Source organism: Kogia breviceps, chromosome 3, assembly GCF_026419965.1.
Source record: "Kogia breviceps isolate mKogBre1 chromosome 3, mKogBre1 haplotype 1, whole genome shotgun sequence".
Classification (NCBI taxonomy): Eukaryota; Metazoa; Chordata; class Mammalia; order Artiodactyla; family Physeteridae; genus Kogia; species Kogia breviceps.
Window position 1 is genome coordinate 88,917,393 of NC_081312.1, and position 288,358 is coordinate 89,205,750.

Below are 288,358 nucleotides of genomic sequence, written 5' to 3' on the forward strand. Positions count from 1 at the left end.
TGAAATCTTCAGCTGTTAATAAAAATTAAAGCTTTTAAATGTGCTCTTTCATTAGTAAATTAAGTAAGCAGTTTAGAAAAAAATACTTTGGATGAAGACAAGTAAATAATTAATTTTAAAGACAGCACTTTCATAACGTAATTCAAAAGATGTTGACAAGAAATTTACAGGAAGCCCAAAGACTAGAGCTATAATTTAAAAATAAGTTGATCCACTGGAATTTTTAAATTGAAAAAGGAATTGGAGACTCTGAACTTTTTGTATTATTGACGTCATATTACAAGAAATTGAATTTTTATATATCATTTCACCATCTGGTCTGAAGAATCTTTGGAAATTATTCTTGTTTAGCAACAGAAATACTTTGAAGATCTTGAACATTTATAGTAACAAATAGGACTATTTTGGAAAGCTAATGTATGTACTACTTTTAGCAATTTTGAATTAAGCAAGATTAATACATTCTAGCCAATTTAAATAAATCTATCCTAAAAAGAAAGCTGAGTACTGGAATAATTTATGCTGCCTGTAGTCACTGATAATCCCACTTCCTGCATCACATAGAAAGAGAATAAAGCAGTAATTGTTGGTGGCCACTTTGATATCTACACACTAAGATAATAAATGAATTTTGTGAAAACCCCAAAGTGGAAGAGTCATTGTCTTTTTTTTTTTTTTTTATAAATTTATTTATTTATTTTTGGCTGTGTTGGGTCTTCGTTTCTGTGCGAGGGCTTCCTCTAGTTGTGGCAAGCGGGGGCCACGCTTCATCACGGTGTGTGGGCCTCTCATTGTTGCGGCCTCTCTTGTTGCGGACCACAGGCTCCAGACACGCAGGCTCAGTAGTTTTGGCTCACGGGCCCAGTTGCTACGCGGCATGTGGGATCTTCCCAGACCAGGACTCGAACCCGTGTCCCCTACATTGGCAGGCAGATTCTCAACCACTGCGCCACCATGGAAGCCCCGAGTCATTGTCTTTTGAACCAATATAAGCATATTAAAAGAGAATTTTAAGATGTAAAGTTCTTCAATGAGTAAAATTTTCACCACTAGTTTTACTAATAGTCCAGAAGCAATGATGATATTTAAAATGATTACCACTCAATATTATGAATATTCCTGACTCATGATGAATAACATCATGAGTCAGATATCATAATGCTAAAAAGAAGAAATAAGACACCTCGTTCTCCCCCCCACATAATAGAAGCAGAATATTGACAGTGGTATTGATGGTAAAGAAAGCTGTGGGTGTTGGTAGTGATCTCTATACTTCAAGACTCAATCATCTCACTCTGCAAGTCTGGAACTTCAGTTGCCAGCCTAGCCAGTGGAGATTTACCCCTAAAAAGCTACCTTATTGTATGACATTGACTTGTACAAAAGAAGTGAGTTTGTAATAAAATGTAATTGCCAAACCCTCTGATATTCACTTAATTCATTTAGTCTCTCTTATCTCACCATGGAAGTCTACTTAAGAAGCCAAATAACAGTTGAAGGGTAACTTAAGAAACCTAAAACCTATTTAAGAAACCAAATTAAGGTTGGTGAATATATGTAACTGATAAAGTTAATTTGTATATGGGGACCCACAAAATGGAAGCCACCCTAGTGGCCTGGCCCATGTCACATAACAAAACCTAAGTCAGCCTACACTTCCAGAAACACCTGTCAAGGAATCCTAATGTATATCGCTCACGGTCCTCCAACTCAGCTTTAGCTAGCTTACTTTACCCTAGAAAATAGGACCTGCTGGCCTTATAAGGAAGTCCCAACTTTCTAGCCAATCATGCCGTTTCCACATTGCCTCTTCTTTATTTTTTTATTTGTAAATTTTTTGTTTTGAAGTATAGTTGATTTACAACATTTATTAGTTCCAGGTATACAGCAAAATGATTTGGTTATATATATATATGTATAGATCTATATTCTTTTTTTGGATTCTTTTCTATTATAGTTTATTACAAGATAATTAAATATAGCTCCCTGTGCTATACAGTAAATCCTTGTTTATCTGTTTTATAGATGGTATTGTACATCTGTTAATCCCATACTCCCAGTTTATCCCTTCTCCCCCTTCCCCTTTGGTAACCATAAGTTTGTTTTCTATGTCTGTGAGTCTATCCTGTTTTGTAAATAATTTCATTTGTACTATTTTTTAGATTTCACATATAAGTGATATCGTATAATATTTGTCTTTCTCTGTCTGACTTACTTCACTCAGTGTGACAGTCTCTAGGTCCATCCATGTTGCTGCAGATGGCATTATTTCATTCTTTTTTATGGTTGAGGAATATTCCATTGTATATATGTACCACATCTTCTTTATCCATTCCTCTGTAGATGGACACTTAGGTTGCCTCCATGTCTTGTCTAATGTAAGTAGTGCCACTGTGAACATTGGGGTGCACATAACTTTAAAAAAAAAGTTTTTATTGGAGTATAGTTGATTTACAATGTTGTATTAGTTTCAGGTGTGCAGCAAAGTGAATCAATTATACATATACATATATCCACTCTTTTAACTTTATTATTATTATTATTATTTTATATATATATATGTTTATTTATTTTTGGCTGTGTTGTGTCTTCGTTTCTGTGCGAGGGCTTTCTCTAGTTGCGGCAAGTGGGGGCCACTCTTCGTCGCAGTGCGCGGGCCTCTCACTGTCGCGGCCTCTCTTGTTGCGGAGCACAGGCTCCAGACGCGCAGGCTCAGTAGTTGTGGCTCACGGGCTTAGCTGCTCCGCGGCATGTGAGATCTTCCCAGACCAGGGCTCTAACCCATGTCCCCTGCATTGGCAGGCAGACTCTCAACCACTGCGCCACCAGGGAAGCCCTATCCACTCTTTTTTAGATTCTTTTCCCATATAGGCTATTACAGAGTATTGAGTAGATTTCCCTGTGCTATACAGTAGGTCCTTATTAGTTATCTATTTTATATATAGTAGTGTGTTTATGTCAATTGCAATCTCCCAATTTATCCCTCCCCCCAATCTGTGACTATTTCTGTTCTGTAAATAAGTCCATTTGTACCACTTTTTAGATTCCACATATAAGTGTTATCATATGATATTTGTCTTTCTCTGTCTGACTTACTTCACTCAGTATGACAAACTCTAGGTCCATCCATGTTGCTGCAGATGGCGTTATTTTGTTCTTTTTTATGGCTGAGTAATATTCCACTGTATATATGTACTACACCTTCTTTATCCATTCCTCTGTCAGTGGACATTTAGGTTACTTCCATATCCTGGCTCTTGTAAATAGTGCTGCAGTGAACACTGGGGTGCATGTATCTTTTCGAATTATGGTTTTCTTCAGATACATGCCCAGGAGTGGGATTGCTAGATCATATGGTAGCTCTATTTTTAGTTTTTTAAGGAACCTCCTTACTGTTCTCCATAGTGGCTATACCAATTTACATTCCCACCAACAGTGTAGGAGGGTTCCCTTTTCTCCACACCCTCTCTAGCATTTATTATTTCTAGACTTTTTGTTGATGGCTATTCTGACTGGTGTGAGGTGATACCTCATTGTAGTTTTGATTTGCATTTCTCTAATAATTAGTGATGTTTAGCAGCTTTTCACGTGCCTGTTGGCCATCTGTATATCCATCTGTCTATTGAGGTCTTCTGCCCATTTTTAAAAAATATCTTTTTAAAAAAATATATTGATTTATTTTTGGCTGCATCAGGTCTTAGTTGCAGTGTGCAGGATCTTTTGTTGTGGCACGCGGGCTCTTTGTTGCGGTGTACAGGCTCCTCTCTAGTTGTGGCATGTGGGCTTCTCTCTAGTTGTGGCATGCAGGCTCCAGAGCGCATTGGCTCTGTAGTTGTGGCACACGGGCTCAGTAGTTGCGGTGCATAGGCTTTGTTGCCCCGCAGCATGTGGGATCTTAGTTCCTCGACCAGGGATCGGACCTGCATCCTCTGCATTGGAAGGTGGATTCTTAACCACTGGACCACCAGGGATGTCCCTGCCCATTTTTTGATTGTCTGTTTTTTGTTATTGAGTTATATGAGCTATTTATATATTTTGGAAATTAAGCCCTTGTTGTTCACATCGTTTGCAAATATTTTCTCCCATTTTGTGGGTTGTCTTTTTGTTTTGTTTATGTTTTCCTTTGCTGTGCAACATTGCCTCTTCTAATGTTCTATAAAACTCACTCTTGCTCTAAATCCCTCTGTACAAAAGGCTCTGTACTCCCCCAATCCATGGATTGTTTTCCTTTAAATAAAGAACATCAAACTCATTACTAAATTGTTCTAGTTTTGTCATTTGACATTAACGAGGCACTAATAACAGAAATAATACTGTTTCTTCTGGCACGTAATATGTACTTAGGGACTGCTATTATTTGAAATAGTGCTTCACAGCTTACAGATCCTTTTCATATGTCTTATTGAGTGTTTAATTCTCACAAGAAATATGTCAAGTAATGGGTCTGGTATTATCATCTCCCTGTCTCTTTTACTTATGGGAAAAAAAACAGAGAGGTTAAGTGACTTGACTAAAATCTCATAACTGATATAGTTGATATCTATTGCTTTGGTTGGATCAATTTCCTTTCTCATTTTGGTAACAGGACTCTGATTTTCCTTTAAGGAACTACACCTGTGCCTTTCTGTATCTCCTAGCAGGACTGTCAATCAAGGGGCTTTGCCTCTTTCTGTTACATATGACCCACCCTAGCCCATCAGATCTCTCTATATCCCCCTGGATGCAGAGACTGCCCCTTGGTATTTACCCGAAGGCGTTGAAAACTTATGTATGCACAAAAACCTGCACCTGGATGTGTACAGCAGCTTTATTCATAATTGCCAAAACTTGGAAGCAGCAATGATGTCCTTCAGTAGTGAAAGAATAAATACACTGTGGTACATCCATACAATGGGTTATTACTCTATGCCAAAACCAAAATGAGCCATCCATCCACGAAAAGACATGGAGGAACCTTAAATGCATATTGCTAAGTGAAAGCAATCTGAAAAGGCTACATACTATAGGATTCCAAATACATGACATTCTGGAAAAGGCAAAACTATAGAGTAAAAAGATCAGTGATTGCCAGGGATTAGAGCAGAGGGAGAGATGAATGGGCAGTGCACAGAGGATTTTTAGGGCAGCGAATCTACTCTGCATGATACTGTGGTGGTGGATACATGGAATTATACTCATCCAGTTTCATAGAATATATAACATGAAAAGTGAACCCTAATGTAAACTATCAATTTTGGGGGATAATGATGTGTTAATGTAGGTTTATCAATTGTAACAAATGTAGCACTCTGGTGGGGGATGTGATAATGCATGACAGTACAAGGTGTCTTTGTACCTTCCTGTTAATTTTGCTGTGAACCTAAAACTTCTCTTAAAAAAAGTCTCTCTATATATGTATATGTATAGCTGATTCACTTTGTTATAAGTCAGAAACTAACACACCTAAAAAAGAGAAAAAATTCTATTTTAAAATGTCAAAAGCTATTGCTTTTGACCACTGCATATATTTTACAGACTTTTTGGTGGCAAGGTTAGGAGAATGTGTTGGTGAGATAATCCATGGAAGAATACGTTTTTTAGATAATGCAAGAAAGGAATGATGGAAATGTAGTAGAGTTGCATTGGGTGGAAGAATTTTAGTACTTTACTAATGTGAAAGAATATTTCTCATGTAAATATAAGAAAAGTGGTTAAAACTGCTGAGACACCTTTTCGGGTTGGTTAACCACAGACAAATGGTAAACTGTTTTTTTTTAAATACCCCAACTTCTCTCGTTTTCTACCTTCAGTTCCCTTCTTTCCTTTTTATTATTTTGCAAGCACATCACCCTATATGAATGTTTTCAAATTTTCAACACTTTAATCCACTAGAAGGATAAGGTCATGGGCTGTAACATGTTTCTCCTGTATATTTTCCCCTTTTCCATCCCTTTTCTCTGCAGACCCTGGTCCCTGCATCTTTCTTGCTCAAATCTTTTTGTCTCCCTACCCCGATTCTTTCTTTTGTTTTTGGAAAAGGATGGAGAGAGATGAGGGGAAGGGACAAGCAAATCCTGTGAGAGAATTAGGTCAAACTGGGATAGATTTGTTTGTTTGTTTGTTTTGGTACGCGGGCCTCTCACTGTTGTGGCCTCTCCCGTTGTGGAGCACAGGCTCCGGACACGCAGGCTCAGCGGCCATGGCTCACGGGCCCAGCCGCTCTGCAGCATATGGGATCCTCCCGGACCGGGGCATGAACCCGTGTCCCCCGCATCCGCAGGCGGACTCTCAACCACTGCGCCACCAGGGAAGCCCTGGCATAGATTTTTATCAAATCTTAGCACATTCTAAATATAGGACACCCTGATCAACAAAAGGAATAGAAAATATTCATGTATTAATATGTTTATTTCTTTACTTGAATCTGCTACCTACCGACTCCCCTTTTGTTAGCAAAAATAATGTAGGAAAATTTAAGGAAAACAGAAAAAAACTGAAAAATGGATAAAAGGGTTTGTGTATTTATTGCATAAGATTTGCTCTCGGCACGCCTCTTCCACCCAGGGCCCGGAAGGGTGATGTGGCTGGGGTTTCGCCGGCCTCACTATGTCTGCCATTTTCAATTTTCAGAGTCTGTTGACTGTAATCTTGCTGCTTATATGTACCTGTGCTTATATCCGATCCTTGGCACCCAGCCTCCTGGACAGGAATAAAACTGGGTTGTTGGGTATATTTTGGAAGTGTGCCAGAATTGGTGAACGGAAGAGTCCTTATGTTGCGGTATGCTGTATTGTGATGGCCTTCAGCATCCTCTTCATACAGTAGCTTGGAAAAATGCCAGAATTCAGTTGCAATCAGATTTAAATATGAAAAGAAAAGGACTTACCTGCAGAAAATAATGGAAAGAATGGTTAACCCTTTTATCTCTGAACATTGAATGAGATAAATTTTCAGCTGCTGTTCTCTATTTTTGTTATTGGACCAATGTTATATATAAATAATTAGGATGTAACCATTTAATACTCAGAGTTTAAATATGTCTGTAACAATCAACCTCAGTACTGTCACTACAATATTACATTCTGCATATGTCATTCTATTGTGTCAGATACCAGTTTTTAGTGAGGTATTTTTTTTTTTTTTTTTTTTTTTGCGGTATGCGGGCCTCTCACTGTTGTGGCCTCTCCCGTTGCGGAGCACAGGCTCCGGACGCACAGGCTCAGCGGCCATGGCTCACGGGCTTAGTTGCTCCGCGGCATGTGGGATCTTCCCGGACCAGGGCACGAACCCGTGTCTCCTGCATCGGCAGGCGGATTCTCAACGACTGCGCCACCAGGGAAGCCCTAGTGAGGTATTTTTAAGGCACATAGGAAAACAAAATCGGTAAATTAGTTAAGTTCCTTTCACCGTGATTTGGAAACGATAAATCTTTATAGAATGAGACTTTTTGGACTAGCTTTTTTATTGAAAAAAAAAAGGTTCAATTCGTGTTGGCAATGACTGCATTCATATTTAATAATGCTTGCTTTTCTCTGGCCACATCATTTTGAGCATTAACCAGAATACCTCTACTGTTAGCAAACTGTAGTTTATTGCAGGTATTTAAACTATTTAACACAAGCCTATGCAGTTCTTAAGGAGGAAAATAAATGAGAAGTGACTTAAGAGTGCCATTGAGAAAATGTTCCTACTTACCATAAAAGAATTCAGAATACCTGACTGGTGTTATCGTCTCTGAAACCTCTGGTTAAGTATGGATAAATGTCTTAAGCATAAATTTGACCAGCTAACTGTCATTTTTGGAATAAGACTACATGCTTAGAGTAAAAAAGAGCTAAACAGAATGATAATCTTACATGCGTCTTTCATTCTTTTTAGTGTTAGGTCTCTACATTTTAATTACCCCAAAATGCAAACTGTGGTATTTGTTTTGTTTTCTTTTGTGTTTTTTTGCGGTACACGGGCCTCTCACTGCTGTGACCTCTCCCGTTGCGGAGCACAGGCTCCAGACGCGCAGGCTCGGCGGCCATGGCTCACGGGCCCAGCTGCTCCACGGCGTGTGGGATCTTCCCGGACTGGGGCACGAGCCCGTGTCCCCTGTATCGGCAGGCAGACTCAACCACTGTGCCACCAGGGAAGCCCTGTGTTTTTGGTTTTTAATACAGCACTTTAAATCTAGTTTATGTTTTATTTATCAACTTGAACTGGAATCTTGTGTAACTTACTACATGATGATAAACAGTTTTCACATTTACTTACCATATGCCATGGTATAAATGTCTTTGAGCTTTGATGATAAAGGAGGACCTTCAGTAATTTTCATTGAGGCAAGAGGAACATTGGAAATGTGACTTATAAATTTTGTAGTAGAGCAGTTGTTACACATTTATGGTTAACATTTCAAAATTCAGTTAAGTTTCAAAGCAAAGGAGAACTTCTTAACTAAAAATTGCCCATTATACATAGTATTAATTAGATATTGTTGTCAGCTGTTAATTCCCCATAAAGGTAAAAAGAATAAACTTTTTTCTAAGAAAAAAAAAAAAATTTGCTCTCCCTCTTCTGGATTTTAAGTTTCTTGAAATCCAATGAACTTAGTTTCCTTTCGTTATGAATATATACAGCATTTAGTTCTTTCTATCATTTCTTTGGACTAACTTCATCAGAGCTATATGACTACATTTTGTGTTATCTTTTGTCATTGTAAGTTCGTTTGCTCTAAAAGATTATACAACAACTTTCTCCATTAGGTTATTTTACTAACCATTTAATCTATGTTATTCTTGTCTTCCCCAAAAGACAGGACCTTGAGGTCCTTGAGTCTGAAGTATACTTTTGCTACTTATGGTGTCTTTGTTTTTCCTGTTGGAAGCCTTTACTAGTTTTTGTCTGCATATTACATTGACCTGTCCTTCAAGGTACAGCTAATTTCCTCTATTAGGTTTTAAAAATTTCTCTAGTTACTTCCCAATCATGCACTACACAACTGCGCATCTGTGGCTGGTTAATAATGCCCCCTGCAAAGGTGTCCACTTTCAATTCCCCAGAATCTGTGAATGTTACCTTACATGGCAAAAGGAACTTTGCTGATGTGGTTAAATTAAGGACCATGAGATGGGGCGATTATCCTGGGTTATGCTGGTGAGCTCAGTGTAATCACAAGGGTCCTATGAGAAAGAGGCCAGGATAGGAGAGGAGATGATGCAACAATGGTATTAGAGGGAGAAAAGGCAATGTGATGTGAGGCTGTGAGCCAAGTAATGCGGCTGCCCTCTAGAAGCTAAAAAAGGCAAGGCAGTGGATTCTTCCTCAGAGCCTCCAGAAGTAACTAGCCCTGCCAACACCTTGATTTTAGCCCACAGAGACTGATTTTGGACATTTGACCTCCAGAACTGTAAGGTAATAAATTTGTGTAGTGTTAAGCAAGTCTGTGGTCATTTGTTACAGCAGCAATAGGAAACCAATATGACATCATTATGTATTTTATATTCTTCTAGGTCTGTTCCACATAATTTAGTACTTTACTGTCATACTCTAATTCTACTATGTGTAATTGGTAGAATATGAATTCCTGGTGGACAGGAACAAGCATTTTTACCTTTTATTTTTAAACACCCTACAGTGCCTAGTCCCGTCTTAGGTACTCAGCTATTTGAAGTGGGTTATAACTTTGGTGCATAAAAGAGAATGGCCACTACCAATGGGGAAATGAAGGGCATTTCAAAAGAAATATATAACTCAACAAACTGTGTTTACTTCCTTGGCATCAAATTCCAACCTTTTGATTTTGAGCTTTGTGTCACATGCAGTGCTAGGTGCACAGTATTTGATTAATGGAGGCTGGAACATAGAGTGCCCTCAACAAGCACTTGATGCACTGAGCTGAAATCTATGGGGGTAAAGAAGGAAAAGGGGAAAGAGAAAAGCAATGTGGGTCTGGCAGAAAGTCCTCCTTGTCTCTTTGGCCGATTCATTTTTGTCACATTAAGTAAAGTTAAAATGCTTTACAAGATCATTCATTCTTTTAAATGTTCTTTTTTGCTTAACATTTTAATGTTTAATTAATTTCATCCATTAAATTTAAATAACCAGTATTTAAAAATCCAAGTAATATGCTTAATACTGTGCTAAGAGATAAAGAGGTTACAGACCACCTGTAGAACAAGGGTCTATTCCAGAAGGTCTTAGTATCTAGTTAGGAGATAATACTAACAATCAGCTAAGGTTACCAGGCATTTATCAGGTGCCATCTTGTGTGATTCAGACTTTGGAGATTATAGATATTTGGAATTTGGGGCTCGAAAATCAATACCTCATTCAGCAAATACTCATTGAGAATGTATTATGGTTTTCTGTGAATAAGAATTTCTGTTTGGAGTTTGCAATTTGATAGAGGAAGAGAAGTAACGAATACAAGAATGGATTAAGTGCTAAATAGCAGGAGGATGCTTTGTGGTTGGGAAAAAGGTTATTACTCTCTGGGAGTTGAAAGGGGAGGCAGGATTGTGAATGATTTCAAAGTAAAGGTATTATTTAGGCCGAGCCTTGAAAGATGAGTAGGACTTTGAATAGAATAAAATATTCCAGGCATGAAAGGGCATAGTTTTCAAAGGATGTTTGAAGGGTAGTACATTACTTTCCTATTGAAGTAGTAACAAATAACCACAAACTTAAAGCAATACAAACTTGTGTGTTATCTTAGAGTTCTGTAGGTCAGAAGTGCAATACAGCTCTCACTGGGATAAAACTGAGGTGTTGGCAGGGCTGAGTTCCATTCTAGAGGCTCTAGTGGTGAATCCATTTCCTTGTGTTTTCCAGCTTCTAGAGGTCACTGGTAACCCTCTTCCTCTATTTTCGAAGCCAGCAATGTTGCATTGCTCTGGTCATTCTTCATAGTCACATGTGCCTCCTGACTCTCTTCTTGTGCCTCCCTTTTCCAGTTTGAAGGCCCTTGTGATTATGTTAGTCCCACTCAGTAACTCCGGGTAATCTATTTTACAGTCGTGGGACTAGCAACCTTAATTACGCTTTTGCAGTGAAACAGCATATTCACAGGTTCTGGGGGTGAAGTCTGTGGACGTCTTTGGTGGGGACATTATTCTGCTTACCACAGGTAGTAAGGAGCAGCTAATCTTGAGAGGAAAGAAGGCCAAAAGAGGAAGGGGTACGAATGCACTGATAAGGGCAATGGGGAGCAGGTGCAAGTTTCTGAGGTTTGAGATAAATTCTCATTTTTTTTGAAAACAGCTTTGCCTGCAACATAGAAAAAATTGTTTGGACAGGCAATTTTGGGGTGCAACATTAGGAGGCCACTAGTACAGTCTAAGAGGGTCTAAGGTAAGGAGGGCATAGCTGATCACTTTATTTGGTCTGAGGTTGCTTCTACCCATTTCTAAGTGTTTTTCATCAAAATTCATGACATCATCCCACAGGATCTCAGCAAGTGCAGTTTCCGGTTATTTGGCTGAATTTGTTCAGTAGATTGATGCTGCAACCCAGGCCGTAAATCGTTCACCTACAATCAACAAGAGGAGAGATGAATCCTGGCAAATCCCCAATTAGCAAGGCTGAAGAGAGCTAAACACTTGAATTTTTTTATGGGTCCAAATCTCAGGGAAAGCACGCAGTCCTTCTTCCTAAGGTGTTTCCTTAACAAGGACACAAAACTGAAAAGCTGCGCCTTCCCGTCACCGCCCCTTCCATCCCCACCCCACCATCGGAGGCGGGGACGTGAGCCCCGCCCGCTGACTGTACTGATACCGACCGACCAGACAAGGACTTCCGCCCGGAACCCCCGAAGCGCTGGGCGTGGGTGGATGGAGGAGGCAAAAGGCTGGAGGGCGGACCCGCGGTCACGTGCCCCGAGCCGTTTTCCGCTTCCGTCACTTCCAGGTGCGACCGTCGCTTCTGTCCCGGTGGGCTCTGTACGCGTTCGGTGCTTCCTCACTGTACCTGACAGTCTGTACTACTGCCCCTTCCCTGTTCCCAGCGGGAGGGACATGAGTGTCCCTGGGCCGCCTTCCCTGGACGGGGTCCTGGCAGGGCCACCCGACGGCCTGGAGGCCGGGGGCCCGACGCCGGGTACGTGCTGTGGGGCGGGGCGGGCGGGACTCGAGTGGGTGGGTCTCCGGGCCGCCCCGCGGGAATAAGATGCTTCCGGCAGCTGCCGCCTTGAAGCTCTGTCACCTGCGCGGAACTAGGGAACCTTGCCGGCTCTCCTGGCCAGAGGAGGAGGCAGGAAACGAGATCTGGGGGGGAAGCGGTGTTTGGGGTGCTGTTGGTGGGGGTTGATGGTGAAGCCATTCTGAGTTTGTGTATTGACTCCAGCACACTGTTGGCTATTTGTTACACGTTAGTGGTTGAGGATGAATTTACCAGAAGGATGATTGGTTTGTAATTCAGAGAATTGATGTATCCAGTATTATTGCACACTCACTCATGAAATGATTATCTTGCTTTTTGACCTTACTGCGTCCTTCTTCCAGCAGTCTTTCTCAACCCGAGTTCGAGGAGAGATTTAAACCCTAATGGCCTAGGGCATCTATTGAATGTAATGAATAGACCTGCTCTGCATCCATAATGATACTGTGTTTGTACTATCCTAGGGAGAATTGAGAAGATAGTCACTCAAAGCAGTTTCTGTGTTCTGCGGTTCAGATGAGGAACCCTAGGTGAGAAAGGCTTCAGGACTTTGGATGTACCTTTACTTGTACTTCCTGTTCCAGAAATGTAGGGGTTACCCCAAAATAGTGCTCTCAGCCCTTTCTTGGTGGTGCTTTTCCTCAGTGACCTCCCTCTCTTCACACCTTCCTAAGTTGCTTCTGTAAATATCACTTCCTTGTATATAAGTGCAGTTTGGGTCTCTCTCTGCTTGCTCCTCCATCTGCTTGCTGGGTACTCTGACATGGTTATTTTGCACTAATCTCACACACAGCATGTACATAAAAGTAGATGTCTGATCCTATTAGTGGTGCCAAGTCACTATCACTTGAAACTTTGACATTACTCTTGACTCTTTCCTCCCACTTGCCTCCTACCTCTGTTTAGTCCAGGGGATTCTACTGTACAATTTCCATCTCCTCTTTGCAAAAACAGTTGTAAGGCTAGTCCACCTCCAGTCTCTTATTCTTCATTCCATCTATCCCACTGTCACATCACTGCCCCAAGATAAAGCTCCCATCATGTCATTTCCTTGCTTGGAAATCTTAAATGGCTCCTTACTAAACTAAGGGCCAAACACATTATCTTCGCATTCAAGGGTCCTCATAGGCTGGCCACATGGTCTTAGAGCTCACTACTGCATATGTCTCATGCTCCAGACACCCCAAACTAACCTCTCTTTTCAGAGCCATCCTATATTCCCACCTTTCCTCATGCTGCTTCCTTTACCCATATTGCATCCCTTCCTCTCCTGCTTTAGAGTTCTTACCTATTTGGAAATTGTAGCCCTCATAGGTTGCTGATGGAAGTGTAAATTGGTGACATCTCTTAGGAAAGCAGTTTTGCAATGTCTATTTTTTGGGTTTTTTAAAATAAATTTATTTTATTTATTTACTTTTGGCTGCGTTGGGTCTTCGTTGCTGCGTGTGGGCTTCTTCATTGCGGTGGCTTCTCGTTGCAGAGCACGGGCTCTAGGCACGTGGGCTTCAGTAGTTGTGGCACGTGGGCTCAGTAGTTGTGGCTCATGGGCTCTAGAGTGCAGGCTCAGTAGCTGTGGCGCACGGGCTTAGTTGCTCCGTGGCATGTGGGATCCTCCCGGACCAGGGATGGAACCTGTGTCCCCTGCATTGGCAGGCAGATTCTTAACCACTTCGCCACCAGGGAAGTCCCTGCAATGTCTATTAAAAAATGCATAAACACCTTGTTCCATTAATCTATTTATAAGAAGTTATTCTATAGAAACAGTGACATGAATATGCAAAGACAAGCAAGGAAGCTCACTGCAACACTGTTTGAAAAAGCAAAAGGTGGAATAGGTGTCTTATTTTCTTTGTCTTAGTCTACTCGGGCTGCTATAATAAAATAACATAGGCTGGTGGCTTAAACAACAGACATTTATTTCTTGAAGTTCTGGAGGCTGTGAAGCCCAAGGTTTAGGTGTGGGCAAAATATGTTCCTGGTGAGAACCCTCTTCTGATCTTGCAGATGGCTGCCTTCCACTGTGTCCTCACATGGTGGAATGAGAGAGTTCTGGTCTCTCTTCCTCTTTTAAGGTCAGTAATCCCATCATGGGGACCCTACACTCAGACCTCATCTAAACTTAATTATTTCCCAAAGACCCCCACTTCCAGTTACCATTACATTGGAGGTTAGGGCTTCAACATATGAATTTTGGGGGAAGGACACATTTAGTCCATAACAGTAGGGAACTGGTTAAACAAAATTTGGTAGAATTCTGTTATAAAGAATGGAGTAGATTCATACATGTTGACCATATCTGAGATATATATTTATGAGAAAACTTGTAGAACAGTATAAGCAAGATTTCATTTGTGATAAAAACAGGGTTTAACCATGTCTATGCAAAGACAATTTCTTGAAGGCTATGTTAGAAACTCCGGAGTGACTCTCTGTGGAGTAAGGTAGTGAGGAATATTTTTACTTTCCAGGTTATACCCCCTTCTTTTGTATTTTAAGTTTTACAATGAGTAACACTAAAAAGAAAAAAGAAAGGAATGAAAATTCTATCCATTCTCCAAGCTTTAGCTCAAATGCCCACACCTCCTTTAGGAATTATTCCCTGATATCCCTGGTGAAAGTGATCTTTCTCTAATTTATGGCACTTCTCACATTCTCTGATTCCTCTGTATTGAGCTTTTTCAGGGATGGGGACTTGCCTAATTTATTGTTGTAACCTCAAAAACTAGTACATAAAATGTATGTGCAGCAAATGTTTCTTGTCTCCCACAATAAAGTACCTTGAACTTAGTGAATAATGTGTGTAAAAACATGAGTAACTTTGACTCTTCCAATAATTTAACCAGAAGACTGGGGCAGGGTACGGGGGTTGGTGTGTGTGAGTTAAAATGTATATATAGTTTAAGGAAGGTGTATTGGTTGTTATTCCTTAAAGTTGAAATATCCTTATTTGGTTGTTTCTGTTTATCTGTAATACTTATGTTTTCTATATATATATATATGTATATATATATATAAAAATTTATTTTTAAAATTTATTTTTGGCTGTGGCAGGTCTTTGTTGCTGCGTGCGGGCTATCTCTAGTTGCGGTGAGCGGGGGCTACTGTTTGTTGCGATGCGTGGGCTTCTCATTGCGGTGGCTTTTCTTTGTTGCGGAGCCTGGGCCCTAGGTGCGTGGGCTCAGTAGTTGTGGCTTGCGGGCTCCAGAGTGCAGGTTCAGTAGTTGTGGTGCCTGGGCTTAGTTGCTCCGCGGCATGTGGGATCTTCTCGGACCAGGGCTCGAACCCGTGTCCCCTACATAGGTGAATTCTTAACCACTGCACCGCCAGGGAATCCCTTCTATATTTTTTAAAGAGAGTTGCTGCTGTTTGCACTGTTATTGTAATCAAGCCTTTAGCAATGACATTAATCATAATAATATAATATATATAATATAATATATAATATAACATTAATGATATTTTATTCACTTCCCATCTGATGAAACATCAATGGCAATATCTGTAAATGCTTCACTTTTCCCATTATATTTTTATTTCACTTGTGGAGTGCTTCAGTTTCTAGTTAGCTCTTGTTTGAATATTGCCTTGCAATCTAGAGAATTCCAAAGTTTGTTCATATGTTTCTCAGGATTCAAATAAAAACCATACTAATTTATTTTGATCTCTAAAAGCTAATTTTGAATATGGCAGCATGTTGTTTTCCTCAGTCTTGCCAAAATTCAAATCTGTGATAAAAACTATACTTGGAAGTGAGCTATAAGCAATGTATTGTGATGAATGTATTCTGTATAATGATCTAATTTGATGTTGTGGATTATTACCAGATTATGATTAAAGAGAGGTGTTTCAGAGTTTAATATTAGTTTAAAAATGTTTTTGGAGTACCAGTTTAGTAATGTGGCCATTTCACTTTTTAAAAAAAAATTCTAAACCAGTGATTCTAAAATCTTACAAACCATTCATTGAACCCTGTTTAGAAATTGTTTTGTACTTTTCCTGGTAGGAGTAGAGATTGATGGGTATTCATGTTAGACATTTTTGAATGCCTGGCACAATGCTTACACTGTTATTATTCAAAGGAAAGGTAGGAATAAAATAGTTCCTGGCATCAAATCTAGATTTACACAGAAGACAATTATTGTACACTATTTTCTATGGTAAATTAAGGTTCTGAATCTTAAGAGAGGAGAAATTCTTAGAAAATTTCTTTTCTGCTAACAAATGACAAAACGATCCTCCCTTTACATGTAAATAATATATCAAGCTGTATGCAAGATAGATGTTGACCCATATTACTTCCATAGAATTGAAAAAAATATTTTTAGGTATTGCATTTATTAAAAAAATTTATTTTTAAGTTTCTTTTTTTTTTTTTCTGTGGTACGTGGGCCTCTCACTGTTGTGGCCTCTCCCGTTGCGGAGCGCAGGCTCCGGAAGCGCAGGCTCAGCGGCCATGGCTCACGGGCCCAGCCGCTCTGCGGCATGTGGGATCTTCCCGGACCGGGGCACGAACCCGTGTCCCCTGCATCGGCAGGCGGATTCTCAACCACTGCGCCACCAGGGAAGCCCTAAGTTTCTTCTTTTTTAATGTGGACCATTTTTTTAAAGTCTGTATTGAATTTGTTACAATATTGCCTCTGTTTTACCTTTTGGTTTTTTGGCCAGGAGACATGTGGGATCTTAGCTCCCTGACCAGGGGTCAAACCAGCACCCCCTGCATTGGAAGGCGAAGTCTTAAGCATTTGACTGCCAGGGAAGTCCCTGCATTTAAAAAATATATAATCTCTAGGAGTTTCCCTGGTGGTGCAGTGGTTACAAGTCTGCCTGCCAATGCAGGGGACACGGGTTTGAGCCCTGGCCCGGGAAGATCCCACATGCTGCGAAGCAACTAGGCCCCTGCGCCACAGCTACTGAGCCTGCGCTCTGGAGCCTACGAGCCACAATGACTGAAGCCCGTGAGCCTGGAGCCCGTGCTCCGCAGCGGGAGAGGCCACCGCGGTGAGAAACCCGTGCAATGCAACGAAGAGTAGCCCCCATTTGCCACAACTAAATAAAGCCCACACACAGCAACAAAGACTTAACACACGCCAAAATAAATTAATTAATTAAAAAAAAATTCTGCAAGCTTTTGGAAAGAAGAATTTCTTGCTTCCATTCAGTAACTGTTCCTTCCTTTTAGGCCTCAGACTCCTTTAATAATTCATTGAAAACTCTAAATCCCCTTCCCTGAAAAATACATACACATATGGAATTTTGCATGTGTTAATGTTTTTTTCAGCTAGACTTTACCTTGTACTAGTAGCTTAAAAATATTTTTTGAGTGCTAATAACTTGATTTTTAGAGGATGCTCAGGAAGTAAAAGTTAAAAAAAAAATAAAAGGGTACCTATAGTATCCTGTGTGTGTGCTCTGAACTCCCCTGCCAGCCTCCTTTCTTCCCTCCCTGCTACTTTCTTACCCCTGTGTCAATTTAAAAGCTTCCTAAATTTGATTTTTTGCTTGGGGACAGGTTTAAGTGACACTTCTCCAGATGAAGGGTTAATAGAGGACTTGACCATAGAAGACAAAGCTGTGGAGCAACTGGCAGAAGGCTTGCTTTCTCACTACTTGCCAGATCTGCAGAGATCAAAACAAGCTCTCCAGGAACTCACGTGAGCTGAAAAAAACCATAGATGCACTCATTTCTTCTCTGGCATAGTCATAATTTACTGTATAAGTAAAGTATATACTGTATTAGGGATAATACTTTGTAACATTTAATACAATGGAGTATTTCTGTATCTTTTGTGTTAGCAAATGGGAGTAGAGTAATTAAATTACATAGTATACATGTAATTTAGATTACACAGTAATCTAAATGTAAAAAGTGAAATGAATGCTCCTAGAGTGTTTGGTCTCTTCTGAGAAGTACCCCTAAATCTTAACTAGACTCTTTGATTAGTTTTGGTGTCTCTCCACTATTTTAGGAAAGAATCACCTCTTGGAGATGTTGCAAATGGTTATACACCTGTTTCTGAGTAGAGCTGCAAAATTTCCTCCATAAGAGTCACATTTGTTTTCAATTGCTGGTTCACATGAGTTGCCAGAAATCCCTAATTATCTGTTTTGGAGATGACCCATTTCATTCTTAGTTTATAATTCTACTAGCTAAATAAAGGATTGGAGAATAAGCTAAGAGAGGAACAAGATAAGGAAGAATGGAATCCATAAAGTGTAATCAATATGCAAAAATATACACTCTGATTTTATCATCTATCACCCAGAAACAGCAGCCTGAGTTGCTTCTTCTTCTTGGGTCAGGACCTCTCTTGATTGCCCAAGCTGGCCTGTTATTTCTTTTTTGTGGTGGTCACCTTTAAACTAGCTATGAACCAATGCTGCTCTAAGACGTACTCTTTGAAAACTGATCTCAGAGGCCTTTATTAGGGCAAAAGGAGAGGAATAATCAACAACTATGTCCATTTTTTAAATATTAGTAACTAATGTTATAATCCTTGGGTTTGAAGATGATAAATGAATATAAAAGTGGTACTGTGTTCTACTACATGTGGTACCCTACTGTAGTTAAGGGAGCTGGTAACATTCTTAGTTTTCTGCTAGTTCCAAGTAAGATTTTTTTTTATTCCTCAGTGTGTGGTATGTCTTGTATTTTAACACCAGCCAATCCTTGTGTCAGAAAAGTCAAAGATTTTGTGGGTGAGTTTGGATGATATATGATAGACTGAAGGAAGGTAAGAAACTGTGCAAACAAAACATATCTGGTAACACTTTATTTATAGGAAGTTAGGAATCAAGGTTTAATTGGAAAGTTTAATTGATGAGGACATTGGCTAAAATCTAGTGTTTCAATAACCCCATTTATCTTCCTAGGCGTCTAGACAGTGATGATGATGATGATAGTAAAATCAGCTACTGTTTATAACAGTTGTATATGATGAATAAGCAGTTATTAAACTTCTTGAGTGTTAAGGAAAGATAAGCAAACTTCAGAGAAAGAACAAACAGAAATATATGGGTCTAGTTAAGAGCTTTCTACACTGTCTCATTGATCAGTGTATCTGTTCTTTCACCAATATCCTGCTGTCTTGATTTCTGCAGTTTCTGTAAGTCTTGAAATTTGGTAATGTACGCCTTCCAACTTTGTTCTTCTTCAGTATGTCTTGGTTATTATAGGTCTTTGCCTTTCCATGTGAATTTTAGAATCAGTTTGTTGATATCTACAAAATAACTTTCTGGGATTTAAATTGAGATTGTATTGAACCTATAGATCAAGTTGGGAAGAAATGATATCTTAGCACTGTTGAGTTTTTTATTCCATGTACTCGGAATAGCTCTTCATTACTTAGATCTCTCTTATTTCTTTCATTAGAATTTAATAGTTTTTGCATATAGATCCTATACATATTTTGATAGGTTTATACCAGATTATTTCATCTGACAGGGGTTATTGTAAATGGTATATTTTAAAATTCTGATTGTTCATTGCTGGTATATAGGAAAGCAACTGACTTCTGTGTATTAAACTTGTATCCTGAAACTTTGCTATATTCACATATTCGTTCCTGGGTTTTTGTTGTTGTTGATTCTTTGGGATTTTCCACATAGGCAATCACGTTATCTGTGAACAAAGACAGTTTTATTTCTTCCTGTCTAATCTGTATACCTTTGATTTCCTTTTCTTGTCTTATTGCATTAGCTAGGACTTCCAGTGAAATGTTGAATAGGAGTAGTAAGAGTGGACATCCTTTCCTTGCTCCAGATCTTTAGGAGGAAAGCATCTAGTTTCTTACCACAAGTGCAGTATTAGCTGTACGGTTTTTTAAAAGATATTCTTTATCAAGTTGGGGAAGTTCCTTTCTCCTCCTAGTTTGATGAGAGTGTTTTTAATCATGAATGGTGTTGGACTTCGTCAAATGCTTTTTCTTCATCTGCTGATAAGACTGCTGATTTTTTTTCTTTAACCAGTTGATGTTGTGGGTTACATTGATTGATTTTCAAATGTTGAACCAGCTTTGCATACTTGGAATAAATCCCACTTGGTTGTGGTGTATAATTTTTTTTTATACATTGTTGTATTTGATTTGTTGATATTTTGTTGAGGAGTTTTACATCTATGGTCTTGAAAGATAATCTATAATTTTACTTTCTTGTAATGTCTTTTTTTAAAAAATAAATCTATTTATTTATTTATTTATGGCTGTGTTGGGTCTTCATTGATGCTCATGGGCTTTCTCTCCTTGCAGTGAGCAGGGACTGCTCTTTGTTGTGGTGTGTGGGCTTCTCCTTGCGGTGGCTTTTCTTTGTTGTGGAGCATGGGTTCTAGGTGCGTGGGCTTCAGGAGTTGTGGCTCGTGGGCTCTAGAGTGCAGGCTCAGTAATTGTGGCTCACGGGCCCAGTTGCTCCGTGGCATGTGGGATTTTCCCGGACCAGGGCTCAAACCCATGTCCCATGCATTGGCAGGTGGATTCTTAACTACTGTGCCACCAGGGAAGTCCCTCTTATAATGTCTTTATCTGGTTTTGAGTTTAGGATAATGCTGGCTTCATAGAATGAGTTAGGAAGTGCTCCCTTTACTTCTGTTTTCTGAAAGAGATTGTGGAGAATTTGTATAATTTCTTCCTTAGATGTTTGGTAGAAATTGCCATGAAGCCATCTGTTCCTGGTACTTTGATTTCTGGAAGGTTACTACTTATAGATATAGGCCTACTTAGATTATCTATTTCTCCTTGTGTAAGTTTTGGTAGTTTGTGTCTTTCAAGGAGTTAGTCATTTCCATCTAAGTTATCAAATTGGTGAGCATAGAGCTACCTGTACTATTCCTTTATTATCCTTTTAATGTCCATGGGATAAGTAGTGATGACCCCTCTTCCATAAATTATGTTAGTAATTTGTATCTCCTCTCTCTTTTTGTTAGTCTAGCTAGAAGTTTATCAATTTTATCAATATTTTGGAAGAACCAACTTTTGGTTTTGTTTATTTTTTTATTGTTTTCCAGTTGTAACAGCCTGTTTTTGCTGTCCTGCTTGTCTTGGATCATTGGCTTGCTGGGTTCTCCTCTCATCCATTCTGGTTTCACCTTCTGTGGTCTCCAGTCAGAGCTGAAGGAACACTTATGACCTGTAGGATATGCCATACTCGGTGCTAGATGGTGGAGATGTTTTAACTGCCCTTCAGTCTCTTCATTGCTATTTCTTTTTTTCATTGTTGTTCTCTGTTTAGCATACTTCTGCAAGCACATCATGTCATATTTTTCTTTGTCTATAGTATTCTTTAAAATATTTAGTTAAGTGACCCCCCCCCCCCCAGTGCCACTTATTCCTGTGATCCTTGCATTGGTTGATCTGGAGAAGAATATCAGAGAAGTTGGCTTCTCTTCCGCAATATCAAGTTTTGAATCAGATTTTATTGAGGAGTCTTAGAAATTACTTGGTCTGACCTTATTACTTTGTAAATGAAGTTTAGGTCCAGAGAAACTAAATTTTCAAGATCACACCAACTGATTATTATCCCTTGATAACTGCATTTTTTCCAACTCTAAAAAGTCACTGCTCCTCTTCCTTTATGGTAATGTTACAATTTTAATATATATAAAACATCACGTTTCTTGGGCAAGATAGTATAAAAAAAACTTTTTTGGGGATAATACAGAGAGTTGTTAGAAATAAGTAATAAAATAATTTAAAATGGTTTGATGTTATTCAAATCTGAAATTAAGGCAAGAATAAAAGATGTATTTAATTATCAGAATTTTGGAATATTATTTTGAAAAAGATTATGATAAACTAAATAAGCCTTGGAGAGTCAATAAATTTCCAACTTAATTTCTACTTTTAACATTAACCAAGATGAATGTGATTGCTTTTTTGTTTGTTTGTTTTTGCGGTACGTGGGCCTCACTGTTGTGGGCTCTCCCGTTGCAGAGCACAGGCTTCGGACGCGCAGGCTCAGCGGCCATGGCTCACGGGCCTAGCCGTTCCCCGGCATGTGGGAACTTCCCCGACTGGGGTACGAACCCGTATCTCCTGCATCGGCAGGCGGACTCTCAACCACTGTGCCACCAGGGAAGCCCAATGTGATTGCTTTTAATGAACCATCACTTAAAGTATGTAAAGTTTATTTTGGCTGTGTGTTTTTGTTTCAGACAGAACCAAGTTGTATTATTAGACACACTGGAACAAGAGATTTCAAAATTTAAAGAATGTCATTCTATGTTGGATATTAATGCTTTGGTAAGTATGATTTAGTTGACATAGCTTAATGACATCTTGTTTTAGAAATAGCTAGGTTTATCCTCCCAACTTTGTACTTATGTATGTTTGAGATACTTATGTATGTTTTCCACTAATTTTTAAAGTTTAGAATTTGTTGTTTAACAGGAAACCTTGATTTACTTTATTAGACCTTCTATTGTCTTGAATTGTTAGCTTTCAAATGTTGAACTTGTGATAGGAAATTGAACTTATATATGAAAGTCTGGAATAGATCTGCTGATAATTAAAGACTAATAAAAGAGAAGTAAAAGTAAGGAACTTTGGATGTACTATTTTTCCCCTTAAGGAAAGCACATCTCTCTTTATCAAGTACGTTTTTTAAAATTAGCATTTATTTAATTGTATGGCATTATCATAATGCCATAACAAATTAACTCTGAAACAGACTGTTTGAGGGTCCTTTACGTCCCCTTTATATCTTTCAATGTAAGTGACAGTAGTTGAATTTCATCAGAAACTTTATAGCTTTTTGATGAGAGGAACTAATACTCTTTATTTTAGGAAATGGAGAATTAACAGAAATAAGGAACTTGTGGCTACCTTTCTCTTTACCCAGAACATTAGAAATAGCTTAGTTTGCATGATTTTGTGGACTTTCATATATACGTCAAAGAATGGACTTTTCATTGGAAAAAATGTGGCTTATTAATGTTTTCCTTTTATAACAATCAAAAACCAAGTCCACCTTCTCTAGTATTAGGCAGAGGCCTGTGGTAGTAAATACAAAGTCTTCTACTCAGTAGTTCTTGATTTGAGAAGGAGGTGGTCTTTGTCTTCTCCATTGAGTTCATGTTGCAGCAGAACTACATATTTGTTGAATGAATGAACCAAGCATATGTAATACTGTTGCTTGCATGTGAAAGGGCAGAAACTAAGTCTTGCTCTTTTTCCTTCTCTCAGCCCATGAGTGGTGTTTTTTTTGTTTGTTTGTTTTTTTAATTTAATTTTTAAATTTTTGGCTGCGTTGGGTCTTTGTTCCTGTGCATGGGCTTTCTCTAGTTGCGGCAAGCCGGGGCTACTCTTCATTGCGGTGCGCAGGCTTCTCATTGCGGTGGCTCTTGTTGCGGAGCATGGGCTCTAGGCTCACGGGCTTCACTAGTTGCAGCACTCAGGCTCAGTAGTTGTGGCTTGTGGGCTCTATAGCACAAGCTCAGTGGTTGTGGTGCATGGGCTTAGTTGCTCCACGACATATGGGATCTTCCCGAACCAGGGCTCAAACCCATGTCCCCTGCATTGGCAGGCAGATTCTTAACTACTGCACCACCCAGGAAGTCCCCCAAGAGTGGTTTTTTTTTTTTTTGAATTTGTCATAATATTGCTTTTGATTTTTTTTAACATCTTTATTGGAGTATAATTGCTTTCCAATGGTGTGTTAGTTTCTGCTTTACAACAAAGTGAATCAGTTATATATATACATATGTTCCCATATCTCTTCCCTCTTGCATCTCCCTCCCTCCCACCCTCCCTATCCCACCCCTCTAGGTGGTCACAAACCACCTAGCTGATCTCCCTGTGCCATGTGGCTGCTTCCCACTAGCTATCCACCCTACGTTTGGTAGTGTATATATGTTCATGCCACTCTCTGGCTTTGTCACAGCTTACCCTTCCCCCTCCCCATATCCTCAAGGCCATGCTCTAGTAGGTCTGTGTTTTATTTCTGTCCTACCCCTAGGCTCTTCATGACATTTTTTTTTCTCTTAGATTCCATATATATGTGTAAGCATACGGTATTTGTTTTTCTCTTTCTGACTTACTTCACTCTGTATGACAGACTCCGGGTCCATCCACCTCACTACAAATAGCTCCATTTCGTTTCTTTTTATGGCTGAGTAATATTCCATTGTATATATGTGCCACATCTTCTTTATCCATTCATCTGTTGATGGACACTTAGGTTGCTTCCATGTCCTGGCTATTGTAAATAGAGCTTCAGTGAACATTTTGGTACATGACTCTTTTTGAATTACGGTTTTCTCAGAGTATATGCCCAGTAGTGGGATTGCTGGGTCGTATGTTCTATTTGTAGTTTTTTAAGGAACCTCCATACTGTTCTCCATAGTGGCTGTATCAATTTACATTCCCACTAACAGTGCAAGAGTGTTCCCTTTTCTCCACACCCTCTCCAGCATTTTGTAGATTTTTTGATGATGGCCATTCTGACTGGTGTGAGATGATATCTCATTGAAGTTTTGATTTGCATTTTGATAAAGGAGGCAAGAATATACAATGGAGAAAAGACAGCCTCTTCAATAAGTGGTGCTGGGAAAACTGGACAGCTACATGTAAAAGTATGAAATTAGAACACTCCCTAACACCATACACAAAAGTAAACTCAAAATGGGTTAAAGACCTAAATGTAAGGCCAGACACTATCAAACTCTTAGAGGAAAACATAGGCAGAACACTCTATGACATAAATCACAGCAAGATCCTTTTTGACCCACCTCTCAGAGAAATGGAAATAAAAACAAAAACAAATGGGACCTAATTAAACTTAAAAGCTTTTGTACAGTAAAAGATACCATAAACAAGACCAAAAGACAACCCTCAGAATGGGAGAAAATATTTGCAAATGAAGCAACTGACAAAGGATTAATCTCCAAAATTTACGAGCAACTCATGCAGCTCAATAACAAAAAACCAAACAATCCAATCCAAAAATGGGCAGGAGACCTAAATAGACATTTTTCCAAAGAAGATATACAAATTGCCATCAAACACATGAAAGAATGCTCAACACCAAGAGTGGTTTTGATTGTCAATCAGGAACTGAAAAATAGAAGCCCAGAGAGAGAGAAAAAGGGTCTATTAGCTCTAGAGCTCATCAGACTCTGACTATACTTGTAGCTACATTAAGGCTCCTAATCTCTCTACTGACACTTTTTTCCTTTTTTTTATACGTGATCTTCTCTTTCTGTTACCTTCCTTCCTGAGAATGAGGTGCTTTTTTTTCCTTCACTCCCATCTCTGGCTGAGATTGAAAGTCTATACTTATCACTCCTGGGGAAGAAAAGTGTCCTTACAGAGATTGTTCTCCTTGGTCTGACTTCAGAAGCCCAAAGAATATGATCAGACTTGTCCACAGCCTTCTCAGGGCCCTCTGGCCACAGCTTGGTTTTTCCTGATGGGTAGACACTTCACTTAAACTGTCCTGTTTACCCTGGCTCAGTCTCTCCCTTGTAAAGGCAGTAGAGAGTGTTTTACTTTTCTTAAATGAAACTGATAGCATTGTTGGATAGTCTTACTAAAATTTTAGAATTATATTGCATGGTTTTGTTTTTTTTTGAATTTTTGAATTTTATTTTATTTATTTTTTTATATAGCAGGTTCTTATTAGTTATCTGTTTTATACATATCAGTGTATATATGTCAATCCCAGTCTCCCAATTATATTGCATGTTTTTAAGGAAAAATGTTATCTGTACAGAATATAAATGTCTGTTTTCTGTTTAGTAACTTTTAATCAATCTGAACTGAATCAAGAATTCTCAAAAGCCTACTAGTGGTTTAAATTAAATTTGAATCTTGGAATTAAAATATGGAGATAATTAGATCTTCAAAAATTTTGACAAATTTAGGCAGAATGAACTATAATTTAGTTATTGATTTATTTATCCATTTTGATATTTCAGTCTGTTTTAAATTGACTTTTAAATTGACTTTTCCATCTTAAGTTCACTGAAGCTAAACACTATCATGCCAAGTTGGTGAATATAAGAAAGGAGATGCTGATGCTTCATGAAAAGACATCAAAGTTAAAAGTGAGTTGAGAATTCTTTCATAGTCTTTATAGAAGTTGAGGTTTAATTGTCTGTTTTTCTTCAGTATTCATTTTCTGACTTCTTATATATTCATTTACAATAGGATACTTAATTCATGGTACATTGTTTTCTTTTAAAACACATTCTTATTAACCCCACTCTGGGCTTTTCTACTAATAGCTGGGCTGGTGGGCTCACATTCTCTGAATATGTCACTGTATTTCTCATTTAATAATAAGAGTTTTGAATAACAGAATTTTTTTATCAAGATCTTAAATTACCCAGAACATTTAGAAGTTGTGAATCACTATATTGTACACCTGTAACTTATACTATACAGCAACTATACTTCAATAAAAAAAAGTTACCCTGAACAAATTTAAAAGTTAAACATGAAATTTATTATTATGTATTGATTACCTTAAATCAAAGCACTATTACTTAAAAATTTTTAATTTAATATTTAAAGGTTACTTTCCAGTTACAGTAGTTACAAAATATTGGCTACATTCCCCATGTTGTATAATACATCCTTGAGCCTGTCTTACACCCAGTAGTTTGAACCTCCCACTCCCCCACCCCTATATTGCACTCCTGCATAAACCACTAGTTTGTTCTCTAAAAGCACTACTACTTTAAAATTAGGCCATAACCTATAAGCCTTTTGCTCTCTTGGTTTTTAAATTTTTTTGACTTAGAAAAGAGCACTTAAACTGCAGCAGAAGAGGCAAAAAGAAGAGTTGGAAAGGGAGCAGCAACGAGAGAAGGAATTTGAAAGAGAAAAGCAGTTAACTGCCAAACCAGCTAAAAGGACGTGAGAAGTTGGATGTTTGTGTCCTTCCTTCCCCTGTTCATGTTCTGGATTTAAGATGACCCAGTGTAGACTGAAGTTAAGGTAGTGCCTTATACCATTGTGTTATGTTTTGAAATCCTTTTCCCACGAGTGCTGTCTCTCTATCTTCATTTCAGCCATTCAAGAAGCTTTTTTTCCTAAGTAGAAGACATAATATCACTTGGTTTGGATATTTTATATGTAGTTTTTCAACTTTGTTTTGCTTTTTAAAATTCATTATTTTGGCCTTAAGTCATTTATAAACTGGAAAATGGTTTGTTTTAATAGTCTAGACTATAAGTGGTTAAAAATTAATATGAATTGTTTAGCTTCTAAATAAGTGTGGATTTAAAAGTTTCAGTTTCTTATTTTATGAAATGAATTGCCTTTCTGGCAATACAGTGCTGGGTTTTGGCAGTTATCTTTTCATTGTTTGGTTAAGAAGAATTGCCAGCTGTTTAGTCACATATGCCACTGTAAAAGAGATGGTATAAGCCTTTGTGAAGAACATGACAGAAAAGTGTGTACACAGGAAATAGTAGCATCTTAGACATAGGATAGGTGAGCAAGATGCCATGTAGATTCCACTAACCATATACTATATCTGCTTCCTAGCTTTGTTGTTGCTGTTTTTTCCTTATGCTGCTTCTGGGCTCAAAGTAGATTATATCTATTCCTAAAGTTTGGTGGGGGTGGTGTAGCTTTCACACACTCAAATGTGTTTAAATATTTATAATTCTTAGTAATAGTCATCACACACTGTGAGATACAGTTGTCAAGCTGATAAGATAATAAACCCAACTTTCTAAGTGGAAAGTCTTACTGCTAGTTCTAGCTATCCTCTGATTTGCTGTGTGGTCTTACATGTGGTTACTTTTTCTGTGCTTTTCAAAAAAATTCTTAAAGTAGAATGATACATACCAACTACCCATTTTATAGATAATGACAAGAATGGTGGAAAATTAGTAAATAGCTTCTTCACAAAAGAGGCAGCATGATACCTTTAGTGTTTTCTAGATCCGCACTCCCCCAATGTTACATGTAGAAATTTATTATGTGAGGGAAATATTATGAAGTTTCATTGTTTTAAATTGAGAGTGCATTATTCACTGTTTTAGTATTATTTAATATCCATGATGTCCAATCTCTATTGCATAGAGACTGTACAGATTAGATTACAGATTATGATTAGAATGTGTATCTTTTATAATCTACATTACATTTGGTAAGCTGGAATCACTCACTACCTCTGATCACATATCAGGCTAACCAATGATGGAGAAGGCATTAGATTTACGTCGAGTGCTAAGAACTGGTCTGTTTAAAGGTTTAAAAAATTTGTTTGAAAACCTTTCCCTTCTTTAGTGAGTGAATTATGATCTCACAGTTCTCTTGGTTTTGACCTTATGTTTAAGAGTATAAATATATTTTATTTTTAAAGGCTATGTGTTGCCCTCAAACACTGGCTAAAACTCCTAGGGCAGGATCATTAGCACTGTCAGGACAGTGTCACCTAAACTGCTGAATGTACTCATTTATAACCTGACAAAGGCTGTGCATTGTTTCTTAGAGTGATTTGTGGTGGTCAACCACAATGATTGTTTAAAATGCTGGTTCCTGGACACCACCCTGAATCTACTGAAGCAAATCTGTTTGTTTTTCTCTTTTTTTCCTTTTAAAAAAGTTTCCTCAAGTGATTCTGATGTACCTTATAAGTTGAGAACTGCTGGTCTAGTGATCTAGGTCAGAGGTTTCAACACTGGGCTGCATACTAGCACCTGGAAACTTTAAAAAATATACTCTTGAAGATTTTTACTCATTAGTTCTTAGGTAGGGCGCATGCACATTTTAAAGAGCCCCCCAGATAAGTCCAACGCAAGGAACCACTGGTCTAGACTTTCTAGTGATATAAGGAGTGAAATAGTTTGAAAGCTACCCAGTAACTCTTGGGATTAATCTTATGAAATAAATTCTTAAACTGCTGCTTTTGATATAAAGTCAGATTTAAGACTGAAATAAATAGCAGGCAGGAAATAGGTATAGAATTCTGGTTAATTGAACTTTTGTGACCTGTATTTAAATAAATCATGTTTATTGAATGAATGGCAAGGCACATGTACTTTTAGAAATGTATTACTTACATTTTGAAGGTTTTTTAAAATGTCAAGAATATATATTAGGATCCACTATTTTTAGGTCAATTGTAAGTCAGAAATACTGTTACTTTGGTAATTAAAATCTAAAACTTTAGCTGTATCTCAGTAGCGTACAAACATATCTTACTGACTAAAACTGAACAGAACCCTTTTAATTAGTCTTGCTGTATTTTTGCACAAAATTATGAATTGGTACTTGAGTTGAAAAAAATTGCCTATGGTGTTTTGGTTGAAAAAAATTGCCTTTGTTTTGAAACTATATCATATATGTACTGAACTAAAGTGATGGGAGTTAATTTTGTATTTACTTTGTAGGAGGTATCATGTAAATATGCACACGTTGAATGTAGTATGGATTGTGTCCGCAGTGAATTTTTGGGTGGATACAGTTTATAAATATGCCAATTATATACCCTCATATACTTGTCTGATTTTGAGCTTGCAAAATGAGGACTCCTTTTTTACACTTAATAAAGAAAAGAAAGGTCTGTGAATTATCCAGTATCATTTATCAAGCACTGGTGTCCACACAGCACTGTACACTTCCCTTTATGTACTCTATTTCAGACATTCTTTTCCTTTGATTTCCTCTCCTGTCATCTTCCTCTTAACGTTCTCTGTAGGTGTGTCACAGAATGACTGGTCGGCTCATGAAATCCTTTTCGGAAAGGTGATAGAAAGTGTTTTAAAAAGATTCTGCCTGAAATAACCCAACTTCATAAAGTTCTTCACTATCTGAGAATAAGACTAATAGCTACTACTTTTGTTTTTTTAATTTATTTTTATTTAATTTATTTTATTTTAGGCTGCGTTAGGTCTTTGTTACTACGCACGCGCTTTTCTCTTGTGGCGAGCAGGGGCTACTCTTTGTTGTGGTGCTTGGGCTTCTCATTGTGGTGGCTTCTCTTGTTGTGGAGCACGGGCTCTAGGCACGCGGGCTTCAGTAGTTGTGGCTCCCAGGCTCTAGAGTGCAGGCTCGGTAGCTGTGGCACATGGGCCCAGATGCTCTGCAGCATGTGGGATCTTCCCGGACCGGGGCATGAACCCGTGTCCCCTGCATAGGCAGGCGGATTCTTAACCATTGTGCCACCAGGGAAGTCCCTAAAGCAATGATTCTTAATCATTAAGCCTTCAGACCTCACTGTGAACATATTTTTAAAAGTTACTTAGTTTCTAGGCTTTCCTTTTGGATCAAGATAGTTCCTATTTTACATATTTGTTCAGATATTATGCTTGTACAGATGAATCATATATTTAAGATTTGTTCTATTGATAGCTTATTCACATTGTTTTAGCTCTGCTTGCATGTATGAGGCCAGGTGCCATCTAGTCTTCAGGTTAACATTTGGGTGAAACTAGGTTTATTTTCAAAGCCATTAAGAGAGTGAAGGGGAGTAGTCAAGGGAGATGGTTCTAATGACTAGTTTAAAAAGCACTTAAAGCAGAAATTCCAAAGAAATACAATGTGAAGGAAGGGCAGTCAAAGAGAAGATCGGTGAAATTTGGGGTGGGTTGGGGATGGTAATAGAGAAAGAGAAAAGGAAAGGCCAAGTCCGAGTTAGAAGGGAAAGGTGATGTGTCTTTTATGTACCTTGAATAATGGAGGCTTATAGGCTTGTGAAGAATAATAAATTAATAATATCCACCTGTTTTAAGATGAGGTCGCCCCCTACTGTCACTTCATCGTAAACTGAAGAAAAGGTTGTAGCCTGCTGTTCATTCTGGTTTAGATAATGTAATTCCTAAAGTGCTTCAGGAGGCCTGCAGTGCTCAAATTTGGATAAGCGTGTATGGGTGCCACTCATTCCTAGTCCAGGTTTGACTTTTATTAGGACTTTGGAAAAGAGAGTCAAAAAGTATATTGAACACTTAGTACAAGAGAATAAATACTAAGAAATAAAAACATGTATGTAGACCTGAAGTTTCCTGGCCTCTGCTTTGATCATAAACCTTTAAATTTTAAAGTATACAGAACCTTTGTAATATAGTGGTTAGGACTGTGGACCTGAAGTCAGACTGCTGTGGTTTATATTCCTGCTTGATTTAGGGCCTTGGACTTGCTTAAACCCTGTGTACCTTTCAGTTTCCTAAACTGTAAAGTTGGGATAAGTGTTTTTGGCTTCATAAGGTTATGTGGTTTTATGATATCCATATAAAAGCCCGTAACAGAATAGGAAGAGCTCAAGAAATGTTGGATATTATATCATGGTATCTTGAAGTCACATATTCACATGTGGGGATGGTGCTTATTTTGCCCCTTTGTGCATGCCTGTTTTTGTTCACAGGATTTCCACTAGGATCCTTGGTTCTTTAATGTCTTCCTGTTAGACACCTATTCGTTCTTGGCATCTCAAATGTCTCTTCTTTATGGTTTTTCAAACCACTTCCCAAAGAATTTTTTTCTAGTGTTCTATAGTACTTAATACATTTGCCTTAGCATTTACAGTATTGTTATGTGTTCACTTGTCTCTCAAGATCAAGGATATTTCGTAGTCATTTCTGTTCCATGGTGCAGTAGTGCCTGACCTATAGTTATTAATCAGGGTTCTCCAGAGAAACGGAATGAATCTCTCTGTGTTTGTGTGTGTCTGCATGTGGAGAGAGAGAGAGAGAGAGAGAGAGAGAGAGAGAGAGAAGAGAGAGAGGTAGAGGTAGAGACAGAGATATTTATTTTAAGGAATTGGCTTATATGAATTGGCTTATATGGGAGCTGGCAATTGCAAAATCTGCAGGGCAGGCCAGCAGGCTGGGGACGCAGGCAAGAGTTGATGTTGTAGCTTGAGTTCAAAGGCAGTATGGAGGCAGAATTCCCTCTTTCTCAGGGGGAATTTTCTTAGTCTTTTTCTCTTAAGACTTTCAATTCATTGGTTGAGGTCCACTCACATTATGGAGGGTAACCTTAAAATCTGCTGATTTAAATGTTAGTCTCATCTAAAAAATGCCTTCACAGCAACATCTAGACTGATATTTGCCTGATATTTGCCCAGATATCTAGGTACCATGGTCTAGCCAAGTTGTCACATAAAATTAGCCATCATGATTGTGACTGAAATGAATCTAGTTAAGAGAAATAAACAGACATTAAAAATAGCTGTAATAAAAACCTGGATTACATAAATGCCAAATAGGGACTATTAAAATAAAAAGATTAAGTTCCTGAAATTGAAACATGGCTTGGGAGTTTGTAATCCTTGGATAATCTGACTCACTGCTTCCATCCCTGATTACATACTCAATTAGACTTAAAAAAAAAAAATGATAGCAAGTCCCAAGATCTTGGGAATAAAATGAGCTCAGAGATAATATGAGTATGGGACTGTAGAAAAATAGATGCTACATCAATTGTAGCTTTATACCTTCTATATTAATTAGGGGCTGTTCAGTTTTCTTAAAAATGGCTTCTAGGAAGAGGTGGGCAGTTTTAGAGCAGGCTCAACAGATGAGCACATCTTAAAATTAAAACCTGATGAAGCACAGAACGGACAATGCTGCCATCTTGTGGTACTCTGTTCCCCTAGTCTGCAAATTCTGTGTTGTCTCAACGAGTTTGATGAAGTTTGGCTTAAGCGTTTTCAACTATAGTGTTTTTGGTAAGTTAGGGTTTTCTGTATGGTCTGAACTTTTGGTTAAACAGTGAGATGTTTGAAAGTGATCTGTGAAACATCAGGTTTAAAACTACATTTTTCTAACTTTTTGAATCTTTTAGTTTGATGTTAGGCTTGAGGGTCCCTGCCGCCCCCACCCCCACCCCCCTGCCCTTCTCCATTCATCTGTCATCATCCACCATGCTCAGAATACTGTTCTAAGAAAAACATTCCAGGCCAAAGATCTTGCTGTATGTAGGCAAAGGTCTCAGGAGTTCTGTGCTTTTATTCACCTGACTGTCCCCATTGGGCCTTTGCTTATAGGATCTGGAGTTAACACCTGGCCCAAGGGCAGCCAACCCATGGGCTCACTGGTGGAAAAATTAGCCTGGCAGGAAAAACTCTGCCTAGATGGGGACATAGAGTATCTCATTGGCCTAGCTGGTTACTGTCTTGGGAATATGTATTAGAATACTTGGAGAGAATCAGCCCTTTAGTAATTGAAGGAGAAATGAGAAGACACACAGAAGCAGACAGAACAGCTGAGTGTTATGTGGGGAGGAGTAAGGATCCATGAACTTCTGCTTCTGAAAGGGGACAAGGTCATAGACCCTCAAAATATCTTGGATCCTGAGCTATTTTCCTGTATAAGGCTCTGTGTGACCTGGGTGCTGGGCTTTTCTTAGGTCCCTGTGGGATTTAATTACTGGGCTAAGATTCCTATTTTCCACAGTACCACCCTCCTGTCCCTTACTTCCCATATTTATGAGATAGCCTTAACAATTCTTTATTTATTGCAACTTGAAGCATCTAGCATTGTCATTGTCTTTTAGTTTCCCTAGCATGTTATATCTTTCAAAGTGTTTTAGTGTGCACTATCTAATTTAATAATAAGGATGCTATTTAGGAGATTATGTGTTTCCATGCCTGCTAATCCAGGAGTTCAAGGAAGAAGATAACACTGACCAGCATACTGACCAGCACCCAGGTAGGAGCAGTGCTGCTGCCAGCCACATACTTACTCTCATTGCTTGCTGGGGTTTTTCTCTTGTTTTATCCAGTTTCTTAGAGTGTTCTCATCTCTGGCTGGATTTCTAATCCCACATCTACTTCCAGCTTATTCCCAAACCTAAATAAAATTCAGAGCCCTAGCTCTGTTGAGCATCTGTTATATGCCAGGTGCTTTACACACATCATCTCATAACAGCAACTTTAGGAGTTACCACTCTAACACCATATCCTTATCAGCATTTTATAGATGAGGGCATTTTACAGATGAGGACAGCTAAGACACAATTGAGTCTGACTAACTGCCCAGATCACACAGCTGCAAGTGGTGGAGCTGAATTTGATTCTGGGAGAAACCCAAAACTACCACGTTGCTGGGGAATTTTCTTGGGCTAGAGACCCTAGGACCAGAGATAGAAATAGGTTTGGGAGTTTTACTTTAAATCTTTCTCTAAAGCTATACCAATGATAGGGAATTATGTGGATGAACCATCTGCTATTTCGTTTAATCCAGTCTGACAATATTGGAAGAAGTGGAGCAAGCATGGGTTTCCCTGTTAGGAGAGAGCCTAGTAGGAAGAATGCACAGAACTCTTCTTTGATTTTCCTGCAAGGCTGTTTTAATTTTAGACTGACTCTGAAGCTCCACATTTCTGCAATAGAAACAAGCAACAGTGAGATTGCACCTGGGTGAGATGCGGCTCAGGAGCCTTCCCTTGAGATGCTGCTACTGCTGGAGTAGACAGAAGAAGGGCAAAGCTGCTGGGAGAAGTGAGCGACTGCAGAAGGGCCAGGACGTTCCCTTTACAGCTCTTTTGAGACATTCACCACCACCACCGCCTCCGCCTCAAGAAAGCTATCATGGATGTTGCCTTGCTCGGCCTGCATTTCTGGGTCTTCAGCTGACCACTCAGCTCCATCTCTTTTTTGCACTTTTATGGCTTTGGGGGAAGAACACAGGAGGAGAAGCCAGATTTCCTCACTGGAGGCCCCTGAACAGTTCAGTTTCCCTCAGGGGTAAACATGCAGACAGGAGGTGATCCCTAAGACTCTTCCGGCATTAACATTATGAGACACCTTGTATCCCATGGCTCGCAAGGAATGTTGGCTTATGGGCTGTTGCTTCACCAGTCCATCTGCTTGGTGCAGTGGCAGCATCCAGGCAAAAGCACTCACCTCAGATGAGATTTTTGTAGCCTTTAACTACCTCACAGCCTGGGCCTCAGAAGAATCCTAAGGTCCGTGAATTTACCCTCGCACAATGAGGGAGCTGGGAAGAGATCGCTTCTGAATGAGGGCAGATGTACCCTTCCTGTCTGGATTGAAAGAATAATGGTGAGGAGAGAGGAGGAGAGGCACACATGAGACACCTTGCCTCTCTGCAGTCCATGCCGGAGCCTCTTATTCTACTGATTCACCCTCCTTTCCCAAGAGAGGTGTCGTTCTGAGCAGCAGCTTGTGCCCCCTTAGAAGTTAGACCTGTTATTAAGGATGCAGGCTGGCATGTAAATCAGGCTGTGACACACCCACCCTAATCTTCATTCTGTGCTCCTGTCGTCACTGTGAGACTATGTCTCACACACCTCTAACTAGAGGGACCATAGCTGACCAAGGGCTCTGGCCACAGTGCTCTGAGGCCCCCCTGCATTTGTACTGAGGCACGCTTTCTCCAGGCTGCCTCCAGCCAATGGTCCGCTCCCTGGGAGACATGGGACTTCTATGGTGTCAGCTTTGGCTCAGGGACTCCCCATTGGCTTTGATGAAATTCTGCTTAGCAGTTTAGGATGCTTCTCCCCAACCTCTCCTTCTCTCCTTCACTCCAGCAGACAGTCCAGGAAGGAATAAAGAGGCTGAGGAAAGTGGACATGCTGGAAGGGCTCTATTATGTAAGCCAAAAGACCCACCAGAGGATGCATCCCATGAGAGGACACACCAGTCACCAAGCTATCAAAATGTACTGATGAGAGGGGCACCAACATCACTAAGAAGTTCTGGAGGCTGGGGATGATGGAAGGACAGATGGTTACAAACTGAGCTTGTTAGCATCTACGGGGTTCATAGAGGCCAAGAGGTGGCACTTAGCTGCCAGAAGCCAGGAGGCCATAATTACCTCCCTCACCAAAAGGCAAGGCTGGAGGGCAGTCAGCGGGCTTTGCCAGCAGGGGGTTGTGGAGATGGTTAATGGGACACGGTGTCGATTTTGCATCTAGGGGCAAAATAGGCAGACAGTTGACAAGGCTGCTGCTTAGCATCTGTGATGGGGTCAGCAAACTTTTTAGGTAAAGGGCCAGGGAGTAAATATTTTAGGCTTTGAAGGTCACATGGTCTGTGTCACAGCTGCTCCACTCAGCTGTTATAGCACAAAAGCAGCCATAAATAATAGGTAAACAAATGTATGTAGCTGTCTTTCAATAAAACTTTGTTTACAAGAACAGGTGGTTGTCTGGATTTCACCCATGGGGCCATGTTTGCTGATCTTTTATCTATTTAAAAAAAAAACCCCAAACACGGGAGTTCCCTGGTGTTCTACTGGTTGGGATTTGGTGCTTTCACTGCTGTGGCCTAGGTTCAATCCCTGGTTGGGGAACTGAGACTCCACAAGCCATGTGGTGTGCCCCCCCCAAAAAAAAAACAAAAACAAAAGAAACAACAAAATTGAAGCAAGAGGCTGAGAGCAATCACTTTAAGGAAAAGTCATGATCTCTTGCTCAGTTCTCAGACTTGAGTCAGTTTTCAGATGTGGAACCCATTGACTGAAGAAGTGGCTGGGGGAGGGACCGTGCAACACTGTGGCAAGTGTATACTGTGGCGATTCCTCCAGTCTTTCCTCAAAAGAATCTACCTATGGCCATTTACTTGGGTGACTATACACTAGGACTATTGGACAGAGGTTCTGAGCTGACACTGATACCTAGAGACCCAAAGGAGCATCCTGGCCCTCCTATTAGATTGGGGGCCTGTGAGGCCCAGGTGAAAAGTGAGGTCCTGGATAAAGTCCAGCTTATAGTGGGCCCACGGGATCCACAGATCCATGTAGTGGTCACACTGTATCTTTTTCCACCACTGACCCCTCCAACACCGTGGGGGTCAGCTGGTAGGGCTTCCTGCACTGTGCTTGGACCTGTTGCAACTCCCTTTCCTGCTCCGGCCCCACTCAACGCTGTGTCGCTTAGTATGTGGGCCAGAGAAATATCCCTGGGGAACACAAAGGTCTGTAAGACAGTGTGCTTCCTTCTTTGTGACATGGTTGTAAGATGCAGCAGTTTGTTTTCTGCTTTAGAAAGGGCTATCCCAGAATACCCTTGACCAGTAGACTTCTAAAAGCGTCATTGAAATGGCCTGTTTCTGACCCTCCATAGGGTTTATTTCCCATCCTCTGAAGCACAAGCATCTTACTGACTGTAGCATTCTAGCCTCTTCTTGCTTGTCCTGTCCAATCAGGGAAGTCACCAGTGTAATGGATCAGTGTGATGTTCTCTTGGATATTTAAGAGGTCCAGAGTTCTCAGACTATAATATGATAGGAGGTGGGAGAGTTAACATAACCCTGAGGCAAACTGTAAATGAATATTGTCTGTTTTTCCTGCCTACAGAGCCTCAACCAGCATTTCTGTCTGGAGGCTGAAGGAATGTCTGATCCACAGGTATGGAATCTCATATAGCAGAGCATCTATCCAGGGGATGTACTTCCAAATGGAGGGGGTGTGGGAGAGGGTCATGACCAGGGGTCCTCTGGTTGTGTTGTGTACTGCACCACTCAGAGGTAACTGGCCCAACGGATTGGGAGGGCCTTCTCGACTTACAACTGAAGCGCCAGCTCTGAGAAAGCACTCTGAAAGGATGGAGTGCCGTCATTCAGAACAAAGTGTCTTTATTAAATTGGAGACCTCTATATGGTGCTGTGTCCTCAGTAGGAAGGATATAAGGGTCTGGAAACCAAGTGGTGGAAGCAGGGATGGCCTTGTTTACTGTCATTCCTAATGACCCCCTGCAGGATTTTGTGCTTCCTTTCCCTGCAGCTCTGGGCTCTGCATGGTTGGAGTTTCTGGCCCCCAAAGAGAACACACTCTTGACAGGGGCACAATAAAGGTCCCATTGAACTATATGGTAAAGCTGCCGCTACGGGGTAAAAAGTTCAAAGCGCACTTTGAACTTTTTGTGTCTAGGGACCAGCAGGCAAGAGAGGAGTTGCCATGGTAGCAGACGTAGCTGACCCTGGTCATCGGGAGGAGGAAGGCTGCTTGTACACAAGGTGAGCTAGGAGGAATATGTGTGAGACTCAGGTGGTTCAGGTGGGCATCTCCTGGACTCCTTTGCTCTGTTATAACTGTGAGTAGACACATGCAGCAACCCAGCCTGAGAAGGGTTTGATTATCAAGTGTTCAGACCCCTCAGGAATAAGGGTTTGGGTCACACCGCCAGGTAAGCCACCAGGACCTGCCTACATGAGAGCTGAGGGTAACGGGGTTGTAGAATGGATAGGGGAGGGGGAAAGGGGAGATGATGAGTAAAAATGTGGCCTTGGGATCAACTCTAGTGATCTCAGGGCACAGTAATTTACCCAGTTTCCCCCTCTTCTGAGTTGCCCCTCAGGAAGGAAGGCCCACAGGCCCATGAGGAGCTGCTCCCTGCAGCTGCGGGGAGAAGGAGATCTATAGGACACAGGGGGTGACTACGGGGACAGGAGACATGGTTCCCAGCCCCTCCAGGGAAATGCTTGCTGCCCAGAACCTCAGCTGTGCACCTTCAGAGCCTCCCAGTGCTCCCTTAAAGATGGACTTTTCCTGTGTTGCTCAAACGTGCATAGAAAAGAGATAGATGAACTAGTAGAAGATATGCTACCTGTTCCAGGGGTCAGGGAGGCCTTAGATCCTCATACTCTATGCAACTCCTGAGTTTTTCATTGACTCCTGTTCTCCAGGTGCTTATCAAATGTGAGTCACAAGTGTACTGGGCCTTTAGCAGCCCTTTGAGGCAGCCTGTTTTAGCTTCTTTTGACACTTCTACTCCTACCTGGGAACCATTCCATGGAACCCAACACACTTTTACTGGGAAAAAGACGTTGCTAAGTCCTGGGGAGAAGAAGATGTAGAAGACACAGTTCCTGTCTTCAGTGGCTTTATGCTTTTCATGGAGAGACACAGTTTGTCACATTATGCATAACTTTATTAAAGGGGGTAATAAGTAACCATGACACGAAGTACCAAAGGAACAGAAACTGGTAATGATGGGACTCACTGCTGGCACGAAGGCAGGTTTGGGAAGAAGCATCTTGAGGGAACCGATGCTGACAGGGAGCCAGCCCTCAGCTACAATGGAGCCCCTCCACATCAGCTCTTGATCTTGAGGCAAAAGGAACACCCACAAGCATTTATTTGCCCTGGAGGATACATTGAGACCTCTCCCACTTTTTGCTTCATCTCTTGGGAATATCAGTTCCACTCTCAGGTCCAATTTTATGTCTAAGGGGCACTTTGCAGTGCACTATATCTGTCTGTGCTGTAAATAGTTAGCTTTTGTACATTTCCGATTACTCCCATCTTTGAGAAATGAGGTCTAATATTCTTATATTAGACTCAATACTATACTGTTTCATTTGCCTTAGGGCAGACCTGTAGCACTTTCTCTTCAGTACCTCATATAACGCCTGCCTGAACACTGGATAACAATAATTCCTATAATACTATAGTTACTTTAGGAACTACAATTTACTGAATACTTATTCTATGCCAGGTATGGTACCAGTCACTTTATATATATTAACTCATTTAATTTTCATAAGGATACTATGAGGTAGGTACTCATAAAAATACCCATTTTACCGATACAGTTAACTGAGGCACGTCAGTTCATTCTTTCTGAGAGTGGTGGTGTATGAACACAAAGGTAACCTTTGGTCTTCATAGTCAGACATACTCTGAGTTATTTGTGGCCCAAAAGTCATAGTGTTTATTCCTCCAGCATATCCTTGAGGTAGGAGGACATATTTATTCCTATCATATAGATGAGGAAATTTAGGCAAAAGGAATTTCCCAAAACTGAGTTTATGAAGCTAAGTTTCTGAGAAAGACTTGATTCCAGTCTTATGACTCAGAGACCCCTTTGGATGGAGAGTCTGAGTCTACCTGAGCCACACCATCATTCTCCAGCACTCTAATGTACATGTGTGTTTTTTTTTTCCCCTTAAATTTTTGACTGCATCGGGTCTTAGCTGCGGCACGCAGGCTTTTCTTTAGGTGCACGGGCTTCTCTCTAGTTGTGGTGCAGGGGCTCCAGAGCGTGTGGGCTCCGTAGTTGTGGCACATGGGCTCTCTAGTTGTGGTTCGAGTGCTCAGTAGTTGTGGCGCACAGGCTTAGTTGCCCTGCAGCATGTGTGATCTTAGTTCCCTGACCAGGGATCGAACCTGCATCCCCTGCATTGGAAGGCGGATTCTTAACCACTGGACCACCAGGGACGTCCCTCTACTGCACGTGTATTTAGTAGAAGTCTTCGTTGTTCTAGGGCTGAGGGTTTTCACTATCATACCACCTTGCTTATATAAGTAGAAAACAATATATAATAAGATCTAATATTTACGGAGCCTATAGTTGACATCTTCCTTTTTTCTTTTTTTCTCTTGGCCGCCTAGTATTCAGTCCCTTTTCCAATTTGGGGGAAATACTCATCATAAGAATCCTGGTGGAAGTCAGAGGAGCCATGTACACGCTCTCCTTCCTCTGACAGCTGTGGCGCTGGCCTTTGACATTAATTTGGTCAGTGGACACTTCCATGAGGACTTGCATTCTCGTTCCCTTTATATTTTTATCACTTACTCTGGAGTCATTTGCCAAGGCAGGGGGAGTATTCTGAGGGTTGCCAGGCTGTTCCTGCTGAAAAATGGTGTTGCCTTTTCTGCTTTTTGATTTTGCAGAGGTGCTGATTCCTGTGCACTTTTCCTGCCATCATTACTTTGTCATTTTGATGGTACTGTGAACCCCTGAAAGCCTTAATACATTCCTTTTCTGTGTGTTATCCAGAGCTGCTTTCTTGCCTTCAACCAAGAGTGCTGATTGAGTTAGAGCTCTTTGTAGTTTGTGAAGCACCTCCATATGCATTAGTGCTTCTGGTCTGAAAAACAGCTTCGTCTTCTATGTAACAGATGAGAAAACTCCAGCCACCCTGTAGCCTGATAGCAATTCTAGTTTTTATTCGACATGCAGAATGACTGTGATGAAAACCGTACATTCAGGAGGTGCTAGGGCTGCCTTTAAAAAACACCTGGCATAATACAATCATTATGTCCTGTCTGCCCACCCCCTTCCGCTTCTGAGAGTGCCTGGTGGTCTGGCAGGATGAACACTGTGTGCTGGCAGGTCCCTGCACTAGGAACTCACCCTAGCTCCCACACATCTCGCTGCAGCTCCTCCTCCGAAGCTTTTTGTTAGCTGCGCTGCTCTCAGCTAGGGAGGGTTTGCTGGGGCCAGGGGCTGAGGCTGCTTCTCTAGCTACTCAGGGAGGGGAGAATTTGCAACGGGGAAGGGACGAGGGTGGGGCGTGCTGATCCGGCTAAAGCAGGGGGTACTATTTAAAGCTGCATGCCTGCAGGAACAGCCTCCTCACAATGCTTCCTCCTGCACCTTCCTTTTCCTGTTGTCCAGAGAGCACTTTCCTCTGTTCCGTTCCCCATGGCAACCCATTCCTGTTGCCAGCCCTTCTGCTCACTAGCCTGCGTGTCTTCCCAGAGCTCTGTCAGTTTACTACTCTGCCTCTTGGATGTTCTTGAATTGGGGTGTGTTCCTCTTCGAGTCCGCCCCGCCTATCACTTCCTCTTGCCGCTCTTTAGCAGTGTGTCTCCTAGTTTCCCTTCTCCCCAGGTGCACTTGTGCTACTTGGCAGGCCCCACATGGGTAGGAACCGAGTCTGAGTTTTTCAACAGTGTGTGGTCACAGGGCTTGCTTGATGCATAGCAGGCAGGGTTCCAGGGATCATCCATCATATGAAAGAATGACTGCGTGAGTGAGCGAGCGAGTGAGTGAACTCTCAGCGCCCCCTCCTGGCTGTCTCATGTTACAGTCCCAGCTCTTCTTCAAAGGCTAAAGAGAGGGCTTAGGTGAGCTAATAGGATGAATACAGGTAGAAGCCCCCAGCATGTGGGAGCTGCTCAGGACACCTTTCTTAACTCTGAATCTGATTCCACACCACCAACCTCAAACCACCCAGCAAGCAGCACATCGCTTGTGATTCTTTCCTGCCTGCACCCTTCCCATCTAAACCAGGGCTGCTGCTGCTGCTTTTGTTGTTGTTGTTGTTAAAACCAGGACTGCTGATGCTTTTTCTTTTTTATTTTTATATTGGAGTACAGTTGATTTACAATGTTGTGTTAGTTTCAGGTGTACAGCTAAGTGATTCAGTCTTACATATACACATATCCATTTTTTTTCAGATTCCCTTCCTATATAGCTCATTACAGAATATTGAGTAGAGTTCCCTGTGCTAAACAGAAGGTCCTTGTTGACTATCTATCTTATATATAGTAATGTATATACCAATCCCAAACTCCTAATTTATCCCTCCCCACCATATTTCCCCTTTGGTAGCCTTAAGTTTGTTTTCAAAGTCTGTGAGTCTGTTTCTGTTTTATAAATAAGTTCATCTGTATAATTCTTTTTAGATTCTACATATAAGTGATATCATATGATATTTGTCTTTCTCTGACTTACTTCACTTAGTATAATAATCTCTAGGTCCATCCACGTTGCTGCAAACAACATAAGCCATTCTTTCTTATGGCTGAGTAATATTCCATTGTATGTATGTACCACATCTTCTTTATCCATTCCTCTGTCAGTGGACATTTAGGTTACTTCCATGCCTTGGCTATTGTAAATAGTGCTGCAATGAACATTGGGGTGCACGTATCTTTTTTTTTTTTTTTTGCTGTACGTGGGCCTCTCACTGTTGTGGCCTCTCCCGTTGCGGAGCACAGGCTCCGGACGCGCAGGCTCAGCGGCCATGGCTCACGGGCCTAGCCGCTCGGCGGCATATGGGATCTTCCCGGACCGGGGCACGAACCCGTGTCCCCTGCATTGGCAGGCGGATTTTCAACCACTGCGCCACCAGGGTACCTCTACACGTATCTTTTTGAATTAGGATTTTCTCTGGATATATGTCCAGGAGTGGGATTGCTGGATCATTTGGTAGTTCTGTTTTAGTTTTTTAAGGAACCTCCATACTCGTATGCATAGTGGTTGTACCAATTTACATTCCCACCAACAGTGCAAGAGGGTTCCCTTTTCTCCACACCCTCTCCAGCATTTATTGTTTGTAGATTTTTTGATGGTGGCCATTCTGACCAGTGTGAGGTGATACCTCATTGTAGTTTTGATTTGCATTTCTCTAATAATTAGTGATGTTGAACATCTTTTCATGTGCTTTTTGGCCATCTGTATGTCTTCTTTGGAGAAATGTCTATTTAGCTCTTCTGCCCATTTTTTTTATTGGGTTGTTTGTTTTTTTGATATCAAGCTTCATGAGCTGTTTGTATATTTTGGAGATTAATCCCTTGGTCACTTCGTTTGCAAATATTTTCTCCCATTTTTGTGGGTTGTCTTTTTGTTTTGTTTATGGTTTCCTTTGCTGTGCAAAAGCTTTTAAGTTTAATTAGGTCCCATTTGTTTGTTTTTATTTTCATTACTCTAGGAGGTAGATCCAAAAAGATATTACTGCGATTTATGTCAGAGAGTGTTCTGCCTATGTTTTCCTCTAAGAGTTTTATAGTATCCGGCCTTACATTTAGGTCTTTAATACATTTTATTTTTGTATATGGTGTTAGAAAATATTCTAATTTCATTCAGGTGGTGGAACTGGGAGGTGAGGTGGGGCATTTTGGAAATACACAGGGGCATTTTTATTTGTCAAGGTGATTAGGACACGATCTGTTGGCACTTAGAGGGTGGGAGCCAGGAATACCAACATCTTATACTCTGTGGATAGTGCCACACACAATGAATTTTTCTGACTACTGCATGATTTCTGGTGCCCCCTCTTGCCCCAACATTTAAGTATGAAAAAAAAAAAGAAAGAAAAACAGGTGGGTTGACTGGAACACAGAGAAGAGGCAGAACCAAGGGAACAGTGGAGGTGGTACCTGTAATCCCGGCCTTGCCCACCATGGCAGCTGAGCCTGCAGCCCCAGAGAACCCAAGAGTAGCAGGGGAGGCAGTACACATGACTCTGTCTTCCTGGCCATAGCAGTGCCTGCAGCCACAAGTAGGTGGGCAGCAGTGGCAGTGGTACCTAGAATACCAGCCCACCAGCTGCTGAGGTGCCTGTGACTCTAGCCCTGTGGTCTACCACCTGCAGTGATGGACCCTGCAAACCTGACAACACTGGACATGGCAGAGGCACCTGCATGACCCCAGCCGGCCTCCACTCTCCCTCCCAGTGGTAATGGAGCCTGTGACTCAGGGGATCTTGGATGCAACAGAAGAGCCCACCATCCTGGTGCACAAAGCAGCCACATCAGCAACACTGACCCCAGAGGAAAAGAAATGATAAGGAGGGCATGGGGCCACACCTGTGACAGAGGTGGTGGAGGGTGGAAAGTTACTGATTCTCAAACATAATTTATCAGAGGCAATGCAGGTAAGGGAAACTCAAAACTTGTGCTATAGTGCCACCTACTGGAAAAACAAAAGAAAAGCCTCTAATTTCTAAGCTGTTGAATTGTTAGAATCATGCAGAAAGTTGTTGGCTACTTCAAATGCACCGGCAGAGGAACAATTCATCAAACACCATGAAGAGCCACAGTAACACCATACCACAAAAGGAAAATGACAATTCTCCAGGAACCAAACTTAAAGTCACAGAATATTGCGATCTCACTGGTAGAGAATTCAAAATAGCTCTCATGAAGAAACTCAATGAGCTACAAGAAAACTCAGAAAGGCAGTTCAGTGAGCTCAGGAATAAAATTAGTAAACAGAAGGAATACTTTACCAAAGATGTTGAAACTCTAAAAAAGAACCAAACAAATTCTGGAGCTGAATAACTCAATAAATGAGATGAAGAATGCATTAGAAAGCATTGAAAATAGAGCAGACCATATGGAAGAGAGAATTAGTGAGCTTGAAGATAGAAATCTAGAAATGATACAGCTAGAAGAGGAAAGAGAAATGAGATATTAAAAAAAGTGAGGAAATTCTATGAGAGTTATCTCTTTTAGGAAGGGTGACATTAGGGTAATGGGTATCCCTGAAGGAAGAGAGTGAGAAGGGAGCAGAGAATTTATTTAAATAATATCTGAGAATTTCCCAAACCTGGAGAAGGAACTGGTTATAGAAGTTCATGAAGCTAAGAGAACAACTAATTACCTAAATGCAAAAAGACCTTCTTCAAGACACATTATATTAAGATTGTCAGAAGTCAATGACAAAAAAATGAATTTTAAAGGCAACTGGGGAAAAAAGGATGGTAACCTACAAAGGAACCACCATGAGGCTTTCAGCAGATTTCTTAGCAGAAACCCTACAGGCCAGGAGGAAGTGGAATGACATTCTTAAAATATTGAGAGATAAAAACTGTTGCCCAAGAATACTCTATCCAGCAAAATTATAGTTCATATATAAAGGAGAAATAAACACTTTCCCAGACAAACAAAAGCTGAGAGAGTTCATCATCACTAGACCTTCCTTATAAGAAGTGTTGAAAGGAACTCTTTACCAGAAACAAAAAGGCAAAAGTACATAAAACTTTGAGCAAGGTGATAAATAGAACCAGAAAATTGCAACTCTCAATCAGAATAGGTTTTAAACACTTTATTATAGCATAAAGGTTAAAGGGGGGAGCAGAAAAAAATAACTATAATTACCTCAACTTTGTAACAAGCTCACGACATAAAGAGATAATTTGAGACAGCAAAAACAAAAAGGTGGAAAAGGAAGAAACCCATATAGGTAAATGAAGATAAGATGCTATCAGCAGAAAAAGGATTATTTTACCTACGAGACATTTTATACAAATCTCATGGTGACCACAAAACAAAAATCTAGAGCAGAGACACGAAACATAAAACAAGAGGAAACTGAGAAAAATATAATAGAAAACCCCCAAACTAAAATAGCAGACAGAAACACAAGGAAAAAGAAACAATGGAAATATAGAGCAACCAGAAAACAAAAGGTAAAATGGCAGTACTAAGTCCTCATCTATTAATAATCACCCTAAATGTAAATGGATTGAATTCACAAATCAAAAGACACAGAGTGCCTGGATGGATTAAAAAACAAGACCCAACTATATGCTGCCTCTAGGAGACAAACCTCAGCTCCAAGGACAAGCATAAGCTAAAAATGAAGGGATGGTAGATGATACTCCAAGCAAATGGCAGACAAAAGTGGATGTAGCCATACTCATATCAGACAAAATAGACTTCAAGCCAAAAAAGATAACAAGTGACAAAAATAGACAGTACATAGGGACTTCCCTGGCAGTCCAGCGGTTAAGACTCTGTGCGCCCAATGCAGGGGGGCAACTTTATTAGGTTGCTTTTCTGAGCTCTTACCTCTGTGATTGCCTCAATTTTAAGTTTACTAGGGTTGCTCTTTAAAAAGAGAAAGAAAAAGAAAAAGAAAAGTAGACTGAAACAAAAAGAATTATTCAAAATTCACAGAACGAAATAAATGTAAAAGAAACGTAATTATACTTTCAAGGGACTTTAAAGGAAAGTTTGTAACACATCTGAAGTTATAAAAGCTTAAAATTGCAGTGAGACTTCTGGACATCCTATATATGTTATAAAAAGGTGCTCTAGATCTGATGTGGTCGAGGACCACTCCCCTACACTTCGCACCTACTTAGAGCAGCCAACTGAAAACGTCCAGTCATGAAAGTAGGACGCAACGTGGTGTGGAGACCAGTGTCTGAAAGCCAGCTGACCCTGACCTCCACCCCCGAGGGAAGAGCGCTGCTCCGGCGCTTACCAAGGCAAGTTTTGGGGCTTCTCTGAGCCTCGGTTACCTTATCTGTGAAATGAACGCGGGAACAGCTGTCTCTCTGGACAGTCTTGGGAACCAGATGAGAAGCCCAGCAGGGCTCACAGGACGACCCGAAGCAAACCGCCAGGGCCTCTATCCACAGCCCCGCCTTCAACTTTGTTCCTCCCAGTTACACAACAGTGTAGGTACCCGGGAATGGGGGGAGCGACAGGTGGCCTCCGTGCCCTCCTGTGTCGCGCCAAGGGCACCCGGCCGCGCTCCAGGTTGCGCTGCGGGTAGGGGCGTCTGCCCTGCCGGCAGCGCCCCGGGCCCTCTGGACTCGCGTCCCTGGCTGTACCCTGTGCGCGCTCGAAGCCCGGGTGCAGCTTGCACTTGGCCTTGGTTCCCCGGCCCCTGGCGCCGGGCGGGGCAGCGGCGGGACCTTTCCGGAACTTTCCTGGGGTGGGGGTGGGCTCGCTCTCCCCGCCTCCAGCTTCCGCCCAGGGCCGGGCGGGCGGCCGGGCGGGCGGGCCCCAGCAGAGGCGAGAGCCCTCGCAGGGAGCGGCTGCTTTTGCTGCGCCAACTCTGTGGCCGGAGGCTCCGCGCACCCCTGGGTAAGAGGCATCCGGCGGCCTATATCGGGCACTTGGCCGGGGGGGGGGGAACCGGGCGGGGACAGAGATCACCCCTAAGGCCGATTGTTAACCCAACTCTGTCCCAGCAGCTGGGACTGCGCGGCCCCTGTGTGTCGGGTTACATCCCCGTTCACACTTTTCTTCCCCACCCCCGGCATTACAGCTAGTGCAGCCCTTACTGGAACCCGGGTCTTGGGACTCCTTCCGGCAGTGTTGGGCCTCGGGGTCGCGGAGAGGCTGACCTGCGAGGGGCGGTTAAAAACCCGAAGTATCCGTCGTCTTGTGTATGGGAATTTCTTGGTATCTTAGTGTGTGGGAATTTCTGGCACCTTCCGCTTGTTGACAGCATGGTTCCCAGGGCGCGAGGGGTGCTCAGCCCTCCGGGGGTAGGAAGTGACGTCTGCTTGCCCACAGTGGGGCACATTTATCCACACAGCTCTTGGCACTGAGGGGTGCTCAAGGAGTCAGCTTCAGCTGCGGCTGGAACCAGCAGAGGAGAGCATTTAGGGCACGTGCTCAGCAGGAACTGGTGGAAAGGGTAGAAAGAGTCCTCTTGTGGAATTGGGGTCCTTTCCTTTCCTCTTCGCTTCTCTCTTTTAGTTATAAAAGAATCCCAACCTAGCTTCTTACTCAAAGACACAGTGAGCAGAGCCTCTGGATTTGCCTGGGCTGCCCATTGCTGTAATGTAGGGTTCTGAGCCATTTTCCTGCCACGTACCACTTTGGAATTTCTGGGAAGACTAAGGACCACTTCTTGGTGCAGTACTTTTGAAGGTGTAAAATAAAAGGCATAGTATTATAAAGGTAACCTATTCCAAAACACTTGTCAACATATTAAAAGAATTTATGCAGTAGTATATGTGCCTTTAGAAAAACGAATGCTTTAAGTCACATGATCTAGCAGTGGATCTATTAGCTATCATAATTTTGAAATAGTAATGAGCATAAATAATATTTCAAGATTTGGGCAATGCTTGTAATATAAGAAAATATCTGTGATTTCTATTGGTGACAAAGTCATAGGTGCTGCTAGTACTGCTGGGGTTTCTTGCGTAAATATATGAAGAAAGTGATAAAGTTCAGTTAGAGATTAGTGAAAATAAAGATATAAATTTTTATCTTCCACCCAAGTTCAGGAAGTCAGGTCACATGGCTTCTGGTCTTGACACTTCCACTGACTAGCAGCACGAGCTTGTCTTTTGGACTTCTTTTCACCTTGGCTTCTTCATTGTACGGTGGAGATAATCGTACCTTCCCAATTATTTAAGGTGTCCAGTATTGCACCTGGCACAGAGGGGTGAAATAAGTACCATTTATTAGAACTTGTCTCCTTCACTAGACCCCAAGCTTGTGGCCGTCACCGTTATGTCCCCAATCCTGGTACATGGAATGTAGTCAGTAAATATTGTTTGAATGAATAAGTGCATTGGAGAGGGTTGCTTGTAACTACATCTAAAAAACCCAGAATTTATCCAGGAGACAGCTGGTGGTTTGCGAAATGACTCTGCTTAAAATTCGAGCTGCTTTTTCCTACTGGCTGAACAATGTAAAAACATATCTGGAGCTGGAGAGCTTGAAATGTCACTCAGGGCCTATGGGTCTGTGCATGTGGGTCTGTGTGGCTGATGTTTTGCCAGAGAAAATGAAATTGAGTGTTGATAGGCAACTAGAACTCCTTTACAGAACAGATTCTCCTCCATCTTGCCTGTGTCTAGGCCTGTTAATCTGATGTAACGCAGGAAATTGTCTTATAGGGAGTGGAGACGACCCATGATGAGGCATTTCTGGGCACAGATGCACATATCTTTTTCCTCTTTTCACGTTTCCCTGCTCCGTCACCCATTACATAACTCCTCTATGACCCTTGAAGATTTGGTAAATAGGAGCAGAAGGTGAAAGTTGCTACAAGCTGCCTAGACTAGACCTAAAGCCAACTAGTTGCTTCTTAATTCCCAGCCAGCCTTAAAAGTCTATGTAATCCAATAAATGTGGATGGTAATAGGAAGAAGAAAAGTAGATCCAGCCAGTGAACCCTGTGGTTTACCTTGTAAAATTGCTAAGTTGGGGCAGAGAGATGGGGAGAGAACTTTGTAAAGAATAGTAAATTTAGAGCATGCTGGGTCTGTCTATGCCTGTAACTTTGAAGAGGGCAAATGCTGGTGTTATGGACTGAATTGTGTCCCCTCAAAAATTCATATGTTGAAGCCCTAATCCTTGTACCTTAGGATCTTACTATTTGGAGAGAGGGCCTTTGAAAAGGTAATTAACATTTTAAATGAGATCATAAGCGTGGGGCCCTAATCCATTATGACTAGTGTCCTTGTAAGAAGAGGAAAAGACACCAGGGGTGTGCAGAGACAAGACCATTTGAGGGCATGAGAAGGTCCAAGCCTAGGAGAGAGGCCTCATGAGAAACCAAACATGCTGACACCTTGATTTTGGACTTCTAGCCTCTAGAACTGTGAGAAATCAATTTCTGTTGTTTGAGCCACCCAGTCTGTGGTATTTTATTATGGCAGCCTGAACAGAATAATATACAGGCTGAGGAATTTTACATTGAATGTGAGCTCTTTATTCTCTTTCTTCCTTTGTTGCACTGACCTTCAAGGCCATGTGTTCCAAATGATGTTGCTAAAAGATGGAGAGGAAGGCTCAACCCAGATAAGTTTTCTTGTGTCAAGCTGCTGATATTTCTGTTCACTTTTTGCTGTAGGATAGCGATGTTAATCAGGCAGACTAATTCAACCTGGACCTTGCCTTTTGAAAACAAAAGCTATGCATCTGACCTTTTGGTTCTGCAGTTCCATGGGATGAGCCCTCCTTGAGGCAGTGGGTGCCACATGTCTGGTTGCATGAGTGGGGTTGACTCCCAGGGTAACTGGGAATCTCCAGGTGAAAAGAGTTGGTTAATATACCAAAATATTATACTGCTGCAATTACATAGGGCCCCAAGAGACCTTGCTCTTGAACTTCCAGCCTCTAGAACTGTAAGAAAATAAATTTCTGTTGTTTAGCTGTGGGTTCTCTCTCTTTTTTTCTTCTTTTTAATGGCAGCTCTAACAAGTTAATATAACTTGGCACTCCATTCTAAGTCGTGATCCCAGCAGGTCTTTCTTTTAGAACCCCTCTCCTTTACCTACCCAAGAATATCTTATGCTCTCTTTCTACAAACACTTTGTATTGTCCCTTGAATCCTGTCTGAGGTCGTTAAGGCCTTCTTCACCTTCATGGTCCTGACTGTTAGGAAAAACAGTCTTAAGCAAATGACCAGCCTAGCTGCTGAGCCATGTACAGAGCAGCTGATTTTATAAATGCATGGTGAGTGATGGGGTGATGGTGTTGGTGATCATCCTTAAATACCATGGGGTAATTCCTTTCCAGTCATAATGAATTTACAAATTTGACCCTAGCCAAGCCCTCAGGGAGCTTTCATTCTGTGTAGCTGGGAACCAGCACTCTAGCCCAATCTACAGTAATGGAGAGGAAGTATCTGTGTCTTTATCCCGGGACCAATCCCTGACTTCTGGAAGGGGGAGGCCTCAATATTGGGAATTATGGTGATTTCAATCTATGATACTTTCAGCCCATGGTGTCTTCATAGGAAAATGATGTGTTTTAACAATCACCTTGTTTACAGTATAGATTGTGAGAACATCCCAAGGAGGTGCTGCGTTTAGTAAATGTGGTTTTGTGTTTCTGTGAGCATGTGCATGGTGCTTTAAGTGGGTGACGGGCCATCCTATTTTCTGGCCAACTGGGTTTGCACGATAATCATGATCCTTTCAAGGTCTAGGTAATCAAATCCAAGCTTGTTTTGAGTCATAGAGTAGGAGGGACCTTTAAAGTCTACTGGACACATCCACTTATTTTACGCTCATGGAAGAGGACTCAAAGCGATTGCTACTTGCCCATGGCTCCGCAATGTCTGGGATAATAATACCAACCTCTTGGGTTGTTGTGAGAAATTATGTGAAGTTCACAGTGTAATGGCTGTCACATAGAAAACCTTCAATAATTTTTTCTGATGTTTTTGTTGTGTCTGGGATAGTGCACAGTAGTGCACAGCAACTGCCCAGTGAATCATGGTCAGTAATGGTGCTGGTGTCAGACTTGGGGGAACAGAAAGGGAGATATGGTTTCCATTCTGATTATGTTCAAGGCTTGGTTACAAACCATTGTCATTCTCTGCTGCAGTAGTTCAGAGCTCCAGTCAATTTATGGAGTTAGTAGGACAAGTATTCCCATTTGAGTATCTGCTTGTGAACCTCTGCTTCCCTTTTCCCCTCGTTTAGAGGCTCACAGAGTTTAGAAAAGGAAGGGACCTTTGAAACTACCCAGTCCAATCCTTTATTCCACTGATGAAGAAAACATGACCCAGAATAGTTAAGGACAAGCCCTACCTGGCACCACCTGGAATGTGGACTTGGGTCTCCTAACTCCTGACACATCCTCAGACAAGGCTTTTGCAGGAATGGGGAACTGTGTCATTTATTTAGACATAGGAAAGACACTAGCTTAGGGAACTGGGCACACCTGTTACTGCGTCTACCCCCTCATTCTATCCTAACCATTAAAGTATTGAACTTGGCATCTCTTCAATCACATTCAAACAACACATGTGTAACGTGTAATTAAAGAGTCTCTTCTCATTGTGTTAAGACCTCACATGCTGGATTCCATGGAACAATATGCCGACAAATTGGCCAGTCCCTGTTTATAATGAAACTCCACTCCTCAGTCTTCTTGTATGTGAAACTCTGGGTGGGAATTCCAGCACTCCAGAGGCTGATTAGTAATTTTATTGTGATCGTTGAATGGGTTCAGGAGATCAAGGCAAAGCTGGATCCCTGCTGTGTGACTGGAAGCAAATTAATTCCACATTAGGCCTCCCTCTCCTGTGTGTCTTGTTGTACAGTCTCAGGATGGACACACACAGGCATACGCAAACATTGAAACCTTCAGTATACTTGACTAGAGGCCAACTGTGAATGGTGGGGGTGAAGGGGAGCTAAGTAGTGATGATTTATACACTAGAACATGAGTGGTCAAGCTCCCACTGGCTAAAACAAGCAGAGAAACAAGGCACTTGCCCCCATATAATTCAGACAAAACCTTTAACTTTCAGTGGAAATAATCCAATTGACTGTCTTATTTTTTCTTTTTCTGGAGCCGTAATGTGAGAAAATTCTCTTTCTGTAAATAGGATTTTTATTTTCTGCTTAGCAAATGTATGGTTTGGTGAAATTGTCGGCATCCCCCCCCCCCACCATTGCAAAGCTCTCTGATTGTAAAATGTATATAGACTATAGGGAAACTTGTAGGAAATTTCTCAGTAGTAAAGGGAGCCACTGTTTTATTGCCACGTCCTCATGAGTAACTCTTAATCAGTAATTCTTTAAAGAAAATTCCTACAGTTTCCCCCTAAAGAGTTAGGGAACTAAAAAACCCAATGTGATTCTAAACTCTGAATCATCAGGGAGCTGTACGGGATTGTTTCTGTTGCCTGGACGATTTGCTCTTGGTCCACTACTAGAGCACTACCTTCACAGCTTCATGTTTAAACAAATATTTGGCATTGTAACAGCTCTAGAGGTAGAGTTCCAACATGGCCTGCAGGCCTAAATGAAGATTGCTCCATTTTCTTTATTTGTTAACAAAATAGTAATCCAGTTCCTGAGTTCAAGGGAAGGTGAGCTGAGAGGAAGGGTGCCACCTGCCTAATCCCTTCTCGGGCTCAGCTCCTTCGGCTCCTTCGTTCTCAGGGTCCTCAAGGGGCGTGGTTTCCTTCTCTCTCACCCTGCTTTGGATCTTCACTGCACTCTGAGTAGTCCAATAGTGTTACTTACACCGTCTTTTCAGTATAGCCACCCGAACAAGGTCCCAGTTCACATCTTTCCTTCTTTATCCCCTATGGCTAATTTGTCACAAAAAGTCCTTCAACATCTGTTTTGCATTCACACCTTCATCTCTGTTCTCATGTCTATTCTAAGCCCTTGCTGGTGCCTGAATTTCTGAATCAGCCATTTAATGGACCTTCATATTCCTGGTCTTCCCTGTGACAATAGACTCTTTTTATTCATCCCAGGTTCCTCAGTGCTTAGCACAGTGCCTGGGACATAGTAAACACTCAAAAATGCTGAACTCAACTGAATTGCTCTAAGTCATCCTCTCGACTCCCCCCCAGGGGTTCTTCTTCAGTTTCCTTAAGAACTTCCAAGGGCTCTCACTGCCTTTAGCAGGGACCACAGCTCATGTGCAGCTAGGGCTGAGCAGTAACAAAGGAGTATCGTAGGCCACGTGGGTGAGAGCTGGAACCTCGTGCAGGGTCTAGATGGGCAGTGATGGCTCAGCTCCAGCCGAGAGTTGACATGTGAGAATGTGGGTTCAGTGTCGTCAGAGAGGCCAATAATCTGGAATCTCAAGGGTAAGATATCCAAAAATTTTAATGTTGGCACTAATTCAAAATTTAAGCAGAATTTGTGAGTCAAACAAAACACAGCTCTGGTCTGCACTGGGCCTGCAGGTTGCTACTTTGTGACCCCTAGATGAGATTACGATTGTCTAGGATTAAGCTTCCAACCCCAAATTTTACTTAATATGCCTATACAGTCTTATTTCTCTGTCTTCCCGGTTGGCACCAGCTTAGGCTCCCTTCTCCTTGTCCACAGTTATGCCATGCTCATTCTAGCATTTGGGATTCTATCTCCCAAATCCCTAACTTGTCCCAAACTAGCCCAGACCGGCCCTTGCCTAGACTTCCCTGTTTCTGCCCACACAATTCCTCTCTCTTCAGCTGCCTGGATTCAACTTTGGCTCCGTCCCCACAGCGGCCCTTCTTACCTCTCATCCAGTCACTCTCTTTCCCTTACCTCTGTCTTATCCGAATCTTTATTTGTATGCTAGCACTGAATCAGGCCCTTATTATTATACCTGGACCTCTGTACTAGTCTCCTAACTGATGTCCAGAACTGGTTTTGTCTCTCTTTTGATTTAATTTTCTTCCGAACACTAGATTGATTTTCTCAAAGCTTCCCCCTCTGTTCTGAAAACTTTGATATAAAGCCTCAGTTCCCTAGCATGGCCCTTTATAATTGGGCTATGATGTTTCTTTATTATCTCCTCCTCTCAATATCAGTCATATCTGGTTGGCCTTCCCAGCTTATTAGTCAGGGTCTTGTGAAACACTTGGCACACTCAAACAGTGCTGCTAAGAAGGGTTTAATGAAACAACTATTTACAAAGATGTGGGCAGGGTTAAAGGGAACCACAAGAGCGGTGAAGCAATGGTATTGATTTGGGGCCTGAAGAAGCAAGTAGAGGGAGTGATTACTAGAGCCCTGAGTCAGGGCAGGAGCTGAGGGGAAGGCCACCCCACAGGAGCCAAGGCCATCAGCTGGAGGAATCCAGCATTGCTCAGCTGAGGCTTGGCTGGGAGGGGTCTGGGGAATAAATATCCTAATTTCATTCTTTTCCCATCCTCTGATCTCCTGTTGCCTCCCACTGGCTGAATCCAACTGGAAGCCAGAGGACCAGAGAGGCCAGCTGATGCGTACCTCGCAGGTCAGCTCCCAGGGTTTGGAGAGGGCAGAGAAGGCTGGAGAGAGGTCTGGAGGGCAGTAGCCTACTCTTTGATTCATTTACCTATGCTGTTCCCTCCCATAGCATCTCCACTTGTCCAAATGCTGCCAATTTTTTACCTGCTGCTCAGATTCTGTTTTACCAAGTTTTCATTGATTGTTTGTTCTCTCCTCAAAACACCTAAGGAGTTTAGCTCATACTGATTACATTGTACTTTGCTTCTGCTAGTTAAGTCTAAGATATGGGATATAAACCCAGATTTTTGGAAGCCAACGCCAACTTTCCTTCCCCTAATCCAGAGATGATGTAGGTGGTGGAAAATACAGGTGCCTCATTTTTTGGCAACTGTCCCTGAGGAGGTGGCTAGAGAGTGCTGCACTCCTGATAGGCTGCAGAGATTTTCTGCCTGTTGCCACCAACTGTTTGGACCCCAGCGTTGACAAGAAGGGCCCAGATACTCGATAAGTGTTGTGGGGATAGATGGGACCAGAGTTAGAACCAGAGTCTCCAACCATCAAGAGGGTTCAATCTCTCTGAGAAAACAGATGCATCAAAATGCCAACAAGTAGCAGTGACCACAAGAAAGTTCCAAGAAGGGCAAGACAGGTACCATGACTTGTAGAGCCAACCTGGGCTGGAGGGACTAGAGAAGCTGGGACTTGGACTGCACTTTGGGCCACGGCTAAGATGAGGAGACAGGAAGGGGCATTTCAGAAGGGAATAACTGTCGGGGGTGAGGGCCTAATGTGTACTCCATTCCACTAGAATGTAAGTTCCGTCAGCACAAGGACCTGATGTGACACGTTCACTGTTTTTTTTCCCAGCACAGCTCCTGGCGTAATGAGGGATAGGATCTCAGTAATTGTCTTAGTCTGTTTGGGCCTCTATAACAAATACAGTAGCCCCCTGTTATCGGTGGGGGAATACGTCCCAAGACCCACCCCCTCCCCCCACCCCAGTGGATGCCTGAAACCATTCAGAGTACCGAATCCTGTATATACTATGTTTTTTCCTCTATGTGCATACCTGTGATAATGTTTAATTTATAAATTAGGTACAGTAAGAGACTAACAACAATAATAAAATAGGACAGTTATAACAATGTACTATAATGACAGTTATGTGAATGTGGTCTTCAAAATATCTTGCTGTATGAATTTAATACCTTTTCCATCCTAACTAAGCACTTATCACACCGGGGCTGTAACTTTGGCAGTATGAGGTGCAACATCAATACTAACACAAATTTCTTTTTCCTTCTTCATAATTTCATGGATAGAAGATTCATTCCTACTGTAGATCTTAGCAAACTCAGTATATGATTTCTTTTATTTTCTTAAGTCAAGAACTTTCACCTTTTCAATTAAAGGGAGCATTTTACATCTTCTCTTTGGCAAATCCAAATTGCCAGCATCGCTACTCTTGTGCTTTGGGGCCTTCATTAAGTGAAACAAGGGTGACTTGAACACAGCACTGAAATACAGTTGATCTGATAACCGAGGTGGCCACTAAGTGACTAAGGGACAGCATACACTGGACAAAGTGCTGATTGACGTCCCAGGTGGGGCGGAGTGGGATGGCGTGAGATTTCATCACACCACTCAGAATGGCATGCACTTTAGAACTTAAGAATTTTTTATTTCTGAAATTAAAAATTTAATTTCATTTAATATTTTTGGACTGCAGTTCACTGTGGATAATTGAAACCACAGAAAGCAAAACTGTGAGTAAGGAGGGACTACTGTACCACAGACTGGGTGGCTTATAAACAACAGAAATTTATTTCTGTCCAAGATCAAGGTGCCAGCATAGTTGAATCAGGGCCAGTATCTTTTCCCTGTGTCCTCACATAGTAGAAGGGGTGAGGGATCTCCCTGGATCTTCTTTTATAAGGAACTAATCCCATTCATGAGGGTGCCACCCTCATAACCTCATCACCCCCCAAAGGCCCTACCTACTAATACCATAACCTTTGGGAGTTAGGATTTTGACGTATGAATTTTGGGAGGGCACAAACATTTAGAGCATAGAATGAATTAGCAGATGGATGGATTTATTCAGTACCTTTTTATGTCAGATGTGTACACAGTGAATGAAGGTAGAACTTAATTCATTCAGAAACACTCTATTGAGTGTAGAGGAAAACACAAAGCACTAGGACACATCCCTACTCAAGCTAGAAAGGGAAAGATGTACACACATCTCATTACCTTTAACCTTCCAATATTTAAATGAGACCTTCTAACGTTAGAAAAAACTTTCCCCTGGGGAATCCCATGGTGGTCCAATGGTTAGGACTCCACGCTTCCACTACAGGGGGCCTGGGTTTGATCCCTGGTTGGGGAACTAAGATCTTGCAGGCCACACAGTGCGGCCAAAACCAAACAAACAAACACCTTTCCCCTGAAATTTGGCTCACCTTATTATTGGCCTACCTTATCAGTAACTGGCAAGCTCTGCTGTTCTTCCATTAGCATCTAAAGCTAATAGACTGGGAATGGGACCAGGACTGGGTGGGGAAATTTCTGTCCATCTGCACAGGTCCTTGTATGTAGTAGGTACTCAACGAATACTTGTAGAAACATTCTTAGATACAGCAGAATTGTGGCCGTGCAGATTTCATGTAACTCTTTCTTTCCATAAAGATATGATTGCACAATTAGCATAGCTAAATGTAATTTAGTCTGCATACCTTTTGTGTAGGAAATAAATCTGTAAATAAAAATATAGCTTAGGTGATGTTTTTTGAGCACTTCTGGCTGATGACACCTCTCTTTTATCAAGGTTAAATGGCTAAAATATACGTGAAAACTTTCCTTGTTGGAGAAGATATCTCGTTTCAGTACATTGATAGAGTGGGACAAAAGAGAGGACGGCCCGGTGCTGTATTCTTCAGGAGTAATTATTGCATTAAATATATCATACCAGGGGGCTTCCCTGGTGGCGCAGTGGTTGGGGGTCTGCCTGCCGATGCAGGGAATACGGGTTCGTGCCCCGGTCCGGGAGGGTCCCACGTGCCGCGGAGCGGTTGGGCCAGTGGGCCATGGCCGCTGGGCCTGCGCGTCCGGAGCCTGTGCTCCGCAACGGGAGGGGCCACAACAGTGAGAGGCCTGCGTACCGCAAAAAAAAAAAAAAAAAAAAATCATACTGTAGCTATGTTATTTAGTTGCAAAATTTGGCTCACTCACTCAAATAATTATAGCATTCGACAGTAATATGTAATTAAATTGCTTTTTAAATGCCACCTGACAGTTCATCGAGTTTGTAAGGAGAAGGAGTAGAGCAAAATTTGTTAAACATGTAAAATCTTCCATCTGACTGGACAGTAGTGAACGCACTTTAATGTAGTGGATTAAAATGTACCTGGGACTTGTTTTCAACCAGGCATGGTGAAACCAGCACATCAGGAGATGACTGCCATGAAGGACAAAGTTTTGACTCCAAGTTCCCTAGGCATGGGAGGCCTGGTACACCGTGTACCAGGGCCACATGGGGAAGCATGCAGGTTGGTCAGGAGGAAGAAAAATTAAGGAAAACCTGTAATGTGGTTTTCATGAGGCAGGGGGAACAGATGGGCCAAGTTTGGGATTGGCTAATTTGAATAATTTTAGTGGGCTCTGGCGTATAGGGACTGCCCTAGTTGTCTGATGTCTGGTCCTGGGATGATTAGGGCAGAAGAATGCTGCCTTCTGGAATGTAAAAGCCAGACAGAGGAAGTGGTTCGGGTATGGACTCTGGGTTTGTTGGCTTACTTATCAAAGGTGTGCTCCTAGACTGAGTTGTTTACTGTCTTTAGGAGTTGGTTAGCCCTGAGAGGGGCGGTCTCTTTAGGATTAACAAAGCCCCCAAATGTCAAACAATCATAAAATACAGAAATTAAAAACATGATTAATACAGTAGGATTCAAAATATCTCCAGGAAGGTTTCATGAAGTGTCTTATTCAGCGCCATTGATAAGTGCCACAAATATGCCTACATACTTGCATGTACTTCAGATTGAGATGAGATCACATTAAGGAACCATAGCATTTGGGGGGCAATGTTTGGTATTTTCCTGGCAATCCAGTCACAGTGACAGTTTCCTTCCTGAGATTTTTCCTTATTTGGACCTGCCCTTTTATAGTTTAAGTCAGAGGGTGTGATGGCTAATATCATGTGTCAACTTGACTGGGCCACAGGGTGCCCAGATATTTGGTTAAACATGATTCTGGGTATGTCTATAAGGGTGTTTCTGGAGGAATCAGTAGACTGGGTAAAGAAGATTGTCCTCCTCAGTGTGGGTCGTGTCATCCAATCAGTTGAAGGTCTGAATAGAACAAAAAGGCTGACCCTCCCACGAAGAAGACAGAACCCTTACTGTCTGCCTGCCTTGACCTGGGACATTGGTTTCCTCCTGCCTTGGTACTTGAACTGAAACATCAGCTTTTCCTGGGTCTTGAGCCTGCTGTTCCTTTGGACTGAAACTACACCATTGGCTCTCCTGGATCTCCAGTTTGCTGACTGCAGGTCTTGGGACTTTAGCCTCCATTATTATGTGAGCCAATTTCCAGGAGTGCCCTTTGTATAATAGGGAAAGTGGTGATGTTTGCTTTGGTTCTCTCCCTCTCTCCTTTCCATCCCCTCCAGTTTAATCCTGGTTTTGTCCTTTTTTGGCTGTGTGGCCTTGATGTAACCAGTCTCCTGGAGACTCACTTTTTTCAACTGATAAAATGGGGATGAGATGTCTACCTCTAGTGCCTAGCACGGTGCCTGGCACATAGGAGCCTGAGATGGTACAGTGATGAGCCAGGTTTTTTTTTGTTTGTTTGGTTTTTTTTTTTTTTTTTTTTTTTTGCGGTACATGGGCCTCTCACTGTTGTGGCCTCTCCCGTTGCGGAGCACAGGCTCCGGACGCACAGGCTCAGCGGCCATGGCTCACAGGCCTAGGCGCTCTGTGGCATGTGGGATCTTCCTGGACTGGGGCACAAACCCATGTCCCCTGCATCGGCAGGCAGACTCTCAACCACTGCACCATGAGGCAAGCCCAATGAGCCAGTTTTACAATAGGGGTCAGGATCTAGCTTCAGATTGTCCATAGTAGCCATGGTATGCTGGCAAGGGGTGGGAGGGGCTTTGGCAGAGCTCAGAACTGGTAGAGGGAGGGACCAGGCCAGTTCAGTGAGTTCCAGAGGGGTGGGCGGGCAGAGTGCCCTAGAGGAGTGCAGTAGGCACTAGAGGTGGATTTACCCAGAAGCAAATGAAGTTTAAGCTTCTGGGCCTCCTCTCTTGCACAGGTCTCTGTGGGTGCTGGGAGTTCCAGGAGCGGAGGGGTAGCCAGGTTATAACCAGAAAGCATTATGCTTGTGTTTCTGATAAACTGCCTAAAAGAGATCTCAGAAGAGTCTTGACTCACCAAGGATCCAGACATTTATTTGGACTTGTTTTCTCATTCAAAATTAATATTAACTATCTAATTTTGTATTTGTAATTTTGGGTCTCCAACTTGTATAGGCTTCACTGTCCATAAAACCTGGATCTGCCCCTGCCTGGAGGGCTGTCCTTCTGGGGGATGGCATGTGGGGCCCCAGCAAAGAGGTCATCCTGAGATCTGGAGCTGGGAGAAGGTCCAGGCTGGGAGCTCTCCACCTCTGAATTGCAGGCTCCCGCTAATGCCTGCATTGCTGCTCCAAAGGGCATTCAGAAAAAGTTGCTGTTCACAGAAAGGACTCACTGTAGCTCTGACCCTGCTGCAGATTCCAGTGACCTTTGGAAGATCACCTCGGCCCTCTGAGCCTTAGTTTCTCCATTTGTAAAGTGGTATCAATACCTCCAGTGTAGACTCAGGTATGGGTCCTGTGAATTGTAAAGCTCTAGGCACGTGGGAGGGAAGTATTATAATTGTGTTGCTACTACTTGTATTTTTGTTATCCTGCTATTACTTGAAATATGCTTAGACCTTAACATTTCAGTGACTGAAGAGCAAAGGTAAGGCCCACCCTGACACACTGTTTTTTGATTTCTGTTTTTTGCTGTTTCATTCATTCGTTCATTTTAATTTTTTAGTGAGGAAACTTCCAAGCATATACAAAAATTCACAGATTACCACAAGGAATGCCCATATCTATATCCATAAATTGGCTTCAAATTATTATCAACTCTGAAATAATGCCATTTGCAGCAATGTGGATGGACCTAGAGATTATCATACTAAGTGAAGTAAGTCAGGCAGAGAAAGACAAATAACGTATGGTATCACTTATATGTGGAATCTAAAAAAATGATACAAATGAACTTATTTACAATTACAAAACATAAGTAGACTCACAGAAAACAAACTTATGGTTATCAAAGGGGAAAGGGGGGGCAGGGATAAATTTGAAATTTGGGATTAACAGATACAGACTACTATATATAAAATAGATAAACAACCAGGACCTACTATATAGCACAGGGAACTATATTCAATATCTTGTAATAACCTATAATGGAAAAGAATCTGAAAAAGAATGTATATATATAATGGAATCACTTTGATGTACACTTGAAACATTGTAAATCAACTATACTTCAATTTAAAAAATTATTATCAACTCATGGCCGATCTGATGTCATCTACACTCTTACCTACTCACCTCCTGTAATATTTTTGAGCAAATTTCCAAATCATTTAAACTGCAAGAATCCCAGTATTTTAAAAATTTAAGGGCCCATAAAAACTTACATCAATACTATTATTCTACCTCACTCATCCTCCAAAAAACTTAAATTTTGTCCAACAATTTGTTTAGTAAGCTAAAATTTAATATCATATATTCCCTCCCAACTCACTCCCTGGGGCATAAGCTACTTTACATTTGAATTAAATAAAATTCAGCTGGTAGGCATTTTCCCTGAATTATCTCTTAGGTCTAACTGTGAGAACTCAACTGAGGAGTAAGTTTGAATTAAACTCTGCTCTTCAATCAGTGAGGTGACCTTAGGCAGGTGCTCTACCTTTACACTAAACCTCAATTTTCTCGTCTGTAAAGTGGGGATACTAACACCCTCTTTACAAAGTTACTGTCTCTGAGACAGCACACTCAGTAAATGTTAGCTATTATTATTATGATAGTTTTTCCCTACTTTTTCTTATCGAACCCTGTCTTCTGGAAGTAATTTTGTTGAGAGATGTAAATAACTGATGATAGCCTTGGCTGATTGACGTTAAAAGGCACAGCAAGCCCAAGGGGGAGGAGCTAATGGAGGAGGAAGAGCCTTCCAGGAGTCTTATCACGTGGGCACTAGGTGTAAGCCCAACCCACGCTGTGTAGACAAGGTTCACTTGTGTCTCAGAGACTGGGACCCAAAGGGATCCAGACCCTCAGGACATCACAGCTCAGCATAAGCTTGGCTGGGAATCTGGAGGCCCAGAGGTCAGGTAGGAGGAACGGGGTGGGTGGTGAGAGGTGGAGGCTGTTCATTGTCTGTTTTTGTCTTTGATTTTTGACGTTTTCTACAAAGACGATATAATAAAGGTTGGCCTTGTAGTTATTGAAACCGAAAGCAATGAGGGCCCAGCCTGGCGTGGGCTTGAGATAAGACAGTTGTGACCCATACAAAGACTCCCTGTTTCCTCAAGAGCAAAAATAGCTGAAAGATTGACTAAGTCTTGCTGGCCTGACGGGTCTTTCATTAAGATGCTCTGGATAATCCTTGTTTAGAGGCCAGCTCTGTTTGAACTGAGCCAAGTGTCCTAGCTGACACCCAGTGAGTGACATGCACATGGCATAGGATTAGGGAGCTCTCGACACTGGCAGTCTGCGGCTTGTCCCAGAAAAGCTGGCTGTGAGAGGTGGGGAGTCCCAGAGACTTGTCTAGACCAGGGGGTCTGGAGTCAGCAGCCAGCGATGTAAGTAGGAGATGCCTAGCAGGCTGTATTATTTTTCAATCAGCAGGGATTTTACTTCAGTCAGACTACAGCTATAGCAAAGCACTGATTTTGATTCTTTGAAGGAAGCACTCAGTTGATTTAGCATGAATTGAATTTTTATCTAACTTAAAAGCATGATGTTATTTAACTAGGATGTGTATTTGTTATATGAAATACATTTATTTCAATTAAATAAATGTGCCACTTGTTAAATGAAAGTTAACTTTGCCCTATTTATTGATTCTTTTAAAAAGGTGTGTGTTTCACCTTGTAAGAGGGTAGAGAGAAAGCAGCTGCATTCTTCTGCATCGTTAGTGGGTAATTCTTATTTCTTAACCTAACAGCCTGTGTTTCAGGCTACCTTCCAGGGAGACTCAGAGACTTAGATTTATGCTTCTTCTTAGTTATTTTGTTGACAGAGGTTTTTTATTTCTTTTCTGTTGACTTCAGGGTCAAGTTTGGCCTTTCCTTTTTTTTTTTTTTTTCATTCTGGTTAAGATTGTGTGACCTGCTTCCTTCAATTGTCTGTTTTTTTTTTTCTTTATTTTCTTTTTTTTTTTTTTTTTTTTTTTTTGCAGTACGTGGGCCTCTCACTGTTGTGGCCTCTCCCAGGCTCAGCAGCTATGGCTCCTGGGCCTAGCCACTCCGTGGCATGTGGGATCTTCCTGGACCAGGGCACAAACCCGTGTCCCCTGCATCGGCAGGCGGACTCTCAACCACTGCGCCACCAGGGAAGCCCAACTGTCTGGTTTTCTGATTGTTGCTCCAGACTTGGTTTAGGTCAATGTCAGAAATTTCTCTAGGTTCCTGTCGATATTTTCTGACCCTACTTCTAACACCAGGTGTATGTCTTTTCCAACACCAACCAGTTCTCTGACACCAACTGGGTGTTCAGCAGTTCAGTTCTGATGTTAGCTCCCAGAGCTGCAAATGGCATCCCAGGCGACCCACACTTTTGCCTGCCTGACTACAAATTTGGGGGCTCCCAGGATGCCCTCTTAGGTTTGATAATTTGCTAGAATGACACACAGAACTCAGGAAAACACTTCACTTATGCTTACCAGTTTCTTATAAAGCTTATTTCAACGCAGGAATGGCCAAATGGAAGAGATGCGTAGGGCAAGGTATGGGCTGGGGTGGGGCGAGAGGGTGGGGGGGTGCCACAGAGCTTCCATGACCTCTCTGGGTGTGTCACCACCCGCCCAGCACTTCAGCACGTTCACCAACCCTGAAGCTCTCAGAATCTCACTGTTCAAGAGGTTTTTTTTTTTTTTAATTTTATTTATTTATTTATTTATTTTTGGCTGCATTGGGTCTTTGTTGCTGCACGCAGGCTTTCTCTAGTTGCAGCGAGCGGGGGCTACTCTTCCTTGTGGTGTGCAGGCTTCTCATTGCAGGGGCTCCTCTTGTTGTGGAGCATGGGCTCTAGGCGCATGGGCTTCAGTAGTTGCGGCACGCGGGCTCAGTAGTTGTGGCTTGCGGGCTCTAGAGCTCAGGCTCAGTAGTTGTGGCGCCCGGGCTTAGTTGCTCCACGGCATGTGGGATCTTCCTGGACCAGGGCTTGAACCCGTGTCCCCTGCACTGGCAGGAGGATTCTTAACCACTGTGCCACCAGAGAAGCCCCTGTTCAAGACTTTTTATAGAATTCAATCTCCAGCCCCATTTCCTCCCAGAGTCTGGGGACGGGGCTGAAAATTCCAACCCTCTAATGACATGTTTGGTCTTTCTGGTGAACGGCCTCCATCGTGAAGCTATCTAGGGGTCCCATCCTGAGTCGCTTCATTAACATAAACAGTTACGGTTAAAAGAGGCTCCTTATTATTATTTGCTATTGAATAACAACTCCTGACACCCAGGAAATTCCAAGGGTTTTAGGAGCTTTGTACCATGAACAGGGAATAAAGTGCAAATATATATATTTTATTATACCACAGTTCCAAAGTGGGATACTAAAAAATTATGATTATGCGTTACTGTCCTGGGTTTTTTCTGGTCTTTGACTTTGTATCATGCCCTACCTTCTCCACAAATAGCATTAGATTGTGGTTCTGGTTTTTCTGATCTGAAAGTGAGGATGACATTACATTGTTAGAATGAGAGTGTTCCTGAGATTTTCAAGTGTTTTCAAGCTTGGAACATTTCCTCTAACACGTTCTTTTATGTTTGTGAAATTTTTATTTATGGTTCACAAGTGAAATATGACTGCAAAGGCCAGGATATTCTGCTTGATGACTGTTATTAATGAAGTTGATAGAACTGGTTCAGAGGACTTTGTGTTTATTTACACTGAATCCAGAAATAGGCTATGGGTAACTGCTGAAATAAAACAGAACTAGCCTTCTTGGCTGAATGAGGGAAATATTTGCATAAACTCTTCCTCTATCAAGAGGAGAACCATGGGATATTAGGCGGGAAGGGAATTAGGAGGTTGAAGAGCCTCAGATGGCATGGCTGGAAAGCAGAAACTTAGCCAGGCCTCCTTTTAGTTCATTATTTTGTAACTCTTTCCATGGAGTTAAGATGTTGTGTCAGGACCATGAAAAAGTGGTTTCCCTAAAAGGCAAGTGAGGAGTTTTGCTGTGATTCCATTGTTCTGTGGACATATAGAAAGGCAGGATGTGATGACTGTCTATTCACCATAAAATATCTTCTTCCCTAGCAAACAGCAATACCCTACTTGTTGATTTCCTCCACTCCTCAATGATTAAGAAACAAAGAACGAACAGAAACCCAACCAAACAAATAAAACCAAATTGAGTGATTTTTAAAATTTAAAGCTCATTAAAGAAAAGGTGAGAAAAGCACATGCAAAGAAGAGGAAAAAAATCAATTATAGTGTTATCAAAACATTGCTAATATTTAGGTGTCAGTACCGTGCAAAAAATGGTTTCCCTTTTGTGGGAAGTGTGGAAAAGATATCTGGATTTTTTTCATTTAAGATTATCATGTAAGCACTGTTTTGTTGTTGTTGATAGAGATAATAGATATAGTGGTTTAAAGCAGAGGCTCTGGCACTGAAGTGCCCAGGTTCAAGTCACAGCCCACCATTTATGAGTTCCCTGCCTCAGGTTTTTTTTTTTTTTTTTTTTTTTGCGGTACGCGGGCCTCTCACTGTTGTGGCCTCTCCCGTTGCGGAGCACAGGCTCCGGACGCACAGGCTCAGCGGCCATGGCTCACGGGCCCAGCCGCTCTGCGGCATGGGGGATCTTCCTGGACCGGGGCACGAACCCGTGTCCCCTGCATCGGCAGGCAGACTCTCAACCACTGTGCCACCAGGGAAGCCCCTGCCTCAGTTTTATCGTCTGTAAAATGGGGATGATAATGACAGCCATCTCACAAGTTAAATGTTTATGTAAAGGACTTAGTACATGTTTGTTATTGTCATCAAAATAGATTTCATTATTATAACATTAATATATGTGTACAGTAGAGATTTTATAAGATACAGAAAAGCAGAAGAAATCAAAATCACCCATTATTCTAAAACCCAGAGAAAGACCACTTACCCAGTGTTAACATTTTGCTATTTATTTATTTATTTTTGCTGTATGCGGGCCTCTCACTGTTGTGGCCTCTCCCGTTGCGGAGCAAGGCTCCGACACGCAGGCTCAGCGGCCATGGCTCACGGGCCCAGCTGCTCTGCGGCATGTGGGATCTTCCCGGACCGGGGCACAAACCCATGTCCCCTGCATCGGCAGGCGGACTCTCAACCACTGTGCCACCAGGGAAGCCCAACATTTTGCTTTTTTTAAAAATACACTTTCTCTTACATAGTTGAGCTCATATTGTAATTACAATTTATATCCTGATCGTAACGTAATTATTCTGGAAAAGACTAATTATGTAAACATAATTTGAAAAGACTACATAGGTCATCTTGTGTAACCATATTTTACTTAACCCTTCCCCAAGGTTTTAACATGCAGATGGCTATTCCTGCCCATCTCCCCGCACCCCCCCCCCCCAATATTTAAAAGAGAAGTAATCATAAATTAGCCTTGGTTAGAATAGTCTGGAGCCTGAGCCTTCCTTGGCTAGTGTGGAGCCTGCAGTTGTTTTTTTCAGTAACCAGGACGTAATCAGATCCAATCCACAAACCAGTTAACTCAGGGTTGAACATAAATGAATATGTGACATATATCTTTGTAAAGGTTTGTCTTCTTAAGTATTAGAGGTTACTTCCTTAGAACAGAGTCCCAGAAATGGAAATGCAGGGTCAAAGGATGAGTAATGTTTTCTATAAGGGTCACACTGATTTAAACTTGTGGCAACAGTGTATGAGCCTGCCCCACTTTCTGTAGCTCCCATATCCCTTCCCCCAGCTCTGGGTTGCTTTTCAGATCTGAAATATTGAGGAAATTGTCAGGGGTTCCAAAACACTGGAGTAGAGTTAATATTAATTAAAATCATCACTCCAGCCCCTTCTTCTCACTCCTCCAGGGCCCTTCTTTCTTCCTTTCCTTTTCCCTCCCAGCTTTCTCTAATTCCCTCATGTAGCCTTCCTCTTCTCCACTGGGGGTGGGGGGAAGTCATATAATTAAGTTGTTCCCATTAAGAAGTTAGTGAACTTAGCAGCTAGAAGTGTTATCCCCCAGCTGGGTACTTGCATGTTAATAAAGGGTTCCTGGAGCATTGTTGAACCCACAGGACTGAGCTTGATGGTGGAATTTGGGGTGCTGCAGTAAGCAGGGAGGGAGATATTTTGGTCTGGGACTCTCAAGTTATACAATAGATTGTATCCAAGATGTAAGGCCGGATCTATGGATGAGATGACGCCAAGGCCAGTTTCTGAGATGCCTTCATTTCCTCATTGCCAAAGCACCAGCTGCTCAGAGCAGAAACACCTTTTCCTAAAGGGTAAAGTGTGTCTCTTGGAAAAACTATTCAGGGGAGATTATTTACCGAATTGGATGGATATAATAAAAGACTGGTCAGCAGCATATGCAGATTGTTTTCATAAAATATAACTTTATGGTATCAGGCAGGGCTCCTTCTATGGCTTTTGCATCATCTGGTTGAAACTGCCAAAGATATGGAGGGCCTTTGCTTATGTGTCTGCAGCCAGTGATTTAAATCGTGTGTCGCTGGGCAGGCAGATCCGGGTACTTCTTAGTGGGGCTGAGGCTCTGATTACCTTGGCCTGAACTCTGAGCTACAGAGAAGGTGGGTTTCTTGCTGGACTGTTTCTGTTTCAGCAAGGTCTCAGGTGCCCTTTGTGGCAAGGGATTGTTCAGGCGTCTATCTGTAGACTCGTACATATTTGGTGGAATGAAAAGCCAAAGAAAGAATTGAGAAATGTGCCTGAGAGGAGAAGGATGACAGCGGGATACCGTAGATGATGCCCTAGCTTTGGGGAGGGACAAGGAGAGGTACAGGCACGTTTTGAGGAGAACTTAAAAGATGAGACTTACCTGGTTCAAAGTCTGAGATGTCCTGAAAGGAGGAGGAGAGGGAGAAAAGGAAAGCTTAGCCAATTGTTAGCCATCTGTGGAGCATTCCCAAGAAGCTCTTGACCACAGCCAGCTGGGAAGGTGGTGTTGAAACGGCAGCAACCAGCTAGAGCCGGCCAGATGCCAGCCTCCCGTCCCTCCCTGAATGAAAATGCTTTGGTCCTATAGTGGCTGCTTCCTTACACAGAGCCTTATCTGTTCCTTTCTAGCCTGATCCAGCCTGAAGATGACCCCGCTGGCTGCTGTGGTGTCTGGCCCCCGTGTTCGACTCTTTGCCTGCTTCCTCAGGCTGGGCTGTCAGCAGGCCAAACCACTTCAGCTTCACACAGGGGCCAGCCTCACAGCCAAGAACCACTATGAGGTGCTGGTGCTGGGTGGGGGCAGTGGTGGGATAACCATGGCTGCCCGCATGAAGAGGAAAGTGGGTGCAGAGAATGTGGCCATCGTTGAGCCCAGCGAGGTAAATCTCCCCCTTTTGAGTGTGTGCGTGTGTGCATGTGTGTGCGTGTGTGTGTGTGTGTGTGTGGTGCACATGCACGCATAGGTTAGGGGCTGCATTGGTGATGACTGTCATGCCTAGGCCACCATGTTCCCAGGTTAGTGCTTCTCTTTCTGGGCATAAAAAGCAGGTCGTCCAAAAGAAGTGGGAGAAGGTGGGGGAAGGGAGAGAGCGAGGACAGATCTCTTGGCTTATGTTCTTCTCTCTGTTAGTTTCTTAGGGCTGCCATAACAAATTACCATAAAGGGGGTGGCTTAAAACAACAGATAATTTATTCTTTTGCAGTTCTGGAGGCTAGAAGTCCAAAACCAAGGTGTTAGCAAGGCCATGCTCCCCTTGAAGGCTGAGGGGGAAGGGGCAGCTGTCTCATGCCTCTCTCCTAGTTTCTGTGGTTGTGGACAGTCCTTGGTGTTCCTTGGCTTGTTGTAGATCACTCCAATCTCTGCCTCTGTTTTCACATGGCCTTCTCTCTGTGTGGCTCTAGTGTCTTCACATGACCTACTTATAAGGACACCAATCATTGGATTAGACGTTAGACAGTCTGATGGATAGACATTAGAGGGTCAAGGACATTCTAATCCAGTGTGACCCCATCTTAACTTGATTACATCTTCAAAGACCCTATTTCCAAATAAGTTCACGATCGCAGGTCCTGGGGTTAGGACGTCAGCATATTTTTTGGAGAGAAACAATTCAACTCGTGTCATCCTCTACCTTCAGTCTCATGTCCAGAGGAAAATCAGTGGCCGTTGCACTTTCCTTTCCCTGTTCCAGTCTGGAGAAAGGGTGATGGGTTGAGGGGCGGGGGTAAAAGGTGAAAACCCACTGAAAAGGTGTCAGTGCGTTTGAGAAATTTAAGTGTAAGAGATTATAAACAGATTATAAAGCAGAAAAAGGTAGCAGACATGAGGCGGGAAGTTGGGAAGTGTTTGTAAAGCACTATTTCATGAAAAATATTTTAAGATTGTCCAAAGCTTCAAAAAATACTCAAGATTTTTGGCGGTTGGCTTAATGTTTCCTAAGGAACTGGGTGTGCACCAGTGGGAAGCTTTATCTTTGGGAGGAAAAAGCAAAATGGATCTGTTGCCGGTTTGGTGGAGAGGGTAGGGCAAGAAAGGCACAGTCCTTTGCAGGAAGTTTTCCCAGTACCAAACGAGGCTGCCCAGGGCTTTTTTGCAATCTCCAACTGGTAGGTTGTGATTTGTGGGGAGACTGGAGGACACTCTCTATCTATTTCCTTTTAAAAGTGACTTTAATTCAGGGACAACATTTTAAATGACAGTGGTCTGAGAGCTGTATCAGTTGGCCTGTGGTGGATTGTAGCTAACCCACGGAAGGCCTCCCAGTGGGGCTACTCTTTGTGATGAGACAGGCCCCTCCAAGGCACTGGATACAATTCAGGAGGCCAGAATGGAGTCTGTCCTGCTCTGTGAGGAAGTGCATGACAGAAGCTGTTGCAGGAGCTGCCAGCGGCTCAGGCCTTTGGCACTTTCCCTCCTGTGTCTGGTTTAGCGATTGCTAGAGCTTGTGCTTGTTTGCCGTCTAAAAAATAATCCGAGTTTGTATTTTCATTCCCTTTTCTGTTCACGATGGACTTGAAATCGTTGAGCTCTCACAACTGGAGCTCTCACAACTGGAGACCTCTAACCCCCTTATCTTTGATCCCATGCATTATAGCTGTAGGGAGATTGCAGAGCTGTTCCTTGTGTCCTCCTCACTCTCTGGGGGTGTTGGCAATTCTGTCTGGCCAGTATGAGGCATTCTGACAATGTTGAGATCTCTTGGTTCCCCGGTCTACTCCATGGATGCATTGGAATTCTCAGAGACCATTAAGCCAATATGCCCTTTGGCCCCAAGCCTAGAACTTTCACAACTAACTGAGATCAAGAGTGGACCATCTGAAGCAGAAGAACTCCAGAAAATACTGGAAGTTTGGGTATCATGGTAGGATCTGATGCCTCTGAGAAAGGAGAATAGGGATCCGAGTGCTGATAGGGGATGTCTGTAGTCCTCCCCATGGGCTTGGGAAACACAGTGGGACGTTAATGAAGTTTTGAGCGTCCCCAAAGCAGCAGTAAACTTTTCAGACTCACCTCACAAATTTCTGAGGAACCATATTTAGGTTTTTGGGCTTACTTTTTCTTTGTATCCATGCACATAAATGGATTAATAATGTGTGTGTGTTCATATGCATGTATATGTAACATGTACATGTTAAACACCAAATCTACTTTAAGCAATAAATAATGCAGTGCTCACTAAAGATAGTTTTTGGCTTTTTTTGCTGATCTTGGCAGAATTCTTTTGTAGGTGACTGCCCTTCAGAGCTTAACACAGTAGGAGACATCAGTGGAGTCGGTGGGGGGAAGACTAAGCTTCTGGAGACTTTGCTCTGTGATGCTCCAAGGGTCTGGAGGGAAGAATTGAGAGAGTCTAGCTCATGTACTTTTAGCTATGACCCTTTTGATCGGCCTCACATTGAAATGAATCTCCAAATACTTTGTTTCTTAGAGACATTTCTACCAGCCAATCTGGACTCTGGTGGGAGCTGGTGCCAAACCATTAGCCTCATCTGGCCGTCCCACAGCGAGTGTGATTCCATCTGGTGTAGAGTGGATCAAAGCTAGAGTGGTTGATCTGAGCCCAGACAAGAACTGCATCCACACAGACAACGACAAGGAGGTAACCGTCCGGGTCCTTTGGCTTTTGTTAACCTGAGGGCTTGTATTGAACGCACAGCCATTATCAAACTGGACAGCTTCATGGTAAGAGGGCGGTATACGTGTGTGTGTGTGCATGTGTGTGTGTGCTAAATACTGCATGAGATGGGAGGGGGTGTGGGGAATGGAGGATGGGATAGATGGAAGGACTGAGTGATGCTGAATTAATAAATGAACAATGAAGACAAGTATTTATTGAACACCACTGTTTGTCCTATTTCTTGGTACAGTATCATATGCCTGAATTTTTATTGCACAAATACTACTGCTCTGTGTGAAAATACCAGGTACCTCCCTCCTTTTTCCTTTGAAGCAGCCAGGCTCTCTATCTGCCCCATGGTTTTGCAGAGGAAGGGGATGTTGGGAAGTATCCATCCCAGTCACACTGGGGGGAACTCTGCCAGAGCTGTTGGGGAACTGTGTGACTGCGGTGGTGCCAGGGCTGAGAACTGCTGCTGCTGCAGCTTGAGGCTCATGGTTGCTCGGCACCATTTAGAAGTCTCCTCCCACCCCCAACACACAGGGATCACAGCTTTTCAGCAGCTGCAGCCCCTGTGTCTGACTGAGGGGATGAGGGCAGGATGGTGAGAAGACAGGCTTAGGAGCCATCGGGGCATCGTGTCCCCTCGTCTGCTGCTGAGCCCAGGACAGCCATCGTGCCGCACAGACCTGTTCTGGGCTCCCATGGTTCTTGGGCCCCCAGGGTGTTATTGGCCTTAATATCCTGACCCAACTCCCTCCAGACTGGGCACTCCAGCATTTCCACAGAACTGTGGAATCTGAGAGTTGGTGGGAATCTTTCAGATCCAACCCCTTGCTCTAAGCAGGGACCATTGGCTCCAGGCATTCTCAACCTTTCCTTAGGTCATGGATCTTTCCGAGTGTGGATCTTAATTAGCCCAGTGTAGAAGATGCATATATGTACCTAATTTTGCATTTAATTTCAAGGAGTTCAGAGATTGTTTGCAGCCTTTCCCTGAACCCTGATCAACCCTGAACCAACCCTCCTTCCCCCCTTCCTTCCTTCCTCCCTCCCTCCCTCCCCTCCCTCTCTCCCTCCCTTCCTTCCTTCCTTCCTCAATATTTATTAAGCATTATTATAACCTAGGTACAATTTTAGGGATATACAAGTGAACAAAAATAGACAAAAATCCTTATTGTCCTGGATTTTATATTCTAGTGGAGGAGGACATACAATAAACAATAGACATAATAAGTTATATAATGTGTTAGAAGGTGATGAATATTAATTTTAAAAAATAGAGCCGAATTACTGGGATTGGGGCACGTGGGGTAGGGGGTTGAATTTAAAATGGGTTAGTATTTACACTCTCCAGGGCCAGGGACTTCTCTGACAAGCTATCCCTCTTCATTTTTTATAGACAGACAGGTTATATGAAAGTTCTGCCTTTAATGAGTCAGAATCTACCTTCCTGTAACCTCTTTTTTGTTCTTTCTTGGGCCAAGGTGTTAGTGGCCATAATACTGTTCTTGTCCCTTATTCTTCCTATAGTATGGGAGGGAAGGTCTTTTCTCTGTGGAGAAACCCTCCAACTATTTGAAGGTGGCTCTTAGAGTCTGTGTCAGTCTTCTCCTCAGGTAGACTTGTCCTCCTGTCTCCACATTCCTCAGATTTCATGAGCTCCAGCCCTCTCACTACCCTCTTTACCCTGCTTGAGACATCATCTGGCTTGTTTTGCCCCCATGATGCATGGCCCCTAGAGGTGCCTGGAAGAGTAGCCAACACTACAGAACAGCCCAGAATAGAGTGGGACATTCTCTCCCACAACTAGATAGAATCCAAGCTAGCATTTGCCAAGTTATCACAGTGCTGATTCATGCTGGGCTAGAGGTCAGTTCAAACCACTGGGTCTTTTTTTCACATGATCTACTGACAAGTCAAGCATCCCCCATCCTAAAATATATACATACATATTTATTTATTTACATGAAATTAAAAATTTTATATATTATTTTCTCCCTGTTGAAACACTTCCATATTTTCCCCAGCATGTCCAGGAGAGTGGACTGGATTAAACCCAAGATTGTTCTCAATTCACAAGATTGAGTTTTGGGGCTCATTTCCCTTGCCAGTCTGCTGCCAGCTCATGGGACCAGCGGACTTGTATCTTCTAATACACATCCCCCTTTGGTACAGCAGTGCCTGCCTCCTAGTCAGACTCCTTTGCATTATAGGAATAGCTCAGGGTCCTCTGTAATTGGGTTTGTGTATATCTTAAGGAACGTAAACTTGTCTTATCTCTTAAGAATGAGAGACACTGGGAAGTGCTCTCACTTCTGAGTCCTGCTTAGACATCTAAGGCCTAGACCCTTGGGAGAGTTGTAGAGTCTTGTTTTAGGGCTGTGAAAGAAGTTGGTATTAGTTGGTGAGACTCTTCTCTGAGATTTTTTAAGCAAAAGTATTCCATAGCCAGATATCAGAAATCTACATATAGTGTCTCTTCTTCTGGGTTTTGGTTTACCCTCCCAGCCTGCCTGGATCTTTTAGATTTTTGATTCAGACATCCAGTTAGCAATTTTTCCTTGCCATTATCCATGCTGGTTTCATTTAAGTTCAAGGATTTAATTCTTTAACATACCCCTAGAGAACTTTTTTCTAGCTTACATCAATCAATCAATATTCTTTTGAAAATATTAAAAAATTTACCAAATCATTTCCATTCTTTGTTTACACTTTCCTATCCTATTTACAATGTGAGGGTACTGCTGAAATCCAGCCTCAGTGTGTCTGTGTCTCTGACTTTTCCCTGATTCAGAGTTCTGTTTGTTTGGAACGTGTCCCCCAGGCCCCATGTAGACTGGACCTTGCTCCTTCTCCAGATTTAACCTGATTCTGTTCTCTTCCTTCTTCCTACTCCAGCACACTGGCCTCTCATTTCCTCAAATACCTTCGCCTCCTTCTTCCCCAGGACATTTGCACATGCGGCTTCCACCTCTTCCCCTAGCTAACTCCTGCTTATCATTAGCTCAGAGATGACATCTTCAGGCAAGCCTTCCCTGATCTATAAGACTAGTCAGGTTCCCCCTTGACATGCCGTCACAGCATTCTGTGGTTTAGTAGTTATTTGTGTGATAATCTGGTAGTGTCTGTCTTGCCCACTAGAATGAGTTCCTGGAGGGGTAGGTACTGGGTCTTTCTTGTTCAGCATTGTATGTCCAGGACTTAGCACAATATCTGTCACATAGAAGGTGTTCAGTAAATCTTTGTGATCAAGTTGTGCCTCAGTTTCTTCATCTGTAAAATGGTACTACTAATAATACCTACTTCATTGGGTTGCTTTGAGGATTAAATGAATTAAAAGATGTAAAACATTCAGAACAGTGCCTTGTACAGAGTGAATGCTCAAGAAATGTTGCTGTTATTATTTTTTAAAGAATACATGAAATAAACAAATGGGACTTAATTAAACTTAAAAGTTTTTGCACAGCAAAGGAAACCATAAACAAAACAAAAAGACAACCCTCAGAATGGGAGAAAATATTTGCAAATGAAACAACAGGCAAAGGATTAATCTCCAAAATTTACAAACAGCTCATGGAGCTCAATATCAAAAAAACAAACAATCCAGTTAAAAAATGGGCAGAAGACCTAAATAGACATTTCACCAAGGAAGACATACAGATGGCCAGGAGACACCTGAAAAGATGCGCAACATCACTAATTATTAGAGAAATGCAAATCAAAACTACAATGAGGCACCACCTCACGCCGGTCAGAATGGCTATTATCAAAAAATCTAGGGCTTCCCTGGTGGCGCAGTGGTTGAGAGTCCGCCTGCCGATGCAGGGTACACGAGTTCGTGCCCCAATTCGGGAAGATCCCACATGCCACGGAGCAGCTAGGCCCGTGAGCCATGGTCTCTGAGCCTGCGCGTTCGGAGCCTGTGCTCTGCAACAGGAGAGGCCACAACAGTGAGAGGCCCGTGTACCACAAAAAAAAAAAAAAAAAAAAAAAAAATCTAGAAACTATAAATGCTGGAAAGGGTATGGTGAAAAGGGAACCCTCCTGCACTGTTGGTGGGAATGTAAATTGATACAACCACTTTGGAAAACAGTATGGAGGTTCCTTAAAAAACTAAAAATAGAACTACCATATGAACCATCTATCCCACTACTGGGCATATACCCTGAGAAAACCATAATTCAAAAAGAGACATGTACCCCAGTGTTCACTGCAGCACTATTTACAATAGCCAAGACATGGAACCTAAATATCCATGAACAGATGAATGGATAAAGAATATGTGGCACATATATACAATGGAATATTACTTAGCCATAAAAAGAAATGAAACTGAGTTATTTATAATGAGATGGATGGACCTAGAGTCTGTCACACAGAGTGAAGTAAGTCAGAAAGAGAAAAACAAATACCGTATGCTAACACACATATGTGGACTCTAAAAAACAAAAAAAAATGGTACTGATGAACCTAGTTTCAGGGCAGGAATAAAGATGTAGACATAGAGAATGGACTTGAGGACATGGGGTGGGAGGGGAAAGCTGGGTGAAGTGAGAGTAGCATCGATATATATACACTACTGAACGTAAAATAGCTAGTGGGAAGCAGCCACATAGCACAGGGAGATCAGCTCAGTGCTTTGTGACCACCTAGAGGGGTGGGAGGGAGGCTCAAGAGGGAGGGGATATGGGGATATATGTATGCATATGGCTGATTCACTTTGGTGTACAACAGAAACTAACACAGTATTGTGAAGCAATTATACTCCAATAAAGATCTATTTTTTTAAAAAAAAGAATACATGGAAAAAAGGAAAAGGAAATATTTATTGAGTATCCACCCTGTGCCTGCAGAGTATTTGCCTGCTCACTGATGGAAAGCAGGTTTACAATCTGTGAACACATGCTGATGCTTTTCTTTTTCTAAATTGTTACGAAACATCTGTTTAGTAGATGAGCCTGGATTTTGAAATGTTTAAACATCCTATTTACTAAATTGTTAGTGTCAGAATTTACCTCCTCCATCCCCTGTATAAAATTAGAGCACTTGCCCATATTTAGCCTTCCAGCGGGGTCTGCACTGTTCTCTAAAATTGCTCAAAAGTTGTGTCTACAAGTTTTTGCAGTTCCTTAGAGTTAGGTCATCTGGCCTGGAAGCTTGAACTCATTCAAAAGACTTGAGGCTTTCTTGTGTTGTTTGCTACTTTAGGGTTTATTCTCCCTTATTTATTTTTTTTCATAATCTTAAGCATGTCTGTTAGGAGTCCTTAAAATAATCAACATTATGCTCTATTAGAACCATCAAGGCATGCACAAACCAATGGCTTTTCTTGCTGACAGTGTGCATATGTCTTACCTGTAGGGCACCACTCCCAGACCCCATGCCATCTCTGACCTCACACCCTGAAGACTCAACGCAGTTCACTCAGCCATTTAATGGGCCTGGTACACCTTCCTACAGACTAAGGAATTTAAGGGCACCGGGTCTCTATGGGTAGGCAAACCACACAGGTGAAGATGTATATATTATCTGTCCACTTTGATAAACCGTATTTTCCACAAGCAACTGAAATCAACCATCCACCTATCCTTTCATCCAGCAAACATTACCAACTTCCTCACTTTAATTTAGTGACTGTGCTAGATTCTAGGACTATAGGGAACAAGACATAACCTTTATCCTCTAGGAGCGTCTCATGTGGTGAGGAGAACATTGCTGCTGTATAACACAAGTGCTTCTCTATTTGGTACAAGACTGTGGCAGTCACCACCTGTGGCTCCATCCTGGGCTCCTGTCACGGCAGTCATTCTCCAGTTTTCTAGGCAAGTCCTTTCACTTTACATCCTTCTTGCTTTTACACTCTTGTGCTTCAACTTGTCTTCCTTCTGATCCTAAACCCCCATTTCCATCACAATAAATATGGATACTTTTGCCCTCAGCATGGATAAGCACAATGCCCATATTCAAAGAGAGGAGTTTTAAATTCCAAACAGGTCATTAAACAAGATCAGGTAGGTTATATCACACACACCCTTTTTAGGGACCCTCAAAAGAGCACTTTACGATATTGATCCAATTCATACGGCAGGTCAGATTTACTTGGGATTCACAAGCTACCAGATAGCTTTTAAAGAAAGCTGGTTGTTTTTGGAATATTACTCAGCCATAAAAAGAAACGAAATTGAGTTATTTGTAGTGAGGTGGATAGACCTATAGACTGTCATACAGAGTGAAATAAGTCAGAAAGAGAAAAACAAATACCGTATGGTAACACATATATATGGAATCTTAAAAAAAAATGGTTATGAAGAACCTAGGGGCAGGACAGGAATAAAGACACAGACGCAGAGAATGGACTTGAGGACACGGCGGGGGGGAAGGGTAAGTTGGGATGAAGTGAGAGAGTGGCATAGACGTATATACACTACCAAATGTAAAACAGGTAGCTAGTGGGAAGCAGCCGCATGGCACAGGGAGATCAGCTCGGTGCTTTGTGACCACCTAGAGGGGTGGGATAGGGAGGGTGGGAGGCAGACGCAAGAGGGAGGAGATATGGGGATATATGTATATATATATATGTATAGCTGATTCACTGTTATAAAGCAGAAACTGACACACCATTGTAAAGCAATCATACTCCAATAAAGATCTTAAAAAGAAAAAACAAAGCTGATTGTTTTAAGATTTGAAAGTCATCCTCCCACTGGTCAACATGAAAAATATTGTGTTAACACAAGCACTAGGGAAGCACTATGGCCTCTTTGCTGTCGTTCTCCACTGTGTAAAACTACAGGCGTCTCAAGCTCCCAGAGGCCAGGCAGGTTATATATTATTTGTGAAGCAGTGAGGTGTGAGGCAGCAGGGAACAGTGGGCGTGATGGCAAACTGGAACGTGCATCCCTGCCTGCTGTCCTGTGCACTACCCACAGCCCCAAGTCAGTCACGGTAAAAAATGGAAATGCAGTGTTGGCCACACACATTTGGGGCCTGAGTCAGCCTTTGGGCTGCCAGTTTTTGGGTCCTTGTCTAAAATGTCATTTTTGTGTGTTGCAGATTTCCTACAGATATCTTATCATTGCTCTCGGAATTCAGCTGGACTATGAGAAGGTACTGTTTTAAGCTACTTTTATGTTACACTGGCGTACTTCTGCTACAATCAAAACAGCGTTAATTTGCTTTACATTCATTTTGACAAGAAAGAGTATTAAGAAATCCCCTTCTAGTTTTATTTCTCAGCAGTCTTTTTATGGTTTTAAAGAAGTCTTCTTTAAGATTCTGTCAATGATCATGATATGTTCTAGCTTTAAACTTTAATCAGAGTTCAGCGTGTCCGTGGCCTGATGGTAATTCTTGCAAAATAGCCTTTTCCACACTTACAAGAAAACTACCTTTCTCTGTAGGACTTAGTTGGTTATATTACAGATTAAATTTTCCTTTGAAAGTAAGATTTAGATTGTGAATTCTTAAGCAGACTTTAAGGGTAGAATACCAGCAGTTAGCTTATCAGGAGCTGGAAGGATGTCTGAGTTTTGTTGCATAGGGCTGGGTTTTTTGGTATGAAGTGACCGACACAATATAAATGCTGCCCTAGAAGTTCCTTAGACCTCCCTTTTCAGTGAGCCAGATGCCTTCTGACAATTGTGAGATTCAAATTTATTTTCCAAAAAAAAAAACCAAAAAAAACCCCAAATTTATTTTCCGAAAACATAATGGGGTGAGTTAGTAATTATGATTTCCAGAAGCTTATTGGGGACTGTGGGTAAGTAGCTGAAGCACATAAAGCATTGTGATGACCAGGTCACAAGTTTCAGGAATGCGGTCCAGGTGAGGGCCACATCTGCGTTGGATCAGCAGGGTCTTTGAAGTGTGTTTCTGTGTAAAAAACCGGAATCATGACATGTCCAGGGTAGGGTGTAGTGAAAATGACCTGGAACGTGTTCTGTGAAGGTTTAAACAAGCCGTGACTTGGTGTGAAGGTGTGATGAGTTTGGTGCCTTGGGTCATGAGCCTCACATAACGACAAACTGTGGAGGAGACTCTATGGAGAAAGGTGCCAGTTACAATTTCTGGGTAGTCCTCGCCTCTTAAAAAGCCCGCCAGGGTTGACTTAGCAAAGACAGCCTATCTCCACCATCCCGTCACCCTGACAGCCCAATGTCGTGAGAGGAGGACTGTTTGAAGAGACCAGTGCTGAGAGTTCTTAGCACCCTCTTGCAGTAAAAACCAAGAAACAATAATATTTAAAAGTAACTGTCACTATGGAGTCTCTACTATGTACAGGAACCATGCTGGGAATCTAATACTGATTCCTCACAACTGCTTGTGAGGTAGATATTTTTATCTCCTCTTGATAGATGAGGAAACTGAGGCTAAGAGAACATGAATAACATTACCGGGGCTACTGTGTTACTTAGCACTCTTTGCAGATACCAGAAAAGTACCCAGGTTAGTGTAAACAAAAAGGGATTTCTTTGATGAGGATACCAAGGTGTTTGGATGTCAGGGGCAGGAATGTAGTTGGGCCTCCAGAAGGGCTGGATCTCTGATCTGGGCTCTGTTGAACCGCAGCAGCTTCTCTCTGCCCAGCTGCCTCCGTCTCTTTCCCCCACCAGCTCCAGAGGAGGTCTCTGCAGTGCCGTGTCCTTCTTGCTGCTCTGTTTAGTGCAGTAGGACGGCCACAGCTCCCAGCGCACAGCCTGTTACCTTATCTCTTTCTCAGACTTTCCCGGCTCCTTCTGCTTGAGGGTTCCCAAAAGCAACTTGGATTCAGTGGCGTCATAAACTGCCCTTTATGACCAAGTCTCCTTGAAAGGAACTTGGTTACCACTTTATGGCACCCTTTTCCTTAACAACAACTTCTTCAGACTAGAGAAAAACGATGAAGGCAGATTTGCTGTTGGTTTATCTCCTGGATACTGAGTTTTTCTTTGGGAGCCAGGAGGTATGGAGGTCCTGTGGGAAGAGCCACAGGCAGTGGTCAGGGGCCTCGCTATCTAGTTCTGTAAGAGTATAGGTGGGTCTCTCAACCTTGCTCTTCAGTTTCCTCGTCTGTGTCTGTGGGTCAATAATATTCCACCCCCTCCCTCAGAGGGGTATAGTGAATAGAGTGAATATTAACATAGATGTGAAACTGCAGAAACATTAAAATGCAAGGTGATTTTATGGTTAATAAATGGTTACTGTTGTTGAGACTGAGAATATTACAACTACTTAAACTGCAGCAGAAGATATGGTCAGTAATCAGAGGAATAGTTGCTCTTAATGTTGGATGCAATGGAAGAGACCATAGGACTCTGTTTCCTTGAGACCTGAGGAATAGCTGTTGGGTGACTCTGCAGGTGGGTGCCCTACAGCTGGGAGAGCAGGCTGGAGAACAGCCTGGGGAGGTTCTGAAGGACCAGGCCATCTTGATGACTGTTTTTGATGGTTCCCTGCTTGTGCTTGAGTCTCTTAACTCACTCCTTTCCATCTTCATTGCATTGTGTGAACCTTCTAACATTTAGGACAGGGACCCAGTTAATCTTCCCGGCAGGCATACACTAATTCTTACAAAACACTACCACGTAAGTGTCATTTTTCTAATCACTTTACATGCTTGGTCTCCTTTATTCCTGCCAACAACCCCATGAAGCAGTTACTTTTATCCCCATTTCACAGATGCTGAACATAAGCTTCTCAGTGTGCATCAGAATCACCTGGAGGGGCCTGTTAAAACAGATTTCTGGGCTGGCCTCTGAGTTTCTGATCCAGTAGGTTTGGGGTGGGGCCTGATAATTGGCATTTCTAACATGTTCCCAGGTGGTCCTGTTCTGGGGTCCACACTTGAGACCCACCAGCTGATTTATTGGGTAATTTACACAGGATCACAATGCTTGTAAGTGGAAAAGCTAGGACTCAGGCTGCGTCTGTAGGGTTCTCAAGTCCATGCTTTTAATTTCCTGCCTTTGTGGCCTTTACCAAGAGCTGGACCTGGTCCAGCCTGATACAGAGTAATTTAATTTTGTTAATCACTGACAGTATGGCTCTTGGTTCTGCCTGTTGTTCTTTTTCTTCCCAGTAAGGCAGCTGGTTCTCTGAAAAGGAAGTAAGCCTGGCTTCTTGTCCTCACTCTGATGGTGGGAAGAGATAGGTTCAAATCCTGGTCTCCAGGCCAGGGAGGCTGAGGGTTTCCGCCGGGCCAAGCCTGTTCTGTGCTTTGACAGGTAACTGCAGGCACCACAGCTCTGGGCTTAGCAGATCCCTCAGCCACCTGCCTGCTCCACTGTGTGTGAGTCCTGGGGCTAATGATTGTGCTGAAATACTTGAGAGGTTGTAGAAATGGCAGAGAACAAGGACTCTAAACACAGACTCCATTTGCACTTTTGTTAAATAATAATCTCTTTGTGTGCTTTGTTGCAGATCAAAGGCCTCCCTGAAGGTTTTGCCCATCCCAAAATAGGGTCCAATTATTCAGTTAGGACGGTAGAGAAGACATGGAAAGCTCTGCAAGACTTTAAGGAGGGCAATGCCATCTTTACCTTCCCTAATACTCCAGTGAAGTGCGCTGGAGCCCCGCAGAAGATCATGTATTTATCAGAGGCCTATTTCAGGAAGGTATGCTTCTTTTCCAGGGATAGAGACAAGGAGGGCAGAAGGGATTTCATTTTTATCCATGTCAAAATACCTTTTTTGTTTTTAAATTTTTATTACATATGTACAAAATTATGTAATTGGAAGTTTACAAAATAGAAAAAAAGGAAGAAGTCACTCATAATCCAATTGCTTTGGTATAGCTGCTGTCATCAATTTGACATGTACTTCCATTTATTTCCTTATACATGTTTTTTTAACATGGTTACAATCATACTGTACATACAAATTTATATGTATTATATGTTATTAAATAGTCTTTGTAATATACCTTTAAATGTGTGTATAAAAGTCTACTGGTGAGGTATGCTAGAGATTGTTTAAATATATCCGTGCATTTGCACAATTAGTTGCACATTGTCCATGTTTGTACATAATTATATCCTCAGCTGCTCCCGCTGAAATTCAGTGTTATGAATATTTTTTGGCTCCTATTATATATTCTTGGATGTATAATAGGCAAACTGCCAACTCTTAAGACAAAAAATTGTTCACTTAGAACCTTGGACCTTAGTGGAAAGAGATGTTTGGGTGGGAATGCTTTCTCAGTGTTCCTCAAACACCTTCAGGTGTCCACAGCTCAGGTACACCTGGTGAGAAGCTGTGGAGAAGCTGCTGTCGCCCTCCTGCCCATGTGTGGGATATCACAGTTGGTTTACCAAAGCACGGGTTGACTTGAGACAGTGACAGGATTCAAAGCAGCGTCTGGTTCTGTAAAGGGACAGGTGGGCAGAAGCAGAGGGGAAGGTGGGACAGAAGAGGTGTTGAATGTGTGCTTGGAGCCCAGCACTGGGAAGGCCTTCCCCTGGGTTATGTAAACCTGCCCCAACCTGTGCCCAACCCTGTGGGGTGGGCAGTTAAGGAACGGGTCCACCATCACTGCTGTTTCTAAGAAAAGGTCACTCCTGGGTCATGAGAATTCTGGGTTGGCACAGCCTTTTGAGGTTCTTGCCCACCCATCTTCTTTCAAATAGTGTGATCCAGGTGAGCAAATCCTAAAAGGAGCTGAACAAAAGAAAAGAGAGGTTAGCTTTCTTCCCTCCTGGAATTCTCTTTGCATAACATCTCCCAAGTCTTAGATGGCCCGAGAGGAAGGTTCTCTTTCAGGTGCCTTAAGATCTTAGGCACTTGGGAGGATACCAGCCTCTCTGAAACATATGAACAATACTAGAGCATATGAGCCAAGCGGACGGGAACTTTGTCTTGTTCACTTCTGTCCTCTCAGCACCTAGAATAGTACCGGGCCAACTCTAGGACCTCATTAAATGTTTACTGAGTGAATCAACAAATGAATATATGAGTAAACAATTCAGTTCTATCTTCCCTTGGACTTGACTTTCATCTCTGGCCCTCTTTGAACAGAGTCCACCTCAACACCTGAATCAAGTTGCTCGTAGTTGCTGTGTCACTGACAGAAAATGAGGAGGCAGTGGACTGGTCCACAGCTCACCCACCAGTGCATAGTGATGGAGAAAGCTGGCGAGGTCTCTTCTGAGGGTTTTAAGTCTTGTCTACGTTAAAAAAAAAGGGTGGCTGGAGTAATACTTTGATGTTGGTTGTTTCTGTTCTTTTCTTTTTCTCAGACAGGGAAGCGATCCAAGGCCAATATCATTTTCAACACTTCTCTTGGAGCAATTTTTGGGGTCAAGAAGTATGCAGATGCCCTGCAGGAGATTATCCGGGAGAGGAACCTCACCGTTAACTACAAGCAAAACCTCATTGAAGTCCGAGCTGATAAACAAGAGGCTATTTTTGAAAATCTGGACAAACCTGGAGAGACCCAAGTGATTTCAGTGAGTGGGGAGGTGAAGCTGTCAGCTGAGCAGTGCCATAGATGCAGGCGACACTGAGGCCCCCACTTCCTTGTCCATCATCATCATGTGCTTGGGAGGCTGGTTACAGTGAGCATCTTAGGGTTGCAACAGGGGAGACGGTGGACCAGAATGGGTGGTGAAGAGAAAGAGATAAGAGGCTGTGTCTATGGGAGGTGAGGAGGGTTCATCTACCCGTACCAAGTGAATTTTTATGCTATTTTGTGTGTACTTCCTTGGCATTGAGTCACTTGAAGCTGCCAAAAATATTTTACAACTTCAGTTATTGCCTAGAGTTTAAGAAAGGCTCCTTAAATGCAGGATTTGGTGATTGTCTCAATTTATGGTTTGTGAGAGTCAGCCCTGCTTGTGGGTGGTTCAAGAATGATGGGTATCTTTCATCTGTGGAAGGGGCTGTCTTTAAACATCTTTCACCTGTGCCTGAAAGGAAATGCTTAAAAATCCTTGAAAGATCTGGTGGAGCCACATCCTGATTGGAAAGATCTAGCCTTTGTCTATGGACTTGGCTTCTATGTGTCTGTTTCTTCTTCTGTGAAGTGTGGGACTGGTATACATTAAGAACAAGATGTCAAGGCATCTGGAGAAGATGCATGGAAGCATCATTTGTTTATGTCATTCTGGCAAGAGCTGTTACTAATGAGGAAACAGTACGTAGAGTCACAGTTTATTCATTCAGCATTTTTAGAGGAATGAAGGAGTCCATAAAAGGAAATTTTGAAGTGAACTAAAGATTAATTTTGTAAACATCAAAACTTCACATTTTAAGCTTCCTAGTACAAGCTCTTTTTAAAATGTATTTCACACATCTTTCCTTTCTTAAATGGCATGTAATGACTATCATTTAAAACGTTGCTAATGACTCAAGGTCATATTTTAAAAAACTTTTAGTTAGAAATAATCTCAAACTTAGAGAAGTTGCAAAAATAAAAATTGTGCAGAGAAGACTGTATATAGACTTTACCTAGATCCACTTATTATAGAGCTTTACTCATTGATTTCACTTTCTGTTTCTCTCTCTTTCTCTCCCTATGTAAGTATAATGTAATGTAATGTAATATAATATATTTTCCCAAAGCATTTAAGGGTGAGTTATGTACATCGTACAACATGGTCCTTTACCTCTAAATATTTCACTGTAAATTTCCTAAGAGATAGGAGTATTCTCTTACATAACCACAGTACAGTTATCAATTCAGTAAATTTAGCATGGATACAATATTTTAATCTATGAGTTACAGTCCGGTTTTGTTGATTGACAAGTAGCATTTGTAATGCTATTCCCTCCAGGACAGAAGCTGGTATAAGTGTCATGTCTCTTTAGCCTTCTTGAATCTGGAATGTTTCCACAGCCTTTCTTTGTCTTCCATGACATTGACATTTTGGAATAATACAGCTCCCTCCCACCCCACTTTTATTTTTTCATAGAGTGTTCCTCATTTTGGGTTTGTTTATGTTTTCTTCTGATGAGTTTCAGACTCTGCTTTTTGGACTGAAATACCGCATAAGTGGTGTGTCTTTCTAGGGCATCACATTGGAAAGCACACAGCGCTCATCTGCCCCTCACTGAAGATGTTCGTTTTGATCGCCAGTCAAGATATGGTCCAATTTCTCCACTGTATAATTATTATTCTTTTTCTTCCTTGCTAATAATAAGGAGTTTGGTGGGGGTGGGGGGTGCAATTTCAGACCATGCAAACACCCTACTCAGTAAAGTTTCCCACTAGATTTAACATCCATTGATGATTTTTGCCGAATCCAGTCTTTGACTATGATGGTTGCAAAATGATGTTCCAGTCCAGTGTTCCCTCCACCTCTACTGGTAGACTCTTGGCATCCTGTCAGCAAAAGCCCTCTCTTCTCAATTAATTAATTAGTATGAACTCATGAATTTCTGTTTATTCCCCCAATGGTTTATAATTCATCCCTGTCCTTAATTATTTTGCTCAAGTTGTCCCAGATTTGGTCAGTGGGAGCCGTTTCAGGATGGCTCCTATGTCCTTGTGACATGTCCCCATCATATTTTTGAGCACTTCCTTGCTTTCTGGTGTCACAGTATGTCTCAGGCTCATCTACTTGCCCCAGCTCAGGGTCATAATTTTGCATAGCTCTTGCAGAGTTACGCTCTTAGGGCCTACTGGGTTGTTTAGGGCTAGTTATCACCTTACAAAAGAGTCTCAGACTACTCTGTTATTTCATTTTGTGTGTGTCCCCTTTGTGGTTTTCCAGTTTTCTTTTTTGCTGGCTGTCAGGCAGTTGTGACTTTGGAAGGTCCCTCCAACTTCAGCTCTTTTAAATCGCTATTTCTAATTTTTAATTGGCTGGAAAATGAGATCGCCAAACTCATTAAATTTTATGTAAAGTAAAAGCAAATGGGCTATGTGTGAGGGCCCACAGTGTACTTTTTTGAACAAAGTGTATGAGCTTGAGTGCATGGACTTAATTTTGTTATTTGGGCCTTTTTACTTTGTTTCTCAGCTGTGCTGTGGATAGTTGAGGCTGCAGATGGGGACTTGCGTAAATAAATGGTTATGGTTCTTCTAAAGGGTTTATAAGGAAAGAAGATTATTTGTGCCCTTTTGAAGTATAGGATTTTAGGTAAGATTTTCCCTTCAGACCCAATTCCACTGTTTAAAATATGAATTTCAAAAAATCGACCAAAAGGCTTTAGAGCAGTGGCTCTCAACCCTGGCTTCACATTGCAATAACCTGGAGAGCTTTTAAAATGTGCTAATGCCTGGGTCTAACCCCCAGGGATTCTGGTTAATTGGTCTAGGGTGTGGACTGAGGATTGGGAATTTCAAAAGTTCCCCTAATGATTCTCTTGTGTAACCAGGATTGGGCACCACTGCTGTAAAGAATTAAATGTACCCAAAAGCCTATAGTCTCTGATCGTTCATAGAGAGCTTGTGAACTGGTCCAAGTCTCCTATGTTTATAAATATCTAAACTTTTTTTATATCATGGAGTCCTAAAACTAGATGAGATTTTGGAGGTTGTCTGATGTAGTGCATTTCCTTATAGATGAGGGAAGGAAGGGTGAAATCACTTTCTAAGTAATAGCATTTCATTTTTCATTGTAAGTGAACGTGTTCCTTCAAGCCAGAGCTTCTAAGACTATCATCTACAGGTTTCATATGTCAGAATCACTAGGGGATTTTGTTAAAGTGCAGATTCCTGTTCTTCTCCCACACCTACTGGATTGGGATCTGGGGGGTGGCGGGGCCCAGAAATCTGCATTTTCCACAAGTCTCCCAAATGCTGCTTATGAACATTAAAGTTTATATTCTGAATAGATGATTTATGTTAATGAAGGAGAACCAAGTTATTTATCAGATTCTGTTTATGGAAATAATGGATAAAGAACAAGCTACAACTGAATGCTAATGTTAATTTTCAGCAAATCTATAAAGCAGACCCCAGTAGTTCTTTTCTCAAGTAAAACTTCATACCTTTATGATGATTATATGGAAATATTTAACCTTCCTTCTAGAAAAGATTTATGAAATTCATGTGTATTTGTGAAATTCAAGCACATTAACTTTAGTAAGGTTTAGCCCTCAGCTAAAAAAAGTGGTCTGGTTAACTGCAGAAATATAGACATGGCCTTAATAATTTGGTGGATGACGGTTCTTGACCGTTCCATTTGCTGTCCTGCAGACATGTGCTCAGTCTCCCAGCCTCAGGGACCCAGGCCCCTAAAGAGCCACCCAGAGTACTTTGCAGAACACTGCCCGTTTGCCCCACTCCTTCTACCTTAGGGTTGATTAAGCGTATAATTGTCTGAGAGTGGGAATAAATACAAGTCACCTTCCTAACCCCCCCCTGCCACCAATGACTGCCAGGCTCTGGTGAGGGGACAGAGCTCCTTATGGAAACCAGGGGTTGTTGACTGTCACAAGGTTAGGATTGTCCTAAGATGCTAAAGTTTTCACCGTAATGAAATGTTTTGTGAACATTTAAATCAATTTGATATTGCTAGGTGGAGTTTATTAAATGAAAGGAATAAAAAGGATAAACTGCAAAATATCATGTAAACAAAAAAGAACATTACGTAAACAAAAGAGTTAAATGAGCCATCAGAATTGACTAGGTTTGGTTAATGCCCTATTGCCAACCTGTAACCCTGATGCAGGTTTTTGGAAAAAAAAATCCACCCTGCCTCCCATATAGTTCAGTAAACCCAACACTGAATCAGACCCCTCCTTCTTCAAAGTGCTAGCCAATATTCTTTTTTTTTTTTTTTTTTTTTTTTTTTTTGCGGTACGGGGGCCTCTCACTGTTGTGGCCTCTCCTGTTGTGGAGCACAGACTCCGGACGTGCAGGCTCAGCGGCCATGGCTCATGGGCCCAGCCGCTCCGCGGCATGTGGGATCCTCCCGGACCGGGGCACGAACCCTTATCCCCTGCATCGGCAGGTGGACTCTCAACCACTGTGCCACCAGGGAAGCCCGCTAGCCAATATTCTTGTCACCTTTATTTCACCTTAAATTGGTGTTTTGATGGTTTCCTTTATGTATTTTGAGTGTTGACACACATTTGGGAATGGTGCCCACTTATGAGCTCCTAACATGGCCTTTACAAGTTTCAGGTGCTCTGAGAACCTCTTTGAAGAATTAAACTGAAGTACCGGACTTTACAGGTTGACAGCTGAGGGTCAGGGAGAGAGCAACTGAGATACACCCCCTGCTTTGTTTTAGTGATAAATAGAAACATCAATGAGTTCTTTCAAAATGTTAATGAGGTTCACTCCAGTATTTCGGATTCCCCCATGCCTACTGCCCAAGGGATCACGTGCCCTCTGTATAGGGAGGCCATGTCAGTTATTTTATCACCACATTGTACTGGAGCATGTAAAATCTTGGAGTGGGTGTAGATCAGTATGAGAGCTAACTTATACTGCTCCATGCAGCCATAGGACAGTGTGTGGGTTAGGGAGTTAGGACGGGAGCTTGTGGGGCTATAGAAATCACAGAAGAAACACACATTTGGATGCTCTCCTTTTTTGCAGTATGAAATGCTTCACGTTACACCACCAATGAGCCCACCAGATGTCCTCAAGACAAGTCCTGTGGCTGATGCTGGCGGCTGGGTGGACGTGGATAAAGACACTCTGCAGCACAAGCGGTACCCAAATGTGTTTGGGATTGGGGACTGCACCAACCTGCCAACGTCAAAGACCGCTGCTGCTGTAGGTAAGACCATGAGCTGTGTTTCTTTCCCACTCACCATGATGTCATCCTAAAGCACCGTCATAACAAAAACGAAAGTTGGGCACAAGTGGCATTTCATTATGTGCTAATTATATTAATGAAGATATATTTCATTATCTTCATCAATAATGAAGAAACTTTTGTGGCCTAAAAATGACTTAGGCCTCCCCAACACAGAAGCAAGTTGTCAGTGAACCTAGTGTTGTGTAAAGAAGAAAGTATCTGTTGAGTGCTTTGCACCTGAGTAGCACGACGTCATCTGCCTTTTCTCTGTCAGAGGGGTGGTTTTCAGGGGAGGGGGCATTAGAGAGAGAGAGGTACCGCTTTTCCAGCTCTCTAGAATTCTGTTACTTCTCATACTACCGTGCTCGCATCCCTGGCCTTCTTTGCCCCCGATGCCAGGCAGGTTGGCTATTTTTCTTTTGCCTGAAACACCGTAAAACTAGGGAAGCATTTGTTTCCCCAGAAAACACATGCAAGTCAATGAAAGCTTGCAGAGCAGAAAATAGCACTGTTACGACTGATACAGTGGAGAGTGCCCTGATTGGTACATGATTAAGGCCTCAGCCTGGGAAACTAAATTCTTCACGTCGATGTTCTGCTCTAGCAGTGATGGAGGGAATTGCCTTTTAGATTCTGTTTTCTGTAGACAGGGACTGTCTTCTTTAGATGCTGTGAAACACGGACCTCCCTGCTGACGGGTATGGGAGCATTTTGTGTGAATTACACACCTGCCAAACATACGTCACTTTTGCTTGACTACGTCAACCTAAGAAAGACTTTCTAGGAAATCCATTGAATGTCTTTTTCATTATTATTATTACTATTTTAAAATTTATTTTTGGCTGCATTGGGTCTTCGTTGCTGCGCGTGGGCTTTCTCTAGTTGCGGCGAGCGGGGGCTACTCTTTGTTGTGGTGCGTTGTGGTGCGTGGGCTTCTCATTTGCGGTCGCTTCTCTTGTTGCAGAGCGTGGACTCTAGGTGCGCGGTCTTCAGTAGTTGTGGCATGTGGGCTCAGTAGTTGTGTCGCACGGGCTTAGTTGCTCCGCGGCATGTGGGGTCTTCCCAGACCAAGGCTTGAACCCATGTTCCCTGCATTGGCAGGCAGATTCTTAACCACTGCGCCACCAGGGAAACCCGTCTTTTTCATTATTAACAGTAATTTTCCCCCAACTTTACATTTCAAAAATCTCAAATCTATGAAAAATTTGAAAGTACAATGAATACCCGTATACCCTTCAGGTATTAACCAGTTATTAATATTTTGTGACTAACTAACATAATAATTAACTAATAAATTAATATTTTGCTTGATCACTATGTACATTTTTTGGTTGAGTCATTAGAAGGTAAGTTTTGACATCATGATACCTCACCCTCAAACACTTCAACCTCTATCTCCTAAGAAAGAAGCATTTTCTCCTCTATACCCACAAGACCATTATCATGTCCAAGAAACTGAACACTGTATTATAAAATCATCAATACAATCCAGTTTGAATTTCTCCGTTTTCCCTAAAAATGTCCTTTATAGCTTTCCCTGCCCCCCGGCCCCAATGCCCCTTAAATTCACGAGCCAGTCAAGGGCCACACTCTGTATTGGTTGTCTTGTCTCTTTGGTTTTCTTTAATCTAGAAGCCTCTGACATTTGTTTGTTTGTTTTTTTTTTTTTTTTTCTTTCATGACATTGGCATTTTTGAAGAGTCCAGGCCGGTTATCTTGTAGAATATCCTACAATTTAGAACCGTCTAGTAGTTTTTGATGATCAGATTCAGATCATACGTTTCAGCAAGACTTCCACAGTGAGGCTCTGTGCCTCCCACTGTGTCACCTCAGGAGCCCCTCATGTTCATTTGTCTTGTCCCTGGTGAAGCTAGATTTCATCACTGGGTTAAGAGTTGTGCTCTAGTTACAATCTAGAGGGATGGGGTCTTCTTAACTTGTTCACATTAAAGTTATTTGCAAATTAGTTTTCATGGAAAACCTAGATGCTTATGTTTTTCTGACTTCTCCCTTTCTCACGTAGCGGCCCAGTCAGGAATACTTGACAGAACAATTTCTCTGATTATGAAGAATCAAACACCTGTGAAGAAGGTTTGTATGCCTTGTAAGAATCACTGTCTCAATTTACCATCTTCCATTCTGCATGAAAACAGTGTTTTCCCACAATTTTGCCACTTTCTTAATTAGTTTCTCTAATATGGGCACTTCAGTTTTTGCCTTTAGTATATTCTTGTTATATAATTTCTATTTTTTTCACTGTACAGAAAATTAGAATATACAAAAAAAGAAAAATATTACAACTGCTCAGAGTAAATAATAAATTCTAAAGTATCTAGATAGCACCATGAAAGAAGCCACTTTCCAACTCTGTCTCATGGCCAATTTTAGTATGATGGCTACACGTCGTGTCCGCTGGTGACTGGCTACAACCGTGTTATTCTCGCGGAATTTGACTACAACGCTCAGCCCCTGGAAACCTTCCCCTTTGACCAGAGCAAAGAGAGGCTTTCCATGTACCTCATGAAGGCTGACATGATGCCGTTCCTGTATTGGAATGTGATGCTAAGGTCAGTGCATTGCCTGGGGGAGAGGCACAGCTGTTAGTAGATCACACCGACTTGTGCAGAGCGGTTGTTTCCAAAAGGCCTTCCAGCTTCAGGAGATATGACCCCCGAGCAGGACTGGCGAAAGGGAACCACCTTGCTGTGCCGTGTCTCATAGATTAGCGATGGCAGCCTGAGAAGGGTTCTGAAGCCTCAGCCAGATGTGGTGGGAAAGAGGCTGCCCTGGGTGAGGGAAGGGAGCCCCTAGCACAGCTACCACCCACAGGGGATGCAGCCTGTTGTCTTCATTATTGGCAGTGACCGAGTCTTCTGTCTTCCAGTTTCTGGTTCTCTCTTGCTGCTGGATAAATAATAGTAATCATGATAGTAAATCACATAGTAAATAAAGTCAAGTACTTTATCATCTGCTACCTTGCTTCTGTTTTTATTTTGTTATAGGACAAAGAAAACAGCGATTAAGAGCATAAGCTTTGGAGTCTGACCTTTGCTTGAATCACCTGTCTGGCATTTACTAGCTGTGCGTCCTAGGGCCAGTTGCTTAAACTCTCTGTGTTTAAGTTTCTTATCTGCAAAATGAAAGTAACATTGTCTTCCTCACAGGATGGGGAAGAATGAGACAATACATAAAGAGACAGCTACATAGTAGGCATTCAAGTAGTAAACAGAGTACCAAACTTAATAATTCCTCTTTTTTTGTTGCAAAAAAATGATCTCATTTGACTTTCCTAAACCCTTTAAGAGAAGTAAGTCAGAATATTGATATCAGTGTTTTTCAGCCAGGGGTGGTTTTGCTCCCCAGGGGACGTTTGACAACATCTGGAGATACATTCTGTTGTCACAACTGGAGGGGATGCTACTGGCATCTAGTGGGCAGAGGCCAAGGATGCTGCTAAACCGGACAGCCTCCACCACAAAGAAGTGTTTGGTCCAAAATGTCAGTAGGGCCGAGGTTGAGAAACCCTGACCTATACTTAATTCATGAGCAAGTGAAAGTAGAAAGGATTGCAGTCTGCATGTAGTAGGGGCTTTGTTTGGCTGAATTGAGTCAGCATTTTCTGGCTCACATCGCAAGTCAGAGTCAAAGCCAGGACTTGTCCCCTTGTAGTCCTGGGATCTTTCTACTTCGCTGTCAGTCTTGCTGTATGGCCTGATAAGTATTTTGTGTGAGCAGCCGCCAGGCTGGCTGCAGTCACCCCCATCTTTTCCGACGCAAAGAACTTTTCCGTGTCATTTCTTACAGGGGTTACTGGGGAGGACCAGCCTTTCTGCGGAAGTTGTTCCATCTGGGTAGGAGCTAAGGATGGCTCAGCTTCTGGATGGCTTGGAGGGATGACCATCCATCCTTGGATGGCTCCTGGACCAAAATCACAGCCACTGATTGACCGCGAGCAGCACGAAGAACTCAAAATCTAACCCCGTAAAGAATTTACTGCTGGATGATGGTGACCAGATGCTTCCCTTTTCAGTCCCTCTGGACAGCCACCAGGCAGGCTGCCCAAGATGAGCTTGATTCTTTGGAAATATGCAAATGAAAGAATAGACTTCTATTTTTAAAATAAAAGCTTGCCATTGATTGACATTCTGTGAGAAAATTCTATCTTGACTAGGGGAATGAAAAGTTACTGCCCTGGGGAGGAAAAGATGGTGGTGGTGGGATAGCTTACCTGTTATCTACTTCGAGTATTCAACTGATAGCGGGCATAATTTCACCAGAGCCTGTTTGGATTTACAGAAAACAAGAGTCATTGCAGGGAGAATAGTATTTCAGTGTCTGTGAAAGCCCCAAAGACGTGCGGCCTAGAACTGGTGCTGCGGGGTCAGTGGGCCAAGAGCCTGCTGCTGCCCCTCTGCTCTGCCACCACGTTCACGCTGAGGCCACGTTCTCGTAGCCAGTGACTGATGCGGGGAGGGGGTTGGGTACTCATGCTGGCCTATTCCTACAGGATGTGGAACTCTTCTTCCTGGCAACTTTGGCTCCAGGATTTCCCATTAGCCTGGCTGAAACTTTCTCAGGACTGCATCAAGCCTGAGGTGGTCCTTTCCCATCCCTCCTTCCTTCCCCTCCTCCTTTCCCAGGTGTCCCTGCCAAATGATGGTCTGAAAGCCCTCCCTTGCTTTCTCTTGTTCCTCCTTCTTTAGCCTTGACAGACATTTCCCCCGGTAAATCTCTTGCAAATCTAATTCTCTCATGGCCCCTGCTTTGCAGAGAACATACACACAGCGAGGATGGCGTTGATTCGGTCCCAGTTTTGGCCAATAAAATTTTGAATGAGATCACATTGGAAATATTGCAGGAAGTAGTTCCAGTTTATTTGAAGTTCAGCAGCAAAATCATTTGTTCCCAACCAGTTTATCTGGAAGCTTGCAGTTTCAGTTCAGTCTGGTATTTGAAAGCTTTGCATGTTTCATATTTATTTATACACTCCACCAAAGGGCATTGCTTAGCAATCTATGCAATGCCTTAGATTTTTATAACAGTTTAGAGTTCAAACCTAAACTGTTACCTAGTTTAGGTAACAGTGTTACCTAGGGTTGCTAAGTCTCTCTGGTTTCCTGAAGTTCCCTGATGACTTTAGAAACTCTGCTTAGGCATTCATTCATTAATTCAGCAAGGATTTAACTGAGCTCCTACAAGCTGCCAAGCAACGTCTTGGCCCTGGAGATGCAGTGGTGAACCGACAGATAAGGACCCTGCCACGGTTTTGTGGTTCCTAAAGGATAGTTTCCTCTCCTTTCCCTGGGATGCTGGGAAGCTTGCCGAAAGAGACCTTGCTCTGATCTGGAAAGTAGACTTTCCTCAGTGGCACATGTTCTGATGAGGAATGGGGTACCATCCTAGCAGCAGACCCCTAATCTGGCACTAGAAGTGGGAGATGTTTTCTGCATGACCCCACGTATTCCTGTTTAACATCTGTTATTCTGGCATAGCTATCAATGGAGCCCCCTTTCACTCTCCGAAATGTCCTATTTGGACCATAGATTATATTGTAGTGATTGTAGTGATTGCACTCAGCCCTCCCACTCCCACCTCGGTTCTAGAATGGGAGATCAGTGCTATAATAGGGTGGCACTGTTTTTCCCTCTGTGCCGCTCTGAAACAGGCAGAGGTGGGGTGTTTCTGTCCTGTTCGGAGTCCCTGCCTTTACAGAGTTCCTGCCTGAGACCGCTGCAGCCTGCCTCCTGGTGGGCTGCTGAGTCAGCGAGAGCTGGGGGCTCTTCACCCCAAATGATCTTTCCCTGCAGGGTCCAAGAAGTCCTGGGAATAACCAGCCATGACTCTCTCCCTAAACGTGGACAAAAATGTATTTTCAGAGAGTGAGGCCGTGTCTCTGGGAATGGCTGAGGCTCTGGGGTGAGTCACTGTGAAATGCATCCCGGGGTGAGCTGGAGCTTCTTGGGTCTGTTTATGATCACGCATTCCGAAGCGTCAGGAAATTGCCTCAGTTCACATTATGCTGGGCAGAATTTACTGCCGGGGCTGGAGGGAGCAGTAACCATTTTTGGTCAGTACATTGGTCTCCAGCTCTTACTCCTCCGAGTTTGGAAAGATCAGAAATGTGCTGAATTCCAGAAAAGTCTGGCCTTTGAAACCATACCTCCTTAACCACGAATGTGGGATCGGCTGGCCGAGGGCGAGGCCTTTCTCTGGGACTGCCTCCAGTTAGCTCGCTCAGCAGCAGTAAGGGGGGAGGGCTAAGACCAGGATAAGGTGGTGGCTTCTCCAAAGGTGGTGCCTGGGGCGGGGTGAGGTTGCTGGTCCCACCCTGTGGAAGGCTCCAGCTCAGAGGCTGATGCCTCCAAAGTCCAGAAGTGACACAGGGCTAGGACTGCTGACTTGGGAAATCCCTCCTTGCCCCCGCCCCGACCCTTGGTGTCAGCCCGGGGTGAGCTGTGGATATAGTGAAAACAGAGGTAGAAAATTTAGAGAACAGAGATCAACAAATGGAACAGAAATCACCCCAAATCCATCACCCAGTTGTAACAGCTAATAGCATCTTGGTGTCTTTTTCTCTAGTGTCCTAATATCGCTGTTACATATAAAGTTCCTGAAAACAAATAGGATCATACCGTAAGTACTGTTTTGTGACCTGTGTTTTACACTTAATATGCGTTGAAGACCCAGGGGTTGGTTGTAGAGAGGAGAAGGAGATCCATGAGTAATTACTCAAGGTGCACGGATCATTTGTCCTGGCTGAGAAAACTGCTAATTAATTAATGTAACAAATATATGTCATGTGCCTTGGTGAGTATTGGTAGATAGTCAACACTAGATACTTTTCTCACATAATCCTCCAATAACAGATAATTATCAAAGACATGGAAGGTCTTTTTGTGGAAGGTGGCTTTGTAATGCAACAGTTAAGAGTAGCTTCTCTGATTGTTTTTATGCACTGGATAAGTCCAGTCTGATTTTAAAGCAAAGTCCCTGCTTTCTGCCCTAAGACCACAGACAGAACTTTCATTTGGGATAGGCTCATTGTGATTATTTCGGAGGGGGAAGGAACAAGAGCAATGCTTTGGATAAGATAAGGCTTTCTGAAAGGATGAATGAAAACCAGGTCTCTCTGCGTAGGTTAACTGCCAAGTAGCTAAGGAGATTGCTTGTCTAATGCTAAAGAAAGTCAAGGCTAATACTTTGCAACGGATAGGTAGAAAGGTCACAAGACACAGTTGAGAAAGATGGACTGTGAAATATGGAACAGTTTTCTCCCCCAGTATTGATTTTTAAAAAGTAACTTCCTGGGAGGAGTGCATGTTGTGAACAACCCTAAATGAGTTATAACTTTCCATGTTTGCATGCAGTAAAACTCCTGTAATTGCATCCCTCAGCTACAATTTGAGGCCACACCTAGGCCCGCAGTGGTGCAAAAAGGCAGGAACTCTGGTGCTGTACTGGCACAAGCTGGGTTCAGATTTCTCGAGGGACAGCTAGATAGAATACAGGATCTGGAGCCACAGATGGGGATTCAGGTCCTGGCTCTCCCACTGACTCGTGCCTCATAGCGTCCCACTAGTGCGTTTTAATCACCACTTTATAACCTGTAGAGTGGGTAACAATACCTACTTCACAGGCTTAACACAAACATTAAATGAATTGAGGTATAGCTTTTAGCAGTTTGGCGCATAGACTGTAGCTGTGCTTGTTGTTACCTCCAGTAGTTGAATGAAGTGTTCAGAAATACAGCTTCCCCTTAGACTAGAAATTCCTGCCTGTCTGTGAGAAATGGGGTCATGACGGCTCTCCAACATCCTTGTTCTAGCAAGACTGATTCTGTCACTTGATACCACCACAACTCCCTGCCTCATTTCAACAGACTTCAGAGTGGGGAAATGGCCAGCATTATAGATTAGCCCATGTGGGGTAGTGGCTAAGAGTACATGTCTGGATCCAGCTTGCCTGGTTTGAATCCCAGATCTGCCTCTCACTGGCTATGTTACCTAGGGGAAGTCCCTGAAACTCTCTGGGCCACTGGTTAATTTAGATCACAGAAGGCCCTTTGTGTTCAATCTCTCTTGATCTCAATCAGTCCCTCTCTCCAGGCTATATAAATACATATGATAGATATATACTATTGGTTATAGGGGTTCACTGACTGCAAGAATTCACTATCAGCTACTCCCACAAATATTCGTGGGGCATCTAATAAATACAAGGCCCTGGGGATTCAGAGATGAAAGCCCTTGTCCTCAGTGAGCTCTGCTGGATTCTTTCCATAAAGCGCCAAGATAGATGTCCCATCTGTGTGTGGTCATAACATTCAGAATATGCCATTGTCTTACACCAGACAATCAGGGAGAATATCCAGAAGAAGGTAAAGTTTGAGATGAGTCCCTGTATTAGCCAGGTCTCATTTGGTTCAGACAGAAATCCAACCCAAATAAGCCTGAGAGAAAAAGGAGAACCTATTAACTCATGTAACTGGGAAATTCAGGTGTTCACTTCAGATTTGGCTAGATCTAGGAGTCATAATATAATCAAGGTGCTCTCTTTTTCTTTCAGTTCTCTCAATTCTTTTTCCCTCTGACTCACTCTCTGTGACAGACAGGCTTTCTCACTGTGCCCAGGGAAGAGGGCTACATGCATGTCCTCCTGGCTTGGCCTCCTTAGTGGAAGAAAGAACTTGGCTTTCTAAATGTCCACAGACCAGTTCTGGGGGAGGATTATGATTACCAGCAGATAAACAAATAAATGTGTTTCCCCTATCAGAGAGAGTGCTCTTTTGTTGAGTGCTGTATTAGCAGTACCTAGAACAGTATGACCTAGAACAGCACACAGTAAGTTCTCAGTAAATATTTGTTAGCTGAACGAACCAGCTACATTTTGGCCATGTGCCCACTTCATAGCTAGGGGAGTGGGGTTTGCTACCTAAAGAAGTAGACTGATGGACAAATGTTCTTAGCACTCCAAACCATTATTACCACTACAGTCCTGATCCGCGAGGAAGACTTGGCCAGAAGCAGAGGACTGGAAACTTCCCAGGCGTGGGGAACAGTATGTGTAAAGGGATGCAGGCGAGAGGCTGTGGGAACTGTGGGTAACTTGGTTTGTGTACAAGGGATGCTGAATGACAGGAAGACTGGGTGGGAAATGGGCTTTTGGAGGATCTTGGGTTGGGATCTCTGATGTTGCCTTTTGTTCCTCCAGCCCCGCCCTGGACCTTCTGCATCCCGGCTGTCTGCCCTGGGAGGCAGCCCAGCACAGGCCGTGTGAATGGTCTCCCCCGCTGTCTAGTTTCTGGTTGGGTTTGGCCAGTGTGGGTTGGTAAGAGGTGGGAGGGAGGGAGGAGAGAAAGGTTGGGGCGTTTATTTTTCTGGCTCCCTCCTGGCAGGGCTGTCTTGGCCCTATGATGAGGTAAGAACAGAAATTGAGAGTAGGAGTTAGTTTGACAGAGATATTTTATATCTGTTACCTGTTGAATCTAATAATAAAAAAATTGGGGCTTGTGTTTTATGTGTTTTCAAATTTCATTTTTTTCCCAATAATTTTTAATTGCATTTTGCAGAAGTACTAGTCTGAGAAGAATTAGATTTTTAAAAAATCAAACAAAATGAAAACAAAACCCACGAATCTGGTCCTTCAGCACAGATGGCTGGAGAAGCCCCACTCTCTTTTTGGGTTCTGATGCCCTCTCCCTGCACCCATCCTGACGGGCACAAGGGTGGAAACAGCTCCCTGGCTACGAATCCTGAGGGACCTCACTGTGCCTGCCGTTCCCCCAACCTGGCCCACCTTTGTACGTAAGCCCTTCGTGAATTATCCTCACTTGACCGTGTCACCTGCTTTCTGTTGGGCCGCTGACTGACACAAGGTAAACTCAAAGGGGTGCAGAGCCACTGAAGGAATTTACGCGTGAATGAGAGGAGACTGTAGCAGCTTGGGTGAGCTATGGATTGAGGAGAAGACTCCAGACAGGCTGACCAAGGCCAGGCCAACTAACTTCAGCAAGGGAGGGTGAGGGCTTGAATTAAGGCACTAAGGAAGGAGAGGAGGGGGAAAATTCATGAATATTTAGGATACTGTATGTCAGGGAAACAGAAACCACTATATAAATAGTGCAGGCAGAAGGGAATTGAAAATTGCAGAGGTTGGCAAACTATGACCTGTGAGCCAAATTCAGCCCACTGCCTGTTTTCATAAATAAAGTTTTATTGGAACGCAGCCATCCTCCTCCATTTCTGTATTGTCTAGGGCTGCTTTTGCGCTACAATGGCAGAGCTGAGTAGTTGTGACAGAGACCGAACGTGGCCCTCAAAGGCTAAAAATATGGACTAGCTGGCCCTTTACAGAAAAAACTTTACCAACTCCTGGAACATTGGGAATTTGGTACGTATAGAACTCTAGGAATGGCTGGGGAAACAAACATCATGGACAAGTACTGCTGGTTTTCAGGGGGTCAAGAGGCTACAGAAATTGCAGGAATACTGGCCCCATTGATCTCAGCATTTGCCCCATCAAATCAGGTGATTGCCTGCAAGCCTATGCAAGCCTCATGTCTACAGACTGATATGCCAGCCATTGCCAAAGGGAAAGGGCTTCTCTTCCGTGTTCAATATGGTGCAAATGCCCCTCCCTCACTGGAAGACTTCGGATGAAACCAGCTGTCTTTTCCCAGCTTTCTTCCTTGATACAGAGGTGAGTATAGGAGGGACAGGGATACAGAAGAGAAGATTCTGGACAGGGAGAGAGGCACTGCCAGCAGGTTAGTTTCCCAAATCCCTGCCAACTGTGGGGTCTCAGCCAAGTTCTGCAATGGGGTTTTACTCAGACTTCTTCACTCAGTGATATTCATGGAGTGAAACCATAAAGTAATTTTGACAAGAAAATTGGATTTTACAAGCCTGGGATTAACATATCTTTCCAAGCTTATAGGCTAAAGCAAGTTATAAGTATTCTTTTTAAAGGAGAGCTTCTAGGAAATGGAAAACATTGGCAATCTCTTTGACCCAAGGGCCCTGTTGGCCTGTGTAGTCCTGTGAATGGCAGAGAGAGGCCTGAAGCAAAGCAATGAGGTGAAAAGAGCAGAGTGGAGGGAGAGGTGGTAAGAGGCGGAGGGTGGAGAGGAGAGAAAGCCTTGCACCTGGGAGGACCTCACTAAAAAGGGCGGTGCTCACTTAATCCCTGTATGGGGGCAATAGGAGGACGTGGGGGAAAGGGACAAGCGCTGACCAGCCCTTGGCCTCTGCCCGCCCCTGTTTACTATCTCAGTGGTCAGTCAGGGCCCTTCCTCCCAGAGTAGATGCCCTAGGTTGACTGGGGACCATCCCCTGAAGTTTAACAAGATTGTGGCAGAAAACTCTCCCCACTCTGTTTCTTCCTTATCTCAGCAAATGGAGGCCTTTTCACTCCAGCAAAGCTCATTTTATTGCTTACTTCCTCCAAATTGGTAATAGTCCAGCTTGTAAATCCATCCATACATCCTATGAACCCACTGTATATCTGACTAATTAGTGGTTGTCTTCTAAATGAGGAATGCCTTCTTATGGATTTTCTGTGCAAATACAATACTGTAGGTGCTTCAACATCAATAAGTGTACAAACAATATAGTAATTTGAATGGTTGTGGTTAAAATGAAACTTTTCTAGAATCCAGTTTATAAATCTAGGAAAAGGCTGTTATTTGTGACTAGGAACTGTGTGTTCATTGTCAAAAGTTCCAAAAGATTTTCAAGATCGCATAGCAAATGAGACACGGAACTGGGATTTGAATCGTAGTCTGTTCTCACTGTGTCTTAGAAAAATTGTTGATATCAGGATTACTTTGGAAGGCTTCTCTTACTTCAGTGCTGTCATATTTCTTCTCAGGAGTAAAAGAAAAAGGAGCCATGCATTAGTCCAAGTTCTCTCATTTTTCCAAGTAGCAAAAAAGCAATTTATTGGCTTATGTACTTAGAAGTTTGGGAAGGAGATCAGGCATGGCTGGATACAGAGGCTCAATTTCTTCCTCTCTTGTTCTTGCTCTGCGTTTCTTTGTGTTGGTCTCTTCCTCAGGTACACCACTTCACATTCTGACAAAGTGGGGCAGGGGCAGGCTTACCTCTGGCCTTTAGAGCCCACAGTCCCTCTTTTCTAACGGTTAAAATGGCAAAAATCTGCGGAAAGATGTGATGATCCAAGCTGAGTTTGTGACTTTTGTTGAACCAATCTTGGGGGAGAGGATTGGGTCAGCCCTGTGGGAGCCACTTGGACTGAGAATGGGGGTGGAGGTGGTGGTGATTCTCCAATGAGATGCTGGGGTTAGAAACCTCTTTTTACTACAAGAATAAGAAGATGGACACATCCTATCTTCTTCTCCATTGTCAACATTAGTCTACTACTCACTCACTCAGTCTCTGGCCGGCTGCTGGGGTCCTCAGGTGGGTAAAGTTAGGTTGGAGGAGCTTAGACCCTCAGGGAGCCTGCGTTCTCAGGAATGGTCCTTTTGCACCCTGGCAAAGCATCCTCCCGACTAGGAAGGGGGACTGCAGCTCCTCCAGGATGCCCGCTGACACCAGGGATTCCTACCAAGACCTGCCAACAAGAGCCCTTTCCGCTTCCTAGGGTCTCCCAGTAGGCTCTGTGATAGAGCCAGTGAAGTCCTGGCCGGCGGAGAGGGAGCGGGGAAGGGGAGAGCGCGTCTGCCTGGTTCCCGGAGCCGGGCTGTGGGCGCCGCCTGCTGGAGAACTGGAGCGCCTGCGGATCTTCTTTTACAAATGTGGCCCAGTAAACTAGGTTTGGAGTAACGCCAAACTGTGCGTGTTTACCACCTGCACCTGATTAACTGGCGGCCAGGTGAGCGCTGAGTAAAGGAGCCAGAACTCCGCGTCACTGGGAGCCTCTGCCCGTCTGTCCAGCCGCCTTCCCCACTACCTCACACGGCACAGAGACCACAGGGACGGCGCCGCGTTCCCTTTCCTTACCAGGTTCTGCGAGGTGAGTCGGCTCAGCCATAATCACAATCATCAAAATAATATTAATTGGTATAATTTTGAGTACTTTGAGGCAGACACTTGGCTAGGGGCTTTGCATCCAGTTTCATACGTCATCTTCGTGATCACCATACGGGAGGGCATTTTACTTGTGTTACATAAAGGACTGAGACTTAAATTAGAGAAGTAACTCGCCCAGCACACGTGGCTAGGAAGCGACAAGGTCAGGCCAGAGCCACAAGAGGGCGCACCTCCTTTTTCAATACTGTCCTATGAGTCTTGCTTTTCCTTGGGGAAGACACACAATGTATTTAGGCAAATGTTAAGAACCCACATAAACACAGTATGTATGTATGTATGTATGGTTTATTTATTGGAGGAAATGGACAGCATTTGGAATATGGGCTGTAGGTAGGGTGAACAGGTTTCTGGAACTGGAAATTAGACTGCATCTGGTGTGACAGGAGGCAGAATTTTTGAATTTAGGAGTCTTCTACAATCTGGGATGTTGATCATCGATACCATATGGGAGGAAACTGTAAAGCCGCGAGAGGCCTTGGTGAGTTATGGCTGGCAATCCACACCGTGTGCATATGCATGCAGGCTGCACACTTACCTAGAGCGTCCTCTCAGGCTAGTGCTGGGTTCTCCCTTGCCCTGATAACACTTAGGATTAAAGTCTGGAGTAGCTGCTTTCCTCTGTCTGAGATAACCTAAAGGCACCAGTCTTCCTCTTTTTCTATTTCCCTCTCCCAATTTTCCCTTGCTCCCAACTCTTGGTCTGATTGAGGGGTGTCTAAAAATTACGTATTGGTTACAGAGGAGAGTACTGCTCTTGGCCATTTCTGATTGCCTCATTTCAACAGGCCATTTCTGATTGTAAGTAACCACTCTAGTTTCTAATTATCAATAGATTTAAAGTTTTTAAACCTTCATTAAGGAAGTTTGTATCCACTGATTCCCCCTCACCAGACTTTAGGCTTCTGGAGGGCAAAGATCTATCTACTTTATGCAATGAAGCCTTACTATGTACTGTGTTGAGTCTTGATGCTGGGTAACTGCATATCTGTGGTTCCCACACCTGGTGGTACAGTACAATCAACTTTGTTTTCTTTTTAAAGCCTTTGCCTGGGGATTCTGTCTAGATCACTTTGGGCTGAAGCCTGGCAATCTGTGTTACAAGAACAGGTGATGTGCATTCCTGTGGCAACTACCTCTGCTGCACCAATATCTCCTCCGGCTCTTATTATGGCTTCATGGGGTGGGGGGGGTGGGGGGGTGGAGGTTCCCTGTGACGCTGGGAGAAGAGCTTGGGTCTGTTGGCAGGGGTTGAAATGGACTGCTGTCACACTACTGCCCCACTCAAGAGTGGCCTTAAGGACTGTGATGAGGGAGATTATCCCAATAGGCAGAGCTGTGAGTGGTACCCTTGTTTGTCCATTTCGTATGGAAGGAGAGGTAGTTTCCATGGACTCCTGGGCAGTGGTAAATAATTTGGTTAGGTGTCTGGAAGGAGCAGGAGTGGAAGATCCAAGACCAGGATTCTGGGGAAGAAGCATGTGATTGAACTATGGGAGTGGGCAGTCTTTATGTTGACCATCAATACCCAGCAGAGGGGTCGTTCAACAACCGGGTGGTCAAGATGACTCGTCTGATGGATGTCTGTCGGCCTGTGCTCACACAATGGGCCATGGATGGAGGAGCTACAGTAGCAGGGATAGAGGCTCAGCATGGGCTTCCTCTGCCCAAAGCTGGTCCAGTTATTGTCACTTCTGAATACCTGATGTGTTAACGGCAGAGATAAAAGATGAACTCTTGATATGGTACCATTTCTCAAGAAGTCCAGCCATACATTTGTCACCAAGTTGATGCCCTCAGGCCTTTATCACCCTATATGGGACAGTGATTCATCCTTTTTGGAATTGATCCCACCAGATATTCATTGGCCTTTCCTGCGCCTCCGCTAATATCATCCCAGTGTTCACAGAGTGCTTGTGTACTGTCATGGGAGCCTACCTAACAGCTCTTCAGACCAGAAACCTCATTTTACAGTGAAGGAGGTGTGGTAATGGGCATATGAGCATAGAATCCTCTAGGCTCACCATATCCCACATCACCTGAGAGTGAAATTGAAGGTTGAACTGGCCTATGGGGCCTTTTACCCCTCAGCTGGGATCAGCTGGCCATAGACATCCTTGATCTAGGGCCTTCCAGGACACGCAGGGACTCTGGGTGCTGGTGTTTCCATAGAGGAGGCCAGAGGCCAGATGAGTAGGAGTGCAGGTTTGGGAGGGTGTGATCAAGGGGACACTGGATGTCTAGGAGCAGGGGTAATGGGGGAGCATAATGGGGACAGAAGAGGGTGGCAAACAACCAAACAAAATCCAGAAACTGGCCTCTGGATCCCCTTTCTGGTGATTCTGACCAGTGAATCTGAGGGAGGACTTAGGAATCTATACTTTTAAAAGGCTCTTGAGTAAGTTGGGTGCCCTTCCAGGTTTGGGAAGCATATGGGGGTGGAAAAAGGACGGAACATGGAACAGAAAGAGGCAGGTGTGAGTCCTGGCTTCACCACTTGCCCAAGGTGACCGCCCTTCATGGAGAGTTACTGGCTTACTGGTTTATACTCTTCTCATTTACAAAATTAGGCTTATGATATCAAATGGGATAATAGTGTGTGAACCATTATTACATGAGTTAATATACTTAAGGCATTAAGTGGTGTCTTAAGGTAAAGTGGTGTCTGATAAGCACAAGAGTGCTAGTAAAGCATTAGCCATTTTAATGTGAATTAATGTTATTGTTAAAGAGTTTGGGGCACAGAAAAGGGTCTGTTGGATGAGAGCCAAAGACATGCCTGAATTCTTCCTGCTTGTTAGCCCTTCCAGAACCCAGCCCTGAGGACCAGAACTACCATGTCTTTCCTCCAATTTTTCAGGGAAGTAATTTCAAACTTACAAATAGGTTGCAAACATTAAATAGTGCAAGTAGCACCTATATACCCTTTACTGAGATTCACCCTTTGGAACATTTTACTCCGGTTTACTGTATGATTCATGGTCTTTATCTTTCTTCCTCGCTGTCTAAATATATGGAATCTTTGTACGTACATATTTATATACATATACATACATTTATATACATGCATACATATACATATATATATTATATATATATGTGTGTATATACATTTCTTTTCTGAATAATTTAAGGGTAAGTTACATGCATCATGGCCTTTAACCCTAAATACTATATTACACTAAATACTGAGCTACAATATTAGGTGTACTGCAATAGGGACAGTCTCTTATGTAACCACAGTACAGTTATCAACCTCACAAATCTACAGTGATACAGTATTTTAAGTAAACCATCATTGAAAATATTATTTATTTAGCCCCAATTTGAGACCTCTGAACTGCCATTTCTTCATAATAGAAAATGTAATAATAATATTAAAAAATGGCAACAATAAAGATAATTGCCCCCCCCCAGTACTATGAGGTTAAAATGAGATAATGTTCTCCAAAGTGCTTTGTAATCCAAAAAGAGTTATCATTATACTGCATGTTGCTAAATACCAGTTATTATCACTGCCGTTTTCATGGGGGCTTTCCCCTTGTATGTTAAAGAGAGTGTATGTGATGTCAGTCTTCATTTCAGACAGTGTGTAGACACAGCCTTAACATTTCCTCCTAATTTCTTGGGGGAGACAACTAACTTGAAGTGAGGATCTACCATGTTCCAGGTGCTTTACATATATCGCCTTATTGTAACTAAAAACAAAACCTTCTTCTATAGAATCATGATTTTTCATCTTTTTTTTCCCCTGAACTACTTAATAAGAGCAAGCTGTGGATATGATGCCTCAGCACCTCTAAATACTGCAGTGGATTTTCCCCCTCCAAATAGCACTTACCTAAATAACCACCGTACAATCCTCCAAAAAAAAAAAAAAAAATCAACATCGATACAGTTACATCCAAGTTTTCCCAACTATCCCAACAATGCCATTTTTGCTGTTCTGGTCTGGGATCCAGTCCAGAATCAGACTGCATTTACTTATCATGTCTCTTAGTCTCCTTCAGTCTGGAATAATTCTTCAGTATTTCACTGTCTTGCATGACCTAGAAAGATTTACAGAGCACTGACCTTTCATTTTGGAGGCTGGCCTTCAACCTGGGTCTGTCTGATGTGTTCTCGTGGCCACTGAGGCCATGCGTTCTTGGCAGTAATTCCACAGACATGATGCTCTGCTCCACTTGGTGCCTCACCTTAGCAGGTACCTGACGAGAACCCTTTCCACCACTGGTGATATTCACGTTGACCACCTTTCAAATGTCTCCTGTCAGATTTCTCCACCATAAAGCCACCATTTCCCCCCATTGTGATTAGTAAGTATTTTTGTGGGGAGATACTTTGAAATTATACCAATATCCTATTTCTCATCAAACCTTTACTCACAGTCTTTGCAATTACTGATGACACCCTCCATAATGGTTGCCAAGTGGTGATTTTCTATTTTCATCATTCCTGCTGCATTTATGATTTGGCATTTTACTGTAAGGAAGAGCTTTCCCTTTCCCTCCTTTCCTTCCTTCCTTCCTTCCATCCATCTATCCAGCTTTGAGGTCTCATGGGTTCTCATTTTATTTAATGGGCTGTAAACCCCATGATTATCATTTGCTCTAAAGCTCACATTTCCCAAGTTTGGCTGGTGGGAACCCCTTCAAGCTGACTCCTGAGCTCTTTTGATATGTCTTCATTAACCTTTGAGCACTTCCTTACTTTTTTTAAAGGTCAAATCTGTTTCTCCCCCCTACCCACCCCAGTTTCATTGAGAAATAATTGACATACATCACTATATAAGTTTAAGGTGTACAGCATGATGGTTTGATATTTATATTGTGAAATGGTCTCCACAACAGGTTCATCTAACATCCATCTTCACATATAGATACAATAGAAAGAAAAAGAAAAGAAAAAGGGAAAAAATTTTCTCCTTGTATTGAGAACTGTTAGGATTTACTCTCAACAACTTTCCTATACAGCAGCAGTGTTAGCCATAATCACCATGCTGCACTTCCCTGGTACCTATTTATCTTATGCGGGCAAACCTCAGAGATATTGCAGGTTGGGTTACAGACCACCATAATAAAGTGAGTATCGCAGTAAAGCAAGTCATATGAATTTTTTGGTTCCCCAGTGCACATAAAAGCTTTATTTATACTATACTGTAGTCTGTTCAGTGTGCAATAGCATTGTGTCTAAAAAAATAATGTACATACCTTAGTTAAAAAATATTGTATTGCTGAAAAATGCTAACCACCATCTGAGCCTTCAGTGAGTTGTAATCTTTTTGCTGGTGAGGGTCCTGCCTCGGTGTTGATGGCTGCTGACTGATCAGGCTGGTGGTTGCTGAAGACTGGGGGGCTATGGTGGTTTCTTAGAATAAGACAACGATGAAGTTTATTGCATCAATGGACTCTTCCTTTCAGAAACAATTTCTCTTTAGCATGCAATGCTCTTTGATATTTGATAACATTTTACCCACAGTAGAGCGTCTTTCAAAACTGGAGTCAATTTTCTCAAACCCTGCCGCTGCTTTATCACCTAAGTTTATGTAATATTCTAAATCCCTTGTCATTTCAACAATTTTCACAGGATCTTCACCAGGAGTAGACTCCATCTCCAGAAACCATTTTCACTGCTCTTCAATAAGAAATAACACCTTATCCATTCAAATTTTATCATGAGATTGCAGCAATTCAGTCACATCTTCAGGCTCCACTTCCAAATGTAGTTCTCTTGCTGTTTCCACCACATCTGCAGTTACTTCCTCCACTGAAGTCTTGAACCCCTCAAAGTCATCCATGAGGATTAGAATCAACTTCCTCCAAACTCCTGTTAATGTTGATATTTTGACCTCTTCCCATGAAACACGAATGTTTGTAATGGCATCTAGAAAGGTGAATCCTTTCCAGAAAGTTTTTGATTTAGTTTACCCAGACCCATCAAAGGAATCACTATCTATGGTAGCTATAGCTTTACAAAATGTATTTCTTAAACAACAAGACTTGAAAGTCAACATTACTCTTTGATCCATGGGCTGCAGAATGGATGTTGTGTTAGCAGGCATGAAAACAACATTAAATCACATTGTACATCTCTGTCAGAGCTCTTAGGTGACCAGGTGCATTGTCAATAAGCAGTAATATTTTGAAAGGAATCTCTTTTTCTGAGCAGTAGGTCTCAGCAGTGGGCCTAAAATATCCATTAAGCCATGTTGTAAACAGATGTGCTTTCACCCAGGCTTTGTTCCATTTATAGAGCACAGGCAGAGCAGATATAGCATAATTCTTCAGGGCTCTAGGATTTTCAGAATGGTGAATGAGCATTGGCTTCAGCTTAAAGTCACCAGCTGCATTAGCCCTTAGCAAGAGAGTCAGCCTGGCCTTTAAATCTTTGAAACCAGGCATTGACTTCTCCTCTCTAGCTATGAAAGTGCCAGATGGCATTTTCTTCTGGTATAAGCTGTTTTGTCTACATTGAAAGTCTGTTGTTTAGTGTAGCCACCGTCATTAATTATCTTAGCTAGATCTTCTGGATAACTTGCTGCAGCTTCTACGTCAGCCCTTGCTGCCTCACCTTGCACTTGGATGTTACAGAGATGGCTTCTTACCTTAAACCTCATGAACTAACCTCTACTGGCTTCAAACCTTTTTTCTGCAGCTTCTTCACCTTTCTCAGTCTTTGTAGAATTGAAGTGAGTTAGGCCCTTGCTCTGAATTAGGCTTTGGCTTAAGTGAATGTTGTGGCTGGTTTGATCTTCTATCCAGACCACTAAAACTTTCTCCATATCAGCAGTGAGGCAGTTTTCCTTTCTTATTGTTTGTGTGTTCACTGGAGTACTGCTTTTAATTTTCTTCAAGAAAATTTTGCCTTCACAACTTGGCTAACTGTTTGGTGCAAGAGGCCTAGCTTCTGGCACATCAAGCTTAATTATTTGTTTGATTTAAAGTGAGAGATGTACAACTCTTCCTTTCATTTTAACACTTAGAGGCCATTGTAGGGTTATTAATTAGCCTAATCACAATATTGCTGTGTCTCAGGCAGTAGGGAGGCTGGAGGAGATGGAGAAAGAAGAGGGAACGGCTGGTTGATGGAGCAGTCAGAACACGGACAACATTTATCAGTTAAGTTTGCTGTCTTATATGGGTGTGGTTCACGGTGCCTGAAAACAATTAGGATAGTCACATCCAAGGTCACTGATCACAGATCACTATAACAAATATAATAATAATGAAAAAGCTTGAAATATTGTGATAATTACCAATATGTGACACTGAGACACGACATGAGCAAATGCTGTTGGAAAAATGGTGACAATAGATTTGTTTGACTGCAGGGTTGCCACAAATCTTCAAGTTGTAAAATATGTAGTATCTGTGAAGTGCAATAAAGTGAAGGGCAATAAAAAGAGGTATGCCTGTAGCTGGAAGTTTTCACCTTTTGGCCATCTTCCTCCAATTCCCTCTCCCCCCACCCTCTGCCTCTAGCAAAACCGCAAGCCTGATCTCTTTTTCTATGAGGTTTTTTTTTAAAATTCTACATATAGGTGAGATCATATAATATTTGTTTTTCTCTCTCTGACTTAGCATAGTACCTTCAAGGTCCATCCATATTGTTGCAAATGGTAGGATTTCCTTGTTGTTGTTGTTTTTAATGGATGAATAATATTTCATTGAAATATACAAGTGTCGATGGACACTTAGGTTGTTTCCATGTCTTGGCTATTATAAATGATGCTGCTATGAACATGGGGAGGCAGATATCTTTTTGAAGTAACTGTTTTCATTTCCTTTGGATATATTCCCATAAGTGGACTTGCTGGGTCATATGGTAGTTCTGTTTTTACTTTTTTGAGGAACCTCTGTACCATTTTCCATAGTGGCCACACCAGTTTACATTCCCACCAACAGTGTGCTAGGATTCCCTTTTCTCCACATCCAGGTCAGCATTTGTTATGTCCTGCCTTTTTGATGATGGCCATTCCAGCAGGCATGAGGTGTTATCCCATTGTGGTTTTAATTTGCATTTCTCTAATGACTAGTGATGTTGAGCATCTTTTCATGTACCTGTTGGTCTTTTGCATATATTCTTTGGAGAAATGTCTATTTGGGTCCTTTGCCCATTTTTTTTTTTTTTTTTTTTTTTGCGGTACGCGGGCCTCTCACTGTTGTGGCCTCTCCCGTTGCGGAGCACAGGCTCCGGACGCGCAGGCTCAGCGGCCATGGCTCACGGGCCCAGCCGCTCCGCGGCATATGGGATCTTCCCAGACCGGGCACGAACCCGCGTCCCCTGCATCGGCAGGCAGATTCTCAACCACTGCGCCACCAGGGAAGCCCCTTTGCCCATTTTTTAATCGGGTTATTTGTTCTTTTTTGCTATTGAGTTGTATGAGTTTTTAATATATTTTGGATATTAACCCCTTATTAGATATATGGTTTGCAAATATTTTTGTCCCATTGCATAGGTTGTCTTTTCACTTCATTGATGGTTTTTAAAAGCTGTACAGAAGCCTTAATTTGATGGAGTCCCACTTTATTTTTAATTTTCTTGCTTGTGCTTTAGGTGTCATATACAAATAATCATTACCAAGGCCTATATCAAGGAGCTTTATTCCTATGTTTTCTTCTAGGAGTTTCGTGATTTCAGGTCTTATATTGAAGTCTTTAATACATTTGAGTTAATGTTTGTGAGTGCTGTAAGAGATGGGTCCAGTTTTATTCTTTTACATGTGAAATCCAATTATCCCAGCACCATTTATTGAAGAGATTGTTTTTTTTTCCATTGAGTATTCTTGTCTTCCTTGTCAAACATTAGCTAACCATACATGCTTGGGTTTATTTCTGGGCTTTTGATTCTGTTCTATTTGTCAATTTGTCTGTTTTTATGCCAGTATGATACTGTTTTGATGACTATAGCTTTATAGTATAACTTGAAATCAGAAAGTGTGATGCTTCCTGGTTTGTTCTTCATTCTCAGGATTTCTTTGGCTATTCAGTGTCTTTTGTGGTTCTATATAAATTCAGGAGTGCTTTTTCTACTGTAAAATATGCCATTGCAATCTTGATAGGGATTGCATTGATTCCTTACTTTCTTGCACAACAAGATGTTCCAGACTCACACTTGTACTCATTTATTTATTTATATCTTTAAGGCCTTATAGATTCCCATTTTATTCAATGGTTGTAACCCATCACTATCATTATTTATTTTATAGTAGCTGCTCCTTTCAGCTCCAGTTTCTTTTCCCTCAAGTTCATCCTATACTTTCACCAGATTAATCTAAAATTTTGGTTTGGCTACTGTCATTATCTTTTTATCAAGCTGGCAGTTTTGAAGAAGCAGGAAAAAATCCAAGCTTCTTACCTGTCATTCAAGACACCCCACACTCTGTCCTGGTCATTTCAGGAATTCGTGGGAAGATGATTGCAGCAACCCTTTTTAGAACTCTCAGCTATGATCACATTCAAATCCATAAGGAGTTGTAAGATGAGGACTTCTGCTGGGGTTTTATTTTCTAAATTTCAGAGATGACAGATATGATTGCCTGACTGTTTCACATCAGATTTCAATGTCAACTGCTCTTGACAGTTATATTTGATTGATTTTCCTCCTTGGTGAACCCTTGCAACAGATAATCAGAAAAAAAATCATCATGTCAGGATTCAATGCTGTTAGCCTAAAGCCAGCAAGAAAGCAAATAGACAAGCCTATAACCAATCAGCCCAACCTCCTCACTGTTATAGAACTTCTCTATTTTTTCAACCCCCAAATAAACATAATATATGCCAAGTTTGATGTTTGGATTAGATTCTTTCTGCCCTGTACAGGTTCCTGAAGGGTTCTCCCAGACTCTTTGTGCTATTCACTCCAACGCCGCCTTTGAAGAGTGCTGTGATGAATTGCACCAGTAATGCTGTAGGTGGCGCTGTGTACCAGTGAATGGTGGTCAGCGTATCTCCAAGATTTCCGTTTGGAGAAGGCAAGGCGTCTGGCATCCTTTTAGTTAAACTTGATCTATCTGTTCAGCTTCTGTGGAGCAAGTCTGAGAAACAGATTAGCCAATTTCTGACCCTAAACGGAAGGTCAGCCATTCTGTAGCATTCTGTAGCAGGCCCAAATGTAGCATTCACCGTAGACTGGATCATATCCTGGGCTGAGTTTTGGAATTATGCCCACAGGCTGTGAAAATGACCCTGAGGTGTTTCTTCCGAGCCTTTGCCTGGGCAGTCATTTCTGGGTTTTGTACTTGGAAGCAGAGACTACATTAAAGTCACATTCTAAGCCCGTGAGGGTGGGGGAATTGGGTTGACCGTAACTCATTGGCTTTCTTTTAAGCAGCAAGGCTGCTTGGTGTTTTAGCTGACATAGCTCAATTTCTAAATCCAATATTGCCCTTTAAAGTGGGAACGACTTGAGTGAGGCCTTTGTTGCTCCCACCCCCGACCCAGGTCTTCGGAGCTCTTTTTTGTTAAACAACTTTCCTGACCGTTCAGTAGCGTCAGTCTCACGTCACAGCGTCGTGGAGGCTGTGAACCTGTACAGCACAGCACCTAATCGCAGGGTGCTAAGTGTATCATTTGTCAGCCGAGCTGCAGGATCGCAAATTCCTTAATTAAACGTGGAGGCTTCGGGTTTCATAAAATGAACCCGTGTCCTATTTTTACAGAATTTGAATCTGTAGAATTGAGAGAATTGAAAAGCACCTTAGAACCGTGTGCTGGATGACCTGCTACAATTCTAATTTCCTAAACACATTTACTCAAGGCATGTCTAACTCCTTGTCTCTTATAGTTTCCTGTGTTGAAGGGAATGAGATGACACTTCCCATCACATTTCTATAATGAAGTTATTATAGTCGAATTTGATTATTTTTATTTTCCCCTGTTCATTGTTTTCAGATGACTTCCCTTTTCACTTGTGACCAATAGATGGCTCTATGGCTTTCCTTGATCTGACACATTAGTTTGGTGCCACATAATGGCTGAAGTTCATTCACTTTTGCCCTGGCTGGTGGGGAAATCTTGAGCTGTTTCATTCAGTCCCACAGGTGAGGAGAATGGTGGATGGAGGTTCTCCCCACCTCCCACCACCGCTATTACCATCTCTACCCTCGGGGTGTGTGTGTGTGTGTGTGTGTGTGTGTGTGTGTAGGGGGTCATCCCCTGGAGTAGTCAGGTGATGGAGCAGTCAGATACTGACCAACTCTGGGGCACACAGGCAGCAGTCCTTCTGGATGGTTGGTGAGCAGTGTGCAGGCTACTGCTGATAAAAGAACCTCTCCAGATGTCAGAGGGCACGATGAGTAGCATGGCTTCTCAACTCTGGGGGTGTAGAGTGCTTAGTCTCATGGAATGGAGTCTGGGCCATCTGTGAGCACGAACTCAGCTTCCATTTGTCTTCCTGGCACTGGGGGTTGTTGCTTGAATGCATGGGGAGTGAGGGGCGTACCTCTGGATGCTGCCTGTTCTTCTGTCCACACAGTTTCTCCAAGTGAGGGCCCTTTGTTGAATCCCTCATTGCTTCCCTTTCATCACCCTTCCCTCCTCCTTCCCCATCACTCACCCTAGGGGTGGGGAAGACTCTTTGTGCCCAATCCTATATTTTCTAAATCTTTTTGTGTTACCTTTGCGAGGTAGAGATTGCTAGTGGTCACCCACATCGGGTTCTCCTTTTCTTCTTGGGCACATGTGAAGATGAAGCTTTCCAGTCTCTCTTGCAGTTAGGTGGGCCATGTGACTTGTTCTGGCCAATAAAATATGAATGGAAGTGGCATTTTCTGATTCCAGATGGTTATGGATGGAATTGTGTCCCCTCCCTCCCCTCCAACCTTCCCAAATTCATGCGTTGAAGCCCAACCTCCAATGTGACTATATTTGGAGAGAGGGCCTTTAAAGAGATAATTAAGGTTAGATGAGGTCAAAAGTGTGGGGCCCTAATCCAAGATGTGTCCTTATAAGAGGAGGAAGCAACACCAGGGATGTGTGCACAGAGGAAGGGCACATATGTGAGGACATAGAAGGCAACTACTGGCAAGCCTAGGAGAGAGACCTCAGGAGAAACCAAACCTGCTGACACCTTGGTTTTGGACTTCTAGTCTCCAGAACTGTGAGGAATCAATTTCTGTTGTTTGAGCCACCCAGTCTGTGGTATTTTGTTCTGGTGGCCTGAGCAGAATAAATATACAGGGTGAGGAATTTAAAATTGAGTGTGAGCTCTCCTTTCTCTTTCTTCCTCTGCTATACTTACCTTCAGGGCCATGTGTTCCAAATGATGTTGCTAAAAGATGGAGGAGGAAAGCTCAACCCAGATAAGTTTTCTTGTGTCAAGCCGCTGATATTTCTGGTTCAATTTTTGCTGTAGGATAGCCTGATGTTTATCAGGCAGACTAATTCAACCTGGACCTTGCCTTTTGAAAACAGAAGCTACGCATCTGACCTTTTGGTTCTGTAGTTCCATGGGATGAGCCCTCCTTGAGGCAGTGGATGCCTCACATCTGGATGTATGAGTGAGGCTGGCTCACAGGGTAACTGGGAATATGGAGGTTAACGGAATTGGTTAATACATTAAAATATTATACTGCTGCAATTACACAGGGCCCAAGGGACCTAAAAGGTTTCCTCTTGGTGTTCAAGCTGTGCCCTCTTGGTCTCAGAGATTCACTAAGATGTTTGAGGTGGGGGTCAAGGGCAAGGGGGCCTTTGGCTTTTCTCTCTTTAATCAGAGCAACTCGTTCTTACATCTGTTAGGGTTCTGTGTGAGATTTAATTTAAATGAAGAGTTCTGTTGCTAAAGAAATTTTTTAAATCACTGTGATAATTCCATGGTCAAAGAAATACAGGTTTTATGAGTATATGAAGTCCTTGCAGTTTGAAGATTAGTTTGATCTAGACAGAGCTCTTTATTGATGGGGTCAAGGTCATAGGCCTCAGTTCAGCTCAGTTCCTTGATCCTCTAGGTGACTAGGAAAAAAAATCTCTGACTCATGGAAATAGACTTGTACAAAGTACAGGATTTACTTATTGTGGGTTTTCATATATTAATTTATGTTTATAAAAGATATTTATGTTAGACACCAATGGCATATAGTGATGCAGCAGTGATACTAAAATCATGGCCTGAAATGGCATATATGTGTTTTGCATGCTGTCATTCCCCATCCTGTGCTCACAGCAGACATTGCTAATTGATCACAGAACTCATTTCCACAGAGCCCAGATGTAGCTCCTACAATTCTCAATACAGCGCTCTAGGCAGCCTCTTCCAACTAACTGGTGTTAGACATGAAATGAGACCTCTTTTTTTTTTTCATCTTTATGCATAATCAGTTATGATTGGGATTCAATGTTGGGTTTTAGATCTGTGGTAAAGTTGGTAACTGAGTGGTCAGTACTTCTGGAGGCCCACAATGACCATGCTGACCACACTTTTCAGTCTTAAATTAGAAATGTGTTCCACATCAAAGTCCTAGTGAGGTTGAGTGTTTGAAATAAGAATGTATCAGTCAAGATCCTGATACATTCAGGATCTGGTAACAGATGGCATACCCAAAGTGATGAAACTGCAGAGAACTTAGTGAAGGGGCTATTGACAGAGGTCAGGGGAACCAAAGAGGGATGGTGAAGCATCCAGGTACCAGCAAAAGTGAGAAGCCATTCTCATCCCTTGGCCTGAGTGGCCAGCAGAAGGGACAGCATTACAGGATCCTGGGGAGAACTGGGGACCTGGAAGGGGGATCTGCCTAGGATCCATATCCTCTATAGGATCTATAACCTTAGGCTGAGGGACATAACTGAGGCAGATGAGGCAGAGAGAGGGCTGCAGGGGTAAACAGTCTGACCCTTCTTTATTGCTACCACTTGATCTTTTGGTGCCTTCTAATTTCTGAACCCTATTTACTGAACAACCCCTTCAGTAAATTCTCTGCTGTTTAATGAGGAAGCCAGAGGGTGAGGAGCTCAGGTGATACAGACCACAGAGGTTAACTGCTGGGATACAGAGAAGGGGGAAGATTGGGTCTGGTGGGTGGGACAAAGAGTAAGCAGCACAGAGAGGTATCTGCACCAGGCCAGGGACTTTACCTGACATGTTCATCGCTGTGTCTCCAATATCTGGAGCAGAGTTGGACACGTAGTAAGTATTCAGTACAGGTCTGTTGAATGAGTGAGTAAATATCCTGAGTAACGGGACATACAGCCTTTATAACAAAATGCTCAGAATTTAGGAATTGTCCAGGGGGCCTGAAGAAGTGTCAGATGTGGTCTTTGTCCACAGGGAGGTTTACTTTTAGCATATGGCCAAAACAATATGTTTAGTTTGATTCTACTCACTTGTTAAGATTCGGTTTGAGGATCCAATGAGGTTATATATTTTACGAAGAGCTTTCATTTCCATTTCAGTTGTCTATTGTCATATAACAAATCACCCCAAAACTTAGTGGCTTAAAACAACCATTTTATTTTGCTCACAATTCTGTGGGTCAGGAATTTGGGGAGGACTCGGCTGAGTGTCAGCTGGGTGGCTGGCCCTGGATGGATCTGTTTCCCAGATGGCTTCTTCACTCAGATGTCTGGTGCCTTGGGGGCTCTGTGGCCCTCTTTCTCCGTATGGCTTCATCCTCCAGGGCCTCTCCACATGTCTTGGAATTCTCACAGTATGTTGGACTCAGGGTAGTGGCACTTTTTAATGGTGGTTGACCCCCTAAGGGCGAGAGGCAGAAGCTGCCAGGAAAGTTAAGGACTATGCCTAGAAGGGCACAGTCGCTTCTGCTGAATTTTACTGGTCAAAGCAATTGCATGGCCAGATCAGATTCAGCGCGGTGGGGACACAGTCTCCACCTCATGTTGGGGGAGTAGTAAGTTCACACTGCAGACGAGCAGGTGGGATGGAAAATATCATTGGTGCCAACTTTGGAATGTACAGTCTCTTGCAACTCATTCACATAACCCTTTATTCAGCTTGTTAGATGGCTCCCGTTCTTTCTCAGGGCCCCTCTCTTGATTTTAGCTACAATTTGTTAAGCACCTGGTCTTCGAATCCTCACAATCACCCAGGAGGTAGATTCTATCACTTCCATTTCACTGATGAGGAAGATGAAGTACAGAGAGAACAGTGAATTATCTTGCCTGAGGTCAGTCAAGTAGTAACTCAAACTGGCCTTGTTTCTGAAAGGATTTGTGATGCACAGAACACCACAAAATAGAACAAAATAAATAGGCTAGGAAATTGCAGCTGAGAGAAAGGCAGGGTGAGGTGATGGGGAGGTTAGTGCACACAGGGCCTGCCCTCAGGTCTGGGAACTTGCCTGGGGCTGGTCACATATTTGGCATTAAGATGATGAGGGAAATAGGAGTACTTCATAGGAGAGAGAGAGAGAGAAACCCGTGTCACTGTTCTTATTCCCAATGCTGAGCTCAGGAAAATGTTCCTTTCATGGGCCCTCAAAAATATAACAAGCCTCACCTTCAGAGGTCCCCATGGGTTTGATTCCATAGGTCTGTTTCTTTTAAAATGCTTCATGTAGGCTGAGGCTTGGGGCAGCCCCAAATCCAAACATAGATTTAAAAATATATATATGTGATATATGGACTCTAAGGAAAAAAAAAATGTCATGAAGAGATTAGTGGTAGGACGGGAAAAAATGTCATGAAGAGATTAGTGGTAGGACGGGAATAAAACAGACTTACTAGAGCATGGACTTGAGGATATGGGGAGGGGGAAGGGTAAGAGGATATGGGGAGGGGGAAGGGTAAGCTTTGAGGAAGTGAGAGAGTGGCAGGGACATATATACACTATCAAATGTAAATTAGATAGCTAGTGGGAAGCTGCCGCATAGCACAGGGAGACCACCTCTGTGCTTTGTGACCACCTAGAGGGGTGGGATAGGGAGGGTGGGAGGGAGGGTGACACAAGAGGGAAGAGATATGGGAACATATGTATATGTATAACTGATTCACTTTGTTGTAAAGGAAAAACTAACACACTATTGTAAAACAGTTATACTCAAATAAAGATGTTTAAAATATATATATATATATATATATATATATATATATATATATATATATATGTGAGATAATACGAGATGTTAGGAGCAATGCCCTTTAGTAAACTCATTGTACCCACTGCCCCACCCTGACCCCTCAGAGAATGTTAGCCTGGGAGAGAGTTACACAAGGGTCTCTCAAGTCCCTTTAAAGGGGCTGGGGATCCACGGAGGGGGGCCTCCCAGGGGCAGCTGCAGAGAGAACTCCCTGGGGGAGAAGCTTTCCAATCTCTGCCCGAAGGAGGTGGGATTTTTCTCTCACTTACTCTTGCTGGTGATTTTACACCAGGTCATAAAATAGATAAAAATGTAGAAGAAAGAAAGGAGAGAAAACTTAACAGAAAATAATAAAAGCGGGGTAGAAGGCTAAGAGAACATTAAAATGAAAGCATTGAGACTTGGTAAGAGAAAGTTGAAAGGAAAGGAGGAGACTAAATATTACGATAGGAGAAAGAAAGCCCAGTACAGATAAAAGGTTAAGACTTAAAGTAATCATGAGAGATAAATTAAATAAGTTTTAAGATAAAGGAAATAGAATGGAATCATTGAAAGAAAGTGAGAGGAATTTAAAAAATAAAGCAAAAATCAGATTAGAGTTAAAAAAACTAGCAAGCTATGAATAAAATTTAAAAATTAAAATCGAAAAGTGGTAGTAAGATAATAAATCAGCTTTAAGGTAAAAGGTACAGTAACACAAATCAACCCTGTAAAAGGTCAAACACATCAAAGTTGAAGAGATAAAAGATTAAGAGGATAACAGGCTAAAACCTATGGAAAAAATGTTTAAAATATAGAAGTATATGGATTTGAAGCTTAAGCACAAGATTAAGGAATTAAGAATGCTCCTTTGAGTGCTATAACAAAGAGGATTAAGAGAAAAATATTCTGAAAAGAAAATAAAAGAAAGAAACTTGAACTGAGGAGGAGAGAGAATAAAATAAAGCAAGAGTAAAGGAAAGGACAATTTAAATGAGCACAAATCAGAAAACAAAATTCTCAGCAAGAGTAAAAAAGAAAAAACCTAAAAAGCTATGTAATAAACCAGAATGTTTCCCTGGTAAACAAAAACCCAACAACTGTAAAAACAACATCTATCTATTACCAATTCCCAAGGTGGGTCTGGGTCTCTACCCTGGAGGATCCCCTGTTGTAGTAGCAGTGGCATATACAGCGAGATGAATAAAGGCAGGATGGGTATGAGATGCTGTTTACTTTTTGCCTGGAAGCTTTCACTCTCTGCCTTCAACACTTTCCTTTGCAGTAATGACCTTGGCACTTGCTCTGTAACTCAACCAGCTGGGGTCGGGATGGGGCATAAGCAGGGGCCAGTCCAAACTATGCAATCTTGTCTTGGGCAAAAACCACGTGGGGAAGTAATTCCACAGGTGCTGGAGTGGAGGCAGATGGGGGTGGATGGGAGGAGGAATTAAAAGTAGCTTTACTTAGACATACAGATAGACACCAGGTTCACGAAAAGGTGCTCAGCATCACTAATCACCAAGGAAATGCATATCGAAACCACAAGGAGATATTACCTCACGTATTACCTAGAATGGCAAGGAAATCACGCCATTTCTGACAACATGGATGGACATTGACAGCACTGTGCTAAGTGAAGTAAGTCACAGAGAAAGACAAATACTGCATGATTTCACTTATGTGTGGAAACTAAAAAACCCAAACTCATAGAAACAGAGAACAGATTGGTAGCTGCCAGAGGTGGGGATTTGGGGTTGGGGGAAATGAGTGAAGGCGATCAAAAAGTACAAGCTTCCAGTTATAAGGTAAATAAGTTCTAGGGATGTAATGTACAGCATGACGACTACAGTTAATAATACTGTATTGTATATTTGGAAGTTGTTAAGAGAGTAGATCTTAAAAATTCTCATCACAAGAAAAAAAATTTTGTAACTACGTGAGGTGATAGATGTTAACTGAACTTATTGTGGTGATCGTTTTTCAATGTATCAGACTGTCATGTGGTACACCTAAAACTAACACAATGTTGTCTGTCAATTATATCTCGATAAAACTGGAAATTTAAAAAAAAAACGTAGCTCTACTCAGTGAAATTGGAGTTGAGATTATCTTCTGAGGGTGAGAGGGTGGGACCAAGGATGAGTCGAGTGAAAAGGATTGGGTGCAGCTGAGAGTTAGGAAAGAACCCTGCACCTCAACACGTCACCCCTAGTCAGGGCCCAGCCATGGTTGGACAGCCTGACTTTGCCTAATGTTGCCTGACAACATCACACTTCCATGTTGATGCTGTTACCCCGTGGGGTCACAAGGTGTTTGGAGAGGCAGTTGGAAGGTCAAGAATAGCCAAATCCTGGGGTATTAGTAGAACTGGAGTTCAGTGGTAGAGATTGGGGCTAGCCAGGCCAGAGGGGACTATTTGATTGGAGAATAGCACTGAATGTTTACATGAGGGCAAAGAGCAGGCTCAGTGAGAAAGGGGACTGGGACCGTAGGGGAGACGTAGCAGTCAGAGCTACTTCTCTGAAAGTCCAGAGGGACCTTCAGAGCAACAGCACTTACTGTGATGTTTTGGAGGTAAAACAGGTGCATGCTCACTTAGTGCGTGAAGGTGTTTGAAGGGGACAGGGAAGGCCCCCTGGGTTTTTAAAGGCCATGGATGATGTTCGCATCTTTGAGGATGTTGGAAGGGGGTTACTGGCCACAAGGATGTGAATGAGGTTGGAAAGTTCTTGAGGAAGGCAGGGGAGAGTTCTGAATGTCTGTATACAGGGGTGAGTGGAAAGAGGAGAAGGTGGAATAGTTGATTCAAGAGGAGATGAGCGGGGCTTCCCTGGTGGCGCAGTGGTTGAGAGTCCGCCTGCCGATGCAGGGGACACGGGTTCGTGCCCCGGTCCGGGAAGATCCCACATGCCGCGGAGCGGCTGGGCCCGTGAGCCATGGCCGCTGAGCCTGCGCGTCCGGAGCCTGCGCTCCACAACGGGAGAGGCCACAACAGTGAGAGGCCCCCGTACAGAAAAAAAAAAAAAAAAAAAAAAAAAGAGGAGATGAGTGGAGTTGCTGAAATGGACTAGGGAAGGAGAAATATGAGCATCCTTCCTTCTGGGTCCTTGGATTGGAGTAAGTAGGAGAAGCAATGGTCTTCCTTGGAGATGTGGTGAAGGAGGAAGGTACTTCTCAGTTGTGGAGATGAAGTGGAAGGGGAGAAAATGTGGGGGTGAGAGGTAGATGAACTCAACTAACCTCTCTTCTGACTTAAATATAGTGGGAGAGAAGAGAAGGCTTCATTCAGCCCGGGGAGGGGGAAAGTAGAGCTGGATAGGGCTGAAAGGAGTCTGAAAGGGAAACGTGCACTCTCATTTGAATCCAGGATAGTAATTGTGGGTCACTGGGGCAAAGAGGCAGGCACGGACAGTGGTGGGGGAGGGGTAGAAATGTGGGCCCTGCTGAGAGGAGTTCGTTTGCCATCCGGCGCGTTAGTGTAATTTATCCCATTCCAAGGTTTTGGTGTGGATATGAAGGATTCTACATATGCTGGTAATACAAGGGCAGGAGCTACCCCTAGAAGCAGGGAGGCGGGCCATTTAACGTTCACCCCCAAGTTCTGATTAATCAGAAATACAGTTGCAACCAAAGATGAGCAGTGAAATTTTAGGACCTAAGAGTAATCGGGAAGAGGATGGTTGGAGACTCAGGGCACCAAAGAGGTTATTACAGAGAGTTGGATTGCTAATACTGCTGCTAAAGTACCTGTGATTCCCCTCATATTAGACAATAGATATAAAATGCTCCTCTGTGCTTAAAATTTTTTTCTGGGCAATAGCTGCTGGCAACTCTTCTGTAAGGTAATTACAACAGAAGTCCTTATGAATCTGCTTAGTAGATGGCCTATCAGTGATGCTTAAGGATGATGATTTTTTGCTGGTTGGATGTGTTAAATTGTCAGCTATCAAGATTTTTATGTGTAAGACTGCTGGGAATGATGAGATTGCAAGAACTTTTCCAAAGTACACCCTCCACAGGACTATCTTAGCATCCTGTGCATCAGCCAGCATCTGTTTTTGTGAGAGAAAGAATCTAGACCCTCAATTTGGATACTAATTAAATGGCTTAGAAATGTCCTGGTAAATGCCTTGATCCTGGATAATCTGGCCCCAACAAAAAAGTCTTTGCCTAACAGTTCCTGGCACAGAGTTAGTTCTCAATATTAGCCACCTATTGTTTGTCTAGCCACGTTCATGGAAAACTTTGTGCCAGGTACTGCTATAAGCACATTTCATATATTCATTATCAGAAGGTTCCTTGCCATAAAATAAAAATAATACAGAAGACCAGGAGATACATTCCAAGGTACTACATAGAAAGATTAAGAGAAAAATAATTAATTATTAAGTGCTGAGTGAAATTACATTAACCTGCCTGAGAAAACAAAATATGCATCTAGGAGTTTGATGACAAAAAGAAAGAAGAAAGAACCTAAAGAATTTAGAGGGATTACAAAGGCTATAAAGGTGGCCTATACTGAGGGAAGGGAATTCCAGGTCCTAAAAACTCCTGTACTTAACGGGGTCCCAGGCTCCTTAGCCCTAGAAGCTCCTGCGAACCAATCTCAAATATTTCTAGATTAACTCTTTGATTCTTGAAAGAAGAATAGATAGATGATCATTTGAGAAGAAAAAATATTCAAAGCCTGTCCATTATGGCCTCAGATTTTAATATCATCACCTTAAACACACTACATGAATTTTTTTTCTGAACCAGTTGAGAGAATGAATAACTATAATAAAAATATAATTTTTATATTATATTTTAATTACAGCTTCAGTGTTTTAGCCATGTATTATGACGGGCACTTTAGATAGTATATGTAATTCAGTTTTCACAACAAATTGTCAAAGAGTAATTTCTCTTCCACATTTTACCACGAGCAAACTGACCCTCAGAAAGTTAAGTAACTTATCCAAAGTCACCCATGGGCCAAATGGTATGGTGCTGATTGTATACGATGTATTATTTTAAAAATAGAAGGAGCTTCTTTAGAAAACAGCTTTTATTTCAGAATATTCATTGATAATGAGATTGCTGTATATCCACATTTGCAATTATATTGTCAGTTTACAAGAGGCCTGACACATCATAGCACAATTCTTGGGGTTACAGTAGCCTGGTCTCTGCTACTGCGTGGTCCTACAAAGTATTGAATCACTCAGTGCTTCAGTTTCATCATAAAAAAAATTTAAAGCTATATCCATGTAAACAAAAAAATCCTTTGACTACTGTGGGAATTTAAATGCACTGACAGAAGTTACTGGCTGACCAGAGTTCCAGGGTGCCCTGGGAGTGTGTAAAAAATAGGGCAAATGACATCTTTTGACCTTGGTCCCCTAAGGGAGGGGTTGTGAGAATTCTTAGAAAGGAGCTGGATGGGGGCCTTTGAGGGAGTTGGATTAGAATCATCTTTTTTTCCCTCTTTTTTTTTCCTCTCTCTCTCTTTTTTTTTTTTGGTTGGTGAGGAAAAGTTAAGGAATGTGTCAAAGGTCATATAGTTAGTTCCTGCTGAAGGCAACACTTGAACTCAGGTCTCTTGTCTGATATTTAAAAGATCTTTTCTTTTTCACCACTTTTATGAGGTTCATTCTTTAGGGATGTTCCTGTCTACATTCAGAAACTGAGAAAAAGCTGTCATTTGTGTGTGTCTGTCTGCTTGCTTCAAATGCATGTATGTTTCTCTATAGTATTACTCTATTAGGACGAAGCAGAGATTATTGTGGACTATTACAAAGTGTAATCAACCCAACAGAAACAAAAGCCCACTTCCTCAGGAATAGGTCCCTCTAGAATACCTGTGTGTCATCTAGGACTGAGCGGGAGCTACAGTCTATGCATCAAGAGAGGGAAGGGGTCATCCTAAGGCCTGACCTGAACACTTCTGTTGTACCAAGTCCAATGACACTGGGCCAGGCAACTTCTACGTTGGCTCCCAATGAGCTCCAATTCCTGGCATTTAAGCCCTTCAGTAAACTCCTCTGCTTGAGTGTGGGCTGAACCTAGTGACTTGCTTCTAAATAATAAAATGATGATCGATGAGCAAGAGTGATGGCCTGTCACTTCTGAGATCATATCACAAAAAGACTCTGGCTTCCATCTTGCTGCCCCTTTCTTGCTCTCTTGCTTGCTCACTCTCAGGGAAGCCAGCTGCCATGCTGTGAGCTGCCCAATGGAGAGGCTCACAAAGCAAAAAACTAAGGGAGACCTCCAGTCAACAGTCAGTGAGGAACCAAGGCCCTCAGCCCAACAGCCCTCAAGGAAGCAAATCCTGCCAACACCCGTGTGAGTGAGCCTGGAAGTGGTCCTCCTCTAGTTGAATGTTGAGATCACTGCAGCTATGAGACCCTGAGCCAGGGGACATAGCTCAGCCTCTTCTGGATTCCTGACCCACAGAAACTGTGAGATAATAAATGTGTATTTTTTTAAACTGCTAAATATTGGGGTAACTTGTTACTCAGCAGTAGATAACTAATGCAGACACACTTGCTCACCTTCATTGAAGAACGGTTATTGGAAGGCTTTAGTGGAGTGGAATGTTCCATTCTTCCTTCCCATGTTAGTGTTTTTAGAACCATAAGCTATTGCCTAGTACAAGGATGTTCCATGCTGCAAGTGTGAATTAATCTTTGGACAGCTTTACTGTTTTACATTTAGTGTTCATGAGATTCTGATGGTCAACAACCTTCACAACATCAGCCATGACCTTGTGTTGCCTGAGTTCTGAGGTGATAAAATGTTTACAGACAAGCAGCCGAAGCACATTGAGAAAAATAATTTTTTTTTCCAAAGCTTCCAATATTAATAGTTTACTTTCATCATCAAGCATGGCCCACTTATTTTGCAACTCACAGGTAAGACTCAGAGCACATATAAGTTCTATGTGAAATCTCATGAATTTCCACATGGTACTGGGCATTTTAGGACCCTCGCCATCCCCTGCTCTTTGAGATATATTCACTTAGACATTCAGAGAAATCCTATCCCAGACTCTCTCTTTTGCTCAGCCATATGAAATGCAGGTTTAGACAGGGATGATGCACTGGGATGCTCAGGCTTGCTGGCCAGGGATACGCATAGTCGTGTCCAAGTGTGAAGATTGTTTCTGGTGTTAGTTCAAAGGAAATATACAAACTGCAACCAGAACTTGTTGATTGCTCAAAAGAGTTGGGAATTACATAACAAAAGATGTGTATACGATTTTGCCTTTTTTTGAGTCTGTCTGCTAAACAAACATGGGACATCATGGTAGAGGGTAGTAGAAATAGCAAAGATTTGGGAGTTAGCTGGATCTGAGTTCAACTTTTGGCATCACCACGTACTAGCATGTGATCTGGAACACATAATTTATCCTGAACCTCAGTTTCATCATCTATAACATGGGGATAGAAATACCTAACTTGAAGGACTGTTATGATTTGTTTAATAAGGTAAAACATAAAATGCCTAATCTATATGTACTACTCAGAAAAGAGTAACTATTAATGTTACTGTTGAGGTCTTACTATAAGTCTAAAGTCTAGCATGATGCCTGACAAAGACAGATAGCACAGAACTCTGATTCTCCAGGTGCTGTTAGGCCAAAGAGAGAATAAACAAAATGACCATGGTCCTTGGGTGCTTTCTCTGGAGGAGGATGCATCTTTACATCGTTTTCCTTGCGTCTATAGGAACTAATTTTGTGTGCGGTTGTGGGAAGGGCTCCATCCCTCAACATTCTGGTTCCAAGTCTTGTTTGGAGTGTGATTCCAGCTCCCCAGGTCATTCAAATGCACGGCTGGGGTGACAATCACTGCATAAAGGACAGAAACTCTGAATTAGGGTGCTCCGAGGTAGTTCTGGTTAAGGGAAAAAAGGTTGAATTATTCTGCTTCAAGAAAAATAAATGGTAATGTAATTAAATTTTACATGGTTTGCTGTGATGCAATGTAATGCCCCTCCAGTTACCTCTAATCTTTCAGGAGAAATCTACACACAGCTGCCTTGTGTTTGAGCTGAAACACATGGTTTCATGGTTTGATGGTTTGATGAAGGTAAGGAGAAGGGATTTGTTCAGCATTTGGGGAGCACTGAAGATTTTTAAGCAAGTGAATGAGACGATCACATTTATGTTTTACTGCTACCCTGGAGATAGTATAAACAATAAATTGGAGGAGGTAAAGACTGAAGACAGACCAGTTAGGATGATATTATAAGGCTTCCAGTTGGAGATGCAACATGTAATATGGAATTTTTTTTTTGCTTTATGCGGGCCTCTCACTGTTGTGGCCTCTACCGTTGTGGAGCACAGGCTCTGGACGCACAGGCTCAGCGGCCATGGCTCACGGGCCCAGCCCCTCCGCGGCATGTGGGATCTTCCTGGACCGGGGCATGAACCTGTGTCCCCTGCATCGGCAGGCGGACTCTCAACCACTGCGCCACCAGGGAAGCCCTATAATTTGGAATTTGAGAAAAAGAGAGATCTTAAGGTTCAACTACCAGTTATATTCAGTTTGTGTGTTTGTGTTTATGTGTGTGTATTTGTGAGTGTGAGTATCTTAGTGTATGTTTGCGTGTGTGTGTGTATGTTGTGTGTGTATGTGTGTGTGTGCATGCCTGGAGGGCCACTGCTCCTCAGGAAAGCGCTTCGCCAGCAGAAATCTCAGAGCATTGCCATGGGTGGGACTGCTTAGGTGCTATGTGTCTGTGAATAAGGTTACACTGAGTTTAGAAAGCTCTTCCCCAAGGGATCCTCCTCATTTTCGACAGCGTGGAAGTGTACCTTGATTTCTTTTTCCAATTAGCACTGAAAAGTTATCTTCCCTGCCATTTAATACCTTTTTATTTTGAAACAATTTCAAACATAAAGAAAAGCTGCAATGTACAAAACAGAAAATTGCACAAAGGACTGGTATATATGCTTCACCCAGATTTGCCAGTTTTTAGTATTTTGCCACATTGGCTTTCTCTCTCTTTCAATCTACCCACCTATATAAAACAATTATTTTTTCTGAACCACTTGATAGTGAGCTGCAGATATGATGTTCCTTTACCTCTAAGTAATATAGCATGGATTTCCTAAGAACAGGGGTATTCTTTTATATAACCACAGTACAGTGATCACATTCAGAAAATATAACACTGTGATAATATAGAATCTAATATACATCCCATATTCAAATTTCCCCAATTGTCCAATAATGTCTTTATAGCTATTGTTTTCTCTGATCTAGGATTTAGCACAGGATCACACATTGCATTTAGTTGTCACATCTCTTTAGTCCTTTAATCTGGGACAGTCCCTCAGCCTTTCTTTGCCTTTTATGATACTGATATTTTTGAAGAGTACAGGCCAGTTATTTTGTAGAATGTTCCTCAGTTTGGATTTGTCTGGTGTTTGTTCATAATTACATTCTTATACATTTTTTGGCAGGAATATAATACAAGTGCATCCCATCAGGAGGCACTTGATGTCAGATTGTCTCATCAGTGATATTAACATTGATCACTTGGTTAAGGTGGCATCTCTCAGGTTTTTCCATTAAGTTACTATTTCGTTTTTTGTAATTAATGAGAAATTTTAGGGAGACACGTCCCTTATATTTTATAAGCATTTACTAAGTACCAGGCTGTACTAGGTAATTTACAATACTGTATCTTATTTAATCTTCATAATAAACTATGAAGTTTATTTTTGTATTCCCCAATTTCCCCTCCTCTCTCATTTTATGGATGAGAAAATGGAGGCCTGTCTAAAGTCATACAACATGGTTTTGACTCCAAAGTTCATAATTGTTCACTCATATAGTGTCTCCTAGGAACAGTCAAACATCCAGAATTCTTGGTGCCCAGACAGAGAACATCATCCACTCCAGGTAAACCTGTGTCCTTAGCAGGAGTTAACGGACTGTGTCATGAGGCATTGCCTTTATGTTTCATAAAGTAAGATGGGAAAGAGTTGAAGGAACACAGAATCTTGCTCTAGCCACCCAGATAAGAATGAACTGGGTTGGTTAATAGACTCAGATCTGTCCATGTGTATTTGTCATGTACAGCATGCTATAGTTTACAAACTGAAGCTGACTCTTTGTGTTACGCTGTGTGTGTGTATATGCGTGCAAGTCCTGGTCACTCTCCATGATTGGGGGCTCAGCAAGTCACTACTCAAGTGACAATGACAAGAGTGGGTCTTGCTTCTCAGTCCATGATACTTTTTTTTAATTTAAAGTGTGTATCCATCTCTTCTGGGCCTTTTGGCTAAGATCAAGTGTAAAGTGTGTATCCATGACAGAGCAGACTTCAGAGCAGGAAAGTTATAAGCAATAAAGATGGGCATTACATAATGATAAAGGAGTCAGTTCTCCAAGAAGACTTAACAATCCTTAAAGTGTATGTAGCTAACAACAGAGAGTTAAAATATATGAGGCAGAACCTGATAGAACTGCAAGGAGAAACAGATGAATACAATGTTAAAGCTGGAGACTTCAACAGTCCTCTATCAGAAATGGACAGATCCAGCAGGCAGAAATCTGCAAGGATATAGCTGACCTCAATAGCATCATCAATCAACAGAATATACTTGACATCTGAGAATACTTCACCCAAGAACAGCAGAATACACATTTCTCTCAAGCTGGAACATTCAACAAAGTAGACCACATTCTGGGCCATTAAACACACCTTAACAAATTTAAAAGAGTATAAATCATACAATGTCTGCTTTCAGACACAATGGCATTAAACTAGAAATCAGTAGCAAAAAGATAGCTAGAAAATCCTCAATTACTTAAGCTTAGACAACAAACACTCTTCTAAATAATACATGGGTCAAAGAAAACTCAAGAGAAGTTAAAAAAATATTTTGTACTAAATGAAAATACAATTTATCAAATTTGTGGGATTCTTTGAAAGCAGTATTTAGAAGGAAATGGATAGCATTGAATGCATGAATTAGAAAATAAGAAAGATCTAAAACCAATCATCTAAGTTAACATCTTAGAAAACTAGAAAAAGAATAATAAATTAAATCCAAAGTAAGAAGAAGAATAGAGATAATAAGAATTAGAGCAGAAATCATTGAAATTGAAAATAGGAAATCAACAGAAAATCAATAAAAACAAAAACTGGTTCTTTGATAAGATCAATAAAATTGATGAACATCTAGCTAGGTTAACCAAGAAAAAAGGAGAGAGGTCACAAATTACTAATACTAGAAATGAAAGAGGGGGCATCACTACATCTCATGGAAATTAAGAGGATAATAAAGGAATATTATGAACAACTTTATGCCCCCAAACTTGATAGCGTAGATGAAATGGGTTAATTCCTTGAAAGATACAATCTGCCAAAACTCATACAAGAAAAAATAAACAATCTGAATAGGCCTGTGTCTATTAAATAAATTGAATAAATCATTAATAACCTTCCCAAACAGAAAGCATCAGGCCCAGATGGGTTCACTGGTGAATTCTACCAAACATTGAAGGAAGAAATTATACCAATTCTCGACAATCTCTTTTAAAAGACAGAAGCAGAGAAGCACTTCCCAAGTTATTCTGAGGCCAGCATTATCCTGATACTAAAACCAGATTAAGACATTACAAGAAAAGAAAACTGCTGACCAATATCTCTCATGAATGTGGAAGCAAAAATCCTCAACAAAATGTTAGCAAATTAAATTAAACAATGTGTAAAAAAAATTACATACCACAAACAACTGGGATTTATTTCAGGTGTGAAAGCCTGGTTCAACATTCAAAAATTAATTCATGAGATCCATCACATCAGCAGGTAAAGAAAAAAAACCACATGGCCATATCAGTAGGTACAGAAAAAGCATTTGGAAAAAATGTGACATAAAAAAATGATCTATTTATGATAAAAACTCTCAGTAAACAAGGAATAGAGGGGAATTTTTTTAACTTGAGAGAATATCTACAAAACAAATCATATTTAATCATGAGAAACTCAAAGCTTTCCTTCTGAATCAGGAACAAGGCAGGCTGTCTCCACTCACCACTCCTTTTCAACATTGTACTGGAAGTCCTAGCTTATGCAGTAAGACAAGGAAAGGAAATAAAGGATATACTGATTTATTGTGACAAAGGAAATAAAACTGTCTTTGTTCATAGATGATATGATTGTCCATATAGAGAGAATTGAAAAAATTCTGAAATAATTGGCAAAAATCTCCTGGAATTAATAAGTGATTCTAGCAAGGTTGTAGGATATCAGATCAATGTACAAAAGTCAATTGCTTGCCTATATACTAGCAACGAACAAGTGGAATTTGAAATTAAAAGCACAATATAATTGGAAAAATGTCTGTTCAGGTCTTCTGCCCATTTTTTTGATTGGCTTGTTTGTTTGTTTGTTTTGTTATTGAGTTGTATGAGCTGCTTATACATTTTGGATATTAACCCCTTGTTTGTCATCTTATTTGAAAATATTTTCTTCCATTCAGTAGGTTGTCTTTTAATTTTGTTGATGGTTTCCTTTACTGTGCTAAAACGTTTAAGTTTAATTAGGTCCCATTTGTTTATTTTTGCTTTTATTTCTTTTGCCTTATGAGTCAGATCCAAAAAACTATTGCTACTGTTTATGTTAAAGAGTGTTCTGCCTATGTTCCCTTCTAGGAGTTTTATGGTTTCAGGTCTTATATTTAGGTCTTCAATCCATTTGAGTTTATTTTTGTATATGGTGTGAGGAAATGTTCAAATCTCATTCTTTCACATGTAGCTGTCCAGTTTTCCCAGCACCATTTATTGAAGAACCTGTCTTATCTGCATTGTATATTTCTGTCTCCTTTGTCATAGATAAATTGATGATAGGTGTGTGGGTTTATTTATAGGCTCTCTGTTCTTTTCTATTGATCTATGTGTCAGCTTTTGTGCCAGCACCATGATGTTTTGATTACTGTAGCTTTGTTATATAGTCTAAAGTCTGGGAGGGTGATACCTCTGGCTTTCTTCTTTTTTCTCAAGATTGCTTTGGCAATTCAGGGTCCTTTGTGGCTCATATGAACTTTAGGATTATGTGCTCTAGTTCTGTGAAAAATGTCATGGGTATTTTGGTAGAGATTGCATTAAACCTGTAGATTGCTTTGGGTATTATGGCCAGGTTAACAATATTAATTCTTCCAACCCAAGAGCACTGGATATCCTTCCACATTTTTGTAGCTTCAATTTCCTTCATCAACGTTTTATAGTTTTCAGGGTATAGGTCTTTCACCTTCTTGATTAAATTAATTCCTAGGTATTTTATTCTTTTTGATGTGATTTTAAATGGGATTTCTTTTTTACCTTCTCTTTCTGATAGTTCATTATTAATGTATAAAAAAGTAATAGATTTCTATATATTAATATTGTACCCCACAACTTTGCTGAATTTATTTATTAGTTCTAATAGTTTTGAGTGGAGACTTTAGGATTTTCTATATAAAGTGTCATGTCATCTGCAAATAGAGACAGTTTTAGCTCTTCCCTTCCAAGCTGGATGCCTTTTATTCTTTTCCTTGTTTGATTTCTATGGTTAAGACTTCCAATGCTATGTTGAATAGAAGTGGTGAGAGTGGACATCCTTGTCTTGTTCCTGAGTTTAGAGGAAAGGCTTTCAGCTTTTCACTGTTGAGTATGATATTAGCTGTGGGTTTGGCATAAATGGCCTTTATTATGCTGAGATATGTTTCCTCTATACCTACTTTCATGATAGTTTTTATCATGAATGGATGTTGAATTTTGTCAAATGCTTTTTCTGCATGTACTGAGATGATCATGTGATTTTTATCCTTGCTTTTGTTAGTGTGGTGTATCATGTTGATTGATTTGCATATGTTGAACCATTCTTATGTCCCTGGAATAAACCCAACTTGATAATAGTCTATAACCCTTTTTATATATTGTTGGATTTGGTTTGCTAGCATTTTTTTTTAACATCTTTATTGGAGTATAATTGCTTTACAATGGTATGTTAGTTTCTGATTTATAACAAAGTGAATCAGTTGTACATATACATATGTTCCCATATCTCTTTCCTCGGTTTGCTAGCATTTTGCTGAGGATTTTTGCATCTATAGTGATCAAAGATTTTGGCCTGTAATTTTCTTTTTTTGTATTATCCTTGTCTGGTTTTAGTATCTGGGTAATGGTGGCCTCATAGAATGAAATTGGAAGTGTTCCCTCCTTTTCAGTTTTTTTGGGAATAGTTTGAGAAGGTTAGGTATTAATTCTGCTTTATATGCTTTGCTGACCAGCTCCATGCCATGGACATGGACGGGGCCCCTGGAGTCAGTCCTGGAGGACAGAGGTCTGTACTTGAGATCCGACAATGTGGTAGAAGCAACTGTGCTGAAGAAACACTACAAAACTCCCATCGCGTGTGGAGGAGTATTTTGTGCATCCCTGCACCCAGGTAATATCTTTTGGCCAAAGCTGGATGAAAAAGAGCCCTTCTCACACTGCTGAATAGCTATTCTGGGAAGGGGTGCCCTATGAACACGTGGAAGTGCAACAACTATTTTGTTCTTATGAACAGGAATGTTCCCACTTCCTTCACTCGCCTGAAAAAAGTGATAGGTATCTTTTAGTAACAAACTCTTTTGAAGACAGAATTGGGAAAGACCTAGCCAAAACAAGGCAAAGAGTTCCTGATGCCAGTGGAAGTAGAAGGTATTGCCAGTTTCCAAGGAAATGGATCAAGTATTTACCCACAGGCCGTTTAATATGGAAGACTTTATCCCCTCCCCAAAAGACTGTCGGCCAAATGGCACTTAAGTGAATTTTTCTATTTATGTAACTGTTAGACATTGCATCTGATCACTATGTGACGACCTGAGCTGTCCTTTTCAGTTGCTGTTTCCGTCGACTTGAGTAGCCTTTTATCTTAACTGAACACACAAATTTGTACTTGGGCACCAACTTTGTTCCAAGCAGAGGGCCGACTTTCTGCTAAGGTTAAAGGAGTAGGGAGGCAGCTTTGGGAGGTGATGGATATGTTTATGGGCTTCATGGTTGTGATTTCACGTGTGTATACTTAACCCCAAGCTCATCGAGTTGTATACATGAAATAAGTACAGTTTTTTATGGAAAAAAAAAAGGGATGGGAGGAAATGGAAAGACTTTCTCTAGGTACCAAATAGGATATTTTTAAAAATTAATTTTTATTGGAGTATAGTTGCTTTACAGTGTTGTGTTAGTTTCTACTGTACAGCGAAGTGAATCAGCTATACATGTACATATATCCCCCTTTTTTGGATTTCCTTCCCATTTAGGTCACCAGAAAGCATGGAGAAGAGTTCCCTGTGCTATGCCATAGGTTCTCATTAGTTATCTATTTTATACATAGTATCAATAGTGTATTGATACTATTGACAATAGTCAATCCCCATCTCCCAGTTCCTCCAAACCTCCCCTCCCCCACAATAGGCTATTGTAAGTAGGCTGGAAACCAATTATTCTCGTGGAAGAAAGAGAAGCTGACATAATAGGTGTTGCAGGGAAATTTTTGTGTTGTATAGTCTGAAGCTTCCCAGGACACATGAGAAGGCTGAGGGATAGGATTGCCTCAGGAGATGGCTGACCTGGCACCTTCAGCATATCACTTAATAGTGGAATCAGCCAAGGAATTGGACTAGATACATTGAAAAAAGTCCCATTTAATGTGAATCACTCAGAGAAGATGCAAGAGGAGGGAAAGAAAGCTGAAGTGAGAGAAAAGTAGGGGAGGGAGGAAGGGGAAAAGGAAAAAAGAAGTGAGAACCGAGTGACAGACAGAAGACATTTCGATTTCACAGTCAGTCTCCTTAAAGTTCTTGGCCAGGATGTTTTATTCTTTTTAAAAAATTTTTAATTTCTTAAAACTTTTAATTTTATATTGGAGTACTGTTGATTAACCATGTTGTGTTAGTTTCAGCTGTACAACGAAGTGATTCAGTTATACATATAAAGGTATTGTATCTATTCTTTTTCAAATTCTTTTCCCCATTAGGTTGTTATAGAATATGGAGCAGAATTCTCTGTGCTATACAGTAGGTCCTTGTTGGTTATCTATTTTAAATATAGCAGTGTGTACATGTCAATCCCAAACTTCCTAACTGTCCCTTCCCCCCATCCTTCCCCTCTGGTAACCATAATTGTGTTCTCTAAGTCTATGAGTCTGTTTCTGTTTTGTAAATAAGTTCATTTGTATCATTTTTTTTTTTTAGATTCCACATATAAGCAATAGCTGCAATATTTCTCCTTTTCTGTCTGACTCACTTCACTCAGTATGGCAATCTCTAGGTCCTAAGACAGAATCAGGCAGTTGCCCACTTAAGAGATCATTACACTCTGATAGAAATCTACAAATAAATAAATGGATAAAAAAATAGGTAACAGACATAACTGAGAATGTTGTTGATAAGCTTGGGTTTGTGTCTTACTAACATATTCATTTATGAAAATATTTGTCACATTGGAGAAGTTTTCAGAGATGGAGCAAAGTCCACAAGCCAGGTGTCTTCATGACACTAACCAGGTCGTCTGTGCTTACGTACACACTTCTAACTTCCCCGCCTGTCTTAATCTGTTCAGGCTGCTATAACAGAATACCACAGACTGAGTGGCTTATAAACAACAGAAATTTGGGGGGATTAACATATATACACTACTATATATAAAATAGATCATCAACAAGGGCTGATTATATAGTACCGGGAACTATATTCAATATCTTATAATAACCGATAATGGAAAATAATCTGAAAAAGAATAGATTTATATGTATATCTGAATCACTTTGCTGTACACCTGAAACTAACACAACATAGTAAATCAACTATACTTCAATTTTAAAAAAAAAAGAACAGAAATTCATTTCTCATAGTTCAGGAGGCTGGGAAGTCCAAGATCAAGGCACTGGCAGGTTTGGTGTCTGGTGAGGGCCAGATTGCTGGTTCACAGACAGCCCTCTTATGGCAGAAGGGGCAAGAGAGCTCTCTGGAGTCTCTTTTATAAGGGCAGAGCCCTCGTGACCTAATCAACTCCCAAAGGTCCTACCTCCAAATACCATCGCACTGGGGATCAAGTTTCAACATGGATTTTGGGGGACACAAAAAATTCAGTCTATAGCACCACCCAGTGTCTCCCAAGTGTGCCCTGATTATCTTAGGGTCTGATAACTGTGAAAGAGCAATAGAAATTATAAATTACTAGGTAAATGTGAGGAATGTATAATTGTTCTAATCTTATTTTACAGCATAGAGGGCAGGGTTATACAAAATTATTTCTGTTTTGCACAGGAAGGAAGTGATGTTCAGTGACGTAAGTGATTCCCCCAGAGCCACTTGGGAGGTGGAACCAGGCAGTGATCCTGAGGTGGCCATGTTGGTTCTGTCTTCCATCCTTAGCTCTGCTGCTTAGGCCCAGCTCAGCTCTTTATGTTATGAGTGGGTCTCTGCATTGGCCTCTCATTGGTGTCCTTTGAGGAAGGTGTGAAAAAAGACAAGTGTTGGAATCGACACCATGTCAATTCAACCAGAAATCTGGGGATGGGAGCCCAACATTGTTTTTTGTTTGTTTTTGTTTTTGTTTTTTTGCGATACACGGGCCTCTCACTGTTGTGGCCTCTCCCGTTGCAGACCATAGGCTCCGGACACACAGGCTCAGCAGTCATGGCTCACGGGCCCAGCTGCTCCGCGGCACGTGGGATCTTCCCGGACCGGGGCACGAACCCATGTCCCCTGCATCGGCAGGCAAACTCTCAACCACTGCTCCACCAGGGAAGCCCCCAACATTGGTTTTTATTAAAAACTCCTCTGGAAGGTTCTAATGAACCAAGGTGGAGAACCTCTGACGTAAGCCATCTTGAATGATTGGACTTTTGTTCTATCAAAGACAACCAAGTAACATTTGAGGGAGCTATGAGGCTGCTTTCCCCTGGCAGTGCTCCATTCCCTCTGCCATGGTTACTGGCTCCAGCTAGCATCGCCCCCCTGTCCCCCACACTCTGATCATCTGCAGAGTTCTGCAGTTTGATAGAGAGCCAGGCAGTATCAAGTGCCAGATCCCTAGTGACAGGAAATCCAAGAGAGGGGTTGAATCAATAAGGGGCATCATGTGGTTAAGGAATGGCCCTGTTGCTTAGACAGAGAACCCCAGGGATAAGACAGAGCTGTCGGTTGGTCTAAGCAGAGCTACAGAGTGAGGTTAGCAAGCTTGAGGATGCAGAAGAACAGTGTTGAGTGGGTGAGCAGGAGTATTGCTGTGAGTAGAGATGGAGAGGTGGTGTGGGGCTTGGGCCTCAGGCAGCAGTGGCCTGAGGGTTAGGATGCAGTGGCCAAAATTGTGCTATACCAGAGGCAGCCATGTAGGACTCAAGGTCAGTCCATCAGGTCAGAGCTGGAACCCAACTCCAGGGCAGAGGAGCCACAGCACTGGGGTCTCAGAAGGAAAATGCAAACACAGAGAGGAACACACAGGTTTGGAGAAGTCCGCCTGGACCACTCCTGCCAGTCTGGGCTGTGCATGCAGGTTGCTCTGCTTGCCCAACCAGCCTGCTCCCAGCCATATAATTTTGTGAGGGTCTAGTGCAGAATGAAGATGTGGGACCCCTTGTTTAAAGAACAGGAAAAAGTGATGTTAAAAGTACTAAAATAGAAAGCTTTTTCCTTTTTTCCCATGGTCTCTCTTACAACTTGTCATGTCAATTTTTATTTGCTGCTTAATGTCTTTCTAAGTAAAGACAAATTGAAATTTAAGATTATCAGCATGAATTTGACCGTTCAACTTTATATTGTGCAGTGCTAGTTTTAAATGCAAATAGAAGAGCATTCAACTCACGTGCAGAATCACCCGAATTACACAATTTGTATTTCATGCAAAATACATGCATTTGTATTTTGTTCTGACCAGAACAGTGGAAACACTTCACAAAACTAACTCAACTGTTTAATCTCACTTCTTGATATGTTCACCTTCTACCAGCACTCTCTACCTCTGCCTCACTGAGGAGTGAGGAAGGTCTGAAAGGAAGGGAATTATGCCTTGCTCTCTTTTTCTTTCCTTTTACGTCATCATTTTCATTGGAAGTGGGTAGAAGTAACTGGCAGGAATGAAGTAACACCAGGAAGAAAGGATGCGATACGGTTCCTTGGGCTTTTGTGTTTCTTCCAGCACCATCGCCTTCTTTCTGTGTTTGAAACAAGTTCTGATTTGAACAGAAAGTGTGGCCTCTTGGGGCTATGAGTGCCCGTACATACTCAGCTGTAGCTGTCACGTGTACCTTGTAGTCACTTTGAGTCTTGCTGGCTCATCGTGGGTCCACCAAAATCCTAAGGCATCGGGAACGCTCTGTGCTAGCGGGGCAGCAGGAACTACAGGGAACATGCACGTCGAGCACATTCTCCCTGCTCATGTCCACGTGCCATTCATTGTCCTATTGGGTTTCATGGGCAAAACACAAGTTGGAAGATAAGGTTAAGAATTTCTAGATAGGGAGAATTCCCTGGCGGTCCAGTGGTTAGGACTCCTTGCTCTCACTGCTGAGGGTCCGGGTTCAATCCTGGTCGTTGAACTAAAATCCCACAAGTCCCGTGGCACGGCAAAAAACAATTTTTTTTTCTAGGTAGGAGCAGCACAGCATTAAACCCAGTGCAGGGCGCTTCTGAGGCCAGGGCCCTGTAGGACCGCTCAAGGGGTTGTGCGTCCATGAAGCCCGCCCTGCCAGAAAGGACAAGTCCTGCTGGAGAAAGTGCTCACGAGGGTCGGGAACTGGGGTTGTGGGTTGTAACCAAAAATTGTTTCCTTCTGGTTTTCTTTTAATTTAGTTTTTTTTTTTTTTAAACTGAGGAGCTCATTTTTATTTAGAAATGTTATCACTTCTGTAATTAATCTCACATCACAAGCCAAGTCAGCTCCTGCCTAGATTAATTGGAGCAGGGGAATAGAGAGCTGGGTGAGGAGCAGGATTGGCAGCTGGGGAAGTCAGGAGTCCCAGAAAAGCTGTCAACAGGCTTGCTGGATGGGGCTGAGGGAAAGGCTAAATGCCTAGTTATCAGATCTGGGATGCTAGTGTGAGAATAGGCCAGCACTGGAGAAGGAGAGGGGACAAAACAGACCCTGGGCAGTTTCAGCAGAGGCAACTGGTGGCTGTCCTGGCTGGTGGCCTTGGGAGGCACAGGAAGGTCATGGCAGGCATCCAGGCTCGCTGCATCCCAATCTGACCTCATTAACGGCAGTAGGTTTAAAGGCTAGGACACTGGTTTCTGGGGGAACAAGTATAGAAGGTCAAGCAAGGCTGACTTCAGCTCCCAGAGAAACTAGAGGAGTTGCAGGCAAGGGTTTGGGAGCTTTGAGGACAGCATTGGTAGATAAGGTAGGTCTTTGCTGTAAGATGCAAGGCAAGAAGGAGTCCCAGCACTGGGTCTGGGATCCATGGTCAGGGGCAGGAGCACCCCAGACTCAATGGTTGTGAGTCCCTGAGCTCCAGTGTTCCTTCTATTTCTTTGACCGCAGGATATGCCCCAGGGCCTGAGGAAGGGCCCGAGTGGCCCCAGCTGGGGGTTTGGAAAGGCACAGGAGTGGGGGGCCAGGGGAGTTGGTTACCTTATGGGCACCATTTCTGCTGGAATGCATTGGTTTGCTCCCTGATTTCTATCTTATATATTGGAAAACACAACATATTGGTCCTCCTTTCTCCAAAGAGATTGTTCTTGCAAATGATCCTGAAACATACATCCATGTTAACTTGTTAAGCAATTCTAGGGGCTCAGAATTCACCGAATTCTGCACTGGTCCTTTTTCCTCAGGAGTCCTAGTGCTTTAAGCATTGTACACATGAAACACAAACACATAGAGAAAAATTCCCCAGGCAAATTGTTTAAAATTTACAAACAGTAAATCAGTCAGTCAATCTGTGGTTTGGAATCAGCAAACATTTAAGCATTGTAGTAATTTCCAAGCTATAGCCTGTGGCCAATGCTTGGTGTGCTCAATCAAAAGGCACACCTCTTAGCTGGCTGAGCACAGATAGTATGACCTGTCCTACATCCAGAGGCTCAGAGAGAGGCCAAGGTGTTGTAATTCCTCATCACCGGAGGCTGGGGTCACTTCAGGATTCATGGCAGTTCTGAAATGCTCCAAGCTACAGATAATCGCAATTCCTCTGAGCCAGGAATGCAAAGGTGTCCTGTCACAGGGCACCAGGCTGATGTGTGTGGGTTTATGGGGCTTTGTGATTAGGGAGCCTACATTTCCAAAAATGATTCCTTTATTTTCCAACTTTTGTTAGTGGCTGCAGTGCATCTTAGTTATTAACATATTATCCCTTCCAAATCACGATTCCTGCATCTGTTCCTTGCCTCTTTCTTTCCATATCCATGAGGTTTTGCATATCTTTGGGAAACCCAAATAACAACCCTTCTCTAGTGTGGGAAAAGGCAAGAGCAGACATTTAAAATTCTTTGGCATTTCTCTGAAGTGGTCGTCGATCTGATCTAGTGACTTAGTTCTGCATGCATAATTAATTGGAGCATGTTCACAGCTCCTACTAAGCAGCCTGATTTACATTGTGAAACTAGCAGATGAGGGCTGCTCTGTCAGCCAATCAGAATTCCTGAGGACAGACAACACAAGGTCACGGATGAAGATTGTGTCTTGACAGGCCTTGAAGGGAAGTGAAAATAACCAGGTTTTGATTTGCACCTGTGGTCGCTGCAGGCTCTGAAAGATGTCATTTTTAGATATTTCCCGTGTTTTCCTTTAGAGTCACAAGACCTCAGGCTCGGCTAAATGAAGAACTAAATTAAAACTGTCATTCAGCTCATAAATAAGAGATGTCTAATGCATTTAATGTCTTGAATCTTTCAAAAGTGAAAATGACTATACACATTTTTAATGCAGTTCTTGGTAATTTGCCACCTGACTGATGAGATTTACCGATAATCCTGGCTTGCAAACATGAAAAATAAAACTGAGACTGACTCGTTTATTTCACGAGACTGATGCTTTGCTCCCTTGTGGTTGTAACAGAATTTAAAGTTAAATCTAATCACAGCAAAACGATGTTCATATACTCCTATTAATAATTGAGTTTTCTGAGATCATGTGATAGGTACCTGGATGCCAGAGATGTTTTTCATTGCCTGAAAAATCAATGCTTTATCTTTCTTCAAACTGTCTCCTGCTCAGGAGGTTATCACTGGACCCATCAGGGTTTAACACGTGGCCCCTGAGCGTGCCTCCCAGACCATATTTGTAAGTTTGGTGAGGACTTAATGTTGGTTTGCAAGCTGGCCCCCTACAGGGAGGATAACAAGACTGAAGAATGAGGCAGATCACACCAGATTGGTCGGTGGCAGGCTTAATAAACAAGGGAACTCATATACGAGGCTTGTCTTGAGATGCTGAAAGATGAGTAGGCCCCTGCACTCACCCGCCAAATCTTAAAAGTTATGTAGAGGGCTTTACTGGGTTCAGTCACATATACCATCCAGATGATCTCAACAGCACATTGTTCTCTCAAGGCTGCGTCCTTGAAAACAGCTCTCACTCTGGGAACCATGGGCAGAACATACATTACAAAGATAGGGGAGGGGATGGGGAGCCTCCAATTGTCTGGGTCCAGCTCTTGGGTTAACCAGTGGCCACATCCTCTGGATGACCTCCTCCAACACTTCCATGTGGTTAAAAAAGGCTGTTGTGACTTCAGTGACACGAGGAAGTGTCCTTCTTCCCTAGAATATTTATCTCTCTTTGTGTGGGTGAAAAATCTTTCAGGTCTCCATTAAGACTCCAGAATGAGTTAAACTCACATTAAGGTATAGCTTAGCTTATGTCAGATCCTGAGAGTAATGTTTATTAAAAGGAGAGAGGAGATAGTTAAGTTGTCTCCATTATTTGAGTAATTACTTTCTTGGTGAGCAAAGATAAATATTTGCTTTTGGTCTAGTGGTATAATGAAAAGTGAATTAATTTGGAAGTCATAAAGCCCTAAGTTTGAATCTTGGTTATAACAAAGATAAGCTAGTGTCCTTGAGTAAGTTACTTAAAATCTCTAGGGCTCAGTTTCTTTATTTCTAAAATTGACATAATAATACCTGCCTCCCAGGGATGTTGTAAAGAGTAAATGAGGCAACATATGTAAAACACCCGTACTTAGTAGGTATTCTATTACTACTAGGGATGTTTGTATATGACTGGGAGAAAAGCAACAAATTGCTCATTAGTGAAAATAATTATATTAGCTGTTCCTTAAGGTTCTTGTCACTAAGAGTACCTGAGTACACTGCTCTCCAATCCTGTTATTTTACTTCTGCAAAAATCTTCACTGATTTCTTAGTTCTGCTCAGCACTTCCCTTTGGGATTTCTCTGGATTATTGTACTAGTCGTTACTGCTCAAATATATATTTTGGAGCAAGGCTGTCAGTAACCCCTGCAGAAAAAGACCCTTTCCCCAGCTTGACACTTTCCACAGTCATGTGTAGCCCTAATGTGTCCTGGTATATCTCAGAATCCATAGCATGTACCCCAGAGGTCCTGGGTGGCCAAAGCATGTGTCTCACTCCCAAATGCTGGCAGGACCATGTGGACCTCCCAGGAAAGAAAGTATGGGTACTGCAGTGAAATGGAGAGGTCACGTCTGTCTAAATGGTGCAATGGCTTATTCCCAGCACAAGATGATCGTTGCTGTGCATGAACGTGGGCCCAGTGTTGCCAGGTCTTTAGATTTTTCAAGAGAAGACAGATACCAAGGTATTATGTGAAAACTTCCAAGTTTTAATGGTGGCAAGCTCTTCACATTAAACAGAACAAAATAAAGCCCGTGAGGACCAATGCTGTGCTGTGTTAACAAAGCAGGCCTGTGCCTTTCCGATTCTGACCTGTGGGCTTATATGTTTTATTGACCAGATTTCTGGGTGCTGTTTCTCTCTTGGGGGTCTTAGGCCTCCTGGGAACAGCTACAATTTCTCCTTTAGTAGCTATAAAAATCTCCTTCTTTCTCTCATGGGGTTGATGACATTTCAATTTAGCCATTTGGTTGCTGTAATGATATTCATATCTAATTTGTGGCCATAAAACATAACTATTGAACTTAAAAAAAATCAAGTGATGTCTTTAACCCTCACTCCATCCCTGACTTTCAAGCCCTTATCATCCTTGTGTCCCTGAATCTCACTTTATCCCAAGACTCCCCAGAGGTGACAGGAGTTTAGAAATAAGAATGTAACACACAAATCTTAGTGACAAAAAGGTGTGCATTTTGATGGTTTAAATTTTAGGCTTTGTGAAATGACCCAAAGTTAAAACAAAATATCCTGCTTAAGATCTTGAAGAAATGAGTGTTCTTAGACCTATTTCCTACTGGTAGAGGTTTTTCCTCAAAGACTGGGGTATATAGGCTCACAATCCCTTTCCCCAATACTTGGTACAGATAGATTTCAGAATTCACAACTGTTCATATTTTGGAAATGTAACATATATATTATGGAACACTTCCTGTACAGTCTGGAACAGCACCTAACAATCAAATATGCCAGTATATCTATAGCAAAATAGGAATCTTCATACTAAGTGTGATAAATGAAGACCACAACTAGCCACATATCAGTTCAGGTCAGGTTTTGTTGTTTCTTCAGGTCAGGTTTTTTTTTTTTTAATTAATTAATTTTATTTAACATCTTTATTGGAGTATAATTGCTTTACAATGGTGTGTTATTTTCTGCTCTATAACAAAGTGAATCAGCTATACATATACATATATCCACATATCCCCTCCCTCTTGCGTCTCCCTCCCATCCTTCCTATCCCACCCCTCTAGGTGGACACAAAGCACTGAGCTGATCTCCCTGTGCTATGTGGCTGCTTCCCACTAGCTATCTATTTTACGTTTGGTAGTGTATATATGTCTGTGCCACTCTCTCACTTCGTCCCAACATACCCTTCCCCCTCCCCGTGTCCTCAAGTCCATTTTCTACATCTGTGTCTTTATTTCTATCCTGCCCTAGGTTCTTCAGAACCATTTTTTTTCAGATTCCATATGTATGTGTTAGCATACAGTATTTGTTTTTCTCTTTCTGACTTACTTCACTCTGTATGACAGACTCTAGGTCCATCCACCTCACTACAAATAACTCAACTTCATTTCTTTTTATGGCTGAGTAATGTTCCATTGTATATATGTGCCACATCTTTATCCATTCATCCAATGATGGACACTTAGGTTGCTTCCATGTCGTAGCTATTGTAAATTGTGCTGCAATGAACATTGTGGTACATGACTCTTCTTGAATTATGGTTTTCTCAGGGTATATGCCCAGCAGTGGGATTGCTGGGTCATATGGTAGTTCTATTTTTAGTTTTTTAAGGAACCTCCATACTGTTCTCCATAGTGGCTTCACCAGTTTACACTCTCACCAACAGTGCAAGAGGGGTCCCTTTTCTCTACACCCTCTCCAGCATTTATTGTTTGTAGACTTTTTGATGATGGCCATTCTGACTAGTGTGAGGTGATAACCTCACTGTAGTTTTGATTTGCATTTCTCTAATGATTAGTGATGTTGAGCATCCTTTCATGTGTTTGTTGGCAATCTGTATGTCTTTGGAGAAATGTCTATTTAGGTCTTCTGCCCGTTTTTAGATTGTGTTGTGGTTTTTTTTTTTTTTTTTTTTTTTGATATTGAGCTGCATGAGCTGCTTGTATATTTTGGAGATTAATCCTTTGTCAGTTGCTTCGTTTAAAAATATTTTCTCCCATTCTGAGGGTTGTCTTTTCATCTTGATTATGGTTTCCTTTGCTGTGCAAAAGCTTTTAAGTTACATTAGGTTCCATTTGTTTATTTTTGTTTTTATTTCCCATTCTCTAGGAGGTGAGTCAAAAAGGATCTTGCTGTGATTTATGTCGTAGAGTGTTCTGCCTAGGTTTTCTTCTAATAGTTCTATAGTGTCTGGCCTTACATTTAGGTCTTTAATCCATTTTGAGTTTATTTTTGTGTACGGTGTTAGGTAGTGTTCTAATTTCATTCTTTTACATGTAGCTGTCCAGTTTTCCCAGCACCACTTATTGAAGAAGCTGTCTTTTCTCCATTGTATATTCTTGCCTTCTTTATCAAAGATAAGGTGACCATATGTGCATGGGTTTATCTCTGGGCTTTCTATCCTGTTCCATTGATCTATATTTGTTTTTGTGCCAGTACCATATTGTCTTGATTACTGTAGATTTATAGTATAGTCTGAAGTCAGGGAGCCTGCTTCCTCCAGCTCTGTTTTTCTTTCTCAAGATTGCTTTGGCTTCAGGTCAGGTTTTAATTCCAGGTGAATTACAGAAAAGATTCTGGGTTTGGATGTCAAAATTATGGCTGAGGGACTATAAGCCTATACACTAATCATAGTCCTGTTGCTGTTCAGTGGCAATCTCCTTAGTGTGGCTTCCATGGAATATCTCATTTTGATCTTTATACTAACCCATGCTTTTGTATCTTATTGAATCATAAAAGTTACATAAGGGTCTAAAAATTTTCTCCATTTTCTAAATTTCTTCAGTGAATATATATTTATAATTAAAAATATATTATAAAATTCACTTGAAATTTTATAAAGTTGGGGCAGTAGGATGCCCATACTTAGTGTGTGTGTGTGTGTGTGTGTGTGTGTGTGTGTGAGAGAGAGAGAGAGAGAGAGACCTGCTGAAAACTTAACTTTGATTTTGCTTTTCACTGCTGTAGCATGAAGTTCTCCTGTCTGTGAGTTCTCCACCTCATTAGGAAGAGATGGAAGGAATTCCCTCCTTGCCCACCAACCTCCTCTTCCTCTCTCCACCCCTTGACCCTTACAGGGGTAAACAGGCCTTGTGTTTTATTTACTTATACAATCTTATTAGGGTAATGGCAGGGCACTTTGGTTTCAGGGGGGCAAAAAGGCACCCCTGGGAGAGGAGGAGCAGTTGCAAGTTGTACAAGGATGGACGGATGGGTGGATGCCTGTACTCATGCTGGCATCATGCCTCTAAGGCAGCAGGATCTTAGAGAATAACCTCTTGGGGCCCTGAACTGGTTGGTAACTAATGGTCGTGGCATTTTGTGCCTAGGTTGCTCATCACAGAGGGAGTAGAGTGGGATCTGCTTAAGCAAAGCTACCTAGACCAGTAGTGACTAGGAAGGCTTGACTGCACCACTGTGAGGCCACGAAAGGCAAGGTTAGGGGAGGCAGCTGAAACAGACCCCACGGTGCCTCCTCTCAGAGAGGAAGTTGAAGGGGCTTCCTTTCCAGACTCTGTAAGTTCCTGGGGGCCTTGAACCATCCAAGGGAGAATGGGGACACTCCTAGAAGGTAATGCTGGACTTGGACCAATCATGAGAAAAACAAATGTGACATTCCTTGCATCTGAAGACTGAGGCACTATTTATAGTTATTACAACTGAAAAAAGGATTATAATATAGAAAATAATTATATCCAGGTTTTAAGAATTTGAGTGTCTCTCATACTATTATTTAGGATTATCTGACCTATGTAAAAATGTTATAAAAAAGGGGAAAGAAAATAAATTATTCAAAGTTCTGATATGGTGGGGAGATATTAGATCTCTAAGGAAGGATTTGGGGGAGATGACAGGAAGGGGAAAAGTCTTAGAAATAGGGGATTAGAGGGAACCCACTCTACAGATTTACCAGGGGGCCAAACAGCTTCTAGAAAAAATCATATTTAATCAGTCATTTCCAGTCTAGGACCTGAGCCCCTAGAGGTCAGTGGAACGGTGCTGGGACTCTTCGAGCAATTTTCTGAATCTCTAAAATTCAGACAGAAATCATGCTTTTCCCTCTGAAATGGCTGTATGGGCTAGCAAGAACACATCTCTTTGCTTTTGTGTGGGATTCTATTGCTTGAGTGTGGGAACGGTGATTATCCAACACTAATCAGAAGCCACGTATACTTCTTAGCTGTATCAGTGATTAATAGAAAAAGGGGAGAAACAATGACTCAACAAACATAGTTTGTTTAATGGTCAAAAACAGTGCCAAAACATAGTATTGGGTAGGAGCATTTATAAAAGAAGTTCTCAGGAAATGGCTGGGAACTCTTGTGGACACGATTCTGTCTCCCATATTCTCTGCAGCTAGGTAGCCAGTCATTCCCTGTGCCTGGCTGCCCAGCTCAACAGCGTTGTTCCTGAGGGCTGTGCAGATGGCTGGCGGCCAGCTGTCTCCTGATGGAGCTGGTCTTTAAATCAGTAAATCAAAATAGACTTATTTTCAAAAGAGTAGAAGTTTAAATCTTCCTTGTTGATGGACATTTAATCATTCTCATTCTCATTAAGTGAACTTGGACCAGTCCTCCGTAGCATTGTGGACCTAGGACTCTTTGGACCTCTGACTTTTTTCCCCCATCATCTTCATTTACCGTCTGCTTCTTTCTCCTGCCATCTGTGGGTGGTCTGCTTCTCTCCCTCCACATACATTTCCATGGCTCCTGCCCATCCACCTCCCAACCTTCCCCTCTAGTCCTGGTTCACCAGGATTTCTCCTTTACAGTTGTTCTGTTACTGCAGAGCTCCTACTATGTTCTAGGTCCTGTGTTGGCTCATGTACAAAGTTCCCAGAAAAGGTTAGTTGCTAAGAAAATGTTTATCTTTCTACCATTCACACTGACTTCCATGCAGGAAAAAAAAATCCCATTTCTTCCTTTCTGTGTGAGGTCATGTTATCAGGGCACAGAAAATCTCATAGGTACACTTAGTCTTCTGCTGTGGTGGGAGTTGAGTGGGGGACAGTGTGTACATACATCCTTGCAGACCTGTTCTAAGCATTCTTAAAGGTGTCTGTCCACAGGGCAGTGGGTAACAGGGTACAAAGGACAATTGGGATTCTGCCGGCAGTCTAACTCTGTTATAAGGGTTGCAGAATTTCCCTCTGGACCCCTTGGTCTGATGCACTTAGAGAAGGACTCCTACATGCTTGCGATCTAGAAGTTGGAAGGTAGAAAGGGAAAGCCTTCCTCTAAATCTGTGTTCTCGTTAAATCTTTAGCATCTTCAGATTACTGCTATGGCTGTTTAATTGTGAGCCTCCCTTGACTGAAAGAGCAAGCCTTCTTCAGTGGTGCTGAAGGAGGAGGGTTTGGGGTTTGTTAGTGGCTACCCCTACCCACACTATGAGGCTAGGGGCAGTTTGGCTCAAGATGCTCCAATCCTCCCAAATTGGAGTGAAAATTAAAGTTCTAGTCCTTTAGATTCACAGTGGCTATATTAGTTTCTTAGGGCTTCCATACAAATGACCACAAACTAGGTGGCTTAAAACAATAGGAGTTATTCTCTCATAGTTGAGGATGCCAGAAGTCAGAAATCAAGATGTTGGCCGGGTCGACTCCTTCTGGAGCCTCAGAGGGAGAAACCGTCCCAGGTCTCTCTCCTTGCTTCTGGTGCTGATCTGCAATCCTTGGCATCCTTTGGCTTGTGGATGCATCACTTCAATCTCTGCCTCCATCTTCCCATCACCTGTGTCTCTGTGTGTCCTTTTTGTTTCTTATTAAGACACTCCCATCAGATTTAGAGCTCACTTTAATCCAGTATGATCTCATCTCCATCCTTACCGTCATTACATCTCTAAAGAGCCTATTTCCAAATAAGGTCACATTCTGAGGTCCTGGGTGGACATGGATTTTGGGGGGCACTATTCAATCCACTATAGCGGTCAACCTAGCATGACCCTCCTTTCCTCTGAAAGTCAGTCCCTCATCCGCTTGGCGGTATCATAATGCCTTATAAAATACCTTACTGTTTGCAAGTGCTTTTTCATCTGATATCTAATTCGAGCTCCTCCCTCTGAGACAAGTGGATTGGGCATTACCTTTGCTAAATCTCACCTGTAGAATGTGTGCAAGAAGTGCTTTGATGAAGGTCAGTTGCAGAGGTGGGACTAGCTCCATGTTCTCCTGATTCCCAGAAAGAATGCAGTGTAAGGAGAAAATTCAGAAAATGATATTCTTGCCCACCCCTCTTCCCTATTGGGATGTGTGTCGGGGGGAGGGAAGCTGTGCATTTCTTTTTATTTTCTGATCAACAATCACATTCAGTTATTAAGTGATGAGCTCACTGAAGCTGTGATAAAAAAAAGCTGCTGTAGATCCTCCTATTCTCTCTCACCCTGACAGTGAGGCTGGGTTCATACCCGCCACGCTTACTACTATGAATAAATGTTGCTGTTTGGAGACCCAGACTTGGCCCAGGATCCTAGCACCACTCACCACCACATACTCCAGCCCCTCCCCTCTCCTTGAGAGTCTGGGTTCTGCAGACTGCCCATTGGAATGGCAGCAGGCTTCCCATTCCTGACAGATTGATTTATTAATGGGTTAAATGAGGCTGCCGAGGCTGAATCCTCTCTCCTTATGAAAATGAGGACTTTCCCAACACATTAGACATACTTATTTAACATATATAAACCATTTAAAACCAACCAACATATATAGACCGTTTAAAAAAAGACAGAAAGATATCACAAGCTCAGCAGTGTGCCTGAGAAATGTTTGTCTTCAAGGCAATGTTTAAGTGGAGAAAGCAGACTTGAAAATGGGAAACACTTGTACTGAAGTTACTTGCAGTTTGTTCCTTGACTTCTTTGGGACTCAGTTTCCTCATCAGTAAAATGAGAATTACAATATCTATTTGTCTACTCCATCTGAGATAACATTTTCCAAAGATTCCTTGCATAAATTAAATTCCATCCAAATAAAAGTGTAATAGTTAGAACGTCCATAACCCGTGTGGTTCAGTCCCAGAGCATCATCAGGGTGAAAAAACATGGTCCTCAGAACTAGGAGACTAACTCAGGTCCTTTGCTAGGATGTCACGAGCACCATGAAGAGGATATAAAAATTGTCATCCCCAGTTTCCTTGCTCTTGCCACAGCCTACCCTTCTTTTTCCTCATGACTCAGGCAGAAGAGCCTGATGATAAACAAGCTGGAGACCTCTTTAGAGGATCAGAGCAGTAGAAGGATAGGGACGCACAAATAGGCTAAAAATTGTAGTCTCTTATGTGATGGGGTAAACGTTTTTAGGTTGGAGACCAGAAAACTGCTTTTCAAAAGAGTAGGGCTGCTAGACTGTCATAGCCATAGTCTCAGGCCACATCTGCCTGGCCAAATCTCCAAGTGGTGGAGAACAGAAAACCTCTGCACAACCCCATTCCCAGGCACATTTGACATGTCCAGAGACATTTTTGCTTCTTACAATTTAAAGAGGGGTTGTGTGCTACTGGCATCTAGTAGGAACAGGCCAGGGATGCTGCTAAACATCCTGTAACACACAGGACAGCCCCACAGCAAAGAGTTATCTGGCCCCAAGTATCAATAGTGCTGAGGTTGAGACACTGCTGTAGACCATCCTGGTCATCTCTTGCCATCACAAGCTCTCACCCCTAACCCCATCTCAGCTGTGTTCTGACCTTGACCTATCCCAATTTCCAGGGAACAATTTCTAGGGAAAGAAATAGACTATTTCTGGGAGAGTGGATGGGAGCTGGAAATTAAGAAATTCTGACTGTGGGTTGGAGAGAAAAGGGAGGTTTGATTGATTTCCCTGCCATTAAAAATGGGAAGTAGATGTTTCCTGTTTCTTTTTTTTTTTTTAAACATCTTTATTGGAGTATAATTGTTTTACAATAGTGTGTTAGTTTTTCCTTTACAACAAACTGAATCAGTTATACATATACATATGTTCCCATATCTCTTCCCTCTTGCATCACCCTCTCTCCCACCCTCCCTATCCCACCCCTCTAGGTGGTCACAAAGCACAGAGGTGATCTCCCTGTGCTATGCGGCAGCTTCCCACTAGCTATCTAATTTACATTTGATAGTGTATATATGTCCCTGCCACTCTCTCACTTCGTCACAGCCCACCCTTCCCCTCCCCATATCCTCAAGTCCATGCTCGAGTAAGTCTGTGTTTTATTCCCGTCCTACCACTAATCTCTTCATGACATTTTTTTCCCTTAGAGTCCATATATATGTGTTAGCATACGGTATTTGTTTTTCTCCTTCTGACTTACTTCACTCTGTATGACAGACTCCAGGTCCATCCACCTCATTATAAATAACTCAGTTTCATTTCTTTTTATGGCTGAGTAATATTCCATTGTATATATGTGCCACATCTTCTTTATCCATTCATCTGTTGATGGACACTTAGGTTGCTTCCATGTCCTGGCTATTGTAAATAGAGCTGCAATGAACATTTTGGTACATGAGTCTTTCTGAATTATGGTTTTCTCAGGGTATATGCCCAGTAGTGGGATTGCTGGGTCGTATGGTAGTTCCATTTGTAGTTTTTTAAGGAAAATCCATACTGTTCTCCATAGCGGCTGTATCAATTTACATTCCCACCAGCAGTGCAAGAGGGTTCCCTTTTCTCCACACCCTCTCCAGCATTTATTGTTTCTAGAGTTTTTGATGATGGCCAATCTGACCGGTGTGAGATGATATCTCATTGTAGTTTTGATTTGCATTTCTCTAATGATTAATGAGGTTGAGCATTCTTTCATGTGTTTGTTAGCAATCTGTATATCTTCTTTGGAGAAATGTCTATTTAGTTCTTCTGCCCATTTTTGGATTGGGTTGTTTGTTTTTTTGTTATTCAGCTGCATGAGTTGCTTATAAATTTTGGAAATTAATCCTTTGTCAGTTGCTTCATTTGCAAATATTTTCTCCCATTCTGAGGGTTGTCTTTTGGTCTTGTTTATGGTATCCTTTGCTGTGCAAAAGCTTTAAAGTTTCATTAGGTCCCATTTGTTTATTTGTGTTTTTATTTCCATTTCTCTAGGAGATGGGTCAAAAAGGATCTTGCTGTGATTTATGTCATATAGTGTTCTGCCTATGTTTTCCTCTAAGAGTTTGATAGTGTCTGGCCTTACATTTAGGTCTTTAACCCATTTAGGGTTTATTTTTGTGTGTGGTGTTAGGGATTGTTCTAATTTCATACTTTTACAGGTAGCTGTCCAGTTTTCCCAGCACCACTTATTGAAGAGGCTATCTTTTCTCCACTGTATATCCTTCCCTCCTTTATCAAAGATAAGGTGACCATATGTGTGTGGGTTTATCTCTGGGCTTTCGATCCTGTTCCATTGATCTATATTTCTGTTTTTGTGCCAGTACCATACTGTCTTGATTACTGTAGCCTTGTAGTAGAGTCTGAAGTCAGGGAGCCTAATTCCTCCAGCTCCATTTCTCGTTCTCAAGATTGCTTTGGCTATTCGGGGTCTTTTGTGTTTCCATACAAATTGTGAAATTTTTTGTTCTAGTTCTGTAAAAAATGCCAGTGGTAATTTGATAGGGATTGCATTGAATCGGTAGATTGCTTTGGGTAGTATAGTCATTTTCACAATGTTGATTCTTCCAATCCAAGAACATGGTATATTTCTCCACCTATTTGTATCATCTTTAATTTCTTTCATCAGTGTCTTATAGTTTTCTGCATACGAGTCTTTTGTCTCCTTAGGTAGGTTTATTCCTAGATATTTTATTCTTTTTGTTGCAATGGTAAATGGGAGTGTTTTCTTAATTTCACTCTCAGATTTTTCATCATTAGTGTATAAGAATGCCAGAGATTTCTGTGCATTAATTTTGTATCCTGCAACTTTACCAAATTCATTGATTAGCTCTAGTAGTTTTCTGGTAGCATCCTTAGGATTCTCTATGTATAGTATCATGTCATCTGAAAACAGTGACAGCTTTACTTCTTCTTTTCCTATTTGGATTCCTTTTTCTTCTCTGATTGCTGTGGCTAGAACTTCCAAAACTATGTTGAATAAGAGTGGTGAGAGTGGGCAACCTTGTCTTGTTCCTGATCTTAGTGGAAATGGTTTCAGTTTTTCACCATTGAGAATGATGCTAGCTGTGGGTTTGTCATATATGGCCTTTATTATGTTGAGGAAAGTTCCCTGTATGCCTGCAAGGTTTTTATCATAAATGAGTGTTGAATTTTGTCAAAAGCTTTCTCTGCATCTATTGAGATGATCATATGGTTTTTCTCCTTCAGTTTGTTGATATGGTGTATCACGTTGATTGATTTGCGTATATTGAAGAATCCTTGCATTCCTGGGATAAACCCCACTTGATCATGGTATATGATCCTTTTAATGTGCTGTAGGATTCTGTTTGCTAGTATTTTGTTGAGGATTTTTGCATCTATGTTCATCTGTGATATTGGCCTGTAGTTTTCTTTCTTTGTGACATCATTGTCTGGCTTTGGTATCAGGGTGATGTTGGCCTCATAGAATGAGTTTGGGAGTGTTCCTCCCTCTGCTATCTGTTGGAAGAGTTTGAGAAGGATAGGTGTTAGCTCTTCTCTAAATGTTTGATAGAATTCGCCTGTGAAGCCATCTGGTCCTGGGCTTTTGTTTGCTGGAAGATTTTTAATCACAGTTTCAATTTCAGTGCTTGTGATTGGTCTGTTCATATTTTCTATTTCTTCCTGGTTCAGTCTCGGCAGGTTGTGCATTTCTAAGAATTTGTCCATTTCTTCCAGGTTGTCCATTTTATTGGCATACAGTTGCTTGTAGTAATCTCTAATAATCTTTTGTATTTCTGCAGTGTCAGTTGTTACATCTCCTTTTTCATTTCTAATTCTATTGATTTGAGTCTTCTCCCTTTTATTCTTGATGAGTCTGGCTAATGGTTTATCAATTTTGTTTATCTTCTCAAAGAACCAGCTTTTAGTTTTATTGTTCTTTGCTATTGTTTCCTTCACTTCTTTTTCATTTATTTCTGATGTGATCTTTATGATTTCTTTCCTTCTGCTAAATTTGGGGTTTTTTTGTTCTTCTTTCTCTAATTGCTTTAAGTGCAAAGTTAGGTTGTTTATTCGAGATGTTTCCTGTTTCTTAAGGTATGATTGTATTGCTATAAACTTGCCTCTTAGAACTGCTTTTGCTGTATCCCATAGGTTTTGGGTTGTTGTGTCTCCATTGTCATTTGTTTCTAAGTATTTTTTGATTTCCTCTTTGATTTCTTCAGTGATCACTTCGTTATTAAGTAGTGTATTGTTTAGCCTCCATGTGTTTGTATTTTTAACAGATCTTTTCCTGTAATTGATATCTAGTCTCATAGCGTTGTGGTCGGAAAAGATACTTGATACGATTTCAATTTTCTTAAATTTGCCAAGGCTAGATTTGTGACCCAATATATGATCAATCCTGGAGAATGTTCCATGAGCACTTGAGAAAAATGTGTATTCTGTTGTTTTTGGATAGAATGTCCTATAAATATCAATTAAGTCCATCTTGTGTAATGTATCATTTAAAGCTTGTGTTTCCTTATTTATTTTCATTTTGGATGATCTGTCCATTGGTGAAAGTGGGGTGTTAAAGTCCCCCATTATAATTGTGTTACTGTCGATTTCCCCTTTTAAGCCTGTTAATATTTGCCTTATGTATTGGGGTGCTCCTATGTTGGGTGCATAAATATTTACAATTGTTATATCTTCTTCATGGATCGATCCCTTGATCATTATGTAGTGTCCTTCTTTGTCTCTTGTAATAGTCTTTATTTTAAAGTCTATTTTGTCTGATATGAGAATTGCTACTCCAGCTTTCTTCTGATTTCCATTTGCATGGAATATCTTTTTCCATCCCCTTACTTTCAGTCTGTATGTGTCCCTAGGTTTGAAGTGGGTCTCTTGTAGACAGCATATATATGGGTCTTGTTTTTGTATCCATTCAGCCAGTCTGTGTCTTTTGGTGGGAGCATTTAATCTATTTACATTTAAGGTAATTATCGATATGTATGTTCCTATTACCATTTACTTAATTGTTTTGGGTTATTCTTGTAGGTCTTTTCCTTCTCTTGTGTTTCTTGCCTAGAGAAGTTCCTTTAGGATTTGTTGTAGAGCTGGTTTGGTGGTGCTGAACTCTCTCAGCTTTTGCTTGTCTGTAAAGGTTTTAATTTCTCCATCAAATCTGAATGAGATCCTTGCTGGGTAGAGTAATCTTGGTTGTAGGTTTTTTTCCTTCATCACTTTAAATATGTCCTGCCACTCCCTTCTGGCTTGTAGAGTTTCTGCTGAAAGATCAGCTGTTAACCTTATGGGGATTCCCTTGTGTGTTATTTGTTGTTTTTCCCTTGCTGCTTTTAATATGTTTTCTTTGTATTTCATTTTTGACAGTTTGATTATTATGTGTCTTGGCGTGTTTCTCTTTGGGTTTATCCTGTATGGAACTCTCTGTGCTTCCTGGACTTGATTGACTATTTCCTTTCCTATATTAGGGAAGTTTTCAACTATAATCTCTTCAAATATTTTCTCAGTCCCTTTCTTTTTCTCTTCTTCTTCTGGGACCCCTATAATTCGAATGTTGGTGTGTTTAATGTTGTCCCAGAGGTGTCTGAGGCTGTCCTCAGTTCTTTTCATTCTTTTTTCTTTCTTCTGCTCTGCAGTAGTTATTTCCACTATTTTATCTTCCAGGTCACTTATCCGTCCTTCTGCCTCAGTTATTCTGCTATTGATCCCATCTAGAGTATTTTTCATTTCATTTATTGTGTTGCTCATCGTTTCTTGCTTCCTCTTTATTTCTTCTAGGTCCCTGTTAACTGTTTCTTGCAAATTGTCTATTCTATTTCCAAGGTTTTGAATCATCTTTACTATCATTATTCTGAATTCTTTTTCAGGTAGACTGCCTATTTCCTCTTCATTTGTTAGGTCTGGTGTGTTTTTATCTTGCTCCTTCATCTGTTGTGTGTTTTTCTGTCTTCTCACTTCGCTTATCTTACTGTGTTTGGGGTCTCCTTTGTGCACCCTGCAGGTTCGTAATTCCTGTTGTTTTTGGTGGCTGTCCCCAGTGGCTAAGGTTGGTTCAGTGGGTTGAGTAGATTCCCTGGTTGGGGGGACTAGTGCCTCTGTTCTGGTGGATGAGGCTGGATCTTGTCTTTCTGGTGGGCAGGTCCTCGTCTGGTGGTGTGTTTGGGGATGTTGGTAACCTTATTATGATTTTAGGCAGCCTCTCTGCTAATGGATGGGGCTGTAGACCTGTCTTGCTCTTTGTTGGGGATAGGGTGTCCAGCACTGTTCTTTGCTGGTCCTTGAGTGAAGCTGGGTCTTGGTGTTGAGATGGAGATCTCTGGGAGATTTTCGCCGTCTGATATTACGTGGAGCTGGGAGGTCTCTTGTGGACTAGTGTCTTGAGGTTGGTTCTCCCACCTCAGAGACACCGCCCTGGTGCCTGGCTGGGGCGCCAAGAACCTTTAATCCACACGGCTCAAAATAAAAGGTAGAAAAAATAGTAAGGAAAGAAAAGGAAGGAAGGAGGGAGGGAGGGAAGGAAGGAAGAAAGGAAGGAAGAAATGAAGGAAGGAAGCAAGAAAGGAAGGAAGGAAGGTGCAGAGGAAGAAAGGGAGGAAGGAAGAGAGGAAGGGAGGAAAGAAGGGGGGAAGGAAGGAAGAAAGGAGGGAAGGAGGGAAGAAAGGAAGGAAAAAAGGAAGAAAGAAAGGCAGAAGACAGAGTAGTATAAAGTATAGTTATTAAAATAAAAAATAATTATTAAGAAGAAAAATTTCCTTTTAAAAAAAAGAAAAAAAAAAAAACAGAAAAATGGGTCGGTCTAACCCTAGGACAAATGGTGAAAGCAAAGCTATACAGACAAAATCTCACACAGCAGCACACACATACACACTCACAAAAAGAAAAAAAAGGGGAAAATAATAGTATATCTTGTTCCCAAAGTCCACCTCCTCAACTTGGGATGATTCGTTGTCTATTCAGGTTTTCAACAGATGCAGGGCACTTAAAGTTGATTGTGGAGCTTTAATCCGCCGCTTCTGAGGCTGCTGGGAGAGACCTCCCCCTCTCTTCTCTGTTCGCACAGCTCCTGGGGTTCAGCTTTGGACTTGGTCCTGCCTCTGCGTGTAGGTCATCTGAGGGTGACTGCCCTTCGCTCAGACAGGACGATGTTAAAGGAGCAGTTGATTCGGGGGCTCCAGCTCACTCAGGCTGGGGGGAGGGAGTGGCACGGGGATGGGGCGAGTCCGTAGCGGCAGAGGCCGACGTGACACTGCACAGGCCCAAGGCGCGCCGTGCGTTCTCCCGGGGAAGCTGTCCCTGGATCCCGGGACCCCGGCAGTGGTGGGCTGCACGGGCTCCCGGGAGGGCCGGTGTGGAGAGTGGCCTGTGCTCACACACAGGCCTCTTGGTGGTGGCAGCAGCAACCTTAGCGTCCGACACCTGTCTCTACTGTCTGTGCCGACAGCCGCGGCTCGCGCCCGTTTCTGGAGTTCCTCTACGCGGTGCTCTTAATCCCCTCACCTCACGCCCGAGGAAGCAAAGAGGCAAGAAAAAGTCTCTTGTCTCTTCGGCAGCTCCGCGCCCGCTTCTGGGGCTCCTTTAAGCAGCGCACTTAATCCCCTCTCCTCGCGCCCAGGCAGCAAAGAGGGAGGAAAAGGTCTCTTGCCTCTTCGGCAGCTCCAGACTTCTCCCGAACTCCCTCCCGGCCAGCCGTGGCGCACTAGCCCCCTTCAGGCTGTTTTCACTCTGCCAACTCCAGACCTTTCCCTGGGATCCGACTGAAGCCCGAGCCTCAGCTCCCGGCCCCGCCCGCCCCGGTGGGTGAGCAGACAAGCCTCTCGGGCTGGTGAGTGCCGGTCGGCACCAATTCTCTGCGGGAATCTCTCCGCTTTGCCCTCTGCACCCCTGTGGCTGAGCTGTCCTCCGCGGCTCCGGAGCTTCCCCTTCCAGCGCCCGCAGTCTCCGCCCGCGAAGGGGCTTCTAGTGTGTGGGAGTCTTTCCTCCTTCATGGCTCCCTCCCACTGGCGTAGGTCCTGTCCCTATTCTTTTGTCCCTGTTTATTCTTTTTTCTTTTGCCCTACCCAGATATGTGGGGAGTTTCTTGCCTTTTTGGAGGTCTGAGGTCTTCTGCCAGCGTTTGGTGGGTGTTCTATAGGAGAAGTTCCACGTGTAGATGTATTTCTGATGTATCTGTGAGGAGGAAGGAGATCTCCGCATCTTACTCTTCCGCCATCTTTAAGCCGTCCTTCCCTGTTTCTTAAGGTAGGATTGTATTGCTATAAACTTCCCTCTTAGAACTGCTTTTGCTGCATCCCATAGGTTTTGGGTCATCGTGTCTCCATTGTCATTTGTTTCTAAGTATTTTTTGATTTCTTCTTTGATTTCTTCAGTGATCACTTCGTTATTAAGTAGTGTATTGTTTAGCCTCCATGTGTTTGTATTTTGTACAGATCTTTTCCTGTAATTGATATCTAGTCTCATAGTGTTGTGGTTGGAAAAGATACTTGATACGATTTCAATTTTCTTAAATTTACCAAGGCTAGATTTGTGACCCAAGATATGATCTATCCTGGAGAATGTTCCATGAGCACTTGAGAAAAATGTATATTCTGTTGTTTTTGGAAGGAATGTCCTATAAATATCAATTAAGTCCATCTTGTTTATTGTATCATTTAAAACTTGTGTTTCCTAATTTATTTTCATTTTGGATGATCTGTCCATTGGTGAAAGTGAGGTGTTAAAGTCCCCTACTATAATTGTGTTACTGTTGATTTCCCCTTTTATGGCCGTTAGTAGTTGCCTTATGTATTGAGGTCTCCTATGTTGGGTGCATAAATATTTATAATTGTTATATCTTCTTCATGGATTGATCCCTTAATCATTATGTAGTGTCCTTCTTTGTCTCTTGTAATAGTTTTTATTTTAACCTTGCGCCTAAAGCAATTAGAGAAAGAAGAACAAAAAACCCCCAAATTTAGCAGAAGGAAAGAAATTATAGAGATCAGATCAGAAATAAATGAAAAAGAAATGAAGGAAACGATAGCTAAGATCAATAAAGCTAAAAGCTGGTTCTTTGAGAAGATAAACAAAATTGATAAACCATTAGCCAGACTCATCAATAAAAAAAGGGAGAAGACTCAGTTCAATAGAATTAGAAATGAAAAAGGAGATGTAACAATGGACACTGCATAAATACAAAAGATTATTAGAGATTACTACAAGCAACTGTATGCCAATAAAATGGACAACCTGGAAGAAATGGAAAAATTCTTAGAAATGCACAACCTGCCGAGACTGAACCAGAAAGAAATAGAAAATATGAACAGACCAATCACAAGCACTGAAATTAAAACTGTGATTAAAAATCTTCCAACAAACAAAAGCCTGGGACCAGATGGCTTCACAGGCGAATTCTATCAAACATTTAGAGAAGAGCTAAAACCTATCCTCTCAAACTCTTCCAAAACATAGCAGAGGGAGGAACACTCCCAAGCTCATTCTATGAGGCCACCATAACCCTGATACCAAAGCCAGACAAAGATGTCACAAAGAAAGAAAACTACAGGCCAATATCACAGATGAACATAGATGCAAAAATCCTCAACAAAATACTAGCAAACAGAATTCAATAGCACATTAAAAGGATCATACACCATAATCAAGTGGGGTTTATTCCAGGAATGCAAGGATTATTCAATATATGCAAATCAATCAACGTGATACACCATATCAACAAACTGAAGGAGAAAAACCATATGATCATCTCAACAGATGCAGAGAAAGCTTTTGACAAAATTCAACACCCATTTATGATCAAAACCCTCCAGAAAGTAGGCATAGAGGGAACTTTCCTCAACATAATAAGGCCATATATGACAAACCCACAGCCAACATCATCCTCAATGGTGAAAAACTGAAATCATTTCCACTAAGATCAGGAACAAGACAAGGTTGCCCATTCTCACCACTCTTATTCAACATAGTTTTGGAAGTTCTAGTCACAGCAATCAGAGAAGAAAAAGAAATAAAAGGAATCCAAATCAGAAAAGAAGAAGTAAAGCTGTCACTGTTTGCAGATGACATGATACTATACATAGAGAATTCTAAGGATGCTACCAGAAAACTACTAGAGCTAATCAATGAATTTGGTAAAGTAGCAGGATACAAAATTAATGCACAGAAATCTCTGGCATTCCTATACACTAATGATGAAAAATCTGAGAGTGAAATTAAGAAAACACTCCCATTTACCACTGCAACAAAAAGAATATAATATCTAGGAATAAACCTACCTAAGGAGACAAAAGACCTGTATGCAGAAAATTATAAGACACTGATGAAAGAAATTAAAGATGATACAAATAGATGGAGAGATATACCATGTTCTTGGATTGGAAGAATCAACATTGTGAAAATGACACTACTACCCAAAGCAATCTACAGATTCAGTGCCATCCCTATCAAACTACCACTGGCATTTTTTTTTTTACAGAACTAGAACAAAAAATGTCACAATTTGTATGGAAACATAAAAGACCCTGAATAGCCAAAGCAATCTTGAGAACGAAAAATGGAGCTGGAGGAATCAGGCTCCCTGACTTCAGACTGTACTACAAGGCTATAGTAATCAAGACAGTATGGTACTGGCACAAAAACAGAAATATAGATCAATGGAACAGGATCGAAAGCCCAGAGATAAACCCACACACATATGGTCACCTTATCTTTGATACAGGAGGCAAGAATATATGGTGGAGGAAAGATAGCCTCTTCAATAAGTGGTGCTGGGAAAACTGGACAGCTACATGTAAAAGTATGAAATTAGAACACTCCTTAACACCATACACAAAAATAAACTCAAAATGGGTCAAAGACCTACATTTAAGGCCAGACACTATCAAACTCTTAGAGGAAAACATAGGCAGAACACTCTATGACATACATCACAGTAAGATCCTCTTTGACCCACCTCCTAGAGAAATGGAAATAAAAACAAAAATAAACAAATGGAACCTAATGAAACTTAAAAGCTTTTGCACAGCAAAGCATGCCATAAACAAGACCAAAAGACAACCCTCAGAATGGGAGAAAATAGTTGCAAATGAAGCAACTGACAAAGGATTAATCTCCAAAATTTATAAGCAACTCAGGCAGCTCAATAACAAAAAAACAAACAACGCAATTCAAAAAGGGGCCGAAGAATTAAATAGATATTTCTCCAAAGAAGATATACAGATTGCCAACAAACACATGAAAGAATGCTCAACAGCATTAATCATTAGAGAAATGCAAATCAAAACTAGAATGCGATATCATCTCACCTCGGTCAGAATGGCCATCATCAAAAAATCTAGAAATGATAAATGCTGGAGAGGGCGTGGAGAAAAGGGAACCCTCTTGCACTGCTGGTGGGAATGTAAATTGATACAGCCACTATGGAGAACAGTATGGAGGTTCCTTAAAAAACTAAAAATAGAACTACCATATGACCCAGCAATCCCACTACTGGGCATATACCCTGAGAAAACCATAATTCAAAAAAGTCATGTACCAAAATGTTCATTGCAGCTCTATTTATGATAGCCAGGACATGGAAGCAACCTAAGTGTCCATCATTGGATGAATGGATAAAGACGTGGTACATATATACAATGGAATATTACTCAGCCATAAAAAGAAATGAAATTGAGTTATTTGTAGTGAGGTGGATGGACCTGGAGTCTGTCATACAGAGTGAAGTAAGTCAGAGGAGAAAAACAAATACCATATGCTAACACATATATATAGAATCTAAGAAAAAAAAATGTCATGAAGAGACTAGGGGTAGGACGGGAATAAAACACAGACCTACTAGAGCATGGACTTGAGGATATGGGGAGGGGGAAGGGTAAGCTGTGACGAAGTGAGAGAGTGGCATGGACATATATACACTACCAAACATAGGGTGGATAGCTAGTGGGAAGCAGCTGCATGGCACAGGGAGATCAGCTAGGTGCTTTGTGACCACCTAGAGGGGTGGGATAGGGAGGGTGAGAGAGAGGGAGATGCAAGAGGGAAGAGATATGGGAACATATGTATATGTATAACTGATTCACTTTGTTGTAAAGCAGAAACTAACACACCATTGTAAAGTAGTTATACTCCAATAAAGATGTTAAAAAAAATAAAAATGGGAAGTAGTGTTTAAAGAATGAAGAGGGACAAAGGGCATGTATGCTAAGAGGAGCACCACATGCAAATGAAATGCAGTTTGAGCCCCAAAGCAGGGAATTGAAACAGGCTGTAAACCAATGGCATTTATTTTCAGTTGAAAAGAGGACAGCGGGTCCCATCAGCCCCAAGAAGCATATTGACTGGGCAAACAGATTTCTCCTTGACATTTCCCAGGAATGACAAAGGCAGTAAAATACCCAAAACAATCTGATTCCAGTGGCAGTGGTATCTCTTTAATGGTGTTTTTGTACCAGTGCTGATTTTCACAAGGCAGCATTGGTGAGACGCTGCCCTTTCCAAACTTCCATGGAAATATTTTCCATCATTTTGACATTTCATTTAAAATGAAATATAGGAGATATTAAAAATTCATGCTCATGACAGGTATTATTTGTTTGACTTTGAAATATACAGTGAATGCACTGTTAATGAACAGTGAGGGAAGTGTCAGGATTGTGTGCACATGCATATTCATGGGCTGCTTCCTGACTTCAGAAGAAAATAATTGCAGAATCATAAAGGGCTGACCTTTTATGGTTCTAAAATCCATGAGTGTGTGGTTGTGAATAATTGAAAATGGAATAATAAAAATGACCTTTGTTGGGGGTAGTTCAGGTAAAAGCAAAATGCCATGAATTTATCCTAGAAACATGAACCTCAATTATTTCTGAATTTGCATGAATTACATGAATATCTCACTTGCAACATTACAGGGATGCAATCACATTAATTCATCCAACTGCCAGCATGCCATCTGTGTTTCTCTGTAGTCTTTCCTTCACCTTGAGGGACAGTGCAATGGCTCCCTCCCTTTGAATCCTCTATTCTCCTCCCATTTAGAATCTAGGAGGAAATTGCTTTTTCCTAAGCTGGGAGAGATGTTTTCTGCACTGTTCTGGGTGAAGTGAAGGAAAGGGATTGTTTGTGTTCATTACCGTTGGCACAAGATAAGGGCCACTATCAGGGAATGGGAAAAAAGAGTGGGAGGAGAACCTAGTTCCTCATGTAGTAAGATCAAATAGGGTAGCCTTCTATTTTCTCTTATTCAAAATCATAATTGATTATTATTATTTTTTGGTGAAATAGAAAAGAATAGCTTTATTGCTTTTCCAGGCAAAGGGGGCCACAGTGGGCAAATGCCCTCAAAACTGTGTGTCCCCATAATTTATTATTATTACTTAAAAAAATTAAGGTGTAGAACTGTTCCATTCTTAAGTGTTCTCCACAGTGCAAAATCTGTGAACACATCTAAGTTTTCTCACTGATTTCCTTTATAAATGAAATAAAAGTTTCATTTATTCACAAATCCTTTCAGCATGCCTACCATCTGCTGGGTGCAGGGGCGAGACAGGTGCCAACCTTGCAAACATTATAGTCTAGTGGGGGGATGGACAGTGCCATGGGGGAGGGTAGGTTACTGCAGATGCACATGACAGGGGGAACCAGGCTGGTCTGGAAGTTCCAGGAAGCCTCCCTGGTGAGCCTTGAAGAAGGAGTGAGAGATGTCCTGGTAGAAAAAACAACAGGTGTTAAGCCTCCTGAAGGGGAGATGCTTTTCTAAGATGATCCCCCAGCCACCACAAGGGTAACAATTAGCTAATTAGAAATTAGATCTCAGGGGTGAAGCATGGTGGGATTCAGGAGGCCTGCATTCTAGTGTTGGTTCTGACATTTATTAAGGAACAGAGAGGTTGTGCTATTTGTTCAAGGTCACACGATCTGTTTTCCCATTGTAATTTCTGCATGCGGGAAATGGTGGGAGCATGAGGTTCCAGGCTGAAGTTAGTGATCTGAAATTCTATTTTTGATTACACAGTAGTCTCTTACGTTTGTGCATGTATGTAAAGAATACTGTAAATCAATATTAGTGTTTTTATTTTCCTTCTTTAAGATTTTCTATGAAGTTATACATATCCCATGGACTATGGAACTAGAATATAAGCTCTAGGAGAAAAGGAAGGGACTTCCCGGGTGGCGCAGTGGTTAAGAATTAGCCCGCCAATGCAGGGGACACGGGTTTGAGCCCTGGTCTGGGAGGATCCCACATGCCGTGGTACAGCTAGGCCTGTGAGCCACACCTAGTGAGCCTGCACTCTAGAGCCTGTGAGCCTCAACTACTGAGCCTGAGTGCCACAAGTACTGAGCCCACATGCCTAGAGCTTGTGTTTCACAACAAGAGAAGCCACCGCAATGAGAAGCCCACACACCGCAACGAAGAGTAGCCCCGCTCACCACAGCTAGAGAAAGCCTGCGCACAGTAACGAAGACCCAGTGCAGCCAAAAATAAATAAATAAATAAATAAGAGAAAAGGAAACTTGTCCTTCTTGTTTACCACTTCCTAGGAGAATTCCTGGCACACAGTGGGTGTCTAAGAAATAAGGCTGAATGAATAAATAAATTTTATTTAAAATTAACAAATTACCTGTTAGTTAACATCATAATGTGAAAAGCCAATGGGGCACAGTTTTAGAGGCCAGGCCCCTTGGTCAGGTGAGAGTGCCAGGAGGAAGTGTGGGGCATAGGGTCAACAAGTGTTGATCTGAGTGAAGTTTTCACTTTTTATCCAGATTTTTCAGCATCAGGTATGTTAATTTTTATGTCAGCAAATTTAACGTACCTTATTTTTAACAAAGCAAAGACTTTCCTGAGTGGACTCCAAGTAGGAGATAGTGATGAAAATGAGCAAAAAGCAAGAAGGTGGATAGGACATCAGGTTCACTATCAGAAAAGACCCTATAGAGGCTGGTAGTTCAAAGAAAGTCTGATTTTCATTCCTTCTCATCCCTCCCTGTTTCTTTTCATATCGAATTCTTACATTTAGTCAGATTCTTCCTCTCACTTCATATTTCTAGCGTACATTTCCCTCCTGTTCTGCAACCCTAGCAAGACTTTAAGATATCAACTTGACATAGTAATATCTTTACATGTTGTAACGCTTAACCCTTTCAAAGATGTTGGTATTGGGATCTTACAAAAAACCCACAAAGGGCTTCCCTGGTGGCGCAGTGGTTGAGAATCCGCCTGCCAATGCAGGGGACACGGGTTCGTGCCCCGGTCCGGGAAGATCCCACATGCTGCAGGGCGGCTGGGCCCGTGAGCCACGGCCGCTGAGCCTGCGCGTCCGGAGCCTGCGCTCCGCAATGGGAGAGGCCACAACAGTGAGAGGCCCGCGTACCACAAAAAAAAGAAAAAAAAAAAAAAACCCACAAATCTTCCCACCCTTCATGAAAGGGGAGGCATTTTCCATTCTCTAGATCAGGAGGATAACACATGGTGAGAGGTCTTCCTTAGGGTCACAGAGGGGATCACTCCCAACACCCCCAAAGTTGGATACATCAAGAAAGGTGTAATGAAAAAAAAAAGGTGTAATGAAGAGACTCTTTACAGAGGTTTGCACATGGTGTAGGGAAAATCTTAAGAAGTAGTGTGGAATCCTAGAGCTGTACATAGTGGGGCTGTTGTTACTTGTAAGTCTGAAGGCATGAAGCGATTAACAGAGCCCAGCAATAGGGAGGGATGTGCGGAGGGGACCACCTGAAAGGAGCTAAGACACAGCCACCTGTTTGTGACACCACAGGGGGAAAGCCAAGGAAACAAACACCTCTGCTTCCAACTCCTCTATCTTGCTGATTTGTTGTTGATGCTCCCTATCCAACAAACCCAACTGGAAGCCAGAGGCAAGGAAGTCCATACTTGTCAATCTCCTGGCACCCAGTAGGTTGAGCAAGGGTGGAGAGTGATCTAGAAACACAGGAAGAGGTCTGTCATACCCACCACTCTGACGTGGGTTGGGACTAGAGGTCGTGTCTCCAGATTTCCCTCTAACTACTTGTCCGTATCTCATGCTTTCCTCCAAATAAGAGAATCTGAATTCACGGCACCTGGCCCCAAACCACCTGCGAGCTCTTTGATCCCTGTATCTTGAGGATTTCTGGTTGGAAGGCAAAACCTTGGGTAGATATATTATTTATCCACTTATCATCCCTGCACACCCTTAACATGGACTATTGAAAGTGTATCTAATAACAGATTCTCCTGACCATTTAATATGAGAATTTGTTCCTTTACCCCAACTGCAAGGTGATTTTTGATACAGAACAACTGATTACGTACTCTAGCTACACACATCAGCATGTTGATTATGTGAAATCTCATAAGGAATTATAGTCAATGTCAATCATTGTGTAAGTGAAGGTCAAACGTTACATCTTCTATTGGTATCATCAGCATTTTTAGGATAAATCTTTGAAGCACACAAATTAATATTGGGATACATACCGGCACTGAAGGCATCTGTAGGAAATTAAATGCTTGTGGACTATGTAAGAGAGAGTGCAAGAGAGAGGAAAAGTATAGCAGGGTCCCCATGCACAAAATTGTTGGTTTAAACTACAAGGACCATGATCAGTCTGCTTTTTAAAAGAGCTAAATGTAGCTCAGATATTTGAGTTAGTCAGAAATACCACTTCCCAATTTTAAATGTTTAGTCAGTGAGCAGCTGTGGAGAAAGACCTGCGTGCATGCCTGCTCTGTTTAAAAGTATAGCTGGGAGTGCATTTGTATAGGCAATATATATAGTATGGTAATTAAAAGCAATTATTGTGGAATTAGACATATCTGGATTCAAATCCTGGCTCCACCACTTGCCAGCTATGTGATTTTTCTGAGCCTCTGTTTCCTCCTATGTATGTAAAATGGGAATAATAATAGTACTACTTGTATCAGTTAGCTTTTTCTACAGTTACACTGCATAAAAAATGTAGCATAGAACCTCATAATCACAAAACCTCAGTGGCATAGAACAACAGTGGCATAGAACATTTATTGCCTATGTGCCTGGAGTCACGTGGATGTTGGCAAGGATGTTGCTGATCTTGATTGGACTTGATTGATCACTTGTCTGGGTGTTGACTGGCTATTGGCTTATCTAAATGGCCTCATCTGGGATGACTTGGGTGACTGGCTGTGCTGCATGTGTCTTTCATCCTCTAGCAGGCTAGCTTGGGCATAGTCTCATGGTGGTGGCAGAGGGCAGGATCAGTAAGCAGAAACACAGAAGCACTTTTCAAGCCTGTGATTGCTAATATTCTATTGGCCAAGGCAACATGGCTAAGTTCTAAGTCAGACTGGGAGGGCAGTACACAGTTACATGCAAAGAATGTGGCTACAAGGAAAGAGGGAGAGTTGAGGCCATTAATACAATCAGTCTACTGCAGGATAATGAAGTTTAAATGAGATAATACTCAGCAAGTACTCAGCACTTGGTGATCATTTAATAAATGGTAGTTGTTTCTATTATTACTATTCCCTATTCATATCACAACTGGCATCTATCAAGATCTTCTTTTTTCTAAGCTGGTCTTTGTGTGCTACTTTATGAGCTTATAGAAATTCTTGCTTTAAAACAGAATGGAGAGGTTTGGGTTTAAAACCTGGCTATAAAACTCACTTTTGGGCTTCCCTGGTGGCGCAGTGGTTGAGAGTCCGCCTGCTGATGCAGGGGATGCGGGTTTGTGCCCCGGTCCGGGAAGATCCCACATGCCACGGAGCGGCTGGGCCCGTGAGCCATGGCCGCTGAGCCTGCGCATCCGGAGCCTGTGCTCCGCAATGGGAGAGGCCACAACAGTGAGAGGCCCGCGTACCGCAAAAAAAAAAAAAAAACAAAAAAACAAAAACCCCAACTCACTCTTAATACAACCTTACTGTGTATTGTGGTGGAAAGGAGTGTTTGCTGGGGAGCCAGACAGACCTGGTTAAGTATTTTGACCATTTTCTGTTCTCGGATCTTGTATATTTACTCCTCCTCAGTCTCCTTAGCTGCAAAACGCAGATAATTGTATTTATCCTGCTGAATATTTTTTAAAGATTAAATAAGAAAAATATGTTTTATGTCTTTCTCAATATTTGTCACACAATTTGTGTTCAATAAATGGTAGCTATTATTATCTATAACCTTTGTAATCTATGTTTGTAGAAAATTTGGAAAAATAATTACCAAATTTCTGGGTTTTTTAAACATCTTTATTGGAGTACAATTGCTTTACAATGCTGTGTTAGTTTCTGCTTTATAACAAAGTGAATCAGCTATACATATACATATACATATATCCCCATATCCCCTCCCTCTTGCATCTCCCTCCTACCCTCCCTATCCCAACCCTCTAGGTGGTCACAAGTCTATTTTATTTTTTTGTTTTTTAGCTGCACCACACAGCATGTGGAATCTTAGTTCCCCTACCAGAGATCGAACCCATGCCCCCTGCAGTGGAAGTATGGAGTCTTAACCACTGAACCACCAGGGAAGTCCCAATCTCTATTTTATTTATTTCTGTTTTGATCTTTATTATTTCTTCCCTTCTGCTGACTTTGGATTTTGTTTGTTTGTTCTCCTTATTCAAATAGTTTTAGGTGGTGGGTCATGTTGTTTGAGATTTTCTTGTTTCTTGAGGAAGGTCTGTATTACTTCAAACTTCCCTCTTATAACTGCTTTTGCTGAATCCCACGGATTTTGTTATATTATATTTTCATTTTCATTTGTCTTAGAGTATTTTCTGATTTATTCCTTGATTTCATCATTGACCAACTGGTTTTTTAGTAGCATGTTGTTTAGTCTCCATGTGTTTGTTCTTTTCCCATTTTCCTTCCTGTGGTTGATTTCTAGTTTCATATTGCTGCGATCAGAAAAGATGCCTGCAATATTTTCTAAATTATTAAATTTGTTGAGTCTTGTTTTGTAACCTAGTTTGTGGTCTATCCTGGAGAATATTTCATGCACTCTTGCAAAGATTGTGTACTTTTTTCTTTTTTTGGATGTAATGTCCTGTAGATATAAATTAAGTCCAACTGGTCTATTGTGTCATTTAGGACCTCTGCCACCTTACTGATTTTCTTTCTGGATGATCTGTCCATTGATGTCAGTGGGGTGTTAAAGTCTCCTACTGTTATTGTATTCCTGTCAGTTTCTCCCTTTACTGTTTATTATTTCATCGTATAAATATATACTTCATTTTACTGTTGTTGGATAATTTGGGTTATTTCCATTTGAACTCTTAAGAATAATGTTGCTATTATCATAAGTGTATGTACTTTCTTGGTTTGTATGTGTGCACATTTCTGTTGGGTATATATCTAAGAGTGGACTAGCTGGATCATAGGTATGTGTGTGTTCATCTTCAGTAGCTAGTGCCAAACTCTTCCAAGATGGGTGTTCTAATTGACACTCCCACCTGTAGTACATAAAAGTTCCCATTTACATTCTCTTTAACACTTGGCCTTTAAAAAAATTAGCTATTCTGACAGGTGCTTTGGTATTGCCTTGTGGCTTTACTTTGTATTTCTCCAATAACAATGACATTGAAATTGAACACCACTTCATGTGTTTACTTGAGCCATCTAGATATTCTCTCTTCAGATGTATGTGTTCAAATCTCTTGCTCATTTGTCTTCCGGTTATCTGACTTAAAATTGATTTGTGGGAGTTCCTTTTGTATACTGGATAAAACATGTATAGCAAATACATTTTCTCACACTGTAGTTTTTTAAAATTACTCTTTTGTAGTGTCTCTTCATGAACATAAGTTCTTAATTCAAAGATAGTCAAATATATCATTCCTATCTTCCCTCCCTTTTACTATTTGATTTGTGTGTGTGTGTGTGTGTGTGTGTGTGTGTGTGTGTGTGTTGTGTTTAAGAAAATTTTTTCTGACTTGGATAACAACAATCTCCTATTATTCTCTTTAGAGTGTTTTTTCTGTTGCTGTTTGTTTCACATTTGGGTTTACAAGGTACCTAGATTTGAGTTTTGCATAGAATGAGGTAGGAATCAAATTCTATTGTTTTCCATATGGACATTCCATTGTCCCAGCACCTGTTAGTGATAATATTGTCCTTTTCCCATTGCTCTTCAATGCTACCTTTGCTTTAAATCAATGTCCATATATGTGTGTATCTCTTTCTGGGCTTTCTATTCTATTCCATTGATCTATTGTCTATAAACTTCAGTCTAAAGGGTATTAAATTTTTAAAAAGGGTTTTGTTACATAATGAAGGAGGCTTTTTATTTGGATCTTTTAAAAAAGTAATAGATAGTCCTTGGAACTACTTTCCTCACGGCCAGTCAGACTGGTTCTGAGAAGTTTCCTAGTTGTTCCAGCTGTAAGTGAAATTACAACAAAGTCAGTGACTAGCAATTCATATTCCTTTTTTTTGCTGTTGCTGTTAATAGTCCTTCCTCCATTCTTTGTGCTTTCAAATATCTCTCTTGTCTCTGGCAATCTACTATCTATCTATCCTATTTTTACATTCCTCTCATTACTCCCTCTCAACTGGATGTCAGAAAATTTTGCAGAGACAAAAACATGATTACAACACAACCCTTTCCAGGGATGTTTGTTTTTTACAGTGGTCTCCTTAGAACAAAATGCCTCCAAAACCAAAAGGAGTGGATCTCTCATGGTAGAATGTTAGAGTTGTAAGAGGGCCACAGATGGTTGATTTTGTCATCTGTAATATAGCAAAATAGGACTGGGTGACCTCTAGTTCTGCAGTCCAGAGAGGTGACAAAATTTGCTCAAAGTCACCTCATTAATGTGTGCAAAACAGGAACAATAATCGGTATCAGAAGATATATTTATAAGGATTTTTTGAGGGATGTCTTCTTAGTGATCTTAAAATTTTACCAGATGAGTAGTAATTTATTCAGCTACCTCCAAAGATGAGCTCTTTTCTGAATTAATTATTATGGAATTGCAAGATTACACTGCAGTCCTTCATTTAAAACTGCTTTAAGCAAAAGTGAATAGACAGAAAGGCCTTAAGGTGAACCTTCCTTTAGTAAAATATTACTTGTCCCCATCTGGTTCTTTTTTTTTTTTTTAACATTTTATTGGAGTACAATTGCTTTACAATGGTGTGTTAGTTTCTGCTTTATAACAAAGTGAATCAGTTATACATATACATATGTTCCCATATCTCTTCCCTCTTGTGTCTCCCTCCCTCCCACCCTCCCGGTCCCTCCCCTCTAGGTGGACAAAAACCACCGAGCTGATCTCCCTGTGTTATGTGGCTGCTTCCCACTAGCTATCTATTTTACGTTTGGTAGTGTATATATGTCCATGCCACTCTCTCACTTTGTCACAGCTTACCCTTCCCCCTCCCCATATCCTCAAGTCCATGCTCTAGTAGGTCTGTGTCTTTATTCCCATCTTACCCCTAGGTTCTTCATGACTTTTTTTTTCTTAGATTCCATATATATGTGTTACCATACGGTATTTGTTTTTCTCTTTCTGACTTACTTCACTCTGTATGACAGACTCTAGATCCATCCACCTCACTACAAATATCTCAATTTCATTTCTTTTTATGGCTGAGTAATATTCCATTGTATATATGTGCCACATCTTTATCCATTCATCCAATGATGGACACTTAGGTTGCTTCCATGTCCTGGCTATTGTAAATAGAGCTGCAGTGAACATTTTGGTACATTATTCTTTTTGAATTATGGTTTTCTCAGGTTATATGCCCAGTAGTGGGATTGCTGGGTCATATGTTCTATTTTTAGTTTTTTAAGGAACCTCCATACTGTTCTCCATAGTGGCTGTATCAATTTACATTCCCACCATCTGGTTCTTTTAAAGAAATGTTGTCTTACATGATTTCCCCTTGTCAGTTGTGACCCTGAGGCAATGCTTCAGCTGCTTGGGTCAGTTTCTATTAAGACATGTTTCCTGTGAAGACCATGTCCCCTTCCTTTTTTGGGGGGCACCCCTCCTTAGAGGTGTCAGCTAACTGTAAGAAGCGAAAGACCCCATTACCACTTTCCTCCCTTAGATTCCATGCAGTTAGATCAGATTAGATAAGATGCAGTTCACTTTGATCTAATTCTCTTCAAATGTTTTTTGAGTACCTAGTATGTGCTGAGCACTGAGGTAGGCACGAGGAATACAGAGATGAATCAGATAAAGCAAGATTCCTGCCCTAGCGGTGTTGATATTCTAATGGGGAGGCTGGACATAAAGCAAGTAACGACAGTTATGAGGGAAGGTTTGTGTGACACCAAAGCTTTCCGGGTATGTTCTACATCCAGGAGAAAAGGCAAAGGCCAGTCCAGGGCTGTTACTTCATTTTGGCTCAAGTTACAATAAAACTCAGACAATACTGGCTCTTTTTCTCTGCCTAACCCACAAAATTTAGTTACATTTAACAAACATTTATTGACTAACTAACTGATAGGAGGCACTGTGGTGTATGCTAGGAGAACAGGGCTCAGAAGAGAGGAGAAAAGGTACCTGAAGATGAGTAAGATGATTCCTGATCTCAAAGGGCATGGGATCTGGGAGTGGGGACAGTAATAGGATATAATCATAAAAACAATGTAGGGCTTCCCTGGTGGCGCAGTGGTTGACAGTCCGCCTGCCGATGCAGGGGACACGGGTTCGTGCCCCGGTCTGGGAAGATCCCACATGCCACGGAGTGGCTGGGCCCGTGAGCCATGGCCGCTGAGCCTGCGCGTCCGGAGCCTGTGCTCCGCAATGGGAGAGGCCACAACAGTGAGAGGCCCGCGTACCGAAAAAAAAAAAAAAAAAAAAAAACCAATGTAAAATGTGCTCTAAGAAAGACAAATGGGACAAGTGAATGATTTTGAACTCAGGGGAAGGGGATACAATTGGAGGAATCATCGTGAGAGGCTTAGTGAAGGAAGAGATATTTATGATGATCTTTATGGGATCAGCAGTGTTAACCAGAAATTATGGGGAAAGGCTTCTGTTTAAAAGATCTGGCAGGAGAAAAGATACAGAAGCAGGAAGCTGTAGTTACAGGTGAGTGGTGGGAAAGTAGAGGCTGGAAAGGTACTTGGGTGGACCACAATATGGAAGACTTTATGTGAGAAGAAAAAAAAGAGCACACATCTAATTTGGTTGGCAGTTGTTACTGAGGGAGAAGGTACATGATCAGAGCTCTCTGCCTTTAAGATATTTTTCTGCCACTAGCAGGACAGAGGGTTGACTGACAGGGAAGGGGATGAGGTAATCAATTGGAGGTGATTGAAATAGGCTTTACACAAGGGCCTATGAATGCAAGAAGAGTCTCCGGGGAGGGACATTGTGGACAAAGGGGCTATAAGATTGAGCTACGGAAAACCTTTTCTTCTCATATTCCAAGACGAGTTGAAGATTTTGCCCCTTGGTAATGTGGACAAAGATGGTGTGTATAGTAGGCAGTTACCATTTGTGTGTTTGGACTCCCCACTGTGTGGGAATTTATGTAGAGCAGGTTTCTACCTTCTAAGGAGGAGGCTGGGAGGGACCAGGCCTCTCATTAGCTCCAGGTACCTAGGTGTAGGCACACAACCCAGGTTTAGCCAATTTATTTGGTGGGACAATGAATCTGTTGGGGAGGAGTGATGTGGAGACCCAGGGGCATAGCCCCATAAAAATAAAAGCACATGGAAATAAAAACACAGCAGTTTGGTGCCCCTGCATCCACCTGTCTTGTTGCACTGAGGGTCCTCCTCATCTTGGCTATCACCACCTTGACTGCACAGACCTAGGATATGGACTTGTCTACCCTCACCTGTTTTTCCTGGGCCAAGGACTTTTTCAGCTTATACCTTTCATATGGGTCCTACTGTGGGAGCGAAACAATCCTGCTGCATAGCCACCAGCAGCCCAGAGTGTCAGGCCTGGTCTCCCCCATCTTTAGGTGAATTCAGAGGCCAGGGATGATGACTCACTGTTGCAGTATATATTCTTAGCCACAAACACATTTTTTAGGGGGGAATGGAAGTACTAAATGTGAAATTTTAGCTTTTTAAAGCTAAATAAATAAGTGAACAACCTTGAAACAATATATCTTAAGGGCATAGCGAGAATGTATTGTTTTCCTAGTCATCCATTTCCTACATAAATAAGTGTCCTGGCAGGAGAACTAGGCCATGTGTGTTTTACTTCCATTACTGCCAGCAGCAGCCTGGGAGGGAGATGGGGAAGGCCTTGTGGAAAGAGCTCACTGGGGATTCAGGGATCAGTGTTCTAGTCCTGTCATTGTCACCACGTGGAGGTATGGTCATTGTGGTGAGCTCCTTGTCTATTTCCTCATTCATAGTAAGGTCATTTTGGCAGGCGTTAAAAGCCACACGAGCTGCTTTTCCCTCCAAAATGTTTCCAGCTGTCCTTAGATGCAATCTCAATGCATTTGTACAGTGCTGCCTGCTGAGCCTGCGTCACACTCCCAGAAATATCCATTAAGGTTGAGAATCTAACACCTTCTCTCCGTCCTTCCTATCCCTGACTGTCTCAAAGAAAACCAACTGAAAAGAACAAAGGATTGGCGTAAAGTGAATTGGGATAAAGCTACTCTGGGTTCTGGATTGACTATGGAAGTTTTTCCATTTCTCTGCCTGGAGGATTAATTATTAATAATTAATAAATAATTAATTAATAATCCTTAATGAAGGATTTCATAGAACTGGGAAAGCTATGAAAGTGGCTGCATTGGTTTCAGAATTTGCACCTTTTCTGGTGCCAGGGTGACTGAATAAGAATGACCTAGGAGGCAAGTTAAAACTACAGATTCTGGGGGTCTTCCCTCTGAAGTTTGGATTGGGATCCAGGCATCTCTATTTTTAAAAAAAGTTTTATGCTATGATTCTAACACACAGCCAGGCTTGGCAACCTCTGTGTTCTAAAGTTTACTTCCCAGATCTTGCAAGATTATTGAACCTTATTTGAATGAAGAGTATTTATTCACATCATTTGTTTACTAATAATGTTTTTGTGTATGTCTTTTTTTCTATGGGCTTGTAAGATTGAGGGCGAGTGGCTATTTTTTTTTTTTTAACATCTTTATTGGAGTATAATTGTTTCACAATAGTGTGTTAGTTTCTCCTTTACAACAAACTGAATCAGTTATACATATACATATGTTCCCATATCTCTTCCCTCTTGTGAGTGGCTATTTTTAGTTATATTTATAACCTCAGTAACATCCAGAGGGTATTAATTTTATCATTAAATTAAACCAGAAACACTGTGCACGTTTATTCAGCTCATATGAAGACATTGGTATGTTAGGTTTTGCACTGGTGGGTGCTTCATGGGTTACTTGTTCACTTATTTGTTTTTACTTTCGTGATAGGACTTCTTCTTTCTCTTTCTTTTTTCCTTTTGCCTCTTTTCCTTTGCTGTTCCATGTTGTATTTCTTGCTAGTAGAGAATTGTATGATAGTACAAGGCTGCAGAAGAAATTCATCTTGGTTGGTTATCTCAGCCAAGGAAGAGTAGAAAACTCATGTCTCCGAACCCTTAGTCCTAAGTCCTTTTTACTAAGCCAACAGTTCTGCCTCTCTTCCATCCTGTAAGTAAGAGAAAGTTTTCTTTTGTTTCCTCAGAAACACAGCCCTTCTACAATGCCCTCACTTCCCATGGAGATGGTCCATTTGAGCCCTCCAGGTCTTGCATCACAGAATGGATGCAGTTGCAGAGATAAAAGCAATGAAACAAATGCTATCAAGGCTTTCCCTAAGCTCCTAGTAAAGGGATTTACATGTAGCAGCTATGGAACAAACTCAAACAGTAATTGACCCAGCCAACCACCTCTGATTATTCAAGGTACAGTAATCTCAAGGGGCTTCATTCATCTCTTTGCTGGAGTCTTAGCTGACTGCAGAATAATTACAGGGAATTCAGGTTAAGACTTAGAAAGTTTGTCACTGGCCGGTGGGTGCTACTGGCTTAGTAAAACTCAATGCACTTATAATTAGTATAAGCCAGCTGCAAGTAACCTCTTATTAAAATGCAAATTATTGGTACCTTACTAATAAAGACATGGATTTCTATTTTTGTAAAGTAATTGTAACAATATTCCTAGATGCTACCTAAATGATTGTTCTGCCCATCTGCCATCACAAATACTTCTATCTTTAGAGGGCTATGTTACAGTTAGAATATATTAACTAGATTTAAGTTTTAAAATATAAATTCTCAACATGGTTTGAAATTCTTACTGTTGATGTAATTAAAGTTTATAATTCTTTATTGATTTAAATTAAAGAAGATGCAAATTATTAAAACATCTATTACCAAATAAGAAAAGTTTTAAATATTAGGGATTCCAAGCACAGGGATGTGTGGTGAACTTGAAAAGCTTGATGCCAGTTATATGCTTCACTGAGTTAAAATGAATTGGTGTTATTAATAAAGACTCAAATGATCTACCCTGCCAGCCCAACCTTTAATCACCTCGCATTTCATTAGAAATGAACTTTTCAATTAAGATCTGTCTTCCCACAATTTCCAAATTGAGTTTTCTAGACTTGTGATTCAGTCACAGAAGCTTAAGAATCATGGTAGGGGCTAGGGGTGGGAGTAGGGGTGATGGGTCATGCCCAATTTGCCATGACAGCCTGCCAGTCTCTAATACAATATTTCAACTTCTTTCAGAGTAATGTGGTCCCTTGTTTAGTCCCTGATAGCAAATGGAGATACTTGGGGGCAACTACCCCTTGATCCTTTAAATCTTTAAGAATAGAGCTAATCTCCACCTTCCCTGCCCAGTCTCCCCTTCTGTATTGGGGTATGCCAATTGCTCACTGTAAATTTAGCATGGGAAGAAATGACTACCAGTTTAATATATGGGGCCAATGGACCCACTGTAAGCCACACCTTGGCTATGTCTCCATTTATTACCTGTCTCCATATACCTCTACTGTAACAGGGTTTCATGATAACACTTCAGGTCTCTAGGTATCAGCTTGTGTCTTCAAACCCTGTATTAAGTAGTCCTGGCTATCCCCCTTTCCCCAAGGTACACTTACTCCAATAAGTGGTCATAGGTCCCTTTGGGAGAGAGAGTCAGAGAAATCATCATAACGTACGCTTGCTGTGGTTTTGCAGAGTCCTTCCTCCTGGGAACTGGGTAACCTCTTCAATCAGTGGGTTCTGAGTCTGAAAACTGGTTTAGGTTTAGAAACTCCCCAGGGGATCATGCCTTTTTTTGAGATGACTATCCTCAGTCTACCAGTCACCCATCCTTGATTTCTTCTGCAGGTGTAAACTTCAGTAGTACTCATCTATTTTGCCTTTAGGTATCTGGTGTTCTGTCAACCACCTATATAACTCTCTACAGTTCAGCCCCCTTGGCTCCCATACCAGTCCTGCCATTCACTTCCATGACTGCAGTCCTCTGGCTTTAGGCTGTTAATCTCTACCATTTGTCTTCTATTGTTTTGGGGCCTCATTACTAGTAGGGAGCCAAGTTTCTTATAGTCTCTCCTACCATCACCTTGGCCTACTGAGGAACACCACGACTCAACATCTTTGTGCTGGTGCCCCTCTCTCCCACACATTCTTCAGTCTTGGTAAATGCTGCATCCTCTGGGCCTTTCCCTGCAACGTAATCATTGAGCAGGGCTTCTGGCCATATCTCCGTGCCAGCTAGGCCACTTCAGAGTCTTCAAATCCCTTCCTTCACCATTTGCCATGCCAATCCTGGCACTGCAACTTCACTCAGGAGTACTATCATTTTTTTTCATGTTTCTGGGAGTCATTTTCATAGTAAACTTGCACCATCTCTTGGGAGTCCTTGTCAAGGTGTTAAACTCTGTATCTTGGGGGACCACCCCCAAGTTAATGAACACTTCTCTATTTGAAGTTTACCAGTCACCTGGAATAAGCACCCTCAGAATCCATTCCTGTGTGCACATGTGCTACCGTGGTATGTGCTGATACATGAAGATGCCTGTCAGCTAGGTTTACAGCTCTTTTGGGAGTAGAGTCCCTTTCCTTCCTATACAAGCCCAGCACATTGCAAGCGGGGTTATGCTGTGATTTAACCCTAGGTATAGACCTAGTGGCCAGGAGGGGAGGAAGGGCAGATGCTACTGCCCTGCTAGGGAAAGATCTTCCAGGATGAAGTAGAAGGGGGAGTACTAGCTTTTAATAGGGAGGGTGGGCCACTTCTGTGGTTTCAGAAAATTCAGAGGCGCCTAGGGAATGAAAATCTTCAGGAGTATCCTCCTACGTGTCTTCATTTCATGTCAGGTCCTAGGTTTACATAAGTAGGGAATACTTGCCCTGACCTTGGCATAATAGATACGCCTTGTTGGGCATTCAACTTTTTTGAAGTTTAGTCACTTGGACCATTAAATCCTGGCCTTGACTCTTGGTTTTCTTTGTCCTTGAATTGCAGGAGACAAGGAATTCTTTGTGCTACCACAGAGGTCCTCTGTCTTTCACACTTGTTTTCAATTGCTTGTTAATTTCCCTTAGCATCTAGTTTATTTCTGAGAAACATCAGTGCACCTTGACAATAACTACCTGATCTCATTGTCCTTGTAGTTATTCTTATTTCAAGAATAACTAAGTTTCAAATGCCCGGTATACTGCATCAATGTATGGCAAGAGGCAATATGTATATTGTCTTTTTATTAAGAAACATATCATACTAATATTATAATTAGTTTTGTATATTGGTCTCCCCTGGTTCATGATTTCCTCAAGGGCAAGACCATATCATATTCAGTTTTGTATAAATGTTTTTGAATAAATGTATGAGATATTTTGAGGGCAGATGGTTTTTTGGAGGTCTCTTAAATTTTATCATAGATTAGTATCTCTATTATCTATGAGTAGGAGTAGTTTAAAATTTATTTTAAAAGTCCAATAAAATATTGTTTATATTTTAAGAATTCTCCCTTCATTGTTCTCAAATCAAATTAGATGTGGATCCACAATATTATCATCTACTGGGTTCTTTAAGATAATGAAAGCCAATCTCAACTGTTTGAAAGTTGAGGTCTTCTAAAATGTTTTAAGACATACAAAAGATAATGCTTTTTAATATTAAGACTATAAAGACTAAAAATAGATTTTGAAATACTGATGGCTTGTGGTTACTCTGGAATATGACTTAAAAAAATAATAGTCATAGGTAATATTCAAAAAGTGCCTACTATGTGCCAAGCACTTTCAGTGTAACTTTAAGTGTATTCACTTATGTAGTCCTCATAACAACCCCATGAGAACGTTACTATTACTTTTCTCATTTTTTACATGAGGAATCTGAGGCACAGAGAGGTTGTAATTTCCCCAAGGTCACTCCATTCCTCTTAAATGGACTTTCAACTCAGTTTGGCTCCAGAGCTGTAACACATTTAGGCTGTATTTTAAACAAAATTACCCAAGATTTAAAAAATATATCTTCTTTTAAAAAATCTAGAGCCTACTAAGAGATATTTATAAACTTACATAATTTTCAAAGCGTTTATATTGTTTGTAGAATGTTTTCTGTTAGTGTTATAAAATCCAGATTGAAAACAAACCTCATACAACATAGAAAAGACACCTGTGAAGTTTTGTGTTCTGTACAGTTATAGGTTTATTTAAGCATCCTTTCAGTTGAAGGCACACCCAGGGTGTCATTGGTTTCTTGTCTTAAAGACTGAAAGTGAGGTGCAGCCTCCAGGAGGGATGATGGCCACATCCCCATCCTTTCATTAAAGCCCAAACCCGCCCTCATTGCCTCAGGCCTTCTCTTCCCCAGCTCTTCAATATAATCACGATGTCACTTGATCGTCAAGCTGATCAGGTCCTGCTAACAGGCATATGGGAATGGTAATTAGGATTTAGTGCATGGCCTTTATTCAAAGAGGACTGACCCAGCTGTAACATACCATAAATATAGCCCTGACAAAAGCCTGAAAATTGGTTCTGGTTGATTGTCTTTACATGGTGCTATGACTCATTGCTTAATTTCTTTCTGATGCTTTTGCCATAAAATTTCTGAAGCCTATAATTTTTGTAAAAATATATATCTAATTCATGGTGTTAAAATGGTTTCAGGTAACTAATCATGTTTATAGGACATCTCAATCCTAGGGCATTGATACTTGCTATTCATTAAAAGAAAGTGTAAAGGATTAGTTTATTTGCTGTTTTCATCAATATCAAATATATTAAACACCTATTATGTGAGAGGTACATAAATTTAATTCTGTCTGCTACCCCCACCCCCCAAGGTATCATGTACCCATTCTGTAAGAGTCTCTGTTAGAAGATGGTCACCCTGTTTATCATATTGTGGTCAGATGTAACATTGCTGGTTTAAATCCCAGAACAGCAATTGGGAATGAAAACATTTCCAATCCTTATGGGTTTTGCAACACGAGGCATAGTCTCAGCACAGGCTCCAGCCAGCTGCTGCCAGCTCTTATCTGACTCTGTGGAAGCCTCTGTGAGGTTTCTGCATGCCATAAACACTGATAACTTCTATCAAGTGCCATCGTGGACAGCTATGTTCCAGCCACTGTCCTTTCCCTCCCAATTCCACACTCCAACCCAAAGTTTAGTATCTTAGTGAAGGTAAGCTCCTTGAGGACAAATTCTTCTACCCCTGTGTCTCCAGGACCCAGAGTGGTGCCTGTCATGTGACAAAGGGTCAAAAACTGCTTGCTGATTCAAATATGGTACGTCTATGAAATCATGCTATTTACTTTTTCTCTCCCTTTTCATAAGGGTCTTAGTTCTTAAGTTGTTGGTAGGTTTATTAGTTGAAATATTTTGGTTAACTTTTGGTTAACTATTTTTTTTTCATGATTACAAAAATGACATGTGTTACCTATAGCTGTTTAGGAAAAGAGAAAAAAAATTAAAAAGTAAATAAAACAATGCCACATATTAACATTGTCTGCTTTTTTGTCTTTTCATTTGATATCATAATTTCTAGCTGGTTTAGATCATGTTTTCTACTTGTTATTATATTGGGAATCTTCCTCCTTATTAAATATTCTTCCAGAATAACCCTAAGTGCATATTTGCATGAGAGTTCATCATATGGGATGTATTATCTTCCATTTGCCTTTCCAGATCCACTGTCTATCCTTCTCCACCTTATTTTCTGCTTCTAGAGGCTGGTCTCATGGACCCTTTGATGTCAAGGGCCCTTTGGCTTCCCATTGGGTTTGGTCCATGGGAAGCCCTGGCAGGAGATGGGAGAGAAGAGAGTGAGGGAGGAGACAAAGGGTAGGTATTTTATTCCTTTGACTGTCCCTGGCAGGTCACCTCAGTTTGGCTGTGTCCTCCCACCAAAGGCTAAGTCTACAGAGTTCTCTCCTTCTGAGATCTAGTAACCCTTCTCTCCCTTGCCTTTTTATGTGGAGGGGCTTTGGCCAGGGTTACTACGGTATCTGTTGTAGTTTCCTGACACACACCTTTGTAAATAGTCACTTAAATATCCTATTTTGAGTGTCTCATCTTTTCCTGTTGAGACTCTGACTGATATACACAACAGTTTAATCATTTCATGGGATTACATTGGTATAAATAGTGTTTCAGTTGAATATTCTTGTACCTAGATCTTGGTGCTAATTTCTGATTTTTTAAAAAAATTCTAAAATTAGCATTACTTCGTCAAAAATTAAAGGAAAATGAAGTAAGGTGATTTACATATATCCAAATTGCCTTCCACTGTGAAATATCTATTGTAGATAGTCATTTGCTATTTGTTTTTGAAAGCTCAACATCTGAATCTCATTCCTGTGGGGAGAACCCTAAAAGTATGAATCTTGGTGATAAGTAAGGCCCTACTTCTCACTTTAGAAATGAAGGAACCAGATATTTCTTCTTTACTCCCTGACAATAAACACTTGGGTACATGAAGCAGGTTTTGCCATTAGTTGTTCTTGCCCTGGACTTGAATCTGAGAGGAATATGGATCAGAAGATGTGAGTGACACTTAGAGATTATACACAGCAGGATGGGATGGCAGAACTGCAAGTGCAGTGGAGGTGGTTACCATGGGAGCAGAAACAGTGGCATGGGAGAGTATCCTGTGCAGGTGATGACCCCAGCTGTTGCCTTGGCTGACTATGTCCTTGCTCTCTGCTACCAACTCTCCTGGTTTCTGCTTATATTCTAAGCCTGGCTCTCCAGCCTCCCTGTCACTTGTTTATGAACTGATCCATTTATCATTATGAAATATCCCTCTTTATTTCTTGAAATATTCTTTGTTCTGAATACTAGTTTGTCTTATATTGATGTAGTCACTCTAGCTTTTTGTGAGGGGAGATGATAGAAATAATTGGGTTTTTTTGTGGTGATGATTTTTGGGGTGGATGCATATGCTGAAAATTTCCATGTTTTACACTTAGAATATGTACACTTTAGTTTACTTCAACTTGCTTCAATAAAATTACGAAAAATGACACCAGTTGGTCTTTTCAAGCATTCTTAAACACACAAAGAGAAATACCATCAGAAGTGCTATAGAGGAATAAAAATAATATTATAATTTAAAACTCCAAAATTATACGTATAGGACTTTCCTTGGACAGAATGGCTTTTATGATTTACAAGTAGCCTTCATGGATATGCCAGCTTTGTAGACATGTTTTGTGGGTGTGTGACCTGTGCAGTCACAGAGGATTCTGAGCTTGGTTTAATGCTCTGCTGTCACCATCTTAAATTCTTTTTTGGGAGGTCGGGGGGAGGGAGCTTAAACTACAGAAATTTATTTTCTCACAGTTCTGTAAGTCCAAGATGGAGGTATCCTTAGGTTCTCCTGAGGGCCCTGTTTTTTGCTTACAGATAGCCGCCTCCTTGCTGTGTCTTCACGTGATCACTCTAGCTTTTTATGCTTAGTGTTTGCATGGTATATTTTCCCATGCTCCTATTTTAAACTATCTGTGTCTTTATATTTAAAGTGGATTTCTTGTTACTCTTGGCTAGAAGCAGAAGTTGCCTCTCTGTTACTTTTCTGAACTACTTTGCTCCTTCCTGTAAATTTATTTTCTTTTTAACAAGCTGGAGTTTAATTCTATGATTTGCAATCAAGAAACTTGGTGGTGGGCTTCCCTGGTGGCGCAGTGGTTGAGAATCTGCCTGCCAATGCAAGGGACACGGGTTTGAGCCCTGGTCTGGGAAGATCCCACATGCTGCAGAGCAACTAGGCCCGTGAGCCACAACTACTGAACCTGCACGTCTGGAGCTTGTGCTCTGCAACAAGAGAGGCTGCGACAGTGAGACGCCCGCGCACCGTGATGAAGAGGGGCCCCTGCTTGCCACAACTAGAGAAAGCCCACGCACAGAAACGAAGACCCAACACAGCCAAAAATAAATAAATAAATAAATAAATTTTTTAAAAAAAGAAACTTGGTGGTACAATATTGGTACTGGGAGCAGAATGTAAACAATCGATCCTCCAGGAAAATGGAGGAATCCAGGCTTGACAGTTGGGGCAAAATGCAGTAAAATTCCCTTTGTGTTAGGGGATGGTCTTCTGGCAGCTCAAGGCATGCAGTGGTGAAAAAAATCCCTTATTATCACCTGGAATGGAGAGCTCATTAAACACAAAGTTTAGAAAAATAAAATGGCTCTTGGGATTGAAGAGTGTGAAGTGGATGAAAATGTAAAATACTGTGGGATGGGCTGCTATAGCCAGACCTAATAGGAAGGCAGACAAGTGGTAAATATCAGAGCCTTCCTCTTCTGCCTCTTTCTCACTCTGACTGACATGGTAAGGCTCCTCATTTTCCTGATTTGTTATACTGTGAGTAATTTTGGATTGTATCATGAACACTATGAATGTCATGTTGTAGAGAATGGGTTCTATTAATTTCCTCTGTGAGTCACGGATTTTCATGACTTGGTTGGATATGAGCTCCAAACTCTTTTTTTTTTTTTTTTTTTTTTTAAGACCAAAATCAGTTCAGTTCATACCTTTTACCTTTAGGTGAGGGGCTTTGAATCTGTTCTATGCATGCATGGTCAGGACTCAGCCAGACCTGTGGGCAGACAGAACTTGGGTATTCCCTTTCTGACTCCCTTCCAAACTTTTCCCTTTCTCCATGACTGTAGTTACCTTGGACTCAGTACTCTGATTCTCTAGACGAAAAAAAATCATGATTTTTCCAGCCATGCTTGGTGCTCTGTGTACGCTACTGAGCCTGCCCTCAGGCTAGAAGAGAAGCAGGAAATTGGAGTGTTTACTCTGTATTAACTCCCTCCTGTGTGCTCAGACTTCTCACTGGAATCTACTTTTCTTCACCCTCTTGTGCTTCTGTAAAGCTCCTTCCTGTGTGTGTCCAGATTTCCTAGTAGCTACCTGTGGAGGGTTTATTCTCTGTGGATTATGTAGAGGATTTATCCTATGTGGGGCAGGATGTTTACTTGGCTATTACTAGAAGCTCAATCCTTATTTAAAACATCTCTTTGTTTTTTCTCTTCATGTTTCTAGAACGTGCCTCTCCCCACTATTATGGATATGATATGTCCTTCAAAAAGCCTTCAGGCTTGCTGTAAAATCTGGGTCTCTGAATGTTGTTACATGTTGAAGGGGGCTTAAAGATTTTTTAGCTGAACCTCTTCATTGTACAGATGAGAAAACTGAGGCCTCAAGGGAGCAAGTAATTTACCTACAATAAGGGGTGGCGCTGCTGGGGAATGTGGTGAGAGCCATCTGGGAGAGACCTGAGTTTGCCAAGGAGAGACACATCTTCCGAAGACTGAAATGTAATTTGTGAACCCTGTTGTGAAGAAACGTTTTCTTTGATGCCTCTCTGCAGCAGTGATAAGGGTAGTATAGATTTAGAGGCTTGAAATGAGTAAGAGAAATGATTTCTTTGGAAATCTTGTCTGAAACTGCCATAAATTTTAGAAACATCCAGTTGGAAAACACATCAAACATGTCTTTTCTCAAGCAAGTCGTAACATTTCATTACCATGGCTGTTTTTCTATTTCGATCTCTCTCTCCTGAAGCAGCTGTGCTCATGCTGAAGAAACAGAGGCTCAGAACTCAAGGCAGATGATGACATGTGTTTCCTCAAGTGAGAAGCCTTTACCACAAGGTTTTAAAGGTCCTCTCAGTCTTTGTGTTTGCTTGTCTGTTTGAATAAGAATATCCAGGGGGGCTTCCCTGGTGGCGCAGTGGTTGAGAGTCCGCCTGCCGATGCAGGGGACACGGGTTCGTGCCCCGGTCCAGGAAGATCCCACATACTGCGGAGCTGCTGGGCCCGTAGGCCATGGCCGCTGAGCCTGCGCGTCTGGAGCCTGTGCTCCGCAACGGGAGAGGCCACAACAGTGAGAGGCCTGCGTACCGCAAAAAAAAAAAAAAATAAATAAAATAAAATAATAATAATAATATCCAGGGACTTCCCTGGTGGCGCAGTGGTTGAGAATCCGCCTGCCGATGCAGCGGACACGGGTTCGAGCCCTGGTCCGGGAAGATCCCACATGCCATGGAGCAATTAAGCCCGTGCGCCACAGCTACTGAGCCTGCACTCGAGAGCCCACGCTCCGCAACAAGAGAAGCCACTGTCGTGAGAAGCACACGCGCTGCAGCGAAGAGTAGCCCCCGCTCGCCGCAACTAGAGAAAACCTGTGAGCAGCAACGGAGACCCAACGCAGCCAAAAATAGAATAAATAAATAAATAAAAAGAAGAATATGTAGGATTCCCCTAATGTCTTCCTTCTTCCCCCATCTCTCCCTTCTCTCCTACTCCATCAAAATTGACAACATTTGAAAAAGATGGCCTCAGTCTCATCTCTTACCAGTAGTTACTCTACACCAAACTTGAATCTGGACACCTTATCTATCCAGACATCTTGGTAGATTGGATGGTTAAAACATCTTAAATTTATGCTTTCCGGGTTTTCGTTGTTGCTGTTGTTTAGATTCTAGAATCATAATAGTAAGTTAAGGGAGTCAGAGAATAAAAGAAGTCAAGTCAAGCAAGGAACTTGGGGAGTGGGGGGGAGGCTTGAACATAATATTAAACACAAGTGCCTAGAAGTAGAAGAGAAGTATATTAAGGTATAAAATACTTAGTCCCTAAATTATATAAATTTCATGTAATTTACAGGAGGTGGGGCTTTAAAATTGAAAGAAATGTGGATTTTAAAAATGTGACTTCATTTAAGTTGGGCAACTTAAGATGGGAGTTATTCCCCCAATGGCATGCACTAGCCTGTGCAAGTAAGATGCTGTCCTGCCAGTGTTCCTGGGACTTGAGAGCCATTTGTTCATCCCAAGGAACACAAATTTAAACAAAGGCAATCAAACAAAAACACTCAACTCTTTATTAAATGAGTAAAGTGGGGGTTGATTTATAGACCTGGAAAACTGCATTTCCTCACGCATAATCACCACCCCACAAGAAACTGTGAAATCTCTTCCTGCTCCAAGGATGAACTCGTCTTCATAATGGTGGTGGGAGTTTTCAGGCTCAGCATTTTAGATGAATGTGGCATATTTAGGAGGAATTTGCTGCAGGGGCTAGCATCAAGTGGTTGCACCCATGTGTTTGTAGGATGGATGAGCAGATGAGGGAATTCATAACTTATTGTCAGCCTGCAATAGCATCTTGTGACTGTTCTCCTGGGTTGGGGACCCCACAGGTACGAGTATTTTCTTTGGAGCTCAGGAGGTCAGGAAGTAGCAATTGGACACGAAATGGTTTTCTCTGAAATCAGTTATTAAAAATAAGCTGTTGCCATCAGTAACTTTCTCACTTTAAATGGAACTGACACAATGACCAAATAATTGGTGGTAATTGCCGGCCTGGTGTCAGATTTAATAAACCACTTAAACTGCAGATCTTCTAAAGATGTGGTTAGTTCTTCTCTTATTGCAAGATAGGACTTTCATATCCTTTATTACCTGGTTACTGTTGCTTGTATTTTCCTTCAATATAAAATTTCTTGCTTTTTAATAAAAGAGCTGTCATTTCTAATACGAATTGAAAAAAGAATCATCCAGGGAAATAACACAATTGATGGGTATCACAAGCTGAAACATACCAAATAAGTACACATCTTCAAAAGCTTACAATAGAATCTTGATTCTAAGTTGGACCTTGTGCTGGGATTGTAACTCATCATATGAAGTGGGAGGATTCCTCGTTTCTGAGGTTCCTCAGTCTAATCCCCTTGTCTCCAGAAGGCCTCCCTGTTTAAATGAGTAGTGGGCTGAGTAGAAGCTGATCTTGGCTGGGTAGAAGCTGAACACCATTTCTACTTTTTGGTGAGTGGAAACATATCCCTTCTTTTTGGCCTAAGTGATAGAGTGAATTCACAATATATTATACCCTCCCTCATTAGAATTATATACACCCATGCCCTTTGTCATGTGACTTTGTGGTCCCTCCCATTAAGTGAGGAGAGTGCACTTCCCTAATCTGTTGATGTTGGGATTGGTCACATGGCTTTCTTTGGCCAATGGGATATAGATAGAAGTGGCAATATGCTAGTTTGAAACCAGGGCCTCAAGAGGCATCATGTGTTTCAGCTATGCTCTTGCACTGAGGATGTTGTACCTGAGAAAATCATGCCCCTTATAGCCAATAAGGAGGATGGGAGACTCAAGGAGCAGACCTGATCCCCGCTGATCTGCAGTCTAAAGCAGAGCTACCCCAGCTGACCTGTAGTGAGCCAGAAAAGCAGATGCTTATTGACACAAGCTCTTGAGTTTTGGGGTGGTTTGTTATGCAGCATTATTGTGGCAATAGCTGACTGTGATAGATCCCTAGCAAGATAAGGAGTGAGCCTGTGACCTAAGTGTGGTGCATCAACTGCTTTTGACTGAGCCCTTAGAACTTGAAGGAGAGACAAAAGATGCAGGGCAGGGGGCTGGGTGTTAGACAGACCTTCTGTCCGGTGGCTTTCACTGTGTTAGAGTCAGGCAGCATGGCAGGGAGGGTCTGTGGGCTGCAAAGCTCTGTGGAGCTTTTGTCAGTGGCTGGAGTCAACAGGGCTGGTGGTGGGTCCTGAGTAGATTGTTCTTATGGCAGGGTCTTCACTATGCCTCCCTGCCATTACTGTTCACCCAAGTCTTGTTGGCCAGGCCTTCCATGGTTCTGAGTCACTAGATATCCTTTGGGTAAACTCCCTGCTGCTTAGATTTCAGAGGTATGTTGCCTCTTTACAACCAAGAACCCTGACCAATACATCATGAATTGGGAAGGAACCTGGTTTTCTTATGATTATATCCCCTTGGCATGGCTTAATATGTGTGTGACACTGTCCTGTAATCCTCTTAACCCCTCTATGCACAGGACAGTAGAGTGGTTCAGAGCCCTCACTTCACACACAGGGTTTACTCTGTGTCTACAACTGTGTCTGTGTGGGCAAGCCGTTAAACCTCTCTGTACCTTAGTTTCCTCATTTGAAACTAGGAATAAAACCTTAGTTTCCTCATAAGAAACTAGGAATAAAAATAATTCTAGAAACAGTTTGTGTGTAGCTTAAAACAATACCTATTCTATGATAAATTCTCAATTAAGAATTACCTGTAAGTGGTAGTATAGAAATGATAATGATGAGATGCTGCTGTTGCTAATATTAGTATCATCCTGTGAGATAACAATGACCTGTGATGCTTGTCCTAACTTGCACAATGTAAATAAATGGTAGAGCTGGGATCTTCCTTGCTCTCCTGGCTTTCCATAGTCCCAAAGCTTTTTACGAGTTAACATAATGCAGTGGTTCTGAGCCTTTTGTCCTGCATGGCTTATGTGTCTACAGCACCCTAACAATCATGCCCTGATTTTGAAGATGCTCTTCTTGAGCTATTCCTACCATGTCCATTTTGGTAAACATAAGAACCTCATGCCTCACTTCTATTCTTATCATTCTATTTAGATTCCTACATCTGGATCCCTACTCTTACATCCTTATTTGAGAATTTCTGCAGGGACATCTGTTCTTTCTGGTGGAAGTTGTGCTTTGGGTGTTATAGCTCCTAGGAGTTGGGTGGAGAGAAGAATGATGAAGATTATTAAATAATCTAGTTGGTATTCTAGGGTGGTGTGTTAATGGTGGTAGTGGAAGGTGTGCCTTGAGCAAGCATCTAGGAAGATGCAGCCCTGGAGCCAGGAGGCAGTAGAGGAAAGCCCTGGAGGGGCACCAGCATTTCAGGATGGAAGAGTCTAGAGAAATTTTCACTTCTTTTTCCTAAGACTCTCCCTGGTTCAAGAATGTTGCTGGTACCAAAATGTATGGTCAGGCCCCTCAAGATGGCTGTTCTCTTGTTCTCTGTACACCCCCTGCTCCACCAGTCCCTGCTTCACCCACACCCTATTCATGTGACTGACCTTCGTACATACTTGCCCCACGCCCCAGCTGGTGATTGTTCTTATCAAAGGGGTGGTGAGGGGCGTGCCCTTCTACTGGTTTCCCTGGTAACTAATGAGCCCACCTGACATCAATTCCCCTATAACTGATAGTCTCGCCTTCTCCCTGGGAGCGAAGACTGTCTCCACATCCTGCCTGCCGCCATCCACCACACATATGGTGGGATGTTGCTCCAGGACCTTGCTTCAGACGTGTAAGCTTCCCCATTCATTAAACCATTGAGGTCTCTGTTGCTGACTCCGGGCTCTTTCTTCAGGCTTAAAGCTGAGCAAGTGCAGGCCTTATTGGCCTGCAGGGTACAGCCCAACCCAAAACAAATATTACAAGTTTAAAGCTCAGCCTCAAACTCAGGTGTGTGAAATATCACTTACTTTATATCCTGTAAGTCAGAGTCACTCTTCCTCTGATAGATACTTAATATCTATTCTGAGGATTCCCCCTTTACACTGCCCCCTGCCCCCCAGCCTCTGCCTCATGGACTTGGGTCAATGATCCAGGTATTACTCAGTGCTGAGTTTGGGACATGGCGAGAATTGTGGGGACCTCTGTGATTGCTCATCGTCTCTAAACTGAGACATCCTATGTCTTTGTCCTCATGGGCCTTTCAGTTGTTGGGACACTGTTATTTCCTGAATATGCCGGGGCTCTGAAAATCTTTGTTGAGTCCAGGGTGTGAACCTCACACAGCCCTTTCTCTTGGGGTCTGGCCTCCTCCTTGGTTGCAGTGCCAGGAAGTGGGGGTCTGGATCCCTGCTGATTTGAGACACAGCCCTCTCTTCCCGCTCTTCCCGCACCTCAGGGAGTCCTTTTCTGGTCTGAGGGCAGTCTTCTCTTTCCATGCTTCTCCATCCTCTTAAGTCTCTGCTGCACCTTTCCAACACCCCATCTCTGCTCTTCTACTTTCCTTCCTACTTCTTCCAGAAACTCGTGGAATTCTCCAGTGCTAATTTTACTTTTTGAACCACATACCTACCCTGGGGTACTGAGCAGAGAGCTCTGCTATTTGCTTGAATAAAGGGAAAAGGAACTATGAGGAATTCTCTATACTCATTGATTAATATGTCCAAAGATTTTCTAGCCACATGAGCAAAATTGAACATGATACTCTGCAGATTATTGGGAATCAGCTCTATCACTGCCAGTCAATTGCTGAACAACTCAATTTGCAATTCTGTGCCTCAGTTTCCTCATTTGCAAATAGTGTTCTTGCCAACTCTCCAAGCCCAAGGCATTCTTAAGAGGATGAAGGAATTAAGAGATATAAATGTGTTTTGAGAAAAGAAAAAAAAATACTACTACAGCTATCTGGAATTAGTAAATGAACCCCTCGGGACTCAGAGGAATGCTAGAATATCTTGTAGTGGCGGTAGTATTTTGATATTGAATTTGTAGAAAAAATAAGCACTGAGCAAAGGATGAGGGAAGTGAAGAATGAAAACAAAACCTTACACAAAAAGATGATAATGATGTTTCTCATCTCAAAATCATCTCCAAACTACCTTTTTCTTCCCGTCAAACAATTGATGGGCAATGAGATTGTGCTTATTTGTAGTTAAAGCTATTGTAATGCTGACAATTAAATATATATGTGGAACACTAATGGAACTGTCCCATTTTACCGCCAGTGTTAGCCATTTGCTCCACAGGGCACAAAGAACGTGTGGGAGAGCTCTGCACCCTGCATGATTTGCATGTAAAATGCATCCTCTTTGCAGGATGTGCCTGCAAAGAGTGCCTCAGTGGGGTCAGGAGTTTGCATTGGGTCATGGTGGGTCTGCTGATCACTGCAGAGTCACTGTAGACTGCTCGGGCCTTGGCTCCATTCCTCTTCTCCTCATTCCTTTGATTCACTGAAGAAATTGCTGACCTGGAAGAGTCCTTCACGGCTGCTGTCAGCCTCAGGCTGAGGGAGTTTTCCACCTCTAGGTCTCAAGACCTGCTTCTGCAGTGTTGGTGACAGTTATCAAAAATCCGAACACAACAAAGAGAAGATGTTTATGGCAGCAAAACTATTTTTACTACCCTCATTCCCACCTCCAAAATCATTCTAAAAAATAACTCCTGGAATTTAAAGGCCCAAAGAACCCCATGCACATAAGCCTCAGTTCTCCCTGGTATAAACCGGACACTTTGATATCAATTCCTTCCCAGGGTGCCCAGAAGTTCTTTCTCTGAAAAGACAGTGAATCTAGTGGCTTCTGGCTACTTTTCCCCAGCTGCTCAGAGACTTGGTAAATTCTCCAGAATTTCCCCAAACTGAAGATAAGAAAGTGACCTGAAGCTCAGCAGAACCCTGTCTCTCATTTTTATGCTCAGAGGCTTTTGAGAGGATAAGGAAAGCCCAGCTCTGGCTGAAGAGGGCCTGGTTCCCAGAACTGCCGCATCGGTCACACCGATGGGTGACTCCTGGAAGGGGTCAGCTGTAGCCGTGCTGGTTCCCTGCAAGCACTGACTGCGTATCTCCCCTCTTTCAGGCAGGCAGGATCGTAGGATAGAGAGGCACCAGCTGCTACACAAAACCACAGAACCTCACTTTCTCCTTGCCCAGGCAAAGTGCTGCTCAAGCTTAATCCAACCCCAGTTACCTTCCTCACTCCCTTTTGGGCCTTGAGCAGTAAAAAAGTTTCCATAATGTTCCCAGGGCCAGGTTTACTTCAGTTGGGTTGTCAAAGCATGATGAATTTGTTCTAAATCAGGGTATAAGTTGGAACTGCAGCATTGGAATTATTGATTTAGTTATGTGTTGTGTAGAGTTATAAAATACACTGAAAATGTAAAGACTTTTAAAGCATCTTATCTATATTTAAACAAAGCTACTCAAATTTGAAATATACTTCTACTAACAAAGAATTAAAAATATAATATTTCTAGACATAAGTATATATTGTGTTATATATCTCATCAGAAATCTTACTGGAGAAAGGGGTAAGGAGCTGTAAGATTGTACTTTAGAATAACTGGTATGGGGGTGGGGTCGGTCACAAAATGAAATATTATTAAATGCAAACAAAGTAAGAGCTATTTATGGCTTCACCATTTATAAATTTGACGAACCCCTTTTTAATCCATTTCTATTTCCTTCCTGCACCTTCTCCAGGGGGTAATGAATTCCACAAATTTATTAGCTGCTGTGTGAAGTAATACTCCCATCAAGCACACTGGGAAACCACCGCTTCCAGCCAGGGAAGGTGAGTGAACTCTCTGTCAGGGATTTCTGCTTCATTTTTTTTTTTTTTCGGTATGCGGGCCTCTCACTGTTGTGGCCTCTCCCGTTGCGGAGCACAGGCTCCGGACGCGCAGGCCCAGCGGCCATGGCTCAAGGGCTTAGTCGCTCCGCGGCATGTGGGATCTTCCCGGACCAGGGCACGAACCCGTGTCTCCTGCATCGGCAGGCGGATTCTCAACCACTGCGCCACCAGGGAAGCCCTGGATTTCTGCTTCTTAAGTGTGGCAGGGCCATTTGTGAGATGGAGGAATTTGCTGACAATTGTGTTATTGTGACGCGTCGTTTTCATAAATTGTGTTATCATGCAGATTTAGGAAGCTTGAGCAATTGGTATAATTTGATCTTATGGACACTAAATTATATTTCCGTCTTTGGAATGACTGCTGGAGAACGTAGAGGATACTTATGGCACCCACAGCTTGAGAGGAGGGCTTCATAGTCTGCAATTTTGTATTAGTCTCATTTCTGACCCTACTTTGTGGTTTTCCTTTCCTTTCTCCTCTACTTTGAGTCTATGTTATCTTGCTATATTTTATGCATTTTCGTGAGGTACAGTAAACCCTTTTTGAACATGAGATGGGGAATTGACAAAGCAGGAACAGATGCAGACAGACACACACAGGCTGAGGGAGAGAGAAACATGGAGAAAAGACGAGGAATAGAGAGACACGGACAGGGATGGAGAGGAATCCAGGAGGGGAGACTGGAATAATACAGACTTCCATGTGGGATTTATGGAATTCCTATCACTACTCACCTCATAAATGTTATCAATAGAGCATTCTTTGTTGATTTTTCCAAAGTTTCATGCTTCAGTTAATCGATCTCTGAATAACGACCAGCAAGCAGTAAAATACATTAAATACTCAACCAAACAACAAAACTCATCGATGGTCCTGTAGAAGCATAACCCATGCTTCATATTCCACTTTAAAAAAAAATTGTCAGATTTACTTAGGGTTTGACTTTTAAAAAAATTCAGCTATAGCAAATGGCATCTCACCCGAGGCTTTGGAACTGCAAACCTCACAAGAGCAGTTCCAGTAAGAAAAGAAACTATGGGCAGAGCAGATTCAAGGAAGGAGGTGGGATTCTAAACAGTGAGTCTGTTTAGATTAAGCTTTTTTGATAAAGTATTTCTTTATCATTTCACTTTCCTTTGCCCTTTTTCTTTCTTTTCTTTTAAAAAAAATATTTATTTATTTTTGGCTACATTGGGTCTTTGTTGCTGCGCAGGCTTTCTCTAGTTGCGGCGAACGGGAGCCACTCTTTGTCGCGGTGCACAGGCTTCTCGTTGCGGTGGCTTCTCTTGTGGAGCACGGGCTCCAGTAGTTGTAGCACTTGGGCTTAGCAGTTGTGGCTCGCGGGCTCTGGAGTGCAGGCTCAGTAGTTGTGGCGCATGGGCTTAGTTGCTCTGTGGCATGTGGGATCTTCCCGTACCAGGGCTTGAACCCGTGTCCCCTGAATTGGCAGGCGGATTCTTCAGTTTTTTTTTTTTTTTTTTTTTTTTTTTGCGGTACGCGGGCCTCTCACTGTTGTGGCCTCTCCCATTGCGGAGCACAGGCTCCGGACGCGCAGGCTCAGCGGCCATGGCTCACGGGCCCAGCTGCTCCACGGCACGTGGGATCTTCCCGGACCGGGGCACGAACCCGTGTCCCCTGCATCGGCAGGCGGACTCTCAACCACTGCGCCACCAGGGAAGCCCGGCAGGCGGATTCTTAACCACAGTGCCACCAGGGAAGCCCTGCCTTTTTTCTTTTTTCTCCTTGGGATTTTTTCCTGTTCCCTTTCTTCCACAGGCTCTTCAGCTCTACTAACCAGACTTCTCTCTTTTCCTTAAGATTGCACCCCAGGCCACCTCCCTTTGGTGTCCCAAGAAACTCAGCTCTGTCCACTTTATTATCCCTGTACCCTACTAGACTCTAGGCCTTACCTTCCATATTCAGAGATTCATAAACGTGCAACAAAGCTCTTCTTACTGGTCATGATTCTTCGTTGTAAACAACAGAAAATGACTTTGGCTAATCTAAGCAGAAAAGGAGTTTACTGGAGGGCCATAAGTAACTCTCAGAATTAAAGGAGAAGCTTTAGAACCAGGCTCAGAAAATGGGCAGGAATCAAAGAAAGCTCAGCAAGCAAGAATGCTGCCAGGGGGACTTCCCTGGTACTCCAGTGGCCAAGACTCCATGCTCCCAAGGCAGGGGGCATGGGTTCGATTCCTGGTCAGGGGACTAGATCCTGCAAGCCACAACTAAGAGCCTGCATGCTGCAACTAAATATCCTGTGTGCCACAACTGAGAGCTGGTGCAGCCAAATAAATAAATAAATAAATATTTAAAAAAACAGAAAAGGACACTGCCGGGGTCGTACACCAGTGGTCTGGTTGGCATGCTCCTGTGGGCACCACTGAAGATAGACAACTTGCTGTTGGTGGTGCTGTAGCCACCATATGGAACGTGATAGCTGCTGCATCCTTGATTCCATTGTTGCAAATAGTTTCTGTCTTTATTTATTTATTTATTTCAACATCTTTATTGGAGTATAATTGCTTTACAATGGTGTGTTAGTCTCTGCTTTATAACAAAGTGAATCAGCTATACATATACATATATCCCGATATCTCCTCCATCTTGCGTCTCCTTCCCACCCTCCCTATCCCACCCCTCTAGGTGGTCACAAAGCACCAAGCTGATCTCCCTGTGCTATGCTGCTGCTTCCCACTAGCTATCTATTTTACATTTGGTAGTGTATATATGTCCACGCCACTCTCTCACTTCATCCCAGCTTACCCTTCCCCCTCCCCGTGCCCTCAAGTCCGTTCTCTACATCTACGTCTTTATTCCTGTCCTGCCCCTAGGTTCCTCAGAACAAATTTTTTTTTTTTTAGATTCCGTATATATGTGTTAGCATACAGTATTTGTTTTTCTCTTTCTTACTTACTTCACTCTGTATGACAGTCTCTAGGTCCATCCACCTCATACAAATAACTCAATTTGTTTCATTTTATGGCTGAGTAACATTCCATTGTATATATGTGCCACATCTTCTTTATCCATTCCTCTGTCAATGGACACTTAGTTTGCTTCCAAGTCCTGGCTATTGTAAATAGAGCTTCAATGAACATTGTGGTACATGACTCTTTTCGAATTCTGGTTTTCTCTGGGTATATGCCCAGTAGTGGGATTGCTGGGTCGTATTGTAGTTCTATTTTTAGTTTTTTAAGGAACCTTCATACTGTTCTCCATAGTGGCTGTACCAATTTACATTCCCACCAACAGTGCTAGAGGGTTCCCACTTCACACCCTCTCCAGCATTTATTGTTTGTAGATTTTTTGATGATGGCCGTTCTGACTGCTGTGAGGTGATAACTCATTGTACTTTTGATTTGCATTTCTCTAATGATTAATGACGTTGAGCATTCTTTCATGTGTTTGTTGGCAATTTGTATATCTTCTTTGGAGAAATGTCTATTTAGGTCTTCTGCCCATTTTTGGATTGGGTTGTTTGTTTTTTTGATGTTGAGCTGCATGAGCTGCTTGTAAATTTTGGAGATTAATCCTTTGTCAGTTGCTTCATTTGCAAATATTGTCTCCCATTCTGAATGTTGTCTTTTTGTCTTGTTTATGGTTTCCTTTGCTGTGCAAAAAAAGTTTCATTAGGTCACATTAGTTTATTTTTGTTTTTATTTCCATTTCTCTAGGAGGTGGGTCAAAAAGGATCTTGCTGCAATTCATGTCATAGAGTGTTCTGCCTATGTTTTCCTCTAAGAGTTTGATAGTGTCTGGCCTTACATTTAGGTCTTTAACACATTTTGAGTTTATTTTTGTGTATGGTGTTAGGGAGTGTTCTAATTTCATTCTTTTACAGGTAGCTGTCCAGTTTTCCCAGCACCACTTATTGAAGAGGCTGTCTTTTCTCCATTGTATATTCTTGCCTCCTTTATCAAAGATAAGGTGACCATATGTGTGTGGGTTTATCTCTGGGCTTTCTATCCTGTTCCATTGACCTATATTTCTGTTTTTGTGCCAGTACCAGACTGTCTTGATTACTGTAACTTTGTAGTATAATCTGAAGTCAGAGAGCCTGATTCTCCCAGCTTCGTTTTTCCTTCTCAAGACTACTTTGGCTGTTTGTGGTCTTTTGTGTTTCCATACAAATTGTGAGATTTTTTGTCCTAGTTCTGTGATCATGCTAGTGGTAGTTTGATAGGGATTGCACTGAATCTGTAGATTGCTTTAGGTGGTATAGTCATTTTCACAATGTTGAATCTTCCAATCCAAGAACATGGTATATCTCTCCATCAATTTGTATCATCTTTAATTTCTTTCATCATTGTCTTATAGTTTTCTGCATACAGATCTTTTGTCTCCTTAGGTAGGTTTATTCCTAGGTATTTTGTTCTTTTTGTTGCAATGGTAAATGGGAGTGTTTCCTTAATTTGTCTTTCAGATTTCTCATCATTAGTGTACGGGAATGCGAGAGATTTCTGTGCATTATTTTTGTATCCTGCTACTTTACCAAATTCATTGATTAGTTCTAGTAGTTTTCTGGTAGCATCCTTAGTATTCTCTATGTATAGTATCATGTCATCTGCAAACAGTGACAGCTTTACTTCTTCTTTTCCAATTTGGATTCCTTTTATTTCTTTTTCTTCTGATTGCTTTGGCTAAAACTTCCAAAGCAATGTTAAATAATAGTGGTGAGAGTGAGCAACCTTGTCTTGTTCCTGATCTTAGTGAAAATGGTTTCAGTTTTTCACCATCGAGGATAATGTTAGCTGTGGATTTGTCATATATGGCCTTTATTGTGTTGAGATAAGTTCCCTCTATGCCTTCTTTCTGGAGGGTTTTATCATAAATGGGTGTTGAATTTTGTCAAAAGCTTTTTCTGCATCTATTGAGATGATCATAGAGTTTTTTTCCTTCAGTTTGTTAATATGGTATATCACATTGATTGATTTGCATATATTGAAGAATCCTTGCATTCCTGGGATAAACCCCACTTGATCATGGTGTATGATCCTTTTAATGTGGTGTTGGGTTCTGTTTGCTAGTATTTTGTTGAGGATTTTTGCATCTATGTTCATCTGTGATATTGGCCTGTAGTTTTCTTTCTTTGTGACATCTTTCTCTGGTTTTGGTATCAGGTAATGGTGGCCTCGTAGAATGAGTTTGGGAGTGTTCCTCCCTCTGCTATCTGTTGGAAGAGTTTGAGAAGGATAGATGTTAGCTCTTCTCTAAATGTTTGATAGAAGTCACCTGTAAGCCATCTGGTCCTGGGCTTTCGTTTGTTGGAAGATTTTTAATCACAGTCTCAATTTCAATGCTTGTCATTCATCTGTTTATATTTTCTATTTCTTCCTGGTTCAGTCGTGGAAGGTTGTGCTTTTCTAAGAATGTGTCCTTTTCTTCCAGGTTGTCCATTTTGTTGGCATATAGTTGCTTGTAGTAATCTCTCATGATCCTTTGTATTGCTGCCGTGTCAGTTGTTACTTCTCCTTTTTCATTTCTAATTCTATTCATTTGAGTCTTTTCCCTTTCTTTCTTGATTCTAATGGTTTATCAAATTTGTTTATCTTCTCAAAGAACCAGCTTTCAGTTTTATTGCTCTTTGCTATTATTTCCTTCATTTCTTTTTCATTTATTTCTGATCTTATCTTTATGATCTCTTTCCTTCTGCTAACCTTGGGGTTTTTTTGTTCTTCTTTCTCTAGTTGCTTTAGGTGTAAGGTTAGGTTGTTTATTTGAGATGTTGCTTGTTTCTTAAGGTAGGATTGTATTGCTATAAACTTCCCTCTTAGAACTACTTCTGTTGCATCTCATAGGTTTTAGGTCATCGTGTTTTCATTGTCATTTGTTTCTAGGTATTTTTTGATTTCTTCAGTGATCTCTTCGTTATTTAGTAGTGTATTGTTTAGCCTCCATGTGTTTGTATGTTTTACAGATTTTTTTTCCTGTTATTGATATCTAGTCTCATAGTGTTGTGGTCGGAAAAGATACTTGATACGATTTCAATTTTATTAAATTTACCAAGGCTTGATTTCTGACCCAAGATATGATCTATCCTGGAGAATGTTCCATGAGCACTTGAGAAGTGTATTCTGTTGTTTTGGGATGGAATGTCCTAGAAATATCAGTTAAGTCCATCTTGTTTAATGTATCATTTAAAGCTTGTGTTTCCTTATTTATTTTCATTTTGGATGATGTTTCCTTGGTGAAAGTGGGGTGTTAAAGTCCCCTACTATGATTGTGTTACTGTCGATTTCCCCTTTTATGGCTGTGAGCATTTGCCTTATATATTGAGGTGCTCCTATGTTGGGTGTATAAATATTTACAATTGGTATACCTTCTTCTTGGATTGATCCCTTAATCCTTATGTAGTGTCCTTCTTTGTCTCTTGTAATAATCTTTATTTTAAAATCTATTTTGTCTGATATGAGAATTGCTACTCCAGCTTTCTTTTTTTTTTCCATCCCCTCACTTTCAATATGTACCTGCCCCTAGGTCTGAAGTGGGTCTCTTGTAGACAGCATATATACAGGTCTTGTTTTTGTATCAATTCAGCCAGTCTATGTCTTTTGGTTGAAGCATTTAATCCATTTACATTTAAGGTAATTATCAATATGTATGTTCCTATTATCATTTTCTTAATTGTTTTGGGTTTGTTATTGTAGTCTTTTCCTTCTCTTGTGTTTCCTGCCTAGAGAAGTTCCTTTAGCATTTGTTGTAAAGCTGGTTTGGTGGTGCTGAATTCTCATAGCTTTTGCTTGTCTGTAAGGGTTCTAATTTGTCCGTCGAATCTGAATGAAGTCCTTGCTGGGTAGAGTAATCTTGGTTGTAGCTTTTTCCCTTTCATCACTTTAAATATGTCCTGCCACTCCCTTCTGGCTTGCAGAGTTTCTGCTGAAAGATCAGCTGTTAACCTTATGGGGATTCCCTTGTGTGTTATTTGTTGTTTTTCCCTTGCTGCTTTTAATATGTTTTCTTTGTATTTAAGTTTTGATAGTTTGAGTAATATGTGTCTTGGTGTGTTTCTCCTTGTATTTATCCTGTATGGGACTCTCTGTGCTTCTTGGATTTGATTGACTATTTCCTTTCCCATACTAAGGAATTTTCAACTCTAATCTCTTCAAATATTTTCTCATTCCCTTTCTTTTTCTCTTCTTCTTCTGAGACCCATATAATTCAATTGTTGGTGTGCGTAATTTTGTCCCAGAGGTCTCTGAGATTGTCCTCAGTTCTTTTCATTCTTTTTTCTTTATTCTGCTCTGCAGTAGTTATTTCCACTATTTTATCTTCCAGGTTACTTATCCATTCTTCTTCCTCAGTTATTCTGCATTGATTCCTTCTAGATAAATTTAAATTTCATTTATTGTGTTGTTCATCATTGTTTGTTTGGTCTTTAGTTCTTTTAGGTCCTTGTTAAACCTTTTTCATATTTTCTGCATTCTGTGTCCAAGATTTTGGATCATCTCTAGTATCATTATTCTGAATTCTTTTTCAGGTAGACTGCTTATTTCCTCTTCATTTGTTTGGTCTGGTGGGTTTCTATCTTGCTCCTTCATCTGCTGTGTGTTTCACTGTCTTCTCATTTTGCTTAACTTATTGTGTTTGGGGTCTCCTTTTCGCAGGCTGCAGGTTCTTAGTTCCTGTTGTTTTTGGTGTCTGCCCCCAGTGGGTAAGGTAGGTTCAGTGGGTTGTGTAGGCTTCCTGGTGGAGGGGACTACTGCCTGTGTTCTGGTGCATGAGGCTGGATCTTGTCTTCCTGGTGGGCAGGTCTGCATCCGGTGGTGTGTTTTGGCGTGTCTGTGACCTTATTATGATTTTAGGCAGCCTTTCTGCTAATGGGTGGGGTTGTGTTCCTGTCTTGCTAGTTGTTTGGCATAGGGTGTCCAGCACTGTATCTTGCTGGTCGTTGAGTGGAGCTGGGTCTCGGCATTGAGATGGAGATGTCTGGGAGATTTTTGCCGTTTGATATTACACGGAGCTGGGAGTCTCTGGTGAACCAATGTTGTGAACTTGGCTCTCCCACCTTCGAGGCAGAGGCCTGACACCTGGCCAGAGCACCAAGACCCTGTCATTCACACGGCTCAGAATAAAAGAGAGAAAAAAAGAAATAAACAACTAAAATAAAATAAAGTTATAAAATTGAAAATAATTATTAAAAGTTTAAAAAATTAAAAAGTAATAAAAAAAAGAAAGAATGAATGAAAGAAGAGAGCAACCAAACCAAAAAATAAATCCACCAATGATAACAAGCACTGAAAACTATACAAACAAAAAACAAAACAAAAAAATGGACAGACAGAACTCTAGGACAAATGGTAAAAGCAAAACTATACAGACAAAATCACACACAGAAGCATACACATACACACTCGCAAAAAGAGAAAAAGGAAAAAATATGTATATATCGTTGTTCCCAAAGTCCACCGCCTCAATTTTGGGATGATTCATTTTCTATTCAGGTATTCCACAGATGCAGGGTACATCAAGTTGATTGTGGAGATTTAATCCACTGCTCCTGAGGCTGCTGGGAGAGATTTCCCTTTTTCTTTGTTCGCACAGCTCCTGGGTTTCAGCTTTGGATTTGGTCCCACCTCTGCATGTAAGTCATCTGAGGGCATCTGTTTCTGCTCAGACAGGATGGGGTTAAAGGAATGGCTGTTTAGGGGGCTCTGGCTCACTCAGGCCGGGGGGAGGGAGTGATATGGAGCGCGGGGCAAGCCTGCGGGGGCAGAGGCCGGCATGACGTTGCACTAGCCTGAGGCACGCCGTGTGTTCTCCCAGGGAAGTTGTCCCTGGATCACGGGACCCTGGCAATGGCGGGCTGCACAGGCTCCAAGGAGGGGAGGTGTGCATAGTGACCTGTGCTTGCACACAGGCTTGTTGGTGGCTGCAGCAGCAGACTTAGCATTTCATGCCCGTCTCTGGGGTCTGCGCTGATAGCCGAGGCAAGTCTCTTGCCTCTTTGGCAGTTCCAGACTTTTTGTCGGATTCCCTCCTGGCTAGCTGTGGCGCACTAGCCCCCTTCAGGCTGTGTTCACACAGCCAACCCCAGTCCTCTCCCTGGGGTCCTACCTCCAAAGCCAGAGCTTCAGCTCCCAGCCCCCACCCATAGTGGCCGGCAGGTGGGCAGGCAAGCCTCTCAGGCTGATGAGTGCTGGTCGGCACCGATCGGCACTGAGCGGCAATCTCTCCTCTGCACCCCTGTTGCTGCGCTCTCCTCCATGGCTCTGAAGCTCCCCCACTCTGCCACCTGCAGTCTCCACCTGCGAAGGGGCTTCCTAGTGTGTGGAAACTTTTCCTCCTTCACGGCTCCCTCCCACTGATGCAGGTCCCATCCCTATTCTTTTGTCTCTGTTCTTTCTTTTTGCTTTTGCCCTAACCAGGTATGTGGGGGAGTTTCTTGCCTTTTGGGAGGTCTGAGGTCTTCTGCCAGCATTCAGTAGGTGTTCTATAGGAGTTGTTCCACATGTAGATGTATTTCTGATATATTTGTGGGGAGGAAGGTGATCTCCATGTCTTACTCTTCCGCCATCTTGAAGGTCTCCCTCAGTTTCTGTCTTTAAATCTTGAGGGAGTGATGCAGAAACACAAACTGGACTGGCCTAGCCTGAGTCATGTGATTGCTTTGATGGTTAGAGAGTGATGATAGGGAACAGTCCCTCTTCCACTGCTATAGGCTCTGCTTCCTACTAAGTACCATATCACGGGGTGATTTCCCCCAAACTGTAAGGAAATACAGATGCTGGGGATCCAAAAAAGGGGGAAATGTCCCATGAAGTCTTCTGTTCTGGTCTGCACCATTTAGCATCACATGGGGCCCTGGAGTATTTGTCAGTTACTCTGAGTGAGATCAGAAGTTATTGGTAGGTTTAGATGAGATAGAGGACATGACCTGACTTGTGTTTAATAGAATTACTTAGATTATGTGTTGAGAATAGATTACAGGGGCATGGGAGCAAAAGCAAGGGAGACCAGTTGGGTCTTTCTTCAAACTTTCTGGGAGAAGGGCAACCTATTATTTTGGTGGGATTTCTAACAGTGTCACATGCCTCTGCACTCTTACTCTCATTCCCTGACCTACTTTTTTTCTTGGCTTTTAAATATGATGTGCCCCATTTAAAAAGAGCCATTTTGAATCTGCTTTCACTTAGATTTGATAATTTCCCTGCACTTTTGGCCAGTTTCCAGTCTGGCCCTAGGAGTCAGTATCTTAGAAAATTGGTTAGGCCTGCCTTCTTGCATATTGACCAAATGGGTGAAAAGGATCCTTCAATATCAGCTCAGCCAGCTAAGAAGCAGATCTTCCTCCACATATAGACGTGAAGGATGACCATTTTGGAGACATGCAGTTTCTCCCCTGCTTATATATGTTTATAAACTTAGTGCATAGAATTCTTAGCTCAGCAATGGATTTGAGAACCTTCCAGTTCAGACATTTTTAAATAGCCAAGTACCTGTAAATTATTGTTTGCATAATGTTTAACTCAAAGTATACATTTTAACCTTGAGTCCCTTGGCTGGCTTCCCATCTGCTTGTCTTCATTGGTGCACTGACTGAACAAATGAAAATTGACTTGACTTCTCACAAACTCTGTCCTATCTCCTGGTGCTGGCTCTGCTTATTCTCTTCATTGTGTTATTCCTTTATCTGCTGAATTTGCCTATTCTCTGGATGGTAAGAAATATGACCTTAGTAAGAATGTCATTAGCTTTCACATTAGCTTAATGTTCCCCAAGTTTATACTCTCAACAAATATTAATTCCCTTCAATTTCTATCTTCAGAACCATCATGAGAGAAGTGGACAGGGATCCAGTGACGCTTAAGTTCGGGTGCTTTTATTTTCCTTTATTTCTCTCTGACTGTAGCTCTCTTCTACTCTATTTAAGAAACGATTTACTTTCTTATGTGGACCAATGCTACATGAACTTTATTTTTATAAAATAATGGAATGAAATACGGAGTTGGGAAGTGGAATATACAGAGAAGGGAGTTCAAGTATTAGGTATTTGATAAATAAATGTTGGTTTGATTTGATGATTTTTCTTTTACTTGCAATATTTTGGTAATACTTTTCTTAGATGGGCCCTACTTTTTAAGTGATGAAAGAGATTATGAAAGAGAAAGCTTCGATTATTTGGGAGCAGAGAGAAGAGGATACTAAATAATGGCTTTAAAATCTCTGCTATGTGTGAATCCCAGCCAGGAAAAAGTAGAGACTGGAGGCAGGCCCCATTTTTGCCAGAGTGGGTTTCTAAAAACTCTCATGAAGGAAATTTCATTTCACTCTCTGGGCCTACATTCTTGACTAGGAATGTAACATAAAAACCAACCACATAGGGGGACTTCCCTGGTGGTGCAGTGGTTAAGAATACACCTGCCAATGCAGAGGACATGGGTATGAGCCCTGGTCTGGGAAGATCCCACATGCCGCGGAGCAACTAAGCCTGTGTGCCACTACTACTGAGCCTGCGCGCTAGAGCCTGTGAGCCACAACTACTGAGCCCATGTGCCACAACAGCTGAAGCCCACACGCCTAGAGCCTGTGCTCTGCAACAAGAGAAGCCACCTCAATCAGAAGCCCACACACCACAACGAAGCGTATCCCCCACTCGCCGCAACTACAGAAATCCTGTGTACAGCAACAAAGAACCAAACAACCAAAAAAAAAAAAAAAAAACTATATAAAAATAACAACAACTATGTAGGGAGTTGCCTGATGACCTAGTGGTTAAGATTACAGGCTTTCACTGCTGTGGCCCAGGTTCAATCCCTGGTTGAACTGAGAGCCCACAAGCCATGCGGCACGACCCAAAAAAAAAAATATTGTTAAAAAAAAACCCCAGCCATGTACATGGTCACCAATATTTACAAAGGAGAATATATTGTAAAATCAATATAATTATTTAATATAAAATTACATTTCAATTTATAGAAAATATACATAAATATGCTGTATCTATTTACTATGGAAGGGTCCACAAAGTACTACAAAAACACATGTAACGTATCAGATATAAACCTACTGCTTCATAAGTAACTTAAAACACGTCAATTAATTCCTTCATGGTTTTTACAGCTAATATTTATTTTGTTTGCTTTTTTATTATTTAGAAGATTTATTAAAATAATTTTGATGACTTAAAGAACTGGTTGCAGGGAAATGGATCAGGAAGAAAAGGAGGTATCTATGCATCTATCCTGGGACAAAGTCATTTCCACCAACCCCAGAGCTATTTCTCATGTGGCCTCCCGGTAAATCATTGCTTTGTGTTGTGGACAATAGTGATGGTTTGTCTACCATGGAAAAGCATGTTTACAAATAAAGGCCTATTCCCTTTCAGGTTATAGTAGGGAGGTCACTTTACCTTCTCTTAACCTTAAATGCCTCAGCCAGTTCTGTCCTGTTGCAGAGACCACTGCATTTTCTTTGCAGATAACACTCTACATGATTTATTCATTATATCTCCACTGCCACCATCATTTCTATCCTGGAAAACCACAGTAGCCTCCTAATTATCCTCCTGTTTCTACTCTTGCTTACCCTTAAGTCCATTAGTCAGAGTTATCTTCAAACACATAGATAAGATAACATCACTCCCTGGTTTAAAATCCTCCAATTGCTTTCCATTTAACAGAAGATGAAATGGAAATTTTCTTTTTTCTTTTTTCTTTTTTTTAACATCTTTATTTGGGTATAACTGTTTTACAATAGTGTGTTAGTTTCTCCTTTACAACAAAGTGAATCAGTTATACATATACATATGTTCCCATATCTCTTCCCTCTTGCATCACCCTCCCTCCCACCCTCCCTATCCCACCCCTCTAGGTGGTCACAAAGCACAGAGGTGATCTCCCTGTGCTATGCGGCTGCTTCCCACTAGCTATCTAATTTACATTTGGTAGTGTGTATGTGTCCCTTCCACTCTCTCACATCGTCACAGCTTACCCTTCCCCCTCCCCATATCCTCACAGCCCATCAGCCCTGCACAGTGGGACCTTCCCTCTCTCCTCCCGTGCTGTTCTGTGCCTGGCTCAGTCTGCTCAGCTCACAGGCCCCTTTTCAGTGTTAGGATTCACCAAATTCCTCTCCATCTCAGGGACTCTGCACTGCTGTTTCTTCTGTCCCCCTACCAGGAATTTTCTTCTCCTGGTTATTTGTGTGGCTGGCTCCTTCTCAACTTTCAGGGCTCAGCTTAAACTCCCTCCTTGGAGAGTCTTCTCTGGTCCTCTCATGGCTCCTGTTATTCTTTGTTACGCTTTCTTATTTATTTCCTTCTTGGCGCTTATTATAATCAGTAACTATTTGGCTTATTTGTCTGTTTTATTTTATTGTCTATCTCCCACCAGACTATAATAATAGCGGATAACTTTTATAGAGTCCTTGCTATATGCCAGGCAGTGGTGTTTAACATGAATTAACTTGTTCATTATAATGATCCTATGAAGTAGGTACTACAGTATCACCAGTTTACAGTGACTTGCTCAAGGTCACACAGGCAGAGCCAGGCTGTGAACCCAGGTGGTCCAGCTCCAGCGCCCCCACCTCTCACCTCAGTGCCCTGTTCCCTCCATGGTGGCATGTCTCCCTTTTCACTGTTTACACCCAGTGCTAGCACAGTGTCTGCTGCATGCTATGGTGAGGACAGTTGTCCCTGTTGGTGTAGGTGAGAATCAACCATCTCCAATGAACTGCTGGAGCAGGGCAGAGGGAGAGAGGAGCCTGGGAGATGAGCTTCCTCTGTAAAGAACTGTAATTGTTGGAAAGGAAAAGGGACTGAGTCACCTCAGTGTCCATCACTCAGATTTCTCTCCGACATCACCCCTACTGATCCTACCTGGGGACCCAGGCAGAGCAGGGGTGTGCAGATTAGTGGTTAAAAAGATGGTTTACCCACAGGTCTGTAACAAAACTGTGGCATGAGCTGTATTGTTTCAGTGCACCTTTAACAGAGGAGACCGGCTTTCTCTGATCTCCTCCTCTCCTCCTTTGCTAAGGACCACCATCGTGAAGGCTTTGGGGCAACAGTGGGGCACCAGAAAGTGGCAGCAGTGACTGCTGGAGGCCATGGTGAGGTCACGTGTAACAGAGACCCCCATGCAGGCTAAATGAATCATACGCCAGCTCTTTTCTGAGCACATTTCACTGTGTGTACGTCTGTGTCTGTGTTCATGTGTATTTGTAGAGTCTGAGATCTAGCATTAAAAGGCAGAGCCTAGATTCGTTCACTGGACTTGAGTTAATACTGTTAATATGACTTCATTGGTGCCATCCCTGATGGGGCCTGGGGAAATATAATTCTTTCACTCTACGAACATTTATTTGACAGACACTTATTGAAATACCTACTATGTTTCAGGCACTGTGATAAGTACTATTGATATTGGATATCAATATCTTTGGCCTTGGGGAGCTTTCAATGGAGCTTAAAATGTAGAGGATATAAATGTGTAAATAATTAATTACAAAAATGTGATAGGTTATAGGATAGAGGGAAGTACAGAGTGCTTTGGGATTCCCAAGAAAGCAGTACTTAATTCAGACTGAGGATGTGAGGAGAAGGCTGAGAAAATATCCCAGAGGAGATGACAGTTGATCTGAGTCTGGAAATGTGAGCAAATCTGAACAGACAGGGAAGAGGGTGAAGAGGGTCTGAGTAGACACCCCAGCATGTACAGAGTCTTGGAAGGATGAGAGAATGTGGGTAACCACAAGCATGGACACATGTGGGAGAGTGGGTGTTGAGATGTGACACTGACAGCTAGGTGGGAGCCAGATCACTGGCCCTTTAATGGGTTTGGATTTTATCCTGAGGCAGTGAGATCCACTGAGTTTTTTTAGACAGAGAAATGCTATTATTAAACTATGTTTTAGAAAGGCCAGGGTGGAGAATGGCTTGACAGGGACAGAGACTAAAATGGAAGGCCAGTTAAAGATTATTGCAGTAACTTAGATGAGAAAGGAGGAAGTGTGAACTGAGGCAGGGCCAGTGGGCTGGAGAGGAAGGAAGTGATTCTAGAGAATTTAGGAGGTAGAATCCACAGGACATGGTGACTCTTTTGGGTGTGGGGGTGGGTGGAAAGCAACTTTAAGAGTGTTACTAAGTTTCTCACTTGGCTTAGTTGGTGGATGGGTGGTGTCTATTGCTTAAATAGGAACTAGAGAAGGGGGAATAATTGTGTGTGTGTATGTTTAGAGAGACAATTTCAGTTTTGGACATGCTGAGTTTAGATGGCTGTGGATCATTCCAGTGGAGATGCCCAGTGGGGAGGGCTATAGAACTGGCACATAGTAGAAACTCATTATGTATTTATCAAATAAATGAAAATGATAAAGCTCTGGGGCTCAAGTATAGACCTGTTAGTCATCACTGCACCACATTATGTTTATGATCATAAAGATAGTAGTTGCTTTTATGGGAGTTGATAGAGTCATTCAGCACGAGTATACAGCTAAGAGATGAGGACTCAGAGTGGTCCTGATTTAAGGCATGGGAGATAGGAGCCTGAAAAGGAGACATAAGGAATTGTCAAAGGTAGGAGAAACTCCAGGAGAGATAAGGGATCTGGAAGCCAATGGTGGAGATGCCGGAGAAGGAGGCATTACTGATGGAAAAAAGTCAATAAAGGAAGAACTGGAAAGCTTCCATCTAGTTTACCAGTTAGGAGGGAGATTGGCCAGATAAGTTTAATATTGAGCTTTTACCATATGCCAGGCATGTGTGATGTGTCACATATACAATGGCATAAATATGCTTCAGTTAGGGTTCAGTGAAGTGGCAGAGGCTGAATCTGGATTTCATTGAGTTGATGAAAGAATAATTGATGAGAACACTCCCATTTACCATTGCAACAAAAAGAACAAAATACCTAGGAATAAACCTACCTAAGGAGACAAAAGATCTGTATGCAGAAAACTATAAGACAATGATGAAAGAAATTAAAGATGATACAAACAGATGGAGAGATATACTATGTTCTTGGATTGGAAGAATCAACATTGTGAAAATAACTATACTACCCAAAGCAATCTACAGATTCAGTGCAATCCCTATCAAACTACCACTGGCATTTTCACAGAACTAGGACAAAAAATTTCACAATTTGTATGGAAACACAAAAGATCCCAAATAGCCAAAATAATCTTGAGAAGGAAAAACGGAGCTGGGGGAATCAGGCGCCCTGATTTCAGACTATACTACAAAACTACAGTAATCAAGACAGTCTGGTACTGCACAAAAACAGAAATATAGATCAATGGAACAGGGTAGAAAGCCCAGAGATAAACCCATGCACATATGGTCACCTTATTTTTGATAAAGGAGGCAAGAATATACAAGGGAGAAAAGACAGCCTCTTCAATAAGTGGTGCTGGGAAAACTGGACAGCTGCATGTAAAAGAATGAAATTAGAACACTCCCTAACACCATACAAAAAATAAACTCAAAATGGATTAAAGACCTAAATGTAAGGCCAGACACTATCAAACTCTTAGAGGAAAACATAGGCAGAACACTCTTTGACATAAATCACAGCAAGATCCTTTTTGACCCACCTCCTAGAGAAATGGCAATAAAAAACCAAAAATAAACAAATGGGACCTAATGAAACTTAAAAGCTTTTGCACAGCAAAGGAAACCATAAACAAGATGAAAAGACAACCCTCAGAATGGGAGAAAATATTTGCCAATGAAGAAACTGACAAAAGATTAGTCTCCAAAAAATACAAGCAGCTCAGTATCAAAAAAATAAACAACCCAATCCAAAAATGGGCAGAAGACCTAAATAGACATTTCTCCAAAGAAGATATACAGATTGCCAACAAACACATGAAAGGATGCTCAACATCACTAATCATTAGAGAAATGCAAATCAAAACTACAATGAGGTATCACCTCACACCCGTCAGAACGGCCATCATCAAAAAATCTACAAACAATAAATGCTGGAGAGGGTGTGGAGAAAAGGGAACCCTCTTGCCCTGTTGGTAGGAATGTAAATTGGTACAGCCACTATGGAGAACAGTATGAAGGTTCCTTAAACAACTAAAAATTGAACTACCATACAACCCAGCAATCGCACTACTGGACATATACCCTGAGAAAACCATAATTCAAAAAGAGTCATGTACCACAATGCTTATTGCAGCACTGTTTACAATAGCCAGGACATGGAAGCAACCTAAGTGTCCATTGACAGAGGAATGGATAAAGAAGGTGTGGCACATATATACAATGGAATGTTACTCAGCCATAAAATGAAACAAAATTGAGTTATCTGTAGTGAGGTGGATGGACCTAGAGACTGTCATACAGAGTGAAGTAAGTCAGAAAGAGAAAAACAAATACTGTATGCTAACACATATATACGGAATCTTAAAAAAAAAAAAGATGAACCTAGGGGCAGGACAGGAATAAAGACACAGATGTAGAGAATGGACTCGAGGACACAAGGAGGGGGAAGGGTAGGCTGGGACAAAGTGAGAGAGTAGCATTGACATATGTACACTACCAAATGTAAAATACATAGGTAATGGGAAGCAGCTGCATGGCACAGGGAGATCAGCTCTATGCTTTGCGACCACCTAGAGGGGTGGGAGAGGGAGGGTGGGAGGGAGATGCAAGGTAGTGGGGATATGGGGATATACGTATGCATATAGCTGGTTCACTTTGTACAGCAGAAACTAGCACAACATTATAAAGCAATTATACTCCAATAATGATGTTTAAAGAAAAGAATAATTGATGAGAAAATGGAGAAACAAATAGAGAGCACACTCCTGTGTAGGAGTCTTGGGGGAGAGTGGTGAGGAAGGAGACTGAGTAAAAATCAGAGAGTTATTGTCTTGAGGCAGATTTCCCTTCCCTTCCCTTGCCTTCCCTTCCCTTCCTTTCGCTTCCCTTCCCTTCGCTTCCCTTTGCTTCCCTTCCCTTAGCTTCCTGTCCCTTCATTTTCCTTTGCTTCCCTTCCCTTCCCTTTGCATTTCATTTCTTTTCATCTTCCTTTCCCCCTCATTCCTCCTTCCCTCCCCCCTACCTCCATCCTTTCTTTCCATCCTTCCTTCCTTCCTTCCTTGACAGGGTAAGATCAGTGAAGAGGTGGGAAAGGTTGGAGTGGGTGAGTCCTGGACAAGAGGAGGAACAGCTGACAGGAACAGAAGTGTGGTTAGGAATGGAGGCAAGGAGGTGGAGATCAGGGAGCAGGAAATGAAAGGAGCTGATTCTTCATGTCCCCATTTTTCTCTCTGTGCAGAAAGAGGGGAGATGGTGAGACAGGGTACCTAATAAGGGAGATGAAGTTTAGAAATTGCTAAAGTGAGGAATGGGAATAGGACTCATCGGAGGATTGCAAAGCACCACAGATATTAGAGGCTTTTGATTTTGTGCTTCCTCCCTCACCCCACAAAAGTGTGTGTGTGTGATTCTCTCTCTAATGGTCCTGATGTGGAATGGAAAGGTAGTAAGTGGCACTGAGCCAAGCTGGTGATTCATTGAATATTTGTGACAGACTCTTCAAAGTCTAATCCCTTCCCTCCAACCCCCAGCTGAAATCTTGTTAATTCTCAAGAGCTAGTCTGAGCTGGAATGACCAAGTGGAAGGCCTTTGGGGAAAATGCCCAGTGAACTGTTAGAGTTGAGTGTTACTGCAGTAGGTGGTGCTCTTTCCTCTGAATCCGAGCCAGTTTCCAGTACGGTACTGCAGTTGGCTAAGGACTGTGTCACATTCCAGGAAGCAAGAGCTGAAATGAGGACTTGCCTGAAATCTATCAAAAGCCAGGTTTCTCCCCAAGCCGCACAGTACAGATAGTTGAATTGCAAGCAATGATAGCTATGGGGGTAGATTAATAAACAAACCTAGAAAGCATTTATACATATAGCTTCAAAATTCAATTTTGGCCAAGGTAAAGTCTTAACTCCCTATTTCTTGGAGCATTTAAGATAGGCAGAATTTAGCTGTCGTCTTTTAAAATACAAAATTTATTCTTACATCTATGAAACCTAAGATGCAGCTTATTTTAAGATACAACTTAGGTTTCATAGGATTTCTTGTTGTCTTTCACAGGCCTGGATGCCAGCTTCACAACCTGGCCATGCCCTATTTGGGATATTATATTTTACTGAGTTTAAGCAAGGCTATGTGTAATCTTATCTATGAGAAATTCACTATTTACAAACCACGGCTCAATCCCTGATTTGAATCCTCCCTCTTTTTTTTCTTTTTTTTTTTTTCTTCTTTTTTCCAGCTACATCACTGATTTGTGTCTCTAGCTCTGATATCAGGCAGGGAGTCTGGGTTAGGGCTGATGTCAGTCTAGTGGGGAATGAATTGATTAAGAATCCAGATTTTCTATGAACACTTAGCCTGATTAAAAGATGGATGTTTTGCCTCATTGTACTCCATGTTCACTGTAGAAGAATTAGAAAAGGTAGTAACTAAAAAAGAAAAAAAAAAACCACAAATCACCAAAATGATAACATTTTGGTATATTTACTTGTAGACCCTCCTCCACCCCCATGCGTCTTTTTCTCTACTTATATAAATCACACACACACACACACACACACACACACACACACACACACACACACACACACACACACACACACACACACCCTCCATCAGGCTGTCAAAGTTCTGGCAGGAAGCAGTAGTACACCTCCTATTTACACTGCCTAGGGACTATTTTCAAAGGTGGGGCAGGGTTCAGGAAAACTGATAAAATACCCTGGGGCTACAGTGGAAGCTATTACCACTCCTTCACCTGAAGGTCCTGATCTGGGAAGGCTAATGGGTGGATTGCATCCTCCTTTGCCCTTTGACTTCCAGCAGAGTTCTGTCCATGAGAGGCCCCATCAGAAGCTCCAAGGACTTTTTGCCTAGACCCTGACTGATACCCACATCCTTCATCAGTTCTCACAGTTTCTCAGTCATTGATTGATTATTGCTTCTACCTCATTCTCTAATTCCTCACCTTCTGGGATTCCAGTGAGATGTATTTTTAAACTTCTCATCTCTTTTACCCTCTTTCTTATCTTATCCATCTCTTTATCTCTCCTTGCTACATTTGGGATGATGTCCTTACATCTATGTTCTCATCAGTCATCTTTAATCTCTTTCATTTGCTGAATTTTATGTTTTCACATCTAGAAGTTTTGTTTGGTCATTTTCAGGTCTGCCAGTTCTTTTTACACAGTGCCTTAGGGTTCTTTCCTTAGGGTTTCAAGTCTTTTTATTTTATCATTTGAAACATAATTATTTCATAGTCTCTTTCAGGTTGTTCTACTATTGATGATGAAAATTTAACTTTTTGCAATGACTGTATTTTGTAATTTTTTATTGTGAGCTCATTTTCAGCCAGAATATATTTGCTTGCTTGTGTATTTGTTTGCCTTAGAATGTTCTGTATGTTTGGGGGTTTAGAAGGCTTGCTTCCTTTTTTAAAAATATATATTTATTTATTTGGCTGTGCCGGGTATTAGTTGTGGCACACAGGATCTTTGTTGCCTCACGTGGGATCTTTTTAGTTGCGACATGCAGGCTCTTAATTGTGGCATGCAGGATCTAGCTCCCTGACCAGGGATTGAGCCCAGGCCCCCAGTGTTGGGAGTGTGGAGTCTTAACCACCGGACCACAAGGGAAGTCCCTAGAAGGCTTGCTTCTAAACAGTTTTGTGTTTGCTTTTGCTGGAAGCCCCAAGGATTTCACTTATTTGGGTCCCATTTTTACATTAATTTCTTGGCTGGAGATTCTCACACCATATGAGTTGTATGAATTTAGTCTCCACATACATGTGTGGAAAAGGCCTAGGCCTGCTGTTTCTAGTGGGAGATCTTTCCTCTGAGCTGATGAATGAAGCTCATCTCTAGCCCCCACTGTACTGATAGCCATTCAAGAGTCCTGGCTTTATATGGGGGTGGGGGGAGGGGGGAGTGTGTTCAATTCCTACTTTCTGCATTGTACATTCCAAGATGAAGCTTCTTGCTCCTTTATGGATGTTAAGCCCCGATCCTTGCTCATAAGTTTATCACTTTGGCTTTATGTTCCTCCTTCATTTCTGGCTCTTAGAGATTTTCCTTTCTTTTGAGCTCTGCTAAGTATCTAATTCTTTTAGTTCTTTATCCAGCATTTCTATGAGCTTTTACTGAGGTGAATCTCTGTGTTCACATATCAAAGTATCCCTACATAGAGTTTGTAACTTGGTTTTCTGCATAATCATTCTGATATGGAAAAATATCTGTTCTATATAGTTAATCATCTTTCATGACTACTTGGCAGAAAGAGTCTGAAATAGGTTGTAAAGGGCTGTCTTTAGAATTACATTTCCTGGGTTAGCATACTTTCTCCACTATTTATCTTCTGGAACTTGAGCAAGTTACTTGCACTCTTTATGCCTCTATCTCCTTACCTGGAAAGTGGAGATAATAGTACCTCTACTCAGCAGGTTTTCTAGGGATGCTGTAACAAATTACTACAAATTTGGTGGCTTTCAAGCATCAGAAACATATTCTCTCACAGTTCTGGGGGCTGGAAGTCTGAAATCAAGGTGCTGGTAGAACCAGACTCCCTCTGGAGGTTCTAGGCGAGAATCTGTTCCTTGTCTCTTCCAGCTTGTGGTGGCTTCAGGCGTGTTTTGACCTGTAGCTCCATCACTCCAATCTCTGCTTCTGTCTTCACATTGCCTTCTCCTCTGTGGGTGTAGCAGGAGCTGCCTCTGCCTGTCTCTTATTCTGTCTTGATTCCCATGTAAACCATAACTCTTGTTAGGCTCAGGAGAACAGCTACTGCCCTGTGGCTGTTGGTGTGTGTCTCAAGCAGGCACTGGCCCTTGGTTCCCAACAACACCAATACATTTCCTCATTTGTTCAATCCTGTAATTAATTTAAAATAGTTACAGAATAGTTATTGCTGCACCAATACCTGTACAAGAAACAAATGTATCATTATTAAAAGCGTTCACGATTCATTTGCAGCTCTAGTCATCACTCAATCTCACCCAAAGCCACGGATGTACAGTCAAATGCTATGCTTTTAAATTACTTGGATTAGTTCTTTGTTTTGTTTTTATCTCCTTCACTATGGAGATGGAATTCACTTGAAATACAATTAGTTCATTTGTTTTGGTTTGAGTTTAGGTTTGTCTTTCCTCCTCTCATAATTGTTGATTTCATTTCATTTTTGTTGTTGTTGTTGTTTTTTGTGGTACACGGGCCTCTTACTGTTGTGGCCTCTCCCATTGCGGAGCACAGGCTCCAGATATGCAGGCTCAGTGGCCATGGCTCACAGGCCCAGCCACTGCGTGGCATGTGGGATCTTCCCGGACCGGGGCACAAACCCATGTCCCCTGCATCGGCAGGCGGATTCTCAACCACTGCGCCACCAGGGAAGCCCTCATTTCGTTTTTTGAATATGCAGCATATTAACATGCTCCCATAAGTCAGAAACATACCAAAGGGTGTACTTAGAGAGATGTCACTCCCATTTTTATCACTTCTACCCTGTTCTCTCCCCTCACACCTTGAAGGTAACCAGATTTGTTGTTTTTGGCTTTACCTGTCCTGTGTTTCTTTTTGTAAATACCAACAGATATATGTATGCTTCTTATTTTGCTTTCTTTGTTATACAAAATGTGTTCTTTTGCACTTTGGGAAGCTTCTTTCTTAGTGGGAGAGGCAAGAAAGAAAGGGTGAGATACCATTTTTCACTATTTTCAGAATTCTTTTTAAGTTCTTTTTGCCTCTCCCAATATGTTTAAAGAGTGAGGACTCATCATCTGAGCTGGCTGTGAATTTTAATGTGTATATGAATCACCTGGGATCTTGTAAAAAGGCCAGTGTAGTAGGTCTTGGGTGGGGCTAAGATTGTGCAGTTGGAATAAGCTCCCAGGTGATGCTGAGGCTGCTGGTCCCGGGCCGCACGTGGGTGTGACTAGACTGCATCACAGGCAGTCTCCCTTGGCTCTCAATGAACCTCAGACCACAGTTCCTGAAATGTCTTTTTAGAACCAATACACATACTCGTCTAAACTTGTTGGCTTAGTTCAAAGGAGGAGCTTGTCTCTGTATGGCTGGTGCTTCATTTTGGCGGTGGTGATGATAATATTCTGGAGGAGATAAACATGAAATGTTCTGTCATATCTTGGTGAGGTATAAAGTATCTTTCTTACTTAGTTTCTGCTTTGGTTCCCTTCCTACTTCTCTGTCCAGTGGCTTCATAAACTGCTTTTTTTTTTTTCTTGCAAAGCGATTCAAGTTATTTGAGCAGGGATGTTAATTATTAACATAAACTTTGCTCTAAAAGCAAAAAGGTAGGGTGTGACCTATGTCACGGTGTACTATGACAAAGGGAGCGCCATTTAAACCCAGGTACTTAGGGTCATTTGTGTCCTCCTGTTTCCAGTCTTTGGGAATAGGTATGGTAGCTTTAAACATCCACATTTTCCAGTTATTACACTTCTACCTTCTTATGCAGCCATTCAGCTCCTCCTCAGAACCCTCCTCCAGCCCATATCTTTTCTGGAAGTCTTTGGGGCCCATTTCAACCGTGCTCAGATTCAAGTCTGTTCCTGTTCATCCGTTTCATTTCCTTGGGGGTTGACACCTGCATCTCTCTCCTGGGCTTCCTCACACAAACCTCGCTTACACAAGCAAAATAAAACAGAAAATCATGCTTATCAATAAATAAATATCTGGAGGAAGTCAGCAGCCCAGTAGTCCTACAAAGAGTTAAATTCCAAATGCCAATTTGGGCTAATTTTACTCAAATTTACTATTATGACATTGAAAAATAGACCATTTCATTTATTTCTAGCTTTATTTTAGGCTACACTGCGTGACTTGCGGGATCTTCATTCCCCGACTGGGGACTGAACCTGGACCCCCTGTGATGGAAGTGCAGAGTCCTAACCACTGGACTGCCAGGGAGGTCCCTATTTCTAGCTTTAAACTGAGGTAGAGCTGTGTCTAGAAATGTATTGAGCATGGTATGTTTCACTCTAGGAAAGAGCTGCAGTGGTTATTCTGGGCCTGTGGCTTCTAATTAGTGAAACCACTTTGGTACTTCCCACCTCCCCCAATGAACAAAAAGTTCAATATATAATAAGAGCCCATGCCTTTTTACACTGGAATGAACCTTAAGAAGATAACCAAACTGAGCCCCCTCTTACTGCATGGGGCTCTTCAGTCCTTCCTGGACAATAGTCATAATCTAAAATGTATTACATGTAATTTCAACATCATTTAGCACAGCTGTCAATCTGCCAAAGCAGAGCCCACAAACTGAGCTTCCATGGAGACCAACGCTTCTTCCTTTTAAACATGTCATTTGCACAGTCAGCTGGAGGTCACTTGGAAGAGAGCACCAGGGAACTTTGGTTTGTGTCCCTTTGTTCCTGGCTACTTACCTTCTCATAAAAATATATATTCAATTTACAGATGCATCAGCATAAGCTCCTCCAGCAAGTGCAAATATTTACCTGGGAGAAGAAAACAAAATAATGTCTGAACCAGAGCTTTCATTTTCTGTTCGACTTTGATGTTACTTTTTTATTTGAAGTCCGAAAAGAATAACAAATTGGATTTCTTTTATAAAAGTGAGACAAGGCAAAGGTTGAATAAAAATTCAGCTCAGTTTGTAAGTTAGTCAAGGAGAAAAATGCTGCCTTTCCCTAATGGAATGCATATGGTCTATACATTATTTTCTTAGCACCATGTTTAAAAAATTTTTTTTAATTGAAGTATAGTTGATTTTCAATGTTGTGTTAATTTCTGCTGTACAGCAAAGTGATTCTGTTATACACATATATACATTCTTTTTAAATATTCTTTTCCATTATGGTTTATCACAGCATATGGAATATAGTTCCCTGTGTCTTAGCATCACCTTTAAGGTGTTTTGTTTTTTTTGTTTTGAGCAGGGCATGGGGAAAAGAGTTTTATGTATGTATGACTGAGTTGCTGATTGACAGAGTTCATGAATGCTCTTTTGAATTGAGAACAATCTAATCTCGGAGCCACAGAACCACCTACAGATGTCACACTAGATCTCAGCTGTCAACATGCCATCTTGTTTTATTGCCATTTTCTTTTGTTCTTGATTTCATCAGCCATTGTTCTTCAGATAGCTGGGCCAAGCTGCAGCATGTTGTGAACACATTTTTTTTTCTATAGGCAAAATTAAGGACTGATGTTGCATGTCTGTTAAGCTCACTTTTAGGGAACTTTGTCATTTATAAATATATCCAGTGAAACTTTCTGTGCACAAGAGTTACTCATACCACATAGATCTTGGAGGATAGGTCACTTGGAGGTTGGGTACCTTTGTCAACCAAAAAACCGTTTCTCTTTAAAGTGAAGTGATGTGAGAGAATGCCAGGATAAAGAGCTATTTAGGATATCTGCTGAGATTTCATTTCAGAGCAATAGGAAAACTACCCCATGAAACCCTTGGGAGTTTTTGGTGCCAAACTGTTTACATCTCGGTGACTCTAAGCCTCAATGCACATAATCACTGGTATATAGAAGATCTCTAATTGTTGCCACGATAGGGAGGATATGGCCCATGCCAAGGCTGTGGGCACCGCTGGAGTTCAGGCCTGCCTGGGCATGTCCCGTGCACTGCCAGGATGGGCTGCAAGCTGCTGGCTTTTTTGAGTTTTTGTGGGTTTTTTTGCATAAGGGAGTATCATTCTGGCTGAAGGAGGAAGGAGGCCATTTTGTGTGAGCTGTGTTGTTGGTGGTGATGAAGGTGGGGAAACAGGATGAGGGAGAGAGGGGGATCACACCTTTGACTGGAGCTGAGGCAGAGGGTGCAGTCCTCAGTGACAGAGCCACTGGGTCTGAGATAGCACTTCTTATACCCTCCCAGCTCTGAGTGTGACCTGGAGGGAAAGGAGCATCTTCCCATTTCAGTATGAGCTGCAACATGGCTCTGGCACAAGGAGAATGGGAAGAAATGTGTTATCAGGAGGGTGTGGTGACTTTGGAAGCAAGGAAGTTTACACCCTCAGTGTGGTCTCATGGTGGGTATGTGCGGCTGAGGTGGTGGGGAGCTGCTTGTGGAAGGAACTGCAAAGGGGGCCTGGAGCAAGAGAGGAAAAATATGGCTGCAGTCACATGGTGACCACTGCCGACAGATTGTTTTCTAAGTATGTGTGGGGTGCCCTCAGGACACTCAGAGATAGAGCTGGGAGAAGACTGCAGAAGCTTGAGAGCTAGAGCTAGAAGCCAGAGCTGGTTAGAAGCTAGAGGGTTAGAGACATTAAAATTTGGGTATTTGTCATGGCTCTGTACCCACAGCCTGGTGAAGCTTGGGAAAAATTCTGGTTGTATTACCCAACACTTTCTTTTTGCTAGCAATATATCAATGACTAATGCTAGGATTAGTGAGATTTATTCTCTTAGGTGAGTAGAAATCACAAAGGGCCTCTAAAAATTATGATAAGGTGTGTGCCCCTGCCTCACATCCTCTTGACTCACCTTTCTACTCTAGTTGTTGCTATGGCAACCAGCTGTGCTCAGGTGTAACATGATGGCACCTCACCTCAATTGCATCATTTATCAATTGCTTTCTGTCCTGGGGCATCTCTGCTACCATCACCTGGGACACCTGCAGAAATCTGCTCAGTCATTCTGACACAGCCATATACTCAAAAGTATGAGGAGGGTAGGACCCCATAGATAACCTTTGACCAATGGGTGATGGGAGCATATGGATAATTTCTCTCATCTTCTTTGCCTTGAGGGGACAATTCCGCAGCATGTGGGATCTTTCCGGACCGGGGCACAAACCTGTGTCCCCTGCATCGGCAGGCGGATTCTCAACCACTGCGCCACCAGGGAAGCCCACTTTTTTTTTTTTTTTTTTTTCGGCCAGTCCATGTGGCTTGTGGGATCTCAGTTCCCCAACCAGGGATAGAACCCGGGCCACGGCAATGAAAGCCTGGAATCCGAACCAAAAGGCCACCAGGGAACTCCCTAGAATCTTCATTTTTAAGAAACCTCCAGGTGATTGGTACTAACATTAAAGTTTGAGAAGCATAAAGCCCAACGCACAGGAGAATCTGATTGATTACTACAGCAATTAAATCAGAATCGCTGTGGTTGAATTCTGGGTATTCACTGCTCAGGTGAATTTTGGCGTGCAGCTAGAGTTGAGAATCTCTAGCCTCACACACAGTGGAGGTGTGTGTCTTTGTGCAGAATGGGAGACAGAAGATGGGCCTCTAATTCAGCTGGGGGAAGAAAAGTACAGAGAAAGCCTTCTGGAGGTAATATTTGAACTGCTTGAAGAACATGTAGTGTCAGCGAGGCAGAGAGGAGCTGAAGGGCTCTCCTGGTGCACTGACCCCAGGGGAGGGAACTGCAAGGTGGTGCGGGGTGGAGGGGGGAGCCTGGGGCTGGGAGGGCTGTGGAAGATGAGGCAGGGGCCAGCTCTGCCGTGCTTGAGAGTTCGTACTTCATCTCGGGGACAGTGGCGGTGGGGTGGGGTGATAGCTGAAAAAAGTGTTTTCAGTGGAGAATGATGTAATTAGATTTGCATTTTAGGAAGCTCTGTCTTCCAGCTGATGCAGCAGATCCCTTGAAGGTGGAGGAGAATGAAAGCAGAGAGAACACCCTGGGGACAATTTCAAAGAAGAAACAAACTAATGTGAGCATCAGGAAGGATGGAAAGGAAGAGAGAAATTGAAAATTACTTAGTTGGTGACTAGTTTATGAAAGAAGATAGTGAGGGAGGAGTTTAGAATGATCCCAAGGTTTCTGGTGTGTGGTCTGGGGGATGGTGGACCATTCACCAAGATAAGGTATAAAATATAGGAGAAAGAACAGGCTTGGGGTGGGAGTAAAGAAAAGGGGGAAGGAGGAGAAGATGAACAAGACTTTTACATGGTTAAGTTGCCTGTGAGATGAACTACTATAGATATCCTGGAAGTAGTTGGATATCAAAGTTCAGAAGAATGGTCTGGCCTAGAAATGTAGATTTGAGAATTATTAATAAATAAAAAAGTAATCAATTACATGTATTTGAATTTGTAGGAATCCTTCCAAGAAGAGGGTAAAAAATCAGAAAAGTAGAGAGCTTTGTGTGGGGTATCCATCATTTGAAGACCAGATGCAGAGAGAGGTTGACACATGCAGAAGTAGCCAGAGAGGTAAGTAGAAAACTAGAGGGGAGGGTGTCACAGATGCCAAAGAGAAAAGAGCACCAAGGGATGGTACACAGAAATCAAGAAGGATGTGGGCGAGAAGATTTCCTGGACTTGATAATCAGGTCATTCTCAAGACAATGAGACTATTAGTGCTATTAGAGCAGTTTCATAAGTGTGTCAAATGTATTGATAGATTCTCCCTTAATACTTGATGGCTTGTGTTCAAGCAAATAATTTTTCATTTCAACAAATATTTCTTGAATGCCTTGTTTATGCAAGGCACCAGAGCTCTAAAGATAAATAAATGTAGGATCTCGGCCTCTAGGAAGTCCCTGCACCTCAATAAGTTTTCAGGGATGGAGCCCTCTATCTCTTGGACTGCCCTCAGGTTAGCCAAAGACAGGTCTACAGATGCAGCCACTTATTGAGTCCCTATGATATTCTGGGAGCTGTACCAACCACTAAGGATACAAATACACACGTTTATTGTGTGAACTGATTATCTGACCTTCTAGAGTTCTCTGTCTGGTGGGTGAGATAGATGGATAAATAAGTTCTACTACTAAATTTTAAGTACTCTAATAGAAGTTTCAAGAAGATATCATAGAGAGAACATTCATTGAGCTTCTAATAGATGCCTAGGTGAACTAATGGTGTGACTTACTTGTGCTTCTGCTTGGAAAATCAGCCTGGTTTGTGAATGAATATAGCCTGTGGGGTTGCAGGATAGAATCACAAGGTAGTAGGCTGGCTCCACATGGCTATTGTCTAGTGAGGGACTGGGAATACATTCCTTTAGCATTATTTGAACAGTTTCACAAAGAGACATTTTACAGAGTAAGACTGAGGGTAATTATCAGACCAGGTGGCTAAGGTTTCATTGTTTCATCACTGCCTTTCAAGGTAAGCTGCCTTTTTGGGAAATAGACCCTCCGTTTCTCAAAGTGAAGTTGGAGGAGATAGACTTTCCTGGGATCTCACTAGTGGTTGAGTGTGTAGACTCCAGGCTCTAGGGCTCATATATTGGTATGAAGATGGCTGGGGAGGTGCAGACTCATTGAATAGCTTTGGCTGTTTGTAACAAATTTTGATCAGAGGTGTTTTTCTCTTTGTGGGTATCTGGGGGAGAATCCTAGTGGGTGAAAGTCATTCTAAATATTTCAGACTGAAGCCTCTGAGTGGTTTGGGAAGCCAGACCTGCATTTTGGGGAGTTTGGAGGTTGTTTCTAGGTTCTTCTTAGTGGGATGGGATAACTGGCTGGGCAGCCCATGATCATCTTCTCTGCCATGAACAAAAAGCACAAAGCCTGAGGGTTGAAGTAGCAGCATATGAGTATCTTTATATGCAGTCACACTCTGTTTCCTTGAGGGGGAGGACGAGGTTCATTGTTATGTCAAAGCACAAATTTGGAAGGCAATTCAGTCTAACACATAGATTGTTGTTGTTTTTTTTTTTTGCGGTATGCGGGCCTCTCACTGCTGTGGCCTCTCCCGTTGCGGAGCACAGGCTCCGGACGTGCAGGCCCAGCGGCCATGGCTCACGGGCTTAGTTGCTCCGCGGCATGTGGGATCCTCCCGGACCAGGGCACGAACCCGTGACCCCTGCATCGGCAGGCGGATTCTCAACCACTGCGCCACCAGGGAAGCCCTAACACATAGATTGTTGACAAAAGTCCTGTTTGTATGTCTGGAGATCAAAGGTGAATATGACACTCCACTCTCAAAATGAACAGCCCTGGTCATGGAGATGACTTAAAAAACGAAGTAAGTCTAGACCAATGAATGCATAACATATTCTGGAAAACTGAGAGAGCAGTTGATTCTTCCATGGGCTGTGTTTTGGGAGGAGGAAGTCATTGAAAGCACAGAGAGGAGGTGACATTAGTGCTGGCCTTGAAGGGTGAGCAGAGCCTCCCAGCAAATGGCAGCTCTGAGAAGAAAGGCAATAACAGAGGGGCTGAAAATTGGTGATGTCCAAACAGGACCCGGGTAGGCAGCTTTGTTTAGAGAGTTTAATCCTAAGGAAAACACTCAGTATTCAGAGCCCTGAACTTAGACTGTTGGACTAGCAGAGACCTCATTGGGGTCATGCCTGCCAGTCTCTCAGTGAACAGTAAGGAAACTAGTTGAGGACCTGAGGTGTGGAGGCTACAAACTCACCATCAGGTCTTGTGCCTGTGCTGGGATTTGAAGCCCTTATTCCTGGTATAGTCACTGCTTTAGCCTCTCTCCCACATCTTCGACCCTTGTCATTACTCATGCATGAAGAGAGGAAAGATTGAAAAAAAATCCTAATGTTCACGGACCAGTGATACTGTTGGCAAAGTAGGACTGGGCAAAACCTGCCCTCTTAAGCCAAGGACACTGCACACAGAATCCAAGGCTGATTTCACCTCACTGCGTTACTGTCAGGATGATTCTGCTCAGTGAAATCCAATTTAAGATATGTTTATCAAATCCATATTATGGGCAAGTCCCAGAGAAAATCAGATCCTCCCTTTCAGGACCAGCATGGAAGCTGCTATGACTTCATGTCCGTCATTCTGAGCGTCATGTTGAGCGTGCCTTCTAGCACTATTCAACCTAGAAGGATGCTTATCACAATATGCTTTGTTTGTAGAAGCTTATGATCAACATATCTTTGAATTTCTGTAAAGCAAATGTGGGTTAAATAATGGCAGACTTTTCTGGGTGCCTGGCTGATCTTGGAGGGGATCCATCCCCCCTGGCTGCTGTGCCAGATGCTGTGAGTGGCACAGAGCATTTCAGACAGAGCTGGTGGTGGGTCTCTTTTCCACCTCTGGGGTGCTGTCAAGCAGTGACCCCTGGATTTTCATCAAAAGTAGCTCATGTCCCCCATGCCTCCATTGCTGAACATTCCAGGATTAATAGCATTTGGTCTTTTAAAGATCTGAATTATCCTCTGTTTCTAACATGTTTACTTACCATTGTAGGAGCTGAGCTATCTGTTCTCTGAAAGAATCCTGTTTTTCTGAAGGATGTTACTTAGAATGCGAATAATTTAGTGTTGAAGCTAAAGGCCACCAGGGATACACCTGGAAGAAAAACGAAAAGTTAGGTTTATTGAGTTTGCTGGAGCAAAGGAGAAAAGGAGAATGCCCTGGAGAGGAGCTGTAGGCAGGCCCTCTTTCAGGATTCAGGTTTATGTTGGATGATTCTAGGGAGGGATTAGGAGAGCAGGGGCCAGTTCTGGATTGGATGATGTCAAGAAGCAGGGGCAATTCTGCGACTGGGTATCTGAATAGATTTTATCAAGGAGGCTGGTGGATTAAAGTTGGGCTACGAGTAGTTATAAGAAGAGAAGCAGCACTCTCTCAGAAGAGGGGACGTCTCATCATTGTTGAGGTTATGGAGTGGCCATGTCTCTGTCTTGTTCCAAACATAGCAGCTGTGTGGCCTTGTTTGAGCATCATTTATTTATTTTAACTAATTAACTAATTAATTAATTTCTGGCTGTGTTGGGTGTGTGTTGCTGCACGCAAGCTTTCTCTAGTCGTGGTGAGAAGGGGCTACTCTTGGTTGCGGTGCGCAGGCTTCTCACTATGGTGGCTTCTCTTGTTGTGGAGCACTGGCTCTAGGTGCGTAGGCTTCAGTAGTTCTGGCATGCGGGCTTAGTAGTTGTGGTGCACGGGCTTAGTTGCTCCGCAGCATGTGGGATCTTCCTGGACCAGGGCTCGAACCCGTGTCCCCTACATTGGTAGGTGGATTCTTAACCACGGCGCCATCAGGGAAGTCCCTTGAGCACCATTTATATTCGTTGTTTATGTTCAGCTGTTAACAGCACTGCTGGCTGCTGGCAGGGTCATTTTTCATGTTTTCAGTAGTTTCCTCATTTGTAAAATGAGAGGATAACATAAGATCAGTGGTTTTCTAACTGTCCTCCCAAGAAGGTTCTGTAGGGGAGCCTTGGGGCCACCATAGGTGTCTTGGGGAGGCATAATGGGCAGGGCTCCTGATGCCCTGACCTCCTCTTAACAGAGAAGCTATGCTCTTCCAGTTTTACGTTGGGGATTATGTGTTAAACCACATTTTAAACAAAGATTCCTTTGCTAAAGAAAAGCTTGAAAATTGCTAGAGTGGACAAACTCCAAGGTCTCTCCATTGCTACATGGCACAAAGAAGTAAAACAGTTTGTCCTAAATTTATACAGCTTATTGGATTCAGTAGCCTAGGTTTGCACCTCACCTCTGCCACTGACTTCAGAATTTTGCTTATTTTATTTATTTTTCCCACTGTGTCAACAGCTGGTGGGACAGGCCACACAGGAAATTTATTTATTTGTTTGGTTTTTTGTTTGTTTATTTATTTTTGCAGTACGCGGGCCTCTCACTGTTGTGGCCTCTCCTGTTGCAGAGCACAGGCTCCAGACGCACAAGCTCAGCGGCCATGGCTCACGGGCCCAGCCACTCTGCGGCCTGTGGGATCATCCCGGGCCGGGGCACGAACCCGTGTCCCCTGCATCGGCAGGCGGACTCTCAACCACTGCGCCACCAGGGAAGCCCAGGAAATTTATTTTTATTGAGTCAAACCTCATGAAAAGGATTGCATTTAGAAACTGAAACTTATATAAATTTGGCTCAACAGTGTGGGAGGACAAGAATGAGAGAAAATTAGTAATGGAGCCCATTTTTATCATCCAGTAGGTGAGATCTGGTGAATCATGGGCTTCACATTATTCCATGAGTGATCAACTGTGTAATAGGACAAATTTAGCACAGATTAAACTAGGTTCTTATTTATTATACAATTCTTTTGCTTCCATTAATTTTATGAGATTCATCCTTATATATTTATATTATTAGCTACTTGCTTATTAGATGTTTATTTTCCACTCTACTGTGGTAAAGTGGAATTTTCCCTTTATCCTATAGGTACAGTCTTAGCATATTTTAACTCTGTGTACACTTTGGATGCTGCAGATCCTAAAGTTTTATGGTTATAATTTATGCTTTTATAATCATCACTGATCAGACTAGCAATTGATTAAGCTCATAACTTGTTCTAATTTGGACTTCCTTTGAGTTGACCACGACATACTAGAATTTAGAGTAATGATGTTGGATGATTCTGCTTTGGGGATTTAATTGCTACTGTTACCCCTCCATATTATATCCTTTGCTCCCTCAGATGTGAGATCTGGAGTTTTGAATGGGTATATAAACTTGGGGGAACAAAGGAAAAACTCATAATTCTATTCAGAATCTCGAAACAACTTATGAATGCACCAGGAGAGAGAGCTCTGCTCCTAGAATCCATTCTTTGGTTGTCTGATTGAGCCAATTCAGCAGAAGGAAGGACTGCACGCAAACCTGATTAGATTCTAGCTCAGGAGACTGTTGCTCAGTGAACAGGGCAAGAAGAGTTGGACATTACTAGGCTGTGTTTCTCAGTGAGGCATTGTGAGAATCACTTAAATGAACAAAGGATGACAGCCTACTTCAGGGGTCAGCAAACTATGGCAAATGGGCCAAATCCAATCTGCTGCCTGTTTTGTATGTCCCCTTACTAAGAATAGTTTTTAGATTTTTAAGTCAGTTAAAAAAAAAATCTAAAGAATAATCATATTTCATGAGATGTTAAAACTATGTAACATTCAAATTCCATTGTCTGTAAATAAAATTTTATCACAATACAGCCAATCATTCATTCCTGTATCATCTATGGCTGTTTTGTGCTACAGTGACAGAGCTGAGTAGTTGGAAAAGAAACCTTGTACCCTGAAAAGGCCAAAATATTTACTATTTGTCCTTTTACACAAAAGACATTCCAACCTTTGGTCTCTGTGTTAGTGTTATACAAGGAAAAGTTTAAGAACTTAACCTTAATAAATAATCTCATTGAATTTTGACTGTTTGCTGGTGAACACTTATGTATTCTAATATTTTTCTGGGGGTATCCTTTGGAATAAGCATATCTGATCTTATAGATAGGACTAGACAGGGGTTTAAACCTTTTTTTCTCCACTTCTTTTTCATTTAGAGGCACATTTTCCAATTATTGGACTGATCTTTACCGTTTTTATGGAAGAAGTCACATTCTGTATCCTAGTTATTACTTTCTCTCCCTGTTTCTGCTCCTGGATGTTTTGCACATAGCCAGGTTTATGTATATTGATTTAGCTCATAAGGACTGGGGAAGTGAGTGTACTGAGGCTTAAAGGTATTGGAAGTAAGGAATGCATGGAAGAAAGACTGGATACAAGGAAGCAGAGTTCTGAGGGGCAGGAGAAAGGAGATAGAAGTCCTTAATAGAGTCATGATGATAATTTGTCAGCAAGTGCAGACCAGCAAAATGCTGCTATCTTAAATTGCAGGGAACTGCTTGGGTTGCAGTTTATATTGCAGGAGGGATAGAATCTGGAGTAACTGGGCAGAAAATGCCTATTTTTTCCACTTCCCAGGTCACTGAAAGATAGAATGAATTAATCTTTGGTTCAGGGTAAATGCAGAGAAGAGAATCTGAGTTCTCAAGGAGCAAGGTTAACGTGAGAGTGCTCTTTGTTATGAGCTCCCAAGAGTTCACAAGAAGATAACTGAATTTCCAGATGAGGACCCCTCCTAGGGACAAAGTATTCTAAATTGAGGGGCATATTTTGCATTTGCAGGCTCATCCCATCTGTCTTTTCTAATCATGCTTGTTACTTACTATGGAATATGGGTTGTTATGGTGATGTGAGGACAGGAACCATCTGCCTTGCAGAATCTTAGAAAACTTTATGGACCTCATAGTATTGGTAAAAAGAAGGAAGGAGAGAATATGATGTCTGAAGACCAGCTCAAAAGTGTAAACTTTCACCAACATTTATGTAAGTTACATTCCACTCTTTGAGAGTATTCACCTAGTTCCACCCACTTATGTCACCTCTAAAAACTCATTTGAGTAAGTGACTTCTGCCCTGTAAGCCCAATGACCAGCAAGCATACTGACACCAGTTCTAGGGGTAACACCTTCTTGAACTTCCCCAGCCTGTCAACTTTGAACATCTCATCGATCAAGTGAATATAGTATCCTGTATGTTGGCAACTTTGTAATATGTAGACTCAATATTTTCAGTACTATTGCTGAGGGAATTTATTAGCATTTGCTTCTTCACTGAGAGGGAGTACAGATTTTCATACTATCCAGTTCACCTTCACAGAAGAGTGGACTTAAGAAAGTTCTGAGAATCTTTGCCACACTCTCTTCTAGGGATAAATACTAATCACAGGCAAGATTGTGATCTGTTGTATGAGTTTAGTCAGTTTCCTGAGCTTCTCACCATTCACATGGCTTTCTTGTTACTAAAAATGTTGAAGAAAAAGAAACCCTAAAAATGAAATCGTAGAAATAGAATAAGCTATAGGACAATATTTGTTTTATCACAGAATAAAGAAGGACTTTCTAAGCACAAACACAAAGGGAGAAACCATAAAAAAAATCTGACTTGTTATAGAACATGGTTTCACAGCTTCAGCACTATTTACATTTTGGGCTGGATAATTCCTTGTTGTGGGAGGTTAAGCATTGCAGGATGTTTAACAGCATCCATGGCCTCTACTCATTAGGTGCTAACAGTACCCTTCCATTCATTACAACCAACAATGTTTCTGGATGTTGCCAAATGTTCCCAAGAGGGTAAAATCTCCACTGGTTGGGAACCACTGTTCTAGAATGATTGTTTTGGATGCAAGGGGGGAAAAAGCCGTCTCATAGCCAAGTCATGGGGGCTTAATATACCTACGCAAGGCCTCGTCTTGGAAATGTAAAATTTCAAGGAAACAATGCAGACTAAGGGGCTGACTCTGGCTTCTCTCTGGTAGGGTTTGCAGGGTTTCTTTCGGGGCAGCACTGCCTCTGTTCTCTTGCCCATCTGTCCTTTGTCTTCTCTACTCACTTGGCATCCTCTGTTTCTTTCGTTTCTGATCCCATCTCCCTTCTGCTTGCATATTCCTTTAGCTTGTCAGCTCTTCCTGTGGAATCTGTTCCTTTCAGATCCCACCCTGTTGCTATCCGTGAGACAGAGAAATTGAGCTCCACTAATAGTCACATCTCTGCTCTGATGTCAGGCTGCATTATAGGCATGGGCTGCAGGTCACCTTATGGAGAAGCTGTTCTTGGGTCAGGTGCATATGCCTCATCCACCAGCTGTGACCAGGAAGGAAGGGTCACTTGGTATAAAGTATGGGTGCTAAGCAACAGGAACTGAGGACTGCTGACTCACTCAAAAGGCGGTGTGGACAAGTAGGTGCTGATCGAGATCTCTAGACTAAAGAGGAATTTAAAAAATTCCGTCTATCAAAAATAACCCCCAAAACAATAGGTTTATCTGCACGAGATAAGCTGGGTAGAAAATTTAATAGGTAACATGGGATTACTATAAAAATGATTTTATAAATCACATGTGCAAAGTGTAAGAACAAGAAAAGTCACAAAACAAGAGCTATCATGGCTGCAAATATTTGAAAAAATATTCACACAATGTGTAAAAGAATTGTAAATTATTATAAGGCAAATATAAAGTTTAGCCTTTCAATTTAGTCAAAAATTTAAAATGATAGTCTTTCATCCTATGTTGGTGAAAGATTAACAGAATTGTCATTCAGGCAACAAAAGGAAAATTGCTGACGTTCGTGAAAATCAGTCCAGAAAGTTTTTGATATACTCTGGCAATATAAATCAAAGCATCAAAAATGTTCATGCCTTTTGAGTCAGTGTTTTCCTTCTAGGAATTTGCCCTAGGTAAATATTCAGAGATGTGAGTGAAGATTATATAGGAGGATGAAATATTCATCAGAGCATGTTTTGTTTTAACAAAATATTGGAATTAAATATCCAAAAGGGAGTTGATTAAAGCTATTTACAAAACATATTTAGATAGGAGAAATTCTCAGAATATTATGTTTAGTGAAATTAATGGGTTACAAAGCTATTTCAAGTATCATTCAAATTTTGCATGTATTTGTAGAGATACATACACCGAATTAAAGTTAGAAGGAAACATTTCAACTGTTTAACGGTGGTTATTTATAGTTGGTAAGTTAGCAGAAGGAAAGAAATCATAAATATCAGATCAGAAATAAATGAAAAAGAAATGAAGGAAACATTAGCAAACATCAACAAATCTAAAAACTGGTTCTTTGAGAAGATAAACAAAATTGATAAACCATTAGCCAGACTCATCAAGAAAAAAAGGGAGACTACTCAAATCAATACAATTAGAAATGAAAAAGGAGAAGTAACAACTGACACTGCAGAAATACAAAAAGATCATGAGAGATAACCACAAGCAACTCTATGTCAATAAAATGGACAACCTGGAAGAAATGGACAGATTCTTAGAAATGCATGACCTGCCAAGACTGAACCAGGAAGAAACAGAAAACATGAACAGACCAATCACAAGCACTGAAATTGAAACTGTGATTTAAAATGTTCCAACAAACAAAAGACCAGGACCAGATGGCTTCCCAGGCGAATTCTATCAAACATTTAGAGAAGAGCTAACACCTATCCTTCTCAAACTCTTCCAAAAGATAGCAGAGGGAGGAAGACTCCCAAACTCATTCTACGAGGCCACCATCACCCTGATACCAAAACCAGACAAGGATGTCACAAAGAAAGAAAACTACAGGCCAATATCACTGATGAACGTAGATGCAAAAAATCCTCAACAAGGGCTTCCCTGGTGGCGCAGTGATTGATAATCTGCCTGCTGATGCAGGGGACATGGGTTCGTGCCCCGGTCCGGGAAGATCCCACATGCCGCGGAGCGGCTGGGCCCGTGAGCCATGGCCACTGAGCTGCGCGTCTGGAGACTGTGCTCCGCAACGGGAGAGGCCACAACAGTGAGAGGCCCGCCTACCGAAAAAAAAAAAAAAATCCTCAACAAAATGCTAGCAAACAGAATTCAATAGCACATTAAAAGGATCATACACCATAATCAAGTGGGCTTTATTCCAGGAATGCAAGGATTATTCAATATATGCAAATGAATCAACGTGATACACCATATTAACAAATTGAAGAATAAAAAACATATGATCATCTCAATAGATGCAGAGAAATCTTTTGACAAAATTCAACACCCATTTATGATAAAAACCCTGCAGAAAGTAGGCATAGAGGGTCCTCAACATAATAAAGGCCATATATGACAAACCCACAGCCAACATCGTCCTCAATGGTGAAAAACTGAAACCATTTCCACTAAGATCAGGAACAAGACAAGTTTGCCCACTCTCACCAATGTTATTCAACATAGTTTTGGAAGTTTTAGCCACAGCAATCAGAGAAGAAAAAGGAATCCAAATCAGAAAAGAAGTAAAGCTATCACTGTTTTCAGATGACATGATATATACATAGAGAATCCTAAAGATGCTACCAGAAAACTACTAGAGCTAATCAATGAATTTGGTAAAGTAGCAGGATACAAAATTAATGCACAGAAATCTCTCGCATTCCTATACACTAATGATGAAAAATCTGAGAATGAAATTAAGAAAACACTCCCATTTACCATTGCAACCAAAAGTATAAAATATCTAAGAATAAACCTACCTAAGAAGACAAAAGACCTGTATGCAGAAAATTATAAGACACTGATGAAAGAAAGATGATACAAATAGATGGGGAGGTATACCATGTTCTTGGATTGGATGAATCAACATTGTGAAAATGACTTTACTACCTAAAGCAATCTACAGATTCAATGCAATCCCTATCAAACTACCACTGGCATTTTTCACAGAACTAGAACAAAAAATTTCACAATTTGTATGGAAACACAAAAGACCCCGAATAGCCAAACCAATCTTGAGAATGAAAAATGGAGCTGGAGGAATAAGGCTCCCTGACTTCAGACTATACTACAAAGCTACAGTAATCAATACAGTATGGTACTGGCACAAAAACAGAAATATAGATCAATGGAACAGGATAGAAAGCCCAGAGATAAACCCATGCACATATGGTCACCTTATCTTTGATAAAGGAGGCAAGAATATACAGTGGAGAAAAGACAGCCTCTTCATTAAGTGGTGCTGGGAAAACTGGACAGCTGCATGTAAAAGTATTAAATTAAAACACTCCCTAACACCATACACAAAAATAAACTCAAAATGGGATAAAGACCTACATGTAAGGCCAGACACTATAAAACTCTTAGAGGAAAACATAGGCAGAACACTCTATGACATAAATCACAGCAAGATTCTTTTTGACCCACCTCCTGGAGAAAAGGAAATAAAAACAAAAATAAACAAATAGGACCTAATGAAACTTAAAAGCTTTTGCACAGCAAAGGAAACCATAAACAAGATCAAAAGACAACCCTCAGAATGGGAGAAAATATTTACAAATGAAGCAACTGACAAAGGAATAATCTCCAAAATTTAAAAGCAACTCATGCAGCTCAATATCAAAAAAACAAACAACCCAATCCAAAAATGGGCAGAAGACCTAAATAGACATTTCTCCCAGGAAGATATACAGATTGCCAACAAACACATGAAAGAATGCTCAAAATCTTTAATCATTAGAGAAATGCAAATCAAAACTATGAGATATCATCTCACCCCGGTCAGAATGGCCAGAATCAAAAAATCTAGAAACAATAAATGCTGGAGAGGGTGTGGAGAAAAGGGAACCCTCTTGCACTGCTGGGGGAATGTAAATTGATACAGCCACCATGGAGAACAGTATGGAGGTTCCTTAAAAAATTACAAATAGAGCTACCATATGACCCAGCAATCCCACTACTGGGCACATACCCTGGGAAACCATAATTCAAAAAGAGTCATGTACCAAAATGTTCATTGCAGCTCTATTTACAATAGCCAGGAGATGGAAGCAACCTAAGTGTCCATCATTGGATGAATAGATAAAGAAGATGTGACACATATATACAATGGAATATTACTCAGACATAAAAAGAAATGAAATTGAGTTATTTGTAGTGAGGTGGATGGACCTAGAGTCTGTCCTACAGAGTGAAGTAAGTCAGAAAGAGAAAAACAAATACCGTATGCTAACACATATATATGGAATCTAAGAAAAAATAATGTCATGAAGAACCTAGTGGTAAGACGGGAATAAAGACACAGACCTACTAGAGAATGGACTTGAGGATATGGGGAGGGGGAAGGGTAAGCTGTGACAAAGTGAGAGAGTGGCATGGACATATATACCCTACCAAACGTAAAATAAATAGCTAGTGGGAAGCAGCCACGTTGCACAGGGAGATCAGCTAGGTGGTTTGTGACCACCTAGAGGGGTGGGATAAGGAGGGTGGGAGAAAGGGAGACACAAGAGGGAAGAAATATGGGAACATATGTATATTATAACTGATGCACTTTGTTATAAAGCAGAAACTAACACACCATTGTAAAGCAATTATACTCCAATAAAGATGTTAAAAAAAGATGTTTGATTTTTATCTTATAAGTTTTCTGTATCTTCTGAACTTTATACTGTACAATAAGAGTCTATTACTTATATAGTCAAAAAACTTTATGGTTAAAAAGCTGCACTGCTTGCTAGTGTTTTTTGTTTTTTTTTAAATTGAGGTATAGTTGATTTACAGTATTGTGTTAGTTTCAGGTGTACAGCAAAGTGATTCAGTTATATATATATATTTTTTCAGATTATTTTCCATTATAACCTATCTCCCAGTTCATCCCATCCCCCTTTCCCACTTGGTAACCATAAGTTTGTTGTCTACATTTGTGGCTCTATTTCTGCTTTGCAAATAAGTTCATCTCATACCATTTTTCTAGATTCCACACGTAAGTGATATTTACGACATTTTTTCCTCTTTCTAACTTACTTCACTCTGTATGACAGTCTCTAGGTCCATCCACATCTCTGGAAATGGCACTGTTTTATTCCTTTTCATGGCTGAGTAATATTTCACTGTATATAAGTACCACATCTTCTTTATCTGTTCCTCTGTAGATGGGCTGGCAGCTGGGGAAGGGCATTGTTTCCATGTCCTGGCTACTGTAAATAGTGCTGCAATGAACATTGGGGTGCATGCATCCTTTCAAATTATGGTTTTCTCCAGATATATGCCTAGGAGTGGAATTGCTGGGTTGTATGAGAGTTCTATTTTTAGTTTTTTAAGGAACCTCCATACTGTTCTCCATAGTGGCTTCACCAATGTGTATTCCCACCAACAGTGTAGGAGGGTTCCCTTTTCTCCACACCCTCTCCAGCATTTATTGGTAGTAGAATTTTTGATGATGGCCATTCTGACCAGTGTGAGGTGAGATCTCATTGTACTTTTGATTTGCATTTCTCTAATAGTTAGCAATGTTGAGCATCTTTTCACGAGGTCAACAATGGTGCCTCGTTTCCGAGGTGGCCGCAGAGCTCCTCACTCCCTTCCCCTCATGCAGTCCCCGTGCAGCCAACAGGAATCCTCTCCAGGATCCACTCTCCTAACCCCGTGCTTAAGCTCCCAGCCCCTGCCAGCATTGGCAGACACCTGTCTCAGGCTGGGGAGCCCAGGGCTGACTCCCCAGGAGGCTCTGGCAAGGGCTGCACAGGCCTGCTGGGACCTGTGCAGCCGAAGGAGGTCTTGGTTTGGGTGAGGGGTGAGCCTGCTCAGATGGGCACACCTCCCAGTGCCCGTGGAGGCAGGGGCCAGCTGGTGGGGAAGGGAGTTGCAATGGTGGCCCTGCCCCTTGCGTGCCACTCAACAATGGTGCCTTGCTTCTATGGTGGCCCAGACCTCCTCCACAAACCTTCCTTGTTGTGGATCTCCCCACTCCCTTCCTTTCAGGCTGTCTCCTCACAGCCAACAGCTGTCCCCTCTCTGGGTCCACTTTCCAAACGCCACTTTCCAGCATCTGGCCCCCCTTTGCACCAGGAGACACCTGACTCAGGCTGGGGTGCACTGGGCTGCGTACAGAACATGTGCATAGGTCCTACTCTGTCCTGCCTTCCACATACTGGTTGCTGCACTCCCCTCTGATCCCCTGAAGGTCATTGTCTGTCCCAGTTGATCCCCTCACCATGAGGAGGCTTCTCTGAGTGCGGGAACCTCTCCTCTCCTTCAGCTCCCTTGCAGGGGTGCTGGTGCCTTCCCATTTCCTCTTTTCTTTTTTTCTTTCTTTTATCCTTCCCCGGTTACGTGGTGATTTTTCTTGTCATTTTAGGTGTGTGAGGTCCTCCACTACTGTTCAGTAGGTGTTCTGTGAGAATTTTTCCATTCATAGATGTATTCTTGATGTACTTGTGAGGACAAGTGAACTCTGCATCTTCCTATTCCGCCATCTTGACCCCTCCCCTGACCCATCTTCTATTTTTCCTATAGTAGTTTATATCTGTTAATCCCATACTCCTAATTTATCCCTCCCCCCTCCCTTTCCATTTTGGTAACCGTAAGTTTGCTTTCTATGTCTGTGAGTCTGTTTCTGTTTTGTATATAGATTCATTTGTTATTTTTAAGATTTCACATATAAGCTTTTTCTTTCTCTGTTTGACTTACTTCACCAAGTCTAATATTCTCTAGGTCCATCCATGTTGCTGCAAATGGCAATATTTCATTCTTTTTTACAGCTGAGTAATATTCCATTGTGCTAATGGTAACTTTTAAGATGGTGTATAGGCTATGACCTAAGAGTCCTCCCAAAGTGACAATCTGTTACAGTTTAGGGTACAGCCTTTCAGACTGAGAAATCCATTTTTTCAGCTCACTAAATACAGATAAATTTCTCAGGGATGGACTCACATTAACTAAGTTTATAGAGACAGGTCTAAAACTAGAATGCCAATGAATTAAGTTGTAATAAGAAATAGAACTATGGAGAAAACTAGACATTTGTGTCCTCTGGCTAACTTATTTTCTCTCTGTAGCTCATTCCATGGGAAATCAGATTATAAATATAATATTGTCTTGTGAGCAGGGGATCAGAACTAGGACTGTTAATTATAACATTTTCATGTTCCATTGCATCAAGTTTTTTAAAAAAATTATACAGCAGGTTCTTATTAGTTATCAATTTTATACACATCAATATATACCTGTCAATCCCAATCACCCAATTTATCACACCACCACCACCACCACCCTGGCTGCTTTCCCCCCCTTGGTGTCCATACATTTGTTCTCTACATCTGTGTCTCAATTTCTGCCCTGCAAACCGGTTCATCTGTACCATTTTTCTAGGTTCCACATATATGTGTTAATATACAATATTTGTTTTTCTCTTTCTGACTTACTTCACTCTGTATGACAGTCTCTAGATCCATCCATGTCTCAACAAATGACCCAATTTCATTCCTTTTTATGGCTGAGTAATATTCCATTGTATATATGTACCACAACTTCTTTATCCGTTCGTCTGTCGATGGACATTTAGGTTGCTTCAATGTCCTGGCTATTGTAAATAGGACTACTCTTGAGGGGGGCTGTCTTATGAGAACCAGGCACATTTTGTTAGCACCAACATATTTCCCAGTCTGTCTGTGAACCAAGCCTGATTTTTTCCTCCCTTAGTTTGTCCTAGAGATGGAGTTTTTCATGAGCTGAAGGAGAGGTGTCAGTGCAGTAGAGGTCAAGGACATGGAGTCTAGGCTCTGTTCAAATAGTTTAATCATGGCTTCTGGACCTGCTCTATCTCTACTAAGGTATGGTGGCACACCAGAAGCTACTTTTCAAATGGTGCATAGTTCTCTGATGCAGTAGTCTTGGCTGTGCTCCAGACTACTAGGGCTGTGTATTGTACCCCTCCTATTTGGGCTTGCTAAGGATTTTACACATCCGTGATAACTGCTATGCATACCATCAGCAATAGCGGATCTTCTGGGCCATACAACCTGAGTGGTAAGGAAACTTGCACCACAGCAAAACTGTCAGTCTTCTAAGTCACCTGGTACATGGGTTACGTGTGATGTATACTAATATTTTAAAGTGTAACATGTGCTACCTCCAAAATCCAAAGAAGTAATCAAACATTTTGTATAGTAGCTAAGTAGTGAAACAATGTGTCTTTTACTTTAGAGGGGGTGTAATGACATGCCCCAGACCACTGCATTCCTTACAGTCTCACAGATGTGGCAGGCTCCTGTATCTTCATAGGATTTTTCTTGCATCTTCTAGCATAATGTGTCTTTCCGGAGCATCCATAGTATTTGCCACATTAGTGTGAATAGTATGATGTCATCAATATACAGGAACACTATTATGTTCTTTGTAATGTCAAGGTGATCAAGGTTCCTGTGGATTATATTTTGACAGAGAATGAGTGAATTAGCTTGGCCCTTGACAGGATTGTTAAAGTATAATTCTGTCCTTATCTCCCATTAGAATCTCTTTATCCTCTCTATTGATGGAGATAGAGAAGAATACATTCTCTAGATAAATAGCTGCAGAACAAGCACCTGAGGCCATTTTGTTTTGCCCCAAAAGAGATGCCACATCTGGAAATAGCATCTGCACTTGAGGCTCCCTTTAAGCTCATGGTAGTCTACTGTCCTCTGCCACACTTCATCTGGTTTTCTCAGGTGTCAAAATGCTGAAGGGGGATGTGATGGAGAGTACCGCCCTTGTTTTCTTGAAGCCTTGGAGGGTTGTGCTAATCTCTGAAATTCCTCTTGGGATACAGTATTGCTTGTGACTTGCTATTTCAGCCAACACTGAGGCAGTTGCAGAGGCTTCCACTTGAATTTCCTACCATAATGGCTCTTATTCTATAAGTTAGACAACAAATGTGAGGCTGCTTCTAGGAGCTAAATATATCTCTCCAGTTATACACTTGGGAACTAAGAAATGAGCAGGTCTTCAGTTGTACTGGACTCACTCTAAAATGGTATACTACTCCATTTATCACCTGGCCTCCACAGACATTCACCATAACCAGAGAATTATTATGGAATTTTGGGTTTCCTACTATTAGTGGCAGCTCAGATCCTGTATCTCAAAATCCTCAAAAGTTTTGGATATTCTGGACATTCCTTTTCCTGGTGTACAGTTACCCTGGAAAATGGCTTCACATCTTTTTGGGGGGAGGACTGGGGAAGTATTCATTGTATGAACGTGTGGTGAGTTACATGGTTCTCAGTAGGATCTGTAGTCCTCTTTAATCAGTGGTTTCTGAATCTAAGAACAAAAGAAGAACAAGAAAATAAAAATGTCATGGAAACCAAGGAACTAGAAAATTTCAAGGGGACTACTATATATCTACCTAAACCAATGTCCTTCACTTCTGGGAAACATACTAAATGACTTCTCTGGCAGTTATCTGAGGCCACGTGACTGAGTTCTGACCAGTAGAATGCAGGCAGTGTAATGTACACAACTTGTAAGTGGGATGATCGTTCCATAGAAATCTCCCACATAATTTCCCATCTTCTCATTTCACTCATCACAGGGAGCAGAACTGAAGGATATGGGGCACCAAAGACACATTTTGCCTGCTTCCTGGTTTCCCCTTTGTCTTCTCTCAGGTATCTAGTAATTCATACTATTTAGGTAAAAGAGGATTGGAGCTGGAGTTAGGAGTCCTGGGTCTGCTTCCTGGTTCCATCATCTATCAGCTCAGGTGAAGCATGTAATTTTGACCATCTAGTTAACTTCATCTATAAGATGAAGCATTGAATAAGGAGATCTCTCAGCCTCTTCTTGTCCCTAAAGTTGTATGAATATGAAATATAATCTGAAATTGACTCACAGTCAGGAGCCAATGACTGATTTGGGGGGTTATCCATTTCAGGGGTCTTTGTTTTAGCAGATGTGAAAATTACTTCCTGGCTTGGCTTGTTTTGCTGGGGAATTAGAGCGGTCTCCGTCCTGACTAATAAATCCCATTTCTTTTTCACTTTAAATTCTACTGCAGATCAATGCTGGTCCTGAAGATTAGTTTGGGGCCTTGATGTCACAGGGGAACTGCAGCAATGCAACACGCTAGGATGTGCTTAATCTGTGTAAGAGTGCACAGCAGGCCCTGTATACTTAAATCCTCCAGAGAACATGATTGAATATTCAAGTAAGTTTCCATGAATGGAACTTTTATGCTTAACATCTTCTACCAAAATAGCATTTTCTTTTCTGATCTTAAAGAGATCCTCTGGAGAACAAATAAAATGTTCACATCAAGGAAGAACACTCTATAATCATAATTATGGTACTCTAAAAAGCTATAATAAGCTTTAAGCAAGTGCTTCCTATTTTATTGTCGCTGCAAACAATTTATAAGCAGAACTGTCCACTTGACGTGATAATGAAAGAGCAGTCACACATGTCAGCTGGGGCAATTATGTTCTTCAGATGTCTGCCGTAAGTATTATATGATTCCTTCCTGCTGACACCTTATCAACTGTGACATGCATATTAAAAAGAACACCCAAGAGAGCTAACTTCAAAATCTTAAGTACTTTCAAGAAGTTCCACTTGTATCAAAAAGCCTCGTATCTTATCTTCCAAGATAGTCTTCTTTGCTACATTAGTTTTGGATCTCAGATGGAAAAGAAAGAACAACAACAAAAACACGCAGAAATATGCATTTTGATAGTACACGGTAGCCTAGTGAGTCAGAGCCTTAAAAATTTACCTGGTTTATTATATCAGTGAATAAAAAATCCACAGTCAGACAGATATGAGTTCAAATTTCAGCTCTGTCATTTCCTAGCTTTTTTTTTTTTTTTTTTTTTTTGTGGTACGCGGGCCTCTCACTGTTGTGGCCTCTCCCATTGCGGAGCATAGGCTCTGGACGCGCAGGCTCAGCGGCCATAGCTCACGGGCCCAGCCGCTCCGCAGCATGTGGGATCTTCCCGGACCGGGGCACGAACCCGTGTCCCCTGCATCAGCAGGTGGACTCTCAACCACTGCGCCACCAGGGAAGCCCATTTGCTAGCTTTTTGACTTTGGTCAAGGGACAAATTTTTTGAACTTCACATATAAAAAGGTAAAGATGCAGACCACATTGCCTTGATTGCAGGGACGTTGAATGAGAGACCAAGTAGTGGAGCACTAAGCTTTGGTCTATCACAGGAACCCTGACATGTTAGTCCCCTCCTTCTTGTATGTTTTTAGCAGGACCTAGAGGGTGCCTGCTCTGGGTATGCTTTGGATGTTACCCGGAGAGTCCTTAAGTCCCATGGCCTTTCTGTTGAGAAGGAGGAATGGGGGCTTAGAGGGACCAGAGAGCATTTGCAGCTCAGTCAAGCTCCAAAACTCTCTGTCTGTAGATTAAACATTTCAGATCTTCCTTTCCCATCTCTCCTTTCCCAAGATGAGGTCATCTAGCCCAGTTCCTCAAAGCTTTCCCAGCCATTGTCAGTGCCGACTGCCCAGAGGCCTCCCAAGGCGTGGGTTTCGCCATCAGTCACTGGGCTCCTCTGACTCTGTGTTACTCTTCAGGCACCTGCCTCGTCAGGGACCCAGGACACTGAGTGGCCCGGCACCTCTCTGCTCCTCTCCTCACCCAGCACAGCCGTCTTCTATTTTAAGCAGGTACCAGTACTTCCGGGTGAAGACTATTCCAGGGCTCCTCCACAGGCCTTTCCAGAGCATTGTTATCTGGCCAGTCCAGACACTTTCTTTGTTATAAATAACCTACATCTCTTTTTGACATCTCCAATCTCATCCCTCTCATTCAGTTCATTTTTGGCACCAAATTCCATCAGGTACTCAAGCCATCACTTTCTAGCCATGATCCATTTAGGAAGGCAAATAATTAATTGTTAGTTGTCTTTGTTCCTCTATTCGGATTCTCTCCAGCTTAACCATCGCTTTTTAAAAGTTTGCAGAACAAACGGCACAATCTTCTATGAAGGGTTTCACCGTGTAAAGGAAGAATGATATCTGGGCTCTTGGTCATCATACTACTCTTGTCATGCCCTGGAATCTGTTACCTTATTTTTTCATTCACAGCACTGTGGTATTGCTGACAGATATTAAAAATCTCTTGCTGTAGTTGGTTATTATATTCTAGTCTTATTAGTAACTGTTCATTAGTAGTAACTAATCATTTTTATTTATGGGGGTGTTTGTGTGTGTATGTGTATGAGAGATAGAGATAGAGGGAGAGAGGAGATTTTTGAACCATGTATTCATTCATTCATTCACTCTAAAGTCACTTTCTTGTCCCTTAACTGTGGTGAAAGAGCTCTGAGATATCAGATCAGGAATACTAGGTTCTTGTGCTGACTAAAATCAGCTTACTCTGTGATCTTGGGCAAGTGGTGACTTAACCTCCTTGGATCTTAGACTATCCAGCTGTAAAATGGAAAGGTAGGACTAGACCTATAAAGCACCTTCTCACATCAGTATTCCAGGAGCATATTCTGTTTTACATTTTATGCTTGTCTTTCTTTAAATTAATTGTTGCCCTAGTACACCATCACCAAAAGTTAGAGCTGAGTGCTTGATAATATCCTTCCTTCCATATAGATTTCATGTTTCTTCTTTAAATGTTTTTCTTTTTTAAGATTATCCTTGACTATCATCATAACAAAATTTCTATAGCCTGAGGTATGAGAAAAATAAGTGGATTATTTTGATTCACCTTTCCAGGAAGGAACTTATGATTACTTGTTATAAATTGTGGTTTTGACAATTCACATTGGCCCAGATTCTGGAGACACAGATTTGAGTGGGAGGCTTAGCTTTAACACTTACCAGATGTATGGCTTTGGACAACTCAGATTTATGTTTTCCCATTTGCAAGCCAAGAAAATAACTACTTTGCAGTGTTGTTGAAGAAGTAGGGAAGGAGATAGATTTTAGGTAATGTGTGTGTAATTCCTAGCACATATTCATTACTCTGTGACTCTTATTCCTGTGTTCAGCTATATCTGTAAAGGATGGAAATAGGCTGTATGTCTTTTTTTGGAAACAGTCACCCAAGTAAGTCACCCTGAGTTAAGGACAAGCAAATCCCCTGTAAGTTCTGTGCTCTAGACAAAGTTCTAATTTGCCTCTGAAAATCTCCTGAGGTTGAGACTCAGAATTTGCGCCGAGTTCAGGAAAGACTTATCTGTGCCTCTCCCATCCTTCCTGCCCTTGTTTAGATAACCTGCCCTTCTGTTAAATTAATGTGCTGTGATTGGTAGCTCCCAAAGCTACTTGATTGCACTTGTTGGCTCTGCATTTTTTGAGTGATTATAGATCGATCATTTGATGATCTGTTCTAGTATCACCCAGTGTTTGTGACATTCAGCTGACTTATCTGTCATTTTCAAGATCGTCCTTCTTTTCTCCTTTCTAAGTTGGTCCTGACATTTTCTCTTTTCCAAAACGTGGGGAATTCTCTAATAGAATTTATTTTAAAAAATCCCGCAGGCCACGTGATGCGGCCAAAAAAAAAAAAAAAAAAAAACACACTAAGTAGCAGCTTGACAGTGATGTCTACCCATTAATTAAAATCTGTGATAATCACCAGCCCTTGTCCTAGAGGGACCTGGCATGTAAGAGGAGCCCCTCTTCTTGCCAATTTGGAGGTCTATGGCAGGAGGTCTTTAATGCTTATTCTCACTATCTGCTTTCAGACCTTCAAACATGTACAAGACAGTATAAATCCATATGGTTTTTAACTGATAAGACTCAACTTCACACAGGTGGGACTTGCGGTTAGTTACTAAGGTGTATTTCCTGTCCCTGCCACCTAAAAGGAAGGGCTGCTGTTGCTCTAGTAGAATAATTTGATGTGGCAGCTGCTTTGTTGCAGTGAATAGTCATTGAGATCAAGCTGGGGAGAAACTCAACCATCTCTTGTTAATACAATAATGGCCAACATTTATTGAGTGCTTCCTATAGGCCAGGCACTATGCTATGCACTTTATATGGATTGTCTCATTTAGTGCTGAAAGTATTCTTATGAATTATATTCTATTATGATCCTTATTTTACTGATGAGCCTGGATTTAGCTCCACGCTCCACCATCATAGCAGGGCGAATTTGGCCAAGTACTAAGTAGAGCTTCCAGCCTGTGCCTAGACAATATGGCCTTTCTATAATACTACCAGGTGTTACAAACCTCAGAAATGGTCTGAAAAACCATGAAAAGAGTCAGAGAATCTAGGTCTTAGCAATTGAAGTCATCTCTAGAGATCACTTATCTAGTCCTTATTTTTTAAAATTTATTTTTAATCTGTTTTTTAAAATTTTATTTTATTTTTGGCTGCATTAGGTCTTCGTTGTTGCTGTATGCGGGCTTTCTCTAGTTGCGGAGAGCGGGGGCTACTCTTCATTGTAGTGCATGGACTTCTCATTGTGGTGGCCTCTCTTGTTGAGGAGCATGGGCTCTAAGTGTGTGGGCTTCAGTAGTTGTGGCTTGAGGGCTCTAGAGTACAGGCTCAGTAGTTGTGGCACATGGGCTTAGTTGCTCCACGGCATGTGGGATCTTCCCGGACCAGGGCTTGAACCCATGTCCCCTGCATTGGCAGATGGATTCTTAACCACTGTGCCACCAGGGAAGCCCTAGTCCCTGTTTTAAGACAAGTTTTGACATCATTGACCTGTTGCAAGCTTCCACATCCTCATTTGTAGAAGCCCTATTGTTAGTCATGGATAAAGGCAGGACCTGCAGGCCAGCAAGAGAGAAAAGATGGAGTATTTCCAAGTCTTGCATAGCCTTTTTTCACTGATAAAAACCATCTGTTCAAAGTTACTTTGTGCCTACTTTGTGCTGACTCTCTATAAAGTCCATGGTGTATCATGGGCAAGCAGGTGGGTTGGCACAGAAGTGAACATAAAAACTGTCTTAACAGGGTGTAGGGTTGGGGGAGTGGTGTACGGAGACCTAGTTAATGTATGAATCTAAAATAGAATTTAAATGTAAGGAAATGGAAGAGTGCATAAGGCTAATTTGGTAGGAACAACTCTTTCTCAGCATTTTAAAGTCAGACTAGTTCAGAATGTTTATTTTTTAAAAAACAGATGTCAGTCACTAACATAAAACATCTGCAGTATACTGATAACACATCATACGCAAATACAACAAACGTGTATAAATAAACATTTTAAATCCCCCTACATAGTAAGAGGACTGGTATTCTTAGTAGATATTTTTCCCAAGTCACCACACAGCTTCTTCTCCTTTCCCCTGGAATTGTTTCTAAGTGACATTTCTAAATGGTAAGTCCAGTGGTTTCTTTTCTCCTGGAATTTCTCCAGCTACATAATATGCAAACTAATAAATGCTAACTTTATTTTATCTTCACTAGTTTCATTTCAGTTCATGGGTATAAAGGGTAGAAACGTTTGATGTTACAGGATTGGAGTTAATTAATTCCTCAGGATCTCTTATAAATTTTAGGTCACGTAAACTTAACAATTCTTTCTAACAGTAAAAGAAGCAGGTATGTGGGTGATAAGGAGAGACAAGCCAGTTGTGGAAGTTTTTATGGGTAATATTTCTGTTTTGTGAGGAATTATAGGTAATATGTTAATAAATTAGTTTAAATAATTTAAAGCCTAATTCCTACAGGTTACATTGAAAATTAAATTATATAACTAATGGAGAATGGCGGTGAAGTTCTAGAATTCCAAACCCAGTGAGTTCAGAACCTAGAACTCTTTTACATTTTATACAAAAGAGCACCAGGAGGTATATCAGTATTCGGGTCTACAAGTTCAGTCTTTTTCCCTTGGTTCAGGGAAGACTAGAATCTGGGAACAGTGGCAGAGGTGAATAGGGGACTTCAGTTAATCTTAGGGTGTCTATGTGAGTCAAGAGTTTAGGGATATTGTCTGTAGAGATAACTCTTTTTCTAAAGTATCTAAACTTAATGACTTAATTTAGACTCATTGACAGAAATGGAATTCACACTGTCTACCAAACAAGCTTTTTTCATGGTTCTATACTCTCACGTGTACTTGGACCCAAATCCATGTCTTTGACCAGAAATGAGAGGGAAGACAAAGGAAAGCTATGGAGGAGGGTGAGAAATCTCATTTGCAGCAAATCTCAAATATTCCCTTCCTTTCTATTCCCTTTACCACAACTCCAGTTCAGGATCTTATGTTATATGTAGTGTTGCCTAATGATGAAAATAATAATATGGTAATGAAGATGATGATAATACAAGGTAACATTTATTGTGTTTACTATGTGTCATATATGAAGTGCTTTGCATTCGTGAACTCATTTAATCCTCACAACCAATTTCTGAAGTAGGTAATATTTCTATGCCCACTTTACAGGTGTGGAAATGGGTTTGGGGCAGTTGAGTAGCTTGCCTACATTCACACAGTTCGTGCCAGAGCAGGAATTCCATATCAGGCAGTTGGGCTCCAGAGCCTAAGACTGTAAGCACTAATGCTTTGTTGTCTTCTAACCGAGTATCTTGCCTCTTGGCTAGCCTGATGCTGCTGTTAGATTTAATGTTCTTAAGCTGTGACAAAGTGAGAGAGTGGCATGGACATATATACACTACCAAACGTAAAATGGATAGCTAGTGGGAAGCAGCTGCATAGCACAGGGAGATCAGCTCGGTGCTTTGTGACCACCTAGAGGGGTGGGATAGGGAGGGTGGGAGGGAGGGAGATGCAAGAGGGAAGAGATATGGCAACATATGTATATGTATAACTGATTCACTTTGATATAAAGCAGAAACTAACACACCATCGTAAAGCAATTATACTCCAATAAAGATGTTAAAAAAAAAAATACTGCTTCAAACATTTTCTTCCTGTGCTTGAAAGCCTTCTTGGCTTCTTCCCAAACACAGAGTAAAGTCTACACCCTTCAGCCAGCTGTCTGGCTGCAGCCTAGCTTGCCCGCACCTCCTCTATTGCTCCCAGCGACCTTCTACTCTCAGCAGGCTGGCCTGCTCACTGCCTGTCTAACCCCACTCTACTCTGCTCTGAACTTACCTAATACTTTTCCTCTTTCTGAATCTTTGATTTTGCCATTTCCTCTGCCAAGTACTTTCCCCCCACTCTTCTATTCAAACTCAGCGCAGGACTTGCATTCAGCAGGGAGTGACCAGGATGTGATGGGATTTTAAGCCATGCCCCCAAACAAGGGAATGTTAAGCCTGGAAGAGAGACGACTCACAGGGACAAAATGAACCATCTTTAATTAAAAGGCTTCCATGTGGAAGGGGTTTAGAGTAGTTTTGTTCAGTTCATCATCTTCCTAATGGCTCAAAAACAGATCCAAAATTCAAATCCCTTCTTTACATGGCATCCACCCAGAGGGCACAATTCCATTAGATTTTATTTTTGTTTGCCACAGAAGGTGTCTGAATTCAGGCTTATTAAATTTGGTACTCATAAACTAAAATATATGCCCTTATCAGCTTACTGAGGAGTAGTAATTTAACAAATGTTGTCCAGTAATTGACAGCATGGCACCACTATTGTTCATACTTTTAGATAAAAATTAGAAACTCTTCAGGAAAGTCCCAGACACATTGCTTCATGATTAATTCTGTTTAAACTGTGATAAAAATAACATTTATGATGCATTTATAGCAAAGTTTTTTGAATTAAAATTATTAGTTTATTGTTATTATCTACTTAGTTAATTGTTTGAGTTGTTACATTAACACTATAGTAGGATCTGTTTGCTTCAAGAGCATTTTGTACTCATGATTTTCCATTAACTAAAGTTTAAAACCATGTATTTAGCTCAAATATGAGTTATCCTTACCTCTATTGGCATATCTCTAAGTGTATAAATCCAGACCCTGCTCTCCCACTTCCAAACTGCTTTGCTTATTCAATGGTTTCATTATTATTATCACCAAGTACCACTCTATTCCCAAAAGAAGATAGGCCCTGGGGTCTTTTGCATCTCCCAAGTATGCTCTGACAAAAATGTCTACTTGATTTTCTTTCTGCAGAGAGGATTCAAAAATCCATCCAAAAATGGATGACTCAGTGAAATGGCCTTTGTGCTTTCTTCTGATCTTGATATTTTATGCTCTTCAGACTTTCTTTTGCAGTGAAACCTGGTGATCACTCACTCTTCTTAACTCATAGGCTACATCACATATTTTAGCATTCCCACAGTTTTCTTTCCACCAGTAGAAGTTACAGTGTAATTGGGAAGTGCACTGGGCAGGGTTTTTTTTTTACTACCACCTTGCTATGAAGGGCTTCCCTTGCATCCAAAGCATTGGAAATATGGGTTCAAAAGAGGAGGAGAAGGAGGTGTGTACCTGTTCTATACAAATCGATTCATTGGATAATTTCTGTTGTTATTGAGCAGTCTTTTAGAAACAGGCTTTTAATTTTTAAGTTCAGGTTGTGTATTTTGACTGAATAGTTTGAAAAAGGAATGATTATTCATGCAGATAGCAGCCAGGTATTCCAATAGGGCTTCATTTCATACTATTATAGGCTTTTCCTAAAAGAAACAGTAATATTTTTGGTGAGCATGGGGAACTATTTCTTCAATACAAATCCAATTTGTTTTGGCCAGTTGATTGGTGCTTGAAGCCAGATCAATGGACATGATCTTAATTATTCATTACAGTACTTAGAAGGATAAAATTTTCATTCTCATGCAGTCAAAATTGATGAGATTTTGCATTTGTACCATAGGAATAGCTTCCAACTCAATGCTAAAACTCAATATAATCTTAATAAAAATTTTGAAAAAGGCACCAATAATTTGAACTCTCTCATATCCACAGAACATTTTTTATTGGACCCTTTATTAAAGTGTATTAAAAGTGTGTTGAAAATACTTTTTCTATCTAATCATATAGATATGGCTTTGAAAAAAATCTCAACATGTCAAATGAAGGGTCATAATCACTGTAATAGAGCTTAAAAATGATAATTTGGAGAAAGAAATTGCAACTCATATCTTTATAAAAGACATTTATTGTAGCACATCTTTAGTGTTTTCATTCTCAGTTAAGAAAATATTGGGACTGTAATGATTTTCATAGGCAGGTAAATAGTATTCCTGTAGATTAGAAAAACCAAGCAAAAAACAGATTTGTCTTACATCAAGAATATGTTTGGAGATATTGCATAAAGCCAGGCTCTTTAGGTCACATATAACAGGCTTCATCTGAGATTCTGACTTGTGCCTATAGCCACAGATAGGTCTACAGAGGGCAGTCCCCTCCATTTACCTCACACTCTCAAGGGTGTGTGGAATGCTGTTACAGAACCTGGCTGGAGGGGAGCCGGGGCAGCTGTGTCTGACGTTTCGTGTACCTACCTCAGGAGGTAGAATTGGCCAGTGACACTGATTCATGTTTTTCTGTATCATGTCCTGAACTCTGTAAAAAAAAATTTCAGTTCCAAAGGCTTCACATATTTTGGAAAGAGATACTTCTAGGAGGAAGGGTATGTTTGTGTGTGTGTGTGTGTGTAAGGTGTATTGGTTAGGTTGCCTGTGGCCAAAAGTGACAAAGCCTAGACTCCTGAAGACTTAAATAATGAGACAATTCTCACATATGTCTGGGAGCCCAGAGGCAAAGCAGGCTCCAGGCATGGGAATCAGAGGTTCAGTGATGACATCAAGGACCCTGGTTCTTTCCATTTCTCTGCTCTGCTACTTTCTAGGGCTATTTCCCTTATGGTTGCAAAATGGTCACCAATGGCAATCAGGGTACATGCTTCCTTATTCACAAACAGCAGGAAAAAGGATAAGAAAAGTCTCCTTCAAGCACAGAATATACACTCTTCCCCTTGCTACAATTGGCCTATCCTAGGTCACATGCCCACATCAGGACCAGTAATCATTGTCAGGAAAATGCTGTGCAGCTTGGGTTTCATTGATCAGGATTTCAGGAAATGGGGTGGATGCCTGGACAACATTGGGATTCTGCCAGAAAGAATAAAGAGGAGAGATGAAACTGGGTAAAAAACAGTCTTCTACCAGAGAAGAAGAGCACTCTTCTTTACCTAGAGAAAGGCTGTAACTGGGGCCCCATTTATCCAGATTCTTATGTTAGGAGTCTGCTTTCCTATCTCTGTTCCTCTTTTCTTGCTCTCAAACTTTAATAAACACCTACAGAATACACTGATATTGCTATGATGGCTTGGTAATGATCTGTTTTTGTGTGTTATATGTTTTACTAACCTCTTCAGATGTATTTATCTCCTCTAAGTTTGAGGTAATGGAGAAAACACTTTTATTCATATTGCCCCACGTTCCTCTAGAAAAGTGTTACTAATATTTGTTTGTACCAGTTCCACTTGAATGTCCAATTTCCATTCCTTGGATAGCACCAAGCTAGAAAATAGATTAAGAAATAACAGTATGTTTTCTTGTTTTAAAAATTATACTTTTTGGTCTTATCAAATTAGAATAGATTCTAAAACACATTATTTTTACATATTATTTCTTAAAAATTACATTTCTTGGGCTTCCCTGGTGGCGCAGTGGTTGAGAGTCCGCCTGCCGATGCAGGGGACGTGGGTTCGTGCCCCGGTCCGGGAAGAATCCCACATGCCGTGGAGCGGCTGGGCCCGTGAGCCATGGCCGCTGAGCCTGCGCGTCCGGAGCCTGTGCTCCGCAACGGGAGAGGCCACAACAGTGAGAGGCCCGCATACCGCAAAAAAAAAAAAAAAGAAAGAAAGAAAAAAAAAAGAAAAACAAAAAAAAACCATTTGTAATTACCTGAGTCTTTTGCCCATTTATCAGTTTGGGATGAGATGATTTTCTTTATTGATGAATGATGTTGTGAGAGATTGGTTACATTAATGGTCTCAAATTTTCACTTTTCCCTGTATCCATTATACCCTTTGTCCTGTGACTTTGGAATTCCTCCCGTAAAAGCAGAGTCTATTTCCCACCCCAAGGAACTTCTTTGATCAGTAGAATGATGCAGAAGTGATTGTGAATCACTTTTGAGCCTAGGCCCCCAACAGCTTTGCAAATTTCTGATTTCCCCCCTGTACCCCTGCTTAAGTCAGGGGCTGACTTGCTGGAGATGAGAGACATGTAGAAAGATGCAGAGGCCATTGTAAATCTACTGACATTAACTGACTCCCAGACATGGGAGTGAATACAGTCAAGATCAGGAAGCCACCTGGCTGACTCCTAGTTGACCCCAGACTGAGCAATAAATGATTACTGTTGTATTTCTCTGAGGCTTTGGTTGTTTGTTAGGCAGACTTGTTATGATAACAGATAACTAATACAACTATTATCCTCTTTCATCCATTAAGTTACAAATACATCCCAGATCTTGCCCTTTAATTTTGTTTATGATGTTTTGCCTTGTAGAAATTTAAGAGGTTTATAAAACCAAATCTGTTTTATCCCTTTGTGACTTCTTTCATTGTTTTAACATGTAGAAAATCCTTCTTTACTAAGAAATCAAACATATATATAATATTTTCTTTCATTTTGTGGTTTCAATTTTAATCTAATTTTTACATAAATTTGGGCCATTTGGTTATATGGTATGATCTAAGGATCTGGAATTTTTTTTTCCAAAAATGATTTTTCCAACTAGTATTGAAATAATCCCCTCCCAATTCAATTAATGAAACCACTTCCATATATTTGGCTCTTAGATGCATATCAACATTCACTTTAAAAGTATTAAAAAAACAGTATTTATGTATTATGGTTTTATAATATGTTCTAATATTTGTAAGGATTGGATAGTCTCCATTTGTGAAACAACAGAAACAAAGTTGAGAAAAAGAATATATTTACAAATAAACTTTAGAACCACTTTGGCAATCTCCTAATTTTGTTGCAATTTTGAGAGACATTTTATTAAATCTATAAATTATATTGGAAAGGCCTGTAATCTTTATAAAAGTTAACCATCCGTTAATAATTGTGCCAAAAGTTGCCATTGAAGTCATTTATATAAGCACAGTTTCATATGTCTTGCACACTTAACATTTTTTTCTTTAATTTTTTGGCCATTATTTTTATTGGTATTTTCCCCATATTTTTTAGAGTACTGTGAAGTTAGATTTTTCTTTTTGTCTGTTTATCACAAATTGAACCGTATTTTCAGAATTATTAATTTGAAGAGTCAGTTGATTTTATGATTTAATTTCAAAGGAAACTATTTTTTACCTTTGAGTAAATAAGATGAACAAAGATGGAACCAAACCAGAGAACTCAGTTCTCCTTCCTTTTGAGGAAAATAGTACTGAAGGGTGAGAGTGGTGGTTGCTGTCATATCAGATGCCAGATGAGCAGAAAAGGCCTGCATCATGGTAGGTAAGAGGAATGGGGGCTCCTTCTTGGCCAGTTGGTGGTAGCAGAGGACTCAGGTCATCTTTATCTCTGGGGAATTGTGCTCCAGTACCATTTTCTAAGCACCACGGCACTCATAAGTGTGGTGATATAACTCTTGGGACTGTTCTGTTTTGTGCCTCTTGTTCTAGTATAGTTGTTAATAGTTCCCTCTTTCACTGTCAGAAGTGGTCTGGTCCGGATGATGTCCCCCTACTCATACTGTACCATGAAGCAGTGGCTGCAGTTACACTGACCACTGTACCCTTAGACTGAGAACTGAGATGGGGAGAACAGGTGCTCAGCACTCAATGGACCTTTTGTTATCACAGATACAAGACTCAGACTGCTAATTAGGAGTGGAAAAGTTCTCCTTTGTGAACACAAACTCCCTCCTTCTGTTTACAGAGCTGTGTGTTTTAATGGAGAGAGAAGTGGCAGAGGAGGACGCTTTTTATCAGCTTTGGGACCAATCTCTGCACCAAGTAGCAAAGCCTTCTTTTCAGAGCCCTGGGGTATTACGTTTGCTTAAATGGAATAGAATAGTGTTTGGTATATCCTTGGAGCAGCAACTGGATGAATCATCTCAAACCCAAGCAACAAGCAAGGTGGACGCTGAGAAGGCAATGGGAAGAGGGGATTTTGGAGAGAGACTCTGGGGAAAGGCTGTGCACTTCCTGTGTTATTGAAGGGGCTGAGCAGCATTATCAGATGCCAGTTGTCCTTGCCATGCATGACTTGACCTCACGCTGGGAGTCATCCTCTCTCCCAAGCCTCCTGAGAGATCACTGACAGAAGTACGCACTCCTGGAAACTTGGCTCATGAAGGAGGTCTAATTTAGGCTTGGTCATGCTCCGTTTCTTAAGCTGCTGGCCGTTTGTTCTTTAGGGCATGGGGACATTGAGAAGGAGCATATGAGGTTCCTGTGATTTATTCATATCATTTCCCTTAAACAACATTTCCCAACGTGTATTCTGCAGAGGTCCAGTTCTGAGGGGTGATAAGAGTGGTACTAAGAAAAAGGGGGTGGATCTGGGAGATGATTGTTTCGCATTAGTCTGCATCTGTGTTCTTGCACTTCAGCTTGAGGATCTTAGTGAAGTTCGTGCAGAAGAGGGGGCATGAATGGGGCTTTGAAGGATTCTGTCAAAGAGTCAGGAAAACAATTTTTGAAAAAGTGAGTAGAACTTTGAGAGGTGAGAGGGGTTATATTGTGGAGATTTGAGTCACATGAAAAAGTGGACTAGAAGATGAATTTAGTTTTATTCCCCTTGCTGGAGAGGAGAGGCAACAGCTAGAGGCAGGAAAGGGGGACACAGCTGGACACTGTTGCGATAATTAGTATAGGTATGTTATGGTAAGGGCCTGAAGGGTGGCAGCAATGGGAATAGAAAAGCGAAATTAGATGTAAGAAAACTATAGAACTACGGAAGATGTGCCCAGAGGATGGCCACCATTGTGGTAACAATCTGCGGCAGTAATGGTGTGTTAACAGCAGCTGAAATCTGAGACCTCACCCTATGCTATGCACTGTGCTGAATGAACACAATCCATGCAGTATCTCGTGAAATCCTCCCAAGGACGCTAAGAGGTAACATTTGCATTTTACTGATTAAGAAATGGAGATTTATAGTGGTGAAGTTGTTTAAATAACCTTGAACTAGTAAGTGGTATGCACTTGGAACCTCTGCAGAGCCTCAGAGAGGAGTGATCAAGGAGGGTGAGTCCAACTGCCCAGAGAGATTGCACTGAAATAATGCCCGGAAGGAGCAGGTGGCCACCTCCCTTATGCATATTATGGCTGATAATGCAACTGGTAATGCTAATTTCACCACAGAGGAGGTGGGTTTAGTCCTCCAGTTACTTTGAAGGTGGTTGAGGGGGGCGTTTGAGAGAAAGAGTGGCCTGGCTGATGTGGAAGGCAGACTGATGTGACAAGTCTGACTAAGGAGGGCCACCAACCCAATGCTCTGGGGCTTTGAATAGGTTCAATGCTGATAATATTCATTTCAATCTAATATTTACTCAAAGAAAACAAGTGATAAAATCACTTGCCCCATCATTTTGAAATGGGTGTCAAAATCCTATTAAAAATCTGAGGATGACTGAAGACTGCAGTTGGAAGGAAAAACAATTTTCTAGTTTTTGTAAAATAAGTACGGAATGTCAAGTATTTACTTCCCACCACAGTTGTAATGATACTTCTGTGGTTATCTGTGGTATCTCCTGTGGTTGGACTGGGGAGGGCGAGGAAGCATTTGTATAATTAAAAAAAATAAATTGGGCTTCCCTGGTGGCGCAGTGGTTGAGAATCTGCCTGCCGATGCAGGGGACACGGGTTCGCGCCCCGGTCCAGGAGGATCCCACATGCCGCGGAGCGGCTGGGCCCATGAACCATGGCCGCTGAGCCTGCGCGTCCGGAGCCTGTGCTCTGCAACGGGAGAGGCCACAACAGTGAGAGGCCCGCGTACTACTAAAAAAAAAAAAAAATTAAATAAATAAAAAATAAATAAATTATGATGCCAAATATTGTTCACAACAATTTGAGTCCGTTTCTGTGTGGATCTATAGCGGCTGTTAGAATGCGAGATTACAGCAGAAAACCAATTTCAGTATAAGTCTATGGAGATCCCATTACAATATAAAAATGAAATGTTGCCAATGCATGTTATACACTACACTCAGAAATAGGAAGCAAGACAAAATCCCACATGCCTGTATGATATTTTGGTTCAGACATTCATCCATTGGTTGAGCAGCATTCTCTAAAAGGAAGCTGACACAGCGACCTTACCTCAAATTGTAGTTATCATACCACAGATGATGTTTTATTTAAATGGATTATCCTTTAAGTCACCTGGTAAAATTGCAAAGAAACTGAATTCAAAGTCTTGGGCCATAACGAGACAACTCGAGGATATTAATTGAGAAATTCAGGCGGTCGGCATGTTTAGTACACTAGTGATTCTCAACCCTGGCTGTATATTAGAATCCCCTAGGAAGCTTTTAAAAAAATACCTATGCCTGGGTTCTAGCCCCAGGAAGTCTAATTTAATTAGTTTGCTGGTGGTGTGCAGGCATCTGTATTCTAATGTGCAACACTGATTTACATAAGCCTCAGCAGCTGGTTTCAGTGGGGTCTGCTATGTGTGCCACCAAAAAAAACTGAAGAAGAAGCTCTGCCAACCAGGAACAGAAATTGCCGGCACATAGGTACAATAACTTATGCCAATATCTCTCTCACCTCAGCTGCTGTATCATTTTGGAAGTTTGATGGGGGAAATATTGATGAATTGTGGGTAACGTGCAGAAAAAAGTTATCTAACAGGGAATTGTGGAGATGCAGGCAGAGTGCCAGGAGTTTTGCTCACTTTGAGCCCTAGAATCTTGAATCTAATAGTTCTGCAATATCTATCCATGTGTATACCAATATCCAAAGAGGGTTATTAACTTGGGCTTTATAGAGACTTTTCATCTTTCAAGAAATCCTTTTTTAAAAAAATTGAAGAATAGTTGATTTACAATGTGTTAGTTTCAAGTGTGCAACAAAGTGATTCAGTTATATAAATATATATATTCTTTTTCAGATTCTTTTCCATTAAGGGTTATTACAAGATACTGAATACAGTTTCCTGTGCTATATAGTAGGCCCTTTTTGTTTATTTTATATATAGTAGTTTGTATCTGTTAATCTCAAACTCCTAATTTATCCCTCCCTCCCTCTTTCCCTTTTGGTAACTGTAAGTTTGCTTTCCATGTCTGTGAGTTTGTTTCTGTTTTGTAAATAAGTTCATTTGTATTATTTTTTTAGATCCCATAAATAAGTGATATATGATATTTTTCTTTCTGTCTGACTTTACTTAGCATGATAATCTCTAGGTACATCCGTGTTGCTGCAAATGACATTATTTCATTCTTTTTTATGGCTGAGTAATATTCCATTGTATATATATATATATATATATATATATATATATATATGCCACATTTTTTTTTGGACTATCATTTTCTTTTTATTTTTCAGGCCGTATATTTTGTTTTTTAAAAAATTAAAGTATAGTTGATTTACTATGTTGTGTTAGTTTTGGGTGTACAGCAAAGTGATTTACTTATATATATATATATATATATATATATTCTTTTTCACATTCTTTTTCCTTATAGGTTATTACAAAATATTAAGTATAGTTCCCTGTGCTATACAGTAGGTCCTTGTTGGTTATCTATTTTATATATAGTAATGTGTATATATTAATCCCAAATTCCTAATTTATCCCTCCCCTCCCCTTTCCCCTTTCATAATGATAAGTTTGTTTTCTATGTCTGTGGGCTTATTTCTGTTTTGTATGTAAGTTCATATGTATCACTTTTTTTTTAGATTCCACATATAAGCGATATCATATGATATTTGTCTTTCTCTGTCTGACTTACTTCACTTAGCACGATAATCTCTAGGTCCCTCCAAGTTGCAGAAAATGGCGTTATTTCATTCTTTTTATGGCTGAGTAATATTCCATTGTATATATATATATACCACATCTTCTTTGTCCATTCATCTGCTGATGGACACTTAAGTGGCTTCCATGTCCTGGTTATTATAAGTAGTGCTGCTATGAACATTGAGGTGCCTGTATCTTTTCAGATTAGAGTTTTTGTCTTTTCCAGATATATTCCCAGGAGTGGGATTGCTGGATCATATGGTAACTCTGTTTTTAGCTTTTAAAAATAATTAATTAATTAATTAATTTAAACATCTTTATTGGAGTATAATTGCTTTACAATGGTGTGTTAGTTTCTGCTGCATTACAAAATGAATCAGCTATACGTATACATATATCCCCATATCCTCTCCCTCTTGCGTCTCCCTCCCACCCTCCCTATCCTACCCCTCTAGGTCGTCACAAAGCGCTGAGCTGATCTCCCTGTGCTACGCGGCTTCTTCCCACTAGCTATCTTTTTGACATTTGGTAGTGTTTACATGTCCATGCCACTCTCTTACTTCATCCCTGCTTACCCTTCCCTCTCCCCATGTCCTCAAGTCCATTCTCTATGTCTGTGTCTTTATTCCTGTCCTGCCCCTAGGTTCTTCAGAACCATTTTTTTTTTTTTAGATTCCGTATATATGTGTTAGCGTACGGTATTTGTTTTTCTCTTTCTGACTTACTTCACTCTGTATGACAGATTCTGGGTCCATCCACCTCACTACAAATAACTCAATTTCGTTTCTTTTTATGGCTGAGTAATATTCCATTGTATATATGTGCCACATCTTCTTTATCCATTCATCTGTTGATGGACACTTAGGTTGCTTCCATCTCCTGGCTATTGTAAATAGAGCTGCAATGAACATTGTGGTACATGACTCTTTTTGAATTATGGTTTTCTCAGGGTATATGCCCAGTAGTGGGATTGTTAGGTCGTATGGTAGTTCTATTTTTAGTTTTTTAAGGAACCTCTATACAGTTCTCCCTAGTGGCTTCACCAGTTTACACTCCCACCAACAGTGTAGGAGGGTTCCCTTTTCTCCATACCCTCTCCAGCATTTATTATTTCAACAAATCCTTTTAAGTGTACATTCTGAAATGAAAATGGTGTAAAGTTTACTATATGTATACACTTACAGAACAAAATTTGAAAGTGTACTGTGCATCTTGATGTCAGTCTTCAATTTTCTCTCATCAAGACTGAGGTTCCATAGCCCCGGTCTGATGGCAATAAACTCACAACTCATCTGGTCTGTACCTTTTCCTGTTTCCTACATCGCTCTCATCCTGATGACTCAGTTGCTATTTCTTCTTTTCTCCTCTCCTCCCCTCTCCTCTCCTTCTTTCAATAGTTAGTGAGTGCCTATCATGTGCCAGGTGCTGTGCTAGGCAGTGAATATATAAAATTACTCCCTGTCTGATGGGGGAAAAACAAACACAAAGAAAATGATTAAAAAGAGTGTAATAATTTCCATATAAAAGGAGGGGGAAAACTGCCTCTTTGGTAAGGTACAACTTGGCAGGAAATGACATTGTAATGAGTTTTTGAACTGAGTAAAGTGGAAAAATTTATACCATGTTTTTGAGCACACAAAAGGCATATCTGGTAGCATGTGTGTGGTAAAAACTGAAATAGTGTATAGGAGACTCACTATAATATACTTCCTCTAGTGCTATCTTCCACTTCGTCCATAGCTTTGTGAAACTGTAGGGTAGATCGACAGGGTCTGAGAGCATAACTGAAGGTCTCTAACAAGCCACATGGGAAGGCGACTTGGTTTGTAGTTATATGTGATCACTGTGCTTTAGCCCCAACGTAGTTCTTTTTTATAAGGTCTTTAGAAAGAACTTCCTTTCTAACATTTTCAGCTTGCGTCTCCCCCACCCTCTACAAACCTCTCAGAAACCACTAAGAAAGCAGCTGATCAAAACCTACAATCTTATATGACAGTCTACGGAAAAACAAAAACTTTTTACAGAAGTTTTTTCTCAGAGTAGATTCTTCTGCCAAGCAGTTAATGGCTCTTGTATTGACAACACTTATTCACTTGTAAGCATATGGTCTTTATGGTAGGGCTGCCCAATAATTTAAAAGTTGCCCAACACAGAGTCTAATCATGCAGCAGATGAACAGATGGTCCTGGAATGAACACACTGGTGGACCCTGAAGTTAACTTTCCTCATTTTCTATTGCATTTTAATGTTTTGTGACTTACTGACAATGGATTTCATTAGGGTAGAACTCTGCTAGGTAGTTTCCAGATTACGTGAACTATGGTTCTGGTAACTTCATATGAGTGTGCATGTTATCTGGTTAGTTTTAGGGATTAAAATCTTGTCTTTGAGTAATACTTTAGAAAATATGAAACTTTCCCATGCCAGATAATTGAATAAAATAGCAGCTGATGCTGTATCAAGAGACTCAGACAATGAGCACATTGACATTTGTGCTATATTAGACCATTACAGTGAAACAGAAATAAGTACAAGTATTATTCTCCCCAAACGAAGAACATTGTGTCTAGGATTTTGGTATTTGTATCATGGTTCTGGATTCTAATAACTAATGGTGTGGGCAAACTCAGCTAATCTATCTGGCCTCGTGTTTTTCATATCAGAGTGTTTTCCTGCCAAAAAGTTTGAAAGTACTCTTTAAATAAAATTGCAAGGGAAAAGAAACTATATAAAAGGTATACAGCTGGAATTGCGGTTGAAGCAGGAATGTCCAAGAATCTGGGACTCAGAAATGCAGAGGCAACCTTGTTGAGAAACACTGTGGCAGCTTCCAATGAGTGAGGGAAGTAAGAACCATGTATTTACTGCAGCGTAAAACAATGTGATGTGTGGGAGTGGGAAGCTCCTCTTCTAGAATGGCAAATCAGAGAGCTTTGTGTACAGGTGTGCTCCCTGGGCAGTAATGGCAAAATCCATCTGTACTTATTCCAAACTGAATTTTTAGATGGGTCATTTACTCTTCAGCATTCTGTCACCTTCAAACTATGAAATTCTGAGTTTCTGATCCTCCCAGGTATAGGAAGACGCCTTGTGAAAGCACCATCCTCTGAGATAATCATCTATTCCTCAAGTGGTAACAATTTTTTAAAAACTTTCTTATGTTCAAAAGCCAGCATGGAGTAGTTCTAAGCAAAGCCCCCAAAGTAATCCTGTTTCTCAGTGATTTCATTAACCACTTGTAGTGACTTTCTTGATCTGGAGATGATTTCCTACCTGACTGGGAAGTACTCATCTCTTCATCATTTATTTAGTGTCTGCCACATGCCAGGCATGTGCTCAGGGCAAGTGATAAAAGAAAACTCTTCATCTTCAGGGAGGTTAAGGTGCATCATGGGAGATTGCCATGCAAACCAGCAATTCCAGTGCACTGTGTTGAGTTCCTCTGAGGTCTGAACAGGGTGCTGTGGGGAAGTTGGACAAGTAAACCAAGTCAACCTAGTGGAGGAAGCCTTCTTGGAGGAGATGATGCCAGAATAAGCCGAGAAGGAGGCTGAGTGGAGGAAGAAAATTGTTTCAGGTAGAGGGGACAGTATATGGGGAAGCACTGAGGCCAGAAACAGTAATAAGAGTTGAGGATCTCCAAATACTTTGTGGTGGCTAGAGAACCAACCACGTGTGTATAGGCTGGAAACAAAGCTAGAGAGGTGGGCAGAGCCTCCCTCACATGCTATGATCGGGGGTTGAACTTTATTTTGAAGGCTGTGGAGAATCTCTGATGGAGTGTAAATAGGGAAACAACAAAATATAGATTCATTAGGAGTATTAGGAGGCTCACTCTGTCAACAATATAGGTGACTGACTATGGAGGGATGATAGGGAGAAAGTGAGAAGGAATGAACTTAGAGTGTAGGGGATCAGTGAGGAGATGGATCCAGGGAAAAACTGGTCAATAGCAGATGGAAGGTCATGGCTTTTAATTATTCTTGAATCATCCTTTCCTTTCTTAATAAACTGTACTTGGTCATGATATATATATATATATATATATATTTTTTAATGTTCCATTGGATTCTATTTGCTAATATTACATTAGAGATTTTTGCATGGATGTTAATTATCAAGATTTCTTATTTCTTTTCTGTGCTTTGAAAGAATAAAAATAATATCACATTTTTTCTTCCTTGAAGATTCAAATCCAAGGCATTTGTCAATCTTTTTCAGCCTAGTTTTCTTGGGGGTGGGGATGTGGAGAGTTGTGATCTCAGAAGAAGACTAACAAATCTATGGTTATGAAAGAAATTAAGAATGCTCTCGGAATTACCTGGTGGTCCAGTGGTTAGGACTCCACGCTTCCACTGCAGGCAGCATGGGTTGGATCTTTGGTGGGGAACTAAGGTCCCACGTGCTGTGTGGTGTGGCCAAAAAAAAAGAAGAAAGATCTCAATTTTGATAATTTATAACTTCTTAGAAACTATCAATTTCATCTTGAACTTCAGTGTTATTTTTACAGAGTTTTCACAAAAGTACTCATAATCCTTTTTAATATCTTAGGCATATGAGTCTTTCTTTCATTGTTGATATCTTCCCCCGCAGTATCATTGGTGATTGTGTTTGTGCTTTCTCCTTTTTATTTTTTGTTTAGACTAACAGCTGGTTTATCTTTAGTTACTTTTCCCCCTAAGAACCACCTTTTGGTGTTACTGATTAATTCTACTTTCTTCTCGTATAGAATCTGTCAATTTCTGCTTTTTATTTGAAATAGTTTGTTTCTCTTACTTTCCTTACGTTTTATCCTTTTAAAATTATTGACTTGAATTCTTGTCCTGCAATGCAGGTGTATAGACTTGTATGTTTTCACCTGTGCATAGCTTTAACTATTTACATTGGGTTTTATTAATGTAGTATTTTCAATACTATTATTTGCTAGATATTCTGCAACTTTGTGGAGTCAATAAATGAATTATGATCATAATTGTCAAGGAGTTATAACATTTCAGGTAGTTGGTTTTATTAGTTAATAATTTCTACTTTAATTGCATTATAATCAGAGATCATGGTTATTAACTACAATTACTATTTGTTTTTTGATGTTTTTCTGGTGCCTAATCAATGGTTACATTTTGTAAACATTTTAACAAGTATTTGAGAACGGGTCTATTCTGTGTTCAGGGCTGAAGTTATAAAAATGTTAATCTAATGAATTAGATTCCAGATTCTTTTTATCCTCACTCTTTTTGAGCAGTTGAATTGAGTGGGGCTGAGATAAATAAATTAAAATCCTCCTGTGTTTGGAGGACTCTCCTTAAATTTCCTGTTTTAAAGCTTTATGTACTCTGATGTTACAATAATTGGAATGTAAAATGAACACTAGTTATTTCTTCATTGTAGATTGAATGTTATTATAATGATAAAATACTCTTTTGTTTAATGCTTATTGCCTGAAAGTCTGGTAAAGACATGACAAATAAATACAAAAAAAAGAAAAAATCAGAATTACTTGTAATGTCATTTTAGTTTTAATATTTCTGAATGACTGAGTAAGGCATATCATTAGTTTTTATTTATTAAATCCAATTGGAGAATCTTTGAGGATTTATTGTATTTCACATACATATATAACACGTTTCACTGCTGTTGTATTATGTTTTTCGCTGTCTAATGCTTACATTGTTTTCCATCTTTTTTTTTAAAACATCTTTATTGGAGTATAATTGCTTTACATTGTTGTGTTAGTTTCTGCTGTATCACAAAGTGAATCAGCTATATGTATACATATATCCCCATATCCCCTCCCTCTTGGGTCTCCCTCCCACCCTCCCTATCCCACCCCTCTAGGTGGTCACAAAGCATAGAGCTGATCTCCCTGTGCTATGCGGCTGCTTCCCACTAGATATCTATTTCACATTTGGTAGTGTATATATGTCCATGCCACTCTCTCACTTTGTCCCAACTTACCCTTCCCCCTCCCTGTGCCCTTAAGTCCGTTCTCTGTGTCTGCATCTTTATTCCTGATCTGCCCCTAGGTTCTTCAGAACCATTTTTTTTTTAAGATTCCATATATATGTGTTAGCATACGGTATTTGTTTTTCTCTTTCTGACTCTGTATGACAGACTCTAGGTCCATCCACCTCACTACAAATAACTCAATTTCATTTCTTTTTATGGCTGAGTAATATTCCATTGTATATATGTGCCACATCTTCTTTATCCATTCCTCTGTCAATGGACACTTAGGTTGCTTCCATGTCCTGGCTATTGTAAATAGAGCTGCAATGAATTTTGTGGTACATGACTCTTTTTGAATTATGGTTTTCTCAGGGTATATGCCCAGTAGTGGGATTGTGGGGTCATATGGTAGTTCAATTTTTAGTTGTTTAAGGAACCTTCATAGTGTTCTCCATAGTGGCTGTATCAATTTACATTCCCACCAACAGTGTAAGAGGGTTCCCATTTCTCCACACCCTCTCCAGCATTTATTGTTTGTAGACTTTTTGATAATGGCCATTCTGACCCGTGTGAGGTGATACCTCATTGTAGTTTTGATTTGCGTTTCTCTAATGATTAGTGATATTGAGCATCCTTTCATGTGTTTGTTGCCAATCTGTATATCTTCTTTGGAGAAATGTCTATTTAGGTCTTCTGCCCTTTTTTGGATTGGGTTGTTTTTTTAAATATTCAGCTGCATGAGCTGCTTGTATATTTTGGAGATGAAACCTTTGTCAGTTGCTTTGTTTGCAATTATTTTCTCCCTTTCTGAGGGTTGTCTTTTCATCTTGTTTATGGTATGCTTTGCTGTGCAAAAGCTTTTAAGTTTCATTAGGTCCCATTTGATTATTTTTGGTTTTATTGCTATTTCTCTAGGAGGTGGGTCAAAAAGGATCTTGCTGTGATTTATGTCATAGAGTGTTCTGCCTGTTTTCCTCTAAGAGTTTTATAGTGTCTGGCCTTACATTTAGGTCTTTAACCCATTTTGAGTTTATTTTTGTGTATGGCATTAGGGAGTGTTCTAATTTCATTCTTTTACATGTAGCTGTCCAGTTTTCCCAGCACCACTTATTGAAGAGGCTGTCTTTTCTCCATTGTATATTCTTTCCTCCTTTATTAAAGATAAAGTGACCATATCTGCATGGGTTTATCTCTGGGCTTTCTATCCTGTTCCATTGATCTATATTTCTGTTTTTGTGCCAGTACCAGACTGTCTTGATAGCTGTAGCTTTGTAGCATAGTCTGAAGTCAGGGAGCCTGATTCCTCCAGCTCCGTATTTCTTTATCAAGATTGCTTTGACTTTCTTTCTGTTGTTTTGGATGGAATGTCCTAGAAATATCAAGTCCACCTCGTTTAATGTATCATTTAAAGCTTGTGTTTCCATATTTATTTTCATTTTCGATGATCTGTCCATTGGTGAAAGTGGGATGTTAAAGTCCCCTACTATCATTGTGTTACTGTCGATTTCCCCTTTTATGGCTGTTAGCGTTTGCCTTATGTATTGAGGTCCTCCTATGTTGGGTGCATAAATATTTACAGTTGTTATATCTTCTTCTTGGATTGATCTCTTGATCATTATGTAGTGTCCTTCTTTATCTCTTTTAATAGTCTTTATTTTAAAGTCTATTTTGTCTGATATGAGAATTGCTACTCCAGTTTTCTTTTGATTTCCATTTGCATGGAATATCTTTTACTATCCTCTGACTTTCAGTCTGTATGTGTCCTTCGGTCTGAAATGGGTCTCTTGTAGACAGCATATATATTGGTCTTTCTTTTGTATCCATGCAGCCAGTCTTTGTCTTTTGGGTGGAGCATTTAATCGATTTACATTTAAGGTAATTATCAATATGTATGTTCCTATTATTATTTTCTTAATTGTTTTGGGTTTGTTTTTGTAGGTCTTTTCCTTCTCTTGTGTTTCTTGCCTAGAGAAGTTCCTTTAGCATTTGTTGTAAAGCTGGTTTGGTGGTGCTGAATTCTCTCAGCTTTTGCTTGTCTGTAAAGGTTTTAATTTCTCCATCAAATCTGAAGGAGATCCTTGCTGGGTAGAGTAATCTTGGTTGTACATTTTTCTGTTTCATTACTTTAAATATGTCCTACCACTCCCTTCTGGCTTGCAGAATTTTTGCTGAAAGTTCTGCTGTTTACCTTATGGGGATTCCCTTTATTTGTTGCTTTTCCCTTACTGCTTTCAATATATTTTTTTTGTATTTAATTTTTTATACTTTCATTAATATGTCTGGCATGTTTCTCACTGGATATATCCTGTATGGGACTCTCTGTGCTTCCTGGACTTGATTGACTATTACGTTTCCCCTGTTAGGGAAGTTTTCAAATATAATCTCTTCAAATATTTTCTCAGTCACTTTCTTTTTCTCTTCTTCTTCTGGGACCCCTATAATTCGAATGTTGGTGCATTTAATGTTGTCCCAGAGGTCTCTGAGACTGTCCTCAAATCTTTTCTTTCTTTTTGTTTATTCTGCTCTGTGGTAGTTATTTCCATTATTTTATCTTCCAGGTCACTTATCCATTCTTCTGCCTCACTTATTTTGCTATTGATTCCTTCTAGATAATTTTAAATTTCATTTATTGTGTTCTTCATCATTGTTTGTTTGCCCTTTCATTCTTGTAGGTCCTTATTACATGTTTCTTGTATTTTCTCCATTCTATTTCTAAGATTTTAGATCATGTTTACTATCATTACTCTGAATTCTTTATCAGGTAGACTGCCTATTTCCTCCTCATTTGTTTGGTCTGGTGGATTTTTGCCTTGCTCCTTCATCTGCTGCATATTTCTCTGTCTTCTCATTTTGCTTAACTTACTGTGTTTGAGATCTCCTTTTCTCAGTCTGCTGCTTCATAGTTCCTGTTGTTTTTGATGTCTGCCCCCAGTGGTTAAGGTTGGTTCAGTGGGTAGTGTAAGCTTCCTGGTGCAGGAGACTTGTGCCTGTGTTCTGGTGGATGAGGCTAGTGGGCAGGACCACGTCCGGTGATGTGTTTTGGGGTGTCTTTGAACTTATTATGATTTTAGGCAGTCTCTCTGCTAATGGGTGGGGTTCTGTTCCTGTCTTGCTAGTTGTTTGGCATGTTTGGTCTCCAGCACTGGAGCTTGTTGGTCATTGAGTGGAGCTGAATCTTAGCGTTGAGACAGAGGTCTCTGGGAGAGCTCTTGCTGATTGATATTACGTGGGGCTGGGAGGTCTCTGGTGGTCCAATATCCTGAACTTGCCTCTCCCACCTCAGAGGCTCAGGCCTGACAGCCAGCCGGGACATCAAGACCCTGTCAGTCACAAGGCTTTTGGGAAGTCTGAGGTCTTCTGCCAGTGTTCAGTAGGTGTTCTGTAGGAGTTGTTACACATGTAGATGCATTTTTAGTTTATTTGTGGGGAGAAAGCTGATCTCCACATCTTCTCTGCCATCTTGAAGGTCCTCTGTGTTTTCCATCTTTTATATTTGGCTATATCTTTTTAAAATTTTTATTCTGTTGTTTTCTTACTATTGATTATTTGAGAGATTTATGATCTGGTTTTTAATTCCTCTGGTGGCTACCTGTATGACTATAAGTGCTTTGTTAAAACTAGATCTGTTGATTCCTTGCTATGAAACATTGGGAAATTCCTGCCCTGATCCATCCCTACACTACCCCTATATCTCTGTCTTGATTTTTAATTTATTTTCACAATGTTAAAGTTTAGTTTATTTTCACAGCACATATTAAATTTTATAAACTTCGTATGGCTTCAGGGTTCAATATCAATTCTTAAATACCACAGCTTCTCCATTTCTGGTTACTTATTATGGTCCATCTTTTAGCTGGCTGGGTTTCCTTCTCTATCATTTTTTCCCATAATGGCCTATAGTTGTTGTATCCTGACTTATTGCATGTTGCAAATGCATGTGAAATTATTGTATTCATAATTGATAACTTTGGCTTGAAATTATTGGGGGCATGGTTATTTCTCCCCAGGACTCTCTAAACATTGCTCTGGCAATGAATGTTTTGTGGATGGGTTATGCTAACCCAGCATTTTAATTGTTATTAATTTATTTACATATACATATATAACATATGTATTACATAACAACACATTCTGTTTTCATTATTGCTCCCTCTCCCAAAGAGCCTTTAATACCACAGATATATTTTATATTTAGTTTTATATTATAGCCTTCTGGAGGGCCACAAACTTATAATATCTAATATTTTTTTCACCCCTCCCCTCTCAAGAACCAATTCTTGCCCCCTTGGGAGTGATATCATCCCTGTTAAGTATATATGTGCTAACCTGATTCCCCATATCCTCTTGTAAATGACTTAATTTTTTTTGGTGTGGATAGTGTTTTTTCTGCAATTTTTCTTGGGACACAGCATGATCTTTGCTACTGCAGATTTAGGGCTTTCTTTTTTACTCTGGCAAATTTTATTATACTATTGAAAAATTTCTTGTGTTCATTTGTTTCATTCCCATGTTGAAACATATCAACTATGTGTGTATCAGGTATCTGCTTCCATCTTCCACATCTCTGATCTCTTAGCCTCTTTTGTCCTATTTTATTGCCTAGTTGTATTAAAAAGTCCATACTATGTTTTTGCTGCTTTTAATCTTTTTCATTTTTATAGTGGTTTATTATGTCTTTCTGACTTTACCACCTTACTTTTTCCTAATATGTGCATTCTTTGTCTTTTTTTTTTTTGCCTCTTTTATTCCTTTCCTCCTTTTGATACTTCACAGCATCTATGCAATCATCATCCCTCAGATTTTGGAGTAATCTGCCCCTGCTCTGCATCTCCTGGTAAGCAGATCGTCAGCCAGAAGATCCATGTGAATTCACAGAATCCTCCATGGCTCATGGGTCTTTTGTTTGGTGATCTTGTACTTATTTATCTCACTTAGTTTGGTGTAGTAAGCAGGTGCATACCTGCTTGCTATTTCTGATCTGTCTTCAACCTTGCCTGATCTCTAGTTGTTTTCATTACAGAAGTCCTAACTAGAGAAGCTGAAGATTGAAACAGTTCTTCTTCAGCCCTTGTTCTTCTGTTCCTCAGTGTGTAACAAGACCCCAGGGTGGTCTCTACATGGCCTATGCATGTTCTCATACTCATCCTTCTAGGTAAAGCTAGGTCCTTAAAGTCACTCTTACGTAATTTCAAAGAAATCTCTATTTTTTCTTTTCCTTTTTAAAAAATTGAAGTATAGTTGCAGGTGTACAACACAGTGATTCAATGTTTTTATAGATTATACTCCATTTAATGTTATTACAAAAAATGGCTATATTCCCTGGGCTGTACAATATATCTTTGTTGCTTATCTCTTTAATACATAGTAGTTTGTATCTCTTAATCCTCTACTCCTATCTTGTCCCTCCCTGCTTCCTTCTCCCCACTGGTAACCACTAGTTTGTTTTCCATATCTGTAACTCTGTTTCTGTTTTGTTATATTCACTAGTTTGTTTTATCTTGTAGATTCCACATATAAGTGATAACATACAGTATTTGTTTTTCTCTGTCTGATTTATTTCACTAAGCATAATACCCTCTAAGTCCATCTATGTTATTGCAAATGGAAGAATTTCATTCCTTTCTGTGGCTGAGTAATATTCCATTGCATATATATGTCACACATTCTTTATCCATTCATCTGTTGATGGACACTTAGGTTGCTTCCACATCTTGGCAATTGTAAATATGAGCAATTGCTGCTATGAACATTGGGGTGCATGCATCTTTTTGAATTAGTGTTTTTGTTTTCTTTGGATATTTGCCCAGGAGTGGAATTGCTGGATCATGTGGTAGTTCTATTTTTAGTTTTTTGAGGCACCTCCATACTGTTTTCCATAGTGTCTGCACCAATTTACATTCCCTCTAGCAGTGTACACGTGTTCCCTTTTCTTCATATCCTTACCAACATTTGTTATTCGTGGACTTCTTGATGATAGACATTCTGACAGGAGTGAAGTTGTATCTCATTATGGTTTTGATTTATAGAGTAATCTCTATTCTTATCAAGACCCAAGGAGGTATGCATTGGTTTTTGCTACCTCTAGTTTAGGTCTAAATTTTGCTATATTTTGACAATGTCCTTCACTGCCTGTGATTGAGGGTTGTAGCCATTTCCTATTTTCATTTTAGATGGAATTTTCTTCTTTAGTTTTTATTCTTTTTATATCTGTGGCTTTCTGGGAAGGAAGAAGAGTAAACGTACCCTTATCTCTCATCCTTGACTGGAAATTCTAAGCTCATAGTTTTGCACCTCCCCAAATAGATACAGGCATATTCCCTGTCCAGAGTTGTGACTAAGATCAGGAAATAGGCCACTAGTTATAAAACATGTCAAGCTTACAACACAGGGAATATAGACAATATTTTATAATAACTATAAATTGAGTATAACCCTTAAAATTATGAATCACTATATTATATACCTATAACTTATAAAATATTGTACATCAACTATACTTCAATAAAAAATTAAAAGAACATGTCAAGCTCTCTTACTAATGGAATTGAGATTGTTAAAATGAAAATGTTACACTACAAATGAAAAATAGACTTTGAAATGGAAGGATGAGAAATAAGTGTGAAAAGGGACAGAGAAAAGAAAGGAGGAGAATTCTGTCACATTTCTGTGACAAGGTGGTTGTTGAAGATCAACATGGAAATTAACTCTAAGCTTCCTGGAATCCAGCTCTGGGGAGGAAAATCACAAAGACTGATTCACTTTTAATAGCTTGATGAAGGGAAGCATATTATCCAATAGCCATCAACCATTTTCCTGGCTCTAAGAATTCATAAAAAGGATTTGTTCAATGAATACCCATTGTTCATTATATTACTACATGTCCCTTATATGATTTCAATAGCACGAAGGTAGATTGTTCTCCTGTTTGAAGGAGAGGAGCTGAGGAGCCTGGCATTTGGGTGATTACCAACAGTGAGAATAGAAATTGCCTCTGTCCTGTGCATGAACTTACTAGTGCTGGTTCTGGGTCTTCTTACTGCACTTACACCTAGACTTGCATTCTTGCCAATCTCGATTCCTGAGGCCTAGTTAATCCTCCTGACTTTGTTTTTCTCCTGGTTCCCAAACTTCCTACTTGCTCCAGATAATTAGAATCTCCTAGACTTATCTCTGCCTGGTCTTTCCTGGGCCCTTGGCTTGAGCCTGTTGTTTTGAATGCTTGTGTCTTTTGCCACAGTGTGAGTCTTCTTACACAGAAGCACAAAGGGTCAGGTCAACCCAGTAAATGGTGGAAATAATTATGGTCGCTTAATGGCTCCTGGAGAAGAGTGCTGAGATGTGCCACACAGGTACCCTGTCAGAAATGAAGGATTAATCCCTCCAGCTACTGAGAGTGCTGATGGAAGAAAGACCTCAGCTATCAGCTTCCTGTTATCTTGGCTGAAAATGATGCCCCTTCCCAGGGTGCCTACATTCAATGACTGATCTTTATGGGGGATATGAAAGCCTGGACCTTTTGCCCCTGCAGGTTCAGACCTCTCTACAGGGTTGGCAGAGACCTTTTTTGAATCTATGTTGCAGCCAAACATCTTCTTCCACTCCAATCTAGCTTTCTTCCCTTTTCTTCCCCAAGTACACTTATTAATAACCCTCCTGCCCACTAATCCCCATCAAGAAGTCTACTTCCTGTGCAGTCCAACAGGGAACACCTTCCTAAACCAGCTCAGGGTGAGCCACTGCATCATCATGATCAGAACATCATGTAATTGGCCCAAATGCCACAGTCTTAACTAATAGGAGCAGGTAGAGCCAGGAAGGAAACACAGGGCAGTAGAAATGGGTAGGCTTTCCAGAGTAGAAGGGGATGGATTAAAAGAGTGGGAAAGAAGTAAAGAGGAAAAGCAATCATATTGGTATAGCTGCATCTATCCTCAAGATACAAGTTTTGGGGATTAGACATTGAAGGAGCATCTGAAAACCACTGTCCACATTCTACCAACACTGTACCACCTAAACAAGGAACACTGTAAACCTCTGTAAGACTCCTAATCCCAAACCCTTTAAAATGCTCCTCCATCCTTCCCATTTGATCCTTACAACAGTATCTGTTGAAGTGGTGCCACCTTCATCTCACGGAAGGGGAGAAGTGCCCAGAGAGCTTAGGTGATGTGTCCAAGGCTATCCAGCAGAGCTCAGGGCTTCAGGCCCAAGGCCAGTGCTTTTGCCATGTCAGTTTCCTCTGAAATGGCAGGGCTCAAGACAGGCAACAGCTTGGCATTTACCCATTTTAACTAATCTCTTTAAAGTTGCCCATTTCCTGGGGTTATTCACACACCTTGAATAAAACACTCTGGGGTCTCTGGCCTGCATGAGGGCACTGCAAAAATCATGGAAAATAAGTTAGAGTTAGGGAGAGAAACTCTGAATCTCTCAGCTACCTCCTTCTACTCTCTCCACAGGTGTAAACACTACTCCACAAACCCCTTCAGTGTGTGCAGTTAGAGGCCTATTTATTTTTACAGTTTTAAAAAAGTTTTCTGAAATCTTGTTTGGTGTCTCGGAGCTTCCTGCTATGCCACTGTGCACCTGTAGTGTTGGTATATAAATGCACAGAGCTTGTTCCCTGAAGTTTCCATGGGGTCTACATTAGCTTTATTTTCCTTATGTGAGTCTAAGCAGCGCAGAGCAGATTAGAATCAATTCCTGGAAGACTACATCATAGAGAGTTGTAGCTTAGCAAGGGACACTCTGCTGGCAAGGGACAGTCTGCTGTTAGTCTTGCTACTGAATATTTTAAAACAAAAATAGATCAAGAAACTGGAGAAAGTCTCCTCTGTGTTTGCTCCAACTCCCAATTCCTGCTCACTTGGGTCTGTGCCACTATGCTCTGGCTGCCTGCAGTTGTGGTGCTCTGGCTGGTGGTAGACTCCCAAGGTGAGGGCACAATGCTTGTTCCCCTTGTGGTTCCCCTGAGCCCTATGGTTGAATGGTTGATTTTTTTTTCATACATAAGTAAAATAAGCAAATCTCTAAGAATACCAGTAGGAGAAAAAATGGGAGTGTTTCTCCCCACCCCCTCCTGAATGGCCCCATTCCCGGGCACCAGATGGGCTGGGTTACTATGCCTCTTCCTCTAAGCCTGATTCAGCAGTGACTTTTATAACGCTTTTCTGGTACCTGAGCTGTTTCCTTAAAACAAAGCAGTAATCAATTATCTTTTTTTTTATTTTAAAATTCTTTTTAAATTTAATTTTATTTATTTTTTTATACAGCAGGTTACCATTAGTATTTTTATTTTTACACACACACACACACACACACACACACACACACACACACACACTGTATTTTATTTTTACAAGAGATAAATACACTGACACCAAGCATTGTAAATGGATGACCACAACAAAAGCAACAATGATTGCAATTACCAAACACAAAACACACTCATACTATGTCATAATATTGACATTCAGTCCAGTAATCCTCCACTGTAACAGCTCCTTTACTTTGCAGTGAAAATTGATTTGTATATTTTTTGCCTCTGAGTCCTTCTGGGATTTTTTTTTATTCAAACAGAAAGTCACAAAAATTATAATCATCCTCATCAGTTCACTCAGTCCCATGTAATTAATTTTTTTATCTTGATCTTTTGTTAGCACTTTTATGAATTCATCAGTTTTCCATTAGAGTTCTGAAAACGCTTATTTATTCAGTTCAGCAGTATAGTGAGTTACCAGAAACTTGTACTTGTCAGAGTCTTTTCCATGAATTCCTTGAAGATGAAACCCTTTTATAGGAAGATTTTTGCAAAAGCATCAGAGTGCACCCAGAAGTGTCTGTAAATGACAAAACATGTAAAAATGACCATGGCTAAAGATTTGATGAAAGTTCATAATAATGCAATTGACAAGGAAATTTAGTTATTTCTGAGAAATATATTTTAAAGTAATAACAAGAATTATGACTTATAACATTATACCAGAACACATAAGATTTTGAGAAATTTCATGTAATGTCTGAAACATTTATATTAACATATTTCCATACAAATAACCCAAAGAAAGTTTAGTATTAGTTGTTTCTTTTTGTTTGTTTTTATATTGCAGCTTCTTATTAGTCATCAATTTTATACACATCAGTGTATACATGTCAATCCCAATCGCCCAATTCAGCTCACCACCATCCCCACCCCACCATAGTTTTCACCCCTTGGTGTCCATACGTTTGTTCTCTACATCTCTGTCTCAACTTCTGCTCTGCAAACAGGTTCATCTGTACCATTTTTCTAGGTTCCATACATGTGTTAATATACGATATTTGATTTTCTCTTTCTGACTTACTTCATTCTGTATGACAGTCTCTATATCCATCCACGTCTCAACAAATGACTCAATTTCATTCCTCTTTATGGCTGAGTAATATTCCATTGTATATATGAACCACAACTACTTTATCCATTCATCAGTCAATGGGCATTTAGGTTGCTTCCGTGACCTGGCTACTGTAAATAGAGCTGCCATGAACATTGGGGTGAATGTGTCTTTTTGAATTATGGTTTTCTCTGGATATATGCCCAGTAGTGGGATTGCTCAGTCATATGGTAATTCTATTTTTAGTTTTTTAAGTAACCTCCATACTGCTCTCCATAGTGGCTGTATCAATTTACATTCCCACCAACAGTGCAAGAGAGTTCCTTTTCTCCACACCCTCTCCAGCATGTGTTGTTTGTAGATTTTCTGATGATGCCCACTCTAACCGGTGTGAGGTGATACCTCATTGTAGTTTTGATTTGCATTTCTCTAATAATTAGTGGTGTTGAGCAGCTTTTCATGTGCTTCTTGGCCATCTGTATGTCTTCTTTGGAGAAATGTCTATTTAGGTCTTCTGCCCATTTTTGGATTGGGTTGTTTGTTTCTTTAATATTGAGCTGCATGAGCTGTTAATATATTTTGGAGATTAATCCTTTGTCCATTGATTCATTTGCAAATATTTTCTCCCATTCTGAGGGCTGTCTTTTCGTCTTGTTTATGGTTTCCTTTGCTGTGCAAAAGCTTTGAAGTTTCATTAGGTCCCATTTGTTTATATTTGTTTTTATTTCCATTACTCTAGGAGGTGGATCAAAAAAGATCTTGCTGTGATTTATGTCAAAGAGTGTTCTTCCTATGTTTTTCTCTAAGAGTTTTATAATGTCCAGTCTTACATTTAGGTCTCAAATACATTTTGAGTTTATTTTTGTGTGTGGTGTTAGGGAGTGTTCTAATTTCATTCTTTTACATGTAGCTGTCCAGTTTTCCCAGCATCACTTATTGAAGAGACTGTCTTTTCTCCATTATATATCTTTGTCTCCTTTGTCATAGATTAGTTGACCATAGGTGCGTGGGTTTATTTCTGGGCTTTCTATCTTGTTCCATTGATCTATGTTTCTGTTTTTGTGCCAGTACCATGTTGTCTTGATTACTATAGCTTTATAGGATAGTCTGAAGTCAGGGAGTGTGATTCCTCCAGGTCTGCTTTTTTCCCTCAAGACTGCTTTGGCGATTCAGGGTCTTTTGTGTCTCCATACAAATTTTAAGATTTTTTGTTCTAGTTCCGTAAAAAATGCCATTGGTAATTTGATATGGATTTCATTGAATCTGTAGATTGCTTTGGGTAGTATAGTCAGTTTCACAATATTGATTCTTCCAATCCAAGAACATGGTGTATGTCTCCATCTGTTGGTATCATCTTTAATTTCTTTCATCAGTGTCTTATAGTTTTCTGCATTAGGTCTTTTGTCTCCCTAGGTAGGTTTATTCCTAGTTATTTTATTCTTTTTGTTGCAATGATAAATGAGAGTGTTTCCTTAATTTCTCTCTCATATGTTTCATTATTAGTTTATAGGAACGCAAGAGATTTCTGTGCATTTCTGTGCATTTCCTGCATCTTAACCAAATTTATTGATTAGCTCTAGTAGTTTTCTGGTGGAATTTTTAGGATTCTCTATGTATAGTATCATGTCATCTGAAAACAGTGACAGTTTTACTTCTTTTTTTCCAATTTGTATTCCTTTTATTTCTTTTTTTTCCCTCTGATTGCCATGCCTAAGACTTCCACAACTATGTTGAATAATAGTGGTGAGAGTGGACATCCTTGCCTCGTTCCTGATCTTAGATGAAATGCTTTCAGTTTTTCACCATTGAGAATGTTTTTTGCTGTGAGTTTGTCGTATATGGCCATTATTTTGTTGAGGTATGTTCCCTCTATGCCCACATTCTGGAGAGTTTTTATCATAAATGAGTGTTGAATTTTGCCAAAAGCTTTTTCTGCATCTATTGAGAGGATCATATGGTTTTTATTCTTCAATTTGTTAATATGGTGTATCACATTGACTGATTTGCATATATTGAAGAATCCTTGCATGCCTGGGATAAATCCCACTTGGCCATGGTGTATGATCCTTTTAATGTGTTGTTGGATTCTGTTTGCTAGTATTTTGTTGAGGATTTTTGCATCTATATTCATCAGTGATATTGGTCTGTAATTTTCTTTTTTTGTAGTATCTTTTTCTGGTTTTGGTACCAGGGTGATGGTGGCCTCAGAGAATGAGTTTGGGAGTGTTCCTTCCTCTGCAATTTTTTGGAAGAGTTTGAGAAGGATGGGTGTTAGCTCTTTTCTAAATGTTTGATAGGATTCACCTGTTAAGCCACCTGGTCCTGGCCTTTTGTTTGTTGGAACATTTTTAATCACAGTTTCAATTTTATTGCTTGTGATTGGTCTGTTCATATTTTCTATTTCTTCCTGGTTCATTCTTGGAAGGTTATACCTTTCTAAGAATTTGTTCATTTCTTCCAGGTTGTCCATTTTATTGGCATAGAGTTGCTTGTAGTAGTCTCTTAGGATGCTTTGTATTTCTGCGGTGTCTATTTTTACTTCTCCTTTTTCATTTCTAATTTTATTGATTTGAGTCCTCCACCTCTTTTTCTTGATGAGTCTGGCTAATGGTTTATCAATTTTGTTTATCTTCTCAAAGAACCAGCTCTTAGTTTTATTGATCTTTGCTATTGTTTTCTTTGTTTCTATTCCATTTATTTCTCCTCTGATCTTTATGATTTCTTTTCTTCTGCTAACTTTGGGTTTTGTTTTGTTCTTCATTGTCTAGTTCCTTTAGGTGTAAGGTTAGATTGTTTACTTGAGGTTTTTCTTGATTCGTGAGGTAGGCTTGTATAACTATAAACTTCCCTCTTAGAACTGCTTTTGCTGCGTCCCATAGGTTTTGGATCATTGAGTTTTCATTGTCATTTGTCTCTAGGTATTTTTTAATTTCCTCTGATTTCGTCAGTGATCTCTTGGTTATTTAGGAATGTATTGTTTAGCCTCCATGTGTTTGTTTTTTAATGTTTTTTCCCTGTAATTCATTTCTAATCTCATAGCATTGTGGTCAGAAAAGATGCTTGATATGATTTCAATTTTCGTAAATTTGCTGAGGCTTGATTTGCGACCCAAGATGTGATCTATCATGGAGAATGTTCCATGCACACTTGAGAAGAAAGTGTAATCTGCTGTTTTTGGATGGAATGTCCTATAAATATCAATTAAATCTATCTGGTCTATTGTGTCATCTAAAGCTTGTGTTTCCTCATTAATTTTCTGTTTGGATGATCTGTCCATTGGTGTAAGTGAGGTGTTAAAGTCCCCCACTATTATTGTGTTACTGTCAATTTCCTCTTTTATAGCTGTTAGCAGTTGCCTTATGTATTGAGGTGCTCCTATGTTGGGTGCATATATATTTATTATTATTATATCTTCTTCTTGGATTGATCCCTTGATCATTATGTAGTGTCCTTCCTTGTCTCTTGTAACATTCTTTATTTTAAAGTCTATTTTATCTGATATGAGTATAGCTACTCCAGCTTTCTTTTGATTTCCATTTTCACGGACTATCTTTTTCCATCCCCTCACTTTCAGTGTGTATGTGTCCTTAGGTCTGAAGTGGGTCTCTTGTAGACAGCATATATATATGGGTCTTGTTTTTGTATCCATACAGCAAGCCTGTGTCTTTTGGTTGGAGCATTTAATCCATTCACGTTTAAGGTAATTATCAATATGTACGTTCCTATGACCATTTTCTTAATTGTTTGGGGTTTGTTTTTTGTAGGTCCTTTTCTTCTCTTCTGTTTCCCACTTGAGAAGTTCCTTTAGCATTTGTTGTAGAGCTGGTTTGGTGGTGCTGAATTCTCTTAGCTTTTGCTTGTCTGTAAAGGTTTTTATTTCTTCATCAAATCTGAATGAGATCCTTGCTGGGTAGAGTAATCTTGGTTGTAGGTTATTCCCTTTCATCACTTTAAGTATATCATGCCACTCCCTTCTGACTTGGAGAGTTTCTGCTGATAAATCAGCTGTTAACCTTATGGCAGTTCCCTTGTATGTTATTTGTCATTTTTCTCTTGCTGCTTTCAATAACTTTTCTTTAACTTTTGCCACTTTGATTACTATGTGTCTTGGCGTATTTCTCCTTGGGTTTATTCTGTATGGGACTCTCTGTGCTTCCTGGACTTGGGTGGCTTTTTCCTTTCCCATGCTGGGGAAGTTTTCGACTATAATCTCTACAGATATTTTCTCAGGTCCTTTCTCTCTCTCTTCTCTTTCTGGGACCCCTATAATGCGAATGTTGTTACATTTAATATTGTCTCAGAGGTCTCTTAGGCTGTCTTCATTTCTTTTCATTCTTTTTTCTTTAGTCTGTTCCGCAGCAGTGAATTCCACCATTGTGTCTTCCAGGTCACTTATCCGTTCTTCTGCCTCAGGTATTGTGCTATTGATTCCTTCTAGTGTAGTTTTCATTTTAGTTATTGTATTGTTCATCTCTGTTTGTTTGTTCTTTAATTCTTCTAGGTCTTTGTTAAACATTTCTTGTCTCTTCTCGATCTTTGCCTCCATTCTTTTTCCAAGGTCCTGGATCACCTTCACTATCATTATTCTGAATTCTTTTGCTGGAAGATTGCCTATTTCCACTTCATTTAGTTGTTTTTCTGGGTTTTATCTTGTTCCTTCATCTGGTACATAGCCCTCTGCCTTTTCTTCTTGTCTGTCTTTCTGTGAATGTGGTTTTTGTACTTCAGGCTGCAGGATTGTAGTTCTTCTTGCTTCTCCTGTCTGCCCTCTTGTGGATGAGGCTATGTAAGAGGATTATGCAAGTTTCCTGATGGGAGGGATTTGTCCTCAGTCATTTCTTGATCTACTTATATTTATTTTATTTTTTTCTTTTGGCTGGTAATAGATCAAAATTTTCTGCTGCTTTGCATGCCTTGTAATTTTTGATTGCATGCTTGGCATTGTGATTTTACATTGTTTATATTGTTACCTGGTGGGTTTTGCTGTTTTCAGTTAAATAGTGCTGAATTTTATCCTAATGCGCAGTTAGTTACTTGGAATCAGTTGAATATTTTTGAACTTTGCTTGCAAGCTTTGTTAGGATGGATCCAGACCACCCTTTAGTTGAGCATCCACTTAGCTCCACTATGGTGGTGATATTCTTCTACATAATTCACCTGGTCTTATGATATCTTTATACTCTGACTTGTAGGAACACAAATTATTCCTATTCTGAGTAGGCTTCTGTAATTGTTCTTCCTACTCTTTTCTGTTGATTCTTTTCCTGTTACACATGTCTTTTTCTACTTAGCAGAGGACTCTACAGAAATCTGGAGCTCTGTCTCTTGCATATCTCTCCTTTTCTGTTTTTTACCCCACAAATTTTAGCTACCTTGGCCTTGCAAATTCCAATCTCTGTCTTCTCAACTCAAGGAGAAGTGCTGGGCTGTTTGGATTATCCCTCTCTGCACTGAGACCTAGAAACTACTGCTGAACAGTGACCTGGTATAGTTGTAGAGTTCATTTTATTTGTGTCTCTTCTCTCAGGGACCTCTGTACTGCTATTTTGTCATTCATTACATGAAAACTGGTTTCATGTATTTTGTTCAGGTTTTCAGTTGTTTAAGTTATGAGAGTAAATCCAGTTCCTATAACTCCATTTGATACCCTTACTTGATTTAATTTTTAAAATTGTCTTGCTTTTCAGAGTCAGTCCCTTGTTCTTAGGGGGATTAAAGACCTAACAAAATACATATAAAGTGCTTTCCCCCTCATTGTATTATTGTTTGGCTGAGTCTCAACTCTGTGGTATCTTTCTGGTATTTGATTAGTATCTGGATCTCTTCTCCAAACAGCTGGAGTGTTTCGCATAGGAAATGGCACTGCTTCTTTGGCACTTCCAGAAATTACCTAAATCTCACTTCTCCCATATCTCCAAAGTTCCAAGGAATTGTCAGAACACAGATCTACAGAACTAAATACTTCTGGTCTAAGTACAAATTGCCTTATGCACACGTATTTCCCAAGCACCCCAGTATTTCCAGTACTAAACACATATCCTAGAATCTAACCCCGATTTGTTATCAGCCAGAGACTACCACAGAGGTGCAGCATATTTAGGAGATCATATAAACAGAGAAAACGGATTAGGAAAAGAGAGAGGGAGAGAGAGAAAGGCTTTCAGTGTCTCCATAGGGCCTGGCTAATTGATACCGATTGTCTAGTCTACTACCCTTGAATTTCAAACTCAAATGTAATAGCTCTTCTGACAAAGGATTCTTACACTGTAATTGTCATGCTTGGTGGGAAGAGTGAAGGGGAGAGGAAAATATGCACAACTCTGAAACATTCCTTTCTTCTAATAAAATGTCTAACTTTGAGATGGTAACATCTTTTTCTCCATGTCTTTGTGAGACCCCTTTTCTTCCATTTAGTGTCCAGATCATATACTTTGAATTCCCCAAAAAGGGAAAATAAGATGTTTTCTATCCCTTTTGGACTCTGCATTCTTGCTTCTTCCCTCCAGAATCCACACTTAAATGAGTTCAGGAGTATACCTTATAAGAGATATTATTGGTGCTCCAGTCATATCCTCTTGGGCCTTAACTTTGTGGTACACTCCCTGTCTTACTTCCAACTGCCAGCATGTGTCCCTTTTTGCTGGGATGCTTGATAAGGTAGCTGGAACATGCTTCTTGTGCCCAGGATAGGCTGGAATGCCTCATAATCAAGAACTTGGGTGGGATATCTTTGAATTGCCTGTTCTCCATTGATTCCTGAAGTTTCCCAGCAGCATGTTGCTCCAGTTGCCACAGTGGTAGCTGTCTCATTTCCCATTTCCCTGCAGCTGTTTCTTGGATCACCTCCCAAATAAACTACTTGTACTCAATTCCTTATTTCTGAGAGAATCCAAATGTAATTACTCCTACTTTCTGGCAAGCAAGAAATTCCCCACAGATGACAGGAGACTCTAGAAGTAAAATTCACAGCTTTGCATTCCCAGCAATGCTAGTCTTTAATTCTCACTGAATATAGGAGAGAGAAGGAAAACAAACGTAGGATAGGGAGTACACTGCCCCCTACGCTATCTTCCTACTGTCAGGCCCCAAATATACTTCCTTATCTGAGCTGGGCCTGTCCCAACCTAGAAATGAATTCCTATCCCCAACCAAGACCAGGTCCTATTGCTCCAAGTGGGATCAGTTACAATATTGCTGTTATCATTTGTACTTCAGGAATGAACCTGTCTTAGCCCTTAAGATAAATCTTTATCCCCACTGAGATGACTTCTAGAACCATGATGGAGAACATCTCTCAATGCCAGAGACTTTTTTTCCCTCTACTTGGGGTTTTTCCCATGAGAAATAAAGCTGCTCTTTATGTTCTGAGTGAGCCTGTCTCCGAAATTCTGTGCTTTTCTGCATATACCCAACTTCATCAGGTGTGATTCTGGGACAAGATTTAGCTGGGATCATGAATGCTCAGATCTTTGCTCAGCTGCCTATTGTGACTGCTGCCACTCCAGTTAGTTTCCCAGGGATATGTACCTTGGGTCCTTTCCAGTGAAAAGAAATACCTTATTAGTAGCTTAGACACTCAAACTCTTAAGTGATATATTACTTTGACGAATTGGTCATAACTTCCTAACTATGAAGACTACTAATCTAGAGGTTTCTGCTGCACCTCTGTGCCTTCTTGCCTCTGAGATCACCACCCTAGAAGAATGCCTCCTGCCAAGTGGAAAGAGATTTTAGAACATTATTTTCAGAAAAACCACATGAAGAAGTGAGTTATAAGAGGATAAAACAATCTTAAAAAGGGAGCTAAAAGAGCTCTCTACATGGAAAATGAATTTTCCTCTTCTCCAAGGAAAATTCCACCTCTGATTGCTTTTCTGATTATTGATCACATAGTGTCCTTAGATGCTCCTTGAGGAGGGTGTGAGGTTAGATGGGGGAACCAGACTTGTTGAAAATCAATATTTTTTCTTGTTCCAAATAAAACAGATAAAACTTGAACCAGTGTTCAGAGTATCAAAGAAATGTCTAAACTAAAGAAACACAAACAGAAAACCTGGACTTTTGTATGAGTCTGGAATAAGTACAGAATTTGTTACTGGTTAGTGGGTACAATATTTTTGCTCTGTTCTAGAACAGGGGTCCCCAACCCCTGGAACACAGACCGGTACCCATTCTGGGCCTGTTAGGAACTGGGTCACACAGCAGAAGGTGAGTGAAGGACCAGCAAGCGAAGCTCCCCATCGCTTGCATTACTGCCTGAACCATCCCCTCCCCCATCTGTGGAAAAATCGTCTTCCATAAAACCGGTCCCTGGTGCCAAAAAGGTTGGGGACTGCTGTTCTAGGAAACCAGCCTGTGAAGACTGAATTTTAGGATACATGGATATACTGATGAATCAGAAATAAGTGAAGAACTTGTGAATGAAAAATGTTGCCAGCCATATCCGTAAACAAATGGAGGTTGCAGCCATCAAGCCACTACAGGCGCCCCTTACCCTGAGCCCTGAAGGAACTCAGGATGGAGACAAAGGGACTGCCCATTGCCAAGCCCTCAGCCACTGCAGCCACCCCCATCAGTGTACCCTGAGGGGATGCAGGGTGGGAAAGAACAGGATACTGGTCCCAGATAGCTGAGAAATGATTTCAGTGAGGCCAGACTCTTGCTTCTTCCCATACATGGAAAAGCGCTAAATTCATTAACTTGAGATGTCTGGGTTTCTTTAATTAATGGTAATATTTTGATGTTTTGACTGACTGGGCTTTGGTACAAAAGCCCCTACACATCCTGGCTCCTCCCTTACCTCTTGGGAACAGTCCCTCAGAGCTAGCTGAGAGGCTGTGTCCCAGGCTTAAGTCCTCAGTTTTGTCCGTCAAAAAAACCATAATTCTCAACTTTTAGGTTGTGCACTTCTTTTCAGTCAACAAACTAGAAGAGAGATGGGATGGTAAAACAAAGATGAGATCATTAAAAGAAAGAACAGTGGGGATTTTATTAAGGCACTGTGTGAGGTACTTCAAATTATGCTGGATTTCAAAGGTCAAGTAAGAGTATAAGTAGGGGAATAGAAGGGAAAGGAAGATGACTGGGAGGCATTTCAGAAAAGGGAGAAGTAGGAAGGAGAGCAATGGGGAAGTAATAGATGCAATTACATGTGATTATATGTGAGAGAGAGAGAGAGCACACAAAGATGAGCAGTTAAGGAAATAAGTCAGGAAGTTGAGGAGAGAGAACTAGAATAGGGCAGGAGTCAGTGGCCTGTGGGTCACGTCTGACTTGCTGCCCATTTTTGTAAATAATTTCATAGGTGTGCAGTCAGGCTCATCTGTTTACATATCGTCTATGGCTGCTTTCATACCGGAACAGCAGAGTTGAGTAGTTGTGACAGAGATGCTATGTGACCTGCAAAGCCTAACATATCTATTTTCACATAAAGATTGCTGACCCCCGGACTAGAGGGAAGGAGGGTAAAGTAGGAAAAATCAATTGGTTGATGAAACAGTCATAGGTGACCAATTGCCAATGAGGATGCCTTTAGTGAATGTTGTCATTGTCCTGCCCAGGTCCTCCAGCTTCTGTGGACGTTGTGTCGACTGAAAAAAAAAATGCACAATCTGAAAGTTGAGAGTTATGTTTTATTCAGTGGGCAAAACTGAGGACATCAAGCCTGGGACACAACATCGCAGATGACTCTGAGAGACTGCTCTGCAGAGGCAAGTGAGGAGCCAGGGTAGACAGGACTTTCTGCACCCAAGACCATGTTGGTGGAGCATCAAAAGATTATGTTAATTGAAGAAAACCAGACATCTCAAGTTAAGGAATTTAGCGCTTTTCTATGTGTGGGGAGATGCAAGAGTCTGGGCTTACTGAAATCATTCCTTTGATATGCACTTCAGCTCTCTGGGGCCAGTATCCTGTGTTTTCTCAACCTGAGTTCCCTCAGGGTGCACCACAGGGGTGGCTGTAATGTGATGGCTTGACGACTACAACGTCCTTTGTTTACTGATATTTTTCATCCACAGATGATAACCATTGAAGATGTTCCCTTCTGAGAAATGACCTTGACTAATGTCTGCAGCAAGTATGTACAAAGGCCAGCTCTCTTCCCTCAAGGTGTGAGTAACTCTGTAGTGCAATTCAGCCCCCAGGGCTTCCCCAGGGATCAGACTGAAGCTGGTTTCCAGCTGAGATCACATTCCCTCTTGCTGTTGTTGCCCTGCCCTGCGCTGCTTCCCTCACAACCCTACTCCTCAAAGTACTCCCCCAGTAAATCCCTTGAACCGGAATCCCTCTCTCAGGCCCTGCTTCTATGGAACTTGACTGAGGCAGTGCTATTTTAATGTCAGAAAGTGTGCTTAGCCAAGTTTTTAATAGAAATAAACGCAAAGCACCAAAGACCACAGTGACTTTTATATTTTCTATAGAAAAATATGATCATTAAAATTGTCAGCAATAAAATTAAATTACAAATTATGGTCTGAGAAGCAGACTAAAGCAGTTTGCCACATCATATTCTTCTTAGTCACAAGCACTGGATTTGCTTGTGCATATGGTAGATACACACAAGGTTTGAGGTCTTGTCATCTGGGAAGAAGCTGCTCTGGACAAGTGTCTGTGATTAGGCAGGGGGCCTTTCTAACTAGCTGCTACATTCAGATCATTCAAAATTTCCTCTGTGGAATGAATTTATGGTTACCAGCGGGGGAAGGATGGAGGGAATGGATAGTTAGGGAGTATGGGATTGACATGTACACACTGCTATATTTTAAATGGATAACCAACAAGGACCTACTGTATAGCACAGGGAACTCTGCTCAATATTATGTAACAACCTAAATGGGAAAAGAATTTGAAAAAGAATAGATACATGTATATGTATAACTGAATCACTTTACTGTACACCTGAAATTATCACAACATTGTTAATCAACTATACTCTAATATAAAATAAAAAGGTAAAAATACCCAACTTTCTCTGCAGCATGAAACCCATGAAGCCATTTGTGTCCTAAACCAATCAAAAAAAAAAAAAAAAAAAAAAAAAAAAAAGGAAATATGCCTTGGGTTCTATAGCAGCAAAGAGATGTCTGTCCTGTTCTCAATCTATTGAATTTCTTCTATTCCTTTTCATCATCCTGAGAATATTGGGATATATAAAACATTATACATCCTGTTCTTCTGTTTGTGGATGTCCAGAAAAATTAGAAAGGGACTCATAGACCACAGCAGTGGTTTTCTAACTCTGTGAAGTTTCTTGTTTCTCTCAACTAGTATGTCCTAGGATAACTCCCACTAATACAACCAAAAGGCAGAAGAGTGGAGAGTTAACATAAACGAGACTTTTAGTAGCATCGGTAAAGTAGCCATGGGATCTTTGGAGTAAGCAGCAGGAACTAAAGATAAAAACATTTTCTCCAGCGTTGCTCAGCCTGAAATGCTTGCTTTTTTACTAATAAACTGCTTTCAAAAGTCTGTCAATCCTTCAAGGCTTAGTTCTAAAGGGCTTTTTTCTTCACATCTGCAAAGTTAGCATTACTTATGTGGGTATTCATCTACTACTATATCTATACTTTCCCATATAAAATTGCCAACTTGTATCAAGAACTATGTCTAAAAGCAAACAATTAATCACATGCATAAACCAAATACTGAATCTCATTTACACATTTAACCACCACATTTTTAACTAATAGTGAGTGATGCTAAATGCCCATGTAGTAATTTTGAAAATACTGAGGCAAGAACTGGAATTGAGCACACTGTCAGGCTAGTGGGTAGCAGCAAGCCACTGAGCCAGCTGGTAGACCTTACAACACCCTGGTGGGATTTGGCTGTCCTCGGCACACTAGCCCTTGGGTAAAATACCTTAGTTCTTTGTGAAAAATATCACTCCCAGTGAAGCCAACTGCTTGTACTGGTGAAGACAAGGAGAAGTTAGAAGTAGCTCTAAAAGTACAGAGACCCTGGGTTAGGGTCGGCAAAAATGGAATTTGTCCCATTATCCCTTTCTCTCAAGCCCTTGGCAGATATTGCAAGTTGACCATTCATTTTTTCCTGCTAAGTTTAGCTCCCGCCTCACAATTATTTTAAGCTTAACTCTCTGGGCAGTCCCTACCAATACATCAGAGTAGGCACTTAAAATACTTGTTAACCATACTTGCCTTAGTCCAAAGTAATTTTTCTCAAATTACCTTTTATCCTTTTTTTTTTTTTTTCCACATAACTCAATCCAGATTTTCTGGCCTTACCATTTTCTTTTCCTTATTGGTAGCTGTGTTTTAATAGCTCACACTCTTCAATTATCTTTTGTTTTTAAAACACTACAGCAACTACTACAGCTTAGTTACTAAATTCAGGTTGTTGGCACATACAAACTCCTCTGGGTATGTTTGTGATTAGGCATTACAGAATTCTCACTGGTTGAATTTTCTGTAGGTTAAGCCAGGTTTGCTCACTGAGGTGTAGCTTTGAATAACCAGTCTCACAGTAGAGTCATGTTTCATGTGTTTTGTATTATATATATTTTTTGGTGGTTCTATGAATGTCTGACAATCTTTAGCTCAAATCTATAAATGCAATGCCTTGAAACAAGTCTTCTTTATAAAGTAGTTGCAAATATATCCTAACTAATGTTGTATGGTTTGTTCAGACTCTACTTAAATAAATGAACTGGGATCTTGTTCACATTTACATTATGATTTAATCTGAGGTTTGCAGTTTATCAAGATGCTGCACCTGTGAGGCCCTTGGTGGACACCTCTTCATCTTATGGTATTTTTGACTCTAGACAAGGTCAAAGAAAGTGATGGTTCTTAGTTGAATTCAACACTCTATGTTTAATTTATCCCAAATTATTTATAGCTATTATTCTGTCCATTTCCAGAGCAAGTTTACAATATGCACTCTATGGAACAATAAAAGTGATTTATAAGATTTCAATGCATGCTTTGGTTAGGCTCATCAAATAAGAAAACTTCAGTGAACGCTGAATGAGCAGTTATCTCAGTGGTCGAAGAAATGCTTAGGAAACTCATGACTGAGTCTCTTTGCTAATGTGACTTAAAGTCAGGAGGCTCAGCAGTCATTTCATTGAAGCATTAGAAGGTAAATGCTTATTTGTCATTGTTGAACCACACTTTTGTGGAGTAAATAAAATGCTATGGAATTTTTCATGTATTGAGGGATTAGCCAAAGTCTCCAGACAGAGCCCTTCTGAATGCCAAAACTCTACTATGTTGAGTATTTGAACACTTTGCTAGTTCTTTAACACATGAAATGAAATATGAAAATCTTCCATCTCCTTCAATGTGTTTGAAAAAGCACTCAATGCTGGGCACTATTGATTGAAGTGAAACAAATTATTTTTTTTTTGCATCACTTAACGACTAAGATGTGATATTTTGGGGGAAGTCTCTCCTGCTCAAATATTCAAGAGAGATTTATTGTACTTCTCTCATGCACCAGGCATTGTGGCAGGTTCTGGTGATATAATGGTGCAAAAATAAATAACTAAAAGTGATTTTGTGATTATTTGATCATATTTGCTATGAAGGAAAAGAAACAGTGCTATAAATGGGTAGCAGCAGGATGTGACCAGGTCTTTTGATTTCCCTCAAATTAGGGAAAGCTTTGAGTTGACACCTGCAGGAGGATGAGTAGGAATTAACTAGCTGAATAGAGAGAGTACTTCAGGGAGAATGAACAGCAAGAGCTAAAGCCCAGTGGTAGGAAGGTGTATGGAACCAAAGAAGGTTGTTGAGGAAACCATTGCAGGTCATTGTGACTAAGTGCAGGGAGCAGAGAAGGGGAAAAGTGAGAGAAGGGGCTGGAAGTGGGCAGGTCCTGGGCCACTTAGGGCCACATTGGACATACCAAGTATTTCACTATTTGTTTTAAGAGCTGAAGAAGTAATTAAAACTAAGCAAGCCATGAGTATTTCATTTTGGCAAGATCACTCAGGCTTCCATGTTGAAAGGAGGTTTCAAGGGGCAAGAATGTACAGAGGAAGAGCAGTTGGAAAGCGACTGTGGACAACCAGGGAAGAAGTGATGTCAACTTGACCAGGAGGATTCAAAGTATCTGAAATCACCACCAACCTCTCCTCTGAGTTAAGAAAAAATAAAGTCCCTGTAAAAGGGTAATCTTGGAAGCAGATGGCCATTTTCTCACCAGTACCACATAGAGAAAGATTTGACAGACTAGTTCTGGCACAGAGGGAGGCCCCAGAGAATGGGTCCTAGGTTAGCAAATTGTAGAACCCAGAATACTTACTTGGAGGTGTGATCTGAACAGGTGTGGTAGGAGAACCTTGGCAGCTGAGAGTTAGCTGAGGATTCCCCAGACCTTATACCTGGTAGTGCTAATTGGTAGCTAATTAGAACCAAAGAAAAGATAGAGAGAGGTCCAAAGGGCCAGCCCTATCTCTTCTCTATGTTGCTCAGCGTATGCTCTGCCATGTGTCTTATGAATTCATGAGGACACTTTTAAACATCATAATTATAGAGTGTAGAGTTGGAAGGGATGTGAGATATCATCTGATATAGTGGTTCTCAAAATGTGGACCAGAGACTTCTGTTTCTGGGATTATGGAGTAGAGGCATGTATCCCATTTTCCCCTATTTCTCCTGGTAAGTACAACTAAGCACCCTGGACACTCTGTATAAAGCAAACATAAGACTCTGTAAAACAGAAAAAGAAGGCAGACGGGCCTTAGGACCCTAAGGAATAGCACAGTGATGAGTTCCCTTAGTTTTCTTCTAGCTTCATGTAGAGACTTACAGCTGAAGATACTGGCAAGCCAGAAACACAAACAGCCACAGACAAAAAAAAAAAAAAAAGTTCTCCAGAAAAAGTCTGGTCTTGGACCTGGCAAGGAGCAACCTGGCAAAGACAGAAAACTTTTAGACAATAATCATTAAACTCTAGTCAAATTATGATCCCTGGACCAGCAGCATCAGCATCACCTGGGAACTTGTTAAAAATGCAAATTTCTGAGCCCCACCCCAGACTTCCAGAATCAGAAACTTGGGGGTGGAGCTCAGCAATCTGTGCTTTGACAAGTCCTCCAGGTGATTCTGATGACTGCTACAGTTTGAGAACCACTGGCATGATACAGCTGGTCTTTCTTCAGTTGAGGAAACTTGAGACCAGAGGCTGGTTGATTTGCCCCAAGTAACAGCATGTGTGGAGTCTAGCTCTTGTTCTCAATTTGCCCAGAAAGCCTCTTCTGGTGCTAAAATCTTAGGAGAACAGAGGAAATTTTAAAGACACATTTGAATTAAGTGTTAACATGTGTATTTTTAAGTGATTGGCACATAGCAGGTGCTAGATAAATATTGTTGAATACTGAACAATTTGTTAGTCTTTGACTCAGCTACAGTTTTAGAGAGGATGCTGAAAGAAAAAGGATCTTTTGGAAATCCCCAAACTAGCATCTGCAAAAGCATCTACAGCATCTGTAAATCCTGTCCCAGTAAAGAGGGCTGCTGCAGGTAAAGGGTTTGCATGCTGTTCTTTCACATTCCTGGCCTCTTTTTTTTAATTTCCAAACTACATGAAGCTTTATAAATACCTGACTTCCTATCATGCTAGGGTTTCTCAACTCTGAGTTATTACCTTCTCCTGATGAAGAAGTGAAGAAAGTCTAGATTCGTGTAGTTCGAGCACTAAGTCTATTCTCCAGGTTAGTTAGAACAAGGGCTTTCAACAATAGAGCACTTTGTAAGTGTTCCTCCATTGAGTTTTAGCCCCAGCTCACTGAATGATTACATTTATGTCGTTAAAATTTTGGTTTAATTGGACTAGCGCAAAACATAAATGTCTGCTGCTTGGAAAATACACATTATTGTATTTTTTAAATGTTTTTTCAACTGATGCTTACAATTGCCCAGAGACTAAATGGGTTTTTAAAATTTATGTTAAAAGTCATGACTGCTAGGATGAGTTGATGGAGGCCAAGTCTGAGCCCATAATGTGTTTTTACAAGCAGTGTTTTAATAACTCTCTCTGTGCAACTGCTTATGTGTGAGGAGAACTCAAGGGTGACTGTAGTTATGGTAGTGCAATTAGGCATCTCGCCTTGCAGATGCACTAAGGCTACTAGTCTGGCTGCTCCTGCAATCTCCTATTTTATGTTTTGTAAAGCTAGTTGGGAACAGCACTAAAATTTTGTTTTAGAGATTTCTCAAGCCACTGGGTTCAGCAGATGAAGAGGCATGATAACTGGGTGAGTATCTGAAAAGTCTACAGAAACATCCTATTCTAATTCTCATCATGAAAGCCAGGATATAAAAAATCTGGTAGGAAAGTGGAGATGGTGCTTTAGGAAGTACCGGCTCAAGGTGAGACACTTTCTGAGGGGAACAAAAACACACCACTCTAGCATCTGCCTTTTGGTGGCTCTTTGATGCTGTTCGCAAGCTCATTGTAACTTTCCACTTAGCTCATGAATACAAAGGGGCTGGATGTTGATTTAGAGCAGCGATTCTCAAGGTGTGGTGCCCGGCCCGGCAGCCTCAGCATCACTTGGAAATGTGCTAGAAATACAAATTCTCAGGCCCCACCCCAGACCCACTCAATCAGAAACTGGGGATGGGGCTCAGCAATCTATGTTTTCCTAAGTCCCCCAGGTGACTCTGATGGATGCTAGAGTTTGAGAAGCACTGGAGAGAGTGATTTAAAAGAGGGCATGTCTTTTCAAGGGGTGCAGTATCTCACTGCTGATGTGGAAAATCCATTCAAAAACTGATTAGGAAACAAGAGTAACTATGTCAAAGGCAAGAAAGAAGTCTTTTGAGAACGAGAGTGACAAAGCCAATGGCTCTCCTGCTGGATTTAGGAGGAATGAGAAAATTCAAGGGAGGTGAGGAGATATAGACATCTTCTTAAAGAATCAGCAAGTGACTAGCCACTAGGCCCTTGTATAAATATGAAGTTAACTCATTTAGTCACTCTCATATATTTCTGCCTTCAACTTTCTCTAGGTTATTTGCAGTTAACAAGGTTTGTACATCTTGATGAACTTGACGGCGAAACTAAGTGACAGACACCTCCACTTCTAACCTTTCTTATTGTGGTGTTGAGTGGGGAGTGGTAGGTACAGCTTGTGCATAAATTGTGTCCAGACATCTGAGCATAACTGGGGAAGCACGCCTACCTGAATTTAATACATGAGTGACATGGGAGCCTCCTGGGAAGAAACCCTCATCTCAAAGGAAGAGAGAATTAGACAAGGTTGACCCAGTAACCAATCTTGAGTCACCAGTGGGATTCCATCCTGACAACCATTCATTTGCCTCTTGACCAGGAGTTCTGTGAAAGAAAATGTAGGTTGTCGTAAAAATGGAATGTTTCTTCACATCAACAGCTCAGAGATCTTGGGGCATAAATAACACTGCTTTGGCTCCTGCAAGGAAAAGTACAAATCAGTTGGGAGAGAGAATCCATCCTTGCTCTTCTGTGAGGAAAATGGCTTTGGTTTTAGGGCATCCAGAACTCCAGGGAACACAGTTAATTATTTTCTGCTTTTCAGCAGCATGAGATTCAGCTGAGGATCCTCAGACCCATGGTGATGCTAATCTCTGGATGACCTTGGCAGTAGCCCAGGGCCACCAGCATCATAAAGAAAATGCTGTATACTGAAGAGTTTGCACATCCCTTCCTGTTTCCTTGGCTGTATTTTCTTGTCACTTTCATATGTGTTTGTGGTTGATGGGGAGGGTCTGAGTGGGGTACAGGACACATTTGTTTGTACCTTTATTTCCTCTGTTTCACACTGTAACACCTAGGTCACAGCTCAGTATACATAACAGGTGTTCAGCTAATTATGCTGACTGAGAGACCTGT

At 41.3% G+C, this 288,358-nt stretch overlaps 3 protein-coding genes and 1 long non-coding RNA gene across 11 annotated transcripts; all 4 read left to right on the plus strand.

The window, feature by feature from the left end:
- Positions 1-6,530: 6,530 nt before the first annotated feature.
- LOC131753743 (protein kish-A) lies at positions 6,531-7,756 on the plus strand. Its single transcript, XM_059059443.2, has 2 exons — positions 6,531-7,105; positions 7,331-7,756. The coding sequence occupies exon 1, from the start codon at positions 6,586-6,588 to the stop codon at positions 6,802-6,804; it is 219 nt and encodes a 72-aa protein (XP_058915426.1). The 5' UTR covers positions 6,531-6,585; the 3' UTR covers positions 6,805-7,105; positions 7,331-7,756.
- A 4,017-nt stretch (positions 7,757-11,773) lies between these two features.
- On the plus strand, positions 11,774-37,983 carry BLOC1S6 (biogenesis of lysosomal organelles complex 1 subunit 6). 5 transcript variants are annotated; one of them, XM_067029187.1, is made up of 7 exons: positions 11,774-11,871; positions 17,630-17,771; positions 22,262-22,349; positions 26,066-26,152; positions 26,851-26,966; positions 33,664-33,712; positions 34,247-36,164. In XM_067029187.1, exons 1-7 carry the CDS (start codon positions 11,796-11,798, stop codon positions 34,424-34,426), a joined length of 738 nt encoding a protein of 245 aa, XP_066885288.1. In that variant the 5' UTR covers positions 11,774-11,795; the 3' UTR covers positions 34,427-36,164. The 5 variants fall into 5 exon arrangements, with proteins under 5 accessions (XP_066885288.1, XP_066885290.1, XP_066885287.1 ...); XM_067029189.1 differs by lacking the exons at positions 11,774-11,871; positions 33,664-33,712; positions 34,247-36,164 and adding exons at positions 11,978-12,060; positions 37,325-37,375; positions 37,898-37,983; XM_067029186.1 differs by lacking the exon at positions 11,774-11,871 and adding an exon at positions 11,978-12,060.
- SQOR (sulfide quinone oxidoreductase) lies at positions 26,876-93,253 on the plus strand. Of its 4 annotated transcripts, none has more exons than XM_067029183.1 (10): positions 26,876-26,966; positions 68,446-68,696; positions 71,247-71,417; positions 78,492-78,545; positions 81,837-82,031; positions 83,651-83,860; positions 88,906-89,089; positions 91,134-91,201; positions 91,499-91,677; positions 92,915-93,253. In XM_067029183.1, the coding sequence occupies exons 2-10, from the start codon at positions 68,463-68,465 to the stop codon at positions 92,970-92,972; spliced, it is 1,353 nt and encodes a 450-aa protein (XP_066885284.1). In that variant the 5' UTR covers positions 26,876-26,966; positions 68,446-68,462; the 3' UTR covers positions 92,973-93,253. The 4 variants fall into 4 exon arrangements, with proteins under 4 accessions (XP_066885284.1, XP_066885286.1, XP_058915380.1 ...); XM_067029185.1 differs by lacking the exon at positions 26,876-26,966 and adding an exon at positions 46,698-46,887; XM_059059397.2 differs by lacking the exon at positions 26,876-26,966 and adding an exon at positions 46,878-47,299.
- Positions 93,254-101,882: 8,629 nt separating this feature from the next.
- LOC136793821 (uncharacterized) lies at positions 101,883-219,614 on the plus strand. The gene is made up of 3 exons (XR_010839684.1): positions 101,883-102,085; positions 191,362-191,452; positions 219,529-219,614. It is a non-coding gene; the product is annotated as an uncharacterized lncRNA (long non-coding RNA).
- Positions 219,615-288,358: the final 68,744 nt, after the last annotated feature.

What these genes read in the sequence shown, in the direction of transcription:
- LOC131753743 (XM_059059443.2), top strand. Translation starts at nt 6,586, where the DNA reads ATGTCTGCCATTTTCAATTTTCAGAGTCTGTTGACTGTAATCTTGCTG.
- SQOR (XM_067029183.1), top strand. Translation starts at nt 68,463, where the DNA reads ATGACCCCGCTGGCTGCTGTGGTGTCTGGCCCCCGTGTTCGACTCTTT. An exon ending in ACACAGACAACGACAAGGAG is followed by an intron (nt 71,418 to 78,491) that starts GTAACCGTCCGG and finishes TGTGTGTTGCAG; the next exon opens with ATTTCCTACAGATATCTTAT. An exon ending in TTCAGCTGGACTATGAGAAG is followed by an intron (nt 78,546 to 81,836) that starts GTACTGTTTTAA and finishes GCTTTGTTGCAG; the next exon opens with ATCAAAGGCCTCCCTGAAGG.
- BLOC1S6 (XM_067029186.1), top strand. Translation starts at nt 11,979, where the DNA reads ATGAGTGTCCCTGGGCCGCCTTCCCTGGACGGGGTCCTGGCAGGGCCA. An exon ending in CAAGCTCTCCAGGAACTCAC is followed by an intron (nt 17,772 to 22,261) that starts GTGAGCTGAAAA and finishes TTTTTGTTTCAG; the next exon opens with ACAGAACCAAGTTGTATTAT. An exon ending in TGTTGGATATTAATGCTTTG is followed by an intron (nt 22,350 to 26,065) that starts GTAAGTATGATT and finishes TTCCATCTTAAG; the next exon opens with TTCACTGAAGCTAAACACTA.